General features: G+C 57.5%; 2 protein-coding genes across 5 annotated transcripts; both read right to left on the reverse strand.

Annotated features, from left to right (window-relative positions):
- Positions 1–2843: 2843 nt before the first annotated feature.
- Positions 2844–19814, reverse strand: TTLL12 (tubulin tyrosine ligase like 12). 2 transcript variants are annotated; one of them, XM_043562833.1, is made up of 14 exons: positions 19595–19814; positions 15951–16123; positions 13788–13986; positions 12840–12999; positions 12620–12753; positions 10445–10521; positions 9309–9425; positions 9032–9226; positions 8597–8708; positions 7595–7746; positions 7116–7197; positions 5313–5381; positions 4616–4754; positions 2844–4243 (listed from the first exon to the last, which is right to left on the reverse strand). In XM_043562833.1, the coding sequence occupies exons 1-14, from the start codon at positions 19769–19771 to the stop codon at positions 4092–4094; spliced, it is 1938 nt and encodes a 645-aa protein (XP_043418768.1). In that variant the 5' UTR covers positions 19772–19814; the 3' UTR covers positions 2844–4091. The 2 variants fall into 2 exon arrangements, with proteins under 2 accessions (XP_043418768.1, XP_043418769.1); XM_043562834.1 differs by lacking the exon at positions 19595–19814 and adding an exon at positions 16763–17061.
- Positions 19815–28094: 8280 nt separating this feature from the next.
- On the reverse strand, positions 28095–164711 carry SCUBE1 (signal peptide, CUB domain and EGF like domain containing 1). Of its 3 annotated transcripts, XM_043562835.1 has the most exons (23): positions 164573–164711; positions 160647–160778; positions 143340–143468; positions 114305–114439; positions 88523–88648; positions 84301–84417; positions 81512–81601; positions 68312–68428; positions 61783–61905; positions 59552–59668; positions 57940–58062; positions 49551–49670; positions 49128–49232; positions 48081–48194; positions 47115–47252; positions 45786–45989; positions 42759–42920; positions 41257–41424; positions 39579–39740; positions 37644–37841; positions 36102–36254; positions 35673–35752; positions 28095–33627 (listed from the first exon to the last, which is right to left on the reverse strand). In XM_043562835.1, the coding sequence occupies exons 1-23, from the start codon at positions 164658–164660 to the stop codon at positions 33475–33477; spliced, it is 3054 nt and encodes a 1017-aa protein (XP_043418770.1). In that variant the 5' UTR covers positions 164661–164711; the 3' UTR covers positions 28095–33474. The 3 variants fall into 3 exon arrangements, with proteins under 3 accessions (XP_043418770.1, XP_043418771.1, XP_043418772.1); XM_043562836.1 differs by lacking the exon at positions 81512–81601 and having other exon boundaries at positions 164573–164709; XM_043562837.1 differs by lacking the exons at positions 160647–160778; positions 164573–164711 and adding an exon at positions 144249–144359.
- Between the last annotated feature and the right edge of the window lie 56277 nt (positions 164712–220988).

Genomic DNA, 220988 nt, shown 5'->3' on the forward strand with positions numbered 1-220988 from the left:
CAGTGGGCCTGGGCCAGCACCTCGGCACCCTCAGCTGGCCTCGGCCGGGATGGGGCTGGGCCTAGAGCTGGGGACACCGCCTGACCTGCCCCTTGGGTGGTGGGACTCATGCTGGCCTCACCCCACCAGAAGCAGCCTCACAAACACCAAATCGGCAGGAGGGCGTGTCAGAGGCAGTAAGGCCCGTGTCCCGGCTGTTGGGAGTCGGTGAGGTTGGCAGGGCCCCCCGGCCCCCCAGGCAGTCTCCCCCTGGGGCGGTCCCTCTGCTCCGGCTACGAGCTCCCACATTCCGCGTGCGTCCTGCCTCTGCCGCTCGGCTGCCTGGCGCCCGTGACCTGCCGTGCCTTTTGTTGCCTGGTTTTGCTTGTCGATTACCCAAATTGGCAAAACTTTGGTGTTTCGCTCTGTCATCTCGGGAGGCCGGATGCTTCGTGGCCTGTCTCCCCTTGTTCTATCCCCACTTTACGATGTCAGGAAAGTTCGGGGAGAGCCAGCTGACTGCATTGTTCTGAGAGAAGGGGCGGCTGTCTTCCGGGGCCATCGCCCTGCTGCTTACCCTCAGCTCCGGAGGATTTTGGAGCCCAACAGACGATGCTCTGCAGGAACCCGGCAGCCTGGCAGCAGGGAGCACCTTGGCCAGCTCCCCACGCTGCTTTTCTGATGCTCGTGAGAGCAGAGGGGTCAGATGGGGGACTCTTTGAGCATCTTCATTATTTCCGAAGTTCTCCAAGAAGGTCAGGGGGCCCCTGGATGTGTCACAGCCACCCCTGCGCCTGCCAGATGTCCTGCACTGAGCTTTATTTTTTTTTTTGGTACTTAGCACTTAAGTGCACCCGAGACTTCTGCAATCTTTTCCGTGATGCTGGTGCAGGCGATTTTTTGTCCCTTCCACGCACTTGTGGGTCCGTTCATCCCTAGCAATATCCCACACACTTCCTACTGGCCACATACCACGCACGGCCACAAAAATGCCTGGCGAAACAGACGAGAGGCAGATGCACTTTGCCATTTTGTTTGCTGGCTTTCTTGTGATGCTTCCCCCTCCTCCCACCCCCTTCTTCACACACAGCATTCTCTTCCTTTCTGGGCTGTTGTCATCCACTAGGAACGTCAGGGTGCTGGCAATTTCCACGTTCGTTTAACAGGAAAACCCACACCTCATGGATGGGTCACGTCTTTCTGGGCTGTGCTCTTTGCTGGAGCTACTTCGTGCCGTTGAAATCTTAAATCTGGGCGTTTGTCTCCTTCTGCAGCTGACTGGCCATAAAGGACACAAGGCCATTCCCGCAGCCCAGGAGGGCTCGGCCGACCGTCCGCAGGGGCACAGCAGTGACTGGGTGTGAGCTGAGCACTTTAACGTGTGGTCGGCCACTCTGAACCCCGCAAGTGGAAGCCTCGTCTCTGGTGCTAAGAGGTTCTCCTATATTGGCGCCTCTCCAGGAGAGCGCCACCGAGTCCGGGGGTGCCGCTGTGGCCACGGAACATCACGGAGGGTCTTTCTAGATGTCACTATGAGCATCTTAAGCTTCACCTTTCGGATTTGTGCGGCTCCGTGGGACATTGGTACAACTGATACCACGGCTGTGGCTCCCCGGTCAACTCCAGATGTCCTGCGCTTACAAATTCTCCGTTTTGATGAATTCTCAATGCAAACAAAAGGACTCCAGGGAAGATAATACCAGAAAGAGGCATTCCCCGGGGATAAGAACTGTCTCCATGGCAAGCGGTCTGGGCTTCAGGGACGGTGGAGACCCTGCTTGATGCCCTTCCTTGGGGGTTGTCTGCGTTTCACTGATCAGAGATGCGAGGACAGCGAGAGTGGGGGACGGCCCATTTATAATTAAGGAAAGTCTGGATCATGGGGTCTTCTGATCCCAGCCGTGCCTGCTCGGAGTGTCCGGGTAATCAGGTTTTAAGTGGACTGGGAATGAGCAGGAGTGCCACCCCTGATAGGCAGCTGGATGAACAACCCGGTGTGAGTGCCCACCCTGAGGGGCGCAGGAGGCCCCTTGCAGGGCACGCTGGGGAGGGGACCTCTGCCTTCCTGTCGTCAGCTCCATCACCACCAGGGGGCGGCGCTGCGCAGGCTAGCAGTGCTCACGCCCCTCCTGACACTCTGGCTGCCCTAAGAGCAGTTAGGGTCTCCTCTCACCCCCGTCCTCAGGGTGAAGAAACGGGCAGAAAGAGACTCCCATTGCCTGAGGCCCCAAAAATGTGTGCCGGAGCCGGGGTTCAGGGCACGCGCGAGGACAAGGCTCCTGGGCGTTGCCTGTGATGCGCCTCAGCTCCACGTCTGTCCCCACGGCGCTCCGCTCCGCAACGGAACCGGTGCTGGGAAACCCAACTTTGGGTTAGGAACCTGCTGTGGTCTGAGTGTCCCCCCCGAATCCCTGTGTTGAATTCTAAGCCCCAATGTGATGGTCCTAGGAGGCGGGGCCTTCGGGAGGCCTTTAGGTCACAAGACGGAGCCCTCATGAGCGGGATCAGTGTCCTTACAAGAGACCCCGCAAAGTTCCCTTGCCCCTTCCCACCTGTGACCAGGAAGAGGGCCCTTATGACACCATATCCGCCGCCCCCTGATCCTGGGCCACCCCACCCCCAGCCTCCGGAAAGGAAAGAAGGAAGGAAGTCCTGTTAAGCCCCCCAGTGGGGATATCTGGTCACAGCAGCCCAGACGGACCGGGACGGGGAACCTGGAAGCCTCACCGGGATCCCGTCTCTCCCATTTTTCAAAGCGCCAGTCTTGGTATTTTGGTTTTCTTCCACAGCCCAACAGGCAAACGGCTGAAACGCTGCGCCAGGCCTGTGGTTCCAGGGCCTCCCAAGAGAAAGCGAGGCCAGAGTAGAGAAGGCATACTTTATTGTGATACGAATCGAGTCAAGGAGAGGACGGGACGCCAGCGGCCCTCCGGGGCGACGACCCGAGACGAGGTGCCCTGCTCTCGACACCTGTGCGTGGCTGGAGGGAAGGGGCGTCCCCCCGGCCGACAGACTGAGGTCCTGGGTGACAGAGGCCGACAGACACAGCCAAGGAGACACACAGAAGGAGGCACAGTCAAGTCCAGTTTTGCCACCAGGATCACTCTTGGCTTCAAAACGAAAGCAGCTCCCCGCTCCCCGGGAGGCGGACTGGCCCCCCTGCCCTGTCAGCGGGGCCTGGGCGTGCTGCGGCTACACACAGGCTGGCATCGGACTCCAGGTTTCGGAAACAAAAGCACGGGAAGGACAAGAAATTTCGATTTACTCCCGTACGTGAAAAACTAACAAAAACCCAACATTTTGACTCTAGACTCTGGTGGAAGACGACATCTAACTATGACGCGAAGTTCTCCCTGGAATCATCTTTGTCGGCTCCCCACTGCCTGGTGCCCTGCTGCCCACACTTGTCCCCGAGGCCCCTTGTCAGGGAGTCCCAGCCGACGTCGGACGAGGGGGAGAGTGCTGCTGTGCCCGGCGGGCGGTGAGGTCTGCGGGGGCCACGGAGGTGGGAAGGACGGCCTGCCTTTGCCAAATGGAAAGGCAAGAGCGATCACAGGCGGCGGGCACGAGAAGCTTGCCGGTAAAGGTTTTGGTCGAGGTTGGGGAACAAGAAGGCTGGCAGGTTCCCAGGGGTTTTGGGGACACAGGGGTGCAGCGGGGGACCCCGACGCCCTGCCCTGGGGGAGCCACGACGCACAAGCAACATCTGGAGAAGGAGCCAGCCTGGCCCCGTTCATGTTTGGGCTCCACAGGTGCTTCCGGGGAAGCCTGTTTGTGGGGACGCCTCGTCACGCTCCCCGGAACCCGTCTTCCGCCGACACCCTGGAAACACGGCAGCCCGGGAACCAAACTCTTTGGAAAAGCCTTTGGCTGAGCAGAGATGGCGGTGAGGGGACTGTGCACGGGGGCCTGGCACTCAGCCCCAGGGGACACTGTGACCGGCCCTGCTCCTGAGTCAGGAGGCAGAGGAGGACCCTGAGCCCCCAGAGGCGGTGCTGGGGCCAAAGCTCGAAGGCGAGGCTTGTCCGAGGGAGGACGGGGAGGAGGACTCTGCAGAAGCGGCCCGGGGAGCTGAGGCTGGAGGACCCAGCCTCAGCAGGGCCCGCGGGCACCTAGACCAGGCGGCTGACGTGGCAGTTGCTGGGCTCGTCTAGGTACAGGGTGCTGAAGACGTCGTTGAAGAAGGTCGGGTGGTACCTGCAGGCTCGCTCGCAGTCCGGGTTGAAGTTCACCTCCAGGATCTGTGGCTGCATCACCCGCCTCCCTGACGGCGCAAAAGCAAGGGCACCTCACTCCCGGGAGGGTGGGCTGGGCCCTGGCCGCTGGGGCCTCGGGGCACAGGGCCCTTTCCTTTCGAGCTTCCCCCCCCACCCCCGACACCACAGCCCACCGCCCTTCCTGCCTGCGCTCTGCCCTGGGGACCGCCACCCCTTGGTGGTGCACCCCCCAGACCAGACCTCCCGGCGAACGTGAGGCAGAGTACAACCCGAGGGGCACCGACCGACAGGGGCAGGGAAGCGGGGACGCCCTCTCTGTCCCCTGGGGGCGCCGGCAGGGGGAGGGCTGGATGATCGGCTTTGGCTAAGTGGAGAGGGCGTGGTTTGGATTACAGGGAGGGGTGGGGGGGGGGCCTCACCATCTGGACGGTCGTCCCACTTGAGCATGAGGTCGATGGCATACACAGCCCGGGATGAGGCATAGTCGCAGAGGCCCAGGGGCGGTGGCTTGGCACATGCCGCTTGGAACAGCTCCGTGAAGGCCTGGAAGATCTCACCCTGGGGACGGGGGAGGTAGGGCTTGGGGGCTGCGTGGCTCTGTGGCTGGGACCAGCCCCCAGAGCCGCTTTTGACACGGGCTCCCTGCCTCCACGTGGGCCGCGGCCCCAAATGGCCCAAGACCCCTCCTCCTGCAGCCTTCGCATCTCTGCACCCGGCCGCCCCCTAGAACACCAGCCCCTCGCTCGTGGGTCCGACTACCGCAAAGCAGCCGGTCTCCTGCCTCAGAGCCCCCTGCTGCCCTCTGCACCGAAGCAGACAGAGCAGCACCAGAAGCAGCTTCTCTAAGAGACGGAGGCCAGCCTGTGTCTCCAGCCGTGTCCCTGCTGTCCCCTCAGGTTTGCAATTTCTGGGGCAGGTAGGGCCTATTGCCATCGGGCTGTCCCCGTAGTGCCCCGAATCCCCTCCAGAGCACCCCACAAGGTCTAGAGTGGGAGGAGGGTTGCAGCTCACACCATCTCCTTCCCTAGTCTCGGTGGGAGGAGCAAAGACCCCCACCCACCTGATGCCGGCCGGTGAGGGCAAGCCCCCGCCTCTGCGGCTTTGCTCAGGACTCACCTGGACGCTCTTCCAGGGGAATTCTGGGTATTGCTTCTCAAACTCAGGGATGAACTCATCATAGTGCACCTGTGACAGACACAGGGACCGTCACGCTCTGCCCGGGGCCTCCTCTGGGCCGGGAGCGGGGAGGCCTGCCCCACCTTAATTTGGGGCCTCTGACACTCGCCGGGGCCACGTGTCGGTGCCAGCCGCCTATCCAGCACCCCCACCTCTGGGCACAAATGGAGGCAGGAGGCAGTCTGAGCTCTGGATCCTACTATAGACTCAGGACAAGCAGATTTACTTGTCCGAGCCTCAGTGTCACCGTCTGTAAAACGGGAGGATGCTCCCTGCCCGGCACTTATTTGCAGGGCTCTCGCGAGGCTCAAGTGAGACGCTTAATGCCGAGGGGTCAGCAGACTGCAAGGCCCGGGGGGACACAGCACCACGCCGGTCTCCATGCACGGGGGGCAGAGCCTGCACCCGCATCTGCAGGGCCCAGGCCGGAGCTCACCGCTCAGCACCAGCTCAAAGTGCCTGGGGACGGCAAGATCTCCCCAGGCCAAGGCTTCACCCCAAACACACCTGCGTGAGCTGGCAGTAGGCTCAGGCTTCTTCCTGCAAAGGACGAGCCAGGGTGGGCTCATTCACATCCTGTTGGACACGTGTCCCCGCACACAGGAGCGTCAGGGGAAACAGGACCCTTGGGGCATCCCACAGTATACAGGGCGGCCCTCGGTTGTCTCAGAGACAACTTCCAACCGTGTCCTAGGGTCCCATGAGGGCTCAGGGTCCCAGGCGCCGGCTGCCAGCACAGCCCGGGACCAGAAGCAACCGCTGGGCGTGCACGTGGGCAAGGCCACTCCGGTCGCACAGTCATGGCGAGGCGTCTCCGGGAGTGTTCGATGCAGCACGTTCACGAATAGTGAACACCACACGTGGCCCAAATGTCTATTAGCAGGTGGGTGACGAGCCCGTCCCGGGGACAAGAACGCCCCCGGCCGCATTCAGCGATAATGACGGATCTACACACACGATGCTCAACAACGACAAAAGCCACAGAAGGATTTGCTCCATTTCACACAGACTCGTATAGTACGTGCAAAACAGTCCTTTGAGTGATTTCGGGAGGTACGCACGCTGAAAAGAATGTGCCCGGGAAGGATAATCACCCCTTTCAGAGGAGTGGCTCCTTGTGGGAGGCAGGGCAGGGAAGGCCACCTGCAGGCCTCGGGCTGAGCAAGGGTGCGTGAGTGCCCGTGCCCTACTTCCTGCCTGCCTCAAACAGCCGTTACCCAGCGCGCAGGTCAGCGAACAGGGAGGGCCTCCGGGAGGAGGCAGCCTCTCTCTCCTCCCCTCCTTCCTCCACCCAGAGCCGGCCTCTGTCTCCGCCAGGCCACGCCCACCTGGCCAGGTACACTGCTGGCCGGCTGGGGTGTGATGCGCTCACCTCGAAGGGAGCCTTGCCCTGATGTCCCCTTGCTCACGGTGCCCAGATAGCACAGGGCACGGAGGATCCAGGCAGGGTCACAGGCCAGCAACAGCAGCAGCCGGCCTTGGGGTGAGGGTGGCGGCACGTGACATGCACCCCGTGCCTCCCCACCCCCACACGCCCTTGTGCCGAGCAGATGCTTCCAGGGGAGACCTGCAGGCGACCTGCTGCAGGGCCCGGGGAGGCCGCGGGCACCTCAGACAGAGCTGCGGGGGTGCCGCTCTGAGATTGACACAGGTACCCCAAGTCCGCTCCTCTGACCGTCTACACAGCCTGCCCAGAAGACAAGCCGATGGGTGTGGGTCTGCACCCGCCGCCCCGGTCTCTACCTGCTTCAGCACCACCTCCGGGTCGTAGTTCATGACAGTGAAATGTTTCTCGTAGTCGTCCAGGTCATCGAGCGCGAAGGGCCTGTGGGAGGAGCGCGCAGACACGGGAGGGTCCTGAGCGTGGCCGCGGCTGAGCAGGGACAGTGCCCTGAGCGAGCCCGCCGGACGCCTGTCCCCCCATCGGTGCGAGGGGGCGGCCCCACGGCCCCACAGAGCTTGGGTCAGAGCGAGCGATGAGCTAACCGTGAGGACGCCCCGACGGCCCGGACACGTCATCGCGAGACTCTGGGGTCGGTGCCTGTTCCACAAGGACCGTCCCCAGCAGTGGCCGAGGCAGGCAGGGCAAGAGCCCCCGCCATTTACCAGCTCAGCGGGCCACCTGCCGGGTGCGCGGTGGGGGAGCAGCCCAGGGCAGGCCTTCTGACCCCCGAGGGAACGAGGGGCCCCGCTGCCCACCCCCCAGCCAGTCTCCCAGTTACCGGTTGGAGAACCGCAGCCAGAACACGTCGTACACGAACAGCGTCAGGGGCTTCACCGAGCGCAGCAGCACGACGTAGCGGACGTCAAACTTGACCTTCCCCACGTCTTCTCGCAGGAATAAGACTGGACTTTCAATGTATTTGGACACGACCTGCAGGACACGGACGCGGGGTCGCGGGTGGGCTCTCACCTCCCCTGGGCCAGGACCCAGTGCCCGGAGGCACCCCAGCCCCGCCCCATCCGCGTCCGTCCTCACTGGCTGCGGGCTCGTGCTTGTGGCGTGTCTGCACGCCGTCGCATTTCCTGGGGACGCAGGTGCGCTCCTGCCCCGGTCCCGGGAGCGGGCCGCTTCCCGCCCTGGGGTCTACGGAGGCGCGTGCACCCTGCACCTGGCTTCTTCCTCGGCCTTTGCACACTCTGTCCAGGCTGTGGCAAGTTCTGTACCCTAAGCTTCACTTTAACCGAGGGAAAGGATCCCACCAGTTTTTGGGTTTTGAAAACTGAATACAAATCCTCAGCCATAATCCCGCCGACTCCCCGTCCGCTGTCTGGAATCCCTGCGCCAATCATCCCCGTGGCGCGCTTTCCTTGGCTTCTGCCCAGATGCGCTGCGTCTCACGAAGCCCCCAACGCTGCCCCTGTGCCGTGTGTCCCTGCAGCAGCCTTGTCCGGGGCCCCGAGGGGCTCCCTGGCCTGGCCCCCTGCCCCCGGCTCGGCGGTCACTCCTGGTGCAGCACGTGGGGACTCTGAGGTCAGACACACCAGGGGCAGCTCCGAGCAAGGGCTCCCCCATGTCACCCGGACAGTCACACAGCCCTTCCCTGCTGGCCAGGCCGGTGGAAGGAATGGAGTGTGGGCTTCAGAGACACCCGTGAGCTGAGTGACCCAACACCAGGACCCGCCCGCACCCAGGCCCTGACACGCGAGTCCCCTTTGCCCCACTGACTCGGTGGCCAGCCGGTGCACTCAGTGCCCCTGGCCCCCGGAGCGCCAAGGCCCACCTTGGGGGTGCTCTCGCGGTGCCGGATGACGCTGTGGAGGCTCCTGGTGATGTGGGTGTCGAGGCTGCGGGCCAGGTTCCAGGGCTTGCAGATCCAGTGGTTGTCCTGGCCCCTGAGAGCACATGGGGTCGGCTGGGCTGCGCCCCGGGCCCACCTTCCCGGGCAACGTCTCCCCGGGACCGTGGCAGCCCTAGGAAAGGGGCACCCAACCTCCCGCAGGGAGCAGCGGCAGGTGTCACAGAGGGGGCGTTAGCGGCCGGACCTCAGGGAGCAAGGAGGAGCTCGCTCGGCAGGGGCGTGGAGAACTCCCCTGGCAGTCACGGCCGGCTGCGGCACCAAGGCGCGGCCCGGGGGCCGGTGAGGACGGGTACAGGTGGGGTGGGGGCCGTAGGGACGGGGCGCATGTAGGAGTCTCCGCCTGGAGGGGGCTCTTACCGCCTCTCCCGCTGCTGGAAGTAGCTGACGAACTGGGGCAGCTCGGTGCGCAGGTTGAAGGTACGGGGCAGCCAGGCTGGGCCCTCGGGGCCCCCCGCCCTGCGCGCGATGGAGGCCAGGCAATCCTTCACGGTCAGCAGGTTCTCGCAGGGGAACTGGTTCAGCAGCACGTTGGGCCTCTCCTGGCTGAGCCTCCTGGAGGGCCGAGGGAAACGCGGGCAGCTCGGGGTGGCGAGGGGACTCGGCCTGGCTGGCGGGGGGGCGGAGGGGGGCTCACCTGTAGTCCTTGAAGTGGGAAAAGTTGTAGAGAATGTCCGCGTCCGCCTCGCTCTGGGTAAAGGTGAAGCGTGGGTGGGTGAGGTGGCCGAGCACCTGCTGGACGTCCGTGTAGACCCTATAGGGAGAAGTCGGGCTGAGCCGGGCCCCCGCCTATGCTCGCCACACCCCTGCCACTTGGGGGCGCCCCGCCCGGGGCTGATGTTAAGGAGGACGCGGCTGGGCGTAAATTTGACCCTGAGGTCCCAGCACGGGCCCTGAGGGCGGACAGCCAGGGTCAGACCCCAGCCCCTCTGCTTGCCTGCCGAGGGTGGGGCAACCACACACCTACCTGTGTGACCCCAGGTCCCCCCGTAAGATGGGACCACGGCCTAGCTCACACTCGTCACTGGGATGAAACGGGCTAACCCGAGTGTTTAACAAATGCAGGCTTTCCTCCCACGTGGAAGCAGGAAGAATGGACACACGAAGACCCCTGCCCTCAGAGAAGGCAGCTGGTGTCCTGGTGCCTACAGGTGAGCGTGTGGCCCAGACAAGTGTCCTGGATGTAGCCCTGCTCCACACCAGTGCTCACTGCTACCTGCCTGGCCCTCGCTGGCCCCGGGCAGAGGTGAGGACAGAGCCTGAGAGCCCGGTTGCGGGGTACGGCAGAGACAGAAGGCAGTTAGTCTGTGGCTGGACCAGGTTTGTGTAGACCGAGGGCTGGGCCCCGCCTCCGAGCCTGCCCTACACCGGGGCGGGGGTGGGGGGGTTCAGCACTGACTTTTACACCCTCACCTGTACATGGAGTACCTGCTTCCCCCTGGGGTCCAGCCTGCACCTGCCGGCCTCGCATAACCCACCGGCCCACCCTCCTGGGCGCCCTGCGCCTTCACTGTCCGCACAGGCTTCCTGCCTTCCGGAGGGGCCGCGGAGCGCAGGCCTGGCTATGACTTCACCCCAGGACACCCCCTCACTTTTCACGGCGCTCTCTCCGTGATCCTCAGACTCTGTGGCCTCACACGTCTGTCACTGCCATGTCGCCAAGAGACGGCAGGCTTCCTGAGCGCCTCCCTGTGCCAGGCACTGTCCTAGGGGTTGTGGGAACTCGGGGGAGTGAGGGAAGTCTCATCACGAGCCGAGAAGGGAGCTGCGCACCTGAAGACGTGGTCACGGGGATACGCCACCGGACTGATGGCGAGTGGCAGCTTCTCCTTGTTTTCCTCCAAAATGGCCTGGAAGGAAAGCACCGAAGGTGGAAACAGACCCTCGAGAAAGGGAGCACGTGAACATGCCCCCTGACCCCCATCCTGGCACATCGGGGTTTGAGATCTCAGGGGGCACACTCAGACCCCAGCCAGAGCCAGAGCTCTCTGACCACCCTGCCCCGGGATTCTGGGCCTCAAGGCCCCACAGGTGCCGGACTGCCCGTTTTGTGTCAGAAAAAAAAGAATCTTCCCGAGGCTCTCTCCAAATCACAGGCAGCTGAGAAGATGTCAGGCCCGTCCTGGGAGGGGGCTGCCCGGTCCCAGCGGAGCCCTGAGGTGCCGCTGGTGGTTTAAAACACCCCCATACTCAGCAGCCCTGCGGAGGGGGCCCAGGTGGCTGGGCGGGTGAGCGTCGTGGAGGCAGGTCCTCAGCCCCATCGAGCCTCAGCTGACAGCCTGGCTATGCGAGCGGGGCTCCGAGCCAAAAGCTCCCCCGACGCCTGTTCCACAGACAGCGGGGGTGAGATTACAAACGTCTGCTGTGTGAAGCTGCTGTCTTTGTGTCCCTTCTTATCCAGTGACAGCTAACTAAGACCGGCTACCCCAGGGCTCAGGGCTCAGGGCCCAGGCCGATCTAGATGGTCAAATGGGGAAAAGCAACCAGGGGGTGACAGACAACCAGAGTTTGGCCCCATCGCCTCTTCCTGGGCAGTAGAGGGCATCCCAAGGCAAAAAAAACCCTAATTCGTGAGTGCAAACTCCACTCTGCAGTCTTAGCTCCTGAGCCCTGAGGTCGGAAGGCCACGTCACCTGCTTGCTTGCCCGCTGAACAGCCTCACCACCAGGAGGAAGTCTTCATCCCTAAGCAATTCTTAAGCCTTCCCCCCTTGCATTCACTTGTTCACTAAGCACCTACTACGTGCAACTATCCTACGAGGCTCGGAAACTCGCCTCAAACTCAAGACGAGTAAACACAGTGATCGCACAGTTTTCCGCAGGGACGGTTCGACCACCACTGGCTTACACGGGATCCACCAGAAAGGTGCCAATAGTTCCATCATTATGGCCTAGTCTCTCCCAAGCAACAGCGCGCACGGAATCGACACCACCACGTGGCGCGTGCCATCCTCGCTCTTCCTGACTTGTCTACTCCTTCCCACGATCCTCGGAGGTGCTCAGTGTCTGATGTGCCAGTGTGGGCTGGGAAATTTCCACACACTGGGGCGAGGTTGGAAGCCTCTGCCCACAAGCTATCAGGCGCCCCTGGTATTGGAGCCTCGCTCCCCCACCAGCTGTGCGACCGTTTGCAAGTTACTCAACCTCTCTGTGCCTGTTTCCTCATTCTCCGTGAAATGGAGATAGAGACGGGACCTTAAGGCCTACTGTCGTGAGGATTATAGTCAAGCATACCCATAGGTGCTAACCACAGGCTCACTCGTGGCCTGGTTTCCAACTGGGACCAGCCAATGGGAAGCAGTGGTGGGAGATCAGAGGGCAGGGGAGGGAGGAGAGGGGGGCCAGGGGGTCTTCCCTGCCCAGCCCTGCCTGGTCTGGTAGTGGCTATGTTCCTAGAGGCTCCCCCTTTCCTCCCCTGCCCTGGGCCTCCCTGACCCCGACTCCCTAATTTGCCCAAGAGGCCACCACAGAGCACCTTTGTTGCTCGTAACAGTGACGGCGGTGACTACTTGCGGAGGGCCTACTGTGCGCCAGAAAACATGCCTTACAGTGTTCGAGTCCAGCGTCTTCACATTCCCGGTGAGGGGGGTGTCGGGGGAGGAGGAAATGGTACCGAGTGGGGATCTGTAACCAAGCCGCATGGCCCACGCTGTGCCCCCCAGTCCCGGCGAGGAGTCCCCAAAAACGAGGAGGAGCAGCACGGACGACCAGCAGCCCCAGCTCTCTGATCGCCTGAGAGCATGGTTCCCAGCAGCCGGCCCCTGGGGTCTGGGCTCAGGGCTGGCAGCTCCTGCTCACTGCCTGGGCTCTGAGCCCATCTCTCCGGCACGCCCAGACTCTCCGCTGCCCCCCACACTAGCCAGCTGGCGCTCATGAACATTCGGTGACTGAAGAACATTCCAGAAGCCACCAAGCAGGGAGGCCCAGGGTCGGAGGGGGACGGTCACACCTGGTAGTGCTGGTCCGGTGGCTCGGGCGTGGAGGAGCTGACGTCCAGCATGTCGGCGGGGACCCAGGGCAGCAGCCTGCACCTGCGGATCAGAGGGTCCGCCTCTCCGTAGGCAAAGTCTCGGGTCACCTCCTCTGCATCAAGACACGTGGCCCATCAGGAGGCAGCGGGAAGCCAGGGCCGGGGCCCATCCCTCAGGGCGGGCGGGGGTCGGACTTACCGCCCGTGTCCAGGTCCCTCAGGGGCCACAGCAGCGTGTAGGCCACCTGCTGGGGCATGTACAAGAAGGGCGCGGTGGCAAAGCTGGGCGTGTCCGAGTGCTGGATGCGCGAACCGAACTCGTCCATGATGTACCACACGGGCACCTTCTCCTCGGCCGTCTGTAGGCGGAGCACACACAGCAGCCTGCGTCCACCGGTCCGCCTGCCTGCCCCCTTCTGTGGCACATCCTCCCACCCGCCCATTCGCCCAAACGGCGGCCCGTCTACACCCAGCTCCCAGAGCCTGGAGCGACTAGCACATGCACCTTTAACCGGGGGCCTCCTGGGCCGTTCTGGGCTGACTGCAGTGATCGCTTGTGTGGGACAGGTGTTAGACCACGGCTGCACGGATGTGTCTGGCTTTGTGCGTGTGGCAGGGAGAGAGCGAGGGAGGCTCCTCGGAGGAGGGGACATCTAAGCGGAGACCCTGAGAAACAACTTTTGTCTCTTCCCAAACTAAAAGTGGCAAGGGGCTGGAGTGTGAGGGTGAGTCTGGGGATGCTGGGGGGGAGGGGTGGTCATGACAGCAGGGACTCGACTCTTCTGGAGTCAGTGAGGAACAACTGAGGGCTTTCACGGGGACGGGACAACAGAATCTGAAAGCATCAGGAAACAGACAGCCAAGTCACGGAACTCAAGTCTCTGGTCAGAGAGAGGGTGGTGTCCCGCGAGCTCAAAGGCCCCCAGATACACCGGTCCCCAGTGCTTGGTGGCCCAAAGCAGAGTAACAGGCCCACGATGAAGCCACAGGGAATGAGGGGCCCCACGGAGAGGAGTCTGCTCACCGCAGGGTGACGGCTCCTGGGGCCGGGTCCTGGCTCTCCTGGGCTGCCCCTGACGGCCCAGGGCAGTGAAGGCCCCCGTCCCTGTCGGTCGCCCGCCTCCCCCAGCTCCAGCTGCCTGCTCACCCCGTGGGACAGTTGGTAGGTCTGGTTGAACCGCCACATCTCCTCCAGCACCAGGTCCACAGCCTCCGCGCTGGGCAGCTCGCCGTGGAACTCGACGCCCATCAGGTTGGCCATGCGGTGCAGGAGCCCGGGCACCTGCTGCAGCTGCTGACGCGCGTGCTCCACGCGGCACGTCCAGGCGTGGTCGATGAGGAAGATGCTGCGGGCACAGACCAAAGGGGGCCGTGAGGCTGCCCCACGGGCGCGGCAAGAAGGGCAGGACAGAAGGGGCCAGCAGGAGATGCCGAGGAGGGAGAGGCCTGCAGCTGTGGCCTGGGGAGGTTTCTCTCCCTCTTCCAATTCTGAAAAAGCCACTGGGGTCCCCGCATCCCATCCGTTGGACCTTGTCTCCCATCAGCAGGACCCTGCCTCCCATCAGTGGGAGATCCTGCCTCCCATCAGTAGGTCCCTGCCTCCCATCCGTGGACCAAATGAGACCAAACATACAGCATGCTGACCACACACCGTGTACTTGTGTTTCTGCCGATTGCTATTCCTCACTGTAACAACAAGTGACTTCAACTGGATTTGGAACCGCTGCACAGGTGTATGCCCCCCTCCTCGCCACCTGCAGGCCCGGCACACGGCAGGTGCTCAGCAAAGGCAAAAGCTGCCCACAGAGGAAGGCCAGCGGCAGGCAGCTGTGCATAGAGGCCGTCACTCGGAGCTCACTCACGCGTGCCGGGGGCTTCGGGGCACTTCCTGGGAAAGCCCGAGGCCTTTTTGTGGGAGAGGCTTCAAGTCTCCACACATATGGACAGCTGTGCCCCGTGTGGTCCAGTCCCCCTGGAAGAGCCCAGAGGGGCGTGGCTGCATGGCCCTCACACACGGCGGTGGGAGCGCGTTGGAGGGCCAGGCAGGCATCCCTACCTCCCCACGGGGCCCGCTGGGCCAGGACGCTCCGAACACACGGGCGTGTGGTTTGCCTGCCGGGCCACACGGCCCTCACCTCCATTCCCTTGAGGAGATGAAAGGAACAGCAAACGCTCCGGTGTTTCCTCTGGGTGGCAAGATCGGCAGTGTTTATTTCATTGTGCTTGTGGTACTTTTTGTTTGAATACCCGGCAAGAGATGGAGATCTATCCTTGCTCTTGTGCGCAGGGGATACGACCGTAGGTTGCAGGGCACCCAGCCGAGCTTCAAGGTGGGATACCTGGGGGTGGCCCCGGGCAAATGCTCACCAGGGGGGCTGGACACAGCACATATGGAGAGAGGATGAGGTTGGAACCCGGCAATCAGAGGAGATTCACGAGGCTCTAAAGGGAGAAAGGCCCAGGAGCAGGGAGGGCTGTGGAGCTGAAACCAATGTCCGGAGCTCCAAGCCCAGGACTCCGCCCGCATCCCCTCCTGAACCTGCCCGGTGGCTGCTGGGCTGGGGCCCCAGAGCGGCACGGCTGGGAACAGAGCAGGTGCATGCGGAGGCTGCTGCGCTGAACTTGACGTGAGAGGTGAGTCTGCAAGTTTCTGAGCGAGAGAGCGTGTGGGTGGTGGCGCCTGGCTGCTGTCATGACCTGTGTGGCCTCTCCCGCCCCCTCACAGGCTGGCGAAGGAGGCCAGAAAACCTTTGCAGAAGAAGAGGCCAGCCAGACCCTTCCCGGACACAGAAGACCCTGTCCCTACGGACACAGGGGCCCGGTGACCTCGAGAGGCCGGCAAGTTTCCTCCTTAAGGTTCCAAGAAAAGTGCGGTGGACGGGCCCGCCATGGCTGACGACAGCTTCTTTTGGTCCCTGGGAGGCAGGAGTCCTGGGTTCGGTCTGAGCTCCGCCCCATCTACCCTGTGGCGCTGGGCCCTGGTGCCCCCCGCCTGAGAAGCCAACCAGACCACAATGCTCACAGTCCAGGCATAAAGCCCTGGGAGAACCTGTTTATGTTTTCTGGGCTCCACCCAGAGACCCAGATCCCGTAGGACCGGAGATAGGCCTTCAGAGAAGGGCAGGCTCACGGGTAAGGCTGCCTTGCACCCACACACACGCTCTGAACCAGTTGGCGAAGAGGCCAGTGCCCGGCACACAGAAAACACTAGTGCCCGAATTTACCGCTTCTGGCCTCGGTGACCCCCTAGGAAGGAGCCCATCCTGAGGGCCACGGGATGGACGACGGGCGTCTGGCCTGAGGCTCCTACCTGTTGGGGTTGGCCGCCTGGAGCCCGTTCTCGCTGGTCACGATGACCTTGTAGCAGAGCTCGCTGCCGGGGTTGGGCTTCTTCCTCCGCACTTCCCGGGCTGCCTCGCCCTCACTCTCCTCCTCTACCTCCTCCACTTGCATGATCCCGAACATCTCCCCGGCATCAAAGACCTGGGGCCACAGCAGGCGTGTTGACGGGCTACCCACCATCCCCAACCCCCCCCTCAGCCTCAAGGACCAGCTAAACCCCTCGGGAGAAGCAGCACCTATCTATTAGCCGACTACCCATCTTACAGGGGGGGAAACCGAGGCTCCTAGAAACCAGTCAGGGCTGGGACCTAACCGCCGTCACCAGCTATTGTCCAAAGTCCCTCAGCCCGGGACACCCTCAGTCTTGGAGGTAGGGCTGCACGTACGGGGCGGAACCCTATCTAGTCTGGTCTTTACTGCACAAGGAGAGGAGTCCTGAAAGGCGGTGGGTGGCCCCGGTCATGTCAGAAGTGAACGGAAGAGGTGGGGTCTTGGTGGCAGGGGATCCTACCCCAGTTCCACCAGAAGAGCCAATCCTATACCAAGGCAGCTGAGGCAATCCAGAAGGAAACAGGTGCCCTGGAGCCTCCCACAGCCACCACGCCTGCCCAGACAAGAGGCAGTCTGGGTCTGCACAGAGCGGGGCCTGGGCCTGTGGTTGGAAGATAAGGGCCCGGGTCCTTAAGTTTCCCTGCAACGGACAGTGCCAGCCCTGTGCAGCCGAAGTCAGCCCTCTCCTGCGTGCTCTGGAGCCAGGCTGCCCCCTGCAGCCACACTCACGCACTGTGTCTGCCCCGAGTTGGCAAGGGGCCTCAGGGCAGATTCTGGAGCCAGCCTATGGGGCCTTGGACAAGTCACCGAACCACTGTGCCTCAGTTTCCCCATCCCTCCAACGGGAACATCAGAACCTGCCTCAGAGGGCTGTTGGAAGGATTAAATGATTAAGACACGAAAAGCTTAGAAGCGCCTAAGGCCGGCAAATGACGCAGAAGCACTTGCTGTCATCACTGCACTTTGGAGACCAGTCTCTCACCAGGGAGGAAGGCATCCTCTGCCTTCCAGGAGAGCTGAGTGTTAAACCGATAGAACAGTGCACCGTAGGTCCCTGGCACAGAGCAGGGACTCCACGAAGGCCAATTCTCCCCCCAAACCTACTTCTCATGACTCTGACAGAAAAAAACTGCATTCCCAGCAGAGAGAAACCAGCCACCTATTCAGGCACAAGCAGCTTTTTTTGTGCTGGGCAGGTGGGCACTTTGGGGTGTGAACGTGGACCCCTCATGATCTTGCCTAGGGAGCTGGCAGCCGAGTGGCACGGAGGAGTAAGGTCGGGCCGTGTGACAGGCCCAGGCAAATGGTGCTGGGGCCTGATGGGAGGGGAGGGTTAAAGGGGGGGAAGCTGTGGCTGGGGTGGTGGGCAAAGGACCCCAGGCAGGGGGGCACAGAAGCTGGGGGTAGGGAAGGCTGTGGAACCAGCCAGGCTCCTTGGAAGACAAGGGGGGCTGCCTCAAGCCAGGCTCCCTAAGCTGAGCCTGGGGAAGGCTGTCACCTTCCTTCCAGCACAGAGCTGCTCAAAGAACTGGAATGCACACCCCGGGTTCCAATCTAGAACCCTCCTATGCGAGGGAGGGGCACAGTGGGGCAGTATAAGGCCTGGGAATAGAGGGCCTGCCTTTGGGGGGGGGGGTGACCATGATCCCTTCTGGGTTCAACTACAGAAGGCCCTAAGGGTGTAATGAAGGGTGTGGTCTTGCAGCCAGGAAGTTCCTGCCGGCAGCGGGAGTTGCAACCTATTTTAAAACACTCCCCACCTTTTCCAACAAAACTGATTTGAAGTGAGGCACCAGGGCCACGGGCCCTGCGGGGAGTTGGAGGGGCCCGGTTCCTGTTGGCAGGTGCCCACCCCCACACCTGGCCCCCAGCGGCAGCAGGCTTCACTGAAGACAATGGATGCAGGTTTGGGTCTGGCGATGTGATGACTCACAGCTCTGCCCATAACCCCTAATGGCAAGGGAGGCTCATGGAAAAATACTGGCTGCCCCTTGGTAGAGCCACAGCGGCCAGTGCCAGTGCGGAGGGGACGCTACACTCTGGTGACCGCCCACCGTGTGCTGTGGCACCTGCTGGAGCTCATCTCCTGCCTCCCCACCCAATCCCCACTAAGACTGTGGGAGCTGGGGCCCTGTTCCACCGTCGGGCTTTCCAGATGGAGACTCTGGCTTAGATGGACCAGTGACTTGTCTAAATGAGGGTTTACTGCCCATGGAGGCTCGCTGGACTGGGGCCGGGGGGATTCTCCCACATGTGTGCCTTTTACCCAGCACGAGGACCTTCTTATCCTAACAGATCGGTGGGGTCCCCAGCACATGCCTGGGACCCGAACCAAGTGCTCCGGAAACACTGGTGGAATTGAGGGGGCAAATAAAACAGGGGAAGGAAACTCACTGTTCGTTACAAGAGGTAGGTATGTATTGAATGCCACTGACATTGTGTCTGTTTTACAGCAACTATGTGTTAGGAGCAGGAGGGTACCTGGTGAACCCCAATTTCCCACTGGCTGGGTGGGTGGGGGTGTGTCCAGCAGCTAGGCTTGGGGGACAACCTCTTCCTGGATCTGGGGGTCCCTTTCATCACCTGTGCCCCTCGGTCAGTCTTGGCCCCAGGGAGCAGCAACCCCCCCCCCCCCCCCGCCCCCAAGAAGAGCCTAATTGCAGCTAAGAAGGCCCCACTAGCCGGCCTGTTGCTCTGGCTTCAGCACCTGGGCAAACTACCAAAAACCAGGAACCACTCTGATCAGCCAGCACCCGCGGGGTGCCACACTGGAGGCCCAGGCTAGAGAAGACTGGTGAGAAGGGAGCTGTCTCCACAAAGGGCACAGAATCTGGAAGCATGTCAGCCCTTTTCTTCCTTTCTGTAGAGTCCTTTTCCGTCTCCCACAACCTCAGTTTTCTTTCATTTGCAAAATGAGGGTGGGCGGGGGCTCACATCGAATGATGAAACATGTAAGAGTTCTACGGCCCCAACAGTTCAAGCCACACCAATTCATGGGGCACCTATTCTCCTTGAAGGAGTGGCTGAAAGCAAGGCACAGGTTCCCGAGTCTGACAGACCTTAGGAGGCTCTTCCTCTTCCTGTGACTCAGTTTTTTCAACTGCACAATGGGGATGTATGTGGGGCTCGGAAGCGTGGAGAACTCAGTACAGGGCCCGGCACAGAGCAGGAGCCCCAGGCGCTGGCAGGATCGGGGCCACAGGCACTGGGCTCTTGCCGCCACTCTTGGGCCCCAAAGTCTAGACACCTCCTAAGCTGCCAAGGAGGCACCATCTAAGTCGGTCCTCACGACGTTCGTGCTCTTCGCGCCTCTCCCGCCTGGTCCCCGCCGCGCCCCAGCGCCGACACACCCCCAGCGCGTCGCCCCCGGGCCTTCCCCCCTCCTCCCCCAGGCACCCTAGCAGCCTCGTCGGCAGGAGACCCCCAGGGCCCCCTCCCCTGCCTCTCCACCGGCGCACCTGGCCCGGCCTCCCCTCCAGGGCCCCGCCCGCAGCCACACCCTTGCCGCTTCCCCGGCTCCGCTCGGCACCCCGGGTCCTCCCGCGTCGCCCCAGCCCGCACCTCGTGCTCCAGCTTGTGCAGGAGGCGGCCCCAGTACCGCTCGGGGACCCCGGACGCGCGCAGCGCCGGGCCGTGCAGCGCCGCGAACTCGGCGCGGGCCCGCGCGCCCTCCTCCGGAGTCAGGCCCGGGCTGCCGCGCTCGGCAGGCGGGTCCCCCGGCCCCCCGTCGGCCTCCATGGCGCCCGCACCAGCGCCGGCTCCGAGTCCCACTCCGCCGCCGCCCGCGGGCCCGGCCCTCCCGCCCCGCCCTCCTCGCGAGCTCCCCGCGGCCCCCGCCCACCGCCCGCCCGGCGCCGGCTCGCCGCGGGCCGCCGGGGGCTGAAGCTCCGGGAGCCGGACCCGGGGCCCGGCCGCCCGGCCGGCCGAGGGGCGCGTGCGCGAGTGCGTGAACGCGCGGGCTTGCGCGGCGAGGAAGCGGGCGGGGGGGGACGCGGGCTCGGGGCGCGTTGGGGGCTCGGTGCTGCCGGCGAGTGCGCACGCGCGTCTGCTGGGGGCGGTGTTTTCCTCGCTCGCCCCGCGGCTGCCCCGGGGCATGCCGGGAGCGAGGCCGTGCGGCTTCCACGCGGTCGGAAGCGGAAGAGACTCCAGACACCGTCCGAAAAGGAAACTGAGGCCTGGAGTCAGGGCCGTGCCCCGCACCCACCCCGCTTGCAAGGCTCGCAGACCCCGGGGGCGGGAGGGGCTCTCGGATTCTTTTGAATGCTTCACCGGAGTTCGGTGCTGCCGGGTAGTGGCGCTTCGACATGCATAGTGTGGATTCAAAATGTAAATTTATTCAGTTAAACTCAGAGGTTTTTTTTGTTTTGTTTTTAAAATTTTTTAAATGCTTATTTATTTTTGAGATAGAGAGAGACAGAGCATGAACGGGGGAGGGGCAGAGAGAGAGGGAGACACAGAATCCAAAGCAGGCTCCAGGCTCTGAGCTGGCAGCACAGAGCCCGTCGCGGGGCTCGAACCCACGGACCGTGAGATCATGACCTGAGCTGAAGTCAGACGCTTAACCGACTGAGCCACTCAGGAGCCCCTTTAAAACAAATTTTTTTTTTAAATGTTTTTATTTATTTTTGAGACAGAAAGAGACAGAGTATGATCAGGGGAGAGTGTTTTGTTTTTAAACAAGTGGAGGTAGTTCAAAGGTATTTCAAAGTGCGATTACACAATTTCAAAAATCATTCTTTGAGCGTTCTGTGTTTTCAAGCTTTTCTGTTGCTTTATAGGGCTATGTTTCATGATCTTGTTTGCAATTTTGCAATCGTAATTTGCTACAAAGCTTCAAGACTTTTGGTTTGTTTTTTTTTTTTTTGCGGGGAGGGGGGGTCCTTCAGTGGCCGAATACTTTGATTAAAAGTTTTAAACCGAATTTGGGTAAAATGCACCATTTCCGAGGACTCGTTAAATGTCACTAGGACACTTAACGGTGGTGTACCAAGGCTCACGCTTCCAAAGTGCCCTTGTTGAGGGGCCCAGAGAAAACCATTACCCCCATGTAGGAGTACAGTTTTGTATCTACCATTGACCTTTTTTTTTTTTTTTTTAGAGAGAGAGAATGAGCAGGGGAGGGACAGGGAGAGAGAATCTCAAGCAGGCTGCACACCCAGTGCACAACTTGACTACAGGGGGTTTGATCTCACCACCGTGAGATCATGACTTCAGCCAGAATCAGGAGTCAGTCGCTTAATGGACTGAGCCACCCAGGTACTCCCCTACCATCACCTTTGTCACACAAATGTTGTAGTTCAGTTATTCTAATTATGAAAAAAAAATATTTGTAAATTTTGGCAACTATGATTTCTGATCCAATTTACAGCCTGTTTGGATGAAATCATTACACCCGATTCCAAGTACGTTTCTGCTCTGGGGGGGGGGGGTTCTTAATTTAGTGGGAACGTTAGTCCCTCTCTGCTGTGCCCATCACACTCTAGATGGGTATCATCATTGCAAAAGAAATGCAGTCTGTGTTCAACTTTTTTTACTGAACTTAGCTGAGTAGCATTCCCTGTAATGCTGGGTTTTTACTTTGTGATGAGACGTGGGCACGGAGAGAGAACTGTCAAGGAATTCTTGAGACAGTTTCGGTGCAAAAAGGTGGTTTTATTAAAGCACAGGGACAGGACCCATAGGCAGAAAGAGCTGCGCTGGGCTTGTGAAGAGTGATGGATCGTATGGAGAAGGGAGGATAGAGGTAAATGAAGTTCCCAAAAGGATTTTCATGTGTTTTTTTTTTTTATTTTTTTTTTCAACGTTTATTTATTTTTGGGACAGAGAGAGACAGAGCATGAACAGGGGAGGGGCAGAGAGAGAGGGAGACACAGAATCGGAAACAGGCTCCAGGCTCTGAGCCATCAGCCCAGAGCCCGACACGGGGCTCGAACTCCCGGACCGCGAGATCGTGACCTGGCTGAAGTCGGACGCTTAACCGACTGCGCCACCCAGGCGCCCCTTCATGTGTTTTTTTAAAGAAGACTTCCAGGATCCTGGAGATCTGGCCGTTGTTAAGCTAAGATTGTTTTTTGTCTCTAGCAGGGCATTAAGACCGTTGGGAGTTCCTTGAGGAATGTCATTCTCTGCCTGTGTCAGATAGTTGCGAACGGGCTGCAAATTGTAAGGCCACTCAATTTCACCTGCATTTGTTTTGCCTTTGTTCTCCTTGTGACTTTGGACAGAATAAATTTCCAAAAGCTTCATTTTGATTCCATAAATTGGATGGCAAAAAAAAATGGAACCATCTTAGGATTTTGATATTACATTGGCATCCTCTGTGGAGTAATTCCTCAGCCAGTGGGGCCAGTGCATCTAGAGTGATGGCTTCGCTTCCCACAGGAGAATGAGAAACCTTGGAATTGGAACAGTGAGTGAAATTAATGTAGAAAAAGTCATTTGATCTAAATGAAGTCATGATTTATGCAGTGACGTGTCAACCCGCTTCTGTGACTGCACGTGTTGATTCATTTGGGGGGCACAGTCTTCGAAAATAATTACCAACTTTTGAGGTAGGTGGGATGCTTCTGAATTGGAATTGTGTCATCTGACGTGGCTCGTGGTTAGTGACATCTTTTCAACCCCCATGGTGGAGGGTAAAAGTTGTCCAATATTTTGTGGAAGTTTCTATTTCATAACCAACTTTGACGTTGGGCTCTGTGCTGACAGCGCGGAGCACGCGTGGGATTCCCTGTCTCCCTCTCTGCCCCTTCCCTGCTCACTCACTCTCTCTCTCTCAAAATAAATAAACTTAAAAAAAAAAAAGAGAGAGAAAGAAAGGACGTAATCAACTTTGAGAAATGGAGATTCAGGACTTAATTTTAAATTAAATGTGGACTCCTCTTTTGTAGGTGTCGTGCTCCTGAAAAGATTTATTGCACAATGAGAATTTTAGGGGCGCCTGGGTGGCTCCGTTGGTTCAGCTCAGAACTTCGGCTCAGGTTATGATCTCACCGCTTGTGAGTTCGAGCCCCACGAGCCCCCTGTCTGTGCTGACAGCTCAGAGCCTGGAGCTTGCTTCAGATTCTGTGTCTCCTTCTCTCTCTCCCCCTCCCTCGCTCACACACTCTCTCTCTCTCGCTCTCCTTCAAAAATAAATAAACATTAAAAAATTTAAAAAAAAGAAAAAATACTACTAAACAAAATATAAACAAAACACGTGCACCCATACGAGAAGGGACAGACAAACTGCTGAAGCAGGAGTGTTCAGTCTTCTCTGCACAATCCAGAGCAGAGCCTCTCAGCCTCGATTTCCCACACACATCTCGTGCATACCTACCCCGTCATTTCCCTGGCCTCCTGCACCTTGTGAGGTCACAACTCAGGTGGCAGGTAGGCAGGGATGGCAGGACCTCACTGTGAATATTCAGTGAATCATAGTATTATTTGTAACTAGGTAAGAATGAAACTACTGGCCTGATCATCACAAATAAGAACTATGCTATATTTTTGACCATGCACTACGGCCTTATGCCCACGTACATAGCATATGTCATACTTGTTTTCTTTTTCTTCGATGTTTGTTTATTTTTGGGAGAGAGAGCACAGGCACGAGCAGGGGAGGGCCAGGGAGAGAGGGAGACACAGACTCCGAAGCAGGCTCCAGGCTCTGAGCTGTCGGCACAGAGCCCGATGTGGGGATCGAACTCACGGACCGCGAGATAGTGACCTGAGCCAAAGTCGGACGCTCAACCGACGGAGCCCCCCAGGCGCCCCAGCATATGTCATACTTCTAATAATTTTCTTATTATGAGCAACTCTGTGTTGCACTGGCTGAAAACCTGCCTGTCATCCCTGACCCCACATCTTCCTCCCCTCCATATCAGTCTGGAGTTTATCCACTCCAAGGGACCGTAAATCCAGTTCGAACTGGCTTAAAGATAAAGGATATTTAGGGGTGCCTGGGGGGATCAGTCAGTTAAGTGTCTGACTTCTGCTCAGGTCATGATCTCACAGCTTGTGAGTTCGAGCCCCACGTCAGGCTCTGTGCTGACAGCTTGGAGCCTGGAGCCTGCTTTGCATTCTGTGTCTCCTTCTCTCTCTGCCCCTCCCCTGCTCGTGCTCTGTCTCTCTGTCTCTCAAAAATGAATAAACGTTAAAAAAAATAAAAAACCCAAAGATAAAGGGTATTTATTGGCCCATACAATGTTATGGCCTGACTGTATCTACCCAAATTCAGATGTTGAATTCTGACTGTATTTGGAGAAAGGGCCTGTGAGAAGATAAACATTAAATGAGGTTGCAAGAGTGGGGTCCTGATGGGATAGGGCTGATGCCCTTACAAGAAAAGGAATAGATATCAGAGTGCTGTCTCTGCCAAGTGAGGACACAGTGAGAAGCCAGGAAAAGGACTCTTACTAAGAACCAAACGGGTTGACCCCTTGCTCTTGGACCGCCCAGACTCCAGAAGATAAGTTTCTGTCGTTTAAGCTACGCAGTCTGTGGTGTTTTGTTATGCCAGCCAGAACTGCCAGATGACACTTCACACAGGTGCTCAGACAGGCTTCAGGTCCAGCTTGATCTAGGCGCACACAAGCATTGCTGGGATCCGGTTTTCCTATCTTGTCCCTCAGCTCTGCTCTTCTGTGCACTGGCTTTCCTCTCCGATGGGCTGTCCCCTTATAGTGATAGAATAGTTGTAGCAGCTCTGGCCGCATCCTCCCAGAGGTCATTCCCACTGGGAGAGGGAGCCTGAGTGTCTGTGTTTCTCTCGCACCATGGTCACATCCTGTGAACGTGGCTGACCCGTCCCTCTGACAGGGCAGGCCTGTTTTGCCTTCCCTTCCCCAGATGCAAACCCGATGGCGTCGGGTCTCTACTTGAGACCTCGTGTGGCTCCCCAGTGCCCAGGAGTAAAAGCCCAGCCCCTCATGGGACCTCCTGGCAGCACCTTCTCCCTCGCTCTTTGAGTCCTGCGCCTCTGGCGCCCTCCAGCTCTTGCAGTGGGTCGCACACAGCCTCTGCTGGGGGGGGGGGGGGGTTGTTCTGCCCCTTCCGCCTGGGGGCCCTCGCCCTCCGCTCCCCTCCTTAATTCCAACTCATCATTTGGGTATCTTCTGAAGTGGCGCCCCCTTTCGGGAGGCACTGAATGTGCAATTTGACTGACACCTAATCCCGCCTCTGTTCCCCTCACCCCTAGGAAGAGGGAAGGAGAGGAAAAAGGAATTTCTATCCCGAAAATTGCAAGCCCCGGGGTGACCTTTGGTCCCTGCGATCTTCTCCTGCCATGGACTGTGCTGAGGGTCCTTGTAGAACACGGGTTTTTCATACACCCTGGAGCCTAAACCCAAGACAAGGACTTCACCTGTTGCTCAACCAAAGAGGCACAGGTTGGCTTCCCTGCTGGGGTGGAGGGTGGGGAGGTGAGGGAGTGAGGAGGTGGGGGGAGTGGGGGGGTGCGGGGAGCCCGCAAGGAGACTGCAGGCTGGTCTCCAGTCCGGTAGCTTCCGAAGGACATGTGTTCAAACCCACACTTTCCCTTTGTTTGCCCATAAAATACTTAGTACAAATAAAGCGAGAAGGGAAACCCTACGGAAGTTGTCAAGCAACAACGGTGTGGTGCTTTTTCTCCATCGTGATTTTCCCTTCTTTCTCCTGGAAGGGAAATCCTTGTTCTGGAAGGGATGTCTGTGACTTCCGTGCTTTAAACTATTCCTTCCAGGGGCGCCTGGGTGGCCCAATCGGTTGAGCGTCTGACTTCAGCTCAGGTCATGGTCTCAGGGTTCTTGGGTTCGAGCCCCGCGTCGGGCTCTGTGCTGACAGCTCGGAGGCTGGAACCTGCTTCAGATTCTGTGCCTCCCTCTCTCTGCCCTTCCCCCACTCATGCCCTGTCTTTCAAAAACAAATAAACGTTAAAAAAAAAACTCCTTCCTCACATGTGGGTGTTATGTTTACTTAAGCAATATATGGTTCGGTTTTGCTTGTTTTTGAGATTAAAGATACGGTGTTATTAACTTAGGAAGCTTTTTTTCACTCCACATTGTGGTGTTTTGTTTTGTTTAGACTTGAACTGTTTTTACTCACATTTTTGACACCAAATGTGTGTGTTTTTTGCCCCCCCACCAACCAATTCTCCACCGGCCTCTAATTCAGTTTGATTCTGACACGGTCTACCTGGAGCTAGCACAGACCCCACAGGTTAAGGGCTCAGTCCCCCAGGCTGCCCCCACCTGACACCCCGGACCCACATCCCAGGGGGTTACCCGTGCTTCTGACCAAGCTGCTATAAATTCAGGGCGTCCCCAAGACCTCCTCCTTGGGTTTGATAATTTGCTAGAATGGCTCACATTGCTTTCCTTACTACCACTGGCTTTGGATAAAGGATACAGCTCAGGCACAGCCAGCTGGAGGAGATGGTAAGGCACAGCCTGTGGGGGAAGGGGTACGTGGGTTGTACCACCCTCACGGCACCTCTGCACGGCCGCCGACCTGGAGGCTCTCTGAACCTCCTTCTTGGGGGGTTCTATAGAGGTTTCGTTACATAGCCACAACCGATGCATCACTGGCCATAGGTCCGGGGGTGGAGCTCAAAGTTCCAACCCTTTACGCAGTCTTTCCAGTGACCAGTGACCAGCTCATCCGGGGACCCCAGCCCCTAGTCCTTCATTAGCCTGCAAAAGACATCACACTGGAGGCTCTAAGGGTTTTAGGAGCTGTATGCCATGAGTTGGGACAAAGACCAAATCCAAATACCTATTGCTTTTTTCTTTATTTCTTTTTTTATATTTTAGAGAGCATGCACGTGTGCAAGTCGGGGAGCGGAGCAGAGAGAAAGAGAGAGAGAGAGAGAGAGAGAGAGAATCCCAAGCAGGCTCTACACTCACAAGCCCGATCCCATGACCCTGGGATCACGACCTGAGCTGAAACTGAGGGTCTGGTGCTTGACCAACTGAGCCACCCAAGTGCCCCGGGGCTTCTCTCCTTTTTAAGGCTGAATCCTATTCCGATGGATGGACCATGTGTGGTTTATCCTAACATGTTCCTAAAGGAGCACTGATGTTCCTGTTGATGGGGACTTGGGTTGCCTCTATCTGTTGACGATTGTGAGTCATGCTGCTGTGAATATGGGTATACAAATTTATCTTTGAGACCCTGCTTTTCAGTTCTTTTGGCTATATTCCAGAAATTTCCTTAGACTTTTAAATTATTGTGTGAAACCAACAAAACAAAACAAAACAAAAACCCAAAAAAACCAAGCAACCGACCAAACAAGCAAAACAACCTTGCTGTTTACTGTCACTTATTTGGAATATTAGTATCATTTATGAGATTGTTTTTTCTCCCGTTGAGTGCATGATGCCAGACGATTCTCCACATTATCGAAGAGAGTAATGGTTATCAGGCTCTTTGGGGTTCTGGATTTCTTTGAGAAGCTAATGAAAGCCGTGGGTCATATTTCCAGAGAAACACATGCATGTGTATGTGAGCACACACAGCATCGATTGTGCATCTAATTTTGGGGGTCCCATAGTGACCATGACTCCAAGATTAAAGCTACAGCATAGGGGCGCCTGGGTGGCTCAGTCGGTTAAATGTTTGACTTCGGCTCAGGTCATGATCTTGCGGTTCGTGGGTTCGAGTCCCGCATCCGGCTCTGTGCTGACAGCTCAGAGCCTGGAGCCTGCTTTGGATTCTGTGTCTCCCTCTCTCTCTGCCCCTCCTCTGCTCATGCTCTGTCTGTCTCTCAAAAATGAATAAATGTTAAAAAAAAAAAAAGCCTCAGCGTAGAGGAACATCTCCTTTTTCACACTGCGAGTCACGAGGAGCAGTGGAATTCGAGACACAGAAATTTTACCTCCTGGCCGCTCATTTAGGAACATGTCAGTTCCCTGACTTCGGGTGCTCTTAACATGCAGATCTCACACCCACTGCTTTGCCTTCCAGAAGCTTACCTTAGCTCCTTCACTCTTAGCCCCCAACAACAGCCAAGGAGTGTCTGGGAAAAAAACTTTTTTTTTCTGATTCCAGTTACCTTCCTTCCCCCTCTGGATGACCTCTGATGAATGAGGAAAGGACCAACATGTAGGTTCATTTCCTGTTTATTATTAAAGTGATTTCCACAAATGGTTAATTACATGCATACGTATGAACGTGATGGAGAACACAAAACCTTGACTACTGGGGGCAACTAAAGGGAAAAAACACGGTTGCGTTGGTATTTGTGATTGCCTGGGCCTCCCCAGGACCCAGAGCGGAGGCTGGGGGAACAGGGCCCCCCAGGGGCTGTTCAGAGGTCCTGTTCCACGAGCGGACGGACTGGGTCTGCTCAGACTGGTTCTGATCTCGGCGGATTAAGACCTTCCCCGGGGATCTACGGGGCCTCTGAACCGCACGACAAAGTACTCGGGAGGCATCGGGGAGCTTTCTTTTTTGGCCCCTACTTTTCACCACATTGTTTTTGAGGGACACCCGCATTCTTTAATGTTCGTGTGCCGGAACCTGCAAGGGGACCTCTCCGGGGTTGGGGGCCACTCCGCGCGAGCACCCGGCTGCGGCCGAGCCTGCCCTGTGGGGGAAGGGACCTGTCCACGCGGGGGAGGGGGCGGAAGCCGGTCTTCCTCTGAGTTTTCAGCTTCAGAGGGAGGGAAGGTCGCTACATGCCCCTGCCCTCCACCTCCCTCCCCTCCATCCCTGCCCCCAAACTCCCCACCGCCAGCTCTGCCTCAGCTGTGCTTCCCGATCTGCACAACCGTTAGCAACATTTCACGGACATTCCGGACCTTGGGTTTCGAGGGGCTTGGGTTTGGTTCTCACTTCCAGCAGTTATGAGCCATTCGCCTCGGGCCTCCCAGAGTCTCAGCCTCCACGGGGGATTAGGGTCAGGCCCGCCCGCCTCGCTGGGCCATGGGGGGCTCAGGCCTTTCAGTGCCTCCCGTTGAGACTTGAGAGGTACAGTTTCAGGGGCCCCACCCAGGGGCTGGGGAGGCCTCAGAGAGACCGGGGGTCCTGCTCTCTGGGAGCCATGTGTGCAGGGGGCCGGGAGGGGAGGGGCGGCCGTGCCTGTGGCATCTCCGAGATGCCCTCCCCAAGAAGCAAGGCGGCCTGGATGAGGCGGCCTCTGGCCCCGTGCCTAGCATACAGCAGGTGCTCAGCACTTACCCCGGGGCGTGGGGGGCTGGGGTGGGGGAAGGCTGGCGCCTGCAGGTGGATTGGGGCGGGGGACAGGGGAGGCAGCCATGGGTGGATCGAGCTGTCCGCTCTGTGTGTGGATGAGGGGTGTCTCTCCAATGTCAGCCCTTCTGCCTCTGGCCTGAATGATGTCACCTTGGCACCGTCACCCTGGTCAGAAGGGGCTGAGCTGCCACCACGTGTATCTTTGGTGAAGAAAAGGGACTTTGATACAGATACGGTTCACCAGGTTGACATCTCCAGGCGTGTAGCAGAGGAGGTAAAAACAAGCCGAGTCCCGGGGGAACAAGAAAGGACCCTCCCTTCTGGAGCATGGACTGTTCTGGGCGGGGCACTGGTGCTGCGGGGCGGGGGGGGGGGGGGGGGGGGGGGGAGCCCGCTGTCCTGTGCGTGGTGACCAGGGTCTCCTCTGTATCTCTCTCTGCTGGTGGAGAAGAGCGGCCATGCCGTGAGGCCGGGCTGGCGACAGCTTCTCCTTTGGGACACGGACTTCGGGACTCCCGGGGTGACCCCTGCTCTGCTCTGCCCTCCTGCCGACACTCTCCACCCCCCACCTAGGGTAGCGGGAGGTGCTGGAGGGAGGGACTGCCTTCTCCGGAAGGAACGCCGGGGTCTGGCCACCCCCGGGCCAGCCTCAATCACCTTTATCTCTGTGACCAAGAGGGACTTTCCAGGGGATCCTGCCAGCCAGCCCCACGGCTGTGCAGCAAATGTTTGCTAAATGACTTAACCTAGCTCAGTATCTTCTTTTCCTGCTGGGGGTGGTCGTGAATGATTATTCAACCCCTAAGATGTCACAGAGGCAGGCACTCCAGCTCCAGCAGGCTGGGGGCCTCTTTGGTGGAAAATGGGTGATGTTGGCCGCGTCCCTGGGAGAGTGAGGGTTCGGGTAGGACACAGGCTGGAGGCAAGAGGTTCTCTTCGGGCTTTCAGAATCGGCCTCTTGGGGCCATTGCTCTCTGGTGACTTTTTGGCCCGGGGCGCAGTTTACCTACGTGTCCCAAACCAACGGATGGCAGGAGGGAAAGCTGTCTGAGGCCGCCATCTTGGGCCCCACGGCCTCCTGGACTCTGTCACCACAGAGGTGAGGAGGGGCTGGCAAAGGCTGACCCCGAGGAGCCCGAGCAAGGTCACCACCACTGGCAAATGCCACCAGCGGGGGCGAGGGGCAGAGGCAGAGTCTGAGACTAAGGGGAGGAGGGAGGCCGGCACAAGGCCACAGCTGCAAGGCTCTGGCTCAGGCAAGAGGGCTTCCTGATGCGGGGAGGCAGACGAGGTGACCCCAGTGTTCACTCGCTGAGGGCCCAGCCGGCCCCTGAACCTCGGGGCAGGTTCTCTTCCTTTCCTTCGCGTGTCTCCTCGGAAGCAGAGAGCCAGGAGAGGCCAGAGGTGCGGGGCAAAGGGGCTTCCTCCAGGTCCGCCGCTCCTGGGTCCCACCTGACCGCCGTCCGCCGGCCACCCGCTGCAGGGGCACCTTGGGCCGCTTCCCTGGTCACCCCAATGCCAGGCCCCAGGCCTTGGCACCTGCTTTCAGTCCTGGCCAGCTGGGCAAGCTTTTGTTTCCAGAAGCTTGTTCCTTAGCTCTTTTCCTTGGGGTTTATCGACTGGCCAGACGCCGAGGGTCCTTGCCGGGCGAGGGGCGGCGGTGGCTGGGATGGGGCTGCGGTGGGGGCTGCTCGAGGCCGATGTCCCATCCACGAGTGGGGCGCTCCTTCTGGCTCAGCCCCTGCACGTCTCCAGTCTCCCTCGGGCAGCCTGGGACTCCCGCACCCTCGTCCTTGGCTCCCGTTCTTCAGGACTCACGCGGGGCACCCGCCCCACCTGGGCTCGGTCCTTCCCCTCTCTCTCTGCCAGCACTACGGCACCAATCTGCCGCCAGCTTCCGGAACACGGACGCACGGACACGCATGCTTTGTTGCCCGGGCAGCTCTCCCAGGACCATCGGGCTCTGCGGACCGGGGATGGCTCTGGCTCTAACAGGTTGGACCCTCAAGTTTCCCAGTGTGGGGCTTGACGGCTGACCCCATGCCCGGACGTCTAGTCCCCCTGATGGTGTGTGTTGTGGGGGGTACTTGGATTGGGGCGGGAGGGCTGAACGGTAGGCAGCTGGCCAACTGGGGTTGCCGGCGACCCTGTCCATGTGAAGGGCTAGGGGCCCCGCATCTGTCCTGCTGTGTCGGGGGGACGCCGGGCAGGTCTGACCACAGCGGTGGGGAATGCTGCGGAACGTGGGTGGCCTCCCACGGGAAGGGCTGGTGGACTCGTGGGGTTTGCAGGTGGCAACTGTCAGAAGCCACCGAGCGGAGCAGCAGGAGTCGGAGAGAGGTCCTGTTTTGAGAGCATTAAGAAAATGCTCCCCGCGCCCCCCTCTGGGGAGGTTGTGGCCGGAGGCCCATTCCGGACGACCCCCGTCTGATTTCTGGGCCTGAGCAACGGCTTGGGAGGGAGGGCGGGCCTCTTTCTGGAGAGGACTGTGACCGGGGGAGGGCGGTGCTGGCCCAGGGGGGCTCCCGACTGACACTGACCTGGCCGCCAGATGCAGCCCCTTCCCACCCCGAGGTGGACTTGGGCGTAGCCGGCGCTGGAGGGAGTGCCGCTCGAGCTGGGGACTCACCGTTGCTGACGTAGGCGGAGGCGGTGGCTGGCCCCTGAGCTCGGAGCCCATCGTCGGGGCCTGCCTTGTCATCGGCCCCCAGACCCCGCTCGCCTGCCCTCGGGCTTCGCCATCCGCGCCACGCTCCCTGGCGTGTGGGGGCAGGAGGAGGCGTCTAGAGGCACTTGGGATGGGCGACTGGAGTTCAGCTTTCAGACTCTCCCGTGTGTCTTGGAATTTTGAGCATTTGTTAACCCTAAACATACAGACCACTTCCTATGCGTGTCCCACAGCGGCAGCCAGCGGGCAAGGACTCAGCGCGTTGGGGGGCTTTTCTGGCTTCCCGGCTGAGGGGCGTACCGTGCACCCTGGTCAGACTCCGGACTTTTCTTCTTTAAGGACAGACTCTACGAGGGACGCGGCGTGTCGCAGCGGAAGGAAGGCTGCTCTCGGGGCCAGGCCTCCCGACACTGGCCACCTGCCCTCCCCGGACGGGTGGGATGGAGGGGTGGGCTCCTGCCCTCGGAGGCGTCGCGTGGTGGCACGGCCCGTGCTCCCGTGGGAAAGGGCTCACTTCCCTGGGGCACGCGGCCACAGTATGGATGCCAAGGTCACGCCTCAGGGCCAGCCACACGCCCCTTGCTGCGTTTACTGCTGGGCCCCTGTACCCACAGGAGAGGGGGCAAGGGGAAACTGTCTTCTAACACATTCCATCTGAAGGCAACACTCCAGCAAAGCCTCAGGGCCCAGTTCCCAAAGAATCCGCGCTCCAGGTGGGTCCAGAAGCAGCCTGCCGTCTCCCCTTCCTGCAGGCTCCTGGCCCACAGACACAGGGGCAGCACGCTCCTGGGGAGGGGTGAGTCACTCAGGGATGCCGGCGACAGCTCGTGGGGGAAGAGATGGGTTGCAATTCGTATTTATAGTTACTAAAGAGCATTTTCCTAAAGTACCCACAAATAGAAGTATATATATATTTATCTTTATATTTATATATATATAGGACTTAATTAGATGCTCTATCAAGGAAAAGCACAAATCTACAGTTTCCTCCACCAGCAGCTCTTTTCTGTCCCATCACAGAATCCTTAGAGCCCCGCCACACGGCGCCTGCGTCCTGGGCCCGAGGCCGGAGGAGTCGGGGTGTGGATGCCTTGCAGGTGTAGACACTGGCTTATCAGAGCTTTCCAGATGCCTTCCCGCACCCTTCCTTCCACAGCCTGGCTTCCTGTCTCCGATTAGGCCTCTCAGAGCCCGCCCGGAGACAGAGGCAGCCAAACTCCCCTCTCTCTTGAGGCGTCGGGTGAGGCCACCCGTGACCCCCGAAACGTGCACTCTGCCCAGGACCCGGCCGCGTGGTGGCACAGAGCGTCCTGGCCGCTCAGGAGAGGGCACTGTCCTGGAATCGAGCCGGCGGAGGGAGGGAGGGAGGGAGAAAGGCCGCCTCGAGCAGTGTTTTCCCAACGGGGCGATCCGAGGGGTGCGGTGGGCTGGGGTCTCTGCTTGGACGCGGTCTCACCCCCACGGGCCGGTCAGTGTTTCCGAAGGGCAGGTGCCCCGGTGACTTCCCGAGGCGGTGCGGAGGCGTGTGGAGCCGCCTTTTGGCTTCCGCCGTGGAGGGAAGGCACTCTCCCCTCCCCGTCTGGGTACCGGGCCGTCCCCAAGCTGGGCGGCTCCAAGGGCATTATTTGTAGGGCCGCAGGAATCGGGACACTTTGGAGCGCAGCAGCTTGATGAAGGACCGTGGGAACATCTCCTTGGACTCCTGGGCTGTGTACTTGAAATAGTTCTGGGGGTGCGCCAGCACATCGAACAGGGCCTTGATGAGCTTTTTGTCCTGTAAGACACGGCGAGGCGGGCGGTGAGGCCGAGTGGGGGGCCGGGGCCCCCCGCCGCTCGCTTCTCCAATGTCTGGGGTGGGGTGTCCATGAGGACGGGGGAAGGAGGAAGAGTCTACACTGCTCGGTGGGTTTCAGGATCCCACAGACTCTCTTTGCTACGAATTCCTTTCTGATTTTAAGGGTTTACTGGTTTGGACTTGGCCATGCAAACTGTTTTACTTCAAATGGGTTCTGCAAAACCAAACCCAAGTAGGGGCGCCCGGGGGCTCAGTCGGTTGAGCGTCCGACTTCGGCTCAGGTCATGATCTCACGGTTCATGAGTTCGAGCCCCGCGTCGGGCTCTGTCCTGACAGCTTAGAGCCTGGAGCCTGCTTTGGACTCTGTCTCCCTGTCTCTCTCTGCCCCTCCTGCACTCACGCCTCTGTCTCTGTCTCTCTCTCTTAAAAAATTAATAGACGTTAAAAATATTAAAACAAACAAACCAAAATAAGACGTGTTGCTGAGGCCCTGGCTTTTGAGGCCCACAGTCCGGGGTCTGAGAGCTCAGCCCCGTGTACACACCAGCCCCTTCACCGGAGGAGGGTGAGCCTCTGCGCTCAGGGCAGGGCCTGTGAGGATCTGAGCAGCAAGCATGGGCCAGAGGCCATCTGCACCAGGACTCCCTGTCACAATGAGACTTGGGCCACACTTGCTGTCCAGGGTCTGCTCTGTCCTGGTGCCCGCTCATGTGCTCACTCTCTCTCTCTCTCTCCCTCCCTCCCTCCATCTCACACAGGCGCTCACACATCCTTGCCCTTGGGAAACACAGAGCTCTTCCTGTTTTCCAGGAGCAGGGCCAGGTGCTGGGAGAGGACCCCCTACGGCTCCTCCACCGAGAGGGAGGGAGTTGACTGAGGCAGGCGCCAACAGGGAGGGCTGCGTGGGGCTCTCGGAGTCTGTGACCTGCCCAGAGGAGGGGCGCCTAAGCTGAGGGCAGGACAGTGGGACGTTCACTGAGGAGAGCGGCTGGGGAAGAACGTTCTCGAGAGGCCCTGGCGAGGGAGTGGAGGGAGCGTGGAGGCCTGAGAACCGCTCGGAGGCAGGTGGTGGCCTCGCTGTTTCCTACGTAATGGAAACGCTTCTAGCTCTGGAGAGATGCTCTCGGCTGCAGGGTTGGAGCTGAGGGCAGAGGACCCGGGATGGCAGGGGAGGGGCGAGGAGGAGAGTCAGGATGGACTGATGGAAAGGCCAGCGTGACCTTCTGGTTCCTACTAAACAGAAGGAACTAAACAGGCTCCAAAACGTCCAGGCCTCAGCCCGGTTGCAGCAGCATCAGGGGCAAATCCCTCTGCCTACAAACCACCTACTATGTGCAGGGGTGCGCCAGGCCCGGGGCTGGAAGACCTGAACTCTGCGAGCCACCCGTTTCTTAGAAGGGTTGCCTGGGGCCAACCGGGCGGGTAAGTAACAGCTAGAACAGGGGTCAGCGGGGGCGGGGGGACTGGCCTGGTCCTGCTCTTGTGCCGTCCACCTCAGCTCCCGGGCTGGGAGAGCCATCTGCCTACAGGCTGGGCTGGGGCCGGACCCCCAGAGCCCAGGCAAATCCCTGGGTCCGGCCTGGCCACTGCCCGCTGCGTGACGGCCACAGCCCCCCTCGACGACAAGGTGGCTCTGCTTCCCAAGCCACGAGCAAGATGAGGAGAGAGGCGGTCCCGAGGGGGGGGTGGATTCTACCGACTTTCAGCTCCCACCGCATTTCACAGGCGGGGAAAGTGAGGCCAGCAGAGGCTCAGGAAGCTGCCCAAAGACCGCTCACCAGGTCCTGGGCCAGACACCCACCAGGGAGCCGGCCTCAACCTCCTGGCCTCCAGGGACAGACGCACTGGAGCCAGGCCCCACCCCCAGGGCCCCCCCCGACCCCCTCCTTCTCTCCTGTCACCACCCTCCCCCGCTCACGTCTCCGGGGGTGGGGGCGGGCACTGGGGGCAGGGGTGGCCCTGGGTCATCACAGGCCACTATCCTGGGATCACACAGATCCTTTCCCATAAAGAAGCTCACTCACTTTTAAAATTTCCTGGTGATTCTCCGAGGCGTAGAGCCGTCCGTCGCGAACGATGTCTTCTATTAATTGCTGGTAGTCCTCTGCGAAGCCCGCCGGCGGGGGAGGAAGGGCGGTGAGGGCTCCAGACCCTGCCTGCCCTCCCCCCTCACCTCTGGCCTCTGCCCTGACCCACTTTCAGGCTTCAGCCCTTGGCCAGAGCAGTCCTGCCTCCGAACCTCTGTACCCTCCACCCAAACTGTTCTCCTCGAGCTTTGGCGAGCGGGAAACTCCTACTCAACCCTCAGAACCCTGCCTGGGCAGCACCTCACGCTGAAGCCCACAGACGCCACTAAAGGCTCCCTCATCTGCACCACCCCTACCCCTGTGTGCCTGTCATCTCTGTGTCTGCGGGGCCGGCCCGGGCTGGGCGCACGGTGCAGCCACACGTACCGTCGTAGGTGACATAGGGCACTTGGAACCCTTTGCCGCTGTTGCCTTCGTTGGACTTGAACTGGATCCAGAGCTTCCGGGAGCGGGAGGTGAAGGCGATGGGCCTCTCGTAGGTCTGGCAGGTCTCGTAGGTGGTGATAGACGTGGGTGAGGCTGGGGGCAGAGCCGAGGACCTGAGTGGCTCGCTGAGCCACAGCTCTGCACCTGGCCCCTGTCCCCCCGCACCGGTCAGCCACCCAGCCCCCACATCCAGTCCCCCGAACAGCCCAGCTCTGATCTCCACCCTCGTTCCCTCTGCCTCAAGTGCCTGTCCTCACCCTCAACCCCAGTTCCCACGCATCCTGCGGAGACAGGTTTGTGTCTCCCCGTCCAGGAAGCCTTCCTGACTGCCTGCCGTGTTCCTGCTCTGCTCTGGTGAACCCTTTGTCACGGCCCCTCTCTGCTGGGTTGTCACTGTCTCCCTCTGGAGGGAGGGACGCTCCCCCGGGACAGGGCTCATGCCTGTACCCAGCACGAACCAGGGCCGGGGTGGAGGGTCACATTTGGGAAGTCCCCTCTCCCTGTGAACAGATGAACAGGAGTGAACCTGCTGACCCTGGGGTGCGTGGGGCTGGCCAAAGGGTCCCCCGCCTCTTCACTGCTCCCTGGGGAGCCTACCTGAGGTGCCCTGCAGGCGGGAGAGGCTGACCCCCTAGAGTCCAACCCTGTGGGCAGGTGACAGAGCGGGTGGGGGCGGGGGGCGGTCGCGGGCTGGGCTCGGACCGGCTGTGGGATCCCGGGCAGGCACCATGCCCTTCCTGGCCTCTCGGCTACACTGAGTGGGTGATGCACACACGTGGTAACAAGCAGGACAAGGGGAACAGAGTGGACAGAAACCCCTCAGTCTTCCTGTGCCTCAGAGACATTCCAGCCCCAAGTGGGCAGGTGTGTTTTGTGCCTGCCTGCGTCCGCCTCCTCCTTCCCTAACGTTCTGACTGGAGCTTGCTCCCCGTGGTCCCCACGGCCCTCCAATAGCAGTCAGGCGCCTGGCCTAGGCACCTGCTGCAAGGGACTTCACCTCGTTCCTGGGGGGACGCCGGTGCTTCCCCGCCTTTCTCGTCCTCACCCACCGCGCCCACTGCTAGAGCCGGCCTGCTGCTCGTGGCCTGAAGTCCCTCTACGAGCCTCTGACAGGGGTGACGGGCCGGGACGCGGTGACTCACAGAGGGGAAGGTTCAGGCTGTCTGACCCTGGGGTGTCCTGCGTGTGCACAGGCTGGCCCTTCGCTTGCGAGTCCCCGAGGGAGCGGGAGGCGGGCGGGGCAGGGGTCGCTCCCGGGGCCTCACCCTAGGTGGGGTGGCGGGACAGGCGGGACACCTGGGAGGAGACTGGCTGGTGGTCAGCGTGGGGACCGGACCCGGCCGGGCCCGGCTCCCGCGCTCAGGGTGCACCCCACGCTCGCCACCCTCGGGGCAGGGCTTGAGGCAGACAGAGGGGCGCCGAAAGCCCGCCCACGGGTGACCCTGGGCGGCCCCTCGCTGCCCTGCCACCACCTGCACGTACCGCTCTTCCTCATGACCAGGACGTCCCCGCACTCGTCCTCGACGGGCAGGAAGATCTCGGGGACCACGATCAGGATCCTGCGCTTGGGGGGCGGGGAGATGTGCCAGACGCACTCCGTGTTGGCCGGGTAGTCGCCGGGGTAGTTGGGGGACTCGATGTAGCCCGTGTAGTCCCCGAGCTCGCCGCCACAGTGCTGGTCTGTGGGCACCGGGGCGCGAGGGCCTGCTCAGGCCGGCTGCACGGGTGCCCCAGAGGCCCAGCCTCCACCCGGCCTCCCCGCCAGCCGGGCCTCCAGATGCGCTTCTCACGGGGTCTCTCCCCGTGGGGGGCCCCGCTCCCTGAACCCCACTTCGCCCACTCACTCCACGCCCCGCGCACTGCTAGGCGCCGCGTGTGGTCGCCCTCCCGGCCGAGCAGGACGGCTCAGGGGACAGGCAGGCGGCACGGTGAGGAGAAAGAGACAAGCTTCCCCTTCTTTTCCTTTTTAGCCAAGCCGTGTAACCCCGAAGAGGCCAAAAGTGACGGCTTGGTGAGCCGAATAGTTCCTAGCCTCAACCTGACAAAGGAGGCCACCTTAATTCTGCAAAGAGAACTGAGGGGAAGTATTTAAAAAAAAATTTTTTTTTTTACGTTTATTTATTATCAAGAGACAGAGCGAGACAGAGCATGAGCAGGGAAGGGGCAGAGAGAGAGAGGGGGACACAGAATCCGAAGCAGGCTTCAGGCTCCGAGCTGTCGGCACTGAGCCCGACGCGGGGCTCGAACCCATGAACCGTGAGATCACGACCTGAGCCAAAGCTGGACGCTTAACCGACTGAGCCACCCAGGCGCCCCTGAGTGGAACTATTAAACATACAGCATTTTCTTACACGTTTTCATTTATAAAACTCAAAATTGCTGGGAAGCATTTCATTTTTACACTTATCTTCCAGAAGCTTCCCCTCCTATTCGGTTTCTCCACTTTAACTCATGAGGACATTTGAAACCCTGTCTCGGGGCGCCTGGCTGGCTCAGTCGATTGAGCGTCCGACTCTTGATTTCAGCTCAGGTCGCGATCTCACGGTTCGGGGGTTTGAGCCCACATCGGGCTCTGTGCTGACAGTGCGGAGTGTGCTTGGGGTTCCCTCTTTCCACTCCTGTCCTGCTGGTGCTCTCTCTCTCTCAAAATAAATAAACTTAAAAAAGAAAAAAATAAAACCCTGCTTCTGTGGAGCTCGCCCACTGTCCCCGCTCTTGTGACCCTGGAGGCCACGAGCCGTGGGGATGCCCCGGGGAACAGAGGGTTCCACCTCTAGGATTAAGTCCCCTTCGCGGGCCTTCAGGCTGTTCAACATGCCAGCAGCCCAGTGTCAAAGGGCTAACTGGCTAGAAGTCGCTTAGGAGAAGGGTACGACACTGGAAAAGCCGTCCCCAAGGACTCTGAGAAATGAATTAAAGGTAGCGTCCTGTTGGGCCCAAATGACTCGCTAAGTGAGGGAGCGGCGTATCTGCTTCCCAAATTGTCTCATGCTGCCCGCGGCACTGATGCCCTTTGGCTAAACCGAGCTCCTCTTGGACATGAGAAGGCCGTGTGCTGGTCGCCGCAGCCACACGCACTGAGCGCGTCCTTCCCGGGTCCTAGGTCATCCGCTCTGTGTCCACCTCCCAGTCTGGCCGTGCGTGCCTTCAGGGCGGCACAGCCTGGGCCTCCGCGGCTGCCCCGCACGGGGCCTGGCTTTTCCCTCCACAGGCCCGGAGCCCGGGGCAGGGCCCGGCCGGGCACAGGGGCGCAGGCTGCCCTGGGGGGCGGGTGTCACGCGGAGCAGGTATACGTGCCGGAGCAGGGAGGAGTCCTCCGCCGGCCCGCGGGCACCACGCGAGGTGAGCACCCACCCGGCCCCCGGCAACGCCCCCCAGCCTTCCCAGCGCCCCGGCCATGGCAAGAGCGGCACCTACTTTTGCAGTGCGTGACGTTGGTGGAGCCGTCGAAGTCGGTGCTGGTGTTGCCCGGGCAGGCGATGCAGTGGTTCTGGCCGAACTCAGGCTGGTAGGTGCCCACGGGGCAGCGGATGCACCGGTGGGTGGTGGTGTTGTAGTGGTGGCCGGGGGAGCAGTGCACTGTGGGGCGGGGACGCCGGTGGGCAAGGGCAGGGCGCGTTCTCGCCGGGGCCTCCTGCCCTCGAGGCCTGTCTCGGCACAGAGTTCGAGGCCCTCCTCCACCACCCAGGCACCCCCCGCCATGTGCGCCCGGTCCCGACCCTGCCCACAGCCGTGCGTGTGTTCGGGGGCAGTAAATGGGACACGAGACGCTGTGAGACCGGGCGTGGGGTGCTCCAGAGGTGCAGGGATTTTGAGTGGAGACTCGAGTCGTGCGCAGCTAGCCGGGAGGCTCTCTGCGGGGAGGAAGCGGCAAAGCGCGGGCCCGGGGTGGGCTGCACGGCTGCCGGGTGTGGCCAGAGGGGAGGTCAGAGGCCACGGGGACGAGCTCCCGGGCCCAGGGGTCACGCTAGGCTTTGCTCTGAGTGAGGGCACCCGGGGCCCCGGCATGTTCCCGGCGGCCGCTCTGGGGGGAGGGGTGGCAGGACAGGCGGCAGGGGCCTGGCTCAGGGGTGGCAGTGGGGTGGCGAGAAGTCATCGGTCAGAGGAGCTGGCAGGGGCTGCGCACAGACTGGGCGTGAGGTCAGAGGCAGAGCACTCGGGGGCTCTAGCCACGTGGGGTGACAGGTGCTTGCTGGACATGTCCGGGGCCGTCCCCTGGCAGGAGGGTGCAGCATCGAGTTTGGGACAGAGGCTGGGCTGGGGACAGAAAGTGGGGTCACCGTGCAGACGCTCCTTCTGTCCAGACTTCGGAGTGAGTGCCCAGGCCGGGGACCCCGAGCACGACCGGGCGGGGGGGTGGGTGAGGCTGAGGCGTGCCGGGGCCACCGGCACGTGGGAGGTGTGGGCTGGGAGTGGACTTGGCTCTGGCCTTGAGGGGAGCGGTGACCGGGGGGCAGCGGGGCAACAGACTGACTAGTGGGGTTCAGGAGAGGGCGCGCGAGAGAAATAGAGTCCACACACTTTTGCTACAAGTTTCCCAGTAAGGAAGAGAAATCCTGGCAGGAACTGGAGGGGGGTGGGGCTAGAGAGTTACGACTTTTCCTTCCAGAAGGGAGGCTTCAGAGCAGTCTGTCTGTTCCCAAGAACACGGGGGTCAGTGAGCAGGCAGAGTTGTCCCAAAGGCCTTGGCGGGCCGGAGCGTGTGGACGGGGAGGCGGGCTCATCAGGGACACGTGGTGACGTGGAGGGGAAGGTGTGGCTGGACCGCAGGGTCCCCACGGCCCAGGTGAGCTGAGATGCCCGACCTCGCCCCACCGTCCCTGCTGCCCCCGCATTTCTTCACCTCCCTCAACCTTCCTTCTAGCCAGGCTCAAGGCTCCGTCTACAGCCCCTGCGCCTCCTGCCCCTCCCATCTGAGACCCTCGGGCAGGCTTGTGTTGGGCCCCGTGTCCCTGTCCTAGCGTGCGGCACGGTGACGGTCACCAACGTCCGCTGCCTGACGGCTCCCGGCTCCTCCGCTGCCCTTGGAGGTCTGCCACCCAGGAAATGAGAGGGGTTGAGGGCAAACGTCCCCCAGCCGCCCAGCCCGCCTCACCTCTGGCCTCGCAGTCTTGGAAGGAGGCTGTGCCCTCGTGCTTGGTAAGTATCCCTCCTCCGCAGGGGAAGCAGCCCGTGCGCCCAGGCTCTGGCTGGTACGTGCCCACCGGGCAGGCTTGGCAGGGCCTGAAGCCATCCGGGGAGAAGAAGCCTGGGGAGCACTGACCTGGAAGTCAGAGATCATGGATCAGGCTGGCCGGAGGGGGCGCCTGGGTCCCGACCCTGCTCTCAGCCCTCCCCTGCCCTGGGGAAGGGCACTAAGGGGGTGGTGGGAGGGACCTGGCCCCAGTTTGGATGTTGCCAGTGGCTCAGGTGCTCTGGGACCTTGGCCGGGCCTGGCTTGACCCTTCCCACTGGCAAGAAGGGCTGCGGGTTAAAGAGCAGGTGGCCTTGCTGCTGAGCTGGGATGTGCGAGGTTGGAGGAGGTCACTTACATCAGAGGGGCTTCCCCCAGGGGAAGGACCACACTGTGCCCTCGCGAGAGGAACGGGGGCTCCAGGCTGGCACACCTTGTCTGTCTGCAGGGCTGGGCCAAGCAGAGGGAGGGGGCTTGTGAGGTCCCTGAGGGTGCCGCTGGGACAACGGGAGGGGACAGCACATCCAGCGGGAAGTCGGATGTAGAGGGCGCTCCAGCACTGAGGGAGGGGTGGGTGGGGGGCCCTCTCAGTCCAGACCCTGAAATCCCTGTTCCTACCAGTGGCTACTCTCTGCTCTCAAACAGTCACCTTCCTGCCAAGAGCAGAGGCCATACTCCTAGAGGGCACAGCCGGCCAGCCTGCAGAGACTCAGGGCTGGGCTCTGATCTCTCCTGTACCCCAGAGAAGCCTGGCTGTGGTCTCCACTGTCCTAAGGATCTCACTCATCCACCCTCGTGGGCACACCTTTCCCCACCTGTTCTCTTGGGTGGTCCCCACGATGGCCTGGGAAGGGAGGCTGATGGGTGGGGGGTATGAGCCCATTTCACAGATGTGGTCATGTGAGGTGTAAGTGGAAAAGCTCTTTGTAAACCAAACTGTGCTTGGTAAATCAAAAAAGGGCTTTCCAAACCATCTACAGGGCAAACTGTAAAGTTCTTTATAGAGTACAGTTCTTGCCGAGTATATGGGGCGCCCCGTAAAGCATTTCGACGATGAGGCAGTTCTCCACACAACGTAATGTGTTTTGTCAACCGTGAAGCGCTATGTGCCTCTGCGACGGTAACTTGACCTGTAAGTGACCGAGTATCTGTAAACTGTCAAATCCTTTCTGAACCGCACGCTGCAATTTTCAAGTGCGCTAAGTACAGCCCGTGCTCGCTGGCACACAGACACTACGGGTCTGTGGCGTCCTTTGTGAGTGCAGCGACGTGGAAGTCATACCGGGCTCTGCGAATGGCAAAGAGCTTTACAGACTGTCACAAGGTACCAGGCCTTTGCTTTGGGGACCTCAGTGGAGACAGGAGGTACTCCCAGCACCCCCTCCCCATCCCAACCCCTCCCTCCTGGAGAGGCCCGCACTCGCCTCCACATTCGGACACGTTGCGGGCACCAGCTAGGCCGAGCCCGTCGCTGCTGGGGCATGGCGTGCAGCTGAGTTGGCCGTCCCCGTCCTGGTAGGTCCCCGGGGCGCAGGGCACACACTGGCCCGGCTCTCCGCTGAAGTGGGTGCCAGGCCCGCAGGCCACTGCAAAGGCAGAGTGGAGAGATCGCTGGTGGCAGAGGTGGGAGTGGTGGCCGGGTGGTCTCTCGGGCTCTGTCCTACCAGATAGGGTGCATCCCTCGTCCCTGGGGCTCAAAGGGCCCGGAGGAGCCCAGACCCATCTCAGGAGAGAAGGAGCAAGGCGGCAACCATCTGTGAAGGCCCTGGAGGCCTGACCCTGGTCTCGTGCCCCATCGTGGCTGCTCCGCTCAGGGTCCTGGGCAGACCCTTCCTCCTTGTCCTGCCCTTGGCCTGCGTACCAACTGCTTCCTGGGCATCCCTCATCCAAACCCAGCTCTCCTCCCTTCCCCTTTCCTTCCTCACGTGGCGGGGTTGCCATCTGAGGAGATACGGGGTGGTGCAGAGGGCGTGGGGCGGGTGACAGAGGCAGGGGCAGGAAGGTCCGGTGGCTGAGGGTCGTCCAGGGATGGGGGGCTGAAGGGAGAGCCAGTGTGGTTGGCTGCATTGAGCAAACAAGCAAACCGGTGAGTAAGCAAACTGACTGAGCAAATAAGGAGAAAGGGAGTGAACGTTTCTCTGGAGAAGATATTTAGAAAGAGAGAAGGTTAGAAAGAACCCTGAGAAACTGAACTGGAGGTTCAATGGAACGGGTGTGAACTCATGGTTTTATAAAACACACACACACACATGTGCACGCACGTGCACTCTGGTGTATACATCTGTATCTATGTAAATGTACACATATGCTAATGTACGTGTGTATTTGCACACATATAGAAACCTATGCTTTCTAGTTCCGTCCAGTGGGAGGGCCTAGAAGCAATGACGCTCCGGAAGCAATGAGTACCCCACCTTTGGCTTTTCCATATCCTCCTCCTCCTTTAGGGGTCCAGGGGCCCTGACCGATTCCAAAGGCTGGGTCAGGGAAAGTCCAGGTTTTGTGCCAGAGAATCCTCAGTGAGTGACAGAGGCATGGGGCACGTCCCAAGGACGTGGGGGCCAGCCTGACGGGGCACCTACTGGCTACAATGGGGATGATCCGAGCACTGAGCTAAATAACGTTAGGAATGGATTACAACCCCTTGGGTAAAGGAAGAATCTCTAAGTCCGCACTGACATAAATACACAGCCACGCGGACACGCAGACAGACACATAAACGAGGGGGGAAGCAAAGCTCTTTCTTACGGGAGAACGCTGACTTATACACAGACAAGGGCCGGTAGGAATAGAGAATACCGCCCGGTAACCACTGTAGAGGAGGCTGATCTGGCAGGAGTTGCCACCGGGTGCGACGGCTGGTGGCTGGCGGGATGTCTGATGGGGAGCAGGATGTTGGTGTAAACTCAGACTACATCCCCAGAGAAACCCTCGTCAGTTACATACAGCAGGAAAAGGGTGAATTAGGGTGGAGGCGCCAGCTGTGGGCGGGGTCAGTATCCTGTGCCTCCTGATGGGGGCGCTGAAGAGCAGGCGTCCAGCGTGAGTGGGGCTGGTCGCGGAAACGTGGGGCGCAGCCCGGTAGCACTTGGGGACAGCGGGGGCAGGAGGCGCAGGGAAAGAGCAAGGAACTGGTCCAGAATGAAGGAATCCGGGGAGACAGGACGCTAAGTGTGGAGGACAGGGGCGTTGTGGGAAGAGCGGGTGAAATGTAACGGGTGTGTGGCCCGGATGGCGGTGTAAGGGTCACACAAAGCACACGCCCCAGAGGGCGCGACACAGCACACGGGGGAATCGGGATGAGGAGAACGCGGAAGTCCCTTGTTCTGCCTGGCGATATTTCTGAACGTGTGAATGATTTCAGAATGAGCTATTAAAAATAAAAGAGCGACATCACGAAGGCCGTGGTCCTCCCTCCCTGTCCGCTCCTCCCTTCCCCACACGCTCCTAAGCCCCGCCTCTCCTCCACCGGCTCCCCAATTCATCTCTGTAGCCCAGCCTAAGCTTCGCGCTCCAGATTCCCGGCTCCGACCGCCCATTCGACGTCTTCGCGAGGACGACTCGGATGCGTCTGAGCACAGGAGGACAGACAGAACACCCTCCACCAGCCCCTCCGCCCCAAGTTCCCCACGGTGCCCTCGAAGCCTCTCCCCTCCTCCCCCCGCACAGCTGCCCCCCCCCAGAGTGCACTCGCAATGCGCCTCATTCCTTCCTGGCCTGCTGCCAGCCGCCGATCCCCGTTCAAGGCTCTGCCGGCTCCCACTGGGCCTCCCCTCTCTGATCCTCCCACCGGGAAGCCTTCTCCTGATGAGAGAGCGGGTAAGGCTGCTCCCCTGCTTGGTCAGGTCACCTGCGGCCTGGGCCTGGGCCCCGGCTGGCTGCCCTGGCCGAGCTCCCGCTGGGGGCCTGGCCTTGCCTGCTCCCTGCAGCTGGTGCCCCCTGAAGCTGGTGCCCCCTGAAGCTGGTGCTCCCCGCAGCTGGTGCTCCCCGCAGCTGGTGCCCCCTGAAGCCGGTGCTCCCTGCAGCAGGTGCCGCACTCTGGGCGGCCTCGGCCTCCTGTGCATCCTTGCTCTGCTGCTCCTCTGCCCTCAGCTCCTACGCGGCCTCCGCTGGGAAGCCTTCTCTAGCCACACGGACTTGTCCTCACGCCCCCCACCCCTTCACTGTGGCCGTGCCAGCCTGTGCTCTCCCTGTCCCACCCGTCCTCAGGATTATGGCGAGGGTCAGATGTACAAATGTCTGCCCGGCAAGAGCCTTGCCCAGGGGGCGGCACCAGGGGAACGTTCCTCAAACGACAGCCATGATGACGAGCACGACAGTGCTTCCCTCTGGCAGGCTTCTGCGTCCGACTGTCCCCTCCCGAGGCATCTGTTTACCCAGGCCACTCGTGGAAGGAAGGGCAGAGGGAGTTTGCCCAGTGGGCATCCCAGTGGCCACGGGCAGGGACGCACCGCATTTCCCGTCCTGTAGCACCTGGCCCGTGCTGCACGCCCCCGGGCCCTCCGGGGCCTTGGCCGGCCACTGGGCCATCGCGTACTCTGTGCCTGCGACCTGGATGGAGAACAGCTGTCGGCCGATGGACCTCCGCAGAGTCTTGATGGCGGCCTGTAAGCTCTGCTCCGCGCGCTTCCGCATGCAGTCGGCCTCGCAGGTGTCTGCAGGGGCGGGAGGGACGTCACTCACAGCCCCTCGGGACTGCCTCTTCCCCAGCTGCCCCTCTGCCAGGCCTCTGCCGAGGGCACAGGCTCGCAGCGGCCGCAGGCCCCCTTGTTGCGTCCGCCTGACAGATGAGGAGACCGAGGAGGATCCGACAGGTAGGACCTTCCCCAGGCCGTCCAGCAGGCCTCCGCCACTGCGACGCGTCACCTCCCTAGGGCACGGCTCACGGACGGGCGCTCCTCCCTGCCACTCAAACAGCCTTGAGGCCGCCACTGTTCCCAGGATGACAGCCAGCTCTCTGGCCTTGAACCCAAGGCCCCTCGTGGTGGGGCCCCCGCCTGCCGCGCCTGGCCCCCAGTCCTCTGACACCCACTGTGGACTCCACCTTCCGCCCTGCCCTCCTGAACACACTCTGTTCTCTCTGACCTCTGTGCCTTTGCCCGTTCCATTCCCTCTGCCCGAAGGCCATTGCCTGCCACCTTTTCCACTGGATCTTTGATTTCAAGCCCTGATTCACACGGCGCCTCTTCTGGGAGGACCTCCCGGGCTCCTCTCTCGGGGAGATGCCTCAGCTCTGTGCCCCCCACCCCGGGGGTCTCCCTTGGCACCGGGTAGTTTGTGTGCGCGTCGGCCTCCCCGTGGCTGGGGGTGCCGCCAGCGTGAGGACCTTGGTCTGGTCCCCTCTTTCCACGGTGCCCAGCGCTGGGCACACGCAGCACACGTCTGTTGACAGAGCTCAGAAAGCACGGACACGAAACTCAAGCCGGCAATGTAAGCCCCCTTCTGGAACATGGGAAAGACAGGCCAGTGGCTCAGTTGTTCCGGAAAGGCCACAGGCGTTAGGCCCTTCCGGGCCCCAGCGAGCGCATGGGGGACGGTTGGGAGAGGCCGTGTGGCCACCATGTGGGCCCCTGAGCCCCGTTCCTCTCACTGCCCTGGGCCTCCTCTCCCACCCCGGGCTACAGGCAGCCGTTTTAAGGACCCGGCGCCGACCCGCACCAGTCCCCCCATCTGCCTGGCTGGGCCTCTACGTCCAGGAGCCGTGGCTCGGGTGGGAGCCCGGACCCCGCCAGCCCCCCGCATCCTCTGTACCCCCTCCGGCCTTCAGGAGCCTCACCCACCTGAGGCCTCGTCCGTCTTTGCCTCCACCTCGAACTCCGCCGTGATGTGGGTCACCTCCTTGGATGGGGACTTCCGGCCACGGCGCCTCTTCTTGGAGGAGTCACACTTGAAGTTCACAAAGGTCACGTGGCAGTTTTCTGGACAAAGAAGGGACCGCTATGGCAAAGGTGGCACAGGGCAGGAAGCAGGGTCCTCCCGAGCCCCGTGCACAGATCGCCACCGGCGAGGCTCCCGCTTCGCCTAACGGCCTGCGGTGCGGATGGGGAAACTGAGGCTGGAGAAGGCCAGGCTGGCTCCAGGTTTCAGGCGGGGCTGGTGGCTGAGCCACGCCCCGCACCAGCCATTCTGAGTCTGTCAAACCGCTGCAGGCGGAGGCGCCTGGCGTACTCGCTTCGTGGAGCCGTGCCGCTCAGTTCCGTGGGGCCCGGCCCGGGTCGGGGCTGCTTGAGCGCTGGGCTCTGTTAGGTCTGGGAAGGAGTCCTAAGGCGTTCGGGAATCTTGGTGGAAACAGAGCTGGGATGCTTTTCGCCTGCGCTCTTCTCGTCGGGCTTTCCCTACACTAACCCCTGACCCCCTGGGGTCAGAAGCCTGGAACATCCTTCTTGGCCTCCCTCATTCAAGGATGAGCCACTGCCTGACTCCCACGAGGCCTTCTGGACACAATCAGGCTGCACTTGCCCTGGGGAAGCTCATCTAACCCACTCCAGGTGGGGCAGGGGCAACGGGCCCCGGGGATGCTGGGGGACCTGAATTTTCCACTCAAATGCCGGCCTTCTTCCCGAGGGACACCACCACTGTCTCTGGTGCTTCAGGCATGGCTCCTGGGGCTCAGGGACCGTGATGGGGAGGACAAGGAGAGGCCCCCACACTTGAAGCCCAGCCCCACTGGCCGCTGGGCTCCCAGCTCCCAGGCACGGGGACCCCCGCCACCCCCGTGTGGGTCAGTGCCATGGCCGCCCACTCACCCAGCAGCGGCTGCCTCGGGGCCTCCTTTGGTGGCTCCTGGCTGTGGGCCCAGAGGCGGCACCTGGCATCTCGGATCTTGAAACGGGCCTTCTGCCTGATGGAGGCAGGCGCACCTGGGGAAAGCCCAGACCCCCCCTGGTGGCGGCCTCTCCTGCAGGCAGGGAGGCGGTGGGGCCGCCAGTGGGACAGATCCACGGGGAGCTGGGGCTGGGGAGCCTCCACTGCCTCATTTCTCTCCCCGCAAGGCCTGAAGGCGGGCGTGTGGACGGCGGGGTCAAACTCAAGCCAGGGGCCACCCAGCCAGAGGTCTCCTGTGGAGGAGGAGAGGGAGGCCTCCCGCCTCCTCCCCCATCAGCACGGCCGGGGCACGTGGCTCATGCTGTTGGGAAACGGGGCTAGAACAGAAAAGAGAGGGAAGCAACGAAGGGAAGCGGGGTTTGGAATAACACAGGTGCCCCAAACTGCTGATTCCTTTAAAGAGCCAACTGCAGCTGCTGGTACTGAAGAATCCTACAATCGCAGATACTTAGACTCACATCCTGTGTGTGTGAAATGCACACAGATGCCCCCATATCATTGAATTCAACATCCGGAATGGGAAAAGCTGCTGGAGACAACCTCCTGCGTCTGCCGGGCTGCCCGGGACCTGGCTGGTGGGCCCCAAGGGGCGTGGGAGGGGGCTGTGGCTCCAGTAGTGCCGGGACCTTGTGCTCACAGCACGCGTGAGTCACTTCACTGAAACGGAGCCTGAGACCCATAGGCTCCTAGCACCTCGGGGTCACTGGAGCCGCGGCCCAGAGCCTCCGAGCTGGAAGGGCCCTTCCCTCCGCGGCTTGCTGCCCCTGGGCTGGGACTCAGCCCGCAGACCAGTTGCTTGTAGGTCCCAGCACTGCTCTCAGCCCCCCAGGACCCTGGACCGTGCGGGGCAGGCCCCCGGCCAGGAAGCTCTTCCCCGGGCAGCGCCCCTCCCTCTCGCCCCAGTATGGTGCTGGACGCCAAGCCCAGGGCTCACCCGGGCACGGGCAGCACGGACAGGCCAAGGGTACCTGAGCAGCTGGGGCCAGCGCTGGAGCTGGTGCTGTTTCGCTTCTGTGGCGTCTTGCCCTGGAGACCCGGGATGCCGCAGCTCAGGCTGTAGCTGTTTTCCGAGTCTGCGGAGAGGCCGGTGGCCAGATGGACTTGGGTGCCCCCCACCTCCCCGCCAGGGGCCCCTGATCCTAGAGGTCTCAGAGAGATCGCTCTGGGTAAGTGGCTGGGCAGGAACGAGCCCGCCACACTTGTTGGGAGGGATGCCGTGGCCCGCGGAGAACCAGCCAGCAGGCCGGGATCACTCGGTGATCAAGGCCGGGGGCGGGGTGGGTTCATTCCTAGGTTGGGCTCTTTCCTGGAGAACGGAAGGGAGCAGGGACTGCACCTCAGGGAAGGAGCCCTCCACTCCCTCATCCCCTCCGGGGATGGCCTCAGGTTACCTGGCACGAAGAGTGAGTGGGCAGGGCAGAACAGGGAGCACCTCTCCACGCCGCCCACCCTGCTGCAGGACAGCTGGGCCCAGGTTGAGGCTTTGGCCCGGGAAAGGCACCTGCCAGTCTCTGAGGAGAGGGAAGACATAAGAGCAGGTCGGAGGGGGCCAGGGTGGAGGCTTTCTGGAGCCCCTGCCCCTGAACGTGGACCATCAGGGACTCCCACCACACCTCTGCCCCGTGGCCAGACCTCGGTGGGAAGGGGCTGGGGGATGGCAGGGTCCGTCCTCCCTCTGACCAGTCCAGGCCGTCTGTGGCAAGGGTCACACCGCTGGCCTGGGCCGGAGGGCAGGGCTGGATTTTCTAGGGCAGGTGCCCGTGCCCCTCTGAGTAAGGGAAGAGCTGACAGTGGAACAGGCTTCGTGGCAGTGACTGACCTCGAAGCACGTGAGGTCGTGGTCACTGGGAGCCCCTCTCCGGGGCAGCCGCTGGACACGGCCATCAGGTGTCTAAAGATGTCCCCCAAATTAAGCTCCCCAGAGTTTCTCATGTGATTTTTAATCTTTTGAGGATGACAAAAGTCCCCAGACTCCCAGGAGACTGACAGGTCTGCAGCCACGGTAAAATCGGAACAGATTTCGTGGACAACAAACTGGTCGGTGACCACTGGCTGAGATGAACACGCCTCTGGAAGCGTCGCACCCAGTGTCTGTCACCAGCGGTCGAGCTGCTCCAGCCAACAGGCTGAAACAGGGGACGTAGCCGGAAAAATAAGCTGAGAGGGGAAACTGCCCATCTGGATGGTCTCCGACATGTGGCTGAACATTTTCAAGGAGTCTTAGAAAGTAAATAATCTAGAAATGCAAACAAACCCCTGGCGCTCCAGGTAAAACCCCAAATAAATACAACACCAAAGAATCAAGAACCTTCAAATAAAACCCCCTGCAGAAGAACCGATGTTCACGCTGGTTAACACGCAGCGGGACAGGCATCGGCAAACTTCCAGGGGAGACGTCAGCCCCCAACCGTTCCCCGGACTGTCTCTAAATTCCTAAAGGGAACTGTCACTGACTCTGGCGAACGGCAACACCGCCTTCTTGTCCTCACGGGGGTCGCTCGTTGGGAGAGGCAGACCATCCTGGCCCCGAGCATCCTGTGTGCTCTTGCGGTGACGCTGGGGATGCAGAGTCCCCGGACAATTTCTCAGGGTCGTGTTTGCCTCCAGCAGCCTCAGGGATGAGGGAACATCTCCCCCCTGGAGAAGCAGCAGGCTCGCTCTGTTCCCTCCCTCGGCTGCGATGCAAGGTCTCTACCTGCACGGCGTCAAGGGCGCAGATGGGACTTGGGGTGGGCGAAGGGGAACCCACACGAATGTGCTAGGTTGCCGTGCTGTGTACAGAAGTCCTTCGTCTCTGGCCCAAGGGCTCCAGGACTTCCAGAACTTTCCTGGCGCCCTGAAGCAGCAGCAGCCTAGCTCACTAGCTGTATGTGGGCAGAATCTCTGACCCCACCACGTGCACCACTGAGACCACCATCACAGAATGCCAAAGCCCAGAGAAAAGCTTAAAGTCACCACCTAACAAGCAAGAGGGAAGGCAAACCGACCGGTGGTAAGTGGGGGAAAAAGAAAGAAAGAAAGAAAGAAAGAAAGAAAGAAAGAAAGAAAGAAAGAAAGAAAGAAAGAAAGAAAAAGTATCGTTAAAGTAAGGATGTCAGGTTGTGGGAGAACACGAAAGAAGTAGTAAGAGGCAGCTCTGAAAGTGGGTGAGAAGTTGCAGAAGGCGTGGCGGCCGTGACCTTGATTTGCTCTGGTTTACTGAATCAACCACTCAAGAAGTGAGACTCTGACAAGCCTCGGCTCTTTCCCAACTTCCAACCTGCCACCGCTCCTTGGGGGCCGTTATCAGAAGACAGCCCTCCCTTCTGTGGGTCAAAGCCCCTACCCAGGTAGTGGGGCAGGATCTCCTCCACAAATGGAACTGCCAGCTAAAAATATGCCTAAATATGATACACCTGAACAATACCTGTGAGGTTACTTTTACAAGTCCCTGAAAATTCTCCTACATAATTCAAATTATAGCTGATAGGAGCCTTAATATACCCGTATTACGTATGACTCACCAACAGGACCCCAGGACGCCTGGGTGGCTCAGTTGGTTAAGTCTCTGACTTTGGCTCAGGTCACGATCTCGTGGTTCATGAGTTTGAGTCCTCTCTGCTGTCAGCATAGAGCCTGCTTCGTTCGGGTCCTCTGTCTCCCTCTCGCTACCCCTCCCTCTCTCAAAAGTTAATAAACATTAAAGAGATTTAAAAAACCAGGATCCCTGGGGCAAAGCTTCCACAACATCAGTAGAACAAATGGAACAGAGTCCAGGAAGAGCCCGGACTGAGTGTTCCCAGACTGCCACACGCATACATATTTTTTGGTATGAACATGCAAAAGTTTGGCCATGCTCTCAGGACGCAAGGTCAACAGCACGGCAAACATCCATGGCCAAGGCGTGTCCTCCCTGCCTCGGGGCAATGCCTTGGCTAAAGCAGTTGGAGCATCTTTAGGTCTTGTCCCAGAATCACCTTTAATCCAAGGGTACCACACGCAGTATGATCCGCACGGTGAACCGGGAGCACCCGGTATTTTTTCTGCTTGTCATTGAACTAATTATGGTATCTGGTTCCTTTATCCTTCTCATGTTACCCCTGAGCAACTCCTACCCCTTCCTGAGGAGGAAACTCATCTTTGGGTGTCTGTACTTCAGAAGCGTTCATATCCAGAACAGATCTTTTGGACACTCCAAGCCAAACCCTGACTTAATATCGTTTGTTGAAGGCACCTGTCTTAAAAAATGAAGAGATTTAAAAATTCATATGGAAATTCAAGGTAAGTTTAAGAACAGCCAGATCAATCGTGACCACAAAAGACTAAGTTGGAAGACTCTCACGTCATGATTTCAAAACTTACTAGAAAGCCACATTAATCAAGACAGTGGGCTACAGACATAAGACAGACAGATCAATGGAAAAGACAGTCCAGAACTAGACCCACACATTTACCGCCAATCGATTTCAAGAGGATGGCAAGGTCATTCAGTGGGGAAAAAGAATGGTCTCGACAACTGGCACGGCGACATCTGGATATCCAGACACAAAAGAATGACGCTGGATCCCTATCTCACACCGTACAAAAACTAATGCGCCGTGGGTCAAAGACCTAGGAGCTACAATGCTAAAGCTTTTTAGGAGAAAACAGGTGTAAATCTTTGGGATTTACGAAGATTGGATTATGCAGTGGTTTCTTAAAAATGACATCCAAATCACGAGTGGCCAAAGGAACCAAATAGGTAGATTGGACTTTATGAAAATTGTGCTTTATGAGCCTTTGTGCTTCAAAAGACACCACCAAGAGAATGAAAAGACAATTCACGGAATGGGGACAATTCCTCGCTAATCCCATATCTGGTGAGAATATACGTAGATCATATGTAGATCTCTTACAACCGAATAATAAAGACAAACAGCACAGTTACAAAATGGGCCAGAGATCTGAATAGACATTTCTTTTTTTTTAAATTTTTTTTCAACATTTATTTATTTTTGGGACAGAGAGAGACAGAGCGTGAACGGGGGAGGGGCAGAGAGAGAGGGAGACACAGAATCGGAAACAGGCTCCAGGCTCTGAGCCATCAGCCCAGAGCCCGACGCGGGGCTCGAACTCCCGGACCGCGAGATGGTGACCTGGCTGAAGTCGGACGCTTAACCGACTGCGCCACCCAGGCGCCCCTGAATAGACATTTCTTGAAAGAAGATCTACAAACAGCCAACAAGCACACGACAAGGTGCTCAACACCATTAGCCGTCAGGGAAATCCAAACCACAATGAGAAAGCGTTTCGCCCCCACGGGGATGGCTATAATCAAAAAGTCAGAAAATAACAACTGTGGGTGAGGATGTGGAGAAACTGGAACCTTACCCACTGCTGGTGGGTGTCAAATGGTGAAGCTTCTTTGGAAAACAGGCTGGCAGTCCCTCAAAAGTTAAAGCCAGCGTTACCGCACGACCCAGCCATTCTCCCCCTAGGCATATACACAAGGAAAGTGAAAACATATGCTCACACAGAAATGTGCACATGACTATTTACAGCAGTATTGTTCATAACGGCCCCAAACTGGAAATAGCCCGAATGCCCATCAACAGATGAATGGATAAATAAAATGCGGTATAACCGTACAATGGACTATCACCGGGCAATAAAAAGGAACAAAGCAGTGACACAGGCTACAACGTGGGTGAACCTTGAAAACATGAGGCTAAATGAAATAACAAGTCACAAGTCGCAAGAGGCCACATGGCACACGATTCCACTTATCGAGTGTCCAGAATTGGTGAATCCACAGAGACAAAAGTAGACGGTGGTTGCCTACGGCTGGGGGTTGACTGCTATGGGCACAGGGTTTCCTTTCGGGACAGTGATGAAGACGTTCTAAAGTGGCCTGTGGCTGCACCGCCCTGTGATTCTCCTAAACACCGCTGAGCTGTGCGCTAAATGGGGGAATTGGGTGGCATGGGAATGATATCTCAATAAAGCTGTCGATAAAAACAAAAAACGAAAGGAAGAGAGACAATACTAAGACCGGATATACAAGAACGATCCGGGCTGGAATCAAGCCCTTAAGGGACTCACGCTGGCTCTGGTGGCCAAGCCTGTGGCCCGCTCTAGGGCCTGTGGAATTGTTACCGATAAAGGGTGGATAGGTAAACAGATAGCTGTGGCGTTCGACTTAGCAGTGCTTTGGAAACAGAGAGGTTTCCTGCCCGTAACCGAAACGCGGAGGCCCACAGTACGAGGGATGAAAGTCAGAGGAAATGCTTCCGGGATCACCACGCTGAATGGGCTGCTCTGACCGTGATCCCTAGGCCAGGACTTCCGACAGTGCAGAGAGGCGCATCCGTGGAGAGGCGCGGGGATTCCAGCACAGGCACACGACGTTTGCCTGCCTGCTCTGGAGAGGGGCCAAGCGGGGCAGTGGTGTGGCAAGCTCTCTGAGGGTACCGTCTGGCGAGCCAGGACGGCCCCCTGGAACCACCAGACGGCCTCATATGGACGTGTGCTAACGTTTTCTTCAAGATAGCTCGTCTCAGTAGGGACAAACCAACCGGCTGTGGTGGCAGACGACGTGGTGAGAAACTCTCCCAGGACAGCGCAGGACTGGAACCAAACCCTCGGGGACCCCTTGGGCATCCCCAAGTGGATTTTATGGGTTATACATGTGCGCTCATAATAACCACGTTTCCTTTCTGAGTGAACCAAAACAGTTGCTTGTTGGAAAAAGCCCCAGCACTCGTAGGAGCTAAAATATACTAGACCTTGTGTTCCTTATTTGGGACATTCCGACTCATTTATTTAGAAATACGCAGACAGCTTTTTACTGGGAGGGTTATTCGTAAATCACTCGGAAGCTTCACTGTCTTTTTACCCCGTATCTTTGGGGGAAAACAGAGGTGGATTTTTCAGAACTTACTACAAAGTTCACAACTGACAGCTCTTGAACTGGGTGGGGTTCCTGAGAAGCTCCAGAAGCTGGTTGCACACAAACCAGCGACACCCCAAGATGCTCGGGACAGGTCGCAGCGGTTACAAAGCTCTCGCCTAAGACCACTGGGATGAATTCTCCCTGATGCTTGCAACCACTGTTTTCCACACACTCCGTTACACGCCTTTGGGCTTCGTTCTTTGGGTCACGCTTTCCCACCTGATGCATTTAAGATTGTACACTTTTGATTTATCCTATCACGCTTCCTTTGCCAATGATAACTGGCCTGGCTCCTGGCCTTGCTACTGACAGCCACCATCGTTAATTCTTGAGATCAGTCCTCCCAAACTATAGCTGGGGAAATGGATACCGAAAAGCAGGATAAAGTGAGTTACGCATGCCTTGTTAATTTCGCCCCTCTTTGTAGACCATACGGAGAAGAGAAGGAGGACGCCCTTGTGCTGTGAGAGGTGGATTCTGCTATCTGGCAACATAACCGACTGGCTATCACAACCCAACACCCACAGACAGTATCCCTACAGCCCCCCGGAGGTGGAGCCCATCTCTTGTATGGGATCTGGCTCGTCGGCGCCACCCAGGACCGCAAGCTGACTGTTCTGCGGGGCTCTTGGACTGTCCCGAGTGAGTGGCTCTCCCCACCCCTCGGTGAACGCCGCCTTCTTGCGAATCATCTGAAGCTAGAGCACCCTTCCGAGAGACACCAACAGCACCTGGTGGAGCTGATCATGGAGGCCGTCGGTCCCACGTGTAGGAATCGGACAGCTCCAAGTGGTCATCGAAGACGTGCCCCTCGTGTTGGCTGACAATAACACAGTCACGGCATGGTGCAGGGGGGCAGGATGAACCAGTCTGTCTTCCTGGTGCAAGCCGTCGTGGGTAGCAGGAAGACCCTGGATTTTCTTTTGGCCACCGTGGGGGCGTGTCACTGCCAGCCCTTCACTCTGAACCTGGACACGCAGCAGAGGTGCTGGGACAACCCCCATTGCGGTAATGAGGGAAAGCAACCTGAACGCCGAGGGTGGCCTCGGGGAGTTGGTGGAACCAGTTTTCTTGGTCAGCCCCGGGAACTCTTAGATCACGGGTCTGGAGGGCCTTCCGGCACCTTCTAACAAGGTTACGCTTGTTCGTGTCAGTCACCCCACATCTGGCGTCCAGAATGCTAACTGCTTCTACGTCGCCACCGTGGTCCTGGCAGATGCCTTAAGGTACAGGAACGGGATAAGATCCCACGGACTGACAGTGACAGACAATCAGACCCCCGATGACCCTTTGTGGGGGGGTCGGCGGCAGCGTGAGGACCTAGACAAGCCCCCGCGGCCTCTCCTGCAGCGCTGACGGAGGGCGGGGCGGCCGGAAGGGTGCTGAGAATAAAAGTGCCCCTTCCCCCTTCCCTAGGGAAAGCCTGCTGGCCCGCAGCTTTGGTAACAAGTAAATGCCAGGCCTGGCAGGACCCTAACCAGTCAGTAGACACGTCTCTGAAAGCCAATCCATGCGCGACAGCCCCGGGCTTGGAGATTCGGCCATCGGGTGGCAGATTCACTCAGCGATCAGTCTACCAAGGCTGGAGTCAGCCCATTCTACCACCCAATCCTTCGTCTCCAGCACAGCCCCTAACGGGCTCCCCCCTGCAACTCAGGACGAGACCAGCGGTCCGCTTTGCTCACCAAGACTGCCTGAACAGCACAGCATTCCTTACTTAAGCGAGCAACACATTCAGCCTTTCGGTATCAGATGCCGAGTGACGGTATCCGTTCTTTAACACGTTCACTCATTCGTTCAGCAAGTATTTACTGAGCGCTTTCAACTGCCAGGCTCTGTTCTAGGCGCTGGGGATTCAGCGGCGAACAAGACAGGAATACGTGCTCAGCCGCGTAAAGTGCGCATACGTCTGGCGGTGGGAAGCCCGATGACAGAAAAAGCAAAGTGGGGAGGCAGGGGGGCGGGAGGGGGGCGGAGGTGCTCAGGGAAGGCCGCCCAGAGCAGACAGCTACAGGGGCGAGGAGCCTCCAGGCCAAGAGGGGAGCACGGGCACAGTCACGTCAGTTGGGGGGTCGAGGTCACTGAGGCTGGCATGGGGCGAATGAGGCCGAGGGCAGAAGGCCACCAGGCCAGGGTGTAGAAGCCTCTGGGCCACCCTAAGAACTCTGGTTTTGCTTCCGCTTGGAGAGGGGTCCTGGAGGGCTCTGAGCAGGGAGGGACACACCCCGAGTCAGGTTTAAAAGGCTCGCTCTGACTACCCCGGGCACGTTAGAGCACCGCGGGGCAGGGATCCGAGAGCCGTTTCGGGGCCGTGGCCCCAGCACCCAGAACAGGCCTGGTGCCTAGTGGGCAATCATGTGCTCGTAAAACCAGAGAATGTGGGGAGTTGTCCAGAGTTCAGCCCAGAGCTGCCCCGTCTCCGGCGCAAGTCAGCGGAGGACACGGGAACCCCACGCTCTCTGGGAGCCCACCTCCCTTCCCGTGCCGGACGCTGTGGGGCTGGTGGCCTGGGCAGGTGGCGGGGATGCCAAGGCCCAGGTGCTCCCCTCTGGGCCCTGGTGCCGCTGCAGCCCGAGTAACCAGCCCCTCCCCTCTCCCAGCTTCCTGGGCAGGACAAGGGGGGGGCCTCAAGCTGCACTCCCTGAGCCCCGGACCTTCACCTTGGTGACCCCTCCCCCCCCCGCCCCCCCCAGGTCCGCTTCTGTGCCTTTGACGCACCCTTCTGTGCCCTCTTCCGCAAGCCCCGCTTCCCAGGCGAGGTCGGCCCCGTGCCGCTCGCCCCGCCCTGACAGGCCCCGCCCCTCCCGCCCAAGCCCCGGGTGGAAGGGGGGAAGCCAGCGCCCAGGCCCTCCTCGTGGGTCCCCACTCACCCACACAGTCCTTCCGGTTCCAGTGGAGCCGCCTCCCCGGGGGACAGACGCATTCGTAGCTGCCCTTGGTGTTGACGCAGCCCTGGTCGCAGCTCCCGTTGTTCACGCTGCACTCGTCCACGTCTGCAAGCGCAGGTGGGGGTGAGGGCGGGAGGCCGGCAGGGCAGGGCCGCCCAGGACGAGAGGGCCGAGGATCCCGACCCCGACGACAGCCCGACACCGTCCTCGGATGCAGACGTGCGGCCGCACGCGTCACGCGCGGGAGCGCGCACACACGCGGACGCTGGCCCACGTCCCTCCCCCCACCGGGGACCATAGCGGTTTGCTGAACTTGAGCGGCTGTGCCCAGACTGGGGGGGGAGGGCAGAGGCAGCACAAAATTAAAGTGCCAAGCAGGTCTCGTGGGGCCGGGTCGTGAGGCTTCTCTTACCAGGGCCGCTCCCTCCCGGGGCCCGGGCCCCAGTGTCAAGGAAGCTGCCTCCGAGGCCCTTCCTTCGCTGACCACCAAGGAACCAAGGCCCCCCCGGAGATGGGGATGGGCTGGGCCACACTCACACTGGGGTGCCTGGCTCTGAGCATCTGGCCGGGATTTGGGCAGCGGCAGGCCCAGGGGAGCTAGTGCCAGGTTTTGGGGGGTCCCTCCAGAAGAATCTGCAGCCCACCCCAGGAGTCACCCCTGTGCCCCATCATGTCGCTGTCTGACCCCATCCCACCCGCAGAGCCGCCCAGCAGAGGGAGTGTGGTCACAGGAAATGAGGCCCCTAGGACCTCGGGGCCATTCTGATCTCTTCCCACCTTCACCTGCCGCCCTGCGCCTCTCCAAGTCCCATCGTCTATAGCTAAGCACATCTAGAACCTTCCCCTTCTCTGGACGCCCCCCCCCCCCTCCCCTTCGCCCGAGCTCTGGAGCTCTGGCTCCCATGCCTGGAGTTGCCTCCCTATTGATGCCCTGGGTTCCTCTCTCCCAAACGCGTGGCAGCTAGTTGCACGGACATGGCCATGTCACACCCCTACTCAAACCCTCCAACAGTCTCTCATCGCCCTGGGGGTAAAAGCCAAGTCACCTCCAGGGCTCGCCAAGCCTTGCCTCCTCCCTGCCTGCGTCTCCCACCATGTTCTCCTTCCCTCACGGGGCTCTACCGGCTGCTTCTTGGCCCCTCGCTGCTGCCTCGGTGACTTTGCACGTGCTGATCCTTCTGGCCTGCTTCCTTCACCTTGTGCCAGGCACCTCTCCTTTAGGGTCCCCCCACCGTCTCCACACGCCTCCCTTCTCTGTCGTCACCCTCTCCCGCTGGAATGAGCCATCCGTGGGATTCTCTGTGTGGCAGTCATCCCCGATCCGGACCGAGGTCCCCTGGAGCTGCCATCCGCAGGCCTGAGGCCACGGCCTGGCAGAGGCCGGCCCCCTTAGCGGACGCTTGCCGCTCCCTCCCCCATCCTCCACTCTGCTCCTGGCTGAGCCCCTCTGCCCACCAGCCCCCAGCCTTGCTTAGGTCCCCTCCCGGCCCTCCGGAGTCAAGGTCAGGGTTAGGGTGTGGGGCGCAGCGTGGGTGGCCGTGTGGCCAGGCGCGTGCCTCGGGGGGGAGGTGGCCCTGGCGGGCGGGCTGCAGACCTCCGCAGTGGGTTGTCCCGTAGAGTATGTAGCCGCGGTGACACAGGCACTGGAAGCTGCCCGGGGAGTTGATACAGATGTGGTCGCAGGTCCTCTCGAAGGAGCACTCGTCGATGTCTGTGTGGCCACAGGGAGACAAAGTCCAGGGAGGATGCCGACCAAAGTGTGTTTTCCTATTCACTTCAAGATGTCTCTTGAGACAGTAAGGAAAACAGCCCGAACAGAAGGGGGTATGCCACTCATGAGGGATAACAAGGTAGCCTTGACACTATGTGAAATTTGATCCTGAGCTTCCTGGTGGCCAGAGTAAAAAAGGCAAAAGGGTCACAGAGTGCTTGTCATCGGACAGGAAGGAAGAAATGAACCACATGCTCACAGGAGACAAGCCTGTCCTGGCCAAAAATTCTGAGGAAAATGGCTCTTGTGGGATAGCTGACGGGGCTCCTGAGGGCCAAACAGACACTGACCCACCTCTCCATGGGCACCGTTCACTCTTGGAGTACACTGAATGTGACCACACATATTGACGATATGGCCAATATGGTCGACAATTCCAGCACACGCGAGGAATCGCACTGTGGGTGCTCCAAGGAGGATATGATCCCTCCCTGCAGCAGAATCTGGCAAGATCTCCTGGTACTTGTGGCATTTGGGCTGGGCCTTGAAGGATGGGACTAACTCGGAAGTTAGGAATAGGAGTGGGGGAAGGGCACTCCAAGCAGCGGCTGGGAGGGGGGAACGAGGCACCAGGGGACTATGTGGAACTCAGGGGGGTGGGGAGGGGTGTCTGAGGTCCCCATCCCAAGGGCCGGAGCGCCAGGCAAAGGAAGGCAGGCTCCTCCCTGCTGGAGCTGGGGAGCCCAGGCTGGTGCTGGAGCAGGGCTGGGAAGTGGCCGGAGCCCCAGGGCCTCAGAGAGGGGGGCCTGGTAGAGGGTGGAGGGGACTGGCTGGAACCCAGAGGCAGACGCCTCATCGCCTCCTCTCGGCAGCTGCCCACCTCTCTCGTGGGACGGCTGGGGGTACAAAGTCAAGGGCTCTCCCTGAGCCCTCCACAGACCTCGGCAAGGCAGATGGAGAAACTAAGTCTGAGCGTGGAGGAGCCTGGACAGGTGCTGTGCTCCCAACAGGCCTCACGCCCTGAGAGGAAGATAGAACCCGGAGATCCACCGAGGCATGAGGAGGCGGAGCCTGGGAGGGGACTTGCCGGGCTCAGGTCACATGATAGGCTGGCGACAAGCCAGCCCCGGCCCCTCCCTCACCAGCCTTCGTCGGTGCCCTTGGGAGAGCACAGCCCTCGCCCCTCATGGCAGCACGCTGCCCCAGGGCCAGCCTTGAGCCCCACTAACAGGCAGGAGATACAAGCCCTACGGCCCGACTCAGCGGTGTGCAGCCTGCCACAGAGGAAAGGACTGGTCTGCAAGAGTCACTGATGATGAAACTGAGCCACGTTCCTGCCACACAGGACACCCTGGCTACTCCCCCTGTACTTTCTCCCAAAGCCGGCCCCCGGGACACCCCTGTCTTCCCAATGACCTCATACAGTTCCACGGGGCTCCTGACGGCCCCCCAAACTCTCCTTGGGTGGGTTTACCTCCCTGGCTTCTCCAGGAAAATGCCTATTCACCACTGTCCCCTCCACCAGGAAGTCTTCCCCGACTACTCTCTCCACTGCCCATCCTCTGGGCTCTCCCTGCAGCCCGGAAGTCTCCTGGACTCGTGCTGGGCTGTGATGCTTGGCTTCTGCCCAGGCCTGTCATCACCCCATTGGTTCCTTGCAGGCACCCGGGAACCCTAAAGAAGGACTGCAGGAAAGTGTAATGTGCCCTGCCTTCCAGCAGGTGGTAGCATCGCACCTCCGAAGCCTCCGAAGGAGGCCTGGGGCCACAGGGATGCGGGGTGGAGCTTCTGAGCTCTGCCTGGACTCACTGTGACCCCCTTGCCCCCTTTCCCATCCCCAGGGGCATGTGCAGATGCCTCTCCGGGCCTCAGTTTCCCATCCATAAAGGGACAGGTTGGCCTGGGTGGTTCCTGAGGGTCCCCAGAGTCCTGAAGGACAGAGAAGGCGGGGGCGGGGGGGCAGGTGCGCATGCTGGGAACGGGAAATCCACAGCTGCTCTCTCACAACAGCAGGGCTGATGAACCTGGCCCTGGGCCTCTGCTCCTAGGAGCCTGCATAAGCCCGAGGTGGGCGGGACAAGGACGGGGTGTCCCGGGGCGCACGGGAGGCTCACCTTGGCACGTCCGCTCATCGGTCAGCAGCTTGTAGCCCTTCCGGCAGCCACACTCGAAGCTGCCCACGGTGTTGCGGCAGAAGTGGTCACAGCCTCCGTTGTTGGTCAGGCACTCGTTGATGTCTGCGGGGACCAAGCAGGCGGGGCAAGGCGAGTGGGCTTTGCCACCAGGTGGGGGGACAGTTCGTCTCCGCTCCTGACTGCTGATGGCCCCCCATCTGAGCACGGCGAGCGAGGGGCCTGGCTCACAGCAGTGGGGGTCAGGAGGATGAGTCATCCCGCCTCCCCCAGACTGGGCATTCGTGGCATAGAAGGCAGAGGAGTGACGTGTGCTGTGCCCGGCAAGATGACAGGGACAGTGACGTCCACCGTGTCCTTCCACGTGCACATTTGGGGCGTCAGTGCGGCCTGGAGCAGGCTGGCTGCTTCCCGATGGCCGTGACCTTGGGCGAGCTACTGCCCCTGGAGCCTTGGCTCCCCGGCTGTAAGACAAGGGTCCGAAGCACACCTTGGAAGGACACCATGAGGATTAAATGACAGTCCTGGGGGCTGGGGGCTGGTGCTTAGGGAGGGCTCAGTCAACAATTTGTAGCTTTAACGCCCCTGCTTTACTGATGGGAAACGGAGGCTTAGAAAGGTAACTGTGTTCAACGGGGGGGGGGGGGGGGGGGGGGGGGGTGCTAACGTCCCCGGTTCTTGCCTGTTGGTCTAAGTGGATTCTTCACTCATCACTTAACCAGCTGTGGCTGTACCCTAAAGGTCACCGGGCCCAACCCTGTGCAATAAAGGGCCCTTCCCAAACATCCCTGCCAGTTGGCCTCTGCTTGCATACCTCTGGTGATGGAGGGCTTTCTCCTTCACAGCATGCCTGTTGGCTGATGCATCACCAGCTTCTCCCTGACTCCTGTGAGTTCCCTCCTGCCTCCCCTGCCCTGCTTCTCTGGGTTTTGCTCTCTGGACTCCAGGCCAGCCTGGCAGACTGTGTCATCAGAGACCTCGTCCCTGAGGTCTCTTCTTGGTCCAAAGTTCCTCTTGGGCCCTGACCCCAAGGCTCCCCATGCTGACATGACCCAGCAAGCAGTAACAGATGATTTTCAGAATGGTGTTTTCACCCTGGATCGCAGGGGGTGAGAGGAAGTGATGGAAAACAGAAAGGACTTCTCTGTGTTGGCCAAAGGCCACATCTCTGCAGAGTGGCTGACTCAGACTCCGGCTATCGCTGAGCCTGTCCTGAATGTGAGGGCCCAGGTGCCCCTGTCCCATGAGCAAGGTCCATCTGGCCCCTTTGTGCCGAGCCCCATGGAGGAGACTCTGTCCCATCTCAGCGGCTCCAAATTGCAGATGGAGCCTCACTTCTTCTTCCTCAAACCAAACAAGCTGGACCTGACACGTGCAGAAAGTCCTACAGCAGTGCTCCCGCAGAGTGCTCTGTGACAACAAGATAAAACCCAAGTGTGGCCCAGGACACTAGGAGAGGAGGCTTTTATAGACAGCAAGGCTGAGGGGCCAGGCCTGGGGCGGGGCGGGGGGGGGGGGGCGGCTCAGTCGGTTAGGCATCTGACTCTTGATTTCGGCTCAGGTCACGATGGCACGATTTGTGGGATCGAGCCCCACGATGGGGCTCCGAGCTAATAGCACAGCACCCGCTTGAGATTCTCTCTCCCTCTCTCTCTGCCCCTCCCCTGCTCTCATGTGCTCACACACATACTCTCTCTCTCAAAATAAATAACCTTAAAAAAAAAAAAAAAAGACGGCAAGGCTGCAACCCTCCCACCCCCGGCAGGCAGTTCTCAGAGCCTCTGGGAGGAGACTGGCACAACACGGGGGCCCAGCGAGCCTGGCAGAGGCGGACCCCAGAGCTGCTTTTCTGGGGAGCCCCCATGGGAACCGCCTCTGAGGAGCGCAGGACACCCAGTGGGCGTGCCCCTGCATCTCCTTGCCCTTGGTTGCCCCCCTCCCCATGCACCCCCACCCCAGACACCCATTCTGTTTGCAAAATCTGGTGACTCTGGCACAGGGAGGAGGCAGAGGAGGGGAACCGGAGGTGGTCCCCACTAAGTGAGGCCCGCGGTTCGGCCTGCCTGGCCCTGGCTCCTGCTGTGCCACCTCCTGGGTGACTTCACCCCTCTAAATACAGTAGGTGCCGTATATGTGCGCAGCGTGATGATCGCTCACAACAATCTCAGCTCCGGACAGCTCTGTACACGCCCATGTTCCAGGAACAAAAATGCCCAAGGGTAAGGCTGCCCAGACCCCACGGTAGGTAGTCGGACCCTCTGGGGGGGTCCCTGCACCTACTGGGTACAACCTCATGCTGGTGACCGGGCCAAGCGCTTTGTGGCAAGGCCTTGTGTGATCGTCAAAACGACCGGGGGACCAGATCCCCCGTTTTACAGAGGGGGGGGGTCACAGCTACACGCAGGAGCCAGCTTGGAGCCCAGCTCCAGCTGTCTCCAAAGACGAGCCTTCTCCAGTGCACCGTGCTGGCCCTGCGGCCTCCAGAGAAAGCAGACATCAAGCCCAGTTGAGGGCCTGTCCAGGGCAGAGGCTTGGACATCTCTCTTGTCCTCTCCCCCTGGGGATTATAGGAAGATGGGGAAATTTCTTCAAAACATTTTTTTAATGTTTATTTATTTTCGAGAGAAAGAGACTGTGAGCAGGGGAGGGGCAAAGGGAGAGGGAGACAGAATCTGAAGCAGGCTGCAGGCTCTGAGCAAGCCGTCAGTACAGAGCCCGATGCGGGGCTCGAACCCACAGACTGTGAGATCGTGACCTGAGCCGAAGTCGATGCTTAACCGACTGAGCCACCCAGGCACCCAGGAAGATGGCGGGAGAGTGGAGGCCCGTCTCGGCTCTGACCCAGGGAGCTGTGTGATCCTGGGCAGGGAAAGGCACCTCTCTGAGCCTCAGGTCCCCCATCTGTGAACTGGGCTGCCAACAGGCGCCTCTCACAGACTGAATCCGCAGACGGGGTCTGCCTCTTCAGGAATGCCTCAGGCCTTCTGGAACCCCCAGCCCCATCCCTATCCCCATCTGGGCCTGTCAGCTGAGGGGCTGTCACAGCAACCAGACAGGCCGCGGGAGGCATGCTTGCTTGAGGCCAGGCTGGTGGAGAGGCTGCCTGGGGGTCCGAGTGGGAGAAGTGCCCCCGGCTCTAGCCCGAGATGCAGTCACGCAGAGGCCCTGGACCTTCATTCTGACGGGCCTCCGCCCCTCTAAGGCTCCTCTCCCTCTTCACCCTGCCCCCACCTCCACCAGGCAGCCAGCAGTCTGTACCTGTTTACAAGTCTTCTGTGGCCCCGGGTCATCCCAGGACGAAGGCCCAGCCCTGTTTGCAGGCCCTCCCCTTGGCCTCCTCGGCCCGGATGCTCTGCCCTCCTCTTTCTGTGTACTTGACTTCTGCCTTGGTGGCCCAGACTCCAGCTGCCTCACTCGGGCAGCCCCCACCGCAGCTTGGGAACCACCACCTCTCTAGGAAGACTTCACTGACGTTCCCTTCATCAGTGTGGGCTGTCCCCTTGTCATGGGACCTGGCCTCGGCGGGGGGTGGCGAGAGGGCCCTGAGGACACAGATGGGGAATCTGGCTCCTGTCTGGAGCCCCAGGGCCCAGCAAGGGGCTGCACAGAGTGTATTCGCTGATGAATGACGAATGAATGAGTTACGGTGGCTAAGAGCAGGGCTCTTGAGGGCCTTGGGCCATCAAGTAGAACTTTCAGCCGTATCAGCAATGTTCAAGCATCAGTGGGAGGGGGCACAGCCTGGAAACCCAGGGCCATGTGGGGGGCTTTTGGGTGGGAGTGGGCTGGTGTCACCCTAGAGCAGCCTCGTGGGGAGGGCAAGCCGCTGGGCTGGGCTCGCTGGGCAGAGTGAGGGAGAAGAGGAAACAGGTGGTGGGTGGGCATTCTTCGGGCTGTTCTGGAAGGTGTTGGGAGGAGGGCCTGGTGTCTCTGAGGAAATCTGGGCTCCAGCTCAGGGAGTTGAGGCTCCAGACCTCCCTCCTCTCAGAAGAGCCCATTAGCAAGGTGCCCCCCTTCCCAGTATCAAACAGGTGCAGCACCAAACAGGGGGCCTTGAGATTGGACCCCTGCCGTGCCCACACTGTTGAAAACAAAGCTGGGGGCAAATCCTTCAGACAACTCCACAGCCCTCACGTTTCAGGCAGGACCCCCTCTCCCTTCCCCTCTTCTATGCCGGTCTCCACATGCCCGTGTGACCCCTGTGTGCTCTGGGCTTTCAGCTCTGGATTTTCCAAGACCTCTGTTACCTTTACCCTCTAGTCACTGGTCTTGCTTCACCATGGCTTTTGGCTTCCAGAACATACTAAACCTTTGAAATCACTCCTTTGATATCCCCTTCTGGGCCCGGGCCAGCGCCAGGGCGTGCACGCCCACCGAGGAGCCAAAGCCCCGGGGCCGGGGATTCCCAGCCGGCCGGTCCTGCCAGGTGCCCGCGCCCTGACCTGCACCTCACCGGCGGCCCCGGGGAACTCGGGCCATGAGCACGAGGCTCTGGGACCCCAAATCCTGGGGTCTGGAGGTCAGCGTTTGTTCCCCAGTGTTCCCCGAGTTGAAGACGTCATGATGCTCATCACATCGGGCAGTTCTAGACCCATGCCAGTCCTGAAATGCCAACTTGTACGACAACATCCGGACTGCTCTGCTTACCGCCGCTGCCTCCGCCTGGTCCAAGCCGGGTCGTCTCCAGCCTGGGTGACGACAGCAGCTGCCTCACTGCTCCTCCAGACCCCGCTCAGAGCCCCGTCCAAGCAGTGGTCAGGGACCGGCTCAAAACGCAACCCGGGGCCCGTGCTGCCCTGTTCAGTGGTGTCTGGGGGGTCGCCAAGGCTCAAGGGATACAGGGCCGAGCCCTCCCCGGCACACAGGCCCCGCGGCATCTGGCCTGGCCTCCCCCGCATCTCACAGACCGGGGCGCACAAGATGTCTTTGGGGCCTTAAAGCCCTTGGCCTCTGCACGGCCGCCCCCGTGCTGCTGGAAACGCGGCCCGGTAGCGCCTCTCCCCGCGCCCCCCCGGCCCGGGTGCGGGGCAGGCTCCGGTCCTCAGTCTTCTGCTGGGCGGTACGCCATCCAGCACCCAGCGGTCTGTAGTACACGTTCATCTCGGTGATTTTAAAAGCTGAAAAGCTGTCTTTTGCATTCGATAGAACGGGAGGCGGAGCGGCCTGACTTTACCCTCTTCGGCCCCAGCTCAAAGGGCACGGGGCCAGGCCTGCCGCGACGCCGCTGGCTGTGAGGATGGCCGGGACTGCGGGGAGCCCTGGCCGGTCCCCCCCTACATCGAGTCCACATGTCACAAGCGGGCACCGAGCGGGCAGAGCGGGGGCTGCGGAAGGGCTTTCTTTTCAAACAAACAGGTGGAGGGACCTCTGCTTCTGTCAATAACGCCTCGGTTCTTCCCCGCAAGGCAGCTCAGAAGGAGTCAGATGCTGTCTGGTTTTACAGGCTTAAGAGAAAAGCCCAGCTCGGACTATTTAAAATCGCCAGAGGCCTCTGCTGTCCGTATTGTCACCCACTGGGCTTTGGAAGTTCACACTCCTCTGCCCTTCCGCTGCCTTCCAGCCAGGCCTGCTTCCTGGCAAGGCGGGGAGGCAGGTGGCCAGCCCTCCCAGGGATCCGAAGGGTCGGCTTGGGGCCTTGTGAGCGGCGCTGAGGGGAGCTCTCCCTCCCCCGCAGGGGGCTCTGGTGCTTGGGGCTCCTTTGCGAGGGCTGCAGGGAGGCCCCTTCAGTCTCTGGACCTGCCAGCTCTCGCTTCTTGTGCCCTGACGGACCCCTAACGCCACGAGCACCTCCGGGGGCACTCAGAACCCTGTGGGTTGAATCAGGGAGCGAGAGGGGGAAGAACCGAGCAAGCTCCACCTGCTGTCACGTCCAGCGGCCGGGAGAGCGGTCCATTCCCGCAAGACTCTCATCCTCCCGGAACCTCATCTCTAACTGCAAACGGAGGTCCTTCTGCACCCCTGGTCCCGAGAGCCCCCACAATTTCACTCCTCCAGCCACAAGAACACGCAGTGTTCTCTTTTTTCCAATGGTGACAAGACGACAATCCCGTCTCTGCACAAGGAGACCTGTCCTCCCCAAACCTCCCCGGGTCGTGCCGATGCCCCAGCTCTGCCAGGTGCTCCCGCGAAGGGGAGGGGAAGGGACGGCCACAGCTCTCACCCCGGGTGTGTGTCTGTTGGGGGGACCACGATGTATCACTGTGGGCCTAGGAGGCCCCGCAGTGAAGACGCTGCTCGCCCAGCACAGCACAGCGCACAGCCGGTTTCTCGGATCGCAGAGCGCCGCCGTTTTGCTCAGGACCCTACCGATGCAGCGTTCTCTTGAACCCTGCTGGGGGGCACTGGTACCGACCCTCCCCCTTCTCGGCCTCTCCAGCAGAAGCCTCGGGGACCGCCGACCCCTGCCCTTGCAGTCACTTGTGGCCACACACCGGACCCGAGCGCGCGGCCCCGTCCCTGCCTGAGTGGCGAGCGCAGGGGGGTACCCGTGCCGCCGTGGCTTTGCGCTGACCTTTGCACGTCTTCCCATCCGGTTGCAGCGTGAATCCCACCGGGCAGCTGCATCGCACGCCAGTGGCTGTGTCCCTGCAGGTCCGGTCACAGCCTCCGTTGTTTACTGCACACGTCTCTGGGAGAGGGGAAAAGAGACAGAGATGCTCAGTCTCCTGGGACGGAAGCCACCATCGCCTTTCTCCATTCATGGGGGGGGGGGGGGAACCTCCTGAGAGAGGAGACCTGAATTTGAGTTCTGGCTGATGCCCTCTAGCTGTGGGCTTCCCTGAGCCTTGGGCTCCCCGTCTGTAAAATGGGAGAATGACACCGTTTCCGTGGGATTGCTGGTGAGGACCCACTTCGATGATGATGGATGGGAAACCGTCTACACACGACGGAGGGCTGTGCTTGTGTAAAGGTCTCCCCCCCACCCCACAACAGGATCAACACTGCCACGTGGAGCCATTGCTGAGATCAGCTTGGCTGGTATTTAACTGCCCAGCGCCGGATTCCTAAACCCTTGTCCTGCCTGGACTCAGACTCCAAACCCGGGGACTGGCAGTCCCTGGGGCTCCGGAACAGGTCTCAGCGTGGACTGGCTTGTGACCCTGGCCGTGGGGTTCCCAGGGGGTGGTTCCCTGAGCCCGCACACCATCCATCACCTTCATGAGGCACTCAGCTCAACATCTGTTCTCATTGAGCCATAAGCCAAAGGCATCTGGTTTTTGTCCACTTGAAACTTGTCTAGTGCTTTTTTTTTTTTTCCTTCCTTTGCAAATTCAAAGGGCCTGGAGTGGCTGGGGCACAGCCCCAGGTCATCCAACCCGTCGTGTGGTGAGAGTGATCCTCCCCAGGCCTGGAGAAGGGGCTGGCAGAGCTGGGTCACCAGGGTGCAGGTGGCCCGCACACGGAGGGGACCGTTCCTAAGGCCTCTGAGCTCTTTCTGAGCATCTGTGTGCTTTGATCTTGTGGGAACCGTGCCTGAGTGGACTTCCCCTCTTCCCTTCCACGTTGGGAACTGAGGAGCCGAGGGCCCCATCTTTTATAACCCGAACCCCCCCTGCCTGTCTACCTTGGCTTCCTCCGCGCACCTGGCCCTGGGGGCTTTTTTCCCTGAAGCCTCCCCCTAACTGGTTTATTCCGTCTGTCCTTCTGTGGTGTCTGCATTCCTGCGGGAGTGATGACTGAATACATACCCTGATAGCCAGGAGTCCCTGCTGCTGATTATACCAAACTCTGATGCCTTTCCTTTGAACTTCAACTCTGTGTGTGGGGGTGGGCAGGGCAGTGAGAGGCGGACATCCGGCTTTCCCTTCCGTGTGAGTGTGCAGATTCTGCGGGGGCCGTGGTGGGCCTTGTCCGGAATGTCCCGGACACAGGGGCCACCGGTGGCAGGGGACCACCGGCCCTTCTTCTCAAGGCTAATGCCTTCCCCGTGATGGGAGGAGCTGTGACTACTACTGAAAGGCAAGCGTCCCGGTCCCCAACTCCTCCTGGTCTGTCTTTCCGAGGGTCTCCACAAACCCCAGCCCCGCAGCTTGGTGTGCCGGCCCAGGGGCTCGGAGGCCTCCGGCTTGCTCAGGTCCCAAGGCCCAGCTCAAAGACCACCTCCACGCAGAGCCTCCCCAGCCCCAGGCGCAGACAGGCCACCACCCTTCCCTGCACTAGGCTGGCCTCCGTCAGCACCAGCCACGCTCTGACCCGCAGGTGGCCTGCTCTTAACCCGACTGTTAACTGGGGCAGTGGAGGTGCGTGGGCCGGGGTGCCACTCACCGAGTGACCGAAGAAGGCTACCCCTCGGGTTGGTCCTCGGCACCCTCGCCCGGCAAGCCTTCCCTCCCGAGAGAGCCGCGGTGAAGTTCAGACAAACTCCCCACTTCACAGCCACTGGTCTGGGGCCCCGCGGGGGGGAGTTGCTTAACAAGCGTCAGTTTCCCCTCCTGGGGTTCTAACCAGAGAGGCCTACCAGCCCCAAATCAAAGCGCAACCCTCAGGTGCCTTTTCGGCCTTTCATGTGGGACAGCCCTCTCTAGAGCGGGGCCGGAGGACCTGTCTGCTCTCCAGGTGCAGGTAATTAAGGCCCAGGCCTTGGAGAGCCGGTGCGGGGGGGGGGGGGGGGGGCACAGCCGGGACCTCACTCGTGACCGTGATGGCGCCTGGGGCTCCCCGTGGCAGTGGAGGCGGGGTGAGGCGGGGGCGCTGGGGGCTGTGTCCCTGAGAAATGGACCTGACCAGGCAGGCTCCCGTGGGCCCTCCCCACCTCCGGAGGCCCCGATGGGGCTCGGAATCTTGGCCTTCCAGAGCGCTGGGGCCTCGGGACCCACTGGGCAGGCAGAGGCCGGGAGGAGGCTGGGGTCAGCTTTCAGGGTCACCCACTCTCTGGCCTCTCCCCTGCTCTGGGTACACTTTTAATCTCTTATGTTGCTCTAGATGAGGTGTGGTGTTTAGACTCATGTCCTGAGCAAGGAGCTCTGGGCCCCCAAGAAAGGCCCTCAGGGGCTATTCTGGGTCCAGACCTCCTCATCCCATAGCACCTGGTTATGGCGGGTCACCTGCTCCGGACCCAACTCAGCCTTCCAAGCCTCATGTGCCCCGGGCTCTTAGCATCAAGGTAAGGCTCACCTGCCCCCTCCACCTCCCTGGAGAGGAATCTGCCCGGGGCCGTGTGGCCGGTGAGTGGCCGAGCTGCTGGGCCCTGCTGGGTCTGACTCCAACCCACCTGACGGCCTGAAACCTCCAGCCCCGGCCCAGGAACCCACACAGCCGAGCAGGTACTATACTTTCCACATCCTTCCTGTTCCACTGTTCTCTGTGCATCCTACCCCCACCCATCTGCCCCCTCGCCTGGGGCCCCCAGGCCTGGTCTTGCCCCTTCTTTAACATCTGATTCCAGCCCCTGGCCTTACTGCTGCCATTCTGGGCCAGGCCACCAGTGTCTTCCTTTGTGACAATTACGGCCTCGCAAGGGTCCCTCTCCTCCAGACCACTGTCTTACTCTGGGAAGGACCCCGTGAGCCCTCCAGTCTCTCCCGGAACCCGCCTCTCCAAGACAGCTACTGGGTCCTTCCCAAGGCCTCTCCTCTCCCCCTGGAGAGACGAGGAGAGACCCTCCCGGGGCACAGCCCTCTACAGCCAAGAGAGGATCTTCTCCGCTAACATCTGCCGGCCTCACAGCAGCCCCAGAGGCTGGCCTCTTTTGCAGGAAGAGAAACTGAGGCTCCAGGAAGTTAAACAGCTTGTCCAGGCAGAGGGAACCTCCCATTATGAGACCCAGGGCAAAATTAAAATGAAGGGCCCTTGTTCAAAAATTAAACATTTCAAGACAGACAACAGAGCACTCAACCAATGGTGGGGGGAGGCCCTTCCGAAGGCAGGGCCTGGGGCAAGCCCCCTCACTCCTGGAGCTCAGGCTTCCTGACGTGCGAAGTGGAGGTGATGGTGTTGACCATGGAGTTCGTACGGGGCCCGGACAAATGTGGATGTCATGGTGCTTTGTGAGTCATCACAAAGCGTTTCTTGGGGGCCCAGAGCGGGTCGACCACACGCTTACTCTCAGCGCCACCTCTTACGACCTCCCGTGAGGGGTCTTAGCACCCAGTCGGTTGCTGACTCGGCTGACAACTATTTCCTGAGCTCCTGCTCTGTGTGGGGCACATGCGCCTCAGACAGTCCCTGGTCTTGTGGAGGCCTCAGCCTAGGGGGGAGGCAGATGGGCTCACTGCTCTGACCACCGGTTTGGGAAGGACTCCTTGGCACGAGGTGGCTGAGGACTGAGGGAGGGGAGCTCGAGAGGAGTCTGATGGCAACCAGGCCTCAGGGGTTAACGGTTTATCGGGGGAGACAGACTCCTGCCCTTCTAACAGGAGTCCGGGCCCACCGCCGCCCCCCACCCCATCAGGCCTCAGCCCTTGGCCCCGGCCCGCGTGCCCCTCACGACCCAGGAGGCCCCTCCAAGCTCTCCTGAGCCCTGCTGGCTCTCCCAGGCCCTGGCCTCGGTTTGGGTGGCGGTCTCCCCCAGGGACCGCTCGCTCCCCAGGCAGGGCGGTGTCAGGGTGACCCCAAGCCCAGTGCGGGACTGATTTCTGCCGAACGACCAGAGGAAAAGAACAAGCCTCTGGAGGAATGGGATGAAGCGGAGAGACCGAGCCCCGGCCCCATGCTGGGCCTGGCAGGGGGAGGGCGCCTGAGATGAGCCTGACGGCGGGGGAGGACCCGCGTCCAGCGGCACCAGCCTGCGTCACGGGCCCTGGGCGAGGCGGGCGCCCACGTGGGCTGACTGCAGGGGGAGTGGCTTCACCTGGCTCAGAAGGCAGGGGGGCGTCTCAGGCCAAGGAGGGCATCACCAAACAGCGCTGGGCACTGTAGCACAGGGTGGGGCCGAGGTGGCGTGCCCTGATGAGAACCCGACGTGAGTCCAGAGGCCTGAATGCTACGCTTAGTTCCCGATGCGCCGTGGGACGTTAGGCCACGGATGCTCCCGTCTCGGGGCTTCTCCCCTGTGGTGGGCCTGGAATCACAGGCTCGTCTACGGTGCAGGTGTCAGGCCCCGCCCCGGAGGCTCCGATCTGGTGGCTGAGATGTGAGCCCAGTGACCCACGGAGACCCTGTCAGCCCAGGGTCTGTCCCTTTAAGGCCCTTACCCCGGTGGCGGGAGCACCTGTCTAGTCAGGGCCGGTCCGCCTGCTCGTTGGCCACTAAGGTCAACTGAAGCCAGCTGGGAAGAGGGGCTAGCCACTGGCTCTCCCAGCCCCGCTGTGGACTGTCTGGCCTTTGATCTCTCTTCCCTCAGCTGATTCCTGAGCCTTCCATGGCTCCCGTCACTTTGGGATAAGGGAACTCTTAAACACTGGCCAGGCTCTCCTTCACTGCCCGTGTCTTCGAGCAGACTACCGACCTCCAGGCGGGCCCGTGGCCCGTCATGGGCATCGTCAGCAGGCCGATGTCCCTCACTATGCTGGCACAGTGCGGTTGGTCACCTTCGTGAAGTCCCTCGGGCAAGTGAGAAGAGTCAGGCCTCAGGCCGACAGCAGAAGCCGCTTCCCCAGCCCCTCGGCAGGGACCAGGGGGAGTAGGGGTCATCCCTGTCTGCCGCCCCTGCTTCTCACCTCTGCCTCCTCACCACACTGCCGCCCCTGCTCCTCACCTCTGCCTCCTCACCACACTGCCTCCTCACCTCTGCCCGGAAGCCCCACTCTGCTGGCTCCCGGGAGCAGTCTGTGGAGGGTGGTCTTACCCATGTGGGGAGCCGCCCCGTGAGGGCCGCGTGCCAGATGATCCCGCCCCAGGAGCACCCCGGTCTCTGAGCTGAGCCCTGGGGGACACGCTGGTGGCAGTGTGATATGGGGGCTGTGGGGGAAGGGGGCGTGTGGAGCCGGGGGCGGGGCAGTTGTGGAGGCCGGGACTGCAAGCCCTTCGGGGAAGGGGCCCCAAGCCGGGGTTTGAGGGGAAGTGGGAGGGAACCTCGGAAGCCCCGCTTAGCACCCAGCACTGCTCTGTCACATCTGAGGCCAGCGGACCCTTCGGCCCATGATTTTCAAAGAGCCGGCCAGCCCTGAGGCAGCCTGAGTGGGTTCTGGACTCTGCCCTTGTCGCGCATAGGCGGGCGACTGTGGGACGCCCCCCCCCCAGCCCCGGGCCCTGTGCGGGCTCTGGCCAGGCCCGCATCACCCCACGGGCTTCATCCACCTGGGCCCCGTCCCGGCTCAGGGCAGTTTGCTGCGAGAAAGTGTCCGTGAAACTGTCCTCTGGAGACACTGGGCAGGTGCATGATCTCAGGGACCACATCCTCTCACTGGCCTGCCTGGTGGGTGGGGTTTCCACTCCGGTGCTCGGAGCGCAGGGCCCTTCCGGACCTGAGGGACGGTGCCCGGCAGTCTGCGGCAATGGGGGTGGGGGCTGACGGCAGGGAAGAGGCCGACCAAGAGTGAGATGAGCAGACCTTGGGGAAGTTTCTCCAACTGAGGTTTTATATTAACGCCGGGGGCAGGAGCAGAGCCACGGCAAGTCTATACCCTGGCCTCTGACTCCCGCCTTTACTCTGCTTCCTCCCTCTGTGGGAGGGGTGCTAAGGGCAGATCAAGGGGGGCTCACACGCACCCTCTTGTTTGAGGCAGTCCTCAGCGGGGAGGGGGTGGTCATTGTGCCCATTCTATGGAGGGCTCCCGAAGGCCCGGCTGGTGACCCTTCCAACCACGTGTGGCTGTGGAGGTTTGGGGGTCACACCCTTCTTCCAGAACACCCGCCAGCAGCTAAGGCCCTCTGGCTGTGTGTCACCTGCCCGCCTTTCCCTGGAGGGGCTGTGGGAGGTCAGGGGGCTCCTCGGCCGCTCACCCCTGCGCCTCGGTCTCACCTGTACCACGAAGGGCGCCCTGGCGATTGCTGAGAACATCTACATGTCTAGGTACACAAAGTCTCAGCCCAGAGGCTGCCCGGCAGAGGGGAGCCTTGTTCCAGATTCCTGATGGCTGCCGGGACTCGGGGACAGCCCGGTCCGAGCACGGCCCTGGGCTGAGGGAGGCGCCGCCCGGCACCCACACACCAACGTCTGGCGCTCCCCCTCTGAGCCCGGGACTTCCTGGGGCCGGTGCAGCCGGCACACGGAGCCCGCCCTCCCGCTCCGGAGCTCTGGCCTGTGAGCTGGGTGGACCTCACGGAGGGCTCTAGACGGCAGGGGCCTGGCTGGCCTCTGAAAGGCGCCTGTTCACCCCACTGGCTCTTCCGGCCCCCTTTCTTATGGCATCACCGCCCGTGACCCGACCGAGGTCCGGCAGGCCCGAGGCCTCTCGCCTCACGGCCTGGGCCCGGCATTCCGGGTGCCCTAGTACAGTGCCGAGGGCCTGGGGAGGAGAGGGTGGAAAGACCGGATGCAGCCGGGCAGCGGCCCTGTGCCCCACGTGGGCCAGGTGCTCCACATCAAGCACCTCATCCAAGCCGCTTCAGAGCAGAGACTACAACCCCCTCCTTGCAAAAGAGAACGCTAAGGCTCAGAGACGTGAGGTGACCCCAGTCACTGGGTCGCCAGGATGCAGCCCGGGTCTGGCTCCAGAGCCCGGGCCAGGACGACAAACTGGAAAGAGTCACCGTTAGCAGAACCCTAATCAAGAACGTGTAGTCCTTAAGACAGAGACACGGCCCGGCTGAGCAGCGTGACCCCCCCGACCCCTCCTTGGGACAGACCTGGAAATATGCAGGAAGCCCTGAGCTCTGGCTGTTCCTTGGTCGATGGTCAGCCGGCCTGCAGCTGCCACTGGGCCTGCTCCTGGTTGGTGCCGGCCCAGGAAGCCCCGAGCGAGGCCAGGGCGAGCAGCAAGGGAAGGTGGGGCAGCAAGGTGGCCGGGGCAGGAGGGGCGCAGGGGAGGCGGGGGGTGGCTGGGGCCCCGGGGTAGTTTCACTTGTTTTTCCCCACTGGGGCTCCTCTGGAGAGCGTGGCTGAACAAAAGATCGTACTGGTAAAATAAAGACGCCCTGCGCTCTTTGGGGTGCCTTCCATCTACGGCCACCACGGACAATCAGTATCGCCCCTCCAGGGCCCTCCTGAGTGTGGCAGGGCAGGGGAGCCACGTCGACTGGCAAATACCTCAGGAACTGGGCCCTTAGGTGTTGGGGGGGGGCATTGAGGTCACATCCCAAAGGGCTCTGGGACCCACTTGGACCAAATCCTGAGGGACCAAGAAAACTAGGGAAGGGTTAAGGCAGGACAGTGAGGGGCTGCGGGCAGGGAGTGTTGAGGCCCAGGAGTGTGCGGGGGTCAAGTGTGCCCGGCCGCCGGTGGGACGGAGCGGAGTGAGGAGCAGCGGGGCAGGTCGGGCGTTCCGATGCCCAGTTCATTGCCCCTCACCCCACGCCCAGCCCTCTGGTCCAAGCATGGATTCCCCCAGGGAAGCCACAAAACACCTGCCCCTGAAAAGCCAAGGGACCCTGGCTTAACCCTCACCTCCCTGAGCCCGGCCACCTCTGCCAGCGGAGGACGACTGTCTCCCTCAGTCCTCAGGGGTCATCCCACCTGGCGGTCTGACCACGACCCTCTCTTTGTGACACCATTCGGAGCTCCCCACACGCTAGACCCCACCCCCCTCTGACCTCCAGCTTCACGAACACGCTCTGGCCCGTGCCGCGTCCACACCGCCACACGCCGGCTTCACGCTTTAGGATTCTCTGCCGCACGCCGTGTCTGCAAAACCCCCGTCTACCGCAGGGTCTGAAGCCCAACAACTGGGCCTCGGCCCACGTTTCCTGCCAGGTGCTCTCCGCCCCCCGCCCCATCTGCGGTCTCCCCTCACAGAACCCGCCCCCAGAGCCTGGGCCACGGCTTGCCCACACTGACCTGTACCCACACCTGTAGTTGGGAGGGAGAATGTCCGCAGCTCTCCGTACCCTGCCTTCGCCCCTACCCTCGTTCTGGGGGCTGAGACAGGGGCGTGCGGGAGAGGTCTTGTGTTAGCTGTGCCCCCAGAAGGATCGTCTCTCACAGTTTTTATACTTTAGGAGACGGGCCTACAGACCGGCTAGAACCAGATTCAGATTTCACGTGGGGCCCGGAGAGAGGGGGAAGGCTGCAAGGCCTCAGGCTCCAAAGGCAGCCCAGGGACTCGAGGGCGAGTGCCCTGGGCCTCTGCAGCGTGGGGGCGGGCCCGCTCCCCCCAGCCAGGCTTGGTCCTTGCAAATGCAGGGCCCGGGCACCAGGAACCCTGGTTCTGCCTGACCTACTGGGAGGCTGGGGGTGAGTCACACCCCTCTAAGCCTCAGTCTCCCCTCTGGGTCAGGAACCTGCCCTGTGTCATCACCTCCCTTGCCTCACATCTGCCTGAGCCCCTCCCCACTGCCAGCCTTGCCCAGGATTCAGGATCCGGGTCTGCCCTTTCTCTCCCAGCTGGACACCTGCCTGTGTGAACAGCGAGCAGTGAGGCCCCACTCAACCCCGGTCCCCTCCTCCAGGAAGCCTTCATTCATGCTCTCGGCCAACCAGCCTACCCTGTGCTCCCGCTCTGGGCAAGGCCCCACGCTGTGCCCCCAGGGGCCATCAGAGCTGGCATAGTCTTGGCATCTGCCACACGTCAGGGAGTCCCAGGTTGATGACAAAATAGGGTGCTGGCGGAGGAGGGGCAAGGAGTGGAGATGGGGGTGGCAAGGAAGGACCAGTTAGGTCTGGACGAGCCTCTGTCAGGCGGAACGCTCTAAGATGGCACCTGGGTAAAGAATGGTGGGTGACAGGGCCCACTAGAGCAGGAAGCTGCAGGTGCAGGCCTGAGGGACAGGCAGAGGGTGGCTTCCGGGAGGTGACGGATGCCAGCCAGGTGGGTCTGGGGGGGAGGTGGCCTGGGAGGTTGGTGAGGCCTGGGAGGTGGTGGCCGCACAAAAGAGGTGGCAGGCGGGCGGCCCCTGGGTGGGCAGAGGGGCCGGGAGCTGGGGAGGAGGAGTGTGAGTATTCCCTTTGTGGGCCTCACCTCCATCTGCAAAGTGGGGACGTCTGCCTCAGGGCTGCGGGAAGACTCACTGGTGAGGAGCGGGAGTCAGCAGAGGGAGTGGGCTGAAGGGCACTGAGGCTGCTGGAAGGAGTGGTGGGTGCTCACCGTGGTGGGGGGCGGGTGGCGGGGGCTCTAAGCCCACCGGCAGGGGCGAGGGCGGGGCTTCCTGCACCGTCCAATGCATCCCATGCTGCCAGCCCCGGCCTTGTGCCGGGAGAATGGTGGCCCCGGTGGCCCTGGGATAAACCAGGAAAGAGGGCAGACGTGGGCTCTGCCTCCGGAGCTCACAGCAGCCAGACATCCCGGGAGGTTCCTCCGAGCCCAAGCGTGAACCCCCTGCGGTCAGTATAATAACCAGCTCCCTGAAACGTCCTTAATTCCCCATGACCCTGCATGGCAGAGGCGACTCTGCAGATGCGATTAAATTAAGGCCCCTGAGATGGGAGCTTGTCCTGGATCATCTGGGTGGGCCCGATGTGGTCACAAGTTTCCTTAAAAGTGGAGGAGAGAGGTCAGAGAAAGAGACGGGAGCAAGGTCAGGGAGATGCAATGCTACCGGCTTTGAAGATGGAGGAAGTGGCCAAAAATCAAGAAATGTGGGTGGTTCTAGAAGTTTCTAGAGCTTCCAGAAAAAAAATGCAGCCCTTGCTGACACCTTGATTTTAGCCCGGTGAGTCCTGAGTCCGGTCTCTGGCCCGCGGGAGACAACGGAATCGTGCTGTTTTAAGGCACTAAGATTGCGGTAGCTTGTTCGCAGCAACAGGAAGCTAACACGGCATCCAACCCACGTACACTGTGGGGAAGGGACTGACCGAAGACCCGGGCTGACACGAACAACAAAACAGCGCCTCATCGGTCTTGCTGTGAGTGGGGCCCCAGGGGCCCCTGGCAAACTTAGCGGGGTGTTCGGGGGCTTCGCACAAGTCGGCCAGATATTTGAAATTTATCACTCCAACCCTCCAGCCCAAATATTTCAATTGATTTTAATGTCAACAGAAAATCTCTTACGTATTTGGAGCCTCTTGAAAGGAAATGTAGCCGCCCCTGCTCTTCGCCTGTGCTCGGTGACTGGGGGTAACTACAGACAGCAACGGCTGGGCGCAGCCGGGACCCCAAGGGTGGGGCAGGGCTCTGTAGCCCTGAATGGCCCCAGGCTGTTCTGTGACAGACCATCACCCTCTCTGTGGCACGGAGAAGGGGGTGTCACCCCGAGGCTGCAGGACCAGTCTGTCGTTGACGTGGGGCACCACGGACAGGGCCGGGGTGGCGCGGGCTCACGGGGCCTCACGGGGCCGCCAAGCGCCGCCCTGCGCCCAGTCTCATCCTACCCCCCTAAAAACGAGCCCTGTTGACACAGGAAGGTCACTGGCATCTCAGCCACCGGGGGACTGCAGCACGCGTGCCCTGCTCTGGCGGAAGCCTGTACCGTGATTATAATGGGCACCGCTCATAGTGGACGGTTCCAGGGCATTCCGGCTCTGCCCTTCCTCGCTGGTCTCTGCCCTCTCAGGAGGATCCGGGTCAAGGGGGGCAGACTCTGGAGCTGGGTGGCCCAGGGTCCGACCTTGCCCTCAAACCCTTCAGTGTCTTGCCTCCCTCATCTGCTCCTGGGCCACAGAACAAGGTCCTTCCCTCTGCCTGCTCTACCGCATCCCCTCCAAGGACCCCAAACAGGGCTCACGTGCCCACCAGCCACAGGCTCCGTCACACCGGCCAACGATGCTCATCCAACTCTGGTTCCCTTCACGGTCTACGCTGCTCTTTCCACACAGGGTCGGGCTCTGAATGTGATGCCCCAGGCGTGCTCTGACCAGCACAGGGGACAACGGGGCTGGCGACCTCCCTCCGTTCACACAGCCTGGGAGCAGCCGTCCTCGCCAAGTGCTGCTAATTAGAGCCTGAAGTTCAGTAGGATCCCAAGTCTGTCCCACATGGGCTGCTCTCAGAGGAGACAGGTGCTAAGAATTAAGGGCTCTCGAGGGAGGGGCTCACCAGTGCTCTAGACGGCGCCTTTCATGGAACCCTCAGGGATGGTTACTTAGCCCTGGGTCCTGGAGACTCGTGGGCACGCCTGCTCGCTGGGGCCTTCAAGCCCGCCCCGTGGCCATTTCCAGCCCTTCCCAGGCCAGCCCAGACGGCCCAAGTCAACATGACAGTCCCGTCCAGAGAGCTTGTGGAGAGGGGACTTCCAGACAGAAGTTCTGTCTGCCCGTGTGACCACAGGTGAATCCTCCAGACCCCCTGGACCCTAGCGTTCTTGTTTGAGAAGCAGGGTGACGCCTGTCCTGCCCGGCATGGACTTCAGGCTTCACAGAACACCGTCAGCCCGGCTCTCCTCTGCTCCTCGAAGCTCCACCAGGGAGGGGGCCCTCAAGCCTAGTTCCCAGCACGAAAGGCCCCATCCCTCCCGTGGCCCCATTTACGTTTCCCTTCTCCCTAGATGCCTGGACTCTTTTGAGGTCCATATGAGGACCATGAAACTAGGTGACCTCTCCGGGACCCCGAGGCTCTGACTTCCACGGCCCCGGGACCCTGACGCTTAGGATGGCCCACACAGCCGTGACCTTCGGGCTAAGCTCAGCTGCGCGGGGTAGTATGTGACTGCGGGCAAGCCAGAGGACCCCACGAACTTCAGTTTCCTCCTCTGGGACATAGGAAATGTACCACCTGACCCACAGCGCCCCAGGCTGGTGTGCCACAAGGAAGGGTGTGACAGTCCCGAGCGACCCTATGGTTGTGCTCCAGAGGCCCGGGCAGCTGGCACCACTCAGGGGCCAGCAAGCGCAGAACTGGAGAGCTGAGGGCAGGGGGATGGATGAATGAGGGGCAGACTTGCCCTGTGCTTCCGCAGCCCGAGCTCGATGGACGAGCAGCCAGCCGGGTCCTCCTCCTCCTCCTCCCCCCTCCCCTGCTCAGGGTCAGCCACACCAGCAGGCCGCCCAGGCCACCCTGGGCAGCGCCAGCCGTTTCCGGGCGAGCCTCCCTAGAATCTGGGTCCAGCCCGGGGCCAGTGTCTGGAGCGCAGCCGCCATCACACCTGCCCCCTCAAGACAAGCGGGGGCCTGAAGCAGGACCAGCACAAAATGGGCCAGGGCTGTCCCCGGATGCCCACCTCAGGCTGGGTCGTTCACAGAGTCAGGAGCCTTGGGGCCGGAAGGGGCCGAGTGAGTCTTGCTTTGACCTTAACGGTCCTCTCCTCTCTGGGCAGCAGATTTCCCAACTATCAAGCAGGCCCCGGAGATCCCCTGGCCCCGAATCTAGATGGGTCTTTTTCGCCCTGAGCGTGGCTTCCCTCCTTGGCACGGAGACCGAGAGGCACTGTGCCGCCTGAATCGCTGCTCTGCGCTAATGCCCTCCTTTGCTTCTGTGTCTCAGTGTCGCTTTGCTGACCTCGGGGCTTCCCGACAGCCAATGTGGGCATTTACGGTGGGTAGAGGGGTCTCCTTACCCGCAGAGACCCCCAGACACTGGCTCTGGGATCTTTGCTACAAACACACAGAGAGATACACGTGTTTGGTGAAGGGCAAAACCTTTAACGAGGGAAAAGCGAGTTCACATCTGGAGTGGAGCCCCCTCCCCGCCCCCCCGCTCGGACACGGCACGCGCGGGCACACGCCGGGGGGCCCCCCCCCCCCCACGCACGCACACCCCGCACGCCAGCACGCACTCCCGGCCCCACACCGCAGCACGCACGCACGCGCACGCACACGGACAAGGATGCAAGTACAACAAAGGAAGTGGAAGAAAAGTGTTACCCATGAGGAGCCGCCGTTTCACCCGCTTGTCCACATCAGCTACTGACGTGGCATTGAACTGAGAGCGCTCAATTGCAGCCTCATCCTTCTCTAAAACACAAGTAAGGGACAAACACGGAGCCGCTGGTTAATGAGAGCCCACTTCCCGCGGCCCAAGACAGTCAGCCTCCCGGCGTGGCGCACACACAGCCAACACGGCGTGCCGGGCCGGCGCGGCGTCTGCGCCGAGGGGCCGATCCCGGGAACCTCCAAGGGCGTGTTCAGGGCAGGGGCGAGGAGGCGGCAGGGTGGGGGTGGGGGTGGGGGTGGGGGTGGGGGTGCGGAACGGGGGTGGGGCGGGGGCGGGGCGACCACACGAGGGCACAGACGGGACGCGGGGCCCATCTGCCGACAGACAGAGGCGGCGGCTTGAGGTCAGAGTGGACGGACCCAGCCGCGGGGGGCCGCGGAAGCAGACGGCACGGCCTCAGCGCTCGGGCAGACACACGTGACTGCAGACACCCCGGCTCAGGCTGGACGGGCAGGCACAGGACGAGGCACAGGACAAAGGGACAGGGCCGCGAGGTCCGGTGATGGCTGTGCCTGGACAGCAAGACGCCCCGTCTCGAGGGCACGGACGTGCGTCAGACACTCATGCAAAGTTAAGAACAAAACACCCGGGAGAACAAACACACGCACAGCGATGGACCCGGTCCGACGGACGGACAGACAGACAGACAGGCAGAACAGGGGCTCGATTGGGGCAGCGCTGGTTGCCTGCTTGTCTATAGAGGACTAGAGCGAGACATTCAAGTGCTTGACAGGGGCCGCGAGAGGGGCCAGCCATCTCAGGAGCGTGCGGAGAGAGAGGCGGGCCGGCCGGCAGCATCCTGGCCGTCGGGCAAGACGCTGTGCCCCGATGCTGCCCGTGGAGGCGCACGTGAGGTTAGTGGCCAGGAGGTCCTCGGCTCGGCCGGACGTGTGTGGGGACACGGGCTCCCGAGGGGGGGAGCCTGCGCGGCGGTGAGCGGAGGCACACGGGTGGTTCTCCTGGCCCGCGGGGGGCGATGGCCCAGGAGCTGGGTCCGGAGGAGGAGGACCGCTAAGGGGAGGGGAGGGAAAGAGGGGGCGAGGGAGGTTACATCAGAGAGGAGAGTTGGGCAGGGGCCTTGACATGCAGCAGACGCTAAAAGGTAAAAAAAATGAGGAACGACGAGGCAGGTGGACAGAGACAAGATGCGTGAGACGAGGCCGGGTGGGTGTCTGGCCGGCGGCTGAGTGCGCTGGTCCCGTGGCCGGCGGGGGCCGCTGCGCTGCAGACACAAACAGGGAGGGCGACCCAGCAGACAGACAGGAAGGGGCTGGGGGGCCCCCCCGGCAGGACAGTGGAGACAGGGAGAGAGGCGGGAGAGGGGGTTCTAGATGGGATCAGGCTGCAATAGAGACACTAGTCTGAGACCAGGTTTTGCTTTGAAAAAAAAAAAAAAATTTTTTTTTTTTTTTTCGTTTTTTGGTTGTTTCGTTCGGTTTGGCTTTTGGCTCTGAAAATGCTTAATGAACGTCGGTTATCAGACAAGACAGGCAATCAGGGACCATCACCAGAAAAGCAGGAGGAAGGAGATAAGATGAAACCAAAACGGCCGTCTGAGAGGAGACCACACAGAGGAAGGGAGAACCACGCAGGTAGCAGCCCCTGGGAGACAGCCGGGACCAGGCTGAGACGCTGGGGGCCGGCCCCGGCCCTGGCGCCCCCGCTCGGCCCCTCACAGGACGAGGGAGCAGTCGCGGGGACAGAAGGCGGCAGCAAACTCTGGCTCCCCGGCTCTGCCTGCTGGCCACCCCTTGTGTGTTACTGGAGAGTCCCTTCAGGAATATCTTCAGAGTCAGTATGAAGAGACGCCCCCCGCTCCCGCCCTTAAAAAGAACAGACGTGACCACCGACCGTGGGCTTCTAAGGGTGGCTGACGTTGGAGGGAAAGAAAGCAGAGGACGAACAAAGTTGGGTGGGTGCCAACTTTGAATTCTTCTTTTTCTCAGCTGGAAGACGTGCCGTTATTTTTGGGTGGGAAAGAAGCGACTACTGATTACGGCAGGAGGCAAGCCCAGATATCCTAGCTTCCTCTTGGAAGTGAGGACCGGGGGGAAGGGGACTCCATGTGACGACAGGTGAGGTGACAGAAGGGGCAGTGCTGACAAGAAGGGACTCTAGTTGGGAGAAGTCCAGCGAGAGCTCCGTTAGCTCAGGAGTGGAAGCAGTTAAAAACACCCAGAGTCCCCCCCGCCCTACCCCGGGATTCTTCCGTCCGTCTCCCCTGGTGTAGACGATGAAGAATTAGAGCTGCTTTCTGAGCAAACCCCTTGGCTTTCTAGACTGTGGCGGGCAGCTCACGTCGCTAATGGGGCCAAGATGCAGGTTAGGCGTCTGTGCTGTGCGTCCCCGTATCGGGAGGGAAACCCCTGCGCTTTAAAGACAGAAGGTCCCCTCCTCGGGCGCACACACCTTCCTCCTCCCCACAGGCCACCCCCCTGTTGAGGAGGAGGACCCGCAGAGAGCCCACAGTGACACGGAGCAGAGGTGCTTGGTCCTGGGTGGCTGGATGGCCCTGGGTAAGTCTCTACAGAAGGCTTCCCTCGGGGATGTCTGCCGGCCCCCTCGGTGGGGACCTGGGTGCTCCTTTTCTTGCTCCCTCAGGCTCACTTCCTGGGAACCGGGCCGCGGTGGGGTGCTGGCCAATGGCAGGGCCACACGGTGCACCCTGGGGGGGGCGGGGTGGGGCGCACGGGTGCCAGTGCCGGGCACACTTACTTACCGATGCACGTCCGACCGTCTGAGTGGAGGGCGTACTTCTGGTGGCAGCCACACATGGGGCCCGTGTCTGTGTCCTCACAGCTGTGCTGGCAGCCTCCGTTTCCATAGTTACAGGTTACTAGTTAGGCCCAAAGCGTACATACGTGTGTATAAAAGGAACAACAACAAAGAGAATTAGTTTATCGGTGCTGGTTGATTCTCTTAAGGGACGGGGCGGGGGGGGGGGGGGCAAAGTGACGGCATAAGATAAACAGCGAGTAAGCACACGTTTCCCTGGACTTCAGCCCCACCAGGGTCTTGGATGGGTTTGCTCGCTCCCTGGGCGTGAACTGGGGTAGGACGGGTGGACTCGGGTCGCCTGGGCTTCAGGGCCGGCTCCAGCCGACAGACTCGGACGGTGTTCGGGGAAGAAAGCGCCAGGGGAGACAATTTTATCCTTCCTAGGTTCCAGGGGCACTTCGACACTGCCTGTCTGGACGGGACAAGTGTCTGTTAATGCCGGGCATGCCCTGCCAGGCGAGGGAGGGAGGTGGCGGGCCCGTGGCGAGGGGGACACTCATTCCGCGTGCGGGAGGGTGTCCCCACGCAAGTCTGCTCCCTCCTAGTCCCAGCGGCCGTCTCCACCTGTATCCCCTCAGAGCCCGGATCCCCCGGAGGCAGTGTTCAAACAGACAGAACAGATGCACGTTAATGTCATCTCAGGTGCGCTTTTGAGAATGACCTCTTACGGAAACACGTCACGTAGTTTGCAGCGTCGCGCAGAGTCTTAGAACGTTTCACGGCATCAGTGACCCGGGTCGGCTAAAAGGGGGCCGAACAAAACACAGCCCGTCTGAGGTAGGAGAAGATAAAATTCCGGTTTATTTAAAAGAAAACCGCTTGTTATCCCGTCTCAGGGTGAGAAGTAGCGGCGAAGGAGATCCGAGATCTCTGTGCGAGGGGTTCTCGCAGCCCCCGCTTTACTCAGCTCGTAAGATGACGGGGTGCCCATCGCCTGTATGCCAACGGTGCCCCAGGGCCTTGAGGACGGGCTGTCTTCCTGGCACCTTAACCACTTCTACTCTCTTCGTGTATTTGGCAGGACCCCAGTGATGATCAAATATGCAAAAATGAATCTCAGGCCAACCACCGTCGGAGGGGCCGAAGATTCCGGAGTGGCAGTCTGGATTAATGACGCTCCTTTGGGTGGCAGCTCCCCACGACGGGTCCCAAGCATTCCAGAACCGAGGCCCGCGGCCGGCTCTCCCGGGCACCCCTCTCACCCAGGGCACGGCACAGAGCCTCCAGGGCGTCCGTCCCCAGTGATGGCGGGGACCCTGTCAGCCTGGACACGTGCCATCTCCCTGCCGGCTGAGGAGGACACGAAGACAGTGACTTCTGCTCGGTGTCTCAGATGCCGTCCTTGCAACCAGGGACAGGCTCTGCCGGGCTGCCTCTGCCACAGGGAGCTAACGTCCCGTCTGGAGGAGGAACCCAGCCTCCGGGGTGACATTTCGAGGACGTGCACAACTCTTCAGGAAGCACAACGGGGACTTGGAGTGCGGAGCCCCTCTGGCCCCTTCTCCACAGGAGCATCTCTTCTCTCAGCCTTCCCGGGGAGCCCGGCAGCCTGCGGTCACAGCCTCCGTCTCTGAAACAGCTCAGCTCTCTGCCTAGGAAGAGCCCCGGGGAAGCCAAGGGCAGAGGCGGGCACAGATTTCAGGTGAGGGCAGAGCCCCAGGCACAGCCCCGCCTCGGGCTGGACGTCACGCGCCTCCCCAGATTGAGAGAAACTTCGTTTCACAGGGGGCAGGGGTGCAGGCGTGAGGAGGCCGTGAGGACACCGCAGACGGTTGTTTCCAAGCTCTGGGCTCCAGGAGATGGGCCGCGCCCTGCAAGCGACTCCGAGGGCGAAGGTCTGTCCGAGGCAAGCTGGGGGAGGGCCGTGCTGAGGGCCCCGTGCTCCCCCACACGGGCGTGCGTGCCCGCATCTCATGGACCGTGGGGGCCGGGCTAGCGAGCACCGAGAGCGCCCACAGCTTGTACGTGGAAGTGTGTGCTGGCGCCTTGAGCTCCGGGACCACCAAGAAGGGATGGAAAAAGCCCCTCTGGCCCCGGCGTGGGCCCCGCACTCTGGATAGAAGAGTTGGGTGCCGAGGCCCTGCGGTCCTGCTGGCCCACGGAGGCGGGCTGGGCCCCCAACCCAAATCCGGATGTAGAACTTCCTAGACCTCAGTCGGCCTCGAGGGCCGGGGGGGAAAGCCTCAGAACCAACTTTATGCTAACCCTTCACGTCGACCACACGGCAGCAGCCAGGGCCGTCCGTGCGGGCCCTGCACAGGAGGGCTGCGGTCACCCACTCCTTGCCCCCAGGACCGGTATCCGATTCTATAAACACCTTGGCTATACGGAGCCCCGCCAGCAGAGAGGGCGGGGCTTCTATTTCTTTCACCAGCAAACACGCGGGTCGAGGGCTTGAGTCTTCTCACTGAAGGGTGGGGAGGTGGGGGGTTGCTTCCCGGCTCACAGAGGGCCCTGCCTCGTCCCCGACCTCTCAGATCAGCTCGGCCCCTCGGGAGACGTCCTCTGAGCAACCTGTCCCCTTGCAGTGCTCCTTCCAGACGGTTCAGTGGGTCCCAGCCACCGCCTGTGGCTCGCAGAGCTCTCTCCCCAGCACCCAGCTCAAGGCTTGGCCAGTCTTGCTGTGGAGGGAACACTCTTTGCTTCTGGCTGAGCCTGTCAGCAAGCCTGCCCAGTCCGCACGTGCTTGTCCCTGACCTTGGTCCGGAGGACTGGGAAAGCTGCAATTCTGCACTCTCGGTTCTGAAGGGCACCAGGCGCAGCGGGTTTCTCTGTAGTTAAAGGACCTGTCCGATGCAGAGGACAGGGGGCCCGGCAAAGTCCTGGGGCTGGAGCCGGCCACTCGCCCGTGGTGACCGCCCACACGCTCATCTGCGAGGCCCCACAGGAAAGGCCGGCAACAAGGAGGGAGGCTGCCCGCATCTCGGGACGTGCCTGGGGAGAAGGAAGCATCTCCACTTCGGGGAAAGGACGCATCACGAGTGGGGGCTGGAGCACGAGCTCCTTGGAGACAGGGACTGTGCCTAGTGCACGTGGGTCCCCAAGACCTTGGTGGCTGAGGAGCATGGGCTGGGAAAGGTGTGGCGGCCACCCACAGAACAGCTGATGACAATCACGGACTAAGGACGACAGGCCGGCGAGGGCCAGCTGTCTTCTCCACAGAACGAAGGATGGAAAGCAAGGCCAGTTTCTCTGTGAGCGCTGGTCAGCTCAGTCTCCCGTTTCAGTGGCAAGGCTGGGGCTGCTTTCTCTACCGGGAATCGGATTCGGACTCCTCCACACCTTTCTCTGCATCACAGAGCGGGGCTGGAATGAAGCAGGCGTCTCTGGCCAGACGTGGGCAGCAGGCACACCGGCCTCCCTCAGCTCTTGGTACACACGGAGCAAACGCGGCACCACGGTGGGCATCCCAGCTGCCCAGTGAGCCGAGGCTGACCCTGCCACTCCCCACGCAGCTGCTGGGAGCTGGGTCTGACGCTCTTGGGGACTCGTGTGTTCGGCCACGGTCCTGCTTCGTGTGCGGGCTCCCAGTCCTCCCGGGGAGGACCACATTAAGGGGCTGAATGACACCTGTGCCCCGTGGGCTGACCTCCAAGCTGGTCCTGAATGGCACCTTTGGCCAGAGGCCTCATTCAACCCAGATCTCCCATTTACAGTGGGCCCCACGGGGGCAGCCTGCAAGCTCCGATCTGTGATCCTGGAAATAAGGTCAGCACGGGCTGGGCTGGGACCCCTCCCCCGCCAAGCTCCTTTCCTCCTTTATACCATCCTGTCACCAAGGGCCGCCCTGGCCCACCGGGAAGCCTGGGCTTGTAGGTCTCTGTGCCACAGCCCTCCATACCCTGGGAGGGCTCGGCTCGGGGCCCATGGGTCTCTGGGGTCAGGGTCACAGCTCGCACCGGCAGGGCTACTGAGCAGGGTCCTGCCCCGGGGCTGTCGGTGATTCGTGCCAGGTGGGGAAACCGCCGTGTCTGGCGATCACAGCCCTCACCCCTCATGCCTCCCCAGGCCTCTTCAGGGACCTGGCCCTCCTCTCGACCCCGAGGGGCGGAGAGCCCTCCCGGGGAAACGTCCAGCCGACTGGACAGATCCCCCCACCCCCCAATAAAGCAATGGCAGGAGACGCGTGGGGCTGTCTGACCCATTTGCCTCCATCCACCTACGTGTGCAGTCCTTCTGGTTCTGGGCAAGGTCAAAGCCGGGCCTGCAGTCACAGGCCACCCCACCTTTGGGCGTCTCCCGGCAGATGTGGGCACAGCCGTGGTCTTTGTTCATGCAGTTCATACCCTCTGGGAAGAGACAGATGAGAGAGAGACAGAGAGAGAGAGAGAGAGAGAGGGGACCGGGGGGAGGGAAGAGAGAGAAAATTTCAGGCTGAAGAGAGGCGGCCTCTAAAACGTCACCATCAAGTGCAGCGTTCTGGGGCCGCCGTTAGCACGTGCACCGTCTGCGCACGGAGGGGTGTGCACCTAGCCGTCCAGCTGGAGAGGTCTTGGGGAGAAACCAGGGGACCCACGGAAGAAGCGGTCCCGCCCTAGGTCGGATTACGGAACTGAGTTCAGGTCGGGGCTTCGGACCGCTTCCCTACTAAAGCAGGCGCGGTGGCATCTCAAACGATGGCGGCAGGCAGCACTCTTCGGATTGCATCGGAAGGGCACGCGGCCCTGCGCGGCAGGCGGCTGGGCCCCGAGGGGACGCTGACGGGTCAGGGGACCGCGGCCGGTGGGGGGGGGCAGCAGCAGTCAGGAGATGTGTTGTGGCCTGGGAGGCGCCGTCGGCCCCGCGCGGCCACCCCTCACCGCGTTCCTGCACGAGTCAGAGGCAGCCGTGCTGCTCTCTTGGACCTCAGGGTGGCAGAGGCTCGTCTTCACCAGCCCCACGGCCACGCCCTGACCTACACACCACCGCCCAGCTGCCAGAGGGGGGTCTGTCTCTGTCCCCGGTCCCTGCAGTGCGCCCCAGGACCCGAGGAACCCTCGCCCCCAAACGCAGAGCCCCATACGACCTCCGGCTCCGTCCGCACGCCCCTGTACCCCCCTGGAGCCTGTTCCGCGTCCCGGGGCACGCGGGTCACCATTGCCACAATCTCAGCCCGAGGCTCCTGCTGGTTGGCAGACGCTACTTTTTAAAGGCAAATGTTTGCAGACCTCAGGTGCCTTGTTCTGCGAAGACTCAGCCCCCCGCCTTGCTGGTTGGGAGGCATCAGAGAGGGGAGCTTGCCCCAGGGTGCTGGGGCCGGGCCACCCCACCGCCTGCTCGTGTCCCCATCCTGTAGCTGGAGCCCTGCCGCTGTCGCACCTGCTTGGCGGGCCCTTCCGGCTCGTCCTCCCGGCCGGGCTCAGAAGCCCTGTCCCTCACAAGGCCAGCTGTGTTCCTGTCTCCTCTCTTTCCAGGCTCCCCGAGACTCTACTGGGGCTCCAAACCCTAGGCAGGAGCAATGTGCTTGGGCTCCTTGCCCCTATAAAGGCAAGCGCTCCCTTCAGAGGTGGGGAAACCATGCTTGAGACACCGGCCCAAAGGCCCACGGTACGCTGAGAGGCATCACAAGGACGTGGACCAGCACCTCAGACTCTAAACCTCTTTCCCACTCCTGGCCCAGAGGCCTTGTGGAGCGCAGAGAGCTGGGCCACCCTGAGTTTCCAGGGCAAGGACCATGGACCATTCACCTCGAGGCTCCAGAGGCCTGGCCTCCAGTCATTGCTCGCGGAGAGTTACACGGAAATGTTCCCTGAGGGCTCTGGCATAATGGGGACAGTGAGGGGCGCCTGGGGTGGGCCATCTGCCTCTCTCCTCAGTCACCCGTAGTTCCTGGGACATTCCCCCCACCCCGGGAGCCTGCCTGGAGTGGCTCGGACCCCCTCCGGTTGACCTCAGTTGATGTTTATCTTCCTGGTGATTTGTGAGGAGTTTCCAGGATTTATGAGGTCACTGGGGTCAAGTGAGAGGTTGTAGGTCACAAGTCCATCAAGAGGCTAAGGGCAGATGAAAGGAGGCGCTGCTGTCCGCCCACACAGCGCCCTGAGACCTTACTTCCGCGTCCTACCCGAGAGGCCCAGCCTTGGACGGAGGGAAGGAACGCCACGGGCGGGGACACACGGGGGCCTCCCTTCCCCTAGGCGGCCTACGTGTGTGTCAGGACTGGCTCAGTCTTGACCCTGTCCACTTTAAGCATGGGTGGCGGCGGGGGGGGGGGGGGCGGGCAACTGAGATCTGACATCTATTTAAAAACACAAACACCCTGGCAGCTACAACCAAGATGTATTTTTAAATGTTTATTTATTTTGGGGGGGGGGGTGGGCAGAGAGCCCGATGCGGGGCTCAAACTCACGAACCCGGCGATCATGACCCGAGCCGAAGTCAGAAGCTCAACCGACTCAGCCACCCAGAGGCCCCACAGCAGAGAGTTTTAAAAAGTCTAAATATCGATAAAAGGAAGAAATGGCCACGAGTAAAACCTGCACTTTGCTCAGCGCGCTGACCTCTGGTTTCACCTGACTTGACTACCCATGTTGTTCCTTCACCTCACCTTCCTTACTTGTTCCAGACATGCGGTTGGACAGACGCAGAGCGTGACCAACGACCCAGCAGGGGGACAAACAGGGCTCCTTGTAGGAAGCTTCAAGTTCATCCGGAGAGACAGCCCCTTCCTCTGGCCAAAGTCCACAACAGCACCCGTGCACGCCTGGCGGACGGGGGCGCTGCGCGACGCGGCACCGGGAGTGGGGGCGCGGACGGGGCTCGGGGTGGGGGTTAGGGTCGGCCCGCTGCCGGGGTGCGAACGCCCTAGCACGGCTGACGCCCAGCGCCAGGAGAGGTCCCTGGAGGTGCAGCTGGGGAGCGGTGCACAGCCGGCCCTTGCGAGCCGGTGAGAGCCAGCCTCACCAAGGTGGCATGGCTCTCTTCGGTCACTGCCAAGGCAGCAGCTGTGGGCAGGGGCCTGGCCTCCTTCCCGGTTGCGTGTCTCAGAAAAAATTGCTTCACTTCTTGAGTCTCTTGCGTATAACGGGAATGATAACCTGTGCTCCAAAGACAAGACAGCGTAGGTATTCCGACGGTAGGTCTTTCTACGGGAGCACCGAAGGCCGGGATCTTCTGCGGATCTGGAGAGAGGTCCTCACGGGGACCTTGTCTAGGCCCGGCAACCCCCTCCTTGGAGAAGGCTCTCAGTTGAGGGGATCTCACGGGCCAGTGAGACATACGCTGTCTCTCATCAAGTCTTCCGAGAGACTCCCGCCTTGGCCAGGGGCCGGCCAGTGGGGGGTGGCCGCCAAGGGGCCTCCCTGACCACCACCACCCTGATGATGGCTCCCTGGCGCCCACGAGGTACAGGGGCTGGTGTTCCGGCTTCTTCCCAGCTTCGTCTCCCTCCGCCTCCTACTCGAACTCCAGCCTGTGATTTCACGCTGTCTGCTGACCGACCCCCGGCACCGCCCCCTCCACGCCCTTGCCCCTCCTGTCTTCCACAAACGAAATCCTAGGCCTGTCTCAAACTGCACCGGTTCCACAGGGCTTCCCGATGGCGACCCCACGTGACCCCCACACCACCACCCCCCGTATTAACCGCCCAGGGCTGTCCTGGGGCTGGCACAGGCAATCGATGCCACTCAAACGGATCTGTGCTTTCTCCCTAAACTGGGAAGAGCCTGAGGGCCCCTGTTTGCGCTCAGGCTCATCTGTGAAGAGAGAGATTCAATTTCCATTCCCAGCCAAAGAAACACAACTCACCAGAAACCCTGCTAATTATCACTAACCGTAAATTTGTCACCGGGGAGCGGATGTGGCCTTGAACTTTGGCTGCTAAACCGAGTACAAGGCTTTAGAAGTCCCTCAGCTTTTTCTTCCACTGTGGCCTTGCAATCAGGCAGTCTTTCTTTCTGAGAATCCGGACTTAAAAATGAGCCACGCTGTTGCTGTTTCGCTGGCAAAGGATAATTTGGGGGGTGATCCGGAGTTCCAGTCTAAGTCGACATGGAAGCAGTGAAACGGGCTGGAAGGGCGGACCCCAAGCCCCACCAGTGATGGGGCCTCCAACGTGTCCACTTCAGTGGCCTTGGCAACCGTGGGAGAGGCAGGCGAGGCCCCCGTCTTCCGCCTAAAGTCCCGAGTGAGGTCAGGGGACCCACCGAGGACTCCCCACCCAGGCTCCGAAGCACGGGGCATTCTTCCTCCAGCTGAGCGCAGGGCCAGTGCTGTATCGTCAGCGGAGAGGGCTTTGGGACCGCTTTACGTTTCTGACCGTTATACGGGAGCCTGCGAGCTTCTGTTCACGTGTTGACGTGCTATAGCTACTAATATCTGCTCTCCTGGAAACTAAATGGGGCGGTTTGTATTTGTAAAAATAGAAACTGAAAATCTATCACATGTTAACATTGACACATTTTTAAATTAAAAACGATACTTTCCAAAACAAGGGGAGAGTTGGCTGAGAGGAGAGTCATTGTGGAGGAGAAGGGGGTGGGTGCCGACTCCTGACCTTGCTGTTGGAACCCCTGGGGGTGCAGGTGGGCCTGAAGCTAGGTCCCCATCCCCCATCCACTCTCAGGCACTCATCACCTCTCGCCTCTGCCGGGGCAAGGGGGTGTCTCTGTCCCTGCACCTGCCACAGACTGGATGCTACAGGAAACGGTCAACCCGTGAGGTGTCCCATAAGGTGTTCGCTCCATAAGGCCAAATGCCACCGCGTCCCTTCCTCCAGGAAGCCTTCCTCGGTCCCCAGCCTCACTCGCAGCACTGACATGGTGGCCAGATTTCTCCTCTCTGGGCTTAGCATGACTCTCCGGCCGGGCCCTGCGGGCAGGCTGAGCTCTGAGCCTTCTCAGTGACCTCACTGTCCAATATAAGTCCTGCCTGGGAGGGGATCCTCCACGAAGGGAGGGAAATGGAATAACCTTCCCCTCTTCCACGGGGGTCGGGGACACGGGTCTGGGCCTCACACCCAAGCAGCAACCGTGCTGGGAAACAGGCCGATACGGAGCAAGCAGCCGAGAAGAGCAGCCACCAACAGCTGGCTTCCCGTGAGGCTGGGCTCCTCTCGGCCTGAGGGCTTCTGGAGGCACCTCTTCCCCGCCATGGCGGCCCGCCGGCCATCACCATGGTGTCAGCGACCATTCCCCAGATGGCTACGACTGCCGGCCCGGGGCCTGGAAGGAACCTGGCCGCCTCTGTGCCCGTAATTCGGCTCCACCAGCTACAGACGCAGTAAGCACACGACTTTCTCCTCACTCGGGGGCACACCGGCTTCTGCAGCCCACGAGAAGAGGTGCGGCGTGGCGGGCAGAGCCACAGATGGATCCCTGTGGCCCATCTTGTCCATCCATCTTGCAGAAGGGGAAAATGAGGCCCCCAGATGGGAAGTGTCTGTCCCAGATCACATGGCAGGACTGTAATCCAGGCTGCTGGGCTCCCAGCCAGACTCTCCCACCCCGGGGTCCCTGAGCTACGCTTGTGGGACCCAGAAGGCTGACTGGCAGCATTTCGTGGGGTGAACAGAACTGGGAACCTGGCACAGCCTTAGCGTAATAAGCGGTGCCTGTCACCAGTGGCTGTCTTCGGAATTAAGAACCTATTAAAATTCAAGGCCGGTTCAGACACCTCCTCCTCCGTGAAGCTCTCTGAGCAGCGCCTCAACAAAGCACGTAACCCCTGGCTCCCGTGACCTCGCACCGGCTACCACCGCGCATGAGGGCGGAGCCTCAGCTCAGCTACAGGACCGTCAGGCTCGCACGAGGCCTCGACTCTTGTGCCTGTGTCACCCCTTTAGCCTTTCTGAGCAGCACGAGGTTCCCTGAGCAGCCTGCCCCCCCCCCCCGCCGCCACTCCTCGGCCGCTCGTCCTCTGAGTCCTCTTCTCCCTTTGCAGCCGTGCTGGCCTTCCCAAGGGGACGGAGGCACCAGGGCGGCCTCGGACAGGCCTGGCCCACACCCACCATGACTGCTCAGAAAGGTCGCGGGCTCTCAGCTGAGCGACGAGCCGACGCGCCAGCCCGTGAGACCGATGCCTCCGGGCAGCACTGGGCACAGCCCCTGCTATGTGATGGAGGCGTCAGGTAGATCTGACCCCGCAGACCGAGTCTCCTGGCTCCGTGTCTCTTCCTTCCAGTCGGCGAAGTGCTGATGGGGTGGGAGGCAGGGACCGCTCCGTTTCTCCCCCGTGCACGTCGACCTGCGGCCACCTCTCCCACGAACCAGAGAGCTCCCGCAGGAAGGAAGGGGCCTCGTCCACCGCTACGTCCTGGTGCCCAGGACCTTGGCTGCACGTAGCGGGTCTTATCGAACGTGGAGAGCCAGAGGGAGGGGCCAGCTCCCGGGCCCAGAGGGTGGCCTGCCCGTGGGCTCACCATCCTCTAGGCACCCCGAGGAAGGCTGTGCAGAGCTCAAGAGGGGCTGGGGCTGTGACGTATTGTACCTGAGCCTCTGGTCAGATGCCTTCTTCTCCAGGTCTCTGTTTTCTAAGCTGGGAAACGGGTTGTCATGACCTTTACCTCCGAGGGTTGCCACGACACTCGAATGATAGAACTACGTGATGCGTGTGGCACAGAGCGGGTTCCTGCCTTTGTCTACCTTGTGCTACGTGCACGTGGTTGCGAAGTCACCCTCCTCAGCCGCCATGGGGAACTTAGACGGACGTCTTTATCCTTGTCTGTGTCCTCAGTGCCCAGCACAGGGGTGAAAGAAATACAAGGAGCGCAAGGGTGGGAGAGGAGGAGGGAGGGAGGAAGGGAGAGACGAAGGCTGTCCCACCTGACAGCATCTCACAGAGAATCGTGACAGCGTTATGTGGCATTCGCAGCCATGCGTTCTCTGGGACGGCACCTCGGGAACTCCACGGCACACATTAAAGGCTCTGACAAGTCCCGCGGTCACGCGTGGGACAGCCCCCCGCCTCTCCCTTAACACAGTCCAAACCTACGATGACCCACATCAGTCCCTCACCTTACGGGTGAGCTCGACCAAGGTGGCTCAGGCCCGGGCAGGGGATGGGGCTCTAGCTCCGTCTCCTGGAGCCTGGCGTGGGGCTTCCTCTGCCTCGGCCCCAGGGGTAAAGAAGGTGGCACTCCCTCTGCCCTCTCCCGGGGGGGCTGTCCTGAGGACAGTGAGCTGACAGGTAGTATTACCAGCACAGCTACTGCCGAGGGTAAGTGAATTTGAATAGGTGAACCCCACGGCATGTGAGGTGCTCCAGGGGAACGGTCCTGGGCTCCTTGCCGGAAGAGGCCTCAGCGTCTTCCGCTCCACCCCCTGTGCTGCAGCCCCACCCCGGGTCCCCTGAGGGGGCCGGGGCACTCTGGCCAGTTCTAACCGGCACGCCGTCTCCACCGATGCCAGCCCGTAGGCTCCTTCAGGGCAGAGGCCAAGCCCGGGGCCGGGCACGGCGCGGCTCTCCGTGAGCCGCAGAACGGAAGGACCTTGGCCCAGACTCTGTCCTCCTGCGGCCCCTGCTTTGCACGGCATGTGCTCCTGGGAGCCGGACGACAAGACGGCATCCTTGGGCGGGGTGCAGCCTCCCTTGGCCCGGCTCCCCGTCCTGATATGGGGAGTAACCACAGTGCCAAGTTCAGCAGGAAGCCCTGTTTACCTCCCCGCCTAGAGGGGAAAGAAGATCGAATTTCAGAGTCGTTTCCAGAAATCCTGGTCTTCAGGGACCCGGTGCCAGTCAGGCCAGGCTGCCCGCCAGGTCGAATCTAATTTGATCTAACCCGTCCAAATCTAATGATGCTCTGCAAACTCCGACCGAGTGTCTCTTTGTGCCCAGGATGGGGCGGGGAGTGATGAGGAGACAGACGCTTCATGGCCGCGTCACGGGGTCCGATTTCAGACTCTGCCACTTGCCCTCAGGGCCTTGGGCAACCATGTCCCTCTGAGCCTTAGTTTCCATCCATATAAAAGTGGCTAAGTCACAGGCCGGGCCTCCCAGGCGCTCACTCAGTGTGCCCTCCCCTTCTTTGGGCCACTGAGGCTAAGGACACAGAGAAGAGCTTGAGGGACTGCGTCCCAGGCTGGGAGGGGGGCGGGCACAGGAAGGTTGTAAATAGGGTAGGGGTGCACTTTCGTGGCAGAGAGCTGTGGATGCTGTCGGAGGGCAGCCAGCACGGGCCACAAGCACATGGGAGGCGCTATCACCCTGAAAGGGACAAAGGAGCCTAGGGGAGGGCAGTGGCCGTGGGAGAGGGAGAAAGGCTGGGTCTGGGACACAATCAGGAGCCCTTTCTCAGTCTTTCAGAACACGTGATATAGAGACTAGGGCTCTGGCGACGCTCTCGTGTGACTGAGCCCTCATCATGAGTCCAAGAGGTGGGTACGGCCACGCCCATCTCATGAGCAAGCACACGGAGGCTAGATCAGGGTGGGGAAGGACGTGCCAGGGCCGCGCCGTGCCTGGGGAGCAGGGCCAGGGTCCCGGGCCCTGCCTTCTGCTGCCGGTGCCCAGGGCTTCCTCGCGATGGGCCCCTTCTCGATTCTTGCCTCCTCCGGGCCCTGGGACGGGCCCCGGCAGCCCTTCTCCGCCAGGGCCTAGTTTTCCCAAAGCCCTTCCATCACGTCTGGATTCTCCACGAGAGTGTGCACAGTTAAACCACCGCAGAATCTGCCTGCCCCAAACCAGTGTGCACATCGCGTCTTCTCGGCAAAGCAAAGTTCACGGATGCATCTCAAGCGGGGCGGGGCGGGGGGGTGGGGGGTGGGTGCGGGCCCAATCTGTTTGTACTTAGGAGCTGGGCCTTTCTCTCTGCCCTGGCCCAGGATAACAAAGCCGGAATGCGTGCCTCCCGAGGGTCGTTGCTATGGCGACTTCATCAATAACATCATTTTCCGCACCCATGTCCCTTAAACACACGGGAAGGGAAGGCGAGCTGGGAACGGCAGAGCCGGGAGAGAAGAACAATTACCCCGCTCCGCCCTTCCCCCCACCTCCGGAGGGAGGGATTCGCCTCCCCTTCGACCTCATCAATAGAAAATTATGGAGCCCAGAAAGAGGCTGGAGCCTTCGGGGGTGGCAGGAAGACGCTACCGCCTTCCCCAACCCAGACGAGGCAAGCCGTCCAAGTGAGGCAGGCAAAAACCAGGGGGATGAAGGAAACCTGGAAAGGTCATGCCACGACGTAAAGGCACAGGAGCAGTGGCAGGGATGGGCCACTGGGGGAGCGGGGATTCGAACGACGACCACGACCGAGCCCGACTGCCCAGAGCTGCCCGTGTGCCGAGCTGTTCCACACACCAGGGTATTAGCCCCACGTAACAGATGGGCGCGCCGAGGCACCGAGAGGTCACCACTGAGGGGAGGCCTGGGGATCCAGGGGGCCGGACCTAGGGGCCCTCCAGAAACTCGCTGCAGGCTGATGACAACCACGGCTACTGTCAGTGAGCACCTGCTGTATACGCCAAGCTCGTTACATGAATAATCTCCTCAAAGCCTCCCGGGCACTTCTCCGAGTAACCTGTTCTCCCCACCTTGCAAGTGAAAAGGAGGACAGAGTGAAGAGAAGTTGAGTGGCTTGCCCAAGGGACACGGAGCAGGACAGGAGAACCCGAGTTTCACAGAACCTGTGCTCCCAGGGACTTCCAGGAGGCAGTGGAGACTCGTATCTGGGACAGGGGACGGGAGGGAAGCCCGGGCTCGTCCCCTTCTGTTCGTTAACCTTCCCCACGGTGATCTGGGGCACCGGAATGACCCAGCCCCTGCCCTCCCTGGCTACGTGCACGTTTCCACGTCCTGTCCCTCCAAGTAATCTCAAATGCCAGCTGCTCCAAGATGCTGACTTCTCACCCTGGCCCTCCCTCCAATCTCCATGCTCCTCAGACCCTTGCCCGAGCTCGCTGAGGGCCGGAGCACCCCCAGTTCATCCCCGACTCCCCAGGGCCCAGCCCCAGCCTCGTGTAGGGACAAAGACAAGACTATAGGTCTTTATAATGTCACCCTGCAAAGCAAGTAACTTTATCCTCATTTTGTAGAGTTTACAGAGGTTAAGCAATTTGCCCACGGTCACTTACGTAGGATGTGACAGAGGTGAAACTTGAACCTGTTCCACTTGGCTTGAAGATCTGCCCTTTGACAGCTGCAGAGGGAACTTTCTAGAGCATAAATCTGACTGCTAAATCCCACTGCTAAAAACTCATCAATGCCCCCCCCCTCCAAACCATAGCACCCATAGGGTTAGGCTGGTTTTCAGTCTGGCGCCAAAGGTCCTCCCGCCCCCACACAGCCTGCCGTGGCCCTAGGTAACAGGGATGCTCCGTCAGCCTGCACAACCTGCCCTCCCTTCTCACCTTGGAGCCTTTGGGAATGTAGTTCCATCTGCCTGGGACACATGCCCTCCTCGTTTGAATAGCAACTTCGACTATAGTTACTTGAGATTCTGCTTGGACGTCACCTCTTCTAGGAAGCCTTCCTTGTTTCCCTCCTCTCCTCCCCCCCCCCCCCCCCCCCCAGTCCCTAGTCTGTGTTAGGGGACTGGCCTGGGCCTCCAAAGCCCCTGCACTACGCGCTCCCAGGGCACCCAGCACACTAACTGTAACTGCAATCTGCTGGGCTCCCCCCACCAGACGAGGGGCTCCTTGAGGAGGCAGGGCCCACGACTGAGTCACCTCTTCGCCCTGGTGCCCTGCACGGGGCCCAGCCTGCAATGAAGACCTGAGAAATGATCACCGAGCCCAGCTGCACCGGCAAGGGACCTGGGCTCGGCCACTCTGGGCTTTTGGCTCTGCGTCAGAACAGGGACCAACACTCGGGCAACAGGGCGCATCTGTCTGTGGGCCCAGACCTGGGAGGGGCCTGCAGTCACCGTGCCGACCGTGACCCTGCGCCAGCTGCCTGCCCGGATCTGCCCCACTCCCCTAATTACACTCCAACAGTATCTGTGCCTAGACAGTGCTCTAGGAGCCTCTCATCACAAAGCCTGGGCTTTAGCAAGGACGCAGGGCTCCGCCTCCTACCCTGTGCCCCTGAAACGTCACCCTCCCGGGCAATGCCAGGCCCGACCCAAGTGCCAGCAGCCGGCCGCCCCGGGCTAGACCCCCAGCTGACCAGGAGTCCAGCCCGGCCCAGGCTGCGCCCCCGGGGGCGCCCCCACCTGGGGAGTGGGAGTATAGGAGACCACAGACTTCCACTTAGCCAGAGCCCCTCAAGGCCAGGCCCCGTGCAATTTGCCTCTTTGCGAATGTCCCTAATTGACTGTCTGCACGACTCTGAGCACAGGTCCTGTCAGCAGGCCCACCTGAGGGGTGACGATGCTGAGGCTCAGAGAGAGGTCTCCCAACTCGTGTGGTGGAGCAGGGACAAGGTCCCCTTGGGCCACTCTCCAGCAGCGGTCAAATGCTCGCCCCACACCCTACCTACCATGCCTGGGGCCCCCTCGGCTGCCTCGGGGCCCTCAGGGGACTCTGCTCCCTCTTCCTCCTGGCCCGTGTCTCCCTGCCTCGGTGGGTCTGATCTTCCCTCACTGCCCCCCACCCCCACGCCCCCTAGGCAGGACCCTTCGGCCCTCCTACTACTGGCCGCCCTTCCTTCAGGCTCAGCGGCCCCCCGCCGGGACGGGCCGGCCCCTCTGAACTCGCACGCCGCCTCCTCGCCGGCGCTTGCCGCCCAGCTGGGCCAGCCGTGGAGGTCCAGCCCTCCTGCGACTGGACTCCTCACACCGTCCCTGTCATCTGCTCACTGGCCTACTTGCGCTTTCTTCCCGCGTATGTTTAGGCCGGGTCCCCTCTACACCAGACCGTTCCACAAGACCGGGCTGCTTCTCCTCTGTGCCTTTCGCGGGCTCCGCTCTCGCAGGGCCCGACCACAGTCGAGCCGCTCGTGGGTGTTCAACACAAACCCGCGGGGCGGTGGGTTCAAGGCGCACCGGTTGTAGACAAGAGTCACGGCTCTAAAGTGAAGCGGCCTCGCTGTGGATTCCATGCCAGCAAACAGCCAGAAGGGACCAGTTTTCTGGAAAGCTAGAACTGGAAGGGACGTTGGAGACCATCTAGACAAAAGCCCTCCTTTGCCACTGGGTCACGCAGCAGTCAGCCCGGCGTCTACACAGAACCTTTCAACTCTGTCCCCTGGGGCTCCCGATGCCCCGGCTCTCAGGCTCCGCGTTCTTTCTGCCACGTCAGGAGGCGGCTCACGAGGCTCTCGTCGGGCCCTCGCACATTCCATGAGCCTCCGCAGAGCACCACCTGTGTGAGCCTCCGTGCGGAAGCCGCGAGCCAGGCCAGCGGGATGCCCGGCCCACACCGTCACCGCTGCTCACCGTGTGGGCAGGCACCGCATGCGACGCGCTGCTGAGACGTGGCTGGCTCCCGGCATCCCGGGTGACAGCAGGGGGGGTTGGGCCGGGCCTGCCCTCTCGGAAAGCAGGGACGGACACCAGCCTTCCTCCGGCGCCCCGCCGGTGCCTGGACCAGGTCCGACACCGGGGCCCCCGGAAAGCTGCCTCTGTGGGATGGGAGGGAGCCTGCCTAGCGGATGCGAGGACCACGCGGCGGTCTGGGCAGACACGCGTGGACAAACGTTTGCAGAGCTCTGTGGGCATCGCTGAGGCGGGGTGGGCCTGGTTTCCGGGTTCTGCCTCACGCCTCCCATCCCGGCCCATTTGAAGGTGTGCGGCCCCGGAACCGGCTCAGCCTCCTGCTCTGTGAAGCCCCTCGGGTCTCAGGTGCTCCGTGAAGGCGACCTGTCTCCCCCGTGTCCCCTCTTCCCCGGCCCCTGGGTCACCTCGCGGCTACCCCCCTCCCCTTCCGACCCCCTGAAGTTCCCCTGCTGACCACTAGGCGTCAGCACGAGCACGTCCAAGCCCGTCTGAGGCCCGGCAGGCTTTTCACTCCTCCCAGGCTCGAGAGGCCTGAGGTCTGGGGTGTCCTTCTCCTCCCAGGGCTGCCAGATTTACACACGTGCCTGACAGACACAGAAGATGCCCAGTTAAGTGTGGATTTCAGAAAAACAACCAACACTTCCAGGTATCAGTATGCCCCAGATGGCACGTGGGTCATACCTACACTAAAAAAGTATTCGTTGCTTACCTGAAACCCAAGTATCATATCCCTCCCTAGAGGAAGCCATGGGGGGACAGTCAGCTCACGCAGCCCCCAGACCATGGGCCTGGCCGTGACCAGGGAACAAATCGTTTCTCTCTCTCGACAGGCGACTAGACGGAGGGGACCTGGGGGGGGGTACCCGGCCCCCACAGTGTTGCCACAGCAGCCCTGGGGCCCCTGGGAGGAGGAGCCGGTAAGAACGCTGGGGGACACGCTAGCAGGAGGTCCTCTGAAGACCCAGAGCAGCCCCCCGGCCCCACAGCTGGCGCTTCTCCTCGGCGGCCTGCCGCGGCGCAGTTCAGAGCAGGGGCTCGAGAGACAGAGACACTTTGTGTGGCTCCGTCCCAAACCAGCGGTGCTGCGGTCCCTCCCGGCACCCCCATCCCCTGCTTTGTGCCCTGTGGTGGCGGCTGTCCCTGCCAAGCGTCCTCTGGGAAGTAAAGGGTATAAAGGGCTAGGTACACAGCAGGCACTCAACAAATGTTGAGTACGTCTCCCTTTCCCGTGAGCTCGTATCAAGGGCAGGTGTAACCACTTGCGGGAACTTACGCAGATTCTCACCGTTGATTCTAACTTAAACAGACGACCTAGCTGTGGCTTCCCCGGATACATGTTTGGGTGCCCGAGGGGGGAGGGCACCAGGAGGAAGAGGGCAGGGTTGGGGCAGCAGGGAGGAAAGGTGCCCCGATGAAGAATCAGCGTAGGCAGAGAGGCGAGGAGGTGGCCGTGGCAGGGGAGAGTCTCCGAGCCTCTGGCAAACTTGGGCTCTCCCGCTGGAGGGGCCTCGGCCGACTGCACGCCGAACGCAGCCGGGGAGCCAGCCCAGGCCAGACCGGCAGCCGCGGCCCCCAGCCGAACCACGGCCCGGCTCAAGTCCTCGTCGGGTGCCGTGCATCCTGCCCACGGGAGGGACCTGCCACCGAGGCCACACACGATTCAGACCTTTGTCCCCCCCACGAGGTCAATCCCATCCCGTTTCACTGCCACTCGGCACGTCTCCTCTGCTCCCTGCACTGGGTTCGGCGAAAGAAACATGTCTGTGCCCTTCCTAGGAGCTCACACATGGGTCTCCTGAGAGAGAGAGTGCGAGAGAGCTGAGCCGCTCAGAACCTCGTGGCACACACACGGAGAGGAAGACGTGTCTGGCAAGAGTCAGAGGTGGCTTCACGGAGGAGGTGAAAGCGAGCCGGGTTCTGAAGGAGGACGAAGAGTTCTCCAGGAAGCGAGGGGCTGGGGAATGGCATTTGAGGCAGAAGAAGAGCACCCTCCGAGGCCCGTAACGGGTAAAGGACACACTAGGAGGGCTCCATGGACAAATCTCTCTGCTTCTCAATGTCCACTTCCTGGCCTGCAAGAGGGACTTAGTGGCACAAGACTGTTCTCGGGATCTGATCACTCGTGGCAAAGCACAGGCACGGGGCTGGGCACACAGCGGTGCCTAGACACACTGTGTCCAGAGCAGTCCTTGTAAATATTAATTCATGACTATCAACAAATACTGATGTCTGCCCCACTTCACGGAACAGAAACTGAGGCCACGGGACTTGTGGCCGCCAAGGGGGCCAGGGCTAGGTACCTCTCGGGCTGGGTCCACCGTCTGCCCTGCATTGTCCTCTCTGGGCGGCCTGAGGCGCTGCAGCACAGGAAGATCCCCACCGCCAGCGCCACAAAGTGCGTGCTGGGGTCCCGGTGCCCGGCCAGGGCTGGCTGGAGGCCAGGCCAGGAGAAGGGCGTGAAGCTGGGCTCACCAGCCAGAGGAGTTGTTTATGGGGTGGGAGGCTCGTAAAAAATAATGGGCTGGATTTATCGTCCCCGCCTCCGGGCCCGTTCCGGACTGCACAGGGCTGGGACGGGTCCCCTCCGGCGGCACCGTAAATCTTCCCGCTAAATGCGAGAGCTGTTTATTCTCCCGCCCACCTGGCCTGCAGCGGGCAGGGGGATCGAGGAGAACCTGTGCACAAGCCCTGCCCTGTGCTCTCGGCCCGGCTGGTTCACCCCGGGGAGAGCTGGAGCTGGCAGGGGTAGCCCTGGGGCCAGGGTGGGATCCGCTAGTGTGGCCAGGCCGTTTCCCCTCATTTACAGCAGAAACTTCCCAGCCCATACACCTACGGGGTCCCAGCACCCACAGCTGATGATGGAAAGCTCTGGCACAGGGCAGGAGATGTCCCTGGCCCCGTAGGAGCCACGCTGGAGCCCCCTGGGTCAAGGCCTGGCCTTGGGCCAGGGGAACCACATCTTGGGGGCCCAGGGGAGCCTGCCAGCCAGGCACACTGGTAAGATCCTAAGTTGTGCTTTGTGGCTGGGGTAGCTCGGAAGGGACTGTGGGTCTGTCCACAGGCTTGTTTACTGGAACCTGGAAGTAGATGGAGCAGGAGAGGGGAAATGGCTGTAGCATTGGAAGGCCGGCCCCTCCTCGTCCTGAGGACCGTCTCTTGGGGTGGCCCGGCTCAGTTCTCCCTCCAGGAGTGGGGAAGACAGCACTCACCCAAAGTACCTCCCAGAGTGCATGCGAGTGTCAGAGTGATGGGGAGCGTGAGCTGAGCAACAGAGGGGTGGGGATGAGCCTAGCAAGGGAGGACACCTGCTCGCAGAGAAGGTGCTGGGGACGGAGTCCAGTCTGACTGCCGGCCAGGGTGAAGGGCAAGTCAGAGCAGGAAGGGCAGGGTAGAAGACAAAGTCCAGAGGAGGGCCAAGGACCGGCCTTGGAGGAACGCGGAAGGAGGGTCTAGGACGAGCACAGGGACCGACGGAGAGGCTGCTCCCGGGGTCTCGGCAGGCGGCCCTCTGCTCTGGCCCAAACCCAGGGCCCTGTACCCGAAAACCCCCCAGTGGCTCTTGCTGGGGAGTTCCCCAGTCAGTGCCTGAGTGGTGTGGGCTTTAGCAGCGGGCTCAAGTCCCGAGGACAAGGGTCCCGAGGACAGAGGCTTCTTGCTGTGGCTGACTGGAGGCGTGTGGCCTGCAGGGCTGGAGTCTGCGGGCTGGCTGGAGGGACTTCATCTGAAGTGCAGCACTCGGTCTTCTCTGCTGACTGAGTGAGCGAGCCCGCTGGCACTCCCCCAGAGCCCAGGACCCCTGTGCCGGAGCCTATTTCCAACCACCCCCCCACGCCGTGCTGGCACCCCGACCCACAGCCCTCACCTTCGTGTCTGCCTCCCCCACCGTCCGTGCGTCCTGGGAGTTCACGCCCTGGCTCAAAGGTGGGGCTCTGAGCACTGCCCCCCAAACAGGACGGGGGAACCCAGACCCTTCCCACGCGCGGTCACAAGGTCACTCGGTGACATCGATGGCAATACGCCGTCCCCAAGCCCCCAGAACACGTGCAGGGAGACCAGAAACTCCACTTGAGTATCCCAGACCCCTAAACCCCGATGAAGCCCCAGATTCCGGAGATTTCCCTCACATCCGTCAACGCCCAGAGAGTTGCTGAGGCTCCAGGCTGGGGCCAGGCCGGGGCTGACCAGGCGACGGGGGTGGCCACCTGCACTGGCCCCCAGCCTCTCCCCGAGCCAGGGTGCTGAGCACGTTCAGCCTCATGGGAAGCAGCGGTGGACTGGTCCTGCGTGGAGCCTGCGGGCTCCCCTCCCCGGCTCCTTGGGTGGCTGGAAGCCAGGCCCTGCCTCGTCCGGAGGCGGCCGCCGCTGAGATACCCTGCACCCACGTGACGCGGGCAACAGGCTCCCCAAAGTGCAGACCTGAGGGGGCGGGGCTCTGCAGAAAGTCCCATCTGCCCTGCCTCTCACCTTCCCTCGGCCACCCCACCCCCCCCGTCACCCTCTCCTTGACCGCTGTTCTGTCACCTTCCCTTCTTCTTGTCACCTTCCCCTCGGCCGCCCTTCTGTCTTCTTCCCCTCGGCTACCCTCCTCTCCGCCCACACTACCCCCGTGTGAGTTCTAGACCCTGACGCCCGCCAGCATCACTTGCCGGAAAACTGCTTTATCTCGCTGCCCACCCCAAGGTGCTTAGTGACCGTCCCGAAGTGTGGACCGTGCCTCCGCCCCCAGGACTGACAGGTGCCCTGCAACGTTCACAGCAAAGTCCAAAGTCCCACTGAGCACAGTGCCTTGACCTCTCACTCGCATCCGCTTTGGGTCTGGTTTCAGGGTCTGGGATGCACTCCCTCTAACAGGCAAGAGGGGCCGCTGGGACACAGGCTCTCCTGGCCAACCAGAGCAGAGCTGGCATCTTCGGTGCGAGATGCGAGGCCACGCCAGCCTGCGTGAAGGGCCAGGCAGTGAGCGGCAGCTGGGTGACCCACGGGGAAGAGAAGAGCATGGGGGGGTTGGGGGGTGTGGGGGGTGGGAGCGGCCGGAGACCCGGAGTCTAGGCTAGGTTGGAAACCAAATCAAAAGCAACCACATATGAGAAGCATCACGCATGTCAGAGGGGCTCAAATCGGAGCCCCCTTCCCTGCACGGTACAGACGTGACCTGTTGTCACTGCGACCTGCCAGGCCCAGTCTGATGGCACCAGGGGGTTGGTGTCTGAGGGCCCTCCCCACTCCAGACTATTCCAGAACTCAGGCCCACGAAGGGATGAGGTGGGCCCCCTGTGTCTCGGGTTTCTGCCTGTCTCCACAGCCCACTTCGAGTTGTTTTTCAAGGTTAGCTGCTTCTGACCCGTTACTTTCAACCCAGGCCCGGACCCAGATGGTCCCAGCAGCCTCTCACCCTTCCCTTCCCACCGCAACCCCCACTGCCCCGCAATCTCCCAGGGGCCCCTCTGCCCACCGCCTGCCCTACTCACTACCAGCTGGCTCCCTCAGGGGCCACCCGCTCTGAGGGACTTCCTCTGCCCTCTCCACCTCCCCCAGGCTCCCAGCCCCCAGACGGAACTGAGTTCCCTTTGGCCGAGCCCCTCAGCACTGCTGCGGGCCTACGCTGACCACCCAGGATGCCACACCATGCCACGCCATGCCACGCCCAGGGTGCAGGCTCGGGCACCACAACCCCAGGCCAGGTTGGCAAGCACGCTGGACGAGAGAGTCCCTCCTCTCTTTAGAACCCAATTTCCATGCCTTTCAGAGAAGAGGTGATCCACGGGGTCGTGGTGGTTCCTTTCAACGGCGGTGGTCCGGATCTGCAGCCAGACCACCTGGGTGCCGGCTCGGCACCCCACCCCCCAGCCACGTGACCCTTGGCGCGTCTGCGTGTGGGGGTAGCTGGCACCTACTTTGAAAGGTTCAAGGAGTCACACGAGGAAATATTAGGGTGACCGTATGTCTGGCTGTGCCCAGGACAGTCCCAGTTTGTAGCTGCTGCCCTGTCGTAGTTAATCATGCCTCTTTTGCTCTCCAAGCGAGCGGGCGTAGATACTAACTCATACAGCCCCCTGTGGAGAGAGGCGGAGAGGGCGCAGCGTGCCTGGCAGGACGTTCAGCTACTGAGTGATAATTCTAAGATTTATTGACTCATTTAAGTAATCTCCACACTCAACGTGGGGCTGGCCACTACGCCGAGAGCAAGAGTCGCAGGCTCGAGTGACTGGGCCAGCCAGGTGCCCCCACGATGTCAATTCCTGATCGCTGAGGCGGTTACGCGAAATCGACATGTAATGGGATGGCCGAGAGCCGTATGCATACACGGTACGGCTGTCAGCTTCCCCGTGCAGATGCTGTTCTCCAGTGACGGGAGATGTGGCCGTGGGGGAAAACTGGGTGACGTGTACATGGGACCTCTCTTCACTGTTTTTTTTTTTTTTTTGCATTTTCTTATGAATCTGTAATTATTTCAAAATGGAAAGTTGAAAAAATCCTATCGTTTTGTCTCCAGTTACGCTTGGGTAAGTACCCTCATAAGCCTACAGGAAAAAGGAACAGATTCTGACAGTCTTTCCTGTAGGGATCTAATGAGCAAAGTAATTTTTAACTCAATCGAGGCCATCTTTGCATAACGCAGTCACCCAGAGTCGGGCTGTGACCTGGCAAATGCGTGAGAATGTTCCCACGGGGCAAACGGCGGGGGCAGAGCCCAGGCACGTCACCAACCGGCCGGGAGTCCCCAGCGTCCCACCTGCGTGTGCACGTGGAGCCCCCGCCACAGTCTTCAGAGCAAACCCGCTGTGAGGCAGCAGCACGGATCGGCTGACGACAGCAAAGTCAAAAGGGAAGGGCTATTTCCGGCTCGGGTGTCTGGGGACATTCGGCACGGGGACAAACACTAACGAGCATTCTGTGGCCCTTAAGGGGAGTGGCTGTCTTGGTAACTGAAGTTCATAAAGGTTTTACGAACTGTAGGGAAAAGAGGCCAGGCTGACTCAGGTTGTTTCCCCGAAGAGGACTGGGAAACGGGTGCGCCATTTCAGGAAATTTCCACCACAAAGCGTGTTTGAAACTCTTGGTGCTTAATGAGGCATGTGTGGCGTAGGGAACGCTCACGAATGGGGAACGCCGAGGAGGTGTCTCTGCTGTCCTCTCGGGGTCTCTCCTGGGTCTCACCCCCACTGGGCGGACTAGGCACAGGCATCCAAGCCTTGTCAGAACCCTCCACGTAGTCTGCCTGGGCTTAGGGGCCAGACCAGCAGAGCAATGGCTACGCAACCTTGGGCAAGTTCCCTAACCTCTCTGTGCCTCAGCTTCTGAATCTGGAAAATGGGGTCATGGCAAGGATGCGATGTGCGAGTGCGTGAAAACGTCCGGCGTGCGGTAGGCATACAGTAAATGCAGCTCGTGCTATCATTCATTATTTAACACAAAGGAAGCCAAGCTTCCCTGTTCCAGGCCCCACGTCTGATTTTCGCTGGAACCAGAGTCGCCCCTGACGCCAAGTCTTGAGCTCTGTGAGAAAGTGCCACAGGGAACGCCGGTGGTGGGAAGGCAATGGGGTTTCCTACCCGTATTTACATGTGCATTTAAACAGGCTCAGAGGGCGTTAAAGGGAACGGTAAATGTGCACAGGGAAACCCGTGATGCCGCTGCCGGGACAGTGCCAGCCTGGCTCTGCAGGGGGCTCAGCCTCCCAGGGGCACAGACGCTCAGCTGCCCTGTGGCCTCTTCTGGGGCATCAGACGCGGGAAAGGGGGCAGCACGGCCCGGCTTCCACGCACTCAGCCATGCGGCAGCCCAGCCTCTCCCCGGTGGCCTTACAGAGCCTCCGGGTCCCTCTCACTGGGCTCAGTGCCTGGCCCAGACCACACCATTCCCTAGCTCGCACTGACCAGGAATCTGCCCGCACAACCCGAGGCTGAAGAGGGCCTGGGGTCCCAGGGAGCATCATTCTCCTTTCTCCCCTTGTCCTTTCCAAAGGGCCCGATGTTGGCACAGGACACAGGGCTGGAGCGAATACAGTCCCTGCCCACGTGGAGTTCCCAAGCTGCAGGGGCACAGGCACCAGGTAGAAGACATTTTTGAGTAGCCAGCCAGAGACGGGGTGGGAGACAGGCCGTCGCTGGAGCACAGAGGGGGCAGAATTCTCCCTGGGGTCGGCTCAGGCCGGGCTGCAGAGAGAGCGGGTGGGTGTTCTCACTGAGGACTGGGAAGGAGCTCCAGTCAGCTGATGGTGGGGTGGGGCACCCCAGGCCTGGGAACACTTTGTGTGACAGACACCCGATGACCTCTTCATGCCGGGGTTCCCGACTGCCCGTGCCCATCAGGGGCTCGGCACACGGCTCAAACCTCAGCAGCAGGATAGGGGAGCTGGTCTGACCTCTGCAGCCCTAGGTGGAACAGAGGGTGGATGCTGGCGAGCCTGTGCTGGCCGAACGAGTGAAGCCAGTCATCTCGACGGGCCCCAGGCGTTGGCACGTGCTTTCCTGTGTGCGGATAAATCCAGACGCGAGGGTGAGCAGTTCGCCCCTGGGAAGGGGGTCTCTTGAGGATGAGGACTTACTCCCTATCTCCCCTCCACCCTCAGCTGAAGCTCAGGCTTCAGCCAGTACCCAGCACACATCGGCAGAGCCTTGCCCAGGGAGCACCTGCTCTGACTCTGCTGCTGGCTTGCTGTGGGCCTGGGGTGAGGCCCCGTCCTCTCCGGGCCCGTTTCCTCATCTGTGACCGATTACCGTAATCGGAACCCACGTTTATCAAGTGATCTTTGCGAGATCTTTTCCACCCTATGAAGCAGGTACTGTGCTATCCCCGTTTTATGGACCGGGCACGGAGGAGGTGAGGGACTTGCTCAAGGTCACGTGGATCATGACTGCTGGAGCTGGGGTTCTGATCTAGGCAGCCAGGCCCCAGAACCCGTGCTCTTAATCGCGGTCTGACACAGGGATGACAGGTCTCCTTGGGTGTCTAAGGGCCCTCTGGGCTGGGCTGTGACATGTGCAGCCCCTCAAGCCCCCTCGCGAGCCTGTGGCTGTTTCCCACAACTGTGGGGACAACGTGACGCTTCTCTTGACCCTGGTGCCTACCGCCACCGCCGGAGATCAGACCACGAAGGTCTGGTGAGGTTTCAGGGTGCAGGCGTGCAGGACGGCTTCCTGCTTAGAAGGGCGTGGACTTCTCCAGCCCTCCGTGTCAGCAACTGTGGCAGCCGAGGACCAGCGCCGGGAAGGGGGCAATCCTTCACCAGGCTGGTGAAACCATTCTCTTCGCCACCTCCCCTGCTCAGACCCGAACACTAGACCCCTAGGAGCTCCGGATCCTTCCCTCCAGAACGTTTCTTTCTCAGCTCCTTACTCTACAGCAACTCCAACCCTTATTTAGCATTGAGTCCTTCTTCTAGACCGAACGCTTCACAGGGGACCATGTCAGCTTTCGCTCACACGGGGACCCTGAGGACCAGACAGACACCGGGCAACACGAATGAATGAAACGGTGGCCTGCCATCACACGGCTGGTTAGACCTACGCCTTTCTGAACACCTTCTTCTCCTAAATCCGTTCTACTCGGACCGAAGGAAAGAATTCTTCACCAGGAGGGAAGAGACAAGTTCATCCAGGAGGAAACACCTTCATGGAACACAGACGTGACGTAGATTTAGGGAAAAAGGGCAGGCATGGGAGAGGGAGAGAGCTAGAAGGTGCCGGCTCCTCGGTGGCCCATCCGCTCTGGGCTCCCAGGACGCGTGACCACAAAGGGGGTGGTGGAGGCTGGGACTGGCCTGGACCGGCTGCCCCCAGGCTGTTACCGCTTGCTGGGCCAGGGGCTGAGTGGGGGTGAACGTGGGCTGCGACGGCACCAGAACCAGCACCTGGAAGCACCGAGGAGAAGGAGATGGGCCCCAGATCCCGACAGCTCTTCATCACCCCCCGCCCAGTGCCGGGACAGAGCCTGGGTTCCTCACATCGAGCCTGGGTTCTAAACACCTAGAGAAGCTGCCTGCAAGTGGCCTCCCCTAGGGCAGGCGCTGCGCTCGAGTGCCTCACGGGGTTTCCCTAACGGATCCCTCACTTGCCTGGGAGGGATCACCGGTCCCGATTTACAGAGGAGGAGACCCAGGCAGGCAGGAGTGGCTGTGCAGGGGCCACGGAGAAGAGCCGAAAGCCTAAAACTCCCAACCCCGGCCTGGCCAGATCCACATACCTCCGGCCAGGGTTTGCACCGGTGCCTAGGAAGCGGGGCCACTCAGAGGGGCTGAGTCCCAGGCCCTCGTTTCTCGGCCAGGAGCACAGACCGACCCTGGCTGACCTTGTGCGTGCATCCAGGCCCCTCTAATCAAAACCAGACCTCGTGCTCTCCTCCCTGCTCGGGGCAGGCTCCAAGGCGCCGACAGGCATTAGGAGAAGTCAGGTGACGCGAGGAGTCTGATTTGCCAAATGGCCCTGGGCTCACGGGCCCTCCCGGGAGGAACAGGGATCAGGGGGCATTTAGGTGCAAAACAAGCTGGGTCTCTGCACCCCCGACACACTCTGAGTTTTGAGTGATGCTCCAACAAGCATCACTGTGGTCGGCATGCACTCGTGGCGGGCAGTTGTCACAACCGACGGAGGCTCAGGAGGGAGGCAACCTGCCGGGTCACCTGCGCCCGTCTCCGGCCACTGGCATTAACGAGCGGTCAGCAGACGTGCTGTGCACTTGGCCTGTCTTCTTCAGACCTTCCACACGGCCTGCGGGAGCCCTGGAAATGCTGCCACTTGCCCCTCGGGAGGTATCCCGGAAGTTGTCTGCTGCTTTTTGGACGGACGCGTTGCCCAGATTTAAAACTTGGGAGATGGACACAAAAATCCTAGTAAGAGAAGGGACTTCTTTAACCAACGTGCTGGTTGGTGCTGGTTAACAAAGACTGGGCTTGAGGCCCCCAAATCTGTACTCTGGCTAAATCTCAAGTCCTGGCGTCAGGATCCGGTCACCCCAGGGCCTTTGGGAAAGGTGAGGCACGTGGGCTCCAGGCTCTACTGCACGCTTAATTTGAGGCCCAGCCCCTGAAGTATCTGAGAGGCCCTGGAAGTCCTCCACTCTCCCCTCCAGCACGTTTCCCACCTCTGCTCAGCCAGCTTCCCACAGCTGCCCTCTCTGCACACCATCTAAACTCCTGCCCACGCTCTGGCGGCCTCACAGGGTCCGGGCCCTGCCAGGCTCCCCTCCTCCTGGGCTCCTCTCCCCTTGGCTCACTGTGCCCCACCGCCCTCCCCTTCGTTTTGCTTTTCGCCCGAGTCTGGTCCATTCCTGCCTCAGGGCCTTTGCAGACGTGCTGCCTGGCACGCTTCCCCCAACTCTTCCCGCCGCGGCTCTTGGCCATTCTGTTTCAGCTCGCGTGTGGCTTCCGCAAAGAGGAAGCCCGCCTACTTCTGTCTGTTCTGCCACCTTCTTTCTTTCCTGACCGGCCTCATCACATCACAGCTGAAGACGTGCGCTGGGATCCCGACTCCGCCCTTTCCCTATGGTGTGACCTCGGGCGAGTCTCCTAACTTGACTGCTTTGGCTTCCTCCGCTGTCCCAGGGTCATAACATCCCCGCCTCACCGGGTTGCTGGGAGGGCCTAGCTCAGAGTAAGCACATGACCCCTCGGCAGCCAGCCGGCCGTTCTCCACGTTAATGTTTCCCCGACCCTACTCCTCCGCCTGCTGCTGAGGTTTGTCCGGTGACATCCTTAGCCAGACGAGTGCCCCCGGGCCAAACCGCGTCCCGGTTACCGACAGAACGCGGCCGGGGTCTTGTATCCAGCCTCGCATCGGTCCCCCCTTCCCGCGCACCCTCCTTTCAACCAGGGGCCTCACAGCTTCACCTGGACCCCGCTCGTGGGAAAGCTGCTCTTCAAAGGAACAGGGCAACACCGCCTGGCTGGAAAAGAGGCTCGGCCACCCCGGCCTCAGGGACTTCACAGCTTGCTCAGAGCCGTCGCCCTGTAAACCCCCCCCTCCGCGAGGAAAGCAGGACTCCCTCCTCACCACCAACGTGTACTCGCTTCCCCATAAATCTGCTTCCTATAAAACTCGGGTTGGGCCCCCGGTCCTCATCTGGGGCAGCTGGACCACGCAGCCGTGCAGCCCTGCAGCCCCACAGCCCCGGCCGCAGGCTCCCGGGGAAGTCCGCACGACACAGCGGCAGCGGGCACCAGGGCGCGCAGAGCTTGGCGCCCACGTCCTTCTGGGGACACGGCAGAGTGGGGACCGCCGGGCTTGTCGCGTCCTTGAGGAAATTGCCTGAACAAGCACGGAGCATCGAAGGCATCCAGTGAAACGGCTCTGCTTCCCTATCCCGGGCTTTGGACTTTTAACTATTTCCTTCTTTTCTTTCTCAGGAATTGCTTCCAAATAACAAGCACACCCAGCGTCCCCCAGCCTCGCCTTGCAGCCCCCGTAGCTTTAGTGCACGCACAACACTGCACACGCAGGGTCTCGTCCCCCCCCTTCCGGAGAGCCTGGCAGGGCACCACCACATCTCCACGCTGTGGACAAGGAGGCTGAGGTTCTCGGCTCACCGCCAGGGAGCGGCAGCACCGGAGTCGTGCCCGTCAGGCTGCGCCGGAGCCCGGGGCCTGCCCTTCTGTCCCCACGTTTCAGTGTGAGCCACTCCCTGGTCTCCTGCTGGGGCCACGGACCCCGGGCTGGGCCCTCATAGGGGCCCCTCGAGGCCCCTCCGGTATCTCCGACGTGTCAGGGGTCAGCGATGGGGGAGGGGCTCAGGCCGGGGCCAGGCGGCTGTCCTGGCCTCCTGCCCCATCTACTCTCTTGACCGCACACGATGGCCGGGGCCCAGGAGCGCTGGTCCCCGCCCCTGCCCTCAGCCCACTCCATTGCAGCACGCAGCCTGCCCCGAGATTCCAGACCTTGCCATTAACTTAAGCAAGATATGCCTCTGTGCCTTTGCAAATGCTGTTCCCTCTACCTAAAAGCCCCTCTCCTCTACGCATGTGGGTCCTGCCTTCTGGCCAGCTGTCCTACCTCACAGTCCTGCTTCTCTGGGCCCAAACTCTGACCACCCCTCCTCTGATACTGTGGACCTTCACCGCCAGGCTTGGCTGGAGGCCAGGCTCTGTCCCAGCCTGGGGCTGTCTGCAGGTTACTCCGGCTGGCCAGTGCTCCCCAGTCCCTCTGTACTGCCCCAGGCCGGCCTGCCATCCCACCCAACAACCAGAGGGAGGCAGGCTCCCGACCACAGGGACCCTCTGCTGGCTGGTGACCCGGTGAACGTTCAGAGACCAGGAAATTGGCACTCGGCCTGCTCAGGCCTCCAGCCCACCTTGGGGAAGGGGACCATGGAGAATGGGGCCCCACTCTTCCTGGCCACAGCCGGCCTTCAGCCCAGAAAGGAAAACAGCTTCTCTGGTCACATCTGCCCATTTGTGGCCCCACCTCGCCTCCACATAAAAACACCAGGAACACCAGCAGTCCCGGTGTAGCGGGCGGTGGGCGGGAGCTGGGAGGAGCCCCGCGCAGAACCGACACCAGAAGCACAAAACAGCCATTCAGGCCACCACCAAACCGCCCCCCGCCCCCTGCCTTGACCCTGAGGCCCCCGGAGTCGAGATGTGGAAAAGGGGGTTTCCAGGGGCCGCCGGATTCTGGGGGGCGGGGGCGGGGGCGTGTGCCTGGTCAGCACGGGCCGCACTCACCGTTGGAGCGGTGGATGCAGGTGTGCTGGTTGTCGCTGAGGAAAAAGCCACTGTGGCACTGACACTCGTAGCTGCCCATGGCATTGACGCAGATCTGCTGGCAGCCACCGTTGTTGTCCTGACACTCGTCCACATCTGCAAGGAGAGACGGAGAGGGGGAGGGGAGAAATCGCACCTGGGGCCGGAAGCGAGACGCGGCCAGCTTCCGAGGCTGCCCAGAAGGCCCTGCACACGGCAGCACTCTGGGGACGCTCCACAGGGGGACCCCGCGGCTACACCCCGCGGGGGGCCAGGTACTCCGCAGAGACTCTGCACAGGGCTGTACTCTACCAAGGTACTCCGTGGAGGTACTCCGTAGAGGTAGTTACGATGCTTGTAACGCCAGCTGCCTGTCGGTAACCTACGCGACCGGCGGTCTTCTAAGCATCCGACCCGTACTAACTCCTTTCATCCTCACGGCAGCCCTGTAGATCAGATCCGGGTATTAGCCCATTTGCTAGATGAGGAAACCGAGGCCCAGAGGGGCCAAGTCACCTGTCCCGGGTCCCACCTGATAGTCCGACTCCCAAACCGTGGTCTCACTGATCCTGCTGGACTCTCCCTCTCCGGGAAGACTGCAGCCTGCACTGCCCTTCCCCAACCCACGGAGCCTCGCCAAGCAAATTCTCCCGTCCCCTCCGTCTTCAAGCCTACCTCAGAGTTACAACCAGTAACACGAGACCCCGCAGCCTGCTTTCTGCCTCACAAATGGACTTCAAACGTCTAAGAATGGGGAATTTTTTAAAAGGCCCTGACCTCTGGCCACCAAGACGGCCGCAGAAGGCCTCTAAGCGGTCTTTCCTGCTCTCTAGGAGAGAGAGACCTCAGGGCTGACACTCGGCGTTGACCAGAGGCTGCTGGCACAAAGGCGGCTATTGGCTGAAAAGAGTCTTTATGGAGTTCTGGGCTTGAACAGAACAGCATGTTTCAATTACCAAAGTCATAACCCCTTACACTGTCAGTTTGTGTAACGAAAGATGGGCTTCTTAAACCTTAACGTGCCGTGTCTGTATCGTCATTTTAACAGGCAAATGTATGAAACCACAGAGGCAAGGTGAGCTACCAGCCGCTTCTGGCCAATCCCCTGGCCCCCAACACGCGCACACACACACACACACACACACACACACACACCTTGGCCGTAAGCTTTTAATGCACTTGTCCTTCACACAGCCATCTTCCAGTACTGACCTGCACTGAACCAGGAGAGGACTGAGCCCTGGAGCTAGGTCAGCTGGGTCCTACTGAGGCTTAGGGACAACACGTCGCTTCACCACCCAGGAGACCACATGGCTGCCTCGGAGAGGCCGATGCTGAGGCAGGCCATTATTCTCTAGCAAGCTCAAATGTCAGCTGTGTGGCAGCCCGGAGGGAGGCAGGACTCTGAACTCTAAAAGCCACGAGCAGTTACAGCTGAAGTGGGGAAGGTGGCTCTTGCTGAGAGGAGACACAGTGGGGTCCCGGGGGAGCTGGAAATGACACTGAGGGATTATTCTGAAAACCTTTCTCCACTCAACGGAGTCTTACTTACTGACGGCACCCTAAAGGGCCACCGCCAGTGCCCCCTTTGCGGGGGGCACCTCCCCTCCAGGGGTGGCTGCCTCTGGGGGTCTGTCCCTCGCCGGCACTAGACCCTGAGCAGCTCTAAGCCAGGGACCGAGTCCTGTTCATCCTACCGATAACGACGCGAAGCTGACATTCCTCGAGGGCTCCTTATGCGTCAGGCACGGGGCCTCACAAATATCCCCGCGCTCCACCCCTGGGGCAACCCTGAGCGACAGGCTGTGTTACGGCCTCCACTCTACAGGTGAGGGCACTGAGGCGCAGAGAACCAAAGTAACTTGAGCAAAGTCACACGGCTGCTCAGGGCAGAGGCAGGACTTAGACCCGCCGTTCACCTCCCGAGCACGTGGCTTTGCCCCGCCGCTCAGCTGGCCGTGCCAGATAGTGTGTCGAGACCAACGCTACGAAGAGCCAGCTACTCTTAACACGAGCCTGAGCGGGGTGCCACCTTGAACGTGTTTGGGAACCCCAGATGCAAACGCAACGCCGGAGCCAGCGTGCCATGGGTAACACGGGGCCTGTCCCAGCGTACCTGGGGTTAGTCCCGTCTCTGTCCCAAAGACACGCCACTGAGGCACTTGCACCCCGGTGCTGGCACACGTATCACAGCGAAACCCGCTTCTGGGACTCGGTCCAGACCCCCTTCAAATCACATGCTTTCCTGTTCTTCCCATGGTTCTCAGCTTCTTTGCTCTGTACCTTGGCTTCTCCAGCCCTAGTAAAGGTTCAGTTGGTAAAACAAACCAGATACAGGCCCTCAAATGCTGCACTGGTGGCAAGAAAGCGCTGCTTTGACCCCACCGTGAACGAGCTCCCTGGAGCCCCCCGCCTGGCCCGGCCCATCTCCCTTCACTGGAAGCCAGGAACCCGAGGGCAGTTAATACTGCACGCATCTACAGAAGTTCAGGGAGCTGGCAGAGTGGCTGTGCCTTGGGACAGCGCTGTTTACACTAGCAGGGAACAATGACTCTCAAACACTGATGAATAATTTGAAACAAATGCAAGGCCGTGTAAACATTTCTTTTCCCCGCTCCCAAATGACAAAGCCCCAAGATTAAGCAGGGAGGGAAGGGGGCGGCCCCCTCTGCGCCCTTTTTCCACTGTGGTCCCAACACAGGCCTCCCTCGAGCCGGGCAGGAAACCACAGCCTCACAATCCCTTTGGGGAGCCTGCGGTCGTCACCAGCTTCTCTAAGGGCTGGATCGGGGGCCTGATGCCCACCTCATGCCCCTCACAGCCCCGTGGCTCAGCCCTCCACGCGGGGCTCACAGTCAAGTCTGAAGAGGCACCAGCTGGAGGAGCTGGGGCCGTGGGTCGGCCACCCACCGCCCCGGGCAGACTGGGTTCACCTTGAGGCCCTGGCCAGGCCTAGCACGGCACTACGGGAGACACTCGGCCCCTGGGCCCTCCTGATGGGGGCAAGCCCAGCACACATTGTTCCTTGGCCCCCTCAGGACTTAGAAAACTCTGTCATGAGAGGTCCTGCGGGGCAAGGAGGGAGCCTACACGTGGGAGTTCTGGCTCTGGCCTTTCCCCGCTCTCCTGCGATCTGGTTTCTCTTGACGAGGACGCCTCAAGCCCAACCACAGCGACGAGAGCCGGTTCCCCGAGTAGTTCTGCTTAACACACCACCCCCGACCTTACACGCTCATGTCTCCGACGCTCCTCCTCTCTGAAGTCTTCCCGGCGCCTGGAAGACTGTGCTCGTCCCCTGTGCCCAGGCTTGCTCTGCCCCGGACCTCGGGCTCGGTCGTCTTGTGTCTCTGCTCTGGGCTGAAGAGAGCCCTGAGTCTTTATATCCCTGTGCCCCGCTGACGGTCAGACCGAGCGGGTGCTCAAGTGTCCGCAGGAAGAACCGAATGGCACACGTGTGTCTGCACTCGCCACCGATGGGGAGCTCGCGACCCACAAAGGCCAGTCCCCTGGAGCGGCGTGCTGTCCCGGTTCCTTCTGGGCACACGGAGGGGGCTCGTTCGGGGCTCCCCGCAGCTGCACTTATCTCGGCTGTTCTCGGAACAGCCCCCTGGTCACGCTTGCCTTCCTGTGATCACACCCACCTCCTCCTGGGATGCCCTCTCCCTCCTTGTCCAGACGGAAGTTCTTGCCTTTGAGAACCACCCAACAGGCTTTCGTTCATCAGTTCCCTCCACAAACACTGGGCGCCTACTACGTGCCACGCTCCCCAAGGGCCGCCAGGGCACCAAAGTGAACCCAGCTGCTGCCGTACTGGACCTGAGCAGAGGCGGGAGGCTTCGTGGAGGGCCGGACCGGGGGCGGCAGGGAGGTCTGTGACCCGAGGCCGAAGGAGGAAGAGGTGTCGCAGAAGCCGACTCTCGCCGAAGGGGCGTGGCAGGGCACAGATGGGGAAGGGCTCGCGACCGCTGGGGCAGAGGAGGAGTTCTGGAAGCTGTGCAGCCTACACACCCCCCATCGAGACCCCAAGGGCCCTCACAAACCCCGGCTCTGTCCGGGTCCCCCTGGCCCCCGTTCTCACCGGTGCTGCCGGGGGAGGGGACAGTCCTCGGGGAAGATGTCTGCACAGCCCGACAAGCCACAGTAGCGCCACCGCCATGGCCTTGGGCAGAGGCTGAGCCCGCTGCGTGCAGTGAGGGCCCTGAGCAAGCCTGTTTCAGATCCAGGCTGCACGACGCCTGAGTGGGCTCTGGGTGGGATACAGGGGCTGCTCTGCCTCTGAATCCTGCCGGCAGCTCATGGTCCTTCATCTGCTTTTGCGGCCACACTGGAATGTTCCCAGAAGGCAGGGAGCGCCCTGGCCCGAGGACTTTGCGATAAAGCAGAGAGGAGGCCCTGTGGGTTTGGGGGCAGACCTGAGGCTCCTAGTGGGAAACTCTTTTAACTGGCAATGGAAGAGCTGATGACTATACTGTGCAGGAACGACCCCAGCAGCCGCAGCGCTGTGAGGGTCTCGGGTGGCCCTCTGTCAGGGGCTGCCTGCCCCGGCCGGGTCACTCTCTGGAAGGCCCCAGCCTGCAGCACCCTTCCATTCCCGCCCCCCAGCCCCTGGCCTTAACACACAAACACATCTCTGTGCCACTGGGACTGGTAGAGCCCCTGACTCTTTTGGGCTGGGGTGGGGGCAGCAGGCGAAGGGTGCTGGGAGGGGAGGGGAGGGGACACTGAGCCGCGGCTGGCCCTTGGCCGGCGGGGCTGAGGGACACCCTCAGAAACGGACCATCCCAGTGCAGTCTGGGATAAGACATGGGGCCGCCGCTCTGTGCAGGCTGCTCCCCAGCCTGAGGCCCAGCGTCTGGGGGTACGGTGAGCACTCAGTCGTCCAGCCAACGGCTGAGGGAGGACCGAAGGTGGGAGGCAGACCAGGGTGCCAAGAGGGGCTTCACTCCAGCCCTGCCCTACCCCTGCCCACCTCCCCTGGCCTGAGCAGCCCCCTTCTGTCCCTCCCACCACCCGAGCAGTCGCCAAGGATGCCGACTTCCTCACCACCCTGCCCGTCTGTTTTGCCTCCACTACTGTGCCACAGCCCTGGGTCGGGCCTCAACTCCTGCCCGAAGGCACAGTCTGTGTGCTTCTCCTAGGCCTCCGGGCCCCCAGCCTCCCCTCCCAATCCCAGCGGCCACTGTGACCAGTTCTAGTTGGAAGAGGCCAGGGCACCTCGGCACCAAAGACAGAGTCCGAGCGGGGTCTCTGGGGTCAGGTGCCCCCACCTTACACCGTAGCACCTGGCGGGAGGTCTGGGTGCTGGGGTCGGGGGGAGACACCCCTCAGCTGGCTCTCCGGCCCATGTCTGCTCGGTGGGCCCGCCGGTCCCGAGCACGAGAGTGCTGCGTCTGAGACGGGCTCATGGGCGGCTGCTCTCTAGCTGACGCCCACAGGCTGTAGGTTGATCTGGTTCCGAAAGGCCTCTGCAGGCAGGGCTGCGGTTTGCCCATGAGGTCTGTTTATTTTTATTAATAGCTGGCTGTTTGTCCTCCTTTGGACCAAGAATCCAGGTTTGCAGTTATTTATAATAACTAAAAATTACTTCTGGACCCAGCTTTGCTTGCTTTGTGTTTCCCACGAACATTTCACGATTCGAAACAGAGACTCTGTGTTCTGCCCGGGCCCCACCCGTGTTCTCGTGGCTGCCAAGGGCCTACTATGTGTCAGACCCCGTGCCTGGCCCCGGCACCACAGGTCCCACCGAGGATCCGAGGACAGAGGCAGAGGCTCCGGCCCATCGCAGGAACTGAACTTGACCTCCAACCCTGAGAGCTCCCTCCTGGTCCCTGAGGGCTGAGGCCCCAACCCTCCCCTGGCCCCTGTCAGAAAGGAGGCTTAGGCACAAAAGCCTCTTGGCCATCGAGTGGCTCTTGCAAAATTACATTTGATGAGTTAAGTGTAAATAAATGAGAACCAGATGGATTAGATTTCGGGTAAAATACACACGGGTCTCAGAGCTTTGAGGCCTGGGTTCTGCCAGATCCAGAACATTCCCTGAGCTGTCAGAGGTGCTGGCAGAGGCAGGGGGGAGGTATGACGGGGCCTCCCGGGACCTCTCCGCTTCCTGGTCTGGGCATCAGCTGGGCCTTCTCTGGGGGGCCTGACTCTTAACCAGGTCAGCCGTATGCAGAAGACACACGGTCCCCCACCGTAGCCCTGCTCTGACCCTGAGCCCCCTGGGTTGGGCCTGGAGGTTGCGGCCTGGTCCGACTGAGGACCACTCTCTTTAGGCTGTCTCTGCGATGTCTCCCTGGGACCGCTGCCCACGGGTTCTAACTCTTTTCCTATCAGGTCACACCAGCTGGGGTGTAAGATTCGGTGAGTAACTTGCTGCGTGACCTTGGGCACGTCACTTACCCCTTTCGGGCCTTGGTCTCCTTCTTCACAAAACAGGGATAACAGGCACCTTAAGTTGTCTGGGGAACTAAAGGAAATAATGCAGCGAAGGACTCGGCTCGGTGCCTGGCACACACACACCACCAGTGAACGTTAACAACCGTTGAGCAAAGCCGCTGCCAGGGCTTCGGGGAATCACAGGTGTGAACGTGCCCCAGGGGACGGTAAGGTCCCCGCCACACTGGAAACTGACACCAAGCTGCGTCCAAAGGAGCCCCCAGTGTGGCCTCAGCAGCGCAGCTTCAGCTTCCGGAACTGCTCCCTCCTGACACAGGTTCTGGCTAGCTCACCACCCTGTCACCCTTGTCTGGGGGACCGCAGTCTATCAGGGGCTTCACGTTGGCTCAGAACCAGACTCAGAGTCACATGTGTGGCCTGCTCGGGCTGTGGGACAAGCCCCGGCCTCTGCACGTGCCACCTCTGTCTTCGTTCATCGAGATACGACTCAGGTTACATAAAATTCACCACCTTAAGGAAGACGGGTCAGTGGTTCTTGGCACATTCACGAGGTGGTGTGAACAGCACCAAGATCTGATTCCAGAACGTTTCCCACCACCCCAAAGAGACGCCCTGTGCCCATTTTCAGTCAATCCCAATTCTCCCCTCCCCCAGCCCCCGGTAACCATTAGCTTACTTTCTGACTCTACGAACGTGCCTGTTCTGGACCTTTCATACCACTGGGGCCACACAGTGTGCGTCCTCTGCGTCTGGCTTCTCTGACACCCCATGACGTCTTCAAGGTCCTCCCCGGCGAAGCACACGTCATTCGTTGTTATGCCTGAATAATATTCCATCGTCCGGATAGACCACGTTTTGTCGACCCATCCACCAGCTGCGGGACGTCTGGGTGGTCTCCCCCTCCTCAGCTGTGAGGACACACGCTGCTGTGAACACCACGTACGAGTCTTTGAGTGAACACGTTTAAACTCTCTCGGGTGGGTACCTAGGTGCAGCATCATCGGGTCATAAGGTGATTCCACGTTTCACTTCTGGAGGCACTGTCACACTGCTTCCCACGGTGGTGGCACCATTCCACGTTCCCGTCGGCAAAACATGAGGGTTCCAATGTCTCCACGTCCTTGCCAACACTTCCTGTTTTCCATTTTTTAAGATGATAGGCATCCTGGTGGCTGTGACATGGCACCTTATCGTGGCTTTGACTCGCGTTTCCCTAATGATGCTGAGCACCTTTCCACGTGCTTGCCGTCCGTTGGTACATCCTTTCTGGAGCAGTGTCTATTCAAATCCCTTGCCCACTTTTACACCGGGTTGTCTTTCTACTGTTGAGTTCTGAGAGTTCTTTGTGTGTCGCAGATACTAGACCCTTACCAGACATATGGTTGGCAAACATGTTTGCATTCTGTGGGCACAACCTCCTGCAAAGCAGCCTTGGGAGCACGGTGCCCTGGGCGCTGTGCCCCTGTGGGGCCGAGGTCCACGAGGCCTGCGCTCCTCTTGGGCTCCGATCTCGGGAGATGTCACCCTGTCCCACGGCCTTAACTGCCGTCTATTTGCCAATGCCGCTAAGACCTCTAGGCCCGCTTGCTCCACTGTCCTCAGGCTGAGATATCAACGGCTGACCCAGATGTCCAAAGCCACGACAAACCTAACACGGCCCTTGCCGGACTCCTGATCTGACCTCCTGTGAGAACGGAACAGAACAGAGCGAAGCCGGGCCCCGCCCTCAGCCCTCCCCATCTCGGCCAATGGCAGCACAGCTCACGGTGGCTTCTGTCATCCTGGAGCCCTCCCTTCCCCGCTCCCCGCCTCTAAGCCCTTAGCAGGTGTGGTCCTCAGCTCTGCCTGCAGACCCAGCTCCCCGCCCCCTCCCCTCAGGTGGCCGGGTCCAGCTCCCCTCCTCTCCGGCCTGGATTACAGCGGTGGCATCCCAGGTCTCCCTCCTTCCACCCTGGTCTCACCACCCCGCTAAACCACCCTGGAGAGTGTCAACCAGCCGCGCTATCCCCTGCCTGAAAGCCTCCAAAGGATTCCTCGTCGGCTTCGAATAAAACACAAACTCCCCTCTCTGGCCGGCGAGGCCCAAGCGAACTGCTCCGTCCACGCCGGGGGAAACGCCTCTGCCTGTGTCGCTCTCTCCCCAGGGAGTGCAGAGTCCTCGAGAGGGAGGACCATGGCTGTCTCGAGTGTTGCTGTATCTCAGGGTTTGACAGAGTGCCTGAGGCACATGAGCCACGTCCGTGGGCCGAGTGACTGACTGACAACTACAAAACGTGGCTGGGGGCGGTGGCTCTGGCCCGGAGGCCCTGGTTCTCGGCCTGTCCCACAAGGGCTGCCCTGTGTGGCCCCGGAGGGGCTGCCTGGCGACACCCAGTTCCCGGATCCAGCCAAGGAAGCAGCTCTGGGCGAGTGAGAAGCCTGAGTGCCGGCCGGGGGGTCCCAGGGGGCAGGGGCTGCGGGCCCGTTGGGAGGGCGAGTGAGGGCTGGTCAGAGAAGAGCTGTGCTCGTTTATTCACCCGCGTCAGCCTTGCCTGGGAGTGAGCCCCGTCGGCGGAGGGGGTGGGATCGGGTGGAGGAGGAGTGGACGTCCTCAGATGCTGGCGGCCTGTGAGCTTTGCTGCTCGATGAACGAGTGAAGCCACACGGGGCTCTTGCCACGTCGGCCCTGCCCACAGCGTCCGGTGTCCTCCTCCCTCGCCAGTGCCTTCAGCGGTACAAGGACAAACGTCTTCGGCCAGAGAAAAGCCGTGCTAAGTGGGCAGCGCTTTAAGAAGCAGGTAGAGGGGACGGGGGTTTGGAGGCGGCGGGACGCGCTCCTGAGGGACGCCGCCCTGGCCTCCGCCACACCGCCACGGCAAGACCAGCTCTTCCTTTAATGTCTCAAGCACGGGCGGGAGAGGGGGCTGCAGGAGGCGGCAGGGGAGCCGTGTGCCCTGAGCTCCTGCTCGGTGCCAGGCGCGCTCGTGACAGCGTCTCACCCAGGGCCTCAGCCCGAGGCAGCGGGGGCGTCATAACCAGGAGCTTCGAGCGGCGAACGGCCCGCCCTTGGTCACGACACGCGCGCGCCGGTGCCAGGATGGGAACTGGGCACTTCATCCCTGCGGCCTCGGGCCTCTGACGGCCCAGCTGTGAACGCGATCCTGGCCGGACGTCTGTGGGAGGCACTCGAGTTTTAAAAACTTCTTTTGATGGGGAGAAGACCAGAGGACTGGGAAGGGGGAAGGGGAGGAAACCCAAACAAACAAATCCCAGAACCAAAGGGAGAAGCCGTGAGAAAAGAAAGGGGAAAGGCTCTGACAGATTCTTCGTGAACATCCTCAGAAATAAAACAGGCCCCGCTGGATGCGGTTAGTTCCCCCTCGGGCCCGTGCGCGGGGCGGGCCGGGCACACGCACGGCCTGCCGGACCCAGGAGGGCCCCGGAGCTCCCGAGGCCACCCGGCTGACACAGTCCTTCCTGCCGGACGCTGGCCACGGCACGTGACTTACTCCCGGCACGTGCTTCCCAGCCTCGGTACTGCCTGGAATTCTGGACCAATTCTTCCCGATTAAACTCTACGGTTTCCTCCGCTTTTTTCAAAGCTGTTGAGTATAAAAACCAGTGTCCTCCCCACGAGTGTCAGCACCGCCGGAAGTTCTCCGTGAAGGTGGGGCCCCCAGGCCCCGCGGGCTCCCGCCCCTGAACGGCCACGGTGCCTTAACTGGGCCTGCTGTGGACTAGTTGGTTCCTTCCCACACTAAGTGGTCCTTTGCTGACAGGCCCTGGGTGGGCCACGGAGCTACAACGGGATGGGAAAAGGTTTTGTGCCAACTTAAGAAAATGGCAGAGGGGCTGTAAGGGGGCGGACGTGGAGGGGTGAGTGTGGGCACCAAGGGGCTCCCCGGAAAAGGGGGCACCGAGGGTGGCTGACGTGCTGGGAGACCACCACGGCTCCCCGTGGCCAAGCCCACCCTTTCTAGCCCATTTGTGGCCCTTCTCCCCTCAAGACACGCAGCACGGCTCCCTATCACTTGTCCAACAAAACTATTTAAGATTTTGAATTTACAAGGGATTCTGAAAAACAGTGGGAAAAAAACGGGTCAACAGTCCTATGCTCTGGCTGCGACCATAACCATAGGCATCTATTTTGTTTCTGTCTTTTCTCGTGGGCCGACGACGTTCTCCTAGTGCAAACGGGTCTCTCTGTATGTGACCTGCTCGTTCACCCTTCACTGAAAGCAGCGCTTTCCGGGGCTCATCCCTGGTGCCCTCCTCACCTGCTGCCTGTCCAGCCGGCAGGCGACCCCCGCCCAACCACTTGGTGCACTTGTCTCTGTTCCGGACCCCGTTAGTAAACTCCCCTACGAGGGACACAGGGCACGTAGAGCCCTTTCCGTTTTAGGGTGTCTTTTCTCCAGATGGATTCCCAGAGGCGGAGTCCCAGCCAGAGACTGCCAGCTTCTCATCCCTCCCCACGGGACGCCCTTAATCTGCTGGTTTTGCCCCTTGGAGCCTGCCTGCGCCGGCCGCTGCCTCTTCCGAAGTCCCTTCCTAGTGCCCATGCCTTCCCGCAGAGAGTCTTCTGTGATCAGCCCCGTGTGTCCGTTCGTCCACGCCCTCACTCAATGAGGGCGCAGTGAACGCCAAGGCAAGGCCTGCCCTCAGGGAGCTGCCCGGCCGGGGAGAGAGAGGTGGGGGAATCAGGAGGGATTAACTACTGTGGGGGCGGGGGGGGGGCTGGGGTGGAGGGCTGCAGGACAAAAGAGCGTGTGTGAGAGGGCTCAGAGGCCACACTGACAGGCGGAGGGGTCTCTCTTTCTCTCTGCCGCGTGCAGACAAGCACGGGGAAAAGATGTGCTCGGTGGTGGGATGTGGTGGGATGCACGTGTGCGTGAGTGCACGTGTGTGTGTGTGCGCGTGTGCAGCTGCAGCAGCCCCGGGTGGGGCCCCGGTGGCTGTGGAAGGGGGGCCGGGAGGCAGGCTTGAGTCTGGGATGTGCCCGACACGCAGCCGAAGGGGACCCCTGACATGCTCGCACCTGCAGACACAAATCTCCAGGTCTCGGGCATTTAGCCGACAGAAACTACCCTCTTACGTGTCACCGTACTCCGAGCCCACTCTCCTGCCGAGGCCTCTCCCACCTCTAGGCTTTGCACCTGTTACGCCTCCTCCCCTCACCCCATCTCTACCCGCCACCCGGTGCCCTGTCACTCGGTCCCGGTGGGGTGAGCTGCGTCCCATACTTGGTTTAGCATTACTTACGCCACGAAAATCATCTCAGGACCCCCTGACCTGGCAGATAAGGGCACTCAGGAGGCATCTCTGGACCCAGAGATCACAGATCCTTCCTCCCAGGCGTTTCTAACCAGATCACCACAGCAGCAGTGGCTCTCAGCGCCCACAGGCTGCCAGGCGCCCACATCCCGGGCTTTGATTACAGTCCCACCTCTTGGCCACATGATTACGCGTCAACAGCGAGGAAAGTTCTGACAGAACACCGGGAAAGCAGCCTAAAAACACCCGTGTGTGATCGTAACCGCGGAAAGTCAGGGCTGCATGCAGATGACACGGGCAAGAACCCGGGGACGCGAAGACCGCAGAGCGGGGCGGGTGGGGAGCTTGTGGGGGTTACTTTCCGTGCAGTCTGTACTCCCTTAACATTTCTGTATAATCGGCACACAGGCGGAAGACGGCTACGTGAACAGAACTTTTCAGCCCTGCGTGAGGGGCACTGTGACTCCTCAGTTCGAACGCAGGGTGGGAGGCAAGTCCCCTGAAGGCCGAACTGGAGTGCTTGGGACAGGAAGAGAGAGCGCCGGCCCCTTGGGCAGGGGGAGCACAGGGCTGCGAGGCGCCCCGGGACAGGCTCAATATGCACGCGGAGCAAAGGCGCGGCTGGCCGGCATGGCAGGCGGAGCCCAGGCCACGAGGGCCTGGCTGCCAGGCCGAGGCGGCGACTCCCCGGCGGCAACAGGGGTCCCAGGAAGACCCCACTCAGGGGGGACCTCCGCTAAAGCTTGTCCCAAATGACTGCACGGGCGTCTGGCCCCTCGGTGGCCAGTGAGCGGGTGAGCCAGGGGAGGGAAAGTCGGCCTGTGGGATGGGACCCTCTTCCCCCTGTTAAGGCAGCCCAGGAGGTTGCTGAAGACCCCGGCCGAGCAGCTGGGTGGCTGCTGTGGCTCCCCACGTCCCACAAGCAGGCGTCACAGCTGGGCACAGGGCGTCTCTACTAGCCGGTCTATTTCCAGCCGTGCGCGGTTGGGACGAGACGGGTGACGGGGAGGGATGGTGGAGCCGGCAATACACGGGGCTGGCTAGCGGCCACCGTAAACACGGGGCCAGGCCTGTGGTGCCGGGCGAGCAGGGTCACGGCAACATCTGTCCAGAGGCAGTCAGGCTCAACAAACGTCCAGGGTGACCCCAAACCCCGGCGAGGGCCCAGGCGGCTCCAAAGTAAGCAAGATGGTTGGCAGAGGTTCTGGAGGCTCTGGGACACTCATACGTGTTGACTGATGCCCCCTTTTAGGCACATGGCTCATCTCTGGTTTGGGATGTCTGTTTTGGTTGGTAGAGTGTTTTTAAAGAGTCTTCACAGGACCCTTAGTTTTTGTTTATTGCTCAGATTCTGACCGAGCCCCTGGCACATAGACCGCAAACAAGATGGAGGAAAGAGTCTGCCGGCCCGTCGCGTCCTCTGCAACTGGGCGTTTTTCTTTGCTGTTTATGGACTTGGCATGTTCTGCCCTGGGACGGAGCAGGACTTCTTCCCCAAGCTCCCAAATCAAGACTTGGTCAACGGTGGGGCTGGCACAGGGGGAGTGACGATCGATTTCAGCCGGGTCCTACCAACGGGAAGGTTGGCCTCATACAGTGACGCGGTCCCTGCCCTGGCCCCCCAGCCAGAGGGAGCGCAGGACGGAGGAGAAGGCAGCGCAGCTCCTGAGGCCTGCTGGGCGCCCCTGTGCTCTCACACAGACCACCTCGCAGCATTTCTGTAGCCCCCTCCCTGGAGTGACAGCGGACAGCTGCCCCCCAACACGCTGCTAGGAAGGGAGCTGGGAGCCAGGCTCCATGTGTCAACTCCCAGGTCCCCATCTCCCCTCGTCTGGAACACAGACCAGCAGGGGCTGGGCGTGGGGTTGGGGACACAGGGCGCTGCAGTCCCACAGGCTGCGGGGGACACCTCCGCAGCAGATCTCTGCAGCTCTGAGCGCACTGATGCTCTGCCCCCGTGGCAGGCTTGTGCACCCACCACGATCAAATCATGCTCCTCTGGATGGTCAGAATCAAACATTCCGTCCCGTCTCCAGCCACCTGTCGTCCCCCCATCCCACAAATGAGCCTGTGCTGGGCCTGGGGAAAAGAGCAGAGTCATGCCGGAGTCTCGCCCTCCAGGGACCTCCTGAGGCATTAGGAGAGGCCCCAGAGAGGTCCCGTGACAAGCCTGGGGGCTGTGGGCGCCCACGGGAGGAGTGTGTAACTTCTGGAGGGCCTGAGGCCCAAGCCGAGTCCTGAGGGACAAGTGGGAGTCAGCCCTGCATCTGTAAAGAGCAGGGGGAAGGGCGGTTCGGGCAGAAGGGACATCTGCTTATGGACTTGGCGGGCTCTGTCCGGGGACAGACAAGGTGCATCGGTGCAAGGACGCTGCTGGGCAGGACGGGGCGGTGTGTTTAGGGGAATGAAAGCTGATTGGCCGGCTGGAGATGCCAGTTCCGGGAAAATCAGAGAGAGAGACGGACAGGGGCTGCGTCTGGCAGAGGCCGGGAGGACACAGCAGTGGGCTCAACCCCTGTCCTCGAGGACATGCCCTGCCACCGAGTCATCGAATCACAAGATGCTGGAGGGTAAGGAAGGGCTCTGACACCACAGCCAGGCTAGGGGTTCCAAACAGTGCTCCAGCACCCCCCTTGCAGCGGGTGCTCTGCAGAGAGCAGGGCTCTCACTCCTGCCGGCCCTGCCCTTCCACTGAGCCAGGGCAGTGCCACCACTGCAGGAGTCGGCTGGCACTTAAGGGTTCTGCTGCTAGAGGTCTGAGAACTACCGGGCACATCCCACCCCTCCGTTTCACAGATGATGGGGAAACTGAGGCTCGGAGAGGTGGGGAGTTTTCCAGAGTCCCCGAACAAGTCCATGGTCCAAAGAGCCGGGCCCGAGACATTGCCTTTCCACCCCAGCACCGCCTGGCCCCCTCTGCTCTCCCACACTCCTCCCTGTCCCCGTCCTGAGCTGGGTGTAGGCAGGAGGCCACACAAGCTCACTCTACCCCCGAAACGCCCCTGGGTCTGAATCAACCCCCCTCCCCACACCCCTAGTACTACAGTGGTTTGGGGGGAAGAAGGAAGCCCATTTATAACGATGCACAAGTTTCCAGCGTTTTTCTTTTTCTCAGGTTAAAGAACCTCCACCAGACGAACAGTTGTAAAAAGCTGGGGGGAGGAGCGGGCCTGACTCTGGCTGGTCCTGGCAGGGCAAGTCCCTCCAACCAGGCGTGTTCCCATCACCTGAATGTGGGCCAAGAGTGGGGGAGGGTGGGGCACAGATAAAGAGAACAGGAAGAGACCTCTGGAGTTCACCTTAAAAAACACTGGTGTTTGTGACTGTGCGAAGCTCGTCAGTTTCACATTAAAGTGGGCGGCGTTTCTTTCCCAGCAAGAAATGCATTTGGGCTGTTGAAGTATAAAGACAAATAAACAGAGGCAACTGGAACCTTCTTCGTGAGGGGCGTGAGGGAGCAGCACATTGTCTCCAGCTGTCCTCCAGGATGAGAGGGGGTGCCTTCAAAAGGGCCTAGGCAGCGCGACCCTTTCATCCTGCCAGGGAAGGCCCGGCCGCCACCCGGAGCATCTGGCGCCCGCAGCGACTTCCTCCCACGGGCGCAGCTGGGTTCCTGGGCCCCGTCGGCCTCCAGGACCCCTCTCCTCTTCCTCCTGAGCCTCTGCTTGGCAGCCCGCAGGGTCACCTGCACATCTATCTTCCCTTCGGATCCGAATGGGCAGGGATCACGCCCGTTTTGCAGAGAACAAAATTGAGCCTGAGCCAGAGGTGGCATGTGTCCAAGGTCACAAAAGGAGCACGTCGTGGCCCAGAGCTGGGACTGGAAGCGCTGAGGCCACATGGCCCCGTGTCAACAGACAGGGGCAAGCATCAGTGCAAGAGGATGGGGGGAGCTTTCTGACCCCGGGAGGGCGGGGAGCAGCGGCTCATATGCGGCAGGGGCGCCGCGTGGAACGTGAGGCGTGGGCCCCGGCCAAGGGGCTTCACCCACGGCCCAGGGTCCAGCTCAGAAAGTCATCGGTTCTCTTTACAAAGTAGGCTGGCTTCACACACCAGCGGTGAGTGAGAATTAGGTAATTCACACCCGTCGAGCCCTCGGTCACGTGCCAGGCACCGTGCTACGTGCTGTACAAAGCTCGCCTCATTCCGTGTCCGCATCATCCCCGTGCAGCAAGCAGTGCTCGCAGCCCCGCCCTACCGATGAGGATACGGAGGCCCGGAGAAGTGACGTCACTTGCCCAAGGTCACAAAGCACGTAAGTGATCGATCCGGGATTCAAAGCTAGGCAGGCTGGCTCTCTATACTTCTTGAGGGCTGGGGCTATGTCATCTACTTCCTGACAGTGAGCTCGGGACAGGTGCTCGTGAGATCTCTATGAATCGAATCCAGCTTTCGCTGCCATCTAGGAGCTCCAGACTCTCATATACCGCCCCCCCCACCCCCGCCCCACCGCCCAGACCTGATTACTCCGCCGACTTCCGAACTTACACACCGTTTCCATCTGCACGGCTGTCGCGCGTCCCGACCGAACGTGGCCAGACTGACCCTCAAGTCCGCCCCTCCCAGCTCCAGCCTGACCTGCCCCCCGGGCTTCCGCACCTGAACCGCTGCCCACAGTCGCCCACAGACTCCGGGCAGTTGGTGGTGGTTACGCTTTTCCCCCTTACCTCTCACGTCAAACCCATAAGCGATTCCTGTGGGCTCTGCTTTCAAAATACGTTCTGAATTCAACCACCTCTCGTCACCCGCACCGCCGGCACCCTGGAGTGAGCCACCACCGTCTCAGACCCAGACGGCCACAGTGGTCTCTCCCTCTTCCTCCCTGGGACACATTTTCTACTTCATAGCCAGAAAGCAAATCCCTTTAAGTTAACATGTCCATCAGATTATGTCAATCCCTAGCTAAAGTGTCCCATGGCTCCCAGCTAACTTAGAATAAAATCCCAAGGCCTTTCCAGAACCTATAAGGCCCTGCCTACCTCCTGAGCTCCTCTCCGGTCCCTCCCTCCCTCACTCCCGGGCCTCCAGGCACATTGACCTGTTCCCAAACTCACCCAGCTTCTGCCCATTTTATTTGTCCTCTCCTTTCTGCTGGGTGGGAAGATCCTCCCTGTAAGTTTCTAACGGTGGCTTCCTCCTCCTCACTGAGGCTCCCGCCCCCATGTCCCCTCTGCTCGAATGCGGGGACAAGGCCTTTGTAACTGCCTTCACCAGCAGAATTTCGCGTAAGTGCCCGCTGAGGCCAGACCGTCAAACTTCCATGCGCTCTCAGACCCAGCCGCCATGCTGCGAGGAAGGCCACCCCAACCCCTGTGTGGAGAGACCACACGCAGGGGCCGCCCCAAGTGTTCTGGCCGACGGCCAACGTCAACCACTAGACGGCGGCAAAGGAACCTCCAGAGGATTCTAGCCGGTCATCGACCCATCCTCAGCCTTCGTGACTTCCCGGCCGGGGCCCCAGACACCGTGGAGCAGACGAGCCGCCCCTGCTGTGCCCCATCTGCATTCCTGACCCAGAGGATCCCAAAGCCAAATTAAATGGTATTTTGTGCCACTAAGTGTGGGGTGGTTTTTCTGCGCAGCAGCAGTAACTAGGATTCTACCCTATCCAGTGCATCATCTCTCTCCCCGTCACTCTCTATCACGTTATTTTGTTTTATTATTTTCAGTGGAGCTGACTTGCCTGAACTTACCTTACTGACTTACACGTTCGCCTGTTTGCTGTCCCCCACCCCCCACCCACCTATGCAGGTTCAAGTGGATGTGGGTGATTCTCCTTCTGTTCACTGCTTACTGGTTTCTTCAGCCCCCGAAACCATGTCTGGCGCACGGCAGGTGCTCCGAACAATTTTCTGGAATAAACGAATGGATGAACACTAGGCGGAGGGCTGTGGGGTCCCTGCCATCACGGCCTTCCACCTGTCATTACAGTGGAGAACGTTTCTTTCTTATGATCCCGGGAGTCCCGAGAGAGATGGCCCTTGATCTTTGCCATGAGCCCAGCATGGAGGTCTGCTGAGTGAGAGGGCCCAGGTTATAAGGCACTTTCGCAAATGTGTTTATTTTTTCATTCTGCAAATACTTTTCGCATGCCTGTGATCTGCCAGACACGGCACTGGGCCCCGAGGAGGAAGGCGGAGGGTTAGAGGAGACAGCTTCTGCTTTCATGGGGAGAAGAGAGGACCCCAGCCCACAGCCACAGTGGCCATGTATACAGCGTGGTCACAGGACTTCAGAGCAAAGGCAGAGGCAGGTTGGGTCTTGGGTGACAAGAAGGACCACACCAGGAACCCGCTGCGGGAAGGGCTGCAAGGGAGCAGCAGGGAGGTGCAGAAGGACTCTGTGGGTTTAAGGACGGCTGGGCCAGAGGGCGCAGGTTGGCACAGGTTGGCACAGGTTGGCACAGGTGAGGGGTGAGGGGGAACGGCTGACAGGGCCCTGATGAGGGGCCTCATGAGCCAGTGAGCAGAGGCACTGGGTGCTACTGTGGAAGCCATGGGAAGCATGAGAGAAAGCTCTGGAAGAACAGGGCTCTGCACAGTCACACAGGCTAAGACAACATCCTGAGGGAAGCGCAAGGGGGACACAAAGCTGCTACACGGGCCGCAGGCTCCTGCCTGGGCCAGGGGAGGCAGTACGGGCTTCGGGGGAGGAGGTGCCCTGGAAGCGAACTCTGGAGTCAGGGGTTCCTTCTTGCCCCCCAGCACGCCATCCACCGGCTGGGCTTGGCAGATGCTAGGATTTCCGGATGTCCTCAGTGACTCCCCAGCTCACAGGGGGTGCATACCTATCAGCCCATGGAAGGAAGCCCCTCCTTGAACCTGGCCAGCCTCCCAGAGCTGGTGCTGTTCGGGCACTAGGGGGGGGGGCAGGGGGCAGTCGGTGACTTACAGGCTTGCGGGCTTGAGTGGCCAAATGGTCCCAGCTCTGCTGGGTGGCCTGGTGTGGGTCACTTTCCCTCCCTGGGCCTTGGTTTCGCCATTCATAAAAAGGGGATACTAATGGCTCCCGCTTGTGGATGCCACAAGGACCAAGTGACGGACGGGAGCACAATATCCCGGACCACTCCGGGCGCGTGGCGGAGACTCACGCAAAGTTCCCTCACCCCGCCTGAGTGGAACTGCCTGCCTAGCACAAGGCTAGGCGTAGAGTAGGTGCTCAACAAGCATTAATGGGAAAGGAGTGATGTAGTTAATGATGCTTTTCTGCGGAACCTGGCTACAGATGGCTTGTGTTCAGCAGGGGAAAAAGTGCTGAGAAGCAAGTTCAAAACTCAAACTGTGAGCAACCTGAGAAACATATTTTTCAGTAAGTCAAGGTAAAGACCGGGGTCAAAGAAAACATCTGGCTAAGTGAACGAGTGGCTTTAGAGAAAAAGGGCCCTTGCTTTGCGGAGATGGGGAAAAATTATCCACTGCTGGTTTTAATTTAAGATGAAAAAAACATCTTATTCTATTAGCCTAAATATTGCTCTCATGTCCAACTGCATGGAGTTTGGAATAATATTTTTCAAACAGAACTACTGCTATTTCAAGTAATTACAATGCTAAAAGCAGGCATTTGGGGTTGAGCAAGGATCTCATCCTGCTTTCAAATCCCTCTGGTGTCATTTTCTGTTATATTTGAGAAATTCCTCAATAAAGATGTCAAATAGAGAGAGGGTTTTGCTCCCCAGAGGGCAGATTTGGCCACCCTCCCAGGCAAGCCATCTCCACAAAAAAATAACCTCGTTTGCTCAAAAGAAAAGGTTCAACTGTGAAAACGCAGGCGAGAAAGGAACCCGTAAGCCATCAGCCTCCTTTCTCCTAATGAACTTAGAATGCTTTTCATACTCTGCTGATCAGGATTTAGTCCAGCCTTCATCCCCGAGGAGTTCAGTGGTGGTTGAGAGAGGACTGTTACGGCTGGACAAGACTCCTGACCCAGACTCCTAGACACCAAAAAACAGGAGATGCAAACCAGCCTAACTGTCCCTGACGGCCGATGGGCCGTGAGTGGGGCTCACAGTGACGGACTGGAGACGGTCAGGACTACACGAGGCAGTGAGAACGGACAACCTTCCAACAACTCTGTCAGCCTCCAGAACCACTGGGCACCCACCGGGCGCAGGCCCTGTGCTGGCAGCTTCACCAGGAAGCACGAACACAATTCCCACTGAGACCAAGCAGGCAATTAAATGCCTAAAGCTGCTGATTGTCAGCAACAGGGCACGGTGAGGACTGTAGCAAACAGGAAGTACACTCCCCCCCCCCCCCCAAAGAGGGCAGCCGCAGCACAGCATCCGGGCTTCCGCTCTGGCAAATCTCGAGTGATGTACGGGCAAATCTCGCCAGGCTGAGACGTGGGCAAGAGATGTCCCTGTGCTGGGCCTCATGCTTTGCGCGGGGGGCGGGGGGGGGGGGGGCGGTCCCTGCTCTGCCCCTCCTGTGGCTTCAGCCCTCCCTACGGAATAAGGAGTCCAGAGGGGGTCATGTGCACCTGGAACATACACACACCTTTCTAGACCACACTCTGGGTATTTGAGACCCTAAAATTCCGTGCCCAAATGGCCCCAAATCTTTTCTCAAAGGGACAGATGACACTTAGGACCAAGCAGTGGAAAAAGGAAAGGTGGTGTGGGAGCAAACGGCCAGAGCCTGAACATTCGGGTTAGCGTGTCTTCAGGCTCCCCGTGGTGTGGGGACGCAGCCAGCCATTCCACTGCCGCTCTCTGACGTGAAGCTTCAAGGACTCCCAGGTTCTGAACTCCAGTCTAGCCTTCCAAAGGATTATATTCCAGTTTTGAAGCTTTGCAACTTTTACATACATAGCCATGTGGCATCCAGGCCTCCGTTTGTATTCCTGCCCAAGCCCCACAGTGTCAGGGGCTGGGTGAATGTGGCCGAGCAGGAACGATGCTGGAAATTACGACTTTTACGTGACGTTCTTTGACTTTTTAATTTTTATTAGGTTGATTGGTTTCTAAGTTTTTATTTTAATAACCTGGTGCTCATGACGACAAGTGCACTCCTGAATCCCCCCCCGTTTCACCTGTTTCGCCCATCCCCTCCCCCCTCTGGCGACCATCAGTTTGTTCTCTATAGTTAAGAGTCTGTTTCGTGCTTTATCTCTCTCATTTTCCCCCCTTTGCTCATTAGTTTTGTTTCTTAAATTGCACACATAAGTGAAATCATTTGGTATTTGCCCTTCTCTGACTGGCTTACTTCACTTAGCACAATGCTCTCTAGCTCCATCCACGTTGTTGCAAATGGCAAGATTTCATTCTTTTTAACGGCTGAATAATATTCCATTGTATATATATAATACGCCTTCTTCATCCATTCATCAATCGATGCACACTTGGGTTGCTTCCGTATCTTGGCTATTATAAACAATGCTGCTATAAACATAGGGGTGCTATAAACATTAGTGTTTCTGTATTTTTTGGGTAAATACTCAGTCTGATTGCTGGACTGTAGGGTAGTTCTATTTAAAACAATTTTTTTTTAACGTTTATTTATTTTTTGAGGGACAGAGAGACAGAACATGAGCAGGGGAGGGGCAGAGAGACAGGGAGTGATAGACTCCGAAGCAGGTTCCAGGCTCTGAGCTGTCAGCACAAAGCCCAACACGGGGCTCGAACTCACGAACTGCGAGATCATGACCTGAGCCGAAGTCAGACGCTTAACTGACTGAGCCACCCAGGCGCCCCAGGGTAGTTCTATTTTTAACTTTTGGAAACTCCACACTGTTTTTCACAGTGGCTGCACCAGTTTGCACTCCCACCAACAGTGCATGAGGGTTCCTTTTTCTCCACATCCTCATCCAACACCTGTGGTTTCTTGTGTTTATGATTTTAGCCATTCAGACTGGTGTGAGTGTATCTCATTGTGGTTTTGATTTGCATTTCCCTGATGATGAGTGATGTTGAACTTCTTTTCATGTGTCTGCTGGCCATCTGGCTGTCTTCCTTGGGAAAGTGTCTATTCATGTCTTCTGTCCATTTTTTTATTGGATTATTTGTTTTTTGGGTGTTGAGCTGTGTGAGTGCTTTATGTATTTTGGATACTAACCCTTTATCAAATGTGTCATTTGCAAATATCTTCTCACATTCTGTAGGATGCCTTTTGGTTTTGTTGATTGTTTCCTTTGTTGGGCAGGAGCTTTCTATTTTGATGGAGTCCCAAGAGTTTGTATTTGCTTTTTTTCCCCCTTGCCCCAGGGGACCTATCTAGAAAACAGTTGCTACAGTCGATGCCAGAGACATTATTGCCTGTGCTCTCTTCTAGGATTTTTATGGTTTCAGGTTTCACATTTAGGTCTTTAATCCATCCCGAATTTATTTTTGTGTATGGTGTAATAAAGTGGTCCGGTTTTCCCAACGCCATTTGTTGAAGAGATGGCCTTTTTCCCATTGGATATTCTTTCCTGTTTTATCAAAGATTAATTTACCATGTAATTGTGGGTTTATTTCTGGGTTTTCTATTCTGTCCTATTGATCTGTGTGTCTATTTTTGTGCCGGTCCCATACTGTTTTGATGACTACAGCTTTGCAATAACTTGAAGTCTGGAATTGTGATGCCTCCAGGTTCACTTCTCTTTTTCAAGATTGCTTTGGCTATTCGGGGTCTTCCGTGGCACCATACGAATTTTAGGATTGTTTGTTCTAGTTCCTGTGAAAAACGTTACTGGTATTCTGATAGGCACTGCATGAAATCGGTAGATTGCTTTGGGTAGCAGAGCCATTTTGACAGTATTGTTCTTCCGACCCATAAGGAGGAATGTCGTTCCATTCCATTGTGTCGTCTTCCATTTCTTTCATCAGTGTTTTACAGTTTCCAGAGTACAGGTCTTTCACATCTTTGTTTAGGTGTATTCCCAGGTATCTTATTATTTTTGGTGCAACTGGAAACAGGATTGTTTTCTTAATTTCTCTCTTTGCTGCTTCGTTATTAGTGTATTGAAACGCTCTAGGCCTTTGTAGATTGATTTTGTATCCTGCAATGCTACTGAATTTGTCGATCGGTTCTGGCAGTTTTTTGGTGGGGCCTTTAGGGTTTTCTGTCTCTTGTATCATGTCATCTGTGAATAGCGATTTGGATTTGGAGTCCTTTTATATCTTTTTCTTGTCTGATTGCTGTAGCCAGGGCTTCCAGTGCTATGTCTAATAAAAGTGGTGACAGTGGACATCCCTGTCTTGCTCCTGATCTTAGGGGAAAGGCTCTCGGTTCTTCCCCACTGAAGATGATGTTAGCTGTGGGTTTTTCATATATCACCTTTATTGTGATTTTTTTTTTTAAATTTTTGAGAGAGAGAGAGAGAAGGAGAGGGGCAGAGAGAGAGAGGGAGACACAGAATCTGAAGCAGGCTCCAGGCTCTGAGCTGTCAGCACGGAGCCAAGATGTGGGGCTCGAACTCATGAACCGTGAGATCATGACCTGAGTCAAAGTTGGATACTTAATTGACTGAGCCACCCCAGGTACCCCTGGCCTATATCATGTTGAAGTATGTTTCCTCTAAACTTTTGTTGATGGTTTTTACCATGAATGGATGTTGTACTTGGTCAAATGCTCTTTCTGTGCTTACTGAAATGAGATGGTTCTTATACTCTCTTATTGACATGATGTATCATGTTGATTGATTTATGAATTTTTTTTAAAGCAGTGCCTTTTTAAAATGTTTATTTATTTTGAGAGAGAAAGAGAGAGAGAGAGAGAGAGAGAGACGAGCAGGGAAGGGCAAAGAGAGAAGGAGAGAGAGAATCCCAAGTCGCTTAACTGACAGAGACACCCAGGCGCCCTGATTTATGAATATTGAGCCACTCCCTGCAACTCAGGAATAAATCCCACTTGATCGCGGCGAATGCTTTTTTTTTTTTTTTTTTTACTGTCGTGCTGGACTTGGTTTGCCAGTATTTTGATGAGGATTTTTTACATCTACGTTCGTCAGAGATGTTGGCCTGCTGTCCTCTTTTTTTGTGTGGTGTCTTTACATGGTTTTGGTGTTAGGGTAACGCTGGTCTCATAGAAAGAATTTGGAAGTTTTCCTTCCTCTTCTATTTTTTGGAATAGTTTTTGAGAGGAACAGGTATTAACTCTTCTTTAAACGTTGGGTAGAGTTTGCCTGTGAAGCCATCTGGCCCTGGGCTTTTGTGTGTTGGCAGTTTTGTGATTACTGAATCGATTTCATTGCTGGTAGTGGGTCTGTTCACATTTTCTATGTCTTCCTGTCCTCATTTTCATTAGGTTCTATGTTTCTAGGAATTTATCCATCTCTTCCAGATTGTCCAATTTGTCATAATATTCTCTTATAATTGTTTGTATTTCTGTGGTGTTTGTTATTTCTCCTTGTTATTTGTGATTTATTTAGGTCCTTTCTCTTTTTCTCTTGATAAGTATGGCTACAGGTTTATCAATTTTTACTATTTTTTCAAAGAACCAGCTCCTGGTTTCACTGATACGTTCTACTGGGTTTTTTTTTTTTTTAGCTTCCATTTCATTTATTTCTGCTCTAATCTTCATTATTTCCTTCCTTCTGCTGGTTTTGTTTTTATTTGTTCTTTTTCTAGCTCCTTTAGGTGTAAGGTTAGGTTGTTTGTTTGAGATTTTTCTTGCTTCTTGAGGTAGACCACCTGTATTGCTATAAACTTCTCTCTTAGAACAACTTTCACTGCATCTCAAAGGTTTTGAACGGTTGTTGTTTTTTTTTAATGTTTATTTATTTTTGAGAGAGAGAGATAGAGCATGAGCAGGGGAGGGGCAGAGAGAGAGGGAGGCATAAAATCCGAAGCAGGTTCCAGGCTGTGAGCTGTCAGCACAGAGCCTGACGTGGGGCTTGAACTCACAGACTGCAAGATCGTGACCTGAGTCAGGTGCTTAACCGACTGAGCCACCCAGGCGCCCCTGAACTGTTGTGTTTTCATTTTCATTTGTTTCCATGTACTTTTTCATTTCTTCTTTTATTTCCTGGTTGGCCCATTCATTGTTTAGTAGCATTTTATTTAATGCCCATGTACTTGTGGTCTTTTCAGAATTTGCTCTTGTGGTTGACTTCTAGTCTCATAGTGTTGTGGTCGGAAAACACGCATGGTATGACTTCCATCTTTTAGAATCTGTCGAGGCTTGTTCCGTGGCCTGATGTGTGATCTATTCTGTGACATCCCTTGATTTCTTTTCTAGTTTTTTTATGTTTTATTTTTTATATTTGAGAGAGAGACAGAGAGCGCGTAGGGGAGGGGCAGAGAGACAGAAACAGAATCTGAAGCAGGCCCCAGGCTCCGAGCTGTCAGCACAGAGCCCGATGCGGGGCTCGAACTCACGAACCACGAGATCGTGACCTGAGCCGAAGTCGGACGCTCAACCGACTGAGCCCCCCAGGGACCCCGACAGCCCTCGGTTTTTAAACATTCACAAGCCATTGACTGATGATGGCGACAGTGGCGATTACAAAACCACCGGGAGGACGGACCAAACGTGCTTGCGGGCTGGATGGCGACTGCAGGCTGCTCGTTTGAAACCTCCACCGTGCCATGACGACAGCATGCAGCACCTGTGCAAAGTGTGACATCTGTACACGCAGCTCTCCGTACGTGCTTTTGCGCGTGACTGTCACGGTGACCCTCTGAGACGGGGATTACTGACCTATGTTGCCGTTAGGGGAATGGGGCTTGCAGGGTTTGAGGAGCTGGTCCTAAACCGTTGACTCTTGAGCGGTGGTTCCGGAACTTGAGCCTGCATCTTCCAACTCCAAGCCCAGCTTCCTCTTGTAGCGTTCTGTGTTTCAGCCAACATTCATCCCGACACACACCAGACACTTAACCCTCACGGCATGTTACGGACGAGGGATTTGAGGCTCTACGAGGTCACATGATCAGTGTGGGATACAGCCGGTTGGAACCAAGGTCTGACTTCTCTAGAGCCAGAGTTTTGTCTTGAGAAGGAAAAAGCCCAAACAAAAACAAGTCTGTTGGGAAGGTTCCGCCCTCAGCCAGAAGGAGGGGAGCCACAGAGAGAGCCTTTTCTCGGTTGCCATATGTGTGAGTTAGAGCCTTACGAAGGTGCAATCTGTGCTCGGAGGTGGGGGCGGGGGGAGTCTTACCAGTTCTTGAAATTAACCAGCATGAAGAGAATATGTTGTAAAAATAAAAATAAACCCACCCAGACTTTGCCGTTAGACGGGAGGCACTGGGCGAACGCGCCGTCGTCCAGAACCAGGCTATTTGCAAACACGTGGTCCCACGCAGGTGCGAGCGCCGTGACCAGGAGGGGAGCCCCATGGGTCGGACACAGCCCGGGGAGTGCGTGTGGCTGGCTCTGGCCTCCACAGGCCCACCTCAATGAATCTCTTTCTGAAAGTCAGTCGGCGGATCGACGCCCGTGACGTTTGGAGTCCTCGGTGCCAGGCACTCTGCTAGATGCTCTATAGTCACGATCCTGTTCACTCCTTACAAGACGGGGACTACGGATCCCATTTTACGGGTGAGGAAACTGAGGCAGGGGGGTGACGTGGCTGGCCAAAGGGCACACGGCTGGTAACTGGCAGAGCCCGGAACTGGCGGTCCCCCGAGGCCTGTCACCTTGGCCACAGGGTGCTGTTCCCTGTTGTCTCACAGAGATATCAGCTCTGCCTTCCCGGACTAGTCAATTACCGAAACCAGCCTTACTGTCATCTGAGAACGTGGCAGGCGACTGGTAAAAGTAAGGGCTTATGCTTTGGGAGGATGAAACGAGACAGCACTCGGATGGTACTTAACTCGGGGTCTGGCACGATAAACGTCCTACAGGACAGCCCCGGTCTTTCCAATCTAACCAAATGCCCTGCCTACCTCTGCAGCCTTCTGACGTGCCTGCCACCCCCCCGAGCCCAGCTGCCCCCCCCCACCCCCAGCCCTCTGCCCAGGCTGGGCCCTCGTCCCAGCAAGTGGCCTCCTAACCTCTGCAGGACCCGCTTGAGGAGTCACCCCACGTCCAACCCCACCCTCGCCCGATGCAGGGGAGGCTCCTCACAGGCCCCATCTGGGCTTCAACGGCCCGCTGTCCAGACTTCCACTTCAGGACTTATTTTGGGTGTAATTACATGTTCACAGATCTGTTTCCCATAACAAGTTTGTCTGAGATCCAGCACGTGTTAAACAGAAACAGGCAGGGAAATCTACAGCTAATACACCGCGGAGAGGAAAAGTTCCAGGGCACCGGGGACGCCACACTTCCTGTGCCATGCATCACCACGCCCGCTGGCACAGGGGAAGGCCGGTTGGGCCCTTTCATCGAGTTCTGCATCGAAAGCCAAAAAAACATCCAAATGACCCTCTGACCCAGTGGTTCCATTCCTGGGAAGACTTGGTAAAGGCAACAATTAAACAAATAAGAAAAAAAATTTCTTTCTTTCCTTATTTTGAGAGAGGGAGCGGGAGCAAGCCCCTAGCCGGGGAGGGGCAGAGGGAAGGAGAGACAGAATCCCAAGCAGGCTCCGCATTGTTAGCGCAGAGCCTGACGTGGGGCTTGAACTTGCGAACCGCGAGATCATGACCTGAGCCGAGACCGAGAGTTGGATGCTAAACTGACCGAGCCACCCAGGCGCCCGAGAAAATATAAATTTAAGCCCAGAATCACCTCCGGCCTCGGTTGCTGAAAACAAGCAAACAAAATAAGCAAACGCTCTTATTCGCCAAGCATGAGAGGGAGGTTGAGTCACCCAGAGGAACGGTAATGCCTGCTTATTGATTATTTGTACGTGCTAAACGCCAATCACTCCACTTCACCGTGTCATTTCGTCCTTGCACACAGCCTGCATAACTGTCCCTATTTCACAGTGGGGAAGACTGAGGCTCAGAGGTTGTGACGATAGTGACAGCGACTAGAATGGAGAACTCCGTGCCGGGCGTGCTTCTCAGCATCAGGATATCATGTCAGCTCCTGCTCACCAGGGTCTGTGAGGAAGCCGCTCTTTGGAACCCCCGCCACCAACAAGTGACCGAGACCCAGAGACAGTAATAATGTATCCACAGCCACGCTCCCGTCAAGTTCATGGTCTTACTTCCTCAGCTCTAGCTATGGTGCCCTGTGTCACTCCAGCGGCCAGTCGCAGAAGAGGGCCTGGGGGACAGGTACCTCTGCTTTGAGACCCTGCGCTTCCTGCCACGATGGTGTTCCTGCTGCAGACCGCAAGCCACCTCTGTGATGGCTTGAATTATGTCCCCCCAAAGATGCTGAAGTCCTAAAGACCAGCATCTGTGGAACCGTAATGGAGACAGGGTCTTTGCAGATGAGGTCATGGGAATATGACTGTGTCCGTATAAAGCAGGGAGGTTTGGACACAGAGACACGCATGGAACAGAGGCAATGTGCAAACACGGGGAGACCGTGACTGACTAGCACAGAATGCCCGAAGCGACCAGAAGCTAGGAGAGAGGCCTGGAGCAGATTCTCCTCGGAAGCCCTCAGAAGGAACCAACTCTGCTGACAGCCTGACTTCAGACTCCTGGCCTCCAGCCTGCGAGAGAACACATTTCTGTCGTCTCGGCCACTCAGCGTGGCACATCGTTATGGCAGCCCCGGGCTATTAGTCAACTTATCAGATTACGAGGCAACCACAAAATGGTGAGCACAGGGGCCAGGCTGAGAATACCCGAGGTGCACATGATGTTGAAGGGGCCACCTGACTGCCACCACAGGAAATCACAGCTGGGTGCAGAGAAGGCGGCAAGCAAACGCACCAGCATGACTAAGCTATTTTCCAATTCTTCCGTTCTCTTCCATCTTCCCAATTTTATCCAGCAAGCTTGTATTACTCTTATAACTGGCTTAAACGTATGCATTTGAACCATGAGAATCTGGAGATAGAGAAGAATTCCTTGTTACGGGCCGAACTGTGTTCCCCAAATCCGCATGTTGGAGCCCTAACCCCCTAGTGCCTCAGAACGTGACCTATCTGGAGACACAGCCTTTAAAGTGGTAATTGAGTTACAAATGGGTTGTGAAGACAGGCCCCACTCCAGTAAGACCGGTGCCCTTATAAGAGGAGGTGAGGACACACACAGAAAAAGGAGAGACACAGAGAGACAGAAACCAGCTACGTGTATGCACAGAGATGGCCGTGTGAACGCACAGCAAGAAGGTGGCCGTCTGCAAGCCAAGGAGAGAGGCCTCAGAAAACCCAACCCCGCCAACATCTTGACCTCGGACTTCCAACCTCCAGGACTGTAAGAAAATAAATTGCTGTTGTCTGAGCCTACCGGTCTATGCTATTTTGTTCTGGCGGCCGTAGCAAAGTAATACCAGGAACCAGGGCGGGGAGGGGGCGGGACTTCCCACGGCCCCCAGCACCGCACGCTGGAGCCGAAGAACAGGCAGGGCGAGCCTCGCAGGCAGGGCACGGCGGCGTCACTCACCCAGGCAGTTGTGTCCATCGTGGGCCAACATGAAGCCGTCAAAGCAGGTGCACCTGTAGTTCCCCGGGATGTTGATACATTCGTGCACACAGCCCCCATTGTAGTAGTCATTCTCACACTCGTCGATGTCTGCAAAACAAGGGCCAGGAGAGGGATCAGAGGAAGGGCCTGGGGGTCTGGCCTCCCCGCTACCACTGAGGCCCCCAGGGCATGGCTGGTTTGGGGGTGGTGGGGGGAATGACTCAGTAGGTGTTCACTAAAGTCCTTGCCGGGGGCCGGGGACCCGCAGACGACAAGGACAAAGCTCCTGGCTCTGCAGCGAGGCCGGCCACCTCCTCACAGGGCAGAGCCACGTGCCAAGCCACATGCAGGGGGCCTTCACCATAGCGAAGCAGACACGATTCACACCCAGCGCTGCCTCCCTCAAAAGCCTCCCAATAGCTGCATGTGGGGACCCTGTTTAACATCCCCCCACGCCGGCTGCCTTCAGTCTATCTGAAAGCCTCCCAGAGACAGAGCTCATTACGTGTGAAGCAGGGAGTACTGAGTAACGTGAACTTTGCGCACCGCCAAAAGCGTCGCCTCTGCAGTGAGAGGAAAAGTCCGCACACTCTGCCGAAACAGTTTCCTTCCCCAGCACCGTCTGAAGCCTGGATTTCCACCGCTCCAGTTTCCTTGTTGTAACAAAGGCTTCTGTCTCATAAACAATGGCCAACAGCCTCTGTAAAGGTCACCCCTTTCGCTGTTTTAAGTCTTTTGCAACATTTCCCATCAGGGGTCAAAGGGCTATCAGTTCTAGAGTTCCAGAGAGATTTGAGAGACCTCAGAGAATAATAGGAACGCGCCTAATTAACATTCAACGAGCCGCTTCTATCCCCAAGGCCTGCTGGCAACACCATATGTCATTACCTCCTGACACCACCCAGTAACTTGGGAAGGGGGACACCGTCATCCTTATGCCAACTTTACAAGGGCACCAAAGAAAGCGAGGCACAGGGAGGCCAGACCCCGGCCCAAGGTCACACACCTACGAAGCGGTACCAGTGGGATTCGAACCGGGCAGCCTGGCCTGGGAGCCCCATGGGGCACGAGCCCACCGTATCTCTGGGAGTAGCAAGCAGGGGGAGCCGGGGCCCAGGGAGAACCACCCCCAGCACCGCCTGGGGGCACCTGCCCTTCTCCCAGCTCTGCCTGGGCTTCGGCACCCCCTCCCCAAACGCTCCCGGGATTCGCAGTCTCAGCCCCCACCCCGGCCGACTTCCACAGGCAACACAGGAAGGCCTGGAAAAGGGAGCCGGAAGTGCCCCACGGGGGAACCGGAAGTACTGGGCTCAGGCCAACCGGAAGTGCCCGAGCTAAGGAGAACCGGAAGTGTCTCTCGGGAAAAATCAGTCCCTCCCCTCCAGGGTCAAAATGGGACACTGGAAGCCAGGTTCCGGCTGCGGAAGCCGGTCCAAAGAAGAGAGCGTTCTGAAGGCAAGCCTGGCTGCTCCCTCAAAGGCCTGGCATAGAGAGGCACCCAGCTCCATACTCTCCCCGTGCTGGTCCTGAGAGTAGAGCTGCACCCAGCGGAGGCAAGCCAAGGGGGCGAAATGGAGTTCGCAGGCAGGAATGTCCATTTGGTCAGAGGCTCTCTCAGGAGGTAGTGAGCTCCCTGACTCAGGAGATGACCAACCACTGTCTAGACGTCTGCCTGCCCGTGATGCTGCCAGCAGATGGGATAACTTCGGTGAAAATGGCGGCGCGAAAATGCCAGAAAACAGAGCCCGGACTGTGCAGCCCACTGGTCCAGCCATGACGAGGGAATAACAAAGGAGCCCGGATCCCCAAAGGGGCGGGAGACAGGAGCTCCCACCAAACCCGCCTGCCATGGCCGTCAGCGTCAGCCGGGAAACCGACTCAGTTCTGCAAGTCAGTTGGATTGTTCTTAATCATTATATTTAATGCGCTGAGACATTTTAAATACCACTGAAGTTAGAGATAAGATTTCACGTTTGAAAGGGCACATGGGTTTGTAAGACGGAGACGTTGATTACTTCTCATTCTCTGCAGCCCTGACCTTTTGCCAGAGCCCCAGATAAACCAACCCAACCACTGAATCTCCCGGACACTCCAAAGGTAACACGGCCTGATTTTAATTCCTCAGCCTGTACTTCCCTCGGGGTCCCTGTCCCCGTGGATACTGTAATCCTTCCACCTCTCCACCAACGTCACAGCAGCTTCCAAAGCATGGCTTTTCTACACCCTTAACATGGTTGCAGTCTGCCCACTGGTCACCCAACCCACCACCCGCTCAGCATCGGTATCATCTCTCATCTGATCTGAACACAGCAGCTCCCAAACCATTCCCTTCCTCCTTTACTTCGTGTAAACGGTGACTCAGGAGAAGATGGCCTGGTCCCAGCTCTGGGGGGGCGGGGGGGGGGCCTGGTCAGTCCAACCGATACAGTACGTGCAGCAGCTATTGGTTCCAGGGCGGGCATGTGACTTAGGTTGGATCAGTCAGATTGAGCAGAAGGACTTCTACCCCATGCTCGGGGAAAAGAATTCTCTCTCTCAAGTTGTACCCCAGAAGGAAGCGTGCAGATACTTCCTCCTGAAACATACACCGGCTCATTGAATTTTCATAGCAACCCTCTGGAGCGGGTATTTTAACTTCATTTGAAGGTTGAGCAAACTAAAGTGCAGAGAGGCGAGGTAATTGCTCAAGGTCACACAGTACATGGTAGGGCAAGGGTCAGAAGGAAGGTCTCTCAGTCTGAAAAAGCGGTGTCCTTTCTAATGAGTTAGAATGCCCATGACGTGCCAGGCATCGGCAAATTACTTTATGCCCCTTATTTCACCCTTGGCACATCTGCACCGTGTGCTGCGCGAGTGTCATCTCATCATCCAAACACCTATTTGTGCATTCATCCTTCCACGTGTCTATTCATGCTAAAATCTATTCATCTAAATGGCCGACCACCCTCCCATTCATCCAACCCTCTATTATTCACCCATCCAATTGTGCAGCCAGATATCTGCCCATGTGTCTAACTATGCATCCATCCATCTAAATATTAAGCTAGGCACCCATCCTTAACACCTAAACATCCATTCACTCACCCACCTACCCAAATGTCTAACCACCTATCCATCCATCGATCCACATCCATCGATCCAAACACCTATCCATCCCCCCGCACATGCACACACACGCCACCCTTACCCAGTCTTCCATTCACCCACCCATCCATTTCTTCAAACACGATCCATCTAAACAGCTTATGAAATACATACAGTAAGATTTTCAAAAAGAATAAGGTGTTAGGAAGAAGAAGAAGAAGAAGAGGAAGAAGGAGGCGGAGGAGGAGGAAATAATGAGGGTTGAAGAGTAAGAGAAAGCTGGTGAAAGCCTGCAAAATTACGTTTGGTAATTTCCAGCACGATTTCAAAAAGTTGGCCACAAATACGGCTCTGAGCCTCCTGGAAGCCAAAGCAAAGAAGGAAACACTATCAGTTAGAGTCACCACGTCCATAAAATGCAAGGAAACCGGCTCTTTCAATGGCGGGAAGGTCTACGAAAAACATCTCTTACCCTGGTTAACATAATCGTATGCCCCAATTTGCTTAGCATAGTCCCAGTTTATGCTGGATTTACTAAGAACACACCCTGCACCCGCAAAATAACAAACTATTTGGTCACTATACGCATCATGCATTACAAAGAGATTGCTGAATAATCAATAAAACAACTCTAGCCTTTCCTTCCTGGGACACCCTACAGTGTCGGCCACAGTCGATGCCAGTTTGGCAGAAGAGCGCAGGCATGTCTATGGCTCACCGTCTTCCCTTCATTTATCTCTAAAGGATTCCCCCACATCCAAGCATCTTAGAACCATCAGTTCCCCTTTAATCCCCGGGCCTGACGTGCCTCTGAGATCAGCCTGTAATACCTGCTCACAAACGAAGCCCCCCCTCCCCTGAGGTCTGTGTCTGTGCGTTGAAGTTTTGTCTTTTGTAATCATGTTTGTTTGGTTTTTTTTTTAATACATGAGAGATAAACACACAGACAAATCAACTAAAATCATCTCTGTCGAAGCAAGTGGATTTATTATTGTGATAAATGTATCCGTGAGCTGCCAGCCCTGGGGAAGGCCACACAGGCTTCCGAGATGCCCATCGGGCTCTGACCACTTTTTCAGGACTGTTAAAGCCGGAGAATGAGGGTGCCTGGGTGGCTCGGTCGGTTAAGCGTCTGACTCTTGGTATCGGCCCAGGTCACAGTCTCACAGTTTGTGGGATCGAGCCCTGCTTGGGACTCTCTCTCTCTCTCTCTCTCTCTCTCTCGAAATAAATCAATAAGCCTTGAAAAAAAAAAAGCCAGAGAATGAGAAACAGGCAGATGGGGCAGGGAGAGGGTGAAGGAATGGAGGGGAACAGAGCCAAGCTCTCTGGATGTTTATTCCAAAACGATTATTGTGGGTTGAACTGTGTCATTCCAAAAAACGTTTCGGTGCCCTAACCCCCAGTATCTGTGAATGTGACCTGATTTGGAAATAGGGTCTTTGCAGATGTAAGCAAGTTAAGATGAGGTCATACTGGAGTGGGACGGGCCCTAATCTAATGACTGGTGTCCTTATAAGAAGAGAGAAATTTGGATACCCGCAGAGAGGATGCTGGGACAAAGAGGAGAACACCATGGAAGAACAACACACAGACGCACAGAAGGAAGATGGCCAGGTGACAACGGAGGCAGACACTGGAGGGCGGAGGCTGTGTGAGAGCCAGGTGTCAGGGCTACTCCCATTTCACTGACATGGAGGCTGAGGCACGGCGTGGCCGAGCACCTTGTCTCCGAGCCCCTGGCCTTTGTGTTCAAAGGCAGACGCCGTACCTGTTGGAGCCATATCCTTAGGGTGCAAGAGGTGAAGACTTTTTAAAAGTGCTTCACGCTCCAAAAAGTTGCTAGGGAGAAAGTGGGAAGAAGACGTCACATGCATCATTATTTGTGTTTCCCACGTGCATACCTAGCCTTGAGGTTGAGGGGTGGTGATTGCGGGGGTCACGTGAGTGGGAACCGCAGGGAAGGGGGGGGAGATCTGACCCGAGTGCTCACCCCAGCCATCCCTGTTCCTTCTCCAGCTTGCATTTTCTTTAAAATAAAAGAATTTTTTTTAACGTTTGCTTATTTTCAGAGAGAGTGACAGAACGTGAGCGGGGGAGGGAGACACAGAATCCGAAGCAGGTTCCAGGCTCTGAGCTGTCAGCATAAAGCCCGATGCGGGGTTTGAACTCACGAGCCATGAGATCATGACCAGGGCCGAAGTCAGATGCTTAACCGACTGAGCCACCCAGGTGCCCCGCATTTTCCTTCTTTTTTTTTTGTTTTTTTTTGTTTTTGTTTTTCCTTTTACATTTATTTATTTCTGAGAGATAGAGACAGAGCACAAGTGGGGGGAGGGGCAGAGAGAGAGGGAGACCCAGAATCCGAAGCGGGCTCCAGGCTCCGAGCTGTCAGCACAGAGCCCGACGCGGGGCTCGAACTCACAGACCGTGAGATCATGACCTGAGCCGAAGTCGGCCGCCTAACCGACTGAGCCCCCCACCAGGCGCCCCGCATTTTCTTTCTTTAGTGAAAATTCATTCCTCAACAGAAAACAGCTCCCAACATCTAACAGGGGAGAGCAAAGCAGCACAGGAACCACTCATTATGGGATTTTTAAAAGGACACAAAGTTCCATTTTTCCCGCATTAAAATGGCAGCGTGTGCGATCCCACAGCTCTGGTTATATGCCCACAACACTGGAACTCGGATGAGAATAGTTTTTTTTTTTTTTTCATTTAATTCAAAATTGATTCTTGCTGCCCCATAAAATATATATTTATTCGGTGGTGCCTAGGTTCTAAAAGATTGTGTTGCAATGAGTCAGAGCTCCTTCTCGTTTTATTTGAACCCTATTTCAGGGCATTTTTCCTAAGAATCAGGACTGACTGGAAAGGTTCTCGAAATGAGGATTTTTAAAGCACCCTGCTCTCCACTTTCAGAGATCATTACTGAAAAACGTCTTCTCATTCCTCCTTGAAACTGGCATTTTTTTTTTTTCTCCTTGACGTTCTTTGCAGGCAGTGGAGACCAAACGCTCTAACAAAGACCCCTTCCCTGGCTGGGTGCTATAGCATGTCTTCTCCTTTGTCTGGGGGCTTTAGGAAAAACCATGCACCCCTCAGATCAGGCATCCGTTCTGGGAGACACGTATGGCTTAGGAAGTTGAGTCCTCACTGGTGAATAAATCTTAATCCGGTTTGTTGGCTAATTACGCTCGAGGGAAGCTAGTTTTGCAGGGCGCCTAGCAGGAAGGATTAAGCCTCCTGTCTCCGGTGGCACAGGGTTAAGCTCTGGGTTTGTAATGATTGAGTAATGAGACCCGGCTCTCTGTGGACCCCTGGCATCCATTGATCAGGTTTCCCTTCTGGGGAGACAATGCCAGAAGTGGGCCCAGCAGTTAATTATGGGAAAGGTCAGAGGTCACGCAAAACCAACACAAATCTATATACGTTTTCATTCCTAACTGCACACAATGACCGTGGCTCAGCCGGAGGGTGGGAAGGCCCTCCCCACTGCCCAGTTCGAGATCCAAGATGACCATGGGGTTCGAGCTGCTTGCTGACCGCCCCCCGTGGCCGGCATAGATTCAGGCCACCACGCTTTTGCTCATGCTGTTCCCTAGCCTGGGGCTCCTTCCTGTTCACAGGACACCGACGAGCCCCAGCGTCATCTGCCTCTTGAAACCTCGACTGATCCCCTGGCAGACAGGGCTCCTCCCCCCCCTCTGGGCCCCAGAGCCCCGTGCATGGAGTCTACATGGCTCTCGTTTGCTAGGTATCTGTCCTTTGGGGCTGTGAGTTCCTTGGGGCACGAGCCGTGTTCTGTTCAGCGTAAGCCTCAGCAGTAGCAGAGCCCTGCTCGACAAAAGTCTGCTCAACACAGAACAAATGAGCAATCGTCCTGCGCGTAGCTTCCATTCACCGACCCCCACAACGTGTGGACGGTAGGCAGGCCCTTCACGTATGCCCCCTCGGAGAGGTACGTCCCAACATCTTTGTTTTGTAGCAGGGGAAACCAAGACTCAGAGAAGTCGCCTCCCCTGCCCAAGATCACACAGCTGCTACAAGTGGAACCAGAACACGAGCCGGGCCACTTGACCTCAAAGTTAATGCTGTCCACGTCACAAAGGACCACGTATCATAAGATTCCATTTATATGAAGTCTCCAGAAAAGGCAATCTATCGACACAGAGAGTAGATGAGTGGTTTTCTTGGGCTGGAGGGCTGGGGAGTGACGGCTAAGAGGTGCAGGGTTTCTTTTTGGGGTGATGAAAAGGTCCTGTAGTTGACTGTGGCAATTACAGTCAACCAAAAGGCAACGAACTGTAGGTACACCTTAAAGGCATGATGTGTGAATTGTATCTCAATAAAGTTGTTTACAGTTAAAATCTTTTTTTAACATTTATTCATTTTCTGAGAGAGAGAGAGAGAGAGAGAGCAAGTGGGGGAAGGGCAGAGAGAGAGGGAGACACAGAATCCGAAGCAGGCTCCAGGCTCCGACCTATCAGCACAGAGCCCGACGTGGGGCTTAAACCCATGAACTGTGAAATCATGACCTGAACCGAAGTCAGATGCTTAACGGGCTGAGCCGCCCAGGCACCCCTGTTTACAATTTTTAAAATATTAATGCTGTCACCGCTGTCATCTGTTGTGCTGGCTGGGTCACTGGGGCTCTGCCTGGACACAGGGACACCAGAAGGATGTTGTCCCGAGCCAGCCTCAAATACCACCTGCCCGGTGTGGGCTCACAGCGGGTGTGTGGCTCCCAAGCCCCAGGAGGAAGTTTCCTACCAAACCAAAGGACAAGGGGCAGTGGATTATTCCCCTTCTCCCCACCAAACACCCTGAACCCTTCGCCGGGGGCTCTTCCCAGGCTCTGGCATCCAGCCTAAAGGATACAGAACCTGGTCAAGGGAAAGCTGACCTGTCGGAATGTTCGAGATGGAAGTGACAAGGGGCCCCGGGCGGCCAGCTCAGAGTTGAGGCCCCCGTCGGTCCCCTCTGCCAAGCAGAGGCACGGTCATTCTCCTGTCCCCTTAGCAAAAGGCAGAGGAGAAGCCCTAAATCCCGCTAAACTGCGGGCGCTGAGGGACTGCTATGCGGGCCCAGCCACCTCTGAACTCAACAGGATGACAGTCAGAAACACGGAGCTGCCAGAAAGCCCGAGCCGCCCCTCAGAATGGGTAAGCCGGCACCCCGGAGCCCCTCTGATGCCCCCACTGGACTTTATCAAGGGCTAGCCGAGCCCAGAGAGGGGAACTGAAGAGCTAATCTTATCAGCAAGTCAGGGGCGGACAGCACCTTGAACTCAAGACTCCAACCTCAGAGGCTCGGGCAGGGGGCAGCCCGCGCTGGCCTGGGGCAGTTTGTTTTCCTTCTTTCTCTCCAAATCCCCGGTGGGGTTTCTCTCCAACACAAACAGCAGTGGCAGTGGCAACTCCACACCAAACACCATCTTAATGGCAAGCGGCTCACCCCTCACTAGAGCCCAAGCAGGAAGGCTTAAGTAACTTCCCTCATCACAGACAAAGAAACTGAGGCTCAGAGGGCTTAGGCGACTCGCCTACGACCACCCGCTAGTAAGGGGCAAAGCCAGTGCTGGAACTCAGGCGGGCCGGTTCCAGACTCTGCCCCCCTAACCTTACCACGACCGTCTGGAGAATCTCCCAGTCTCAGCGACCGAGGAAGTCAGGACCCACGGTCCTTACCGAGCATCAAGGCACCTTCCCCGCCTCCTCCTCTCCCTACCAATGCCTTCCCCAGGCTGGCGCCTCACCCTCAGCCCGGACCCTGGCCACAAGTCGCTGCCAGCCTGATGAGGGATGACGACCCAGACACAGATGAACCCATCTCATATGAGGAGAGCCTCCCCCACCAGCACACCGGCCAGGCCCGGGCCCGTCCCCAGGGCTGCCGGTGGGAAGGGACAGGGGACTGACAGTCCAGCCCAAGTCCATCTGCCAGCCCCAGAGACTAAGCCAGCATTCGGTGCCACCGTGGCGAGGGGCACCCTAAAGAAGGAGCTGCCCGCTACAGGGGTCCGAAGGGACCTGGGCTCTCCTAGCTCTGGCCCTAAACTTTGCAATCAGCCCAGTAGGGCCCAAGAGGGCCACAGACCTGCCCAAGGTCACCCGGGGCCGGCATCCAGTTCTCCATGGACCCATGCCTGGCTCCACTCCCCTTGACGCAAGGGGCAGGACACCCACATGGAAGGATGGCCACTCCCAGAGAAAGTACATTCTGGAGCCTGGAGGAGAGTAGGGAGTGATCGATACTGGCGGCTGTTGTTAGCCAGGCCAGAGTCCAAGCAGGCTGACTGGGGTTTTAAACTCTGTCCTCCCAGGGCTGCAGCCCCGGCCCATCTGGAGGACCCCCTCGGAGTCCCTCCGAGGCCCCGTGACCTTGCCCGCGCACACACGAGCCCTCTGGCCCTCTTTGTCTCAAGGCCTTGGGGAAAGGCCATCATCCATTTCAGTAGCATCCAAAGGCCGACAGGCCCGCAGTTTATTTTCTTAGAAATAATGGTTTTTTCTGGTTAGCATTCCTCAGATGGAAAAACAAATACAGCCACTGTCATAAGAAGCGGCCAAGAGGAGGAGAGAGAGCCCAGAGGAAGGGGCGGAGAGGGGCTGCTGCCCGAGGGTGGGGGGCTGGGGCTCTGGGGGTGGGGGCGGGGGCAGAGACCCTGGAACCCGAGGAGAAATGGGGATTTAGAGGAAAAAGAAAGCACGAGACGCAGGCCCTGGGCTGCCTTCGACACACTCTCAGCCACAGCACAGAGGCCCTTACCTCTGCTCAAATGCTCTTCTGGGAGGCAGGTGCCATTGGTCTGACTGGTTGGATGAGGAACGAGGCCTCCGGAAGGTTAAGTCGCTCACTGGCCTTACTGAGTCAGCCAAGACCAAAAAAGGCCTCTGCATCCATGCTACGGATGCCTTCCTGGACCGTCAGAGCTGGAAGGAACATCTGCGTTCCTAACTTAGCCTGCATGAACGGTTCTCCGAGGGAGCCTCTCTGATTTCTTCCCTCCCGAGGCGGAGATCCACACTGTCTCTTCTTTACCCCCCGAGTGCCCTCCCCACACCCTGTTATGTTCCCGTCTTTCCCAGTCTGTCTCTCCCACTGACCAGTGAGGCCAGCAAAAAACGTGTCCTGGGCCCAACGCCAAGCCTGGCACAGAGTAGGCGCTCCGTGAACATTCTCTGTTGCAAACTGAATCCGGTCCAGCGGATACATTTTGCAGATGGGCCAGCTGAGGCTCACGGGGGCCAACTTGCCTCCAGTGCCTAAAGGCCGATGGTATGACATTGTCACTTTTCCTTCTCAACATGGATATGGGGCTCCGGGAAGCCCCAGCTCTGAGGCAGAGCTGGGACCAGTTGCAAAAGCAAGGCCGTCCGTCTAATTGCTAGCTGACTTGGAATTTTAAGTCACATCTGACTTCTTCCTGCCTGCTGGTCTGCTGGACTAGAGCACTTTCATCTTCAGTGGGGCACACGTTAGCATGCATAATTGCACGTTTTAAGACTTGAAGAAGAATTTCCCCTCCCCAAGCCTGCCCCCGCCCCCAGCCCACCTCCTACTGCCTTTCCTGGCCTCCCCCAAAGCAGAATTTTACCTGCAGTTCCAATAAAACGTGCAATAATGATTGATGAAAATGATTTAATAAGGTCATAGGCATTATTATTCCCTAAGAAGGCCCATTGGTTTTAAGATTTTTTTTGTTTTTTGTTTTTTTTTTTTGCTGATGTTAAACTAAACGGATCGCCGGGTGTGTTATTAGGGAGTTGTGTTAAAATGCTTAATAGCGCGCCCTGTAATCTACCTGACTTCAGTGACTGACAAGTGGCCCCTGGGGACATAAAATTCAGGAAGTGGCTATTTATATTCATTACATACATGCTAATTTTGTGATCTCTGATGCCTATAGGGTTGTCGTTTTTTTTTTTTTTTTTCCTTCTCACACACAAAAAGGGGGAAAATAATAATATATTTGATTTTCTGTGGCCCAAACAAAAAGTTATTTCCCCTAAGAGTTTTAATTATAGCATTCTGGAGAAGGCCCGAGTTGGAACTTGCAAGTGGAATAAACGACTTGAATAAATAGTCTAAAAATTAAGTAACACATAGAAGGGGGTGATGTGCACTGTTGGGTTAGACTAAACAGTGATTATCAAGAGGGTCTTAGTTATTTAAACAAGCCATTTGAGGGCGGTTTGCTCCTCGTTTGGGGTCTGGTCCTGATTATAAGCGAGAGCTTTTAATTAAGATTAGTAAGACCCAATTCAAGCTATAATTTGGTCCTTTTCCTTAGCAAATGTCTATGAAAACAAAGCAATTAAGGTTAAATGAGTTGAAGCATTTAAAAGGGATGAAATGCCCCCTCCTCGCCCCTGGCCTGCCCCCTCAGCAGAACAAGCATAAACAGGCCCAACTAATTCAGACCAGGAGGCCAGTGCACAGGGGTCTGGTGAGCTGGGGAATGCGTGGGCTTAGCTAAATGAAAAGAGGCAGGGGAAGTAGAACGTGCAAAGGCCCTGGGGTAGGAAGGAGCTGGCAAGTGTGAGAAGTAAAAATGTGAGTGATGCTGGGGTGCGGTTGGGAAGGGAAGGGTTGAGAGGGACAGCAGCTCAAGGCGAAGGGCTGAGTGCTTTCTCTCAGCTCTATGGATGGGTGGTGGGCTCAAGACCCTCGCATCCACAGCACCTTGCTCAGATGAGCTGGTGGCAGCAAAGGGGGGATGTGAACATAAGAAAAGGTCTCCACAGCCTCTTCTAGCTAAGGAGCTCTTTCTGCTTTGTTCAGACAGGCTGCTAGGGGCCTGGCCTGCAACTGGGACCCCGTGGCTGACTCGGATTGGATCCAGGCCCTGCCACTTCTCAGCTGGGTGACCCGCTAGAGACTGACCTCCCAGGGGCCATTTTCCCCAACCTTACTCCGTCTAGACTAGCCTCTTCCCTTCTCAGTCCGTGGCTTCCTCACCTGTAAAACTCTCAGAGCATGGAGGCTCGGGGAGGCCTTTCCTGGTATCTCTGGGATTTATAACGGTCACTTGTTGTCCACTGGCACCGGCTCTGTACCCAGCCCTGAATGAAGTCATCTGGGTCATTGCAACCCAGTGTCACAGGTGCTCTGAAGGGGGGATGCTCACAGGTGACATGGCAGCCGGGAAGACTTCCCGGAGGAGGTGACTGCTAGAACTCATCCACCCACCCTTTTACTCAGCAGACGCCTTCCAAGCCCTGTGCCAGGCCCGGCACCGGCTTCCAGGGAACGGAGCAGAACAGGTCACGGACACTGCCCTTGCAGAGCCCACATCCCAGGAGGAGACACGGGGAAACATAAATTCAGGGTGACGCGGGCCAAAACTGAGGTGTGTATGGGCCTGGAGAGGGTAACAGAGACAGCTGGTCTTCTGCAAAACACAGGGCTACCCTGGATGCCCGTTCCGGTCCCTTCCAACCGGGCACATCTGTGAGTGTGCCTCGAGTTACCTGAGGTTCTGTAAAGACGCAAATCATCCAGAAAACACAGATTTATCCTCAGCCTCGCCCAGAGCCCTTCTGAACCACCTGAGGCACCTCAGCCTGGCCTGGGCAAGCCCCCCTGCCAGGGTTCAGCTGACCACACGGGGCTTCACGGTTGCTCTCGGGCATTGGCTGCAACACGGCCGAGCCTAGGGAAGCCCGGTCATCGTCACACGCGCACTGGCCACGTGGCAAGACGGCCCCGGAAGTGCGGTTTGTCGAAGGGGTTTCCATAACCAGCAGCAGCTTCAGGGTGAAGCGGTTAAGGGCGTAAGGGGCTCAGTCGGCCCCACACAGGGCTCCCCAAAACCTGGGTCCATTTCCCTCGAGGAACTAGTGAGAACATGGCACGCTTTGCCGAGAATCTGCCCTCTTGCTCATCACCGTAAACAACAAAGTCCACCAGATCCGTAGGGGAGGGTACCGATCACCCTAAGGCTCCAGCGCCAACCTCCTCGCAGCCCCATATCCACTCAGGACGCGAGACGAAGGGGTCCAGGGAGAGGAACAGGTTTTATCTAAAGTGGAAACGGCTGTCTGGAGGGGGCCATGACTGATTACCGATGTCTGCCGTGGCAGAATGTGGTGGCCTCTTCGCCATCCCTGCGGTCGGTTTAGTGGAACAAAGGAGAGCTTTCTGTCACTTGTAAGTTTCATTGCACATTCTCGGTGGATGGTCACCTGCGAATGGCACGTGTGTCTCTATATCTCTTTGAGGATATGGAGGCACGTGTGTGGTTTATCTGAACAGCCTGTGAGCCAGAACACCCCATTTCCCAGCCACGTCAGATCCTGGGGGCTGGCGGAAAGAGACAAAGTTTCACTCCTTTCCGTATATCGGACAACACGATGATCGGCGACGAGCGACAACATCGTCAACGTGATGGTGATCAATATCATCGTCAACATGGCCGTCACCACCGCCGTCATTATCACCATCACTGTCACCAACACAGGCACCATCACCGTCGTCATCCTCAACATCGCCATCACCTGGTACGGCTCACCTGGTGTGCCTTTCGTACCAGGCCACGTCCAAATGCCCTGTGGCCATTAACTCATCTCATTCGCACACGATCTCTCTGAAGTAGACACTATCATTACCTCTACTATATACACAAACAAAGGGAGTCTCACCGAGGCTACACAGGCAGGATCTGAACCCAAGAAGGGTGGCTCCAGAGTCTGGGCTTCAACCACTGTGCCCCACTGAATAGTGACTGTTGATTCCCTCTTCTCAGAGCAGAGAGTCGCAGGTGGCAATAACCCCTTGCAGAACGCACTGAGAGAAATGGGCCCACCAAACCCGGCCCCTGGCCCCAGCTCAGGCACGACCCCTGCCTCCTCGGGCCTCCATTTTCCCATCTGTAAATCAAGGAAGTGAATGAACATCCGGATGATCTCCAAGCTCCCTCAGGCCACCACTGCACGTGACCTGCCGGCCCCCTCCCCTCCCCGCCAGATTCCAAAGCCTCCAGAAGTCTGCATGGTCCCTCCTGGGGAAGCTGGTGGGCCATCTGATGGCCCTTGGGGGAACACTCCAGCAGGCTCCATCAACTCTGACTGATGACTCTCCTCAGGATGAGAAAACCTCAGTGCGAGGGGCACAGCGTCCACTCAGGTCCCCAGAGCCCCTGCCAGCACTCACTCCCAGAGGTCTGGGGACTGAGCAGCCAAATGGCATCCTCTTGGTTCCGAACAGTTTTCTTCTTACTGTTAAACTGGCAGCTCAACAGGTAACGATTTACCACCCGTGTGACCCTGTTCATTAAGAACTTCCACTGATCTAGGCACGCCTGGCCGTTAGCAGGGTCGTGAGTTCAAGCCCCGCGTTGGGCACGGAGCCTACTTAAAATAAAAAGAAACCAAGCAGACAGAATTTCCCCTTGATATGTAATTTCAGCTCATGCGGCCCAACCCAGATCAAAAGCTCCTTGAGGGGAGGGGCAAGATTGCACTATAATTAACACCCCCGAGGCAGGCAGCACTGAGCCATTTTCACAAGTCTCCACCATTCAAGATGTCATTAAATGAGCCAGCTCACACCGCCTCTCACAGCCGGAACCGCTGAAAGGCGTTGAAGACAGATGATGGTGATGGTGACAAGGACAGTGATAGCACCATCATCTGCGTCCCGAGCACATGCTGTGTGGTGAGCGTCTGCCGTGAGCCAGGCAGTGTGACTGGCCCCCGGTGCCCTACACCGCATGTCGTTCAATCCTCAGGACGGCCTACGGCAGGGGGTATTTGGGGCCCATATAACCAGAGGGTAAACTAAGGCTCAAGAGGCCAAATGACCACCGAGACTTTCACATCAGCTGCAACGCTCCCATGCAGAGGCCGGGCCCACTCTCGCTCCCCTCCCTCATCAGACAGGGTAGAGGTGATACCATGGCAAAACCGAGTTCCCACGTGGACCCAGCACTCCACGCTTCCCGGCCGCCCGCACAGCCCCTCTGTGGGCATGCCACCTGATGGGAACTCCAGTCTGGGCAAAAGACAGCCAACTCGGACTAGGCCTTTTCTGCATCATGCCGGGCCCTGCCCCAGGAGCTGGGGAGATGGGGACAGACCTGGAAGGCAATCTAGGGGCTCACCGTGAGCCCGTGTGTGACAGCGTCAGTGTGGAGGCCCCAGTGCTGAGCCCATGGCCAACCCTCAGTAAGTGAGCTCATAGTTCGGTGGGAGGACGAGACACTTAATTATAATCCGAAGGCAGAAATGCTATGACGGAGAAAATCCCAGGGGCTTCTGGGGTCAGAGGAGATACACGATGGGGCTGTGTGTGTGTGTGTGTGTGTGTGTGTGTGTCTGGGTGTGTGTGTAATTGTGTAGGAGGGCTTCCCAGAGGAGGCAAATCTAAAGCCTGATTAGGAATTGGCCAGGACACAAAGGGTGGAAAAGGAACGCCTCGTAGGGGAAAGACTCAAGCTGGGGCTCAGAAACACGGAACAGCCTGCTGTGTGGATGTGTGCCCAGGACACAGGTGCTATTCAGGGTTTCAGGAGGTGAGGGGCAGAGGCTGGAGAGACAGCCAGACCCCTGGCGGTTCCAGAAGCGCATTTCCAAGACTCCTCCTTTTTCGTGCTTACACTGAGTCAGCGGGTCTAACTCCCAAGCTGGGCTCAAGCAAGTGGAGAGCTTAAAGCCGGACTCTGAAGGGCTCCAGGGGAACAGGCAGGAGACGAGGTGTGGGCCTCTAGGTGGGGGGATAGCAGGAGGGGGACCGCAGGAGCTGGGCTGGAGGAGGACAGGTCAGGTCAGCGGCTTACACGAGCAGAGATGGGGGGTTGCCCCCGGCCCTCCCTTGCTAGAGCCCTGGACCCGGAGTGGGGAACGGAGGGTCAGGAAATGGTCACGCAGCGCCCCACACGTGCCACTTGGAACCTCCAGGCACTGCCGGCAGGGGGGCCGCCCGTGCCACCAGGCTTCTTGCTCGTGACCTGCCCTATCTGCCTCCAGCCTGGCCTCCTTTCAGAGGTCCGTGGGTAGGCGCCAAGCTTCCCCCTCAGGCTTCTGGGCCCCAAGCAAGGCCGGAAGTCTGGCCAAACCGGGCAGGATCCAGAAGGCTGTCAGCTGCCCGGCGCTCAGCCTCAAGCGGACGCCCAACAAGTGAGACGGGTGAACAGTGTGAGCATCCCAAGGAGGCACGGCCACATCGCAGAAAGCTCCCGCAAAGCCTTACACAGAACGGACATCTTATTCTCGCGGGTTGCTTTCCCAACGCGAATCTTCCGCTTTGCGAAAGCAAGCTGGGAGGGCTTGGGGACAAGAAAGCGAGATGCTAGGGAGCCGTGGAATGGCCATTAAGAGACCTGGGGCTTAGTACTCGCCGTGCCCTGTGGGACCTGGGGGCTTGTTTCTCTCTGAGCCTCAGCCTTCCTCATCTGTCAAGTGGGGACAGACAGGGAAGATTTGGATCAAGGGCTCTCATCTGGGTGTGCACGTGGGTCATGGGGACAGCTGTTTCCAGCTCCCTGATGATGGGTTTCCCCAGAGCCACCCAGTCAGACCCTCCCTGACAGATGCACCCATGGGTTCCATCCAGTTTGGAGGGTCCTGGCTCCAACGACAGCCAAAGCTGTTCGTGTCTCTCCGACTTTCAGCTTTTTGGGGGAGGCAGTTCCAGTGCTGAGCAGTCAAGCCAGCACTCCAGGTGCAGGGAACGAAAGGCTGGACAGACAGATGGGCACAGCACACATTTGCATCTGTGCCCAAGCTCTCGTACCTGAGTTAGCCCCCAAAGGCTGAGGCTGGCTACCACTCAGGTCTTTCAGGGAAGTTACAGGCCACACGGGGTGGTTTTGGTGGTCCTGAAGTTTGGGACCCGGTGGAGGGTTACCCCAGGCCTTTATCACACCCCCCCCCCCTCCAAACGTATCCAGTCAGGGACTGAAGGACAAATACATCATTAGACACTTCACCTCACTTAATACACAGCAAAACAGAAGTTTCAATTCCAGGGTGAGTTAGGTACCCCATGACTCCAAATTCCTCCCTCCAGGGAGATAGTAGGTTCCCAAGAAGCCCCCAGCCTCCCTCCCAAGGCTGAGTGAGGCCCGTGACGCTGGCACCCGTGGGGTGCAGGTGCTGGAGAATCAGCCCCTGCTGGTGTCCACGGGGGCGGGCATCAGCCACGTATAGTGGCCGTGGCAGCCGGAGGGTCCAGCGGGGAGGGCTGGGCTGGGCTCACCTTCACACTGCCTGCCCTCTCCTTTGTAGCCCGGCTTGCAGAGGCATTTGTAGGACTTGGGCGTGTTCTGGCAGATGGCATCGATGTGGCAGTCATCTGTGCCCTCCGAGCACTCGTCCACGTCGACTGCCCCTGTGGGGGAGGGGGAAACACCTGGTCAAGCGTGGCCGCAGGGGCGGGGGGACAGGGAGCTCCTTCTGCCCCCCACCTTCCACGGATCACAGGGGTAATTAACAGTAATAGCCATCACACAACAGTGTGTGTGACAAGCGGCGACTGGCAGCATTTTGGGGGCAGCTACCAGGCACAATGCTACCTAAAGGCTGGCCCCCATTTATTTTCACAACAATCCCATTAGGTCAATCTATTTCTCCTGCTAGGAATATGACAAAACCGAGGCACAGGAGCACGGCCAGGAAAGCCTCTCTGTGCGTCTTGCTCTCCCCGCAAGCACGGCTTTAGCCCTCCTCCACTCTCCTTATCCTAGAATTTGAAGCCAGAAGGCTCTTGGGAGAATTTGAGCCCATCCTCTTTAGGTTACAGGTGGGGAAACCAAGGCCAGGATAGAGCGATGAACAGGGGCCAAGCCAGGAGGCCCAGGTGGGTGACCTGCCCCCACTCAGCCCCCAGACTGTGAAAATAGATGGCTCTTCACCCAGCTTCTGTCCCCAGGCTGCAGGGGCCGACCGTGGAGCCACGTCCTCAGTGGGGCTGAGCCGGCCTCTCCACGGTTCTGACCTCCCCATCCCCTCTCCCCTCCATCTCAGAAACCAAGGGGCGAACCTGGTTCTCGGATCCCAACTCCCAAACTCAAGTTCAGTCTAGGTTTAAAAAAAATTTTTTTTTTTTACATTTATTTGTTTTTGACAGACACTGGTCAGGGAAGGATAGAGAGAGAGGGAGACAGAATCCGAAGCAGGCTCCAGGCTCTGAGCCGTCAGCCCAGAGCCCAACGCGGGGCCCGAACTCACAAACCATGAGATCATGACCTGATCCGAAGTCAGACGCTTAACTGACTGAGCCACCCAGGTGCCCCAAGTTCACTCTAGGTTTTGAGGGCTCTCGACACTCCTCGCCTCCCTCCCCAACACACACATACACACCTTCCGTCTGAAATAGCTGTTGGCCAAAATAACGCAAAATAGATTCTGTGTATCTGTACATACATCCACCCCATTCCTCCCTCCCCACCAGCACAGAGCTCAGACAGGGAAAGGACCCTCGGGACACAGGATAGCACAGCCAGAAGAACCTTAGCAGATGAGGAAACTGAGGCCCAGAGAGGTCTCTTGTAGGTCAGTAGTTAATTAGGGGCAGAGACTGGAGTTCAGATCAGAGCTCTATGTGCTATGTTACTTCCAGCTGGCTATGAATAAAATACAGTTGGATGACAGATAGAAGAACTCAGAAGAGCAGAAAAGGAACCCTCAGCGGCTACCGTGAGGGCAGCCACCCAGGGGCAAGCGTGGCGAAGTCCTGGAGTGACCCCCTCCCTTTATGACTCCAGCCTTACCCTAGACTGTCTGGTTCTCAAGACTGTCCACTCTGGATTACTCCCCTGGCTGGCATCGGGTTCTAAGTCTGTGGGGGGTCTCTCTAAGAGGGCAAAGCTCCTCTCCTACGTCCCTAAGGCTCCAGCCTCCCCCAGAGGAAGAGAGGCATCAGCCAGAAGCACAACAGAAACACTTCTGTACACATGCACGCACGCACACACACACACACACACACACAGAGCTGGTGGTGTCATTTTTCAGGCTCGTAGTGTCTGCTCAGGCCGGTGGCCCATCCTCTGTCGCTGCCCCAAGGAAGGTGGGACGGGAGCTGGGAAGCAGTGGGTGTAGGAGGCCAGGGGCCAGAAGGAACATCAGACCAGCAGAACAGCCCCTTCCTGGGAATGACAACAGAGGGACCCCCATGCAGGGACAGCACAGCCTCAGGGGCAGGAAGCCAGGGGCCAGGGAGGGCCAGTCTGCATCCTTCCAGTGGGGAGGGCTGGGGCCACTTCTGAGTTAGGACCAGTGGGGAAATAGGGCCATGGATGCACATCTCAAGGGTCAGCGCACAGGAATGAGGGGGAGGGAAACTGCCTGCGGTTCTGGGACCCCTTTCGCCCTTGTCGCTAATCTCTGACCTAGGCAGGTATCCTCGTGGGGATGGAAGGGGATGAACGTTAGCCGAGGGGCTGGGGGGGGGGGCACTCCCAAGACATCTTCAAAACATGTCTTTAGGTGGGGGCTGGGGAGAGGGACCATGTGTTCCCCCGGTCTGGGCCTTGCTCCGTGCTCAGGGCTGGGGACCCCCTCCGGAGGGCGGCCCAGCCCTTCCATCACCGGCTGTTTGCTTTGACTTTGGTTTGTCTCAGGCACAAGGCTTCCAGGTGTGGGACGCAGAGACAGACACACGGGAGGGACAGAGAGCAGGAGAGAGGCACATAACAAAAACAGGGAAACAGGGGGTGAAGGACCCGAAAGTCCGAGACAGACACCTACAGACACAGGGAGGGGGAGTGTAGGCAGCAGGGCCCAGCTTCCCTGGGCTCCAGCCGGGGACAGTTTAAATGGCCTGGCATCCTTATTCAGGGTATGACTCCCGTGCCAGCAAATACAGACTTCAGGGAGCCCAGCATGGCAGCCTGAGGGTGTCCGGAGATAGCCGAGGAGAGCGGGAGCAGAAGCAGGATACCCCACCCTACCCCCTAAGGAGAGAGGGAGGAAGCTCCTCTGAAGTGGTGGGTGGAGAGGCTGTCCTTGTAGCTTTGCGGGAGCACCCCTTCCGGGAGCACCCCGTCCAGACAACCAAGAGAGCGGGAGGGGAAGGAGTGGGCACACGGGAGCTCCCTGTGGAATCCTGGGGGCGCCCCTCTGCTGTGTTAGCCTCTGCTGCCTGCCCCCAACCCATGCCCAAAGGCTCTGGATGCTGTTCCCTTCTTCGGTGCCTCCCGCCTCCCTTGCCTGGGCCTCCTCCCTGATGTCCCAAGTCTGGTCTCCCCTCCCTCTGGGTCCTATCCATCTCCTTCCCTCTGTGTCAGTCCTTCTGTCCCCCCATTCCTGTCTGTGCGTCTGTCCATCGCTTTCCACACACGTCCATCCTTCCGTCTTTCGGGTCTGTCGGTCTTGCTCCCTCCCTCCCCTCCCACCCCGAGTCCCACGTCTCTTTCTCTGCTGTCCCCCGCCTCTACCTCTCCTCCTCTCTCTTCCTCCCCATCCCTTAGCCCGTCCCTTTATCTGTCTTTTTCTTTCCAGCTGCCCATTGCCTCCTCCTTCCTCCCTCGGGTTTCCTCCTTCCCCTCCGGTCTTCTGGTCTCCTCCCTACTCTAAGCGTCCGTCTTTCTCTGGGATTCTTTCTGGGTCCTTTTGTGTGTTCCCCTCTGTGCCTCTTTTTCTGTCGGTCCGTCCCTCCATCCACCACCTCCCCCACCCCCTTTCTCTTTAGGTCGGTCCTCGTCCCGGGCTCACCTCCTCTCCGTCTCCCCTCCGGGCCTCCTCGCTCCCGCGCGCCCCTCTCCCTTGGGGGGGGGGGCGGGGAGCGCCCGTCGGGCTCGGGGTCCCCACTCCCTCCCGCCCGCGGTCCGAGAGCGCCGGGGCTCCCCTCGGCCGGGCCGGTCGTCGCGCTTTCTTTCTTCCTCCCGCCCTCGCCCTCCCCTCCCCTCCCCTCCCCTCCCCCGGGGCCCCAGCCCACCCCGCCCCTGCTGCGGCCCCCGCCGGGCTCCCGGCGTCCTCCTCCCCCCCCTCCCCCCCCCCCCCAGCTCGCCCGGGGCCGCTGGGGCTTCGGGGAGGGGGCGCCCGGCGTCCGCCCCAGAAGTTACTCTGCAAAGAGGCGGGGCGGGGCGCGGGGCCGCGCGGGCTGCAGCCCTCCCGACGGCGCGGGGCGGGGGCCCACCCGGGACCCCGCGCCCGCCGCCCGCCGCCCGCCGGCTCCGCGCTTACCTGGGAGCCCGCTGCCCCCCGCCAGCCGCCCGCGCGCGCCCAGGGCGAGCAGCACGCACAAGTGCCAGCGCACGGCCGCCGCGCCCATGCTCGCTGCGAGCCTGGCCGGGCCGGCCGGGCGTGCGGGCGTGCGGGGCGCGGGGACCCCTCCGACCGGCCGCTCGGCGAGCGCTCCTCGCTGCTGGCTCCTCGGCCACCGCTCGGGCTCGCAGCCACCGAGCCGGCGCGGCTGACGAGCTGACAGCCGCGCGCCCATTGGCCCGCGGCCGCCGGGGGCGGGGCTCTGCGTGCGGCCGGCCAATGGGCGCCGGCCGCCGGGCCGCGGGGGGCGGGGGGAGGGGCGGGCGCGGGCGTCGGGGGCGCCCCCTCCGCTCGGGGCGGGCGGCAGGTTGCGGGGTGGGGGCCGGGGCCCGCTCGTGCGGGCCGCGGGGGCGCGGGGTCTCCGCCGAGCTGGGGCTCGCTCGGAGGCCGCCCCCTCCCGCCGCCCGCCCTGGCCCCAGTCGTCGAGCGCGGCCGCCCCTCCGGGGGCAGCACCCCCACCTCTGCAACACGCACCCTCTAGGGAGAGCGGGGGTGGGGGTGGTGGTGGTGGGTGGGGGCTGCCAACCGGCCCTCAGGGGTTGAGAAAGGCCCGGCGACATCCATTCGTAGTGAAAGAAATGGGCCCGCGCAAAGCAGCATTGCGCACTCATCCACTGGGTGAACGTTTATTGAGCACCTATTGTGTGCCCAGCGCGGGCGATGCAGCGGCGGCGAAGCCAGAAAGGAAGAAACCCCGAGGATGCCTTCAAAACAAGTGAACTTTTTACCGCTCGCCAAAGGACAGTGGCTCATAAGTGTGCGCGCGCGGCATAGGACGGCCGCGGCAGCCGCATCCAGGAGGGGCGCCTTGCCGGACAATGCCACTTTGCGGTCAGTCCCTGTCTGGGCGCAGCCCATCTGCGGGCTGACGTCTTAGCCAGCCAAGTTTGATGCCCTGAGAATTCGGGGCCTGGGGCCTCCGCGGTGACAGACTCCGGCAGGGATGAGCTGGGGGGCAGGAGGAACATCACCGTTTTCCAGCCCAAGCCGTGCTCTGGCCTGACCTGGGATCTACACCTGACACTTGTCGGCCTTTGGGCCTCGACAGAGACCCCTGCCCAGGAGTCGCAGCTGGAAATAAATGGCCCCTCTCAGCCCGAGGCAGGACGCTTTAAGGAAAGAAAGTTCGGCAAACCCCAAGGCCCATCTCCTTGACAACCACCAATAGGAGCTCCTTTTTTCTTCTGCTCTCCAGGCCAGACTCAAAGACAAGACTTTCCTCTTTTTGTCCACTCTGCCCGGCTCGTCTGCGCCTAGCTTCCTTCTCCATACCGGCTCCCTTCCCTGCCCCCAACACACACACACACACACACACACACACACACACACACACCCCTCCCAACACACTGCCCTCAGACATACAGACACGTGCTCTCTTTCTCTCTCTCTCACACACCACACAATCACTCGCACCCTCACGGACGCACACCCTGCACGCACACTCACACGGCCTTCTGTAGACAAGTCACTGCCGTTCTGGAAATTGAACGTGTGTGTCCAGGCACCCTGACTCCCAGTCTGACTTCGTGTCACAAATAGCTCATGGCAGTGGCCTGGTGGCTGAGGCAAAGGGGGCCAGGAAGGGTCAGCTGTGGCTGTCCAGGAATGAGAGGGGAAGGCAGTGCTGCTCTCTGCCTCCTCTAAGCCTTAGCCCTGTGACTCCAGACATTTCCTTCTGCGTGGTTGCTCCTGGCTGGTGGCTTAATTTGGGAGACCCCATTATCTTTGCAGGCTTTATTTTGTCCTCCTCCCAACTGCGTGGTTTTGGGTTTCTGGGGGGAGAAAGCTCCCTCAGAAATGCACATGGTCTTGTGCGTCAGTAACGGGGCAAGAAATGTGAGGTTGAGGGCGAGGTCCTTTTGGGGGGGGGCGCTAACTGACCAGAAACAATGTCTTTCAAAGGGCCTGTTCATCAGGGGCCTCTCGCTTCTGGCCAGGTGGCTCCCAAGCTTGATGACAGCAGAGGAATTTTCTTCCAGGCTTTGTCCCCCCCGCCCCCCCCCCCCCGCCGCCCTCCCCCACAGATCAAGCAGTGAATGGAGGCAGGGCGACAGCTTTTTAGACTGTGACTCCACAACCCCGGGGGCAGCTCTCACTCATACCAAGTTCTAGTCCCCAGCCTGACTGGTGGAAGGTGTGCAGATGGGGAAAATATGGTTCTTTCCAGGAGGAGACTGTGGTCTGTGCAGAGGAGTCAGGGAGCAGGGGACGGGAGTGGAGAGGAGAGACACTGGTGAGTCCCCACCAATGCACTAAAGGCGGTGGGAGAGAAACGGGTGGTCACTTCTGCTCCTGGGTTGGTCACGGAGGCATCCGAGACCCTAGTGTTGGGCACAAAACAGGAGAAGGATATTTTCCTGATAGTCAGGAGAATGTGCCAGCATCCACTGAAGGAGGCAGGGACCGAGGAGTGAATGCTCTCGAAGTGCCTCGAAAACTGTAAAGCATTGCACGTCTGTGATGGTGACACGGTGGAAAGCTGCCCACGGAGACAGCAGCAACGGGGGGCGAGGACCAGTTGGCCGGGGTGAGAACACGTATGCCTGGACTCCAGCAAGGGGTATCTCGCAGCTCTTGCAAACTGAGCCACGAGTGTGGAGGTCTAGGGATGAACCCGACAAGTCACTTTGGGAGGGAACACTCCATAGCTCCCTATCGCCTTCCAAGCAAGCCCTGAATGCTTTGTGCAGCTAACAAGGCACCCGCAGCAGTCCCAGCCTCGCGGAACCACAGGCGAAGAGGGCCCCACAGACGTCCTGCTGTCACCCCCCTGGGTCCTTGCCTGTGTGTCTCCCCCTGCCGGGAGCACCCTTTATGCCCTTCTTCACAAAGCTCACCCTTCTCCTCTGCCCACACCTCTGCCCCACGCACCTGGGGGCTGCTGTCCTCATCGGAGTCTGGCTCACCTGGGGTTTCACATCTCCCTCTTCCCAAACTGGGGGTTCCTGAAGGCGGGGTTCACGCCCCATCTGCATCTGGGGCTGCAGCTCCCCCCTGACGTCTAAGCAAGGATTGGTGAATGAACGAACAAAGAAACAAGAATGAATGTCACGTAACCGAGAATTCACATTGCTCCAGGGAGCGGATAAAGATTCTTTGGCTGTTTGATGGGGTTTTGGGGGGTGAACCCCGCTGCCTGCTCGCCTGGCCACCCTCATCCCCTCTGCCCTGCGGGGGAAGCTGAGCAGGCCAGCAGGACCGCTGGCCTCCGGGGCCCTTTAGCTCCCCCTGGTGACGCTTCACAGAAGTTTGAGGAAGAGGGGGGCTTCCTTCCAACACACACACACACACACACACACACACACACGCACGCACGCAGCCTCTGTCACCTGGCTGTCCCTGCTGACCCCAGTCCTCAGCAAAAGAATACCTTACTTTAAAAAGAAAACTTCTTCAAGAAGAAGTCTCTTGATTAGTAACAGTTGCAAAAGTTCTTTGAGGAAACAAAGTTCTCTGCCGGCATGAAATGTCATTCCATGAGTTTAGAGGCTTTCTTGTCCTTTCCTATTAAACATGGGGTTTTGTAATAATCCCCTTATGCCACACACTTCTTTAGACCTTCAAGGAGAATCTTTCTTGCAATCCTTCCGTGACCCTGGGCCCCGCCAGTTGGGTTTCTTTTCTTGGCTTGAGCCCTGGCTGTCAAATGGGGGTCTCAGTCCCCAGGACCTTGGTCATCTCCTGCTCACATTCCAGCGACTTCTCTGAGATGACCCACCTGTGTTCGGGCACGCAGCATATCCTGACCTCCTTACTAATTCCCCCCCTGTGATTACAGCCGTTCCCATGTTCTAGTGTCCCTGTGTACCTGAGACATGTGTGCACGCATGCTATTTCATTCCATCCCGAGGGGTTGAAACCGCCACCCCTCCCTCCCCCCCCCCCCCCCCCCCCACTAACCACCAGAGAAAACAGAGACTCAGGCCGCTTGTCTGGGACCACAGAGATAACAAATGCCAGAGGTGGGATCTGAACCGAGGTCTGCCGGACTCCGATGACACTCTTCACCATTACCTGTTAATAAAACTCCCTCAAAGGCTCAAAGGGCACAAGAGTGCTCCTCTCTGGAAGGCACAAGGTTTTCCTCTTTTGGCTTTGCTATTGAGAAAAGTGGTTTCTACATAGTGGCCAGACAGACTGTAACAGTTCATAATTCATGGGGCTGATTTTAGGCACCCCCCAACTTTATGTTCCCTCATCTTTCCAACAGGTGCAAAAAGACTTTTTCCCCCCGTGTAGATGGCGGTCCCTCACTTTTGGGAAGGGGCTGTATAGACGTGAAAGCAAGGGGTCATATGACTCACATACACACTCCATACCCCGTACAAATGAATCCTAGGGGTGGCCCACCCCACACTCATTTGATAGACGAGGAAACTGAGGCCCAGCCTCACAGATCTGCTGCCCCCCTCAGGCACCTCTAACCGCACTGCCCAGGTCGGCTCCCCTTAGGGCTCCCTGCCTCTTCTCCTCACCGCCCGCACCAAACCCTGTCAGCTCTGCATTCGTGACCTCTCCTCTCCATCCCTTCAGCCACTGGCTTGTTGAGACAACACCAGCTCTCACGCAAGTGACTCCACAGAGGCTCAAACTCGTCCCTCCGGGCTAGCTGGAGTCAGCTCTCCAAAGGCCGACCTGACCTCTCCACTCTGCTGCCTACGGGACAGAGTCCGCCCAAGACCCCGAGAGACGGGACCCTGTGGACCTGTTCATCCTCAGCCCCCTGCCTGGTAGACTTCCACGCTGCCTCACGCCTCTGGGCCACAGCATGCTCTCTTCCCTCCTCTCTCAATACCCTTCCCATCCCATAGGTCTGGCACATTCAGACTCAATGCTCGGCTCAGATGCCCTGCCCTCAGAGGTGCCCTGTCCTACCCGGGGCTTTGGGGAGTCAATCCAGCTGCCCACTTTCTCCTGGCTGTCTCCATCCTCTGTGCCCCACGGGGAAGCTGGACTGGCTTCAGGGGCTCAGAATGGGTGGTCTGGGGCCCTTGGGCCCTGCATGATCCCCCATCATGGGCACTGGTTCAGCTTTGAAACCTGAAATTTTTGGTTAACAGATCTGTCTCCTCCTCAGGTCAAGATGAGCAGGTTAGTTAGACTTCCCGGTCACCTAGTATCCTTTCCAGACCCAAGGCCCAGTGGTGGACAGGTGGCTCTGGATGGGCCATTTCTTGTATCCCATGCCCCCAGCCATATAACTGGTCTAGGCGAGGACTTGTGGCTACGCCAAGCCAATCAGACGCCTTCCCTGGGAGTCTCTACATGGGCTGGTGGATGTGTCTACTCCCTATGTGGTCATGGAGCAGTAAATGGGTGTCCGGATAGGCTCTTGTCACTGTGGTTCTGCGATGATGTAGACAGCTGGCCTGAAAGAATGGATCCATCAGTCAGAGAGAAGCAGAGGGGAGAGATGGAGAGGGAGAGAGAAGAGAGAGAGCAGAGAAGGAGAGGGGAGGGGAAAGGAGGGACCTGACAGTGTTTGAGGCCCCGGTTGAGCCCTGCCTTCTGTTCTTAAGACAATTATGTTAGTTCCCATCTCTTGGAGCCATAAGTATCCTGCTTAATGGATGCGTAGGGTTGGGGATATCTCCATGAAATGACACCATCAATAAATGACCCTTTCCAGGCCTTGTTCTAAACACTTGATATATATTAATTCATGTAATTCCACAATCACCGGATGAGGTAGGCGCTGTTATCCTCATTTATAGGTGTGCAGTGTAGCCCAGAGAAATTGAGTGCCTTGCCCAAGGTCACACAGGAATGAATGAATGAATGAATGAATGAATGGGAAATGTTGCCCTTGGTCGACCCAGCCAGTCAGAGTCAGGATGAGAAGGAGCTGGGGGCTCGTGAAACCCTGTCCAGTTCCTGGACCCTCCCTCTGACCCACAGTCTGAAACGTTCAGCGGTGGAGTGGAGGGAAAGAGCAGGGGGCTGGCTGAGCAGGACTTGAATCCCCGCTCTGTCTGTCGCTCACTTGCTGTGTGGCCTTGGGCAAGCCACGGCACTTCTCTGTGACTCAGTATCTTCCCTGCTAAAAGCAAGAATGCCCACCTCACGGAGAAGGCGTGAGACTCTCCAAGGATCACATTTGTGAAGTGCCAGCCACGGGGTCAGCAGTGAGCCCCCGGCGGCCAGGTAGTCTAGTGAGTCAAGGGATATTTACCGAGTACCTCCTTTGTTCCAGACGCTGTTCTGGGTCTTGGGGATACAGCAGTGAGCCGGCCAGGCTGGATCCCTGGCCTCGTGGAGCTCACAGTCCGCTGGATGGGGGACAGACCACAAGAAACCAGAAACAAGAAAAGCCTAACAGAGGGACGAGGGCTGCGCAGAGAACTGAGACGGGGTGGTGGGACACAGCCGGCAGTGGGGTGAGGGCACCACAGCGGGGGGGGGGGGGGGTGGGCAGCGAAGCTCTTTCCCAGGAGCTGATTCTTGCCCCAGGACCCGAATCTCAAAAGGAGCCACGATGCCAAGATGGGAAGTCTGTCTCAGAGAGCCAAGGAGTGGACTGGACCTTCAAATTCCCTTTCAACCACAGTGGAGCCCGTCTGAGTCCCCTGCACCAAGGTGACCCGTGCGGCCAGCAATATTTAAACAGCGTTGTGGGAGGTGCAGGGATGAGTGTGTTCTCACCACACGCTCTGCAAATGCTGATTTGTGCAAGAACACCTTTTACCTAAAATTAACACTTTTCCCAATTTTAGAAGTTACGTCTGCTCAACGTAGGAAGATCCAGAGAGGATGACAATGAACCTTTTGCTGTATTCCTTCCAGTCTTTTTTTCTATGAGCATATACACTTAAAACATGAAATTAAGGGGCGCCTGGGGGGCTCCGTCGGTGAAGCGTCCGACTTCGGCTCAGGTCACGATCTCACAGTTCGTGGGTTTGAGCCCCGCATTGGGTTCTGTGCTGACAGCTCGGAGCCTGGAGTCTGCTTCAGTTTCTGTGTCTCCCTCTCCCTCTGCCCCTCCCTGACTCGTGCTCTGTCTCGCCCTCTCAAAAATAAACATTAAAACAAAAATTTTTTTAAATGAAATTAAGATGATGTTATACGTAAAGCATATTTTCTGACCTCCGTGTTTGTCTTAAAATTTTCATAAATCCTTTTTATACAGGCATACTTACCATAGAAGAGAGTGCACCAGTTTAAGAGCATGGTTTGTTGAGTTGAAAACAATTTTTGTACTAAAATATGCGTAACATAAAATTGACCATTTCAACCATTTTTAAGTCTGCAGATCAGTGGCATTAAGTGCAATTTACGTACTTGCGTGACCATCACCACCATCCGTCTCCAGAACGATTTCATCTTCCCAAACTCTGTCCCTGTTAAACACTAACTCCCCTGGGGGGCCTGGGTGGCTCAGCAGGTTAAGCATCTGACTCTTGATTTCAGCTCAGGTCATGATCTCACAAACTGTGAGATCAAGCCCTGCATTGGGCTCTGTGCTCACCGTGCAGAGCCTGCTTGGGATTCTCTCTCTCTCTCTCTCTCTCTCTCTCTCTCTCTGCCTCTCTCTTCCACTCACGCTGGTTCTCTCTCTCTAAAATAAAAATTAAAAGTTAAAAAAAAAGAAAGATTCATCTGTGTGGCATTATGATCAGAATTGTATTCCTTTTTAAGGCTGAATGATTTTTTTTTTTTGTATCTATCACACTTCATTTATCTGTTCATCGGTGGATCGACATTTGGGATGTCGCCACCTTTAGCTACTGCGAGGAATGCTGCTAAGAACCTGGGTGTGCAAATATTGCTTGGAAGCCCTGTTTTCAGTAATTTGGGGGAAATACCTAGTTGTGGAATTGCTGGATCGTATGGTAATTCTATGTTTAATTTTGAGAAAGTGCTATTCGGTTCCAAAGACGCTACACCATTCAGTGAGTTTTTTTTTTTAATTTTTTTTTCAACGTTTATTTATTTTTGGGACAGAGAGAGACAGAGCATGAACGGGGGAGGGGCAGAGAGAGAGGGAGACACAGAATCAGAAACAGGCTCCAGGCTCCGAGCCATCAGCCCAGAGCCTGACGTGGGACTCGAACTCACGGACCGCGAGATCGTGACCTGGCTGAAGTCGGACGCTTAACCGACTGCGCCACCCAGGCGCCCCCATTCAGTGAGTTTTGATGGATGCACAGAGCTGCGTAATTTCCATCACAATCAAAATAAAGAACATGTACCACACCCCCCAAATCTCCACCTGCCTTTCCCATCAATTGCCCTAACTCCCTGGACTCGGGCAACCACTAGTCTGGTGCCCTTGACTATGGATTCGTTTTGCCTGTTCTAGAACTTCATGCAAATGGACTCCTGCCCAGTGAGGTAGTCTCTTGCCTGCTTTCTTTTGCTCAGCATGCTTTTTGCGTTTCATTCCGCACATACAGCTTTGCAAACTGTTTTCTCTCATTTCATTCAGGACCATAAGCATTAAATCTTCTTTTAGACCATAATTTAAGGGGCACCTAGGTGGCTCACTCTGTCAGGCGTCTGACTTTGGCTCAGGTCATGGTCTCGTGGTTCATGGGTTCGAGCCCCGCGTCGGGCTCTGTGCTGACGGCTCAGAGCCTGCAGCCCGCGTCGGGCTCTGTGTCTCCCTCCCTCTCCCGCTTGCGCTCTCTCTTTCTCCCTTAAAAATAAATAAATAAACTTTAAAACGTAATTAAAAAAAAACTGGCTACGTAGTATTCCATTGCAAGGATGCGCCACAACTTACCTAACCAGCCTAAACGGATTCTAATTTTTTGCGCTATAAACCGCACCGAGCGCAACATCCTTGTACCTGAACCTGTGCCCACCTCTGATCGTCGCTCTGAAATAAATCTGTGGAGGCGGAATAACTGGGTGGAAAGGAAGCAGCAGCTTTTGCCAAATTGCTTCTACACCTGTTGCTACGTTGCTTCTCAGAAAAGTGTTACCATGACCTGTCAATCTTACCTCCTAAGTGTCTCTCGAACCTGTGGACCCTTCTCCGCATCCTCAACCTCTTCTGCCCTCTGGGGTCACTGCCTGGCACGCACAATGCTGCCCGCCTGAGTTGGAAGCGACCCTCAAAACCCAAGACCACACAGTCCTCCAAGGAGGCAGAACTATCAGGAAGCCAGGCAAGGACCTCGTGGCTGTGGACAGGGCAGAAGCCATGATCCTCGGTACAGAGTGAGGATGCCACGAGCGAATTAGGGGTCACTAGTCCCTTTCCATGCCTCCCATCACCAGTGCCCAGCAAGGGGTCTAGCGGAGGAGGCACAGAGAGTAGGCATGGCTCTGGAATCCCTCAGACATCTTCTTCGGGCTAATTGGTGGCAGTGGTGATACACACAATCAGAAGGCACCGGTGCTGGTCAGCGACATCCCAGGGTGGGTCTCTCGGGGACCAAACAGAAGTCAAGGGCTCGTGGCCCAGAAACCCACCGCTTTCCCACCCTCGGGGGGCCTTGCCCTGTTTGGCCATTTCACGGAAGGTGCCAGCCCTTCTCTGGTCCCAGGCCTGGACTCGTTCAACTTCAAGAATGCCCCTCACACCAAGGAGGAGGGGCTCGTGTGACCACGATAAAGGTCTCCCACAGCCGCCCACGGCCGGCTGGGGATGGATGCGCCCCACCCCCCCTCCTCCCCGCACCCCGTGCACAATGGGCCATTATGGCTTTCTTGCCTGGCAGCCTTATCTCCCAGGAATGTTGAGGGAGTGAAAAAAAACTGGCCTGAGGGGGCTTGACCAGGGGACCTGGGCTCCCTGGCTCTGCCTCCAAGGTCAACTGAGCTCTTTGGTAACTAGTCTCACAGGGCAGGTCACGCTGGTAGTGACAATGGGTGTTTGTGCGGGACTTTACAGCTTACCATTCACGCCCATCGTCTTGTTTGATCCTCATAGTCGAAGGCTGAGATCAGGCGTTTCAAGTCCTCCATTTTACAGACGGAGAAACTGAGCCCCAGAAAATTAAGTACCCCTCTCACCCCCACCCCTCCGAGCTGTGCTGGTCCCACTTAAATGGTTGAAGAAAAAAAAAGAGCTACTGAGTTGTATTAGTGCCCGACGAAGATGGAGGAAGATTCCTTTTATTTGGAAAGAAAGGGTGTCAGACGCTAGGGACACGTCCCTGCCGGTGACGAAGCAGCCCAGGCTGGAGAGGCAGACTCTGGTGCATGAACTTTGCAGGAAGCAGCCAAGACTCCAGCCAGAGGGCCCAGTTTCCCAAAACCACCCTTGTTTCTCTCTGCTATACTACAGGTCTCCTGCAACGGGCCGCACTATCTGGTTTTAGACCTGGGTGGACACGACCACGTAACCGGCTGTGTGCCCTCAAGGAAATTCCAGAGCCTCTGAGCTCTTTGGCGTCACCATATGTGAAACGAGAATAAAATGCTCTCATCACGGGGGCTCAGTGCGGGACAGGTGAGGTGACACACGGAAAGTTCCTGGCATGGTTGTTGGCATACAGCCGGCACTCAATAAATACGGATATAGAATTTGGGCAGGATAAAGTGCCAAGAAACATATGTAAACAAGAGGGGGGAGGATGCCAACCTGGGTGGGACAGGGAGCACCGCTTGCCGACGAGGAGCACGGTTGCAAGTGACAGAATGTGAGTCCGGATAACCTAAATTACGCAAGATCTTTCGCAAGGAGGTGGGTACCTTTGGGAGGAAAAAGGACAGCATAAAACATAGGCAGAACAGAGACCAAGGCAGAAGTTCCGGCAGAAGGAACCAAGGCCATGCTCTCCGGGCCCAGGATGAATCAGCTCCGAAGAGCCTCTGTCCTCGAGTCAAGATTCAAGTTCCCGGCAATGCAATGAGTCTAGTGGGTGAAGCTAGGGTCACACGCCCCCCTGGGCCAGGGGGGTTTGAACTCCTTATCTGGTGAACCCACCAGAATGCAGGCCGTACGAGGCTGGGGAGTTCCCAAAGGAGGCGCCTTAGCTGGAAGGGGCAAGGCAGATATCTGCTCGAGGAGAGAAGTAAGAAGAAAAAAAAAACAAAAAAAAAACCTCGGCTGAGAGCACGTAACTTCCTTTTTGAGGTTCTGGTCCTAGATAATCAATCCGCCACGCTCAGTGAAAAGAAAGTCGCATCATCAAACCACTGTGCTTTTGTTTGGGTGACATTCGTTAGAGTTTTAACAAACATTTACCAAGCACTCACTGTTCTTGCTGAGCTGAGCATAGCTGAGCTACGCTGAGCTCCCTTCTTGGCAGTTTCTGCCCTGCGGGAGTTTCGAGTCCAGTCGGGGAGAGGAATGAGTCGATAGTTACCTCTGAGAGAGGTATTTGAGGCCTCTGCAAGGTGCAGCTTTAAGGTGAAGGGAGGAGCACCAAAGTGGCAGGCGTGGTGGCACGGGGGGGGGGGGGACGGCATGCGTGAGGGTAAAATTTCACGGAAGAGGTAAGTCGGGTTTTGTCGGATGAATAGGAGTTCAGCAGGTGGGCCTGGAGGCCTGGAGGCAGAGACAAGGGAGGCCAGTCTGGCTCCCCAAGAGCTCCAGCTTTATCCTGAAGGTGCGGGGGCACCATGGGAGGGTTCTAGCCAAGGGAAGCAGTTGGCAGATTTGAGTTCTAGAAAGACCCCTCTGCCCTGGGTGGGGCACTGTGAATCGGGTTGAGCATCCGTGTAAGCGTACCCTGAGTCCTCTTCGCAGGTGGCTCTCTCTGAGAGCGAAAGCCTGCTCCTCTGGGAGTCCAGGGTCAAATCCACTTGGGAACCGCCTTGCTTTGTACCCGCCTCGTCCTCTTGGAGAATCCTCCCAAATGGTGGCCGCTGAAGGGCTCTCGGAGACCCTGCAGCAGACGGGACCTGTGTCTTTGCCTGGCCCAGTGAGCATCACGTTGATTTGACCACATTCCCTTCCCTCCTTTATGTATTTGTTTGCTTACTCATTTTAAAGTTTATTTACTTGTTTATTTTAAGGTGTTTATTTATTTTAAAGTTTATTTGTTTATTTATTTTAAAGTTCATTTATTTGTTTTGAGAGAGACAGAGAGAGTGCGTGCCAATGGGGGAGGGGCAGAGAGAGAGAGAGAGACAGGGAGAGAGAGAATTCCAAGTAGTTACCTGAGCCACCCAGGCGCCCTGCTTTCTTTATTTAAAAATGTTTATTTATTTTTGAGAAGAAAAGAGAGAGACAGAGTGCGGGGTGGGGGGGGGGGGGCTGGGGAGAGGAGCAGAGAGAGAGAGGGAGACACAGAATCCGAAGCAGGCTCCAGGCTCCGAGCTGTCAGCACAGGGCCCGAAGCGAGGCTCGAACTCACGAACTGAGATTGTGACCTGAGCGGAAGCCAGGAGCTTAACCGACTGAGCCACCGAGGCGCCCCTCCTTTATTTTAATCATGCAGCACCTACTAAGCTTCTTTGGGACATTCTTTGAAGGACAGCCTAGACCTTTTTTGGCCACAAAGATTTGAGCAAATTGCTTTCAAGTAAACTTTGGGATCCTCAGCACTGCGGACCTTGGAGTCTCTAAATCCCCAGTCATTCCGTGCCTTTTGGGAACAGGAATCCCATTCCAGGGGCTCCACTTTGAAACCTCGAAAGGGCTGGGAGAATGGGGAAAGGCTGGGGCCGGTCACCCTTCCTGCTGTTACCCTTCACTAACTGCATTCTTAATACAGGCCGACTGGCCACCACCTCACTTCATTCACGGAACACCCTTGCCATGAAGGTGTGGCTATCCCCATTTCTTAGATGGTGAAACCGAGGCCCAGTTAGGACTAAACGACACGTCCAAGGGGTTTCGAGGGAAAAACACCAGCAAGGTAGGTACCCAGAAGTAAACACAGCAGAACTCTTAAACTCTTCTTTAACTTACAGGGTAAAGAATTTGGAAGTGTGAAGCCGAGTACGGGGAGGGGAGGCGCTCAGACCCATCCCAAGCTTCCAGATGGCCCAGAGAATGAATTCTCGAGCGACCGGAGTAAATGCGCCAAGGAGGCAAAGCGGCAGTTTACAGAGGAGGAGTTTCCAAAGCAGAGGGTGCTGTTGGAGACAAGGCAGTCCGGCTCCACTCCCATCAAAGGGGTCACCTAGGTCAAGGGGATTGGCCAAAAAGACAAAGGTCAATAACACCCAGGGCTGAACAGGGCTGGGTGCTGTCATGGGAGGTAAATTAGAGCAGCTTTTATGGAGCGCTCGTCTGTCAAAATGTGAAATTCTCCTTCCTTACCTCTAGAGTGGACGATTGACTGGGACGGGGCACAAGGCCCGCTTCTGGGGGGTGCTGGAGGCATTCTGTATCTTAGCCTGGGTGGGGATAACACAGGTATATATACCCGAGACAAGTGTATCGAGCTGAATAGTTAAGATTGGCCTGTGTTAGGCAACCTCACCCATGTGTTGTATAAAAAGGAAAAATAAAATAAAATGTAACAACCTTTGAGGCAACAGTTGCCCACCCGGGAATCTCTACAGAAATGCGTGCCATATAGACCAAGAGAAGTCAATCTAAAGCGCTTTCTAGAGGGGAATGGCTGAGTCAGTTATGACACGAACACAATAGAATATTAATAGGCAGCCGTGGGTGGCTCGGTCGGTGGAGCGTCCGACTTCAGCTCAGGTCATGATCTCCTGGTTCGTGGGTTTGAGCCCCGTGTCGGGCTCTGTGCTGACAGCTCAGAGGCTGGAGCCTGCTTCGGATTCTGTGTCTCCCTCTCTCTCTGCCCCTCCCCCATTCATGCTCTGTCTCTGTCTCTCTCTCTTAAAAATAAATAAACATTAAAAAAAAAAAACAAACCAGGATCTGTATGTGAACCTGCTTGTAAAAACACGACTGAAAATGGCTCTCTGCTTGTGTGCATTTGTATAAAGAAGTCTCAAACAGCAACCTCCACATGTGAATATGACTTTCCTTCTTGGAGGGCCCCAGTGGGAACTTTTGCTTTCTACTGGGTACCCACAGTGGGGCATGGAAAAGTTTTGCAATTGGCATTCACTGCTTTTGCAGTTAAAAAAAATCCATAAAAATAAAATGAATTAGTAGAAACGCCTGGCACATAGTAGGTGCTCACTGAGTCTTTGTTGAGGACCGGGATTCAACCATCCATGGGCTCTTGTACTCTGTCCCTCAGATGGGGCCCACTCAGGGCGGCGGGGGGGCAGCGGGCGGCCACACAGGATCCTGACTGGGTCCCCCATATCCCCCAGGGGAGGCTCTCAAGTTTCTGGAATGGATGCTAAGGAAGCTGGAATCTGGCCGCCACATTTCCGTGTGTGTGTGTGTGTGTGTGGGAGGGGGGCTCCTTGAAGGCCAGAGCTCTGTTTAGTTGGCCCCAATTGTTATTTGCGGGGAGACTAAGAAAAAATAAAATAAAACACTTAAAGCAACAGAGCCCCCCTTTCTCGTCCACTGAGGGTGAGTGAATATGAGCTCTGCCTGCAGAATCGCGCCCCAGGGGACAGTCCCCGCTGTCTCCGTGCCCTCCCCTCCCTGGCCTGCCCGAGACCACCCCCGCCCCCCGCCCCGAGGAAGACTTTTTGAAGTTGATCAATGAAACATGTTTTATTTAAGGACCCATTGGTGCGCAGGGGCTCTGTGAGGCGAGGCCTTCATTGGAGCCGCATAAAGAAAAAGTGGGCGAACTCGGGGCAGGAGAGAAAGGAGGGAAAAATCAGAGTTCCGTCTGCTCCCTGGAAGATAAAGGGGGGGGTGGGGAGAGGAGGAGGAGGAGGAGGGTAGAAATTGTGGATTTGCTCAATAAAGAGCCGGCCAGGGAGAGGTCCGCTCAATCCTCTTAGCCCAGACAATGTAGGGCCCCGGCCCGCGGATTCCACCTCGAGATGGAAGGGCCATGGGCTGTTTAAATTGCTACTTAGGTTTCCAGCTGTTTTATCAGTGATTTGCCCAACTTAATAGCTCTTTAAGGCTTTAACCAAGAAAATAGCTCTTCTCACGACTCAAAGGAGCGGCCCTGGTTAGTTCAGACTGCCTCCATTGTCTGAGGCTTAACCCTTCCCTGCGCCCGATCCCCTCCCCCTCGGTCCCAGACTTTGTCCGGCGCTCTGAGACTATTTATCCTTTTAACATGCTGGTTTTCTGGGCCTCCGTCCAGAGGACTTCTAAACAAGTACTTATTTGCGGGGACTCCCTGTCTGCGGCCTTTCAGCATCCCCCAACATATTTATAACAACTAGCTAATAATTATTATTATGTAATGCCTCGCGCCCATTTAGTGAGCACCTACTATGTGTTAGACCCTGGGCTCAACGCTTTCTTTATGCATTCCATTCCATTCTCACTCTTGCCTGGGAAAGAGGTGGGGACTCTACTATGACGGCCATCTTAAGGATGGGGAAACCGAGGCACCGGGGAAGGAAATATTTAGCTGAGTTCACACAGGGGCATAGGGCAGGGGCAGGGCTGGTCTGATCTCTAGGGTCCAAACTCTTAACCACCATACTGCTGCCAGTTAGCTGTGGAGGCTTTGACTGGGCAGGGGAGGGGGATCCTGTGGTATGGGGGGTCTAGCTTGGTGCTTCTTCTGGCCATGGGCGCTTAGAGACAGGGTTGGGCCCAGTTTTGCTGGGGGAAGGGAGTCGGCAGGAGAAGGCGGTGGGGGGGGGGAGACCCGCCAGAAGGTGGGGAGAGGGGCCTGACCTCAGGCGCCTGCATCCAGAACCTGCCTTTAACTACATGAAACCAATTCTCCATCTATCGCGATTTGACTCTAACGTGCTAAAAACACAGCGGTTGTTTCTTCCATCATGAAAGTCACACGTGGAAATTGAAAAATGGGAGCTACCATCATCATCACCATCTGGGTTATCGTTATGGAGATACTTGCAGATCAGAGTGTTTGGGTATCGTATTGGGAGTGTATTTCCTTCCAGTCTTATTTTTCATACATATATACATACTCGACCTTGACTGTAATTACACTATGCCCTATCTTGGACATGTATGTTTTAAAAAAAATTTTTTTTAAATGTTTGTTTATTCTTGAGAGAAAGAGAGAGAGAGAGAGAGAGAGAGAGAGAAAGTGTGAGCAGGGGAGGGGCAGAGACAGAGGGAGACACAGAATCCGAAGCAGGCTCCAGGCTCCGAGCTGTCAGCACAGAGCCCGACGCGGGGCTCGAACTCACGGAACCACAAGATCATGACCTGAGCCCAAGTCAGACTCAGACGCTTAACCGCCTGAGGCACCAGGCACCACTTGGGTATGTGTGCTTTTATTTTTTCTTGGAGACTCACCAAGCCAGAAAGCTTTGATGACGGCTTGTCATCTTCCTTATTGACCTTGTGCCCTTTGATTCTTAACAGCAGATTATGCACTATAGATTATGTGCAAGGGATTATCATTGTGCAAAGGAAGTCATTAGAGAGGGACAGGAGAGATTTGCAGAACAAAGCTCAGAGGAAAGAAAGCCCCCCCCCCCCGCCCCCATAAGGTGCATGCTGAAGGCTCAGTTTTTTGGAAGTGGAGACTGTGTGTCTGGCCAGACCCTAGAAGGACGTGGGGCTGGAACCTGAAGCCTCAAGGCCAGAATCAGCCCAAGGGTTTAGCTTTACTCCTACAGGCAACGGGGAGCCACGGATAGTTTCTGAGCAACAGCTGTGACCATCAGAACAGTGCTGGATGGCCCACACCTAAGACACCGAGAAAGGCATTCCCGGGGTCCAGCCTGCCTCCTGGCAGGAAAGCATCCACTTCTCCAGCAGAGTGGAAATTGGCTTCCCCACCCTCCTGGGCCACAGCTGGGGAATAAGACCCAGCCCTGTCTTCCCTGGGCTGGGCCCTTCTGGAGCCCCCGGTGTGACGGTATCTCTGGTGGGTAGGAGGGATGGCTTCTCATCTGCCCCTGCCACTCCAGACACTCACAGGTAACAGCAGTTCCCTCCTTTGGTGGGTTGGTTTGAAATGGGCCCATCTATTTCACCCCTCTTATTTTACAGAGGGGGAAACTGAGGCCCAAAGTGGGGAGGGGGCGTGCCGAGTATCTCGTGGTCGGTAAATGGCGAAGGCAGAACCGAGAAACATTTTTTACATTGGTACCACAGTTTGTAATACCCATCCATTCCTATCTGGTTCCTCATTTTTTTAAAAATGCTTATTTACTTATTTTTGAGGGGGCGGAGGGGCAGAGAGAGAATCCCAAGCCTGCTCGGTGCTGTCAGGACAGAGCTTGACACGAGGCTCGATCCCATGAACCCGCAAGATCATCACATGAGCCGAAATCAAGAGCCGGACTGAGCCATCCAGGCGCCCTCCGCTCCCTTGTAACAGCACACTTAACCAAACAATGTTGATGTTATACTTGTTGCTGGAGAAGGTCCGGGGACACGGGAATTCTCACCCACAACTGGTCGGAGTATGAACTGCCGTAACCTCGTGGGAAGGCAGCTTGGCTACGTCTGCCAACATTTTCACGCAAAGATCCATTCACTGAGCAATTGTGTTGCCGAGAATAGTTCCCACAAGTATATTCACTTACGTACGCATAGATGTACGGACAAGGATGTTCAGCACAGCGCTGCTTTTTGTAGCTAAAACTGAAGGGGAAAAAAAAGACCAGCAACTCTGAATGTCTATAAATGAGCACCGGTTGGGGCGCCTGGGTGGCTCAGTCAGTTAAGTGTCCGACTTCAGCTCAGGTCATGATCTCGCCGTCTGTGGGTTCGAGCCCCGCGTTGGGCTCTGTGCTGACAGCTCGGAGCCTGGAGCCTGCTTCGGATTCTGTGTCTCCCTCTCTCTCTGCCCCTCCCCTGCTTGTGCTGTCTCTGTCTGTCTGTCTCTCTCTCAAAAATAAATAAAACCTTAAAAAAAATTTAAAAAAGGGGGGGCACCTGGGTGGCTCAGTCGGTTAAGCATCCAACTTTGGCTCAGGTCATGATCGCACAGTTCGTGGGTTCGAGCCCCGCGTCGGGCTCTGTGCTGACAGCTCGGAGCCTGGAGCTTGCTTGGGATTCTGTGTCTCCCTCTCTCTCTCTGCCCCTCCCCCATTTGTACTCTGTCTCTCTCCTTCTCCAAAATAAATAAACATTAAAAAAAAAAAAAAAAAAGACTGGACCAGACCAATATGTACCTCCACTAACAGTGTTTGAGAATGAGTATTTCCCTAGAAGTTTGGGTGTTTTGAAACTTAAAATCTTGGCTAATTAGACAAGTTTAAAAAAAAAAAGAGCATCCTATCATTTTTGCTCACATTTATTAATTCTGAGTGAGGTGGAACATTTTTCATGTCACTGTTGTTCATTTTTAAGTCCTTTTTCTGGGGATTTCCTTTGCAGAGACAGCTTTTGCCCCTTTTCGTGTTAGGTTGTAAGTCTTTCCCTCACGGGGACGAGCATTTTCTAGATTAAAGCGATTAATCCCATGAAATGTCACTCCCTTTTTAGTTTTTGGCATGGTTTTGTTTATATCTTTTTTTTTTCCACTCAGAAACTTCAAATTTTTATGTGGTCTTCTCTTTTAGCTTCGATTTTGAGGGGGGTATAGAGTATATATATATATATTTTTTTTAATTTTTTTAACGTTTATTTATTTTTGAGACAGAGAGAGACAGAGCATGAACAGGGGAGGGGCAGAGAGAGGGAGACACAGAATCCGAAACAAGCTCTAGGCTCCGAGCTGTCAGCACAGAGCCTGACGAGGGGCTTGAACTCACGGACCGTGAGATCATGACCTGAGCGAAGTCGGACCCAACCGACCGAGCCCCCCAGGCACCCCTAGAGTATATTTTTAAAAACGAGTTGAATCAGTTCTCCTTCCCCACCTCCCCCACCCCCTTTTTTTTTATTCCCTTAACTCATTTTGAAGCCTGGAAGGTTCTCATCCCTCCAGAGAGCTGGTCAATATTCCCTTATATTTTTGTTCAGTCTTTTTTTAGAATTTGATTTGCTGTATAGATAATTTATTTGTCAGCCTACGTGAAAACAGGTTTAAACTTATATATTTCCTTACACGGTGCTCCAACTATCTTTAGTTAACATGCCTTTGATTGGTCATTAGGTGGAGAAGACCCTGTTTTCACGGTTTGAGCTATTTTTATGTAGGACTGCCTCTTTGCTCTCCATTAATCGTGTATGTTAATGTTAGAGAGGGCTTGTCCTCATCTTTTTGAAAAGAATCTTTGGATTTCTCGCTCACTTAGTTCCTCCAATCAATTTTATTATGGCCTCTGGGTTTCCTGCTTAGAGAGATCTTTTTCTCCCTTAAGATTATAAATAACCTCACCTATGTTTTCTTTTAGAGTTTTTTTTTTTTTTTTGCCGTGTGTGTGTGCGTGTGTGTGTGTGCGTGTGTGTGTGTGGCTTAAATCTTGGATCCGTCTGGAATTTGTTGTGCTATAAGGGGTGAGGTAGGGATTCAACTCAATATTTTCCAGATGCCTGACCACCAGTTATCTCGATGCCCTGCTTTGGCTAGTGCACCTCTTCTCCCCGATGTGAAATGCCTCCTTTTTTCCCCCTCACGTGCTGACTTCCCACATATGTTTCCATAGATTTCTGTACTCCGGGCAGGATGGAGTGTCTAGTTCTTTTCCTGTGCTAGACTTTAAAAATTATTGTATTTTCATAATATGTTTTAACATCTGGTAAAGCCAGTCCTGTCTCGTTACTTTTGTTTTCCCTTAGAATTTCCCTGGCTAGTCTCACGTGTTTACTTTTCCAGATGAAATTCGGTATCATTTTGTCAAGTTCCACAAAGTGAAATATAATAAAAACCCAGTTGGCTTAAGGGTTTTCTTATTAATGGGCACAGTTTTGATCATGGATTAGGTTTGTTAACCCTTGGACGTTTCCTTGGTTATCAGTCCCTTTTTGTCCCTGTCAGCTTTTTTTTTTTTTTTTTTTAACGTGGTACAGAAGATTTTGTTTTGTTTTGTTTTTATATGGTCAGCCCTGTTCTCCTTTCCCTTAAAAACAAATCTCCTTAATAATTTTAAAGCCTGGAAACATCCCATTCCTCCAGAGATGTGGTCAATATTCACTTGTATTTTTGGCCTATCTTCCTAAAATCTGATTTGCTTTATAAATCATTCCCATTTTCAGCGCCTGAGAAAGGAGAGAAGCATGAGCCTAAACTGATTGTTTTCTGTGCGGTCCCTTCACGGCTCCTTGTCCCCCAAAGATAACGTCATCAAATATTAAAGCCTTTTACGTGAGACGCTTCTCCTCTCTCCATTCTGTTCCACCCATGCCTGCTCCGATATTTAACCCAGGGCTTAATCATCAGTTCTGACATCCGAGAGGGCTGATGGCTTGTGTTTCTCAGAATATTCTGTGGATTTCTCACCCTTCTACTTCCCAAAATACCCCAGCCTGCGTGATTCATTTGGCCCCACGAGAACCCTGTGAGATAAGTAAGAAGCATTAATTATGCCAGCCGTGCGGCCGCTCGGGCTGAGGGGCTGAGGGACAGGCCGGATGACGCACACTTGTCACAGCTCTTGGGGCGGGGGGAGTGTTCCTTTGGGATCTGAAATTCCCCTCAGGAAGGGACTTGTCTGGTCAGCAGCAACTTTGGTTGTTGAGTTTGGCACAAACGGGAAGAGAGTGGGGATGTGTGTGCAGCCAGCCTCCAGTCCTCAGCCTCACGTGATCAGGGGCCGTCACCTGGGAGGCCTCAGGAAAAGCTGCCACCCACAAGAGTGAGTCAGCGTGGGGCGTCAGAGAAGGCGGCGGGGAGCCCCATCTGGGCCGGGGTGGGGGCGCGAGATGGGATGAGGTCCTGCTGCATGCCCGAGGCGGTCCCCCCGACGGATTCTCCTTTGTGTCCGTGACCTCAGGTGCTTGGAGTGTCTCTTGAGGGCCCGAAGCATCAGCCTGTGCCCGCGCCATCAGCCTGTGCCTGTGTGTGGTGACAGCCACAGCTGGCAACAGGGCTTAGGGACCTTGGTTCTGAGATGATGGGCCAGGCCGAGCATCCCTGGGACGATCCCTCACTAGCAATTGACAGAGATTTGTCAATACCAGCGGCCCCTGAATGAGCTGGGAGGTTGATGCCGATGGGGTCTCAACAGGCCAGTCCCTGCCAGGATCTTCAACCAATCCCCGGCCGGCCGTAGCTCACAGGAGGGAGATGGCCCTGATGATGCTGGAGGGCCAGAGGGGCGTCTACCAGGTCAAGGGCAGAGTCACAGGGGTTAACAAAATAAAGGGACTACATACATGTCCTGCCCCAGACCCCGCCCAGGCAGCCCTGGCTTGCTGCTCTGTGCAGGATCAGGGAGACGTTGTTTATTTCTGTTCTTTATTTTTAGCTTTTATTTTGATCAGATTTGTACAGGCAAGTCGTTCTATGAGGTTTGTTAAGAAAAACAGCGGTTTCCTGCCTGTATTCCCCCCACTCTCCCCCATATGCCCTTCCTTTAACTAACTATTTTGGAGTTTACCTCTGACTCTGGGGCTGCAGGTTGATTTCTTTCAGGTTTATTTATTTATTTTGAGAGAGAGAGAGAGCAGGGGAGGGGCAGAGAGAGAGGGAGAGAGAGAGAGGATCCCAAGCAGGCTTCCCTCTGTCAGCCAGGAGCGGCACGCAGGGCTCCATCCCAGGAACAACCGTGAGATCAGGACCTGAGCGGAATCCCAGGGTCCGGCCCCTAAGGGACCGAGCCGCCCAGGAGCCCCTGCAGGTTGATTCTCGTGGCTGTCAGCCTTTTCGGCTGGCTTCTCCCTCTGGAAGGTGAGGATTCTGCTGTCGCCTGCCTCACCCCTCACCGCCCACACCTTCCCCTGTCCTCACACCTTCTCCACAGAGTCTTAAAACTCCACTCGCTTCTGTGGCTGCTAATTAAGGGCGTGCACTCGAGAGCCACCTTCCCAGGTTCCCGTCTGCCGCCAGCCGCCTCCTAGCTGCGTGATCCTGGACGAGTTCCTCAACCTCTGTGTTGACAGCTGCCCACCCAACCTTCCTGGGCTGTAGCTCTCCATGACTGAATTCACACAACGCGCTTGCTACAAGCAGAGTCTGATAGACCAGGAGCTCCATGGCATTAGGGAGACAAGGCTACGCTGTAACACCTTCTCTGCCCAGTGGTCCCCCTGCGCCTAATGATGGTCTGTTTTCTCTGCTTTGTTTTCCATGTTGCGAATTCAGTCCCGAACTTTCCCCACAGGACTTAGGGATGCTCCAGGCCTTCTCTCCTGGGGACCCCCAGGCCTGGAGCCCGGCTGCTGTCCTGGGGTCTCCCTTCCCTAACAGCAGACCCGTCCTCTTGCCTTTTCCTCTTTCCTGTACCCGATACTTTCCTCTTCCTTGATTTACCCCCTCATTCTGGTGAAGGATCTTCTCTAGTAATCTCCCGAGGAAGAGTATAAGGTAAGTACCATAGGTTCTCATTATTCGGAGTAGTTCTGTTCTGGAGAACGTATTTGATAGGACATAGAGACTCTGACTTTGCAAATAAGGAGGCTGTGAGTAGTGATCAACTGTCAATGTCTCAAGATCCCGCGTGCTAAAAATATCTTCATTCTGTCCCCACATGGGGTTGATAGCTTGTCTGGGGAAAGAAATCTAGCTTGGAAAGCCTTGTCTCGCAGCCCTTTGCAGGCATTTCTCCTGTGCCTGCCAGCAGCCTGTGTCGTCAAGAAGTCCAAGGCTATTCCCGACCGTCACGGGTGGCCCTTTTCCGCTCCCTGGAAGCTTGTGGGAACTTTCCTTTGCCCCAGCATTTTCATCTTCAGGATGATGTGCCCTGACAGGTCTCCTGTTTGTGCTTTGCCTAGAGAGGTACTGGATGGGTCCTCGTGATCTCGAAATTTAGGTTCTTTGGTTTTGAAAAATTCCCCAAATCGTTAATGAATTATTTCCTGCCGTTTTCTCTGGTCTGTGTTTCCGCAACTGATTTTAATTGGATGCCAAACCTCTTGCTCTGTGTTTTCCTCCTGTATCACTGGTTGGGATTCTTTAGAGCAGTCTAGATTTATAATTGCACCTATGCCTATATCTATATTCTATTGGTTCTGTCTGCTTTACTCTGTCTACCGATTCCAGTGCGAGTCTTCTCTGGAAACACCCTCACAGACACAGAAATAATATTTAGCAGAATTCAGGGTGTGCTGTGATCCAGGCAAGTTGACATAAAATTAACTCTCTCACCTCCTATATTCCATCCCTGTACTTTTGCTCTGCTTTCTGGAATATTTCTTCAAATTTATAATCCGACTCTTCTGTCAAGTGTTTAAATCTCTGCTATTTTTTTTTTTTAAATTTCCAAGAGCTCTTTTTCTTTATCTTTTTATTGAAGTAAAATGCTCAATGTCACATGAGTTTCAGGTGCACAACATAGTGATTGGACAAGTCTCTACATTATGTTATGCTCCCCACAAGTCACCCAGGAGCTCTTTTTAAATTCTCAGAATGTTCTTTTTTAAAAAATTTTTTTCTAATGTGTATTTATTTTTGAGAGAGACAGAGACGGAGTGTGAGCAGGGGAGGGGCAGAGAGAGAGGGAGACACAGAATCCGAAGCAGGCTCCAGGCTCTGAGCTGTCAGCACAGGGCCGGACGCGGGGCTCGCACTCACGGACAGTGAGATCATGACCTGAGCCGAAGTTGGACGCCCAACTGACTGAACCACCAGGCGCCCCTGGATGTTCTTTTTTTGATAGCATCCTGTTCTTGTTTCATGGCTACCGGATCTTCTCTTCTTTCTCCAAGGCTGTCCCTGGGAGCTTATTTTTGTTTGTTTTTCAAGTTTTCCTCCCCTCAAATAGTCTCTATTTTTCCCACGTTGTTTTTCCCTGATTGTTGTCTGTTTGGTCTTTATGGCTCATGTGCCTTGTTCTCCTCCCGTGTCTGGTCATTTTTGGTTGTGCGCTCACAGGAACTAAGAGCTGATTGGTCTTTCTGAGTGTGTGTGTGGGGCCTGGTGATGTGAGCTTCTCTGAGTCATTTGGCTGGACTGTTTAGTTTGGGAAATGTTGATACCTCTGTATCTGAAGATCTTTTCCCTTTGGGCTGGTCAAATTCTTCAGAAAAAACTCTCCTAATTTCTTGTCTGGAGGGTGGGGACTAGATTGCTGGTGTTCTAGGACATGAGTGAGGAAATACTAGGACTCTCAATATCTTTTTTTTTTTAATGTTTTTATTTATTTTTGAAGGAGAGAGAGACAGAGACAGAGCATGAGTGAGGGAGGGGCAGAGAGAGAGGGAGACAGAATCTGAAGCGGGCTCCAGGCTCTGAGCTGTCAGCACAGAGCCCGATGCGGGGCTCGAACCCACGAACTGTGAGATCATGACTTGAGCCAAAGTCCGACGCCTAACCGACTGAGCCACCCAGGAGCCCCTCAGTATCTTGAATATACCTGTCCAGAGGGATTCTGTCTTACTCTCCCCAATGTATAACCTTCAGGCTTGCCTCTTGGTTGCCTGGGGTTGAGGAGAAGGCACTGGGTTTTTAACTATTCCTTGGGCGGGTGACCAGTCGGTCCCCTCCTTGCGTTAGACAAGCCTAACGTTCACTTCCTGGTCCAGCCTGTCCTCAAGCCTTTTAGGGATTTGTGATTAAGTCCATTTGGTCTTAACTGTCCTCATCATAGTTTGAAGAAGTCCCTTTACTGTGCTCTTCATAGGGCTTTGGGAGAGAAAAAGTAGACGTAGGTATGACATGCAGAGGAATCTGCTGTTCCTCCTGAAAGCCCCTGTTTATGCCTTTAAACGTCCTTCTGGCCCATTTCGCATGAGTTTCCTCAGGATAAGGAGTGGGTCCCGTTCATTGCCAGGTCCTCGGAGTGAGCCCAGAACCTGGCCTCAGTAAACCCTACTTGGATGTTTTGGAAGAGAAAAGCAGTGTGGACCTCCCCATAAGACCTCAAGCCAGGAGATCTGAAGTCAAATCCCAGTTCTGCTCCCGACCTGCTGGAACGGGACAAGTCATTTTCTTTCTCCGTGCCTCAGTTTCTCCATCAGCAAAATGGGTAGATCTAGGTTACCTCATGAAGCTGATACAAAAGAGAAGCAGGAGGGTGTGTATGTGAGCACCGGGTGAGCATCGAACCACTTTGGAGGTTTAGTTGAGGGTCACCCGGAAAGCAGGGAGACAGCATGGGAGATGACCAATATGAGGGAATACGGGACTGGAAGTCAGGAGAACCGGGCTGTAATTCTTCTGCTGCTGCTTTAAAAAAATTTTTTTTTTAGTTTTTACATGTCATTATTTTTTGAGAGGCAGAGAGAGACAGAGCACAAATGGGGGAGGGGCAGAGAGAGAAGGAGACACAGAGTCCAAAGCGGGCTCCGTCCAGGCCCCGAGCTGTCAGCACAGAGCTGGTCGTGGGGCGCAAACTCACAGACTGAGATCGTGACCTGAGCCGAAATCAGGTGCTTAACCAACTGAGCCACCCAGGTGCCCTTTTTTTTTTTTTAATGACTTTAATTATGTCTTCTTTTTTCTTACATTCGATTTCATCATCATCATCATCATCATCTTGTAAGTCCTGATGCAACAATAGAAATGTAGCTTCTGTGGGGCTCCTGGACGGCTGAGTCGGTAGAGTGTGTGACTCTTGATCTCGGGGTCATGAGTTCGAGCCCCACGATGGGTGTAGAGATTACTTAAAAATAAAATCTTTGGGGCGCCTGGGTGGCTCAGTCGGTTAGGTGTCCGACTTCGGCTCAGGTCATGATCTCACGATCCGTGAGTTCGAGGCCCGCGTCGGGCTCTGTGCTGACAGCTCGGAGCCTGGAGCCCGTTTCAGATTCTGTGTCTCCCTCTCTCTCTGCCCCTCGCCTGTTCATGCTTTGTCTCTCTCTGTCTCAAAAATAAATAAACGTTAAGGGGCGCCTGGGTGGCGCAGTCGGTTAAGCGTCCGACTTCAGCCAGGTCACCATCTCGTGGTCCGTGAGTTCGAGCCCCGCATCAGGCTCTGGGCTGATGGCTCGGAGCCTGGAGGCTGTTTCCGATCCTGTGTCTCCCTCTCTCTCTGCCCCTCCCCTGTTCATGCTCTGTCTCTCGTTGTCCCAAAAATAAATAAACGTTGAAAAAAAAAAATAAACGTTAAAAAAAAATCTTTAAGAAAATGTAGGTTTTGGGGTGCCTGGGTGGCTCATCCGTTCAGCGTCCAGCTCTTAAGTTCAGCTCAGGTCATGATCTCACAGTGTGTGAGTTTGGATCCCTCCTTGGGCTCCATACTGAGAGTGTGGAGTCTGCTTAGGATTCCCTCTCTCCTTTTCTCTCTCTCTGCCCCTCCCTCTCTCTCTTTCAATGTTTTAAACAAACATTAAAAAAAAAATGTAGCTTCTGTCTTACAAGGAACACTTAGTATGCTCGAGGAACTTGCTAAACACTGTGATTCTATATAATGGCATGAATAATTTTATTCGATTATTATGACAACCTTACGAGGTCGGTTAATTAGAATCACCTCCGTTTTATGTTCAGAAAGCGGAGATCCCAGGTGAGGCACGGGCCCAGGTCACACAGCTGGACAGAGGTGGGGAACGCCTCAGACCCAGTGTCATCCGACTCTCTAGCTCGCCTCCCTCCTCTGAACTTGGCCGCCACAGGGGGCCCTCGGGGGCTCGCTTAGCTCCAACGATTCTTTGCGAACCCCGAGGCCACACGTTCTGGGGCTGAGAGGCTGCCTCCGAAGATCACTCGGGACCGTTTCCTCGCTGACCCTCCTCCTCACCGGTTTCACATCGCAAGTGTTTTAAGGTGTTTTTTTGTAGAGTTAAAATACACTTTCACAAGGTTGGCGGATCTGATGCAGACTTTTAGACACTGTTTGGCTTGGCACAGCTTCCAAACGTCTCCCAGCCACGGTTGCTCTATATTTCTTTTTGCCAGGACCCAGATCAGAAATAACTCAACTGTGAAAAACATATATAAGCTGCCAGCAGCCCCTGAAGAAGACAAATTGCTTGTGGGTTATTTTTCCCCCTTGAGTCAGAAGTGTGAAGGTAGGTAGGAGAAGGAGCAAGGTTCTGAAAGACCCGTGTATATTTAGGTACCAGGATTCATTCCATTTTAAGAGAGATGAGCTCCCTCAGACAGTCCGGCTTATTCTCTGCCAGGCTCTTGACGCCCGTCGGTCGGGCCTTCTGGTTGAGGCTTCTGTAACCCGCAGGCCCCAAATTTGGTTGGTGCGATTCCAACTGGCAAGACGTATTTTCATTTTGTGGCATTCAGACTTATTTTTTTACTGGTCATTTTTGAAGCTTTCTGTGACCATATCCTGCTTGAAGTGCGGCCCTCGGGACCAAGGTGGGGCTGTGACTAGCAGCGAGTGATGGCAATTATCCCGCACGAATGCTATCCTTTGTCCCGGCGTGCTGGGAGACTGTAAGACCAGACTAGGGCACGGGTTGTACTTGAAATTCAGAGAGTGTGCAGCTGAAGCGGGTTAGATGTTAGAGCGAGGATCCATCCATCCATCCATCCATCCATTCAACTGTCTACGCGCATTTCTCAGGAGACTTCATTGTTCTGTGTTCGCATCAGGATGGAGAACTCTGAACTTTCCTTCCTCCCGGCCCTCCTGTGCCATCGTTTAACAGAGAAGAGCAGGGGCACCTGGGTGGCTCAGTCGGTTGAGCGTCCAACTTCGGCTCAGGTCACGGCCTCACGGTTCATGAGTTCGAGCCCCATGTCAGGCTCTGTGCTGACAGCTCAGAGCCTGGAGCCTGCTTTGGATTCTGTATCTCCCTCTCCCTCTGCTCTTCCCCTGCTCATGCTTTCTCTCTCTCTCTCTCTCTCTCAAAAATAAATAAAGATTAAAAAAAATAAGTAAATAAAAGAGAAGAGCAGACTAAAGGCAAGTTCTGGAAAGTTCTCAGGGAGAACTTTTGTTTCTGGCACTCTGACAGGTTAGATAACTTTTATAACTCCCCTGATTATGATGAACATTCTGGATAAAATATTTTTTAACTTTCTTTTTCTTTCTTTTTTTTTTTTAAACACTGCTGAGTTGCTATGAAACTAAGTAAATGATAAATCCCTGAAATGAAGTGAGGCTGGGACCCTTTACCTCCTGCCCCTGTAGCCGTGTGAGATGCAAGGAACAGGAGATAGACACCGACATCACTCGAGGGGAGGATCCTCTAGGAGACCCTTTGGAGTCCAGGAGGGCCACATCCAGAGCATAGGAAAGAGTGACAAGTAAACCTCACCCTGCAGAACAGAACAGAAAGGAAATCTGCCTCTTCTGAACTTGACATTGAGTTAAGAGAAAAAAAATAGCTCCCTTGAGAATTTGTAATCACAAGCTGGCCCTCCCACGATTTTCAGTTTGAATTCATGCTCCTCGTGTGGTTCAAACAAACCCAAGCCGAGAGTTTAATTTAAGGTGGCCCTGCTTGGTGGTGCCTCCCATCACCTGGTGGAGTGGACGGGAGCCCTAAAATCTCTCTTGAGGAATCCAACTACATGTCAGCCTTATAGAATGTCCACAAATAAAGCTCCAAAGAAAAGGCACAGGTCACAGTGGACAGCAGTAGACTTCCCAAGGAGGTGAAGAAACCAGCAGAAACAAGAGACAGTAGAAAAAGATCCTTACAGCCTTTAGATTTGGAATGATCATATGCAACCAAACAAAATTAAAGGAACTATTTTTGTGTTCCTAAAGACATCAAAGAGAGGCTCGAAAATAGGAGCAGGGAGTAAGAGACCGTGACGAATAGCCAGATTTGGGGGGGAAAAAAAACAAAGAAAGCTTACAGAGATGAGAAATATAATACTAGGAATTTGAAACTCAATGGACAGATTGAACTGCCTATGAGATACAGACAAAAGGAGGATTAGTAGACTATTAGAGCCAAGGGAGCGATCCAGAAGAATAGAGGGGGCCTGATGTACATCTATTCAGAGTTCTGGAAGGAGATAGTAGAGTAGGGGAACAGACGGGATATGGAGGTAATGCCTGATACCTTTGTAGAATCCCTAGATCCAGGAAGCCCACTGATTCCAAAGTAAATAAAAAGACGCTCACGTGTAGACACACAACAGTAAAATCGTGGAACATCAAGGGAGAAGGGAAGATGTTACAAATGTCAGAGGGAAACAAGATTCTCTCCAAAGGATCAAGAATTAGATTTACAGCTGATTTCTCACTCTCAATAATGGAACCCAGGAGACAGTGGAACTATATCTTCGATGCACTGAGAGAAACACATAACTGTCAAGTTAGAGCTTTGTCCTGTCCTTCAGGAATGGCAGTACAATAAAGATGTATTCACACAAATAAGAACTGGGAGAGATCCTTCTGAAAGAACATTCTAAATGTAGCGTACTTAGGGCAGAATAAAAACCATTCCAGAGAGAAGAAATACATAAGAAAAAAATGGGCAGAGATATTGGCAAATGTTTGGAGAGAAACTAAGAAAAATATGGATGGTTTGACCCCATGATAATAATGTCTAATTTAGGGATGCCTGGGTGGCTCGGTTGGTTAAGTGTCCGACTTCAGCTCAGGTTATGATCCCATGACTCATGGGTTTGAGCCCAACGTCGGGCTCTGTGCTGGCAGCTTGGGGCTTGGAGCCTGCTTCCGATTCTGTGTCTCCCTCTCTCTCTGCCCCTCCCCTGCTCACACTCTGTCTCTGTCAAAAATAAATAAACATTAAAAAAAGTAATGTCTAATTTATGGGAGGAAAAAACAGGCTAGTACTAAAATACTGGATGACACCATATAATTTTGGAGGAAGTGGTCAAAATTAAAGTTTTCAAGTCTCTCCCATTATTTGGGAGGAGGGCAACTATATTGATTACATTTAGACTTTGTTAGTGAACTGCTCAGTGTTAATAATAGCGAGGAGAAGCACAAATAACTAGTCATTGGATGCATAATTTCTAAACAGAAAGAAAAGAAAAATAAGATAAAAATCTCAAATGATCGAAAGGAAGGAAAAGAAGGGGGGTGAGGACAGAAAACATTAGAATGAATAGAAAATACATTACGAAGCGTGCCTGGGTGGCTCAGTTGGTTGAGTGTCCGACTTGATTTCAGCCCAGGTTATGATCCCAGCATCATGGGATCGAGCCCCTCAGCGGGTTCCATGCTGAATTCTCTCTCTCTCTCCCTCTGCCCCTCTCCCCCACTTGGGCCCTCTCGCTCTGTCCCTAAAAATTAAAAATTAAAAAAAAAAAAGAAAATATATTAGGAGACCATAGAAATGAATCTAGATTTATGTGATCAGCAATACACTCCAAAGGACTATACTCTTAAGTTAAGAGATAATTGTCAGATTGGATTTCTAAAATATCTAGGTTATGTTCTGTTTACAAGAGACTTGTCTCCGGCACGAGGAGCCAGGACTGTTGAAGGTCCAAGTACAGAAGAAGTACGCTAAGCAAATACTAACTCAAAGAAAGTTGCTGTGGCTGTGGCTGCATTCATGCAAGATAAAAGTAGGCTCTAAGAGAGCCGAGCATCATCACAGATAAAATGGTCACTTAACGGAAGGTTCAAATCCATCTGGAAGCAGTAACGGTTCTTAATTTACATCGGACTCATATAGCTGCAAAAGAATAGAAACAAAGTTGGAAAGAATAAGAATGAACATATCCACCTCTGCGATGGGGTATTTTTAGACCATCTCAGTGAAGATACGGAAGATTTGAGGAACACCATTGCAAGCTCAATAGAAACATATGGAAATTATGGAATCCCGAACACATTCTCTTCGGGCTTGCGTAGACCACGTAGAAAATATTGCCAGACTATCTAGCTAACCTGAACAGATTTCAAAGATTAGAGTTGCAGACTGGGTTTCCCGGGAACCGAGATGGATATTGGGGTGCAGGAAGTGTATTGGGGGACAGTCTTGGGCGTGGCAACAGCGGGAGGGAGCCTGGGTGGCTCAGTCGGTTGAGCAGCCAACCCTTGACTTCGGCTCAGGTCATGATCTCACGGTTCATGAGTTCAAGCCCCACATCGGGCTCTGCGTTGGCAGCACGGAGCCTTCTTGGGATTCTTCCTCCCCTTCTCTCTGCCCCTCCCCCACTTGCTCTCTATTTCTCTCGCAAAATAAATAAAGATTATGACTTGCTGAACGAGGAGGCGCTAGCCGTCCACATGGGGTCAGCAGGTAGCTTCCGTGGCATCAGAGCTCCTACCTTGGGGAAGTGAAAACCCCAGGGTGGCTTTGATTGAAGGTACAGTTTCAGGATGTTCACACAAAGGAAGGGGAGTTGCAAGATTTGTTACTTACCAATCTCAGAATGGGAGTGCAATGAGCTGGGCAAAGGCAGCCTCCAGCCCCAGGTCTCTAGCAAGTAGGAGCCTTTATTTACAAGGTGATTGGGACAGGGGTCAGTAGTTTTCCCAGGCTGAGCTCTGCGTGGTCACTTTATTATTATTTTTTTAATGTTTAATTTTTATTTTTGAGAGACAGAGAGAGACAGAGCACGAGTGAGGAAGGGGCAGAGAGACGAAAACACAGAATCGGAAGCAGGCTCCAGGCTCTGAGCTGTCAGCACAGAGCCCGACGCGGAGCTTGAACCCATGAACCGCAAGATCATGACCTGAGCGGAAGTCGGACGCTTAACCGACGGAGCCACCCAGGCGCCCCTCTGAGTGGTCATTTAATTTTTTTTTTAATGTTTATTTATTTTTGAGACAGAGAGAGACAGAGCATGAACGGGGGAGGGTCAGAGAGAGGGAGACACAGAATCTGAAACAGGCTCCAGGCTCTGAGCCGTCAGCACAGAGCCCGACGCGGGGCTCGAACTCACGGACCGCGAGATCATGACCTGAGCCGAAGTCAGCTGCTTAACCGACTGAGCCACCCAAGCGCCCCAGTGAGTAGTCACTTTAAAAGATGACCAGAGATGTTTAACCCACTGAGCCACCCAGGTGCAATACATACATACATACATACATACATACACAAATAAACAATCCCCAAGAAAAGCAAGGTGGGAACTTGGACCAGAATCTTAAGCCCCAGTCTCTATCTGCATGTCCCGACTCAGGGTGAGAGCAGGGCTGTCACACTGTCAAATGCCTGGGCAACAACTTATCACAGCTGCCCTTAGACTGAGGTATGGCCTTGGTTGGGCCATTTCTTCAGCCCAGGCAACCCCCAAAGGCTGACCACCAAGGGCCACCTCCTGGCAGTTGCCCAACAGCCGGGAGAGTGAGTCCCTCTCTCCCACAGGGGCACCTCGGCACTAATTACAGCATCCAGCACAGTTTGTACACAGACTAGATTTTCTGATTCCAATCCAAAAACGTCTGAAGGGGGACAACCAAAAAGATAACTAAAAAAAAAAAAAAAAAAGAAAAGAAAAGCTCAGACTTCTGGGAACTGGAAAAGAGACACCTAAAACAGACTCAGGGGCCAAAAAAGAACTCATGACCCAAATTAGAAAATACTTAGTACTGACCAATAACAAAAATATTTGTATCAAGCCTTGTGCAATGCAACAGGGGTGGTGGACTTAGAGGAGACTTCAGGACTTAAATGCTTGTATTAGCAAATAAGAAACGCCCCAAATCAACGTGCACAGCAGCCAACTTACAAAGTTAGAGCAGGAACAAATAAACCCACAGGAATCAAGTGATTAGGATAAAAACAGAAACTGATGCAATAGAAAACAAACACGGAGAGGAGAATGGCTGGAAACAAAACATGATTCTCTGGGAAGACTAAAAATATCAGACAGGTGTCTTACAAGATTAATTAAGGTAAAAGAGAGTACGAATCAATAACACTAGGAAGGAAAGAAGGACATAATAATAGATGCAGCATAAGTCAAATGGGTAATATAAGGATATTGTCAATTACCTCTATGCCATAAATGTGAAGTCTTAAAATAAATGGCCAGATTCCTACAAAATACCATGCATCAAAATTGACTCGAGAAGTAATAGAAAGCCTGAATGGTCCTATAATTTTCTTTTAACTTTATTTATTTATTTTGAGAGAGAGAGACAAAGAAAGAGCATGAGCAGGGAGGGGCAGAGCTCTGAGAAGGAGAGACAGAATCCCAAGCAGAGCCCGATGCAGGGCTCGAACACATAAACCATGAGATCATGACCTGACCTGAAACCACGAGTCGGATGCTTAACCAACTGAACCACCTAGGTGCCCCGGTCCCATAATTATTAGGTAAATTAAATCAGTAAGTTAAAATCTTCCTATAAAGAAAATTTCAGTGCCAGATGGGTTCCCAGGTAAATTCTGCTAACCATTCAAAGCACTGATCATGTCACGCGTACCCAATTTCTATCCCAGGGTGGAGAACCCGGAGATACGTGGTCAGTCAACTTATTTTATCTTGGTAATCAGGTAAAGACAATATACTGAAGAATAATTTCAAGTTAATTTCACTCATGAACAGAGATTGAAAATTTATTTTGAAATATTAGCACAGCGAACCAAGATACAGACTGTCAGCTACAGAGAACACATTGATGGTTACGAGGGGAGGTGGGTGGGGGATGGGTGCAATTGGAGATGGGAATTAAGGCAGGCGCTCGTCATGAGTACCAGGTGATGTGTGAAAGTGTCGAATCACTATATTGCACACCCGAAACTAATATTACACTGTATGTTAACTAGTTGGAATTTATTTTCTATTTTTATTTATTTATTAAAAAAAATTTTTTTTTCAACGTTTATTTATTTTTGGGACAGAGAGAGACAGAGCATGGACGGGGGAGGGGCAGAGAGAGAGGAGACACAGAATCGGAAACAGGCTCCAGGCTCTGAGCCATCAGCCCAGAGCCTGACGCGGGGCTCGAACTCACGGACCTCGAGATCATGACCTGGCTGAAGTCGGACGCTTAACCGACTGCGACACCCAGGTGCCCCAACTAGTTGGAATTTAAATAAACCTAAAAGAGAGGCGCCTGGGTGGCTCAGTTGGTTAAATGTCTGACTCTTGGTTCCCACTCAGGTCGTGATCTCATGGTTCGCGGGTTTGAGCTTCTGCACTGTTCGTGGACGGCCTGCTTGGGATTCTGTCTCCTCTCTCTGCCCTCCCCCTGCTCTCTCTCTCTCTCTCTCTCTTTCAAAATAAATAAATAAACATAAAGAAAACCTAAAAAAAATAATAGCACAGAAAATTCAACAATAATAGTTGAAAAAACCTAGTACATCATGATTAAGTTGTGTTTATCTTATGAATGCAAGGTTGACTAATTATTAGGGAATTATGTAACATAATTTATGACATTACCAGTTTTAAGGGAAAAACATGATCATTTCATTAGATGAAACTATTCAATATTCATTCATTATAAAAATTTCATACAAGTCAGGAATTGCAAGGACTGTCATTAACTTGATAAAGAGAAACATCTATCTAGGTATCTATATAGATATAGTTGCTATCTATATCTATAGATACCTAGATAGATATAGATCCTAGATAGATATAGATGCTATCATCAAGAATAATGGAATATTAAAAGTATTAACTTTAAGATCAGAAACTGGTCAATGATGCTAATTCTTTTCAACATTGTGGTTAGGGTCTAGCCAGGGTTCTAATACAAGAAAAATGAATAAAAGGCATAAAGATTGAAAGGAAGCAATAAAATTAATACTATGAATAAGTGATAGGATCATCTACGAAGAAAACCCAGAGAAATCTACCAATAAATTATTAGAATTAAATATCTAACAATTTTGTTCAACATATAAAAACACAAAAAGCCAATTGTATTTGTATATATCATTAACAATTAGTTAAAAATGTAATTAAAAACACTATTTAGCAATAGTAAAAAAAGATAAACTACCTTGGAATCAATCAACCAAATAATTTCTTATAGAGAACATTACAAACTAAATGGTGATGTTGGGATGAGCACTGGGTGTTGTATGGAAACCAATTTGACAATAAATTTCATTAAAAAATAAAAGAAATTAATTTAAAAAATAAACTAAATGGTGAGATTTTAAAGAAAATCCACACAAATGCAGAGATATCCCATGTTCTTGGATAAAAAGACTCAATATTTTTTAATTAATTAATTAATTTATTTATTTATTTTTGAGACAGAGAGAGACAGAGCATGAACGGGGGAGGGGCAGAGAGAGAGGGAGACACAGAATCGGAAGCAGGCTCCAGGCTCTGAGCCATCAGCCCAGAGCCCAACAGCGGGGCTCAAACTCACGGACCGCGAGATCGTGACCTGAGCTGAAGTCGGACGCTTAACCGCCTGAGCCACTCAGGCGCCCCAAAAAGACTCAATATTTTAAAAACTCAATTCTTGCCTGGGGCACCTGGGTGGCTCAGTCGGTTAAGTGGCTGACTTCAGCTCAGGTCATGGATCTCACAGTTTGGGAGTTCAAGCCCCATGTCGGGCTCTGTGCTGACAGCTCGGAGCCTGGATCCTGTTCAGATTCTGTGTCTCCCTGTCTCTCTGCCCCTCCCCTGCTCACACTCTGTCTCTCTCTCAAAAATAAATAAAACACTAAAACAGAAAAAGAAAAACTCAATTCTCCCTAAATTATTATGAGCAATTTCAATGCAAACCCCAAGAGAAATTTTTTTATAGTATTGAAAAGCTGAGTTTAAAATGTATGTAGAAGAGAAAAGGTCCAGGGATAGCCAAGACTTTCCTGAAGAAGATGAACAAGAGTAAGACTCGCTCTGTGAGATACTGTAAAATAAAGTTATAAAAATTAAGGGCGTTATGGTGTTGTTTAGACAGACTGAATACAGAGCCCAGAAACAAAGCCACCCCTATGTGGAAAGTTGATTCATGGCAGATCTGGCAATTCAGATCATTGAAGAAATGGCACCAGGACACTGGATATCCATATGCCAAAAAAAAAAAAAAAAAAGATCCTTTCCTCACACCATATCAGATCTGATGCATCATACTAACACATAGCAGACAACGCATATAAGAAGACAATAAAGAAGAATATTTTTATGACTTTGAGTAGAAAGGTAAAGGCAAAGTTGATAGATTTCACACCATGAAAATTAAGATTTTTGAAAAGAATCAAAAGACCGTAAATAGATGGCAAAGACAAGTCACGGAGTTGGAGATGTCTACAACGTGTATAACCAAGCAAGGGTTGTCCAGAGCATATCACGAATGCCTGAGAACCGAGAAGAAGAAGTAAGCAACTCGGGTTGCCTGGGTGGGTCAGTCAGTTGAGCCACCGACTCTTGATTTCGGCTCAGGTCATGATCTCATGATCGTGGGATCAAGCCCTGCGTTGGGCTCCGAGCTGGGTGTGGAGCCTGCTTAGGATTCTTTCTCTCTCCATCTGCCCCTCCCCTGCATGCTCGCTCTCACTCTCTCTCTCAAAAAAAAAAAAAAAAAAAGTAGGGGCGCCTGGGTGGCTCCATCCGTTAAGCATCCAACTTCGGCTCAGGTCATGATCTTGCGGTTCGTGGGTTCCAGCCCTGCGTCGGGCTCTGTGCCCACGGCTCACAACCTGGAGCCTTCTTCGGATTCTGCATCTCCCTCCCTCTGCCCCTCCCCCACTCACATTCTGTCTCTTTCTCTCTCTCTCAAGAATAAAATAAAACATTCAAAAAAATTAAAAAAAAACTAAACAGCCTGATAGAAAAATGGTCGAAAAATATGCAAGCATTTCACAGAAGTACAAACCCAGATGGCCTGTAAACACATGAAAAAAACGATCAACATCAGAAATCAGAGAGATAAAAAGTGAAGCCTCAGGAGATACGGCTGTATGCTCACCATTTGGACAAAATCCAAGAAGTGGGGCAAAACCAAGGGTTGGCAGAGACTGTAATGTGGTTCAATCACTTTGGAGGGCGTTTCGGCATTCCCCCCAAAAGCTGCAGGTGCAAATCCTCTGTGACCCGGCCGTTTTTCCTCTCCTGGGGTGCACCGCGGGGAAAACGCTTGCCCCTCTGCTCCAGGAGACGCGAAGAGAATGTTCACAGCAGGATTGATCCTAACACCCTGAACGGAAGCTACCCAAAATGTCCGGGGACGTGGAATGAACCAACAGTGTGGACTGTTATGCCCAGAATTCGTGATCCCCAAAGACCACCAGGGAGCCGAGTCCGATGCAAAAGCAAAAGAGCCTTTATTCGAGCTAGCTCGAGCTCAGTCCCCTACCTGCACCGACACAGCGGTGAGATACCGGGGAGAGAGAGCGAGTTTCAAAAGCACAAAGGTTTTATAGGGGTCTAGGGGCAGCCGATTGGCTGGGGAAGGGTCGTGGCCTCGGCCGATTGGCTGGGGAAGGGTCGGAGTCCTGTTCCGCAGGTCGCTGGGCTGGGCGTGTTTTGATCAGGAAGTTTGAACGGGTGAGCGGGAGGTTACTCAAGGGGAGGAGGCATGGTCTAGGTGAAGGACACAGAACAAGATGGAGTCGGCTGGCGTAGGCCCGCCCTTTCATGGACTATTCCACCACGGAATGCATACGTGCAGCGGTGCCACTGACTCAGCTACAGCCACGTGCGACAACACGAATGAGTTCCCGAGTTAGGAAAAGGACCACGCTGCGGAAGGATACCGCATGCTTCCGTTTATATGAAGTTAAAAACAGGCCAGACCATCGTGGGTAGTAGACCGTAAAAGAAAAGCGAGGGAGGGGCGCCCGGGTAGCTCAGTGGGTTGAGCATCTGACTCTTGATGTCTGCTCGGGTCATGATCTCAGGGTGCATGAGGTCAAGCCCTGCATGGGCTCTGTGCTGATGGTGCAGAGCCTGCTGGGGATTCTGTCTCTCCTTCTCTCTGACCCTCCCCTGCTTGTGATCTCCCTCTCAAAATAAAGAAATAAAATTAAAAAAAAAATTTTTTTTAAAGCGAGGGAGGGGCGCCTGGCTGGCTCAGTTGGTTGAGCATCTGACTCTTGATTTCGGTTCAGGTGATGATCCCAGGGTCATGGGATTGAACCCCATGTCAGGCTCCATGCTGAGTCTGGAGCCTGTTTAAGATTCTCTCTCTCTCTCTCTCTCTCTCTCTCTCTCTCTTTCTCTCTCTCCCTCTGCCCCTCTCCCCAGCTCACCTGCTCTCTCTTTACATATAAAAAGGAAAGAAAAGAAAAAAAAAAAGAGAAGAGAAACGTAACGATTAACTTGAAAGTCAGGAAAGCAATAACTTCTGGGGAGAACAATACTCTATTTTCTTGATCCGAGCCGTGAGTATGTGGGAGAGCGTTTTATTATCGTGCCTTAACAGTTACGTATACTCCTTTTTATAATACAGTCACAATTTTAAACATAGAAAAATAATAAATACACACCCAGGATCATCCGCATTTCTTGCAGGGGACAAAAATTAAAAGGGAAGAAGGCAGAGGGGAGTCCCCACCGGGGCTACATCTAGGGAGTGGGGAAGGGACAAAACAAGGTTGAGGTTTAAATATTAGTGATGCCCCATCGCAGGAGGAGCATGGAATCCGAGGGTTGAACCCAGATTGAGCCTTCCGCCCTCCGTGGATAACAAAGAGAGGTGGCATGAAAAACCGAAGCAGCTCGTTGTGATTCTGGAAGGTTCCCCAGCTGAGAAGGTGGGTGCTGACACAGTTCCCATACCACAGAGGGCAGCAGGGAACCGGGGGTGGGGGGCGGTCACCAAACCCACCGCCTGAGGTCCAGAAGCGGTGCTTTCTTTGTTAAGAGTTTAGACCAAACGACAAATAGTATCCACCCTGTGAGGTGCTAACTTCAGAGGTAGGGACCGGAAGCCCCCCCTTTGGACAGGATGGACTCCAAGATGTAAGCTGCACCCCAAGGGTTGCCAGCGCCAAAGACCGCAGGGGGCAGACAGGCGGCAACAAAGATAATGTGAGCGGAGTGTAAGAAATGTACAAACACATGTTGGTTTCGCGCTAACCCTTGGAACGCGCCTTTTCTCCCAGGAAGAAAATTGCCTCTGATTTTCTTTTTTCGTTTTTCTTTAAAGAGGCAGCCTTCTCTGCCCAGCCGTCTTTCCTGCAATGTCAGGAGCACGCGGTGCACCCTAATGCGGGATCAAAGCCGAGAGGGGGTCCCGAAGTCAGAGGTGCGGCAGGCAGTGGTGTGGCCTGTGTCCGTCCCAAAGGGACAGCTTTCACGAGGCTCCAGCCAATTTTGTCGTCCTAAAAGGTGGGCCTGGGGAGAACTGACAGGGCGTGGCGACAGTCTGGGTGTGGGATGTGGGGTTGGAGTGGGGTGGGGGGTGATCAGAAAAGTTGAGTTTCAGGCTCGAAGGACTCTGTGCAGCGATGTCGCTGGCCGGGCGGGGAGGCAGGGGAGAGGTTTGGGACGGGCTGCGTCTGTGATCAGCTGTGGGCGTCCTGCAGGCGGTGGCTGGCGCGTCCGGTTCAGCCGGCCGCCCAGCTCTCCCTGAATCACGGTGGGACTTCGGAAATGGGGCAAGGACCCAGTGCGGTGTCTGAGTCCTGGCTCGGCTCCTACCTCACACTGGGCATGTGACCTCGGACAAGTCACGTCAGCCTTTTGCAATCTCCTCATCACCCTGGAGGCAGCGACACCTGTCAGGCTTCTACTTCCTTCACAAAATGAAAGGTCTGTGTGGTCTCCACGCCTGGGAGAAGCACGCGACGTCCGGAGCCCGGGCTGCTTCGCTGGGGTCGTGCACAGACAGACCCCGTGAAAACTTCAGACTGACGTGAGCACCCCTCCCAGGAGTTCCCTTATGAGCTTTTGCAGCTCATCTTAGGGGGAGCCAGGGACCAGAGGGTCAGACCCTGTTGTGCTGTCCCAGAGTCTGGGACCTGTCCCTCTGGACCTGACCCTCCGGCCCTCAGACAGCAAAGAATGATCTGACCCAAATTGTCAATTGCGAGGTTGAGAAATGCCGCCTTACAGGACGTCGCTGCTGGGGAGTGCCCGGCGGCCTCCAACGCTAATGCCCCCCGACACCCAAGGGCCACAGGAATGAGTGTGTGGGGGTGGGGGACAGTGGTGTCCAGCTCCATTGTTACTTGGGTAGGCACCCACTGTTGCCGGATTTTTTTGCCTGGAAATCTGAATTTGGGTATGAGATCTGATTTTTAAAAATGCTGGCAACCAGTTATAATTTTTGAAAATCTCTATAGATTGAACAAAACCATAGACGTCCCCCTCTGTGCCTGGCCCTGCCACCACCTGGGACTCCCTTCCAGCTGGCCTCCCTGTCCCTTCGGAGCACAGGGAGGCCCCCCCCCCCCCCCCCCCCCCCCCCCCGCCATGGCCGCGATGCTGCTGCCCCCCTGTGGCCACAGTGGGGAGGTGCCAGCTGTCATGGGGATGAAGGCGCCTAGGACTTTCTGCAAGGACCCTGGCCCAGGGTCCAGGCTGCTCCCCTGGAGGGTGGGCGCTGACATAGCCCTAGACCAGCTCTGATTCCAGAGCTGCCCCACTTGAATCCAGCAAAGTGTGACGCTGGGAATGTCCCTCCTCTCTGGGCTGAAAAAGGCGGGTAGAAGCAAGACTTCTGTGAGGGTTAAGTGGGTGTCCAAGTGCCAAGCACTGTGCAGGTGATTGGTGTGTGTGCCGGCCGTCAGGTCTTCGTTCCGCATTTGGGGAGGACGCGCTCACCGGCGGGGTTGACTCGCTGTGTGCCAACGATGCCCAGGCGCCCTGCCCTCTGTGCAGAGGGCCATTTCAACTGTCCCGTTCACCACCTGGGAGGCAGGTGCCACCATCATCTCCACCTCACCGGAGACGAGACGGGACACTAGCAGACAAGTTAGGTGACCTGCCCCGCGGCTGCTGCCGGATGCCAGCCGGCCCCCTTCTTGCATCCTGTTTATGGAGGAGTGCATAATTTAGCCACCGGAGGGCTTTGGATGCCCACTCAGGGAGGGTCTGCAAATACATGGAGGGGCCAGAACACAGAGAGGGAGCGGACTTGGCCCGCGGGTCTGGCCTACTGAGCCCTCCTGGTGGCCTGGGGCTGCATCACTGTGCCGCCCTGTGGACAGGGAGTCTGATTTGCCTTTGCGATCTGAATCGTCTTGGCTCTGGTCTCTCGAAGATGGGTCGCCTTGGGGAAACTGAGGACGCCCAGCACTGCTAAGGGGTCAGTGCATCTCTGCGTGTGCTGATGAAGGGAGGTGGGTGAAGAGGGCATACTACTCAGATCGACCTAGCTCTTGATAACATCCGCTCTGACCTCTCGCTAGACGGGAAGGGAAACTGAGGCGGGGGAGGAGATGGCGATTCGCAGGTGGCTCGGGGACCGACACATCTTAGTGCAAGATCCTTTTCCCTCGTGAAGGATGCTGGGCTCAGTCGATGAAAACGGGATGGGGGTGGGAGAGCAGAAGGTGGTCTCTGTTGGACAGAATTCGAGGACTCCACGTTCTGTCCGCTCAACCCTTTCGATGGGACAGGAGGAGCACATTTCCCGCAGGAGGTTTGGTCTAACTCCTAGCAACGGCAGAAACCCACTGAAAGCGGCCTTTGGAGAAACAGTTGTTCCCTGGGGCCTTTCAGCGAAGGAGTTGGGGGCTGTTTCTGCAGCCCAGCAATGGGTCTGGCGGGGATCCCGAACCCTCCTGTTTCCAGGGGCCTGGCTCGCCTGGATGACTGCCTGAGCGCCTCCACCTTCCTGGGCTTCGTCTGTAGAACAGCAATCACATCCTCCCTGGCAGAACTGCCTGGGGGTTCGATGGAAACAATGTGCGCTCTCCCCTTCCCCGCTGTGCACGATTACCTTTGTAATTAAACGGGGTTCGTGTGCAACAGGTTGTTTAATCTCGGTTTCCTGCCTTCAGGGCCTACAGGGAAGGTGGCCCTCTTGTTGGTCACCATGGCATCAGTGCCTAGCATGGAAGCTGGCGCTGGGCGCACATCTGGGGAGTTAGTGGCTGACACACCCAAAGAGCGACACACTCCTGACATGTAAAAACGTCACCTCTGTGAAAGGCGTGTGAAATAGCTGTTGGGAGAAACTTCTGGGGAAGAGAATGCTGCGATCCCTCCTCCTCCCCGCTTTCCCCCCCTCACCCCCCCACCCGCCGGAGCTCAGGGCACACCTGCCTGGGGCTGCAGTCCCCAGCACAGCCTCAGTCCCGAAGGACCACAGGGGAGAGTGGCATCGGATGCACATCTCAGCTGCGCCCAGCAGGTGGCGCCCGTCCCTGCCCGCTGCAGCGTGGGTCGCGGCTGGGGGGCATCTGATCCCAATGTATTCGTTTTGCGGGGCGTGTCTACCCACAGCTCCCGGAGGGCGTGGGGGACTTTTGCCTCTCCTTCAAGGCCTAGTTCAGGGGTAGCTCCGGGTGGAGGGGACCTTTACGCAGTGCCCAGCCTGGGGCTTGTCTGGGGAAGGTGCTAAAATATTGTGACCCCAATGATGGAATGAGGCTAGAGAAGTCAGAAAGGAAGGCTCTGGTCGTGGGAAGGAGGGAGGCCCCCTGGGTCTCATGTTTCATTGGTTAGAAATGAATAGATGCCTACATCTATAAAATCGTTTTTGAATACGTAATGAGTGCCCAAGGAAGGAGGGAGGGAGAGAAAAAAGAAGGGAGAAGGGAGGGAAGAAACCCAAGCAGTACAAAAGGGCATAAAGTAAAAACTCGATCTCTCTCTTCCCCCCCCACCCAACCCTAGCTCCCCACCCAGAGACCCCTTGTGGTTCTGGCTTCTTGAACATTCTTCCAGAAGCATCTTTCTGCCCAGATCTGTGTGTTTGTGTGCTGTATGTGTGTGCGTGTGTGGGGGGGTGCACAGAGCCACAACTGTGTGGGAAGAAATGGTCTTATCTTAAAAAAACCCTTAGCCAGAAAGATTTGGGTCCGACTCGAGAAAGACCTTCTTGGCAGCTTGTAGGGGTGGGGAAGAGGGTAGAAAGCAGACCCCAAGTGGGTGCTTCGGAGCCTGACTCCCCAAGCTTGGGGACAGGGCTTTGTGGTTTGCAACCACACCCCCCCCCCCGCATTTTTTTAAATTTTATGCTCAATATTGGGTTTGAGGATCCCAACAGCTCGTTTGGACCATACTGCAGTTTCCTCCTTTTAAAAATGGGGACCAGGGCGAGAAGGGCAAAGGGACCGCCCCATGCCACATAGCTGGTGACAGAGGTCCTGGATTGCAGCGCTGGGTGTCCTGACTGCCTCTCCCTCCCCATGATTTTCCAGCTACCAGGTGGTGAGGGAAGGGGCAGAGCACCTGGGAACCCTGACCTCTGGGACAGCGGCCCGGCGATGGGTGGGCAGGTGGGCACCACAGCGGCTGACCACACCCAGGCCCTTCCAATGCGGGGGTTCCTAAAGCCACTTAGAGACCAACCTTCAAAATATTTTCCTGTTCTCCCTCCTCCTCCGTCTCCCTCCTCTCTCTTCCCTGCCTTGTCAGGAATCTGTAAGAAGAGTGGAGAGCAGATGATAATTGCCCCCCGCGGAACTCACCTGCCATGAAAGGGTGTTAAATAACACGTAATTTACATGTCTTCCCTGTAGGAAATTATAGAATCAGAGCTTTCAAATTAGCAATGGATTTTTCTAATTGAATCTATTTCCCGTACGGCAGGTGAAGTGAGAAATGATCAGGTAGTTCAGTTTCCCCTGTAAATGGACCACCAGACAATTGAAGGAATTAAATGCTTATTAAAAGTGCAGGTAAAATTGATATTATATTTCTGGGAAATGTGTCTGCGGAACGATTTTGCAGGTGCATTTGTGTCCATATGATCAGTTCGTGACAAGACAAAGGGTGTCTGTGCTCACAGAGGAAAGGGGACGGATCTGGGAGAAAGAAAGGGAACTGGCTGGTTGTCCCTGGGCTCACTCCCCTTTCTCTGACCAATTCTTAGCACACGGCCGGGCTCTGGGATCTGGGCCCTGCTCTGGCGTGTCTTTCGGAGTTTGTGTTTTCATCCACAAACGATAACCGCCGATGGTTACGCTGAGTGTCAGGAGATGTGCTTATTGTCTGTTGCTGCATAATTATCACCACGACATTGGCGGCTTCGAACAACACGCATTTATGATCTCATGGTTTCCACGGGTCAGGAGGTTGAGTATGGCTTGACCGGGTCCTCCCAGCTTCTGGGGCTCCCACGGCTCACAGTCGAGGCATTGGCCCAGCGTCTACAGTGTCACCTCAAGGCTCAACCAGGGAAGGATATACTCCCAGACACTCCTGGTTGTTGGTTGGGCTTCCGTTCCTTGCTGGCTGTTGACTCCTTGCCATGTGGGCACCTCCCAAGATGGCAGCCGAAACACAGCAGTATGCTTCTCAAGGCCAGCGAGAGAGGGAGCCTGCTAGCAAGACCGAAGTCACCATCTTGTGGAGCCTCATCGCAGAAGTGACATCTCACCCCCTTTCCCATAGTGTTTGGGTTCCTTTCAAGTCACAGAATCTGCCCACACTCAAGGGGATCAACGGTGGTCCTCGTAGAAGCTGTCCACAGCAACACTCTGCCCTGGGGCAGAGGTTTGGGCACAGAGGACAAGCACCTCAGCTGGCCGTGGGTCCTTGCCTGTGGGATGACCCCAACCCGCATTCTTTTTTAAATTAAAAAAAATTTTTAATGTTTATTTATTTTTGAGAGAGAGAGAGAGCGCATGCAGGTGAGGGGCAGACAGAGAGGGAGACACAGAACCCAAAGCAGGCTCCAGGTTCCAAGCTGTCAGCCCAGAGCTCGACCTGGGGCTCGAACTCATGGAGCATGAGATCATGACCTGAGTCGAAGTTGGACACTTAACTGACTGAGCCACCCAGGCGCTCCCAGTTTTTTAAAGTTAATTTATTTATTTTGAGAGAGAGAGAGAGACAGAGACAGAATGAGCAGGGGAGGGACAGAGAGAGAGAGAGGGAGAGAGAGAGAATCCTAAGCAGGCCCCACACTGTCAGCACAGAGCCTGATGCAGGGCTCGAACTCATGAATGGTGAGATCATGGCCTTAACCAAAATCAAGAGTTGGATGCTTAACTGACTGAGCCACCCAGACGCCCCCGATCTCTAAAACGATTTAACACCAGGAGTCAACACAACCCTCCAGTGTTTTACCCGGCACAGGAAAAAAAAAAAATCTCACTGGGGGAATCCCCAACCCCAAATGAGACTCCCACACCGTATTCATTTAGGGGTTGAAGGAAGAATCAGACCTTTCCAACCCAATTTCGAACTTGCAACAGCAGTTCTGCAAACATTGGCCTTGTCGGAAAAGAATTGCCACCAGAGGAAGCCCGTGTGGCAGAAGCCGGAATGGTCGAGGGCGGCGTGGTTGAAGAAACCGTTTGAAAGTCGGAGCCCTCAGTGAAAATACCGCAGGGGGAGATATTGATCCCTTTGGGAAATAAGCCCAGTAAAATGAAAATGAAAACAAAAATCACAAAGTGGAAACAGGTTAACCACACCGGAGAAGCCCAACCAAGAAACGAAATTAACGCTGTTAGGAGCTTCAGTGTGGAAAGCCGTAGTCTTGAAAATGATACGAAATCGATGAAATTCTGAAAGTGTGTGTCTTCATAAACCAGGGGCTCAGAAGGCTGGGCCAGACGTCCTGCTCTCTCTCATGGCTCACACTGTGTCCCCACCAGGCCTCGTGCTGATCCCCAGCGCGAGGGGCTCACAGACATGTGTGTGAGCTCTTTCTTCCATCCCACAGCGGCACCGACCCGGGCACTGTCTGCCTTCCCAGATAGAGGAACCTGACGGCAAAGAGAGGTGTGCCCTCCTCAGGGGCCCTCTGGTATGGGGACAGGGGTGTGGTACTCAGCGCTGGAGCAGTAACCAGGCGGCGCCCCAGGCAGAGATTCAGGTGCAGAGGCTATGGGGCGCCTGGGTGGCTCAGTCGGTTAAGCAGCTGACTTCGGCTCAGGTCATGATCTCACAGTCCGGGAGTTCGAGCCCCGTGTCGTGCTCTGGGCTGATGGCTCAGAGCCTGGAGCCTGCTTCCGATTCTGTGTCTCCCTCTCTCTCTGCCCCTCCCCCGTTCATGCTCTCTCTCTCTCTCTCTCTCCCGAAAATAAATAAAAGTTGAAAAAAAAAATCAGGTGCAGAGGCTAGGTGGACCTATCGCGGGGCTCCCCCTTGAGGACGAACCTCGGCCCACCTGGTCCTGAGCTTAGGAGCCCAGAGCAGAAAGCATGCTGGTTCTCCGGGCCCAGGGGACAGTGGGGAGGGGGCCCTGCCAAGCTCTGGGTTCCTGGGGTCAGTCCTGGGATGGGCATCCTGGGGGGGTTTGTCAGTGAGCCTGGGTGATTGGACGGTAAGGAGTGAAGGAAGTCTAGGACTATTTACTGAGCACTTACTGTGTGCGTGGCAGCGACATCTGTTATCTCATACAGACTCGTAACAACCCGTGGGGAAGGCATGGCTATTTGTCCCTTTGACACAGGCCCGGGGTAAGGACGTCTCTGGTCTAAGGCTGCACGTTAGGCAGGTTTCAGGCCCACGTCGGTCTGTCTTCTGTGTCTCCAAAGTCCCCCTTAGGCACGTGGCCTCCTGGTCCAATCTTCCCTTGGGATCCTTTCTTGTGGATTAATCCCCCTCACCCCACACCCCCCAATTTTCCCTCTGATGAAAAGCACCCTTGTCTTTCCCCTGGAAACTCTCCTTCTCGGGAACGGCTTCGCTCCCCTCTGCCCCTTTGTCCTAGACCCCAGCCTCCGGGCTTTCCCAACCTGGGCCTGGCCGACCCCCACCCCCACGCTCCCCTCCTGGGCCCCATCTCAGGAGGCCCCGGTGAGGTCATCCTTGCACAATAGAGCCAGGGTCTGCTTTCTGCCGAAGAGGGAGACTCGGGGTGGGGGAGACAGGCAGGAGGCTGCAATTACAGGGTCCACAATGGGGAGCTGTCAAGGGGGCCCCTGCCAATTAGAGCTGCTGCAGGGAGCCGGGGGAGGGCGAGGGCGCAGGGGGGCAGGCAGGCCTCGAGGATCAGGTCAGGTAGGCTCCAGCCCTCATTGTCCGATCGGGCATTCATTCATACACACACACACACACACACACACACACACACACACGCACATTCATTCATGCTGTTAATATTGTCTGGGCACCTGCTATGTGTTACGCACTGTGCTATAAACAACAGGGACACAGCAGTGACCCGGCAGATAAGGCTGGGCTCCACTGGAGCAAACCGTGGGGTAGACAAGACAAGCAGCAAACAGATAAATGTGCGTTACATTCACGAGTCAAGTGCCACGACGGAAATAAGACGGCACGAAACCACAGAAAGCAGCAGGGTGGGTGGGTGGGTGGGTGGGGGCAATATTGTCGACGTGGTCAGGGCAGGCTTCTTGGAGGAGGTGACATTCGAGCCGAGACCCGGAAAGCAAGACATGGTCAGCCATGCCACAACCAGAGGAGGAATGTTCCAGGCAGAGGACACCATAAGTACCTGAGTCGGGAGCATGCCTGGTTGGGCGGGGATCAGAAACATGGCCTGTGCGGCAGAAGGGCGGTGGGTGAGGGAGAAGGGAGGCTGTGCGGAGCCATAGGATTTTGGAGCTGGCTCCCCAGAGCCATTGCATGCAGCCGTTCCCAGCTCAGTGTGCAGGCCGTGAGCTTGAAATGGATCATAATGGGAGGGTTTACACCCTGGAAATCAGCAAATGCTGCAAATCAGGGCTTTCCCCCCCCGGGGGACCCACTGTTAAAGGTTCACCAGCACAGGATCTTGTCCCTGTGTATTGAATCTGATAACCACCCCGGGTGGCCAGGAGGCTTCTCCCCTTTGTGCATAAAGATTGAGGCCCAGGGGCGCCTGAGTGGTTCAGTCGGTTGAGCGTCCGACCTCAGCTCAGGTCATGATCTCTTGGTCTGTGATATCGAGCCCCGCGTCGGGCTGTGCCGACAGCTCGGAGCCTGGAGCCCGCCTCTGTGTCTCCCTCCCTCTCTGCCCCTCCCCATTCACATTCTGTCTCTCTCTCTCTCTCTCTCAAAAATAAATAAACATGAACAAAAAAAGATTGACATTAATTTAGCTCCTGCTGTTTGCAGACACGCCCTAGACCCCTTCATACACCTTTTCTCGTTTAATCCTTGCAAAGAGGTCTAACAAGGTTAAATGGCGTGACCAAGGTCACCCAGCTCTTACATGGTGGAAACATGTCTACCTGACCCCTCGCCTGGGTTCTTCCCACTTTGCCAGGCCTCTGTCCCTCATGCCCACCCATCTCTGCAGCCCCTGTATACACCGCCCCATGACTATAGCACTCCACAAAGCATCTTCCCAGGAGGGCTCAGGGGGCAGATGACAGCAAGCACAGCACGTTTCAGCTGAGCACTTACTATGTGCTGTGTACCTGCCATGGGCCTGATGTCGCCAGCCCTGTTTGCCAGAAGAGGCTCACGGCGGTTCGTCAGGACCCTGGGTTTCCTGTGGATGCTGTGGCTCTTAGGGGGCGTGGTGGCAGTGGCTCCCAGACTGTGGCCTTCTGCCAGGGGGCTGCCTCCTCGTTTCTGCTTATTCTGATATGTCATCCTTCCAGGTCATGGGGCTCAAGACATTCAAGGGGACGTGAGACAGGCCTAAAGGGAATTCCGGGCGCGAGACCCTGGCAGGGGCCCCTGAGAGAGGACAGAAATTCCTCAAGGCTTCTTCCCACCCCACCTGCTCTGTGTGAATGACAGAGGTGATTTTGGAGCGGACTGCATTTCACCAGCCTGGAAGGAAGGACCTGGAGGGGGCAGGGACCCATTGGAGCCGGGACCTTGGGGAGCTTGAAGGTCCCCGCCGGAGGGAGGGGACAGGTAGGCCAGCGTCCACGGCCCAGTGGGAGGGGTGGCCTCCCTAGCCCCACCTGAGATGCGGCCACAGGGCTGCTGGCTTCCTGGGGCGCACGGACACCGGGAGTTCTTGGGGAGCCTCTCTGACAGGCACTTTGCACATCCCCATCCCCCTGCCCCCCATCGCCCAGTTTGATGTCAGCTGCCTGGAGGCTTTGTGGTGACCTCGGTTTTCTCTTCTCTTCTATGGGTCTGACGAAGGCCAGCTGGCAGGGCTTACGAGGGCAGAGGTGACAAGTACACGTGTCATTGGCCCTCCTCCGGACCCACAGTGACACCTGCTGAACCCATGTGCCGTGCCAGGCGCTTTTTAAACACTTTACCTGCCCCGACTTATCTAATACCCGTGATGGCCCTACGAGTGGAGCTCACGACTAGCATCGTTCCATTTTACCGCTGAAGAAATGAGGCCCAGGGCAGTGCGGTGACTTGTGGAAGCTCGCCCGGCTGGTGAGAGGCAGGTCTGGGAGTCCAGCTCCCGGACCGGTGAGCTCCCGTCTTCTTCTTACGGCTTCTGTTTGTCCCCTGGGCAAGAGCCCAGCTCCTTTGCGTCACCCGCTGGCATGAGCACAGGCCTTGGCACGAGAGCATCTTGGTAAAGGGGTGAGGGATGGAAATGAGTCTCTGGGGCACAGTGTTGACAGTGATTAGGGCGGGGGGGGGTGTGGCGGGTAGCACGGGAGACGGGGTGTTGGGGCTGCCGAGGCCGGGCAGGGTAGGGAGCAGGGAGCTGGCCCGCTCTGTGTTTCTGCTACCCTGCTCACCAGGGCCAGGCTGCTTAGCTGGGAGGGAGCCAGCTCACTGAGGCACAGCACACGGCTGCTCCCCCAACCACGTGGGGGTAAAGCGCATCCCTCCACCCCTACACGGCACACCGCACACCGGGACAGCAAATGGAGCTAATCAAGCTCTGGGGTGCGGGAGGCAGCGCCAACCCCCGGGGACCACGACAAACATGCCGCCAGGCACCTGGGCGTCTGCACCTCCCCGCCGCTGGATCCACAGTGCAATCTCTCCAAAGTCTCTGTTTGCAGTGCAAACACCTGGCTTCCTGTGTGAGGCTGCCCGGTCCTGCCTGCCCTCCCTCAGTGCCAGGCAAGAGCGGTGGGGGGTCCACTTGGCTTCCTCGGGCCTCCTGGGCCCCTGGGTGGCCGGTTGTTTTGAACGCGAGCTTCAAAGGGGCCGTCCGTGTGACACCGATGACCGCTGTCAAAGAGACAGGCCCAGCCGGGACTCAGCTGGGACCATGTGACCAGCTTCATGTTCAGACAGGTGAGCCCAGAGGCCTCAAGGGATGGGTGTGATGCAGGCACACCAAGTGAGGGCCCGGCACAGGCAAAGGGACCGGGGCACCAGTGGGGGGAGAAAGTACTGGATCACATTCACAGGAAATACTGGGACTGTGCAGGTCCCACAGCACTGCCAGACTGAGTCCCCTGCTGCTCTAGCCCGTCAGCTACCTGAGGGCAGATCCTTTATCTTTACGACACTTCTATAAGATCTATTTGGTTTTGGGAGAGAGAGAGGGAGACACGGAATCCGAAGCAGGCTCCAGGCTCCGAGCGGTCGGCACAGAGCCCGACGCGGGGCTCGAACTCACAGACCGCGAGATCACGACCTGAGCCGAAGTCAGACGCTTAACCAACTGAGCCACCCAGGCGCCCTCTTTATGTCCCTTCTGATTCCTGTTGGTCAACACCCAGCATGAACAGGGCCCCTCCCTCTCCGTGCCAGATAACCGTTCAAAGGTCAACTCACTTAGTCTGTATACCAGCCCTGGGAGACAAGCATATAAACCCTATTTTACAAATGACGAAACTAAGGCTCTGACAGGTGGTCCAGGCTTGGCCAAGGGCATTCGGGTAACAAATGGCAGAGCCAGGAGCTGGTCTCCTGGCTGGTCTCAGGATGAGCCTGGTCTCATCAAGGTCCAAAGCTTGTGTTGGCTCCGGGAGGTCATGGCGCCTCTGGAGTTGGCCCCCATCTGAGAGCTGCTCTGGCCTCATGCTTCCTTCCTGAAGTCACTGGTGTGCGTGGCAGCTTTTCCCTGGAGTCCAGACACTGGTGGCTGACCAGAGTGGAGGCGCTGGCTCACTCCTGGCTTCCCGGCGAGAGCTGGGAGACCCGTAGGATGGGGTTCTTTCCAGCCTCATCTGGTGAGTCTAGAGAGGGCACTGTGGCCAAGCAGAGGCCCAGTTCAGGCTCCCGGATGGTAGGGCTGAGGACTGGGGAGAGGAGGTCTAACCAGAGCTCTCCACCTCCCACTCCCATTTCACGGCCATGAACTTGACTCATAGCGTCTCTTGGAGCATGGACGGGGTCAGGAGGAGCGCATGCTGCGTCGGGCACCAGCGTCTCTGGTCCTGGTCCCAGTTCTGCCCCTGACTGTGTGCCCTCAGATGGGCTGCTTCCATTTGTTTTCCCATCTGCAAAATGGGGGCAACCTTGGCTTTGCTAGGAGGCCCTGGGAATGGAATGCTGCTATTTCCCAGCATGTTTCAGACCCTGGCTCCTTCTAGCCAAAGACATCTCTGCCCCTGATGGACGTCGTGGTCGTTGTTCTCAACACAATGGAGAATTGCACCCAAAGGTGAAGAATCGGGGGCACAGAGAAGTGTGGTCTGTTTGGGGGGAGCGTCTCTCTTGTCACTTCCACCATCCAGCCCCCTCGGGGACCCTCTCCTCAAGGTCTGCTGTGACCTTCTGGTTGTGAAGTCCAAGTTCTCCCACTGAGGCCCTCCGGGACTGGGTCTCGTCCCTCCCGTTCTCTTTCAGCTTCCTTGCCCACTCCTCCCATTCCTTCCCGCGAGCCTCTTTAGAATGCTGGGCTCTTCACAGTCTGTCCTGACTTCCCTTCTTTTCTAGGCATCCCCCAGCCTGATCTGGACCACTCTCCTGACCGTTCAGGCGACCTCTGCCCATGCCAGTCACCCCCCAATCCCTGATGGCAGCCCAGGCCCCCTCCTCCGTGGCCACCACCCTCTCGTCTTCTCTCCCTCAGGCTCAGGGTGTTTCAGACCGACCTCTCCAACCTCCCCCCGAGCTGGCTTCCCTCCCTCGCTCCATTCGCCCTCTCACCCAGAAAGCCCCCCATGCACCCTGGAACCCTGGCCACAGCGTCCTCTCCTCTTCCGCCTGCCCCCAGTGGCTTGGGTCACAGTATACTCTCCTATTCCTGCCTGCATCCACGCCCCCTCCTCCTGGATCACGTCCTGGCCCCTCATTACCAGCGTCAATGCTTAAAACAGGGACCTCCTCTTGTCTGTCCTGCCCCATGTCCGGAAGTCCACCCCCTGCCGTCAGGGTCCCCTCCACTGCGGCCTTGCTCCACTTCTTCATCTGAAGCATATCTGGCTCCCTCCCGTCTCAAGGCTTTTGGGTTGGTCCAAGAATGCTGGGACACACTACCGAGGGGCGTCTGGACCTGGCGAGGCCGGCCAACCTCCCACCGGTGAAATGAGAAGACACCTGCCCACGGCTGCCCCGCCCACAGATTCTCCTCTCTCTGATTGGCCAGGCTCACGCTGCGCTATGGGACCCCGCCCTCCCCACCACAGCTGATTGGTCCAGGCTGGACGCCGGACCCAAGAGCGGCCCAATGGGATTCTTGCCCATGAGCATGAAGGTGGAACCCGCAGACCCGGGGCCTGGAGAGGGCAGGCGGCTGGGCGCTGGCGGTGTGGGGGCCGGGGCCTCAGGGCTGCGTGGGTCTTGCCCTTCCACATGCTTGTGTCTCGACCTTTTGTCAACTCACCGTCCCCCGCAGGTATCAGCCCTTTTCCTTACCCTCCTCAGACGTGGTTCCCGTTGCGGAAGCTCTTCTCCCTCCCTGCGGGGCCCTTGCCTCCAGCAGGCATCCCGTGTCCTGCAGGCCTGGTCTGTGCTTCTCCACGGCACCCCGAGGGGGCAGACGGAGGCCCCAGACAGGACGGGCCGCTGCCTTTGCCTCTCTGCAGGGGCCCTTCACCACTCACAGCTGTCTCACAGAAGGGAGGGCAGCAGCAGGACAGGCGAGGGCAGGCCGCGTCTGTCACCCCCTTTCACCTGTCACCGGCCTGACCACGAAGAATCCATTTGGCAGAGGAGGAAGTGAAGTGTCAGAGAACCAGCAGGGATTTGAAGGAGCTGATCCTGGAGCCAGAGCCGGGCTCTCGTCCAAAGCTCACTGCCAAAGATGTGGGACAGAGTTTCCTAAGGTCACGGGCCTCTCTGTGGGGTCAGGTGCCCCTGCCCAGCCCTCAGCTGCGCCTGGGGGCTCAGAGTCAGGATGGGGACAGAGGTCCAGCCTGTAGGAGCCAAGCCCGGCTGTCCTGAAAGGCCGGCCAGGTGCCTGGATGGTGGAGCCCTGAGTTTCCTTAGTCATCAGATGCCCCTTGGGCTGACCACCCGCCAGGCGTCTGGGGTGGGTGCTACGAACGCTGAGGGGGCGCTTGTACCCGGATGAAAGGCAGGACCCTCTGAGGAAGTGCCCACCCTTGCTGAGCTCCAAGGCGCCCACGGCGGCGGGTCGAATGGAGAGCATCCAGCAGAGGGAACTGCCTTCCACAGATTGTCGCTCAGTGGGTTGACTTGACAAATTCAGACAATCTCAAAAGAGGCAGACCGATCGATCCCCAGCCTCAGTTTCCTGGTTTGTAAATGGGGAGGGCTGGATCCTGCCCCCCGCCCCGCGCTGGCCCCCTCCCCCCTTCTGCCGCCACGGGCCTGGGGCCAGGTGCCCGCCCTGCCGGCCTGACGTCTGTGCCTGAGAACGCGTGGCGGGTGGCCGGAGGCGGGTCTGTGCCAAAGAAGCTGCTGGCGCTCCCGCCGGCTGCCTCGGGGTGATGAAAGGAGCTGACGGCTTGGCAGTGGCTCCCGGGGAGGAGGCAGCAGCCAGGCTGGCGGCTAGGTGGTGGGGATGGTGGGAGGGGGCTCCCAGGGAGGAGAACAAAGAGCCGAGGGTGCCGGACCCCAGGGGCAAAGGAGGGGAGGGGGCGGGGTGGGCAGGATTCCGGGTCCCGTTCGGAGGGGAGGCGTGACATGGGGGGCTGGGTGGGTGTGAGGTGCCAGGGTCTGCCTCATGGCTGTGTGAGCCCAGACAGGCCTGTTAGCCTCTGTGAGACTCAGTTTCCCCACCTGCACAATTGGACCAAAAATACCGGCATCACAACTCACCGCCCTACCCTCGTGCTTACGAAAGAGTGTGGCGCATAGTAGGTGCACAAGTCAGTGTTTTTGGAGTCAGTGAGTAAAATAGACTCGATGGAGGATGGGGTTAGCTGATCTGTTTCTGCACGATGCCGGGTGCAGGCTAGTTCTGAACAAGCGACAGTTTTGTTATTGCTGCTGTGATTATTCGCCACGGGCAGAGGATTGAGCCAGAGTGGAGTCCCAGAGCCAACCAGAAGGAAGTTGGTCAGGGTGTCTGGAGAGTAGGGTGGAGGGTGGGGCACAGGGCGAGACTGGAGATGTCCCCAGGACCAGGACATGCAGAGCTGAAGGCCATGGCTGGGAAGCTGGACTCTGTCCCGATCGCAGGGGGAGAGGCCTACATGGTGGGGGATGAGCTGGACCATCGTGGGCACCAGGAGGCTGTTGGAGGCCATGCTCTGGCCTGAGGAGAGGGCAGGTGGGGCAGGGAAGGGGAGAGGGCACGTGTGGAGGCCCTTTTTTGGGAAACTTGGCTAAGAAGCGGGAAGAGATGTGTAGTAGCTGGAGGGTGACGTGGGAGGGACCGAAGTCTTATTTCCTGAGTTGGGAGACATGAGCAGGTGTAAAGGCAGGTGGAGAGGAACCGATCTCCTGGGAATGCTCAAAGATGTGGCAAAGGACATATTGGCGTATTGGCTATAGGGGTCCCAGAGGCTGGAGGGGAAGTCTGAGAGGGGGTTTCAGGAAGGGCTGCAGCTTTGGGTTTGGGGGGGGGGTGGTTCAAGCCTCAATGGTGCAAAAAAAAAAATGGCCATCTTCAAGGTTGGGGTGGTTAGAGGCCCCGGCGAGCTATGGGGAAGGGACAGGTCTGCGGGGAGAGAGGGTGTTGTGCACGGCTGGGGAGCTCTGCACAACCACCGTGAGTCCCTGGTCAGCTCCAGGCCCGACGTGGCAGGGAAGAGACGGCCTCTGTTACACATGGCGGGGCACGATGAAGCCCCACAGGCAGCTAGGAGATGGGCCGGTCCAGCAGGTCCTCTGGCAAGTCGATGTTTCTAGGGCCAGTTCCTCACAGAGGCTGCCTTCAGCCCTGTGCAAGGAGTCTGAGGCTGCATCCCAGGGGACATAGGAGCACTGTAATCGATTAGCGATGTCTGCTCTGGGCACACGATGGAACGTGTAGGGCTCGAGCTGCTCTGGTGCTGCCCCTCTGGCCCAGGCCGCCGCAGAGAGCCAGAGGCCCGGGATGGAATGGGGCCGGAACTGGGTGTCACTGCAGCCCTCCCAGGGGTTCGAGGTGCGACCTTGGGCAAGTCCATTCCCTCAGCCCCAGCTTGTCATCTGTAACCTGGAAATAACAGTGCCATCTTTCCAGGTGGTTTGAGGACTAAAAGCATAATGCATCTGGGTGTGCTACAGTGGCAGGGCGTGCGTGTGTGTGTGTGTGTGTGTGTGTGAGAACGGGAGTCAGGAAGGAGGCTCAATGAGTGATGTTCCATCAGGGGTGGCCTGGGGATGGTCCGGGCACACCCATCTTTCCCTTTCCCTCGGCTGCCTGCAGGGCATTGTCACCTGGAAGCACGTGGAGGTTGAGGTCAGGAAGATCCGGGCAGTTGCAATGCCTTTTTTGGCAAGTCTCTCAAAGGCTCCCACCTCACTTTCCTCATCTGTAGAATGGGCGACTATCCTGATGAATTAGAGCAATAAGGTTTATCAGCAGCCCCTATGGCCTCAGGCATCGTCAGTCCCAGATGGGGAGATCACAAGTCTGTCTTCAGCCCCGCCCCCCTCCCCTGACCCTCCTCTTCAGGAGCTGTTTATCCTTCCCTCTAAGCTGGAGACAGAGTATTCCCTCTCCTAGGTTTCTTTTGTAATCCGGACCTCAGTTTCCTATTTGTAGAGCTGGGGAGTTAAGATGAGGTTGGAACAGAAGGGCAATGAGAGCTCGCCCTACCCACCTTTGATGATTCTGGCTCAACTCTTCGGTTAGAAAAGGGCTGGAAACATTCAGACTAGGGTGTGAATGACTGCTACAGTGCTGATTTGGATGTCACACCTGGAGGCGAGAGAGAACCTGGAGAAGAGGACCAAGATGGGCAGGGGGTACGTGGCCAGGTTAGCTGAGGGACAGTCGCTGAGGGATGGCGCTGTGAGTCTGGGGAGGAGCAGATTCGGGGAGTTGTGCTGGTGGGCCCAGGGCCCCTCACGGATTCCCTGCAGCCCTGGAAGCTGGGTGGGGAGCAAGGCGGGGAAGGAGCTACAAGCTCAACATAAGGAAGAACTTCTGATAGGAAATGACCTCTGGGGAAGCAGGGCATGGTGGCCATCTGGGACATGCCAAATAGAGGCATGATTCCCTGTGGGAGTGTGGGGGGGCTTCCTTTCCGAAGGAGGGGGCTGGGGCCATCTGCTTGAGGAGGCTGGCTCGGCCTCCCCCAGCTCTGCTGTTCCCCCACCTAACTGTAATGCCGCCCTGGGATTTTTGTCTTTCACCAAGGATAACAGCTCCCCAGTGCGGAGATTTCAGGCGTCAACAAAAGTGGGGGTGCTTCCTGGGGTTCCTCTCATACCTCTGGCGCATTTAGTGTTTGCCGAGAGCCTGCTGGGTGGCAGGAATGGAGCTGGGGCCTGGCAGTGAGTAGCCTGGGGACACCAGTATCAAGGAGGGGCTCGGGCAGGGGCCTCCTGGGTCTCCTGGGGACCGT

This window comes from Prionailurus bengalensis, chromosome B4 (assembly GCF_016509475.1).
Source record: "Prionailurus bengalensis isolate Pbe53 chromosome B4, Fcat_Pben_1.1_paternal_pri, whole genome shotgun sequence".
NCBI classification, from domain to species: domain Eukaryota; kingdom Metazoa; phylum Chordata; class Mammalia; order Carnivora; family Felidae; genus Prionailurus; species Prionailurus bengalensis.

Excerpts from the sequence above, each read along its gene's own strand:
- TTLL12 (XM_043562833.1), bottom strand. The coding sequence starts at position 19,771 with ATGGAGGCCGACGGGGGGCCGGGGGACCCGCCTGCCGAGCGCGGCAGC. Across the intron at positions 9,227-9,308 it reads TCCCACTTCAAGGACTACAG|GAGGCTCAGCCAGGAGAGGC; the intron begins GTGAGCCCCCCT and ends TCGGCCCTCCAG. Across the intron at positions 4,244-4,615 it reads GTGGGACGACCGTCCAGATG|GGAGGCGGGTGATGCAGCCA; the intron begins GTGAGGCCCCCC and ends TTGCGCCGTCAG.
- SCUBE1 (XM_043562835.1), bottom strand. The coding sequence starts at position 164,660 with ATGGGCGCGGCGGCCGTGCGCTGGCACTTGTGCGTGCTGCTCGCCCTG. Across the intron at positions 68,429-81,511 it reads GAAACGGCGGCTCCTCATGG|AGACGTGTGCAGTAAACAAC; the intron begins GTAACACTTTTC and ends CCCCTCTCCCAG. Across the intron at positions 49,233-49,550 it reads CCACTCACTCTTCGTGCCAG|ACTCGGAAAACAGCTACAGC; the intron begins GTAACCTGAGGC and ends GCCTCTCCGCAG.